General features: G+C 38.6%; 3 protein-coding genes across 6 annotated transcripts; all 3 read right to left on the bottom strand.

Moving 5' to 3' along the window:
- Window positions 1-54,337: 54,337 nt before the first annotated feature.
- Window positions 54,338-151,875, bottom strand: LOC124172702 (trichohyalin-like). Of its 3 annotated transcripts, none has more exons than XM_046552168.1 (8): window positions 151,813-151,875; window positions 146,549-146,860; window positions 121,699-122,490; window positions 111,361-111,502; window positions 104,549-104,650; window positions 96,613-96,879; window positions 61,888-62,010; window positions 54,338-54,812 (listed from the first exon to the last, which is right to left on the bottom strand). In XM_046552168.1, the coding sequence occupies exons 2-8, from the start codon at window positions 146,695-146,697 to the stop codon at window positions 54,639-54,641; spliced, it is 1,749 nt and encodes a 582-aa protein (XP_046408124.1). In that variant the 5' UTR covers window positions 146,698-146,860; window positions 151,813-151,875; the 3' UTR covers window positions 54,338-54,638. The 3 variants fall into 3 exon arrangements, with proteins under 3 accessions (XP_046408124.1, XP_046408126.1, XP_046408125.1); XM_046552169.1 differs by lacking the exon at window positions 54,338-54,812 and adding an exon at window positions 56,112-56,211; XM_046552170.1 differs by lacking the exon at window positions 61,888-62,010.
- A 9,313-nt stretch (window positions 151,876-161,188) lies between these two features.
- Window positions 161,189-224,747, bottom strand: LOC124172734 (zinc finger protein 282-like). The gene is made up of 7 exons (XM_046552204.1): window positions 224,376-224,747; window positions 209,502-209,636; window positions 208,409-208,570; window positions 192,339-192,596; window positions 189,352-189,519; window positions 172,826-173,422; window positions 161,189-162,390 (listed from the first exon to the last, which is right to left on the bottom strand). Exons 1-7 carry the CDS (start codon window positions 224,499-224,501, stop codon window positions 162,094-162,096), a joined length of 1,743 nt encoding a protein of 580 aa, XP_046408160.1. The 5' UTR covers window positions 224,502-224,747; the 3' UTR covers window positions 161,189-162,093.
- A 28,660-nt stretch (window positions 224,748-253,407) lies between these two features.
- On the bottom strand, window positions 253,408-288,126 carry LOC124172720 (histone-lysine N-methyltransferase PRDM9-like). Of its 2 annotated transcripts, XM_046552188.1 has the most exons (10): window positions 288,042-288,126; window positions 287,080-287,212; window positions 286,812-286,854; window positions 286,633-286,712; window positions 286,367-286,470; window positions 286,010-286,108; window positions 285,509-285,585; window positions 272,523-272,723; window positions 259,890-260,205; window positions 253,408-255,631 (listed from the first exon to the last, which is right to left on the bottom strand). In XM_046552188.1, exons 3-10 carry the CDS (start codon window positions 286,842-286,844, stop codon window positions 253,947-253,949), a joined length of 2,595 nt encoding a protein of 864 aa, XP_046408144.1. In that variant the 5' UTR covers window positions 286,845-286,854; window positions 287,080-287,212; window positions 288,042-288,126; the 3' UTR covers window positions 253,408-253,946. The 2 variants fall into 2 exon arrangements, with proteins under 2 accessions (XP_046408144.1, XP_046408145.1); XM_046552189.1 differs by lacking the exon at window positions 259,890-260,205 and having other exon boundaries at window positions 255,409-255,631.
- Between the last annotated feature and the right edge of the window lie 232 nt (window positions 288,127-288,358).

Below are 288,358 nucleotides of genomic sequence, written 5' to 3'. Positions count from 1 at the left end.
CGGTGTCTCTGTTGAAATTATTCTTTTACCTCACATGGCGACAGCGGGAACCAGAAATGCGTCACACGGGCTTTTCCCAGCATTCATACTTAGCCGTCGCGTTTTCGCGCGCTTGAAAATTTTCACTTATCATTGAATCGCGAAAAATAGATTTCGTAATTTAAAAATCTAAAAGTGTGAAACACATATTCCATGAGTAATTACCTTCCGACTTAGGCAAATAAAAATAATAGGAAACCACCCTATTGTGTAATATGCCATACACACACTGGTAGTTGAAAAATGAAAGATAAGGTTTTATGTCATCCTGATCATCTGTTTTCCGCCGAACTTCGAGGACATTGTCCTTCAAATGGTGGAGGAAGCGGAGGCCGTAATGCGTCGCATACGAACCGTTAGTGAGAACGTAATAAGATAACAGAAAAAGGTAATAAAAATTCACTCTACAGTCAACTGTCCAGAAGGTTATGCAATGTAAGAGTTTAACATTTCAACAAAGAATTAATCGCTTGAGAATTCAGTTGTCACGCGACATCCCCAACACCTCACAACACTTTACAGTTTATCTCTACAATAACTTTACACGGACCAAGTAAAATAGGCTCTGGATTTACAGTTAATAACTCACTGCATTTGTCAATACTAACTATAGCTTATATTATCAACTACTAGCTTATGTTTAGCGAATGCTTGATATATTTGCATGCTTCCCTTGGTATGTTATAACTCTTATGCTTATAAGAATGCCTCTTTTAAAAATTGGAAAACGTGTAATTACTGCGGACTCGATCTCTCACAGAACTATACCACATCTACTAATCACAGCATAGACGCAATCGGCTACTGAACTAAGTATTAGTGGGACATAAACGGCAAGACATAATGTGAATCTAACGGTAGGAAAAAAACTTCGCCACGGAGCCCGAAAGAAAACACTCCGACGCCCCAACGTGAGTGTGGACGTGAGTTTCTTCAGTGCATTCCATTCGCCTATCTTAATTCTGATTGTGCATTTGATCTTGGAGTTTGACTCCTGCTTCGATAGCTCTGTCGCGTCCGTCCTTGTCGACTCTTGGTGCCGTTAAGGCTAAGGATATAAGTTGCTTCACGACCTCCAACCTCCCACGTTTTCACCGACCCGGCTACATTAGTTTTATTGGGAGCCATTGCTGTCTACATATTATTGAAGACGAAAGAACATTCGTAGAGTACGAAAAAGAACGTGATGGAGAAGAATAAATGTATGGATAATTTTCCAAATTCTTCATAAAATGAGATTTTGTTTCGAATGACGATTACCGTGGAATACAAAATGAATTTACGCCATTCAAAATTTTATAAACGACAGCTGTGATTAATATGCGTTACAGTGGATAAGAAAAATATATAGTACTGCCATCATATGCTTCGGAAATAAATTTTTTTTCGGAGAAATTTGAATCTCCAACTTCAAATTGCTGCCGTGAAAAATAATCTGCCTTACCGCTAACTGCCTTAAAATCTGCCTTAACCCACTCGCTGTTTTCAATAGTGGTTCATTACGAACTTTCCCAAGTCTCTACGAGCCGTGAAGGCTAAGGATGCAGGTTGCTGCATGAGCCAACCTTCTAATATTTCACCGACCCGGCCCCATGAGTTAAGTGGGTCTCGTGGGTGTCTACGTATTACTGAAAACAATATAGCACTCGGGTGATACGAAAAAGAACGTGATGGACAAGAATAAATGTCTCTAATATTTCCCAAATTCTTCTTGAAATGAGACTTTGTTTCGAATGACGATATCCGTGGAATACAAAATGAATTTTCGTCATGAAAAATTTGATAACGAGAGCAGCAGGGCCGTTTTAAGGTCGTCGTAGGCACTTTCAAAGTCGCAGGCCCTCCCCGACTTAATTTTCAATATTTTTCAATAATACACCCACACTTTTTTGCGATTTGAAATCTAAATGAACTTTCCGCATTGTTAGTTATAGTATGCAGACCCTATGCAGTGATGACGTAGTGATTCCGGTGTTACATCATGCGCTTCGCATTCGTTGTTTATCGTTAATCGTGTGATTCTTTTTTCTTAAAATTAAGAAAAAAAATAAAGTAAGTTTCCTTTTATAAACTCTAATTGATAAAAGCGTATCTTCGGTCAACGAAGGGACAATACACGACTATCCTCCCTGGCATCACTTTCAATTTAAAAGGATTCGATGAGGGAAATGACATTGGAGGACGCCATATGTGAATTTGCTATCAACAAAGAGCCGAAAAGTTAACACACTGTAATTTACAGATCTACAGCAAAGCAGCTTGACTTGCTCAGGTGCTCATCTCACACGATTATATATAGTTACTATAATACAAACATTATTAAATTTTACTGGCATTCTGAACTTGTTTTCACTTTATGTTCTGGCTTTCGTAGGCCTTAGGCACAGTGCCTACTGTGCCTAATTGATGAAGCCGCCCGGGACAGAACTGGTCAATATTCGTTAAAGAGGGTAAGAAAAATATGTTCCTGCCATCTTATGTCTCAGAAACAAATTCATCACAGAGGTTCGAATCATCCGACTTCATATTGCTATATCCTCAACTTAACCACCAAGCCAACATACTGTGTGTACTCACATAATAATAATAATATATTTATTTATTTTCTGTGGCAAAGCCACCTTAAAAAAACAATACATTTACATTATAATATATCAGTCGGCACTAGTGAATACAAATAATAATATTATAGATGTGCACATTTACATTACATATGATATTATTTAATAGTGTTCAAGAATATACAAAGGTGGGAAAGACTTTTACAAAGAAAAAGTTTTATAAAGATATTTCCAGTATTTATATTTAAAAGATTCTATTGATTTCACTTGGGTTAAGTTAGTTGGCAGAGAATGCCATAATTTTATTGCACTTACAACAAAAGATTTTCCATATACATGACTTTTGTGTGGTGGAAAGTAAAAATAAACTTGTCGTCTAATTTTTAATGAGGATTCAGTAGTCTGTCTTATGGGAAACATATCATACAGATAAGCTGGCTTATGATTACGTATTAATTTAAAAATGAACAATCCCAGGAGATATTTTCTCCTAAGAGAAACTGGTAGCCATCCAAGTTCCCGAAGGTGGGGACTGATGTGTTCAAACTTCCGTTTACCATAAATAAATCTGGCACATGAATGCATTAGCCATTGGAGCTTAAGGTTTAGTTCCTCAGTAAGGTCATAATAAACTAAGCAGCAATAATCTAGATGAGGAAATATCAACGTGGAAATAAGTTTCTTTCTGGTGTCCATAGGAAGTAAATGTTTATATATTTTCAACTGATATATTGTGGAATTTATTCTGTTTGAGATTTGGGATACGTTATCTTTCCAGGAAATATTATTACTAATAGTGACACCAAGATTACGAGCATTCTGGGAATAAATAATTTCATGATTATCAACCTTTATTTTTGGTATTTGGTCCAAATCAATATGCTGAAGCATACGTGTGCCTCCCATAATTAGGGCTTTAGTTTTGGCACCATTTAAAATGAAATTATTTGATGCAGCCCAAGAATGCAGTTTTAGCACGTCAGAATTCACTTTGCTTACGGCCTCTGCAATTTCTTGGGGTTTACAGTGGTAGTAAATCTGTAAGTCGTCTGCATAAAGCATACATCTACAATATTTCAGTTGCTGAGGCAAATCTAGAATGTAAATTGAGAAAAGAAGTGGCCCAAGTACCGAACCCTGGGGAACTCCAAGTGTGACAGAATTCCATTCTGACAATTTCCCGTCATGTCCCTTGACTGCTTGTTTCCTACCATGAAGGTAAGACAGAAACCAGTTCAGCACGCTACTAGATAATTTCAGAGACTTAAGTTTTAAAAGAATCTTAGTATGATCGACACGATCGAAGGCCTTACTGAAGTCAAACAAAACAATAATAGTGACCATTTTGTTTTCAATTGCTAGTCTAATATCATCAGTTACTTTAAGCAGTGCAGTTTGGGTACTGAAACACTTACGAAAACCAGACTGATAAGGGTCAAATAGATTCCGATTTTCAAGGTGTTCACTTATAGGTGTTCACATAGTGTCTCATTACGAGCTTTCCTAAGTCATGCAAGGGAAGGAACCAGTTCTCTCTTGTTTATGATGAAAACTGACTTTTAACACACTGTGGCATCATTTGCAGTTATGCTGCGGCGGGTATTTGGTACAAACGAGGGGAATATGGAAAAATAGCGTTCAAACAGCGTTTCACGTTCGATGCGATATCTAATCACGAGGAGAATTTCAGATTTCGCGTACTTTTTCCATTCAGAATGTCCACCAAACTCCACACGATGAAGGAGTACAACAAGGCCGTAGCCAGGGGGGGGGATCAATCCCCCTTGATCCCCCCCCCGAAATGAAGAAAATTAAATAGATACTTCATGCTCGCTTGGTGCTCACACGACGATATTATATAGCGGCGAGGGGACATCTAGTAGTCCAATGCGACTTAAGTCAATAATTATCCAAGCAAATTTGTAGGTGCAGTGTGCGTAGTTGTAATGCAGTGCGTGAAGTTATAGTGCTGTGAATTAGTGGAGAGACGAGTGACTTATGAGCCTCCTGAGGGACCGCAGAATTGAAATCGACACCGAGGAGTTTGTTCATTTGGTCACTGCAAAAAAAAACTAGAAGGCTAAATTCAATTTGATAATACTATTTTTATATTTTCCTGTAAGGGTTTATAATGATTATGTATGTTTAACAGTGTACGCTATTTTATTTATGCTATAAAAATGATTTTATGTTTGTCTACTATTCCATAAACCCCCCGAAAATATTTCCTGGCTACGGCCTTGGAGTACAATAAACAGGAGTGAAATAAAGATATCTTGAGATAAGATACCACAAATCTTCGGTCAGCACCCTCCACTTCGATCTGATTTCTGAAGTCCGTAATACGAGACAAAATATCTTAGCATATGATAGGGTGGTTTTCTATTATTTTTTATTGCATAAATCGAAAGATTATTACCCCTGGAGTACGTATTTCACGCTTTTACATTTTTAATGACGATATCTATATTTTTCGTGATTAAATGAAAAGTGAAAATTTTCAAGCGCGCGAAAACGCGACGGCTGTGTACGAATGGTGGGAAAAGCCCGTGTGACGTCGTTCTGATTCCCCCTGCTTGAGCGGGTAGCAGAATACCCAGCTAGCTGGTAGCGCTTGGCTTAAATGAGGATTATCAATGCCTGATCAAACGAAGGAAACTTTCCGACCATTGGCAATATTAACAGGTGATTATTGAGAGATGTTTCCCTGACCTCTGTGCCTCATACATGCATTGGCAATCTCAGACCATGTAAAACTCCCATCCTCTCGTATAGAAACTAGGTCCCTGTGACGTCACGTGGAATGGCATCGCATGGGCGCCAATCTGGCCTTTTTTAAATGAGTATAAAATTGACCGTTGCCATTCGTCTAAACCGGTTTTTCTAAAACCGAATAATTTGCATATTAAGAATACACTAATGGTGGGTAAGGAATCGCAATCAATTCATTTCGTTTTCTTTAATGAAGGAAACTGTACCCTATTACCTAATTGATCACACCTCCTCCCACCGCTGTCTAAAAAATAGATTTCTTTAAACCAATAACACTGATTTATAGCAAAAGCGTGAATCAACTGTGACTGATTAAATAAATAAATCAATAAATCGCTGTTGAGTCTGCTTTCACACTCTCCGTCATAGCCAACGCGTGCATGCCCGTTGCTAATTCGTGGGTAGAACTCGCGCAGCTATATGAACCATTGTTTCGGCCTGCGACTCGATCAACTAAAAAGTGAACTGTTTTTTACACTGCGCTTAACATTGATACCTATCATAGATAAATAAATACGGATAATTTTGATGAGTCCATCTTCTATATCATTTCTACTGTATAGATACCTTTTTCTCAACTTATACGCAACCAAACTCTACAAATGAGGTACCAAAATGCACAGAATTCATCAGAAAACATGCGACGGAATATCTTACTTCCTAAACATTGCTATTTTTTCCTGATATTGGTTTTTAAATACTTGAAAACAGAACATATAAACGGTAAATATTCCTGACGTTAACGGTATTGTTCGTTTGCAACAATATCTCGCATTCTTTTAATAACTTTTTTCAAAATGCGGTTGATTCCACATTCAAGTCTCCAGTTGATACATACGCGTATGTATCAACTGGAGACTTGAGTGTGAGTCGTCATGTGCGTTTAACAGAGGATAGTGTAATTACTTCCAATGTTGTGTTTAAAGAGGTCCTCTGACCTCAATTTGTACGTAAACATACCATAACTTTGTACATAAGATCCTGCCTTTTTTCTGCATTTTAAAAAAAGAGACGCGCCCATCCCTCTGTGGACCTGCATTGAAAAGAGCGGGGGAAGCACGCTCGTCTTATTCATGCCACCAGCATTGATTACAGAGGTTTACCAACAGAGTGGGGAAGTGAATCCGACTCGATTTAAAAGCATGATGAATCCTATGTGTGCAAGTGCAAATATCAGTAGACTTGGGTACAGCTGTTTTTATAGCGAAAGCGTTGCAGTCGCCGAATGCAGTACTACGCAAAAACTAGCTTCCCTATGCGCTAACTTAGTTTGACAAGGTTCTAACCGACATTTTTGCAAAATTTGGTGTTTGCACTCAAGATAACTAAGTTTATGTTTCTCTATGTGCTGCACTGGTTTTTATTCCTCTATGTAAAATAATAACAGATTTAGAACAGTGACAAAGTTCCAACTGCAAGGAGAAAAAACTAATATTTGGTGTGACAAGGTTCTAATTGCATTTTACTTATTTTATTACTCATATAAAAATGTAAAAAAATAAAATAAATAACATGTTTTCTTAAAGCAGTATAACTAGTGTATCTAGTGGATCACTAGTGTATGTGCCAAAAATCAAAAATGAATTCTTATTAATAATAGAATTAGAGCAGTTTAAAACTTTGACAATGTTTTTCCCAAAACCAGCTGAAGGTCAGTTAGAACCTTGTCAAACCAAGGTAGCGTAATTGTGTATCGCTTGTCTCATGTCCTTTCCCCTCGGCGTCGCATTAACCCAGTGGAGCACAAAGTTATTTTTGTCAAATATTCATTTCAAAAGTAATTATTCCGGTTAATGAGGTTCATTTTAACTTATTTCTGCAATTTTTAAAACTGATAGTTTAAATAATGCACCCCCTCCGATATATCGGACCAGGGGCGCAGCTAGGAGTTAAGGCTAGGGGGGGTTTCAGGCGCAACTAATACTGAGGGGCTTGGGGTATTGCATACCCGCCAGGGTAAGCGGGAGCTACGGAGGCCTTCCGCCGGGAAAAAATTAAGATAAATGGTTCAAAATGGTGATTTTTACGGCTTTCAGAGGGATATTTTATTAACCCTAACACTATTCTATGAGCAATATTAATCCAATCAGCTAATATAGATTAAACTTAAAAATTTCTGTGATCTATAGGGGGGGGGGTAACCCCCAAACCCCCCCTCGCTGCGCTACTGTATCGGACTGTCAGTTTTCAGGGTTGATTACAGATTCAAAATAGTACGAAAAAAAACATGAAAATATAGAAAATATAAAAAAATCAACCTTTAGGAGAAAAATGAGATAAAAGTTATCAACATTCTGAGCAAAATACTAAAATGAAAAATAATTTACTAAACCCGTGTAAGTGACTGAAAAGTCTTTCAATGCCATACCTCACACAAATCCTCAAGTCGATAAATTCAAGAAGTCGGCTAAAATATTAGCGGGGCAGTGGAGACAGGGATCCATTTGAACTTTATTTAGCATCGAAATGTAGCGCAAGTCAATTAAAGCCCAGAAAAAAAATTAATTACGCGCATCCTACACATCGGAAGCTGTGCACTATTGGGATAAGCTACTCATCGGCAAGACGACAATCGGCGCGGTATCCATTGGCGATGGGCGTCCCGATTTCCGTGTGAACAGCTGTCTGTCATTACGTTTCTGCATGGTCAAAATGCTTGCTTCGATTGTAATTCATCATCAATTTGAAAGAAGTTTACAAAGCCCAAAGTGCATACGCTTGAAATATGTTCGGAAGCGGTGCAGAAAATCTACTGCTCGCCGTCTCAACGTTCACGAAATTCAGTGGAATAGGGTGGTTTCCTATTATTTTTTTACATTGCCTAAATCGATAGATTATTACTCCTGGAAGACGAATTTCACGCTTTTAAGTTTTTTTTTTAATGAAGACATCTATTTTTCGTGATTGAATGAAGTGTGAAAATTTTCAAGTGCGCGAAAAAACGCGACGGCTAAGTATGAATGCTTGGAAAACTCCGTATGACACCATTCTGGTTCCCGCTGCCGTCGTGTGAGGTGACCTTGGGGCGAGGCTATGAGCGCTGATACGATGCAGGATGCTATAAGGCAGCTGAGTACCCTGCTAGCAGGTAGCACTTGGCTTAAATAAGGATTATTAATACCTTATCAAACGAAGGAAACTTTCCGACCTTAGGCAATTGTAATAGGTGTTTATTAAGACATGTTTCCCTGAGCTCTGTGCCTCATGCATGCATTGGTAATCTCAGACGATATAAAACTCCTATCTACGCGTATAGAAACTAGGTCCCTGTGACGTCACGTGGAGTGGCATCGCATGGGCGCCAATCTGGCCTTTTTCAAATGATGTTCAAATTGACCGTTAACATTCGTCTAAACTGGGATTTCTAAAACCAAATAACTTGTAAATTATGAATGGACTAATGGTGGGTAACGAATCGCAATCAATGCCTTTGGTTTACTTTCATGAAGGAAACTACCCTATTCTCAAATCATCGGGCAATATCATTGGTTTACGTATTCTGTGCCAGAGAGTGTGTCCTGCTAATCTATTTCATGGCAAGTTTAGAGAAGTCCACCACGCGAGGCACTATGAGACTCTAAGCAAAGTTCTAAGGGTTATCCGGATGAATTACGCGGCATTTTGACAAAAGACGTTCGATTGCGCCAATCCACAAGGTGTGATGTCCACAAGGAAAAAGGATGTGGTCGTGGTACCTTTCAAGGTACTTTAGTGAGCCTTCAAAAGGTCTTAAGTACACGAGACTCTAGCCAGGTGACCAAATTTGTATATAGTATTAGCAGCATGTGCAATAGCACGCAATAGCAATGCCTTAGAAGGGATAGTATGAAAAATATTCTCTTAAATGTGACGAGATTTTTTAGTTTTTATATATTCGGCGGCTTGCTGGATAGATTTGCTCTTGCAAACGCACACGAAAGACTCCATGAAACACTGTTCACGGGATAATTAAGAAATCAAAACAAACTTCTTCATTGGATTTGGATCACTATAAACTCAAACTAAAAAAAATAGTCAAATACCCGCAATGGAAGATAATTCATCGGATCACAACAATACAACAAATTCTATTCTCCGATAGATATACAATGTATTACGTCCCTCAGTTTTTATTCGCAAGATGCTGATTCGTGACAAGTCTTTTGAACTTAAAAAAATTCACACAAAAAGGCACAAAATATAGATATATGTAGTTAGTTACTCAATTATATTTGCAAAATATTGGTTCGTAACTAAGTCTACCGAAATGAAAACGTCACAAAATTTACATCACAAAGGTGGGTGTAATAAAGTCATAAGCAAATTAGCATCATTATTTTACGAATGCATTATTGATACAAAATTTCCGCGCATGAAATAAATCGGGAATAGAACATCATCTAAACCTAAAAGTTGGGATTATAAAAAAAACAACAGAAAACGCTCACGGTAATATATTAACCAGATTTCTAAATAACGTTACCTCCGTCATATTAATTATATTTTTGACGTGCCATGTATAATCTATGCAAATATAATACTCATCTCCTCGCAAATGAAACATATCACTATGATTAGTTCTGGTTCTATGAAGAAATTCCTGAATAGTTTTGTGTGTTGTGTAATGATGCATGGATATGATTGCGGACACTAAGAACGATATGGTTAATTTAAGTAACCAAATTTAGACTTGCAGGAATTTAATTTTTGAGGGTAAGTACAAGAACAAGGTGGATCTAAAGAAAACTAACTGATCAAATACCAAATGACGTCCAATTTGTAAAATGATTTATAAAAAACTATTAAGATGAGAATGTATTTGATTTAGCGCAATCACGATCTAAAAAAGTGGTCGAAGTTAAAAATGTCAGAACCGTTTTCATTACGATAGTAACCAAAGCAAAGGTGTCCATGGGCCACAAAACAAAAAACAAATATCTAAACAAATTAATAAAAAGAATTGATGTACGATAAATTCGGGAGTACATACGCATATCCCAACTGAAAGCACAATTCATCTTTCACTCACACAGTCAATATATCATGACAAAGAATATCATAGAAGAAATTAACTATTGAAAAAACAAATGACGATTGTGAACTTCATACGTAAAAGTTTTTGCTGTGTGACTTATATGCACTTCGAAATATAGAATGAAAAATGAAGAAATGTTTGAAAATGAAGTTATGTTTGTAGCCATGGCATCAACACCAAAACAACCTTTAAAAGAACAACCAAAGACCTAAACTCACCATTCTTAGTAACCAGCAAAGCTTCGCGAAAGACTAAAATCCAAGTGATTAACTGTGAAGGTCAGCGTCTCTCTACCACAGAGGTGTATGCAACAAAGATAGAATAATTTCATCGTATATTCGACCATATTTAGCATAGCATGGTGTTTTCTTTTCTTATTACGCAGGCAATCAAAGGGGGCAAGTCGTGTGGAATTTATATAAGGAATATTTAAGGCAGAGCCCTGAAGAGATTAGGATTGGTCAAGCGTACTCTTGGAAGATTTTCGGATGAGAGAGTAAAAGAAAGGTGCTATTCCGCACTCGTCCTACTGCATCTAGAATATGCCGCGAGCGTATGGGATCCGGTGCAGAAAGACTTAATCCGCGAACTGAATAAAATACAAAGGAAGGCTGTGTGGTTTTCCAAAAACTGCTGCGGGCGTACAGACAGCGTTATTCAGATGTTAAAGCGAATTACGCCTGGAGCCGATGGAGACTCGGGAGGTTGCGCGCTGGGCTTAGATTGCTTGAACAATTGAGAATGGATATATTTAAGAGCGACACAGAGAACATAATATTAGAGCCACACTATATTTCCAGGTCCGATAGAATCGATAAATTAAGAGAGATATTTAGGCGAACAGATAGATATGCGGATTCTCTTACCTTCCGAACCACTAAGGATTTTAAAAAATGCCAGTCGCAATTTTGTTTCGTCATTTAATTTTCAAATGTAAGAGGCTGGAGTCCTAACACCCTCTGCCACACGCATTTTTAGCATAAAAACAGAGAAAATAATAGTTCAAGAGAAAGCAAAATTCATCGGTCACCTTTTCAGCCCACATCTCTTCATTAAGAGTAGTACAGAAGAAATAATTCGTAGAAAAAGAAAAAAATGACGATTGAGAATTCCATACGTAAAAGTGTTTGCTATAGAAATGAGATTCACGTCCAACTATGACATCAGAAAGCGAAAGGATAGGTAGTTAAAAAATGCAGTTAAGCTCGGAGTCATGTCTGCATCAACAAGGTCGACCTTCAAAAGAAGTAGCACATAAACCAACCAGTGCACAGTGGGCTAGAATCGAAAAAAGCTGGCCAAAACCTCAAAATCGATTTTTTTGAGCTAGGAAGTTGAAACTTCGCATACACATTCTCAAATAAATTGTGCATAACTACCCAGATTATTTTGGTCCTGTGTTTTCACTTTAACAATATATGTGAGGTCAAAGTTGAGCAAATTTAGCGAAAAACGACCACGCTCGATTTTTTCTGAAAATTGCGGACTTTATCGTCGTGCAGTGGTTTTATAAATAGTTTTATCGACAAAACTGTTATACCACCTCAATTGACACTTCTTATTCTTTCATTTGAAAGGTTTTTAAAGATTTTGTTTCATCAATAACCATAGATACATAAGAAAATGGCGGAGCCTGTTTTCAACCCATTTTTTTACATAAACGTAGAAAAAAAGTAGACATTGTCACCGGCTTACACTAAGTAACTTATATCATGTCGTTCTTTGAAGCTTCTACATTGTGAATCTAAAGTCAAACCTTGCACCAATTTGCAACCCCGAATTTTAAATCGTTTTTTCGAACGCACGGACGACTCCGGTTCTGGCCGGCGGCGGCGGAGAGTACGGCGACGCGGCAAGCGGGTGGATGCAATATGGTCTCATTCACTTTTATGTGTGGATAACAGATGTATTAGTGACAGAAAATAATCACCAGAAAGTAAAATTTATAAATATTGCTTCGAATGACTCTCATTATGCAATCGCTGGGCTCTGCAAGAGGTGCACTGAAAGGTTTCTTTCTTTGAGTGCATTCCATGGAAAATGGACTTAAATCGCGTGCTTAAACTGGGGAAACGGACTCTTTTATTAACTTACAAGCTCTTTTTCTAGGCAAGAGCCCTCGATGATCCATGGCCTCCACTTCCTAACCTGTCATACATATTTAAAGGCCTTCGGACAACGGTCGTTTTATAGTATTGTTGTAGTGCCGAGTCCTTCGAACTTGTTTTTGGTTTGAACTCCTTTTAGCTTCAAAAGCTTCGGAAGGCATATTACTCACATCGAATAATGTATTCTTTCTAAGAATAACAGTTCATTTTAATCTATGTCTTATATTCAATATAAAGTATTGATTTAAAACTCTTACCTGTATATCAACGTCATTATTCTTAATGAACTGCGCTGCTGACAAAATGGTTATTTTTCAGGAATAGTTTACCATACAAACATAACATAAACAAAAGCAACACAATTTACGCTTTTCCCAACTAACATTCTGCAATTAGCACTGTCAGCAATAAAAGGTTACTGTTTCTCATTCACTATCTGACGAGTTTTTATCACTTTCACTGTCTGAGCTAAAGCATTGTTTTCCTTTTTCAAAAACAGATCCATTACATTGTTCGGTAAGCTGTGCGTTTCCTCCAGTTTAATTGGTATAATTTTTGTCATTATCAGTTATGACATTAGGAGTTGTCTTCGAAATAAATCCCTATTTGTGGCCACTCGTGCCATTTTTCTAGTCAACCGTTCACGGAACTTTCTCACGTCCTTATATCGTGCCTATATTGCTTCCCCTGTCATTTGTCGCAATTAAGAATGGACTCTGTTGCAATGTCAGCTCCTCGAATGAAGACCTTATGCACGGTTGGTGGCATACCATAATTGTATTAAAAGCGTCAGTGAGAGAGAGAGAGAGAGAAAATTAAATTATTTGGAGAGGAAATCTAGAATAATTGTGATGACTTTTGAATACTCGTGCCTGTTTCATGCTTCGCCTAACGAACAGCATTTTTTACCTAAACAAGAAGGCACAAAGGTGCGCATGAGCAATAATTCATGAGACATAGGCCCTCGTTCCCACGTGCAATCGCATGTCCTCACTGCTATCAAAGCCGTGTTTGCAAATTAAAGTGCACTTTATATGCGACGCGAGACTAGGATCTGTGGAAATGCACGTTAAGATTCGAGTCGCAGTAAGAGAACAGAACCATTTTTGGAAACTTCTTATATAACCTCTGCTACAATAATTTCACTCGGGTAAATGAAATCATATGCTCGCGTCACTCTCTCATCGCTGGGGTTAATATTATATCCCTGGCATTTCAGATTTTCGAATATTCTTGCACCGAAATTTGGTGAGCTGCATGGACACAATTACTTATTGAGAGGGCCTCTTAATCTGACATAACATAATATTCGGGGTTGCATTTTATCCACTTGGCAAGAGTTCTTCTTGCCTCCGAGGATGGTCACTGTATCTTCCTTTTGCACTCGTTTTCCTCCTATTCGTTCTTTCGATACAACCCTGAAAACATGAATTGACGTCCATCTGCACTGGCTTAACTAGAGCAACATGTGAATTGTGCTGCATAAGGAATAGTTATTAATTGCTTTAAATCAAGAATATAAACTAAATAAGAATAATGAACTCTTCAAGCACCAAGGCAGTACTTGATTTGGCAAAATTCGGCAAAATCAAGTATTGTATTGAGCCATTTTCCATCACGTTTAAGGAATATATTAACTGTTATTTTTTAAAAGTTTATTAGTTAGTAAAAGAGTCCGTTTCCCCAGTTTAAGCACGCGATTTAAGTCCATTCTCCATGGAATGCACTCAAAGAAAGAAACCTTTCAGTGCACCTCTTGCAGAGCCCAGCGATTGCATAATGAGAGTCATTCGAAGCAATATTTATAAATTTTACTTTCTGGTGATTATTTTCTGTCACTAATACATCTGTTATCCACACATAAAAGTGAATGAGACCATATTGCATCCACCCGCTTGCCGCGTCGCCGTACTCTCCGCCGCCGCCGGCCAGAACCGGAGTCGTCCGTGCGTTCGAAAAAACGATTTAAAATTCGGGGTTGCAAATTGGTGCAAGGTTTGACTTTAGATTCACAATGTAGAAGCTTCAAAGAACGACATGATATAAGTTACTTAGTGTAAGCCGGTGACAATGTCTACTTTTTTTCTACGTTTATGTAAAAAAATGGGTTGAAAACAGGCTCCGCCATTTTCTTATGTATCTATGGTTATTGATGAAACAAAATCTTTAAAAACCTTTCAAATGAAAGAATAAGAAGTGTCAATTGAGGTGGTATAACAGTTTTGTCGATAAAACTATTTATAAAACCACTGCACGAGGATAAAGTCGGCAATTTTCAGAAAAAATCGAGCGTGGTCGTTTTTCGCTAAATTTGCTCAACTTTGACCTCACATATATTGTTAAAGTGAAAACACAGGACCAAAATAATCTGGGTAGTTATGCACAATTTATTTGAGAATGTGTATGCGAAGTTTCAACTTCCTAGCTCAAAAAAATCGATTTTGAGGTTTTGGCCAGCTTTTTTCGATTCTAGCCCACTGTGCAGTGTTTTGAATCCGGGAAGCTTCGCGAAAGACTAAAATTCAAGCCAAGAAATCTGAAGTTCATCGTCTCTCTATTTCGTAAAGTAGTAAGCAGACAAGTCATCTTCATTCGGTCGTACCCTCAACCATATATTTTGCTGAACATTATGTTGCCTTTTTCTTATTGCGGAGGCAATTAAATCCAAATCTGGAATTTGCGACGCAAGAATGCCCGTTAGAATGACTTCGTAAAAATATTAGGTGACGATAGGTGTCTCGCAGTGTAAATGGAAACATCTGGATCGGTTGTTTGGGCGTTAACCTTGTATACCTATAGCAAGGATCTCCTAATGACAAAGAATCCTTAATTTATTTAATAACAAAATGCATTCGGAAGAAGTAGAAGTTATGTTAGGAGCCTTCGCCATGCTTTCAAACATTCAGTAGAGATTGACGCAAGAACATATGAAGAGGTTATTCCTTTACGAAGAAGGGAGTTCATTAAAGGCTAATGAGTAGGTTTTAAGTAAATGCCAACTAGACAAGACCATTTAAATTACTTTATCACGTTAACATTTCATCGAATAACAGCGGGCGAATCAGTTAGTAGCATTGAGGCATAAACGTTTTAAATGTCACCAAGGAAACAATCCACTGTCCACAAATAATAACAACAGCGAAATAGATAAGGTCAATCCTTCAACAAGTGAAATAACACCCAGAAGATCAATCATAAAGCCCATTCACAAGACGCTAATATCAACGACGAATACTCAAGTGTGGATAAAGTTTTAGAAGCCACTAAGTGGTAAAATGATTAATTTTGAAACAAATTAATAATGCAATAGGAAATTTAAATAAAATACGTCGCCTCCATCTTGGGACCACACAAAAAAACCTAATCGCATAAAACGATCTATCGATCTCATTTAGAATTATTCCTGCCATTGTCACTAATATTTCCATTAACGGAGGAACAAGCTAAAGAAAAATAAAATCTTCAGTTCGTAGACAAAACCATACAATCCCGTGCATGTAAAAAACAATTGCTTCAACTTCAAGTAAATTTTAGCAAGACAATGGCAAATTTTTGGCATATAACATAATGAAACATTGTGTAATAGCCTTAGACCATATAAGAACTAGACCCGCCATTCCCCACCCCTACCCATGTCTCGCCGTGTGGCCAACATCTCCCCTCCGCTCCCTTCCTTCCCCACCCACTTTTAAAGCGACGTGACGTCACGGTTGGGACGCTCATCGTCGTAGCGCATGGCTACGAATGGGGATTCACTGTATCACTGCGGTATTCTGACAATTTTCTTCGCGATTTTTCAATTAGAAGTACTAATGTTTATTGCGTTATGTACGAGAAGTATTCTCTCAGCCATGGTTGGATTGGTGAACTTACAATTAATGAACAGTGGCATTTTTCGGCATTGGCAGCGACGAAAAAATATTGTGGCAGTAAAATGAAGACAAAGCCCTTTGTAAACTTCCGCAGATTTTTTTCTTATCTCGTTAGCGATCTAGCATCATTCGGAACATCGTTATAAAAACATGAAATCTTGCACAAAAATTGTAAACGGGTGGAATTTTATATAGGAAAAGGGTCATGGTGTAAAGAATTTGCCGGTCGTCCACGAAGTAACGCGGCAACGCCTTCGCATATAGTAATTTTTAAACGGTCAATTATGCGATGCAAATTGAACTGCGCGCTAGCGCTACTAAAAAGGGATGTCAACAAATCAGAATTCATATTATTTAGGTAAGTAATTTAGTTATTTCATAAATGCATAATTTTTTACTTAGCAGACAGCTCTCGTGTTATTTATATTTTGCGATGGTGGAAAAAGGTCTAGCGCCGGCATTGCAAGTGACACCTACGATTTACATACGCTACGGAAAATTCTGGGAATAAATAATACCTATTAACATATTTATAATTAGAAAGAAAGAGAGGATTGGATTAAAATAATTTTAGAGATAAATTTGCACTAAAAAAATCAATTATATATATTCATTGAATAACTTAATAAATATATTATTGTAATTTTGTACGTATGTATTTTTTAAAACTCTTTATGACATAATTTTATTTTTTAGATTTTTGTCATAATGCGTAACAAAAGAGGATGCAAATTCAAAGATCATTTAAGAAGTGAATCTCATTTCATTAAAAAAATCCAGGAGCGATTACTTTGTCTAATGTGTGAAATGTACGGGTAATTTTCTATTTTTCACGGCAGTAGGAATGATATTTCAAAGCACTTGGAGACGCAAGAGCATAAAAGATATTTAAATACTTCTGCATCTTCCTCCAAAATACAGAAATTTATAATAAAAACGAAGAAAAGAAACTTGCATCAGCAGAAGGATGTCTTTCCATGCCATTTTTCAGAGTCATTCCTTCAGATCTAAGGCCTGTACATCACAAGTTATCAAAACGGTTTTGCTGCGCATATGATACACAACGCCGTTCAAACAGCTGCTGTTTTGTTGCCCGCAGGTGAGGAAAATATTTTCATTAAAATATATTTCTATTTCTACATTACACTGTGCGTCTTCAAATGCTGAAAGAATTTTGTGAAACTGCGGAAGTCGCATGTATAAGAAAATACTTGGTTACTGTAAAACGCGCTAGTTATCTCTTTCGTCAGCAGTAGATAGAATTTTTAAATTATACCACACCATGAATTCCAACTTTCTATATCAGGCTTAATGTCCTAGAATTGTAGAGGAGAGTTTTGAAAAAGAATCCTCAAATTTAGCTAGAGTTTAAAAACAATCAATCACCTTTTTTTTAAATGCTATTGAAGTTATTGAGGGTGATAAAATTTTGGTAATCGAAGTAGCGAATGAAGTTTAAAATATCTTAATCAAAAGCGGTCAGAAAGTTAAAGCGGTCGACTAAAATCTCTATGACTTTGACCCCCATTATGACTTTCGGAGGTAAAAATAAATTGTTGTACGATGAATGAACTGCGTAACCGACTTTGGCACCGTTCAAAACCTATGGTTTGACACGTTGGTTGTCATGATGGCCAGACATTTAACTCTATGACCTTTGACCCCCATTGAGACCTCGGTGGTCAAAAAATCAACAATACGGATCTATTAACTGAAAAATCGACTTTGGCACCCTTCAAAACATATGGTTCGAAACCTGTGTGTCACGATGGCCGGACGTTTACCTCTATGGCCTTTGACCTCCGTATTAACCTTGGAGGTCAATTAGTGAATAATACGGGTATTTGGACAATACCAATGACTTGGGTGCCCTATAAAATCCATGGATCGACACCTTTGTTGGTATATGCTATTCTTTTTGCCACCCTTATGACCTTGACGGTGACCTTACTGGGTCAACGGTTGAATTTTCGTAGATGAAAGTGTTATTTTCGGGTTTCTCGATTCCGAAAACCTAAGAATTGACATCTTGGTCAATGAAATGTAGACCTTTTTCTATCTCGATTTTTTTTACATTAAAACCACATAAGGCAAATTAAAATGTTTGGTTTGGACATTGTGAGATCAAAAGGTCAAAATTGTAAAATTTCGCTTACACTCAACAAAACTTAGGACCTTTCCCCATAAGTGAGCCAATTTTCATGAATATTGCTCAATGCAAAGTTACTAAAATTACAGGTCAAAAATGACACACGACCCTTGGGACAGTCTGTATATTCATTTTCTAGGAATGTCACCGTTAGGTTAATCTACTTGTAAATAAGTAATATTTCTGAAATAATTTTGCTTTTTATGGATCACTCCCTTCACCCTTTGTGAGATATCGTGCGATTTTGCTCCACGCCTTCTTTCTAATCTCACTAAGGATTTTTCAAAATGCGTATTTTCAGTGTAAATGCGTTAATCTAGGCTTCATTGTGTTGGATTTATAAATAAAATGATTTGTTTAATTATCTTTATTAAAGATTACCGAGATCGCAATAAACTGGTTTTTGTGGAAAAAATTACGTGATACTTGCCAGACCCCTTCCTTTTAGGGGGGAAGCCATGGTCTAGGGGGAGGAAAGCCATGGTCTAGGGGGGAAGCCATGATCTAGGAGGGGGGGGGGCAAGTTGTGACATTTTAGCATGGAAAAGATGAATGAAACCAATATTATAAGAAAATTATAACAGCGCTTTATTGGTTTATGAGATTATTTCCTTGAAAAAATAGTTTTAATCCAGTTACTTATCTTATACTAATACATATCATTTTTCGTTGGTTTGAAGAAAATTTGTTGAATACTTTCGTTTCAATTGAGTACTGATTTTGCTTAAACACTTTTGCGATTTTTGCTTCCAGGGGGTCAGCTGCTCCCCCTGCCCCTCGCTGGGTACGCCCATGTTTACATATGACATTCTTAATCAATTTATTTTACACGATCGCTTCTCGGTTTATCTTGATTTATTTAGCTTTTTGCGCAGAGTCAAGGCTATAAAATGCCTTAGTTCATCGTAAAAATATATTTATTAAGTGTATAATCATTTTACGTGCCCAATATCGTCACTTTTCAGCGACTTTGCAGCGTATGAGCGTTAAAATATCTCAAGCGCGCATACGGAATATCGTCTGCAGTCCCAACCGTGACGTCACGCTCCCTCATCCCACTCACTTCTCCGCCGTGCGATGTTGGCCACAGCGTTCCACCCGAATGGCAGGTCTACTTACTTAAATGGTCTAAGGTAATAGCAGAAAATAAATGAAATCTACTTACCATTTCTCCCCTCAGGATCTCTCTTCGACGTAATATAATTCCCAGAAATTCCACTAGCATAACTGACACTGCACTATATTCACACGGAAACAATTTACTGAAAATAATAAGAAATAGACACATATTAACATAATGCTATCATCAAGCAGAAACCAAGAGTACAGAATACGAAGTATTAAATATTATCGAAGCAACGTCCGGATATTGTGAACACGGAAAAGTTTGCATCGGAAATTAAAAATTAGTGAAAAATGATAGTTAATCCAATTAACTATTGAATTCAATTCTTATTAATCGCAACAGTCGTGTGATTCAACGGTAAAGAAGAGAAAGTTAGCGAAGAAAACTTGAGAAGTCTTTTGTCGGTTGGTCGTGTGATTCAACGGTAAAGAAGAGAAAGTTAGCGAAGAAGTCTTTTGTCGGTTGCATTCGGGCGAAATATTCGAATAACTGAGATAAATTTAAGCGATCACAACTGCTTTCCGACGACACAAAGGAAAGAGACGTCTACTTCAAATATCAACGCGAAATATGTTTTGTAATGAGTCAAGTGAGATCTCCTCATAATGTCTCGTGACTGAAAACATCTGGGTGTAGTAGTCGGCGGTCAAATGGGGCAGCCTTTTGAGAATTCCATCACCTGGGTGACAAGCCCCATAAAACTCGGAATATTCTTGCGGCAATATCTACGAAGACGAGAATGCTCGATAATAACAATCGCTTAAACCAAACGACGGGGGATACGAATTCCTTCGCGTAAGCTATTCTCAAAACCTTTTAAAGAAATCACCGGAGTAGGAAATACGTATAGCCTTGGGGAAAAACACTTCGTAAGCAATTCACATAATATCGCAATCACGGCTAATTAATCAGAATCCGCCTAAGTGAAAATAAGATCGAAATATGACCAATGGATCGCTGCAACGGACATTTTATGAACAACTGATATGCGAGACATTCTGATAACATTACTGAAACTAGAACACTAAACATCGAACTCAATTTATGAACTATTCAGACGAATCCCTTTTCGAAATAGCAATCGAACTTGTGAAAGCGAATAGGCGGTGAATATAAGGGAAAAATTGGAAATCGAAAAAAGAAAGTACATCCCCAATAAAGTCCTATCGTTTGGCAGGAATAATGAAAACACGGAAGTCACTGGCTAATATATCACTAGGTATTGCGCTACCTTCAAATCTTTGAGGTTCTTTGCATTGGGTAATAAAAATAATCATAGGCGGGATAAATCTCAATAAAGCACAGAAACTCACGAATTATTATAAGCACTGATAAAGTCAGATTCACTGATGTATTAAACACCAAAATGATATAGCAATGGCATATGTATGACACGGGGAAACTAAAAACTTATGAAGGGCTTGCTTACTTACGTCTTAACTCCTCGGCGGTTTGCAGGAAACTGAGAAGGATAGGGGCTCCGTGGCTGCGATTCGTCGTTTGAGTGAAGGACGTTCATGACGTCACGAAAATTTGAGTCTAATTTATTTCGTAAAAAAATAAAAATAGACTATCAGTGTTCAGCTAATAAGTAACATAAATTTTAAATTAATTTTTGAATGTAATATTTTTAAATAAATTCATTTAAAATAATTTTAAAAACTATAACCCCCCTTTTTGATCAACGATTTCGAACACCGATTGGCTTTTGTTTTCCTGACGTCACGTCTGCTTTCCTTGTGATGCGGAACAATTCGGCTCTCTAAGTGTCTGGGCCCTTTTGACTCTCCGACGGTTTTTAAATGCTCTATTCAACTGTAAGGGGAAAATTCTTTCCATTTCAAATCCTCCCCACCTCCTGACTGTCCTCCCCCACCCACAACTCAACGGTCTTCTTAACCGTCATCACACTATATGACTCGTCTTTATCTTTCGTCTCATTTGAAACTGCTTGCACACCGCTATAGCGTAACATCATCACACATCAACGGACAACTGTTTCTAACTCCGTTGACGTCTGTATGACGACCCAATGGACACACGGATGCAGCGACGTTACTGTTTTTCGTGCAAGCATATCACGTAGGATAAATTTAAAAACAGTGAAATAACGTGCGCATGAGAGGTCAGAGTTGGAAGAAAACCTGGTGCAAAGAGCGGCTTGCTGGGACGACATTACTGTGATTGGTATTGTTTTGGTACGTGAGTAAAATATTATTATGGTTGCCATCGTATACTACGCATTTCATTGCTTGATTCGTCGTTGTTTGGCAAATTACCAATCTAAATACATCAATACGGTCAACTGTTGGCATTATATGGTTCAATTTGCTGCACTTTTTGACTTGACAACTCATCACAAATATCTGTCCGCCCTGCGTTTTATCAGAGGGAAAATCGGTTTCCCTTCTAACGGTATTTCTTTCTCAAGGCACATTTAAACGGTTCAATAACACGCACGAGGTAATGGGTGAATTTATGAACGAATTTGGTCGATATGAGCGGAACATTCACGAATGAGTGAACGTAATTATGCATTTTATTGTACATCCACGTGTTCATACATTCAGAAATAAACTCGAAATGGTTGATGTTCCGTGTAAACAAGCCGTAAGTGTCGGTCTGTTGTGTGTATGTTTTCAGGTGAAGTCTTCATTGCCGTTTTTCTGGGAAATGACCCTAAAGTAGACCTGCTTTACTGCCTACAGAGCATTGGGAGTACGGAATGAGCTGTTGAAGTGGTATATGTGCTCTCCATGTTTACGTCTCTCCATAGCAACCTTTCGTTTGAGGCAGCGTTTGAGTGATCGATGATGACATTATAATTATATTCCCGTAAATCCCCTCCAATGTAGTTCTATGCCCCACCGCAACAATTCAATGCCGCACTATGAGCTAATATATCATTACGCATCCCTCAATAATATTCCATTAACTTATCGAGTTGCAGTGGATGCATTATCGATATTGTTTTTCACAATTCATTCCCATAATATATTTCAAGTACTTTATTCAATTTATCGGATTACCTTCCTATAAACGTAAAAAACGTAAGTGACCACGTAAAAAATGTGGTCATTTGATGACATTTTAGAGTAAGTACCATTACCTTGTTTAATCATCTTATGAATATATTTCTAGCAAGATAACGATAATTCTATAAAATTTAATCCAGCCACCGGTTTCGTGCAAGGTCAAATACTTATATCTACTTTCAAAAACCTTTCTAATGCTGTTTTTTATCTTCGGTGTAATTTTACAGTGATGTTGTACCAATCGTTTTCCTTGGCGTTGATCCTGGTGTTCGTCTGGGCTGCTGTCACGGATATGAGAAATAAGCAAGGAGAATATATGGTGTCGAAATTTTGGTACTTGTATGCCATCGGAGCAGAAATTCAGGGGAAATAATCGTAAACACGTGAGTAAAAAAATGGAATTTTCATTTAAAATTGCAATCTACACAGGGGTGCCAACCCCCCCCCCAACCCCATAGCTGTACTACAACTCACCCTCACTGAAGACCTAATCCTGCGAAAACAGATGCGACCAACCACGGATGTAGGGGGGGGGGGGGTAACAGGGGTCATAACCCCCCAAATTTTATCTAAAAATTTTATTTCTATTCCTTTAATAATTATTGCATCCTTATGGAGTTAGACATATCTTACGAACGCCAACATTCTGCGGTAGATCAGATCATAAAAATAAAATAACAGAGTTATAATAGAATGCAGGACACATTGATTCAGAATGTCGGTTTTTCCACGATAGATAAGACGAGACTATAAAGGCAGCGTTAGGACTTACTTAGAAATAGGTTAGTTAACTTATATTGTAGACTACTAACTTATTGTACTCCTTAATATATGCTTATGAATATTATTATTATTTCTAACAGCATTCTTTGAATATTATTAAAAATTAAAAGCGTACTTATTGGTACGTCAATGCCCGCGGAGCAGAAATTCGTATATTTCGCTTCCATGTTATTTCTTTTCATTCGCATATTTCACTATTTGCTGAAATTAACAGGAATATTCGTGATTACGTGAGTGAAAGAATGTCGCTTCGAATTTGTATGGGTTCCATGATGGAACTTCCATCCCCTCCCTGTCTCCAAGACGATTGATCGCCCTCCCAAACCTCACGACGAATTGCACAACAATAAAACCGATGCGAATCGCCTCCGTAATTTTTAATTCGTGTTTCAATAGGCCTACTATTTGCACATATGTGACATTAGCGTTCGTCTGAGCTGCTGCCAACATACAATTAAAGCCTATTTATTACATTTTTATATGCTTTTTTCTCTCAAATCCGGGCGTATATGGACAAAACCCTTCAACAATATTCCTATCAAAATGTCTACTTTCAAATAAAAAAGTTTTCATCTTCTTTCTCGGCATCACTTACGCAAAGTCTCCTTGTGAGAAAATACAATATTTTTTAAATCATTCGTTTATCTGTAATCGCTTTCTCTCGTTTTAGGGGGGTTTGGGTCCCCCCTAAAAAGGCCTCCCGCCTTTTCCGGTCACTCTGTCAGCTTTGACAATTATTGTTGGACCCTATGACGCAACAACGTGCCTGCCTCCATTGTTGAGATAATAATTCACGAAATTGTGAAATTGCACGACTTGGTCAGAATTAAAAATGCCCCGATCGGACTGAAAATTGGATTATCGACATATTACGTGGTCCTTAATCGAAAAATTACATTAAAAACGATTTTTTCACTCTCAAAAGTTAGACGCAGGGGTTGGTGACAGTGTAATAGATAGAAAATTTAGAGTTTTCACAATCTTTCCTGGGGTTATGACCATTTTGAGGGGTTTGATTCTACGACTTTTGCCGTATCGTGTTGTTTCGTTCACATTAAAAATTTTTTTTTACCAGTCAGTCAGTGGTCGGAAGTGCTTTTCACGGTGCATTGATTACCCTGTAGCTGTTTCGTCAGGAATATCCTAGGCCATTGCGGGGTTTTCGAGTCTGGCAAAATGCGAAAGACACTGGCGTAGCCACGGGGAATGTCGGGGTTCCGGACCTCCCCCCCTCCCGAAAAATAAAAACATACCTAATTACTTTGCAGAATAAAATATACCAAAATAATGAAAAATCATGAATTTAGAAAATTTTTCTTTGAAAAATGGAGTTTTTTCGATTATGATTAGTGTTGAAAATTATTTGATTGGAGCCAAAAACCCTCTCCTTAGTACCCTTTTTTTACTAATTTTCCCCCTAGGTTTTGGACCCCCCGACAAAATTTCTGGCCACCCCACTGGCGAAAGATCGTTAATAGCTTATGGTGAAATAAAAACCGAGTACAGTTCCACAAACCTTGAATATTTTGCTGTCAGCTAGTTCGACGTCCATACGGTCATTATCTGGACAAACAGACGGTAATGACGTCGAAACTAGTTGACAGCTAATAATAAAAAGTTTGTTGAACTGTACATGGTTTTTGTTTCACAATGAAAATTTCATCGTTCCACCAAGTAATGCCCAAATCAGGTGATTTCATTCTTAATATGTAAGGCAAACCTGTGTGTCAATAGACGTCATAAACTCTAGCAATACAGAACGAAAAGAAATCACACAGATCAAGACGAGATTTTCTTCGACGAAGACATAGCAACAGGTTATTCGTGTATTAGCAACAAGTGATATCAGATAATAAAAAACATTGCGCAATTGTAACTTCGTTTCATTGACCAAGCAGAAATAAAAGAAAATCTTAAACCAATCGTATAACAAAATGAAATAACGCACCTAGCTGGGCTCGAACCACCAACCTTTCCTTTAACAGCCGAACGCGCAAGCCGATTTCGCCACGGAGGCGATGTAAAAAATGATTTCTATTGGTCTAAGGATTTGTGTAGATGATACCTAACTTTCGCTCGATGAAAATTAGATAGAAAATTGAGTGTTGCTACAAATTTCAGAAGGGGCGGATACCATGATTTTTTTCGTATCTCGTCTCGTTCACACCAAACATTAGTATGAATCAGTCAATCAGTGGTCGGCAGTGAGTTTTATAGTATAATTATGCCACACCTTGGCGATAAATAATTCTAAATACACTCACTGTGATTAATAAAGCCAATAAAATTTATTTCCACAAGCAAAAGTAAAGATAAATATAATTCAACTAGTTTTCAAAGATGAAAATTATCCTTACTTTATTATTTCCTTGGATTTGGAGCCATTAGACGCATTCCGCAAGAAAGAAGCCAAATCGTAAGATCCGAAAATCGTTTGATATGTTCTTCTTCTTTCGTAACTTATATGTTAACACAGCAAGCTACACAATACAACACTATCACCACAAATACTTCCACAAGTACACCATCGAACACGCTTGATATTATGCATCATTCGATAATCCAGTGATTTCCAAATGCGGATTTTTTTCACTCCACATTCACCAATTCACATTGCACCACGACAGACTAACATCTTAGATAAGTGTAAAACACTTCCTTCGTGTTATCAGAACACGGGAATAATTCCTTCAGTAGACAGAAAAGGCACACTCGGGAATAAAATTCGACACTCTCGTCACACGGTTACCCAGCAACTGAACGATATTCAGAGTCGCTTCGCATAGTCGATGCGATATTTTTTCTCTGAATTGCGTCATGCCGGAGGCATAAAGACTCACGATCTCTTCCTACGGTTAGTACGTAACCACAATTCACTGCATTTTAAGCCCGCAAACATTGAAGAAAATGCGGCCAGCCGAACGGCAGTTATTCGCCATGTTAGCCGCGAGAGTGAATGATATTAGCAATCATTCACGATGACTTCGTACGGGAACTACAGTGATTCTTTGGGCATGTGTAATGCTAATCTGCGCGAGTCAGTGATTGTAATCTATTCTAGGGTTAACATTTACCTCATGTTTAGTAAAGATTCGAAATATCTATGCTTAAAACTTCGAATTAATTGTGAATAATGGAATAAATAGCATTCGACACTCCATTAGAACCATTCCTGCATATTTGCATGCCTATAAGCTTCGCATAAACAAACACAAATTCGAAATCGCAGGTGTAATGCCGCTTTCACGCAGAGAATATAAAATTCACGAACGGATTTTTCTTGGACGACACAGCGAGCTGAACGACAGAGGTTATACACGATGTCTTAATATACGGAATCCAGAGTAATCTTTCCCATTGAGCGCATTGGCAAATAGTTACAATATGGAGCGAAGGATAAAATGTCAGACCTCGCGGCGGCATGCGATAGCGTAGACTCAAATTCAAAAGCATAAATGAGAGACGAGGACTCATGAATACAAACAATTGAACAGCGATTGCCACATTTCACCATCAGCTGAAGCGTATAGTTTTAACCCCTTCGATAAATTTTCCGAGTATCGCACATATCACAAAATATCTTCTGGATGTCTAGGAAATATCTTCAATGCCTTGGATATCTTAAATATCTTCTAAGATGTCTAGAAAATATCTTCAATGTCTTGAATACTTTAAATAATATATATTTCTTTATCATACCTAGAATATTCTTGTGTCGAACAGTGGGGTCCAGGGAGTTCGCACCTCCCTGGACCTCCCTCCAAATATTAAAACACGTTTACTTTGCTTCATAAAAGAAAAAAATGAAATATCATCAATTTTTATATTTCGGGGGGCCCAGTGGGTCCGGACCCCCCCCCCCAAATATAAAAACATAAAGTTGAAAAAATTAATTTGAAATTTTAGGGGGGGAGGAGGACCCCCCAGACCCACCCACTCGGTATTCCTCTAATTGAGGCTCTGTAATACACACAATAAAACGATCATAGTGATTAACTGTGTTTAAAATTCTTGCCTAATTGTAAACCATCTGGGTGGGGGCACGTGCCCCCTTGCCCCCCCCATAAATCCTCCTATGCTGGCTGGGATCATTGGCGAATCATTAACCCTGAATTTTCCCAATGGAGTTGAACTGCACTGATGCATCGTGTTATAACCGCTCGTGTGAATGCTAGCGAGTATTCACGATGTCTTAGTGTACGGAATCCAGAGAAATGTTTCCTATTGAGCGCACTGCCAAATGGTTTTTAAAAGGGGATTGCATGTCCTCAAGGGAGAATGATGATTTATCAATCGGTCGATTCGTTAACCAAAAAAAACCTTCATCAATTTAATCACCGCGGATCTTACAGTAACAAGATTTTTTGACAGATTTCGTCATAGAGGATAAATGTGGGAATTCGCTCTTCCCCCGAACCATAAAAGACTTTGATGAATGCTATAGTCGTAATTAATTCTGCTTGAGCATTTCCTTCTTATATAATTAAATGCTTGGATTGCCTGAACAATTGAGAATAGATATCTTTCATAGCGACACATAAAGAACCGTATGATATTTATAGGTCCGAAAGAAACGATAATATTAGAAAGATATTTAGCTGAACGGATAGAGATGGGAATTCGTTTTTCCTCAACTATGCATAGCAACGGGTGATTCGTGTGTTGACAATAAGTGCTATCAAATGATAAATAAAAACATTGCGCAATTGCGTTTCAATTGAGAAAATTTGGGTTCGAATTCCAAAATTTATTAATCTCGCACCTACCTACGTTGGTATTCCATACCCCACACACCCCGGTATTGGTTGCACCTAAACCCCCCCTCCCCCCAGCCTTAATTCCTTGTTCCACCCGTGGCCCCCACCAGGGGCGCAGCTAGAAATTAAGGCTGGGGCGGGGTGCAACTAATACCGGGGTGAGTGGGGGTTTGGTATACCCACCAGGATAAGTGGTAGGTGCGAGATTATTTAATTGTGGAATTATAACATAAACGGTTCAAAATGGTGAGTTTTACGGCTTTCTGAGAGATATTTTATTGATCCTTACACTATTCTATTAGTAATATCAATCTAATTAAGTAAAATGGATTAAAATTAAATATTTCTCTGAGCTCTGGGGGGGGTTTTATCCCCCAAAACCCCCCCTTCGCTGTGCCACTGGCCCCCAAAATCCCCTCCAAAGCATATTTCTTGTTGATTTCATCTTAGCGCAGTAGAACCACAGAATAGGGACCTTGATACAGGGATGCCGATTTCCAAAAAATATTGGGGGGGCCCAAACTGGGGATCTTGCCCCGGGAAATTTTATAAGTAGTGAGTTTTTAGTTTTTTTAACCATTTTAGAAGAGTCATATGATCAACATTAGAACCCTGATAACTCTAATCTCGATATCTGGACACTCCGGGGAAAATCGACAAGCCTGAAACAATTTTTTCCTCAAATCATAACGAATTTTAGAGGGGGCACGGGCCCCCTCAGGCCTCGTGGAGTCGGCGCCACTGTCTAGATAACCATATCATCAAACATACTGATCTTAAGTTTTTCCATTGTATTTGCCGGTAAAGTGTAAAATCTCACCTCAACGTTCGGTGCCCATATTCACAATACACGTGAAATCGCACTCATCCAGGGATGGATTCACCCAAAGTTAAGCTTAAGGCACCACTCCATTGAGTGTTCCTCCTCACTTGAGCTCCCCCCAATTTTTATGATAAGGCATAGCCACCCACATGAGGTAAAGTTCGGAAAAAAGAAACAAACAGATATATGGCTGACAGCATCAGTTTATGCTTGAATTTTTACACAAGACATGGACTATTCAATCTAAAAATACAGCTTGGAGTAAAACTACATGATACAGCTAAACGTTTACACAACCAAAACACTTTCCAAAATTAATATCTCACCTTAATTCATGCAGCAAAAATAGAAGAGTAACTTCAAAATTAAAAACATTACGTACTGCTGCAACTGAATGAACTGCGGTAGCATGAAATTTAGTATAAATTAACTAATTTTATAACACATGAACGAAAGCAGTGGTACGAATGACATTTTCAATTGAACAAATCCTCTATAATACAGACACGGCCAACTGCATATCTGGTGCGAAGGCTTCCACGGTGCGCTGGTAATGTAGAGGCTCCATTTTCCGGGTTTCACAGCGTCGTGGTTGCGTTGGGGACAACAGTTTCTCGTGCATTCCAGCAGGCATCTTGAGGTTGAAGGCATTATGCTTGCATTTTAACTTAGGGAAAACGTTGACAATTCAATCAAAGAAAAACAGCTTGGAGTAAAACTACATGAAACAGTGTAACTTTTACGCAACTAAAACACTTTCCAAAAATAATGTCTAACCTTAATTCATACAAGAAAAGAGAACAGTAACTTCAAAAGTAAAGCCTCCAGGCATTCCAGCAGGCGTCTTAGACCTGAAGATGCCTGCTGGAATGCAGGAGAAACTGTTGTCCCCAACGCCACCACGACCCGGTGAAACCCGGAAAATGCAGCCTCCATTAACTGCATATCTTCCTGCAATATCTTCCAGAGATTTGAAGTGCAGATTAAAAACATGAATGAAGACATAACGGGGCCTGCCTCAAGCACAACGAGAACTATAACTTCAAAAGTAATGCACTATAATTTCAAGTATGGCAGAAGGAACCCACATAACGATGAGCCTGCTGACGGCGGTGCACTTCGAGGTCCCTCCAGAACAGATCATCGCCAGCTGCTCAACCCTTTCGCTGCGGGATCTTCAAAATATTCCTGTCACTCTGTGCGGCACGTGAGCGGGGAATATATTTTTCCGTCGACCCCCAGCATTAGGCTGTTCCAAAAAAAATATTTCTTTTTTAAATTTCAAAATCGTCAATCAGATTTCGGTGACCCTCGAGTATACAAGGATGGGAAAAAATTGGAAACTTTTTAAATAATAGGGTGGTTTCCTACTATTTTTTACTGCCTAATTTGAAAGATTATTACTCCTGGAGTATGTATTTCATGCTATTAGATTTTCGAATGACGATATCTATTTTTCGCGATTAAACGAAAAGTGAAAAATTTCAAGCGCGCGAAAACCCGATGGCTAGATAGGAATGAAGGGAAAAGTCCGAGTGAAGTATTTCTGGTTCCAGCTGTTGGCGTACGAGGTGACCTTGGAGCGAGGCTTGAGTGCTGATACAACGCAGGATGCTAGCAGGTAGCAGAGTACCACGCTAGCTGGTAGCGCTTGGCTTAAATAAGGATTATTAATACCTTATCAAACGAAGGAAACTTTCCGAACTTCGGCAGTTTTAATGCGTGATTATTATGAGATGTTTCCCTGAGCTCTGTGCCTCATGCATGCATTGGTAATCTCAGACGATGTATAACTCCATTCTACTCGCATAGAAACTGTGACGTCACGTGGAGTGGCATCGCATGAGCTCCAATATGGCCTTTTTCAAATGAGGATAAAAATGGACCATTGCCATTCGTCCAGACTGGGATTTCTAAAACTAAATAATTTGTATATTATGAATACACTAATAGTGGGTAAGGGATAGCAGTCAATGCATTTCGTTTTCTTTGATGAAGGAAACTACCCTATTAGTTAGCGAGAAGCACCCTAATACCAACACACTCAATTTGTTATACGATTTCACGAAAACTACCAGAATAAGGGTAATTAGGCTACCTACGTCATGACCAGGCTAATCTCGGAATTCAATATAGCAGCCTTACTAACAACGAAGAAGAAAAGAAATATTTGCTGCAGATTGTTTCCCAATTTCGAAAAGTGATAAACGAGGGTACGAAGAAAGAGCTGGTACAACTGAAACCTGGCTTTGTTGAATAATTTTCTCAGTAGGTTAACGAATTTGTAACGATTTTCCAAAATAAAGTTAAGATTGATTACCATACATGCCGACATGATTTGGTCTACGAAATGAGTTCAAAATCTGAATTTGAGAGAGAGGGAGAGAGTCACTGAAGCATGTGAACATGGCAGGCGACCATGGGTGAGGAGGGGAGGAAAAGGGAGACGCATCGCTTAGCAACACTCTTGACGCCAGGCTGCGGGGGCTGCTAAGTATAAATGGTGAAAGATACGCAAAAACTGACGAAATTCTTGTCCTGTGAATCATAGTTTACCCTGATTACCCTTAATTAGGTAGTTTTCGCAATGTCGTTTAACAAATTAAGGGTGTTGGTATATAGGCGCCTCTCACTAATTAATTATTTAAAAATTTTCGAATTTTTTTTCCTATCCTTGTATACCCGAGGGTCACCGAAATCCGATTGAATATGGAATGAGAAAAAAAGTAAGGGTGAAGCATTTAATGCCGATACTAATTTAATTCTATGCATGTAATCACAACTGCATTAATGGTCTCCAGTTGTCTCGGTACAATAGGGTAGTTTCCTTCATCAAAGAAAATGAAAGACATTGAATGCGATTCGTTACCCACCATTAGTGTACTCATAATATATAAATTATTTAGTTTTAGAAATCCCAGTTTAGACGAATGTTAATGGTCAATTTTAACCGCATTTGAAAAAGGCCAGTTTGGCGGCAATGCGATGCCACTCCACGTGACTTCACAGGAACCTCGTTTCAATATGAGTAGATAGGAGTTTTATATCGTCTGAGATTACCAATGCATGCATGAGGCACAGAGCTCAGGGAATCATCTCTTAATTATCACCTATTAAAACTGCCTACGGTCGGAAAATTTTCTTTGTTTGATAGGGTATTAATAATCCTTATTTAAGCCAAGCGCTACCTTATAGCAGCCTGCATCGTAGCGGCGCACATAGCCTCGCATCAAGGTGGCCTCACAATGTGGCAGCCGGAACCAGAATGACATCGCACAGGCTTCTCACAGCATTCATACTTTGCCGTCGCGTTTTCGCGCGCTTGAAAATTTTCACTTTTCATTTAATCGCGAAAAATAGATATCGTCAATTGAAAAAATAAAAGCGTGAAATACGTACTCTAGGAGTAATAATACTTCGATTAAGGCAATAAAATAATAGGAATCCACCATATTACTGTATATGTATCTTCAGCTTTGTATCCTAGGGGGTATGCATTCTGAAATGTTTTCGTGTCGTTGGTGGTTGCATCAGTCCCTTCTCTGGACATGGGATACTAAAGTAGAGACGGAGGAGGGTGTGAATACAGTGGAACTTGGTTATAACGGCATCGGCTGTAACGTCAACTCGGGTTTAACGTCACATTTTATACAGACCAGCCGAAATTGAACATTCTATGTTGTACAAAAACCCGTTTATATCGTCAACAAATATTGCGAGTATAGCATCAAAAATTCTGCGATTCTTAGGCTGCAAAAGTGGAAGTGTGATTGTATTATGTCCCAAAGTTCATAGAAACCATGTGTAGAAACGTCAAAAGCAAAAACAGGCCACAAGCTGGACGTTGAGCTGGTGACGGGATGCAACTCTTTTGTTTAATTGGTGTCTGGAGGGAGCGGGGGCTGTCCCGCATACATGGGTCTTATCCCTTCCCACCCATCCATTCTACAAGGTCACTGTCACAGGCACACTGTAATGCATTGTTTGTTTCGTTATTTACGCTAGATCATCAGTCACTTCACTACCTACCTCCATGTGAGCTTCGCGTATGCTGACAGTTGATGTATACGTCGTTAGTTGTGTTTTGTTTGTGCAATGTCAAGTTGTGGAGTCAAACGGAAGGTGCTTCCTATCAAGGAAAAAGTGTGGGTGATCAGAGCGGTGGAAAGTGGAAGAAAAATCGCTGAAGTGTGTCGTGAGTTTGGTCTGGTAAATTCTACAGTAGGTTCACCTTTAAAGAATAAAGACAAAATTTTAACTATGTCCTTACACTCAGATTAAAGGCTGTTTTTTTTATAACGTCACTCAGATATAACGTTAAAAATATTCTGGTCCCTTTGATGACGTTATAACCAAGTTCCACTGTATATCTAGAGGGGGCATAACTGGGTTACGTTTGTGGAGAGACATGAGGCAGGAGTGGGGGTGCTTCGGAAGGACAAGCCACGCCCACTTTTGGTCATAACTCGTCAATACTCTTCGAATGAGTGTTATACAATGACCGTAAGTAAAAGTAATTCAAAAGTTGAATTCAATTATAGTATATCTGACCATACATTAGATAGAGTCGATTGTTTTCAAGATCTTGGTGTTATTTTTGATAGCAGATTATCATTTGCCCCACACACAGAGAATATTACACTAAAAGCTTAGAGAATGTTGGGTTTCGTTGGCCAAACCTGCAAAGACTTCAATGACATTAACTGTTTTAGATTGCTGCACATAGCATTAGTGAGACCTATTCTTGAGTATTGCTCCATTATCTGGAGTCCCTTTTACATTAAATACGTACAAGTCATTGAGAAAGTGCAACACTAGTTCCTAAGAATTATTGCCTATAAATTTCACCTAAATGGGATTATTGGTGACCGCAATAACCAAATGGAATTTATTAATTTAGCCTTCCTACATCTGCAGAGAAAACAATTTGCCATTATTTTTCTATATTGTATATTAAATAATCATGTTAAATGTTCAACATTGCTTTCTCTTGTACCCCTCAGAGTTCCAATATTTTCGTCTCGAAGCACTTCACTGTTCACAATTCCTTTTTTCAAGAATTAACTATTCTTTTTTCTTACCTCTTTTCCGTGCAATGAGAGATAGCAATGCTAACAGTAACCTGGACTTTTTTGCTACTCCATTAAACACTTTTAAAAACATTGTTAAGTCTACAGTTAGGTAAATGTGTGATACTTTAAAAATTATTGCTTTCTCCCAAATTGAGTTTTGATTGCATCCTTTTATAAAGTAATGTATATCTTTTCTTTTTCATATTATTGTATTGGTTTATATTTTTTTATGTATTGTAATTTTGTGCAGGGTTTCTATGCCCGTTAACCCATTAATGCCCAGACGTATCTTTAGATACGTCATACTTTAAAAATTCCTAAATACTCTTAAGTATGTAGTTTACGCAATTTATTTATGTAATATGACAAAAGAAAGTCTTCAAATGGTATACAAGTGATTTAAATTATTTAAGCCTATATTTGCAATTTTTATGCTTAATTTCACATGGCTGATCATGAACTACTCTGAAATCGCTACGCTATGGAAAAATGTGAAAATATAATTTTCGTATAAAGTATTTTAGTTATCTGAATCCATTTTTTACCTGTTTTATCTTAAATGTATAAGAAATATTATCCGTATAAAGAAATTTATTTTTCTTTCAAGCTCATTACAAAACTAATCAGTAAAATTTTGACGTATCTAAAGATACGTCTGGGCACTTGTGGCACTAAAAATTCAAGTTTTGACTTGTAGGTATGTTTCATTTTATTTATTGATTAAATAAATAAATAATTATTTTATAAGCCTAATTATGTGATAGCTGGAAAACAATTTTATATTTCTGCCATTTCATGAAGTATAATATTGAAAAATTAGGTAAATACAGCAAAAACAGATATTTTCTCAGAATTGTGGTGTATCCTCATTTGAATTGTGATAAATACCTTCATTGGAAGCATGAAATGAATCAGTATTGAATTTCTGGAGGCGCAAATGCTCGCTATATAAAGTAGCCCATCCTGGCACGGTATCGGAAACAGAAAAAAAAATTCAAGGGGGGCGCAAAAGATATCTTGAGCTACCTATACTTGTATCGTAACGAAAACTAATCAAGTAACATTCAAAGTATGGGAAAGTTATTTGAAATGATTATACACGTATATGTACAGGGTAATGCCGTATTATGATTTGAAGGAGTTACAATTGTAGTTCTGCAATGTTAGACAATGCAGGCGGCCACGTAAGAGGGGGGCGTGCGCCGCCTTCCCCCCATGCGTATCTGCCACTGCCGTGGCATCACTTGTATTCTTTATCGCTGACGGTGGAATGGATTGATAACTTTGTTTCTCGTTAAACTTTCCGCTGGCAATGAAATCCAGATTGCAAACCGGAAATCAGAGTAGGAAATAAGTAACTTTAGTGAACATTGGTAAAGAAACTATGTACCACGCTATGTCACCCAAAACTTTGTATTTTGTATTCGAGTCTCCGATGGATACACCTGACATAAGGAGGAATCGGTGCTTTAAAATTTCTCTACAGTCTCTTTTGTAAATGATTTTTTGTTACTTCTGTTGCACACCCCTTGCTATATGAGTCAGGAAAACATCATGGGGGCTCCCATTTACCGCTGAGAAGAGAAGACGTACCTTCTTGAATGAGCAGAGGTGAAACATATCTGAAATAGCTCTACCATCATCGCTATCAGAACAAAAATTCAAGACAAGTTTTCTGAACAATTGTTAAAAATGTTAGTACATTCGTACGTACAAATCGAAGACATTTATAAAGTATTATTTATAAAGGAATATCGTTACTCTCAGGTTATCACCGTCTTTCTAGTCGATGGCTTTATCGGAGGTCATCTCCAGACTGCACCATCGAAATAGTTTCTCAATCAATGCGAAGGAACAAGTTTGAAGAAATTTTAAAGTTTCTGCATTTGGCAGATACTTATTATAATGGGAAATATGATGGCAAGGATAGGCTACATAGAGTTCAACTTTTGTTTGAGATTTTGATCAAGACTTTCAAAATTGTAAGCCCTGGAGGATACTGTTTGATGGCTGAATCAATCAACCCCTACTATGGTAGATACAGCTGCAAGCAATGTCTTAAAGGGAAAGGAGTAAAATTAGGGTTAAAACTATGGTGTATTTCTGAATCAAGTCAACCTTTATCATGCTGTAGCCAACCTTAAGAGAACAGATCTTGGTCAAGGAGGAGATGTAGTTTTAGGATTCGTGGATGAGTGTAAATTACCATTAGGTACAAACATACTTGTTGACAACTTATTCACATCAGAAAAGCTGCTTAGAAAGTTGATTGGAAAGAGCTTGTGTGGCACTGAAACACTTCGTGAAAATATAATCAATAATGTATATAACCTACCAGAAAAAGCTGCGTATCAAAAATCAAAAGCTGTAAAATTTAAAAGCGCAAATGCAAATTGTTCATGCAAGAATACTATAATAATACTCAAAATTATATTATTTAATGCACAAAAATTCAAATTCACTATAATTACCTTATTGCTATATTAAAAAACTACTGATGAAGGCATCAGTAATGAATTATATAGCAAAAACGTGCATTAACACAATTAAATGATAATGTAAATTTTTTTGACCCCTTAAGTGCCCAGACGTATCTTAAGATACGTATAGGATTAAGTACTATGTAAATGTTAGAGATTTTTTTGAACATTTTTTCCCGCATCAGATATGATGTCTAATCAAAATTTAAGCAAAAAAGTAAAATATTTAGAAAAAAATCTTCTGGGCATTAATGGGTTAATAAAGCATATAATTATTATTATTATTAATGCATAAAAATAAACTATAGAAAGCACAATGCTAACCTTTTTTTTTCTTACTTCATTGTTAGGCTTCGCAGAGTTATGCTTCAAACATCTTTTCCACCTTGGGAAATATTATTATCAATCACCATGGTTACGTCCTACAACCGGGTCAGCAGAAAATAGAATCTTATGAGTGTATACTAGTCATTTCCCAGCACTTATACTGGCAATTTATTATAGGGATATATTTCCACAAATAACAGCACAAAAGTATATTTGCTGGGGAAAAATGGAGAAAGATGGGCAGCGTCCTATCGAAAATTTGTAAGAGACAACCTTTCCCGTAAGTTCCCTACTCTTTTATTTTTCGTTTTTCTCTCCATCGCTAAGTTTTTCTATGTACCCACCGTAGGGCAAGAAGAAGTTCATTTATATACATAATTTATAACGCTCGTGTGAGTTCATTTCAAACGTGTGTATGCATATATAACAAAGTAAAAATCGTGTTTGTCACACAATTTAATACCTGAGAATGGCTGTACCAATTTTAGTGATATTATTCCCGATATATACCCCAAGAAAGGGCCAAGTTTACGCAACATACTTGGACATAAAAATATTATTTTAATGGTTATAAATACAAATAGCCAATAACTGTATGCATAAAATTTTGACTTTATTAACTGCTTTGTAAAACCACTATGTCTAACATTTTCTTAGTTCAAACATCAAAATTATAAAAATCATTGAAAGAAATCCACCTAAACGTGTCCCAATCCACCCTACGTAGATTGAACAAAGAAAATGTCTTTCTGAAAAACAATTTTGGTATTTATGTAGTTTTATTGAATTCATTTCCTTATTTTATGATAGTAAGCAAGTCAAATATGATTAAAAATGGTAAAGCTACTCTTGATTAATAAATGGTGTAACTAAGCTGTTCATTGATTGTTAGGCAGTGCTAAGTTCGCCAGTTCAGCTCGTTTATAATAAAAGTATGGAGTATAGAGGAAATATCTGAAGAATGTCGAGAAACAATGGTTGCTGGAGTTACTACAGTTATATTATTATCATTTAAATTATTACCGAAACCCTTGAAGATTCTTTGACTTGGCGACTGGATCCCACCAACAATTATGCCTCTATAATCACTTCGAGGAGAGGGCAGCAGCCCTTCCTCATATGTGTGAAGGTGGAGGCCAGACGCAGCTTACTCCAACGTTGGCAGAATTTTGAATTCAATGACTGCTAGCTCGCAATATTCTTTTTCTGCGTCATTTGATAACTAAACATTATGATAAATAAGACTTCTGTACTTGTTACTGAAGACTTGTACATAATAAACAATAGCCATACCTTTGACACCAAAAACAAAAACACCAAAATTATATATTCTGAAAGCACCTAATTTTAAAACAGATTATTTAAAGAAATGATACCCGAATATTTCCAAAAACAAAAACAGTTGTGATAAAAGATCAGACATCAGCAATAGGAACAAAATTTATTATTATATATTTAATTTATCAAAATTGATTGGGAACTATAACTTGTATTAGCTTCCTTATAATTAATAAACAAATACCTAAAATAAATTGCAAACAAAGGTATTTCAAAATTCTAGTCTCTTCTTTTAAATTAATTTACAACTGAATTCATTTATTTTTTATTGTAAAAAACATTGCAATAACCTTTTATGTATCAAAGTTATGTACTACATATAATATTCACTCATAGGCCTGATGAATGAGTATGAATATACAGAATCTTTGGCAAAATTTGCATTTAAAACTCTTCAAGACCCATAATATAATAAATAATGAAGACCAACAATATATAAGATCTATCCTCCAAGACACTGAATCAGTGTCTTTAGAGGTTCATATAGGTCAAGAGAAATGAAAAAGAAAAAACTTTTCTACTTTTAAGTGATTGCCTGATGATTACAGCTAGCACTTGTTTTGCAATCTTCCCCTCAGATTTTTCCACCGTATTAGGCACTTGCAGTGAATTAATCTGAAGGTTGGCAGCATTAGGAAAGGGTAGAGACCCGGGACTAGACTACTAATCGTCGCAAAAAAGGTAGAACGCTGAACTCTTATGACTTTTTATGAAATTCTGCTGAAGCTCCACAGGGTAGTGTCATACATTCGTTTCACTCATTGTTTATTTGGCTACAACAATGAAACATTAAACTTTTCTTGCGTTCAGGCGACTTAACAACCGGTGGAAATGGGGTGCTCTCATAGAATTAACAAGGTATTTTTTTTACATGTCTAGATAAGTAAGTTAAATCTATTAACGTATGCGAAATATGACTTCATAATTCTCAATATTCTTGTTGCTAGAGAGCTTCAAAGTTCACAAAAATGACTAAATTCTTTTGGGCTACAAGAATGCCCTGTGACGTCAGAATGTGAGTAAGCAGCTTCGCTCCATGGCAATAACAAAACAGTAACAACGATAACAAACATCTGCGATGTTACAGATTCATAACTTGAAGGGTGTGTGAAAACAGTTATGTATAGTTTAATAGTTTCACGGTGCGTGTATTACGCAGGGTTGACTCTGACTTCGAAAAGACGCATTCTGGGAACATTCAGAAGGTAGATTAATTTAGTAATTTTCTAATACTGTGGAAATCACCGTAGATAAGGATTATGAAAAAGTAATAAGCGCTATTTGTCAAGATTGTGTAGCATCTTCCAGCATACATACATTCTTTAAACCTGTCCATTATTCAGGATAAATATTTCACATGACTGATGATGAAATTAAAATATAAAAAAATAAATTTTACAGAGAGGTACATGCATACGTTTTTCTAAAACTGGAACAAATGGTCTACTCTCTATTGGCACCACGGAAACGTATTGTTTACTGGACTCTGACGTCACGATCAGCCAACATGGCAATGAGTCGTTTGGAGCGAAAGATTCAAAGATCATTTTCAAATTTGAATTTTACGAATAATACGCAGGTTAGAGAAGAACTGCTTTCACTATAATTTTCAGCACAAAGGATATTTTGCTATCGCATAATCATTCATTTTCAGCGGAAATCCCCATTGCTCACATGCTCATGAATATCATAATAAATAAACAGAGCATAAATAGAGATAAAAATGAATGGAGGATAACGAATGACCCGTACAAATATTGCTCGAAGATTCGATTGTGTGCGATACGTGGATGATCAGGTGTCCTGAATGGTCATCGGCCAGCATTTTAACATTACCCTGTATGTATATATATCAATTGCGTTCCTCACTAGCTTCCGACGAGCGCGGACGTCTATGCACGTCGAGGCTCTCTCAAGGATAGGTATCGCCAGTTTGAGTTGTTCATTTCTAATGGCAGTATCATCAGCTCGCTACTTTCAACAAGTGTATAACTTCAAGTGCTAATGGAAGTGTGTTATTGGCGAGAAGAGGCCAGAGTATATTAAGTTTTGGATAAAAAAAATCAGCAATGTCTTCGTGTTTTGTGTGCCGAAGATCTACCCGCAGCACTGTGTTCATCTCCTGTAGCGAGTGCAAAAGGAGCTATCATGGACATTGCCTTAACATCCCTCTGTCAAAAGACGAAATTGACGGAATCTCTGCCAGCAAACAGCCATGGAGGTGCTCGGAGTGTCAAGCAGCACGTGCAGTCAGCAGGAGACATTCTGAAGACGTCACTGAATGTGTTGAAAGTGTGCCCAAGAGTAAATCTCTGCAGGATATTTAAAAACATGTTCTGTGAAATTAAAAAAGAGCTTAAAGAATCTGAAAAAAATCTCGGAAATTCTATCGACCAGTTGTGCGATCGTTTTGACGAAAGTGCTAAAATTATCGAAGCGCAGGCAAAGAAAATAGACCGGTGCTATGTGAAAACTGAAGCTTTGGAAAGTGAAAATGTTCTTCTTAAAACAAAATTATCTGAGGTATGTATCTAGAGCAAAGAATGCTATCAAAAAATGTTGAAATTCACGGTGTCCCCTTGACTAATTGTGAAAACCTTACTGGCGTTGTAGGTAAAATTGGAGCTGAGCTTGGCCTTGAGTTAAGCAAGAGTAATATTGACTATTGCTATCGCTTGAAGCCCAAGGAAAATGGTGAGCCTGGGAGCATGCATGTGAGGTTCAACAGTCAGCACATCAAGGAGGCCTTATTGGCAAAACGCAGGCTTAAGAGAAATTTCTCCACGCGTCATTTAACCCTGGACAACATTCCACCATCAGACGTACCCATTTACATTAACGAATCCCTGTGTCCTGGCCGCCGTAGAGTCCTCAGTGCTGCAAGAGAAGCTAGGAAAACCAAAAGATATACCTACCTCTGGATTCGCGGTGGAAAAATATTTTTGAGGAAGGCGGAAAAGGAACGAGCCATTGTATTGACTACCATGGAGGACTTACGCAAGCTGAATTTATTCTTCTTTATCTTTTCAATGACTTCACTGGCTATTAACTCAATTAAATCTGAAAAAGAGGAGCTTATTGTGCATCAAAATATAAGGAGTCTGAGGAGTAACTTTGAAAGTTTTATATCTCATATTTATACTTTAAACAATCAGCCATGCACTATTGTACTCACTGAAATTTGGATAAAAGATCATGAAATAAGTCACTTTCAGATTAATGGCTACAAGTATTTTGTTAAATGCAACAATGAAATCCAAGCAAAAGGTATTGTGGTGTATGTAAAAGAGAATGTAAAGTGCTTTTATAAACCCTTAATTTTAAATTCTGCCGATTGTATTCTGCTTTCCTTAGAATTGAGTTTTTGTAATATTGAGCTTTTGAGTGTTTATAGGAATCTAAATATTCCTATGGTACATTTTTTTAATGATATAGAAAGTATTTTGAAAAATTGTACTGGTAATCTTGTGCTTATTGGTGACATGAATATAAACACCCTGGTAACCATAATACTTGTAGCAAGGAAATATTAATAATAATTCGACTACCACAGAAACAAATTCTAGATAAAATTCATTCCCTTCTATTAACTCAAAAATAGAGTCGAATTCCATTATGTTTCTTTCCAACCATTCAAATTTCCGCAATCTTTCCAGTTTCCTAAATAACTTTTCAATAAGCGAAAATGATAATACTTTTCTGATTCTCATTTTATGTCAGTTTATAAAATTGAAAAACATTAAACGTTTAGTTCAGATACATCTATTTTCATAAAAATCTAATTATTAATTGTTTTTGTTAATCAAATATGCGTTCATATGGATCATCTTTGTGATTAACCCTTTCGCGCCGGACCTTCGTTGAAGGAAATTCTTCCTCGATACGAGTCTCTTGAAAGTTTTCTTTACTCCACTGTACGAAGCCTTTCCGCGTCGACCTAAAGGCAGTGGGTCCCTCCCGAAACATTTTTGGACCCAACTCGGTGGGGCGCCGATCCCTTTCCTCGGCCTCTGTCCCAGACCCTAGAGGGATTAAAAGCCCCTTCCTAGCACGAGTCTGCGGTCAACTAGCTAAAATATTAACGCAGAATTTGTGCAAATACTTGTTGTTCGTATCGATTTTTTTAAATTCAAAATGAATTCCGTGTTTTTTTCTGAGCGTGCAGAAATTTTAAACGAAGTTCTAACGTTTATGTAGACAAATTTAGTATATTTACTAGTTTTTTTATAACTCTGTTGATATTAACGTTAGAATTTCGTTTGAAATTTCCATGTGGTCAACAAAAAAAGATGAATTCATTTCTATTGAGCGTTCCACATTTAGTTGACAGTATGGGCCTTATGGATAACAGTGTTGCCAAGCTTCCGCTCCGCCGGCAGGCATCCTAACAGCGTATGCAACCACACATAATAGAGCGCCAAAATGGTTTAGTTCAAAAAGGAGTTCGGGATCGCACGAAAGACGGCGTAAATTAAGGAATTTTTTAGCGTATATTACAATACCTTTGCTGCAGTATAAAAGGAAAAGTCTTTTGTTATTTCATGTACGTACTTATTCAATGCACAAGCTGAATAATGAATAATCTGTAATGTAAAAAATAACAATATATTGAAGGATAATAAAAATTATAGCCGCTCCTGAATGAGACAAAATTTCTATTCCTCCCATATTATGCAATATTTTTTGGCTCTAACTAGTATTACATGAAAGGCGATGTTGTATAAGACATCATCAATTCTTCGTTAAAACTTTTGCGGGTGCTCGTCATGTTTAATTAAAACTTTTGGGCTATGTCGCCGCGTCAGATTTTGGGTGGCCCCAACGTTTCCCGACAGATGCTGGTCGCTTTCTCAAGGGAATCAGAAGAGGTGGGATTTAAAATTGGTATATATAGGTATACGTGTCAGGTGGGGGGGGGGAGGGGAGTGAGAGGTTGGAGGAGTAGGTTGTCGATTATTTTTGCCGATTACGGGTTGCCAAGTACGGCTGATTTTAAGGCCAGTGTCTCTGTTGAAGTTGTTTTTCTCCTCTTTAGATATTTCTATTGCTTCTCTTACGAGTCTCTGTTTAAAGCCTTTCACTCTCGCAACAATTTTTGCTTCCTTAAGGTCGATGGTGTGGCCCAGCGCTGCGTGTTCGGCTACCGCGGACTTCGTTGACTGCCCTAGTCGAATTGCTCTCTCGTGCTCCTCTAGATGTGTTTTAACCGATCTGCCTGTTTCGCCGATGTAGTTCTTCCCACAGGTCTGGCAAGGAATTCGGTAGACCCCTTCGACTTGTAGTGGAGTTCTATCCTTGACGGTTTTCAGTAGATGTTTCATCTGTACGTGAGGCGAGAATATTGTCCTTATCTGGAATTTGCGTAGGATATTTCCTATTCTGTCAGTCGTCCCCTTAATGTATGGCAGGAAGGCTTTCTTCTGGTCGCTGAGGTCATTTACAGAGGAGTTCGCTGCTTCTGCGGTGTTGATTTTGATCTCGTTGTTCTTTCTGATAACTTTATTACATGTTCGAGAGATAACTCTGTCGTCGAATCCATTTGCCCGTAGAATGGCCTCTATGGCCCGTAGAATGGTCGAAAATCACTGCCCTCGAAGATTTCCTTATGTACGTGAAGACTTCGAGCACCAACCGTCTTTCACGGCTTATGAGCTTCTCACCTTTTCTCCTCTTCTTTGTATCGGACATATTGATTGGGCGTGTTACAGCAAAGATAAGTGTAAAACACACTTCACAATTCTCAAGTTCAATACACCACACAACACTTGTTCACTCCAAAAAAATGCAATGACAAACTGAACGCCTTCATAAATTCTTCCCTCAGTCCCTTCGGCCTGGGTCGATTCTCATGCAGGTTCTATGGTACCCTATGAAAGGAACTCAGAATAAACTCAAGCCCCCTTTTGTAAATGCGTGCACTGGATGGGGTAGTGTTTGGTACAGATTATGAGATATTCTTTTTCTTGGTTTCCCCGATGGGACCTAAACACCCAGAGCGAAAGAGTCTTACTTCCAAGCCGCTTGCTTACTTTCGTGTATCATTGTATTCAGATAAAAACACTGCTGTTACGACGGATGAGTAGGAATTCTCTGTTTAGGATATCAAACGAATAGATAAATACATTTCATAGTATGCATTGACAAAAAACTCCTTTTCCGCCCGAGAATTTTCCCTCTGCGCGCAAGAAAAAGCAAGAAGCCCGGCCCAGCAGCACCGTAATATTTTTTCTTAAGATCAAAACCTTGAAACTCGCTTCAGAATTGATGTAAGTTAATGATTTTTTCACCAAAAATAACCTTGTAGTTTTCTTCACATTTGATACGCAGCATATAGGGACCTACGACGTAAGAAACGTAAGTTAGTAAGCGACTACTTTTTACCTTGCAAAAATCAAAATTTTCTTGGACAAGACTAGGACATCCTAAAGTGTGTTACGTCGGCATAAAAGCATTAAAACTCAATATTTTTGCAATTGGTGAAGACTTTCAAGGAGAAAATAGTGTGAAGAATTTTTTGCACATTCTTCAATTCAATACAGACAACGGTCAGGCAGAAATTGCGAGAAGAAGATAAAGTAAAAAAATACACGTTTCTGACGGAAATTTACGGAAATGTTTTTTATAACTTTTGTTATAATTTTTATCGAAAAATATTGGCCCTAATGAATGCAGTATCACTTTCTACATTGGAATGCAATTTTTAATCAGTGCATAACGCAACATTAATTTTCGTACTGTTATTGACAACACCGCGCCCCCGGCCTTATGGAGATTAACATGGGAAACGACTCTCCATAAGAGCCCATACTGTCAACTAAATGTGGAACGCTCTATAGCATTGGATTTCAAAAGTAAGCAACAAATATTTTTTTTGGAAAACACACTGCAAATAACAGTAGTTGACCGCATGAAGAGGATAGGAAAGGGTCGACCTGAGCGGCCGAAGAAGGGGCTGGGCTCGCGCTAAGGCGGATCACAAGGGGCGACCGCGTCCGTGGGTCTATTGTGTTCACCACGGTCACTTTTTTCGACCTGTGCTGCACAGGCCGCAATTCGTTGGTTAGGGTAAGAAAATTCAGAACGCACCGGTGAGGCATTTGTAGTGGAGGAAAAAAATCCTTTCCGCACAGGTGCGGAATTCGGCGCGAAAGGGTTAAAAATCAAGTTTTAAAGACATTATGAAGTTCAAAAAACTCTATTTACAACTCTCATTTCACTATGAAATGAATCGTTTACGGACCAAATTAATCACTTTCTTTGGATAACTACATGAAATTATTGAACCTTAAAATGGCATTAAAAAATCCCTGGTGAAAATGAACTGTTCGCTTAGCTGTTCGTAAGCTGTGCACGTACTGTGCAAACGGTTCACAAATTTTCTGGGCCGTTCATGAAGTTTTTGGGAATTGTTCGCACGCTCTAACCCAGTACCCACAAACAGCCCATGAATGGAACATCTTGTGCACAGCTTCAGCACAGTTGGCCAAGAATGCTTCCTGAACAGATTATTAAATTCAATAGCCCAACCCATTTCTTCCACAGTTACTAAATGTAAAATTTAATTAATGCTATTCATGATTCATTATTTTGCATAATTGATAAGCATGAATTAAAAGAAACATGAATGAGTGCATTATAAGGGAAGACATTTATTGTGAGTTATTGGTGAAATACGCAAAAATTGCCAAATTGGTATAAATGAGGGTAGTACATATTTACATTGAGAGTTTTAATAAAAGTGTAAACATATAAGTACAAATGTTTTGAGGTTGCTATGCATTTACAACAATAATGTGAGCAAAGTAAATAAAGTGGTGAATGTGTGACTTTCAATTACAATCCTGAGCTTGTGCAATAACTAAAAGTACTGCAAATAACCCCAGAAGGTTGAAAATCTTAATTCCCAAAGACTTGAGAGCTCTTCCTGAACAGTTTATTTTCATTGGTATGCAACACTTCAGTTCAGCCTAGCTACAGTTTGTGAACATATCTACCACAGCTTCCTAATCAAGCACTGGTACTATTAAATGGATTTCTTTTTCTTGACCTCAATTATTTAATGATGATTAATGTCTTGGTGTATAGGTCTGAGAATGATGTACAATTGTTATGAATGATAAAGGTTGCATACCTGGTGAAAATAAATTGTTCAAGAACCATTCCAAAAGTGTGACACGAAATGTTAAGAAACTGTAGCAGAAGTGTTCATGAACTGTTGGGGAACCGTTCTTGGAGTGAATTTTGGCCCATTGAAGCGTTGCAAACTGTTCAAATAAGCTATTCATGGGGTATTTTCCTGCTGTTCATGAGGTGTTTTCAGATGTTCATGACGCATTGTTTTAACTTTACAGGAAGTGTTTACAATTATACCAATGATGATTAATGTCTTGGATTGTAGGTCACAAAAAATACAGAAAGAATTCAATTGTACACAAATGTAAAAGAAGAGACAATAATTTTGGCATATTATGTACGTAAAATTGAATTCTATTAACATATATTCTTTTATTGTAACAAAACATTGTAATAATCTTTCATTCCTTTATGCATAGGGTGATTTAGGGGGGGGGGGGGGGCTCGTGCTCCCCCCCCTAGACGCTTGAAAAATAGACAAGATTTTTAGTATTCTTTTTGTTTAATTGGGAGTCTCAATCATTTACGTAATTTTATATTAATAAAATTAATATAATAAAATAATTTATTAAAATATCTTGTTAACATAAAGAAAATATATTGTACAGTAATTTTTCTATGTATATTGTTACCCTTTAAATCTCAAACATGAGAAGACTGTTTGCCTGTCACACCCATGTGCCCCTCCCTGAAAAATATCCTGGATTCGCCCTTACCTATTCATGTATCAATTTTATGTAACCATTATCATTCATAGCCCAGAATAAGGTATAAGGAACATGTACGTTCATTTTTTGTGATCCCTTCAGAAAAGTACTAAAAAAAGTTCTACTGTATTCGGTTTTGATACTTGGATTTGTGAAAACTGTGGGTTCAACCCACCCCTAATTATAATGGCAATATTCAAAGTTTCTTGAACAAAGAAATCTCTTAATGGGGAAATACATGCTTCGTGGTTTGATTTCAAAGTGGCTACCCATTCCTAATTATAATGGAAATATAAGAAGTCCTTAATGGAAAATTTTAAATGAGAGTTGGATATTATAGACAACAATAAGCAAAACTTCTCTTTATTATGACATACATGCTCCACGGTTTAATTTCATTGCAGCAACTTAATTCAATAAAGTTGTGTAATCAACAAACACCAAATCACATTGCTTTCAACTGTTCTTTCAATGACGCAACGTTTTATAAATACATAAAAATATTTTTTTATTTTAGTCAAGGAGCAAATCTGGTCTTCTAATACTTTAGAATATACACTCGTACATATTTTGATATATGAAGCATTAAATGGCACAATTTGAAACTCAAAAAAAGAGTCAAAAATATCATGTTTTAACACCATACATACAATATATGTAGTTCATTTTTCTTAAGATTTTGTCACTGTATAGTTATGTAAAAAAATCTTTTTTTTTTATTAAGGAACACCTTTTCTTGTAAATATTTTTAAATGCAAATTCATTTTTTTAACATATTAGAAGTCTCAAATTCAGACAACAAGAGGCAAAATTTCTCATCTTTCAACACCATACATACAACACATGTAGTTTGTTTTTCTTAAGATTTTGTCATTGTAGATTTTATGTAACAAACATTTTTTTATTTAAGGAAAACCTTTTCTTTAAAATAGTTTTAAATGCACATTTACATTTTTTTAACGTTAGAAGTCTTGAGTGATCCTAGTTGAATCTGAGAAGGATGTTATGGGCTATAATTAAGCAAAATTATTTCCTTTCACAAAATAACTCCAAATACATAATAACTCCTCAATTTCTCAACCAATACAAAATAACTCCTCAACTTCATATCACTTTCAGCCAACAAAGTAGTCTTATCGACAAATATGTATTATCATTCCCTGTAATTCCATTCATACAGGGTTTGTATAAAAAGTAACCAGACTGAGTTTGTGATGCCCAGGTATAGTGCGCACAAACTGGTTGTTGGAGAAATAGTTGTGGTCCTCATTCAATGTCACTCCGTTTAACGTCATTTCGCGTTAACGTCACGAAAATTTTGAAATCGTCATTCGTTTATCGCACCTTCGCTTGGCGATAATGTTAAGTCTTTTAAATTTCGCGCGAGAAAAAAGGCGAAGCAGCTGGCATTGCAGGTTGTTTGTTTCGTGGGCGGTAATACGGTCAGCCTATACAAAGTGTAAACTGGTGTGTTTATTGTCAATTGCGATTACGGTCTTAGCAAATTTTCTGCAAAATCAATTCTTAGGTAGGTCCACAAGGTTTTACTTATTATAATGGTTTTCAGGAACCTTAAAAAGTGATTTTGAGGCATTTTTCCGTGCAGAACTCGGAATTTTTGTCGTCACTTTTTTCACCTTGTTCACAATAGTTTTGGTTCCTGTAACTGCGACGATGTTTCAGCGATGATGATGCCCAGGCGACGCTCGCCCGGGCAACCACCATAGCGAAGCCGAAAAGCAAATGCGGGAAACACAAAAATGGAGAAGGATTTACGTCACAGCTGCTATTGTTGTCATTGAAGACAGGAACTCGTATTTACACCATTGTTTGGCATTCCCATCGTAAAAAATGCCCCACATATGATACGCTAAAATTTTTTCGCGTAGTAGTTGTGAGGTCTAGGAGCCGATATTCACTTTTTACATTGTTTCCTATGGGATATTATGTTTCGATTAACGTCATTTCATTTGTCATCACATTTTTCAGGAACGGTAAGTGACATTAAAAGAGGACTCACTATAACAAATCGCCAATTGTAGGGCTGCAGGTCCCAGAGGAGAGCGGCGAAAGCCTAACTGGTGACAGCCGCGACCAGAGGGTACACGTTGACTGCAAGAGGAGAGGGTGAGAGTGTCATTATGGTGTGTGCCGGGGGGTTGCTCGTTATTGGGAAGCTTCTCCGCAGATTGTGTGCGCCCCACAGAAAATAGTTTGCTCACCTTCGACTCTGTTTGGGGACTCCAATCGCGGGCAAGCGTCTATCGTTTGAATATTACAATGGAAGAGGATTCTCTAGTTGTAAATTACCTCAACCCACCGCAGATTTAAATAGGTTTTCAAAAGCCGCCGCTAGCATCGTTGTCGGCTGAGCGATTCTAATTTTACAAAAAAATAGAGAATATTATAAAGGGCTGATACCATATAAATGACATAACCAATCAAATTTATCAAATTTATAAATTTTCAGTTCAAACTTTATACTTCACCACCCCTTATTATATATATATATATATATTTTTTTATATCACGAAATGTGGGTCAAATGTAAATATTATTTATTTTTTCAAACTTTGCCTACGTTTCGGACATTATATTTGTCTATCCTCAGGGCTAAAAAATCCACAAAATTCCCACATCTCGTGATATAAAAAAATATATATATATAAATTTTCAGTGTTATTTGTGTGGATGCAAATACTATATTGCACATGTTGAGAAAAAAACGGAGTCATCGCTGCCGCGGTATTTTTTGAAAATCAATTAAAATGGGGCAACATGGAACCAGCTCCCACAGACGTAACCGGGGACTCCTCTTTGCAGAGGCTTAAAGATTGGTGATTCGTTATTGGCGATTTGGTAGGGCCCGAGTCAATTGCCTGCAGACGCTTGGAGGGTTAGAATTGTGCAAAAGCGCAGCGCGTGTTCAGTGACCCCGTAGGGGTTAAAATGGAGCGTACCGTCAATCAACGCGTTAAGATTTTTCTTTTTTCAAAATTTTGCGTCCGACTCATGAAAACGCCTATGGAAACTCTTCAATTGATCAATGAGATTCACGGTGAGGACGCTGTATCAAGAACTCCAGCGGCACAAGAATTTCCGAGAGGGCCGTGATGATGTCCACGACTAGCGCATGGTTCCCAGCCAAACTGAAATATAAAATTCACTGTATTTTCCAGGTTTTCACGGTCCGGATGTCGTCAAATTCATGGTTTTTAGGACAAACTATTTTAGGCAGAGATATTGATCGCGTAACGATTATCGGCCGTAGGTTAACTAAAAATTTAACAAACGCGGCAGACGCAGTGAATGCGAACGTAGAAATCAAAGTGCTATCTCTCCAGACGTCACGTATCGTTTGCAAGATTCAGCTCCAGCGAAAGGTTTTTATGCAGAATTATTGATCACGTAACAATCATTGGCTCACCTTAACTAAAAATTGAACAAACGCGGCAGACGCAGTGAATGCATACGTAGCAATGAACGTGCCATCTCTCCTGACGTCACATATCGTTTGCAAAATTCAGCTCCGGCTATAAAGGTTGTGAGTGGGAAAATGGAGTGACCATCAGGGTGCCAGGGAAATTAAGAAGTGTATGAATTTTTGCAAGTGTTCATTAACAGTTTGGTTACCAATCTTCCGACTTTGGTACAGGCTTAAGGTTAATATGTCATCATGGCACACGGACCAATAATAATGCTTAGAATATATGTGAGCAGATAAATGCCTGGACAGTGTCTACACATGACTGACTTTGAAACATGATTGACTGATCAATTTTTCTTCTTCTCTTTCAATTGTAGTTCTAAAATCAAGTTTGAGAGATTTTTAAGGCTATATGACGAAATTCACGGCTTTTTTCACGTTTTTTTTCACGGTAGACGAAATTCACGGCTTGTTCACGGTTTTAAGGTTTTCACGGTTGAGTGGGAACCCTGTAATAGTACGCCGGACCTCCATAAACCAGTAACACGGACCCTAATGTTCAAGAAGTGCGTGATATGTTGAACACTGACCGTAGTCTGAGCATCCAAGCAATCTCAGAAGAGGTCAGATTTCAATACCGTTCACGATATTGTTCAGAACGATCTGGGCATGAGGAAAATCTGTGTGAAGCTGCAACAATGCGTCGTCGTACGCCTGCCAGCTTGTCACCGAGGAATTGGCCAAACACTCAACGGCTACGTTGCCACAGTCTGGATACGGCACCACCGGACTTCTTCCTATTCCCCAAGATAAAGAAAGTACTGGTGGGAACGCGGTTCAGGACTCTGGAAGCCATTCAACTCGCTACAATGAGGGCCCTAGATGCCTTACAGGTTGTCGACTTCCAGGGAGTCCTGGTAAATCCGGGTTGTCGACTCCAATGGGGACTACTTTGAAGGTTTCTAGTGGAAAAGTGTAGAAATTTGGCCAATAAATAAATTTACTGACCTCAATCCGGTTACTTTTCATACACACCCTGTACTCAATCATATCATTTATTTTCGCACACACCTCATGCATAAATATAATTTTCCTTTTCCCAAATCAGGAAAGAATGAGATGATTCATTCTTGGGTTTCCAACCTGATAGGATCTTCTGCTGTCCTGTATTTCAGTACACAGTACGTCCTCTATTTACAAACTTTCAGAGATGCAAGCATTAAAAAAATTCAAGCGTGCCCAAAATTTCAAATTTGGCACCAATGAGTTTGATCTATGCAATGCCGTGTGGCATAGAGGAACTGGTACATAGAGCACAGTCTAAACAACGTATCAATTAAACCATTGATAAGTGAAGGATCTGTTCAGAATTTTGCCTGTTATTCCTTCCTGTGTACTGAGATATTTTTTTGGCTCCAGCTATATCACTCGCACCAATAGATCAGTTCTTCACAAGTCATGGTTCCCACCACCCAAACTGAAATATAAAATTCACACTTTTTTCCAGGTTGTCACTGTTTTTTAGATAAACTATTTAAGGCAGAAATATTAATCGTGTAGCAATCATCGGCCGTAGATTAACTAAAAATTTCACAAACATGACAAATGCTTTGAATGCAAACCAGTCTTCTGGCTTTGGTACAGACCTAAGGTCAATGTGTCATCACGGCACATGGACCAACAATTGCGCTTAGAACTTACAGATGCAGATAAATGCATGGACATTGTCTGCGCATGACTTAACTTGATACATGATCGACATTTCAATTTTTCTAATGCTCTTTCAATCGTAGTTTTACAATAAGGGATTTTAAGGGATTTTTAAAGGTTTTATGATGAAATTCACGGCTATTTCCAGGTTTTTTCACAGTAGACGAAATTCACGGCTTATTCACGGTTTTAAGGTTTTCACGGTTAAGTGGAAACCCTGCAAGTAAGTTCTTAAGTGCAAAACTGTAAACCAGAGTTATATTCCACAGGATCACTCCACTTTTCGATGTCTCGCATAGGTTTATTAACTTACAAACACATTCCACATAGGAACAAGGTCTCGGAACGCATCTTGTTTGTGTTTAAGGACTTACTGCATAGTAAAAGTCATTTACAGTGGAACCTCGTTAAAGCGAGTACGGGCTATAGCGACACCCCCGCTATTACGAGAGATAGCCGATGCACCGTCAATTGACCCTATAATAAGCGTGTTAAAAAATTCGTTTTTACGAGGCCCTTTCGGTGTTGGCTCTCGCCATAGCGAGGGTTTCACCGCCGGAAGACTTTCATCAAGACTCCTTAACCTCTGTAATTGCTAGCGATCTGTTAGAAATGAAGTTAATGGAGTGCTCAGTCTCAAATTTATGTGGTAAACTGTCGTTCGATAAATATAATGATTGACGAAACAATGCTTTGCATGATTTTTATTCAGTGCGGCGCTTATAAATTGTTTGAATAGTTAGTCGTTATTTGAGTAAGGAAATTTAGTGATGCAAAAAAACATCGCCTTTCGTCTGGATTTATGCTTACGTTTATCGGATAGATGTTTATCTGTCGCCGCACCACTCCTGTTCCTGTATATCTGTTCACAACAGGTATATTGGCTATTATTTGTTCCACCTCCGGTAAAGCGACAATTCGCTATAGCGAGTGTTTATTAGTGCACCGTGGGGTGTCGTTATATCGAGGTTGCACTGTATAATGCAACCTACTAAATTTGTCCCCTGAAAGCACAGCATTAAGATTTTTACTCCCACCGGAGCGCAACTTTTAGACGAAACTTATCCTGACTTGCAGGCCGATTTGTTACAAAACCAGCGATCAACATGGATGGCAATAGGTCAAAATGCCTCTTCAAATTATTCCATCCACCATTGTCATTTAAACGAAACGTCAGAGCTGTGTCTCAAAAACCAAATCAAGTAGATCGCAGATTACAATAAAATTATAAAACTTTAAAAAACTGAACTGTGAAAATAAATTTGCTGTAAAACTTAATTTAACACTGGAACCACGGACGGGACTTTATTTTCCCATCGCCCTTTGCAAATGTTTGCCATTCATGTACTAGTGGTTTGATCCCTTTGAAATTTACTGACTTTAATTCATTTTTCATGCTCTTTCGAATGGTTATATCGAAAATATTGTACCATGTTTGGTTCGCGAGAAAAACGACGATTTACATAGCACCGCGGGATGGGCCTTTTTTGTCCCATGTGGGGAAAACATACTATTTCAGTTTTTTTTTTTCACTTATTTTGCATTTAGCATAATAACAGTTTATTACGAAGGGGATCGATGCACAGATACCGTTATTCTGCCAGTTATAAGCGCAGAAGGGAATAATCTGTGCATTGCGCCGGCTGCCAACTCACGCAGCGCCGGCCACGTCACCTCTGCCCGGCACGTCTGCAGGTCTGAGCTTGCAACCAACACGTCAAAATAAGTTTACTGTATTCCTAGTAATACTTGATAAAACGTTTTCAACATAACTTAAACACGTGTTTTGTTCACACAAACCACAAAAAAAAACTGTCAATTATACTTAAACATGACAGGATCAACGTATTTTGTCAATGGGACAAAAAATTCCCATGCCGCGATTTTGGTGGGGTTGGAAAGTTCAGCGGTTCTAGTGCTAAGATGTTTTCCTGTTGTTTCCAAAAAATTTCCCGTTATAACCTGGGCTGCTGATGGCGTGGGTATTAACGCCTTCACACCGTTATTATAACCGGATTTCACGGTAAGCAGCAGTGCACCTAGCCTGGTTGACAACCCAAGAACAATTCATCTCATTCATTCACAGGGAAAGAACTCAATTTTATATCACGGAACAATGTACTTCCCATGGGAAAATCAAACAAACAAACAAAACACGTCGAAGCAAAATCTCGACCAATTACATCGTATGTACAGGGAAGATGTTTCCACTGGTTCATAGTTCCTCCAACAGCAATATAATCTTTAAAATCATCTTTTATCTTCAAAATTAACAAACACAAACATCTAACATTGTTTCCAAATGTTCAGTGACTGCAGCAAACTAGTAAGGCACTCTTTGTATATCACACGCAATCAACTGACACCGTCCATTTATACCGCCATTTCAACTCACGTCCGCTTTTTCAGTCGGGATGTTCGTTCGTTGGCGAGTCCTCAGCGTCCTGCTTCACCGCGACAAACATGATTGGGTCGTCATCAATCTCAGAGTCCGAACGTTCAGGATCGCCTGATTGGACATTCGAATTCAGTTCCTCCTGGCTTGGCAGCGAGTCTGGTATTATCACTTCAGATTCCTCCTGCAAGAGAGAATAGCAATACAGTGGAACTAATAAACGATTTTAATTTTTCCTGGTGAATACTTATGACGAATATTTCTCGGGTTTTCAGCCAGGTTGACGCTTTTATAAAAGCTGACGTTTCGGAACACGACTTGCCTCCCATCCTCAAGGCTGTGTTACCTTATGGAAGTCCAGCTTCACACAATTTGAAAATTTTATTTGATTTATTTATTTTATTATGAAATTTATTTATACAGTGAGTCCTCGTTTAACGTCACTTACCGTTCCTGACAAATGTGTCGATAAACGAAATGACGTTAATCGAAGCATAATATCCCATAAGAAACAATGTAAAATGTGAATATCGGCTCCTAGACCTCACAACTCCTACGCGAAAAAAATGCTAGTGAATCATATGTGGGGCATTTTTTACGGTGGGAATGCCAAACTATCGCATAAATACGAGTTCCTGTCTTCATCGACGACAATAGCAGCAGTGACGTAAATCCTTCTCCATTTTTGTATCTTCCAGCATTTGCTTTTCGGCTCCGCTATGGTGGTTGCCCGGGCGAGAGTCGCCTGGGCATCATCATCGCTGAAACATCGTCGCAGTTACAGGAACCAAAATTATTGTGAACTCTGCAAAAAAGTGGCAACAAAATCTCCGAGTTCTACACGGAAAAATTCCTTGAAATCACTTTTATGCTTCCTGAAAACCATTATGTCAAGTAAAACCTTGCATACCTACCTAAGAACCACCTACGTAAGAATTCATTTTGCAGAAATTTTTGCTAAAAACGTAATCGCAATTAAGAATAAACACACCGTTTTTCACTTTGCTTAGACTGACTGTATTACCGCCCACAAAACGAACAACCTGCAACGCCCGCCGCTTCGCCTTTTTTTTCGCCCGAAATTTAAAAGACTTGACGTTACCGCGAAGCGTAGGTGCGATAAACGAATGACGGTCTCAAAATTTTCGCGACGTTATCGCGAAATGACGTTAAACGGGGTGACGTAGAACGAGGACTCACTGTATTATCATTAAATTTTTTTGATTTGTCTATTTTATTTTATTAAAATTAGATAAAAATGTTGTGTTTAAAGAGGTCCTCTGACCTCAATTTGTACATTCCAATTAAATTTGTACGTAAGACCCTGCCTTTTTTTTCTACATTTTAAAATTAGAAACGCGCCTATCCCTCTGTGGACCTGCATTGAACAGAGCGGGGGAAGCCCGCTGGGAGCGGGCGCAGCACGCTCGTATATTATTATTGATGCAGTTATTCTGTTACTTTAGAGCGCTTCCCGGACTCAATGAGAGCTATCTTCGTCAGTTCGCGACCTTTTTAGCAGCGATAACTTGGTTGCATCTGAGGTCGAAGGTAGAGTCTGGTATTCTCACTTCAGATTCCTCCTGCAAGAGAGAATAGTAATACAGTGGAACCTATAAATAGGGATGGTCGGATCGGATACCTCGGATCTAAATATCCACGGATATTGCCCTTCGTCGGATACATCGGATCCAAAGTCGCGGATGACATCGGATCTGGATTTGAAATTTTGAATAATAGCTTCAGTGAACGTAACGCCCCGTGAATGTAATGGAAATAGATTCTATTCAAGATTCTCTTTTTGAATGCGCCGTCGCATGTGATTCTTGCCCGACTCATGAACTGTTTTGTTTGAAAGCTCTTGCAGAGGTTACGTAGGAGAATTTCAGCCGTGGAGAATAAAAAAGACAAAATACGACTGGCACATAGTGTGACTCTTCCCAAGAGATTGAACAATCTTAGCATTAGGAATTTTAAAATGCTTTTGGATACGAAAATATCCGATCCGAAAGATCCGGTTCCGAAAATCAAGGATCCAATCCGAATCCGAAAAAAATCCTGGATCCGTCCATCCCTACTTATGAACGATTTTAATTTTTCCTGGGGAAAACTTGTGATGAATATTTCTAGGGTTCTCAAGCCAGGTTAATGCTTTTATACAAGCGGACGGTTCGGGAGACAACTTGTCTTCCATCCTCAAATGCTGAGTTATTTGCTGAGAAGTCCAATTTCACACAAAAATTCAAATTTAATGAAATAAAATAAAATAAACAAATCAAATAAAATTAAATAATAGTATAAATAAATTTAATAATAATATAAATAAAATAAAATTTTCAAATTGTGTGAATTTGGACTTCCATAAAGTAACACAGCCTTTGAGGATGGGAGACAATTCGTCTCCTGAAACGTCCACTTGCATAAAAGCATTAACCTGGCTGAGAACCCGAGAAATATTCATCAGACTGTAGAACTTGTTTAGTACGTTTCTAAAGGGACCATAGAAAATGAATGTGCTATCCAGGAAAATGTGCTAACGAGGAAAGTAATTATAGTTCACTCCCGATTATCTTGGATAATGATTAGGAGAGATGGCACGAATAATCCGAAAACATGGATAACCCAAACTTTCACTCAATTGTCTTGTAATGCTCATCATTTACATAAAACAATCAATAAATTATTATTTATGCAGTTATTCTGTTATTTAAGAGTGCTTCCCGAACTCATTGAGAGCTTTCTTCGCCAGTTCACGATCTTTTTAGCGGCAATAACATGGTTGTACTCGTATTATTAATGCTCCATGTATGGCCTGGTTTTGAAAACTACACATCCGTGGCTGTTTGATCACGGGCACAGAAAAGTGGTTTGCACGAATGCTTCAAAACCACTGCTCTACGTCGGAAACTACACTGTCAGGCACCACGCCACGTAGTAGCGTCTCGCACAAGTTGCCCGGGTTGCAACTGCTGCGGGACGCGTATACGCGATCAAGGAGTGCGGCCCCGTGCTGCAAGGCTTGGAAAACAGGAACACGGTGCTCCGGTGAATGCAGCTAGTGCGAGCTCGCTTCCGATTTACAGAAATAATAAGCCTGGTGTATAATTGCATTAATGCAGTAATTCTAGTGATTTTGCATTCGATTTTATTTTTTATAAGGATCGTGGAAAATAAATATGCGAGAGAGAAAATCGTGCATGGATAATCCGCGACACTGATATACCGCAGCCGGATAATCGGGGATAGTCTGCTGTATTTATTTTTGAGTAAAATCTGCAGAGAAACAAATCATTTGCCTTGACCAGGATTCGAATCCAGATCACCCGATTTCCGGTCAAGTGTTTTAGCCAGTTAACACGTTGCGTACGGATGACGAAGATTCTCGTCATTTAGGCGCGTCAACCTAAACAATTTTAAAGCATACAATACGTATTCGTTAGTATGTTTTCAGTTGTTGTTCGTTATTCATAATGAATTGATGCATCATAACGTTTGATCGGGTAAAGTTACATTCTAAACATTAGCTTTTTAACCATGTTTAAACCAAAGGCATTACGCCCTAATAGGCACATATTTCCAATCTCAACACCTCCACCCAGAATCGGCGTTCCTCATCATCATCATTAGTCAGCAATCCTAAGATTGGTTTGACGCAGCTCTCCATTTCTCTCTCCTATCCACTAATCTCTTCATAGCTACATATTTATTCTCTTTTACATCCTTTATTACTCATTGTCCTATATAACTCATTCGGGGCCGTCCCTTGCCCTTTTTCCCTTCCACTTGTCCTTCAACGATTGTCTTCATCAGATCATCGTGCCTCAAAATGTGGCCAACTAAGGTGTCTCTTCTTATGCTTAATGTTTTTAGGAGGCTTCTCTTTTCTCCTACTCTCCTTAGCACTTCCTGGTTACTCACACGGTCAATCCATTTTATCTTCATCATTCTTCGGTAGCACCACATTTCGAATGCTTCCACTCTTGACTTCTCTGCTGCTGTCAACGTCCAAGCCTCGCTTCCATAGAGAAACATACTCCATATGTAGCATCTGATGAATTGTTTCTATGCTGGTATTTTCAGCTTTAAGAAGATTCTTCTTAGGAATTTAAATACACCGCTACGCAACATGTTAAGCTACAGAGGCGTCGTTATCCCATGTGGAAATTTGAGGACTATACCAGACAATGTGGTACGGTCTGCTGAGCATATGATGCCACAAGCAGTCCAAATTGTGTGCATGGCGCCACAGCCAGAGATCAAAGCCCGAACTATGACCACAGAGAGACAGTTGCTCTTGACTGATTTAACCCTTTTGTGCTGAATGCCAATAAGAATGAGGATTTTCTTCCATAAATAACCAATGCCACACCAGTGCGGCGTGAATTTTCCTACCCTAACCAACGAATGCTGCACCTGTGCGGCACGGGTCGAAAAAAGTGACCGTGGTGGACACAATAGACCCACGGACGCGGTCGCCCCTCGAGATCCGCCTTAGAGCCAGCCCAGTCCCTTCTCCGGCCGCTCAGGTTGACCCTTTCCTATCCTCTCCACGCGGTCAACTACTGTTATTTGCAGTTTGTTTTCCAAAAAGAATTTGTTGCTTACATCTGAAATCCAATGCTAGAAATGAATTCATCTTTTTTTGCTGACCACATGGAAATTTCAAACGAAATTCTAATGTTAATATCAACAGAGTTATAGAACAACTAGTAAATATAGTAAATCCGTCTATATCAAGGTTAGAACTTCGTTAAAAATTTCTGAACGCTCAGAAAAAAAACACAAAATTCATTTTGAATGTAAAAAAATCTATGCGAACAACAAATATTTGCATATATTTTGCATTAATATTTTAGCCAGTTGACCGCGGACTCGTGCTAGGAAGGGGCTTTTAATCCTTCAAGGGTCTGGGACAGAGGCCGAGGAAAGGGATTGGCGCCCCACTGAGTTGGGTTCAAAAATAGTTAGGGAGGGAACCACTGCCTTCAGTTGATTCAGAAAAAGCTTCGTACAGGGTAGTAGAGAAAACTTTCGAGAGACTCGTATTGAGGAAGAATTTCCCTCAACGAAGGTCCGGTGTGAAAGGGTTAAGTATACCAGGACTAGCTATGGGTTTCTCCCACAATTTGTCCACTGCGGGTGACTCAGTAAAGTAATCACTGTGGCTAGTCCTGTTATTCTGCCAGTCTGTGACATCAAGCAGTGGTTTTGAAGCATTCGTGCAAACCACTTTTCTGTATCCGTGACCACACAGACACGGATGAGTGGTTTTCGTAATCAGGCCTTACATGGAGCATTAATAATACGAGTACAACCATGTTATCGCCCCTAAAAAGATCGCGAACTGGCGAAGAAAGCTCTCGTTGAGTCAGGGAAGCACTCTAAAATAACACAATACAGTGAGTCCTCTTTACGTCACTTACCGTTCCTGAAAAATGTGACGATAAACGAAATGACGTCAATCGAAGCATAATATCCCATAAGAGACAATGTAAAAAGGGAATATCGGCTCCTAGACCTCACAATTTCTACATGAAAAAATTTTAGCGCATCATATCTGGGGCATTTTTTGCGATAGGAATGCCAAATTATGGCATAAATACGAGTTCCTGTCTTCAGCGACGACAATAGCAGCACTGACGTAAATCCTTCCCCATTTTCGTATATTCCCGCTTTTGCTTTTCGGCTTCGCTATGGCGGTCGCCCGGGCAAGCGTCGCCTGGGCATCATCATCGCTGAAACATTGTCGCAGTTACAGGAACCAGAATTATTGTGAACACGGTGAAAAAAGTGACGACAAAAATTCCGAGTTCTGCACGGAAAAATGCCTTGAAATCACTTTTTAAGGTTCCTGAAAAACGTTTTTATGTCTAGTAAAAGCTTGCGCACCAATGCAAGAATTCATTTTGCAGAAATTTTTGCTAAAACCGTAATCGCAATTATCAATAAACAACACCGTTTCACACTTTGTATAGACTGACTATATTACCGCCCACATAACAAACAACATGCAACGACCGCCGCTTCGCCTTTTTATTCCGCGCAAAATTTAAAATACTTGACGTTATCGCGAAGCGTAAGTGCGATAAACGAATCACGGTCGTAAAATTTTCGTGACGTTATCGCGAAATGACGTTAAACGGGATGACGTAGAACGAGGACTCACTGTAATGGCATAAGTAATAATACATTGCTATAGGTAAATTAAGAACATTGCAAGACATTTAAAAGTGGAAGTTTGGGTTATCCATGTTTTGCGATTATTTGTGCGGTGTCTCCCCATCGTTAGCCAGGGTAATTAGAAGTGTACTGTAATCGACATCTTGGTCAATGAAATTCCAACATTTTTCTGTCTTGATTTGTTTTAACATTGAAACCCCATAAGGCAAATTCAAATTTTTGTTTTGGACGCACATTGTGAGGTCAAAATTGTAAAATTTTGCTTTCACTCAACAAAACTTAGGACCTTTCCCCATAAGTATGCCAATAGGGTGGTTTCCTATTATTTTTTTATTGCCTAAATCGAAAGATTATTACTCCTGGAGTGCGCATTTCATGCTCTTAGATTTTCGAATGACGATATCTATTTTTCACGATTAAACAAAAAGTGAAAATTTTCAAGCACACGAAAACGCGACGGCTGAGTAGGAATACTGGGAAAAGTCAGTGTTACGTATTTCTGGTTCCAGCTCTCGCAGTGTGAGGTGACCTTGGGGCGAGGCTTGAGCGCTGATACGATGCAGGGTACTAGCAGGTAGCAGAGTACCATGCTAGCTGGTAGCGCTTGGATTTAATAAGGATTTTTAATACCCTATCAAACGAAGGAAACTTTCCAAACTTAATTAATTTTAATGGTTGATTATTAAGACATGTTTCCCTGAGATCTGTGCCTCATGCATGCATTGGTTATCTCAGACAATGTAAAACTCCTATCTACTCATATAGAAACTAGGTCCCTGTGACGTCACGTGGAGCGGAATCGCATTGGCGCCAATCTGGCCTTTTTCAAATGAGGATAAAATTTGACCCTTGCCATTCGTCTAAACCGGTATTTCAAAAACCAAATAATTTGTACATTACGAATACACTAATGGTGGGTAACGAATCGCAATCAATGCCTTTCGTTTTCTTTGGTGAAGGAAACTACCCTATTCTCATGAATATTGCTCGATGCCAAGTTACTAAAATTAGGGGTAAAAAATGACACAGGACCAGTGGGACAGTCTGTATATAAGCGTAGATAGATACTGGGATGTTACCTCTATGGCTTCAGCCTCTACTTCACTTGGTTCAGTCTTGAGCTCAACAGCCTCCGGCACTCCCTCCTGGCATGGCTCCTCCATTGGTTCATCATCGTCAATGACTTCCGTCTTGATCGTGACCTGGTGAGACAAAATTTCATTCGCAAATTAATGCCATGGTTCCCACTCTAACTACATACAGTAAAACCTCTATGTAGTGAACCTCTTTACATCATAAACCTCCCTCCATCAAACAATCCCTACGTACCCGTCAGATTTACAAGTAAATTTATAGGCAAATCTCTATGAGGTGAACCTCTTTATCTCGTAAAACCTCTATACTTCATACCAAGGAGATACCCCTGAGATGGCCTCACTACCTCCACAAATTGTACCGAGACAACAAGAGACCATTAATGCAGCCGCGATTACGTACATGGAATGACATTTTCAGCAATAAATGTTTCATTCTTTTTTTTCCTTATATACCTTATTATGCTGTAATTTTCACGTTATCATTAGTTGTGGCCATTTTGTTCCATATGAGAGCATACCTAACAGCAAATAAGAAAAAAGGTATCCGACTATCCTATTCATTTTAAGTGACTGTTGAATTGCGAGAAATCACATCATTTTCCCCCGAATCATGGTAAAAACTATGCGATAGCACTCGCTTTCTGTAATTATCAAATAATAAATATACGCTCACCGATGCATTCATGTGTGTTTAAACATATAGATATAATGGTTTAAAAGAGAGTATTGTCTTTCATTTCCAAAGGATATGAAAAAATGGTGCCTATCACTAAAACCTCTATAGTGAACCTCCATACATCAAATTGCCCAAATTTTGGTCCCCTCCATTACGATGCAAAGAGGTTTTACTGTATATAGCTTATTATTTTATATAGCTGATTACTGGTCTCCCATGTTTTGCTAAGATGAAAGCCAGTGTCCCGATTGAAATTTGAAAAGGCGGATCTATATTGCTTCCTTAATTATGCGGTCCCAGTAACGTTGTGCGTGGCAAAGGATTTTTGTATCTCCCCATCTAATAGGGACAGGGATGGAAAGGAGTGGAAAGGGAATAGCCTTGCCGTTATGGAAGAGATTAGGACCCAATACAATTGAAACCATAATTTAATGCTTCTACAGAAAGGAAAAAATTTTGTATAAGGTAGCCAAAATGTCCTATTTCCTATATTGAAAAAGCGTTAGGGAAGAACGTGAAGGATTTCAAAAGACCTACAGCCAATCGGACGACAGCCGAGTCGTCTTGTTGTCCACAGTAAACGGTCGTATCGGTTCAGTGTGAAATTGGACATCCAAAGACACGGCCTTGAAGATGGGAGACGAGTCATCTCTCAAAACGTCAGCTTATACGAAAGAATTTTCCTGGCTGAGAACCCGAGAAGTATTCATCAATAGCATGGTTCCCATTCTACCCACATAATAAAATTCGCTGTTTTTTCCAGGTTTTCACGGTCTAAATGTTGTCAAATTCACTGTTTTTAGATAAACCATTTTAGGCAGAAATATTGAATGCATAACGATCATCGACCGCAGGTTAACTAAAAATTGAACAAACGCGACAGACACCAATGGAAACGCAGCAATAAATGTGCCATCTCTCCTGACGCCATTATTATTAATATAGTATTCTACCGATTCAGGTATGTTTTCATGGAGTATTCAAGAAGTGATCTGGGAGACTCCCTTACCTTCCAGCACTACCTTCTTCAATTCACTGTAAGGCCTACTCTCTTTCAATCTATCTAAAAATCCTATTCTTTTCCTTCCCCTCCCTCGTTTCCCTAACATTCTACCCTCTAACACCATTTTCAACATCCCCTCACCGCTAAGCACTAACTCCATCCATACCTTCTGTCTCCTGCTTATCTCATCTAAAAGCTTTCTCTCCTTGCCAACCATGTCCAGCACTTCGTCGTTCCTTTTCCTCTCCGTCCATTTCACCCTCTCCATTCTTCTCCATACTCACATCTCGAATGCCTCTAATCTTCTCTCGTCGTCTTTCCTCAGTGTCCACGTTTCCCCACCGTAGAGAGCTACACTCCAGATCAAACTCTTCACTAACCTTTTCACGTAACACCATTTTCAACATCCCCTCCATTGTTTGCAAAATTCAGCACCGGCAAAAGGTTGTGAGCGGGAAAATGGAGTGACCATCAGGGTGCCAGGGAAATTAAGAAGTGTCTGAATGTTTGCAAGTGTTAATGAACACTACACTGGTTAACACTTGAATGAACACTTTGGTTACCAGTCTTCCGGATTTGGTACAGGCTTAAGGTCAATGTGTCATCATGACACGCGGACCAATAATTGCACTTAAAATATGCGTGTGCAGAGAAATTCGTGGACAGTGTCTCTGCGTGACTGACATTGAAATATGTTGGACATTTCGATTTTTCTTTTGACCCTTCAATCGTAGTTCTAAAATCAAGTTTGAGAGATTTTTTTAAGGTCTTAATTACGAAATTCATGGCTTTTTCCAGGATTTTTCACAGTAGAAATTTTTCAGTATGGAAATTTACGGCTTGTTCACGGTTGAGTGGGAACCATGTAATATATTCAAGAAAAATTTCAATTGGATCAATTACAATATAGCAAGATATGCATAGATTTGCACAGGCATCCCCCGAGTTACGTATGTCTCGACTTACGTAAATCCGTACTTACGTAAGTGAGAACCGTATTTCAAATTATTACGTTAATTTTCGAATGCGAGCACAAAGAAGTAGATATTCGCTCGTACAACCAATGGTAGAAAAAAATATCGAATAGTTATAAAGTTTTTACGTGCTAAAAATAACAAAGTGACCCATTTTTGTCATTCCTCGAAGGAATTTTCATTAATTTCTGTAGAAAAATCGCTTATAAATCCCAAGTCAGCAATCAATGTGAAAATTTGCGGTTCTAGCGATGGATGTGGTTGCGCTCATTCCTGTACGATACAACTTGTTATACAGCATGCACACCCGAGCTCCGACTTTCAACTATTTAAAAATTGTATCCTTAAGTTTGGACATTTCCATTTGTGGAATTAAAAGAAAATGAAGTTCACCCACACCAGACGTACTAGGTTGACCAGAATACGAGCGTTCTCTCTGCTGAACTGCGATAAGATTCTTTTGGAGTGCATTAGTCCAAATAAATTTTGGCATGGCAAGGTTAGTATATAACTCCTAGAGGACATATTTTTATTTTATAAACATATTTTTTTCGTGAGTTCATTGACTAATTTATATCTCTAATGGTATGGTATGGTATTTGGAGGAGGCGACCGACAGCTGAGGTCATTTGCGCCATGAGGGAAGAGGGAAGTAAGGAAGGGTGGAGAGGAACCTGGCGTCGGCATTAGCCTGCTCTTAACGAAAGGCGCCAAGGGGACCACGGCTTAACGTCCCATCCGACGGACGGAGTGTTGCGCTTGAAATGTCCTCCAAACAACACTCAGGCAGGGATCGGGCAGTCGCTGAAAATTCTCTGCCACTGCTGGGATTTGAACCCGGGCCTACCGGGTGGGAAGCCAACACTCTAGCAACCACACCAACCCGATCCCCTATATCTCTAATTTAGTCGCAAACAGCTGACTTCAACAGAAATACTTCACGAGCTAGAAGAGTTGGATGAAAAAGGTGTAAAAGATGAAATATATATTTACATAACTCCTCCAGAAGATGGAAACGAAACATGTGAGGATTCCGGGGACGAAGAATGTAACGATCCTGATCGTCTTTGTGGCCGGCAGCTGCAAGCGGAAGGTGACTTCAACATTGACATTGAAGATGACCCTGGTGAAGTTGATGAGGAAATCAAATTCGTTGAAGAATCATCCCATTCTAAAAGGAGAAGGAAGTCAACCAAAACCCAAAACATAACACGGAGATGGGTCAGTTGTGATCTTACTACCCCTGTTTGTGATTCTTGGAGTACATGTTTTATACCTCCACTGACTTTATCCTCGTCCAGTCACCCATTAGAGTTTTTCGAACTTTTTATTGATGACAACATCATTACGAAACTAATTGAGTTTACAAACCAATATGCAGCAGCGAGGAATAGGTGTGTGCAGGTTTCCAAGGAAGATATGTATAAATTTTTAGGCATATTGTTTTTGTCCGGATATAACTGGCTCCCAAGAAGAAGAATGTACTGGGAAGAAAAGGAAGATGTCTACAATTCACTGGTGTCTAGAATAATGAGAAGAAAAAAGTTTGAGGAAATATTTACGAACATCCATTGTGCAGATAATAGTGCATTAGACAAATCCGATCGTCTCGCAAAATAGCGTCCAGTAATTTGTGAACTCAACAAAAACTTTTGTAGATTTGCGCCTTTAGAAGAAACAATTTCTATCGATGAGGCTATGATTCCATATTTTGGAAGGCACGGATGCAAACAGTTTATTTGGGGAAAGCCAGTGAGATTCGGTTACAAGGCCTGGGTAGCTGCACTCCGCCTAGGGTACTGCATCCAATTTTATATTTACCAAGGGAAAGTAAAGGAAAAAAGGGTTTTCACTTCATCAAGAGGGCTCGGTGAATCTGTGGTGATGGGGTTTGCTGAAAACCTAAAACAAAATTATCCACTGCTGAATTTCTCCCTGTATTTTGATAATTTTTTCACTTCTGCGAATCTAATACACGAACTAACAAAATTTGGCTACGGTGGAACGGGAACCGCTAGAGTGAACCGAATTGATAACTGCCCCTTGCAGGATGTTAAAGTGTTTAAAAGAAATGAGAGAGGTAGATATGACTGTCGTGTACCCCGGGAGGACAATATCAGTGCAGTTAGGTCGATGGACAATAACGTTGTCACAATGCTATCTAATCAGTTTGGCGTCGAACCTCAGCAGAAGGCATCGAGATATTCAGCATCCGTAAAAGGAAGAATTGAAATTCCACAACCCCACGTTATTGCCATGTACAATCGAAACATGGGTGGTGTAGACCAAATGGACAATAATATCTCTAATTACCGTATTGGCATTCGTGGGAAAAAGTGGTACACGCCCATATTTCTATGGATGATGGATGTATGCATGAGTAATGCATGGTGTCTCAGCAGGACTTATGGTATGAAACTGGACAGTTTAGCTTTCAGAAGAGAAATTGTAATATCATTATTGAAGAAATATGGTACTCCACCACAACGAGCAGGACCAACAAGCAAGTTTGCACCTCCAGAGATAATCCGAACGAGTGGACCGCACCATATCATTCTCACAGATCAGCCAAGAAGAAGATGCGTTTTATGTCGTAGTAAAACAGTAAAATCATGCCATAAATGTTGCATTCCTTTGCACGATAGGTGCTTTGAGGAGTACCATAAAAATATATCTGACTGTTAAAACTTGGAAGGAAATAAACAATTATTTTATATGAATAGTATCTTAAAATATTTTTTTATTTTGACAAACTATCCCAAAATAATGTAAAATAATTAAAATTTCAATTAAAAAACAAAACACAACAAATTGGAAATCATAAAGCAGTTGCACCTCAATAACTCTGACGAGCCTAATAGAAAACGATCCAAGAGTCAATATCCTAAATGTGATCACCAATGCCCAGTGGGTCGAAAACGACCCATGTCATAATTTTTAAACAAATGCTTCAGGATTTTTTTCAACATTTTTTCTGTTGTCCAGAGGAAAAATAAGTTCGAAAAATGTATATAAAGTTAAATTTTCATGCAAAAAAATTAGTGGGCATAAATGGGTTAATTGCGTAATTGTATACATGTTTCTGGCGGCAAATTTTTTTAAGCTGCATTTTCTCGTTCTCTCATATTGTGTGCAACTGTAAATGAATATTGCGTCATTGAAAGCTTTTCCCTACTAACTTTGTTGCACGTTAATGCCAGAGTTGGCTGAATAAAAGCTCACTTTTAATTAGCTTCGAGCTTTGGAAATGCTCTTCGATGTTTCCAGCAAAGTAAATATTCAAATGATGATATTTTCACGTTATTTTATTGAGATATGAGAGAATGAAAGTATGTTTCCGTGCGTGAAAGATTGAGAGTATGTGCGTGTGAATGTATCTAAAATACATATAGTAATTTACTGGTATTTTTTTGTGTGTTATTTGCTCGTAATCATAGACACTCCTCCTACGTGTATTAACTGTGACAGTGAAACCACCAGATTCATCGATCAACGTAATATATAAAAGGCAGCAGATATAATGATTATAGGTAGGTAGACAATGAATTCTTTGGGACTTAGATCGCAGTATAACATAATGAATCAATTTAAATATTCAGTTTAGTAATGTAGTGTTGAGATACCGTACTTTCCCGAATCCACGCGATCGGCCAACTCTGGGAATAATATTACGCATTTTGATTGGCAATGCTCGAGATGCAACTCTCAGACCATATTAATGTTTATCGATTTTGTATCTAATAACGTAAGAATATGCGGTAGAGTTCATGAATATCGCAGTGAAATGAATGAAACTTCACTGAGAATTTATCGCGCATTTCTCCGCCGAGAATTTCACCGCGCCGATCGCAATCTCTGAAGCACCAACTCAAAGGTTCGACTTACGTAAATTTCGACTTACGCAGAGTCTGCCGGAACGTATCTCTTACGTAACTCGGGGGATGCCTGTACCTATTTTGATCTTATTACCACTGTAACCGTAGGTAGGTTTTCAAGGTATAAGGACCGATTCACATGAATGCGGACTGTCCAATCTACGAGTGTGGATAAGGTTCCACAGACATTAATGGAAGCTAAGGGCAGGCGCGCACCAGTGCGACCATGGCCACGACCACAACCATTACCTGCGGCACACGACCAGTTTCAGCATTGCAACAAGTGGAGCGATGTGCACTAGGCCAAGTCCGACTCGTTGTTCGGACCCAAGTCGTCCGACCAAAATTTTTTTAATTTGGTCTTCCCCGACTCAGCCGTCGTTGCAGCCAGAAATTACACACATTGTAATGGCTCGCCGCGCACTGACTCTGACTTCGCTCTGACCCGACCATACGAACTGGGCAAGTGGACAGTGAATGTGTTTTGCTATCGTGGGTGTGCTCGTGCTCTGGTCGGATGGTGTGCGTCAGAGATCTGTCGTGGTTGCGCTGGTGCGCGCCTGCACTTACACATAAGTACGCACCGTCTGCATGCAGATGAGCCAGCCATCTGGCCCCTATGCCCTACGATTCATCCGCGAGTGTATGAGCCATACAGACTGGTTGGTGCTCACACAAGAACATGGGCGGCTGATGAGCCCACTCAAAGTATTCGTTACTTCCCCTCCAACGCTTGCTTACCTCCCCTACACCGTTTGATTACCCTCCCTCCATCGCTTAGGGCCGTATTCTTAGTCGACCCTACATATCCGTTCCCACATAGCACGAGGCCCCTACATGCGTTTCTTAGTCGACCCTACATAAGTGGTGGGGGGGTGATTTCGTCGTTAAGTTCTCTGAGATAACGTAGATGATGGCGCAGCGCCAATTTACAACTATGGTGTCGTAATGGGAACCAACTATGAAACTGAAAAGACGTCCGATAATTTTTGGGCGTATAGTTAGGGAAACGGCTCACAGTAAATAAACAATCCGTGTCGTCTGCCAGGTCGTGACGGTACCTTAATTATCGCTACAAATACACTCATATCGAGCCAAAAGTAGAACCTCATCGTCTTCAAATTACTTCAAAAGCGGTATGTACAAGATAGTAATAAGTATGGAGCAAATACGATTATTGACGTGGGAACTATCGTTGCATCATCAAGGTTCGTCATTTGCTTTCACCTTCAGTAGTTAATATTGTTGAAATGACACATTCCAATATTTCCACTTATAGATTTATTTTACACTACGTGTTTCGTCATTACAACGACATTTTCAAGTGTGACGACGTGATGTGTTCAAGTGTCGTTGTAACGACGAAACGCGAAGTGTAAAATAAATCTATAAGTGGAAATATTGGAATGTGTCATTTCAACAATATTACGAACTTCCACCACATCGTGCCTAACATCATACAAGATATTCAGTAGTTAAGTTTATTATGTGGCAAATATCGGCATGAAAATATATTTTCTATGATCATATGTAAACTAAGTATTGGTTTCTCAAGAGCATGACAAGTGCCAAATGTGAAAAATATCAATATATATCCGCAGAAATAAGGTGATGTATACCACTATCTTGTACTTATTATACTTCAGCCAATTTAATTATTAATTTCACATGATGGGTATAATGTGGTAGTATTATTACATTTCCGCTGTGTTACTGTACATTTTAAAATGGTCTGTGTGAGCTCATCTCCCTTAATATCTATCGTAACTTAGATTCGAAGTGATCAGCAGACGATATTTGGCCGCCATGTTTTGGTAGGGTGTAGGGCTAATTCCGGAACCCTATATCAAGGGTGCGGTCCGTTGAACACTACCAATGCTTCGTAGCGCCACAGACGAGCTCCCAGGTGGTCCGTTATTCGCTACGGAGCGCTACAGGTTAAGGTGTGACGTCACGGAAAACGTCACACACCCGTTTCCCGCCTCGCTCTAGACGCTCCCCTGAAAACTTGGGTCGCGGAGGAGCGAGTCATTTTTTAGCGGAAATTCGAAGGGAATTCACTCAGGCAATGGAGAGCTTACTAACGTTGCAGTTGTTGGACGCTGAATGTGGACGCCTTCTTTCTGTAAAGGTGACTACGAAGTAACGGAGTAGGCTCTCATAGTAAATAGATGTAAATTTAATAGTGATTTAAATAAATATATAGCAAGCACTGTATCTCCGTAGACATTCTAGTATCTCCCCCAAAATGAACTCAAATGTCTCTGGAAACAACCTTTACATTCACAAGGCAACATAAAATTATTAAAAGGGACATGTACTATAAGAAAGGATTGTAAGAACATATATCGACACACCAACTCATGCCATAAATTAAAATCTGAAGAGATATAGGATAAAAATGGAATGGAAAAATGTTTTATAATAGTTGTTATCCATAATAAGTTAATGTTTCAAGTGAGAAAACGGTTGAGTACCTACTTTTTCCTTTTCTAGGGTAATGAGTTTCAATTAGAAGGGGTAGGCGAGGGTAGGTGTGAGAAATACGGTCCAAAGTTTCTTGCTTTACTTTGTGGAACCTCGATACTGGAAAATAAAATTCATTTAAATGATATTCGAACATATTTATTAATATTTAATGACCATAATCGCCTCAATTCGCATTTAAAACCATCTCTTCGATTTCATAATCCGAGTTTGCCCACCCTTGTTCATTTCCGCCATTTTGACTTCGCTCCTGACCGGTCCGAAAAGAAATTCTCGTAGCGAACGTAGCGCCTTTGGACCGGAGCTCCGGAGCACTTCCGTCAGTAGCATCTGGTAGCGAAAGTAGCATTCATTGGACCGCACCCCAAGTAGGGCCCATTTAGTTCCAGAAATGGCCATATGTAGGGCTAGATGTGGCGTATGTAGGGTGAGATCGCTTTATGTAGGCGCTGATGACGTATCCAGGCTCGGTTGGCCCTACAGGGTCGACTAAGAATACAGGCCTGAGTCGATTTGTCAGTGGACATAGAGCGAGCTAGGAGCATAGTGAAAGGGAATGTACATGCGAAAATACAGGCTCTCCCAGACTTTCGCACACAATGCATTCCTAACAACCGTATGAAAGTCGGACCATTGAGTTCTATACTAATTAGGGCTTACGTTTGTTCGTTAAGCCTGAATCACACGGTCATTTTTTATCGTCGCGAAAGTGATCACTATCGCGATCACTAGGCAAAATGATCGTCGGCGGCAATTGTTTTTTGCGATCGCGATGAGGATTCCCATCGCTATTTTTCATCACTCGTTCGGTCGCTTTTTCCGTCGCTAAAACCGTCACTAAAACCAAATATCAGCCAATCGGAACGCATACCCCTATGGAGCGATTGCAGCGCAACGTTTGACAATCATGGGAACGACGTAGATAAACATAAACACGCTGTATATTTTCGTGATGTGGGTCATATGACAACGAGCTGTGATATTGGAAATGATACGAAAAGCGACGGCGGGAGGGACAGAGTGATTCGGAAAAATGATCACTAGAATGATGGCTTTTCGCGACGGAAGAAAATGATCGTGTGATTCAGGCTTTACGTTCTAGTGAAATATACACAGTAAAACTTTATTTTCAGTACAGATTTTGTTTTAATTAACCAATTTTTTATAATTACCTGATTAAATTTTTCAAATAAAATGTTGCCTTACGAAAACAAGCGGAAAATGTAAATAAAAGTTAAAAAAAACAAGAATTCCGTTGTATGTACCAATGAATACTTGCTCTCAGTGTTTAAGTTGGCATTCCACTTATAATGTCCATTACCAGTGTCGCCGACTCCATGGGGCCTGAGGGGGCCCGAGCCCCCCCAAAAATTTGTTACAGATGTGAGGAAAAAATGTGTCAGGCTTGTCAATTTTCCCCGGAGTGTCCAGATATCGAGATTGGAGTGATCAGGGTTCTAATTTTGATCATATGACTCTTCTAAAATGCTTAAAAAACTTAAAATTCACTACTTAAAAAATTAACCGGGACAAGGTCCCCAGTTTGCCCCCCCCCCCAATATTTTTTGTAAGCCTCTGTCCATTATAAATAGAAAGACATATCTAAAAGCATAAAAAAATGCAATGTTCTGTACCCTCAATACGATAAGCATCAAATATACAATTTTTTTCATTGCTGTTGCAGTGTTTTTGTTCATGTGTAGCACTGTTTAGAATTAAATTAAGCAAAAAAATCCTAAGTTTGGTGAAATTCCACAAAAATTGGCCACTCCAAGAAACTCAAGCGCCACTAAGGATTCACGTTAGCATCAGATTAAGTAGAACTTAAAAAATATATACATTACTCCTTGAGTTTAAACAGAGGAAATTTTTTATCGATACAAGAATGGTGTCACTATCCAACGATGTGAAGCACAGAATAAAAAAAAACACCTACCCGAAATTTAGATCGCTATAACTTCCAGGAATCAATTACAATCTGAATTATTACTGGCCTTTGTATTTTTGTTACTACTTGAAATGCAGCTATCCAATTAGATACCGATAGGCAATTTTTGCAAGGAAGGAATTATTCATAATAAATGAATTACACCACCTTTCAGAGGCTAACAATGCTTGAATAATGTCAATTGTAAGGTTATTACACTCAAAGCTGTGAGAGATACTGAAATCGCCTGCACATCAGAAACATAATACATCTCACATACGTACTTCCAAGCAATCACCCACGTACATTCACACACTGACAACATGCCTACATACCGTTTTTTTAGTCCACAAAAGCCGAATTACAATCTACTGAAGATAATTCACACATCACATATAAGAAATAAATGCTAACGGATAAACAAATTCGGTTCTAATATCTTCGACTTTTATAATGCACGACATCGCAATGGAGTTTTTATTTTCGCTGTTAGAATTTTTATGACAAATTGCTCGTAAGACCACTACGATCGATAAAATATACACATTGCATTGTTTAATTAAGTACCCTGATGCTCTTCTGAATTAAACTATCTGACCTTTCAACCGTAACGCAATACCCTATTCCTAAGTCGTCCATAAATCTTGGTTCATTCATTTAAATCTTAGTTAAAGTTAGCAAAAATTGCACTCCAGTGACGTCATTTGAAGATTGGCTCGCATTAATTGACCTTCCTTGCATTAGTAGCACCATACAGAACTTCGTTCCACAGTTAACAACTTTCAAACCATCCGCCACAATCACAGTCTTCAGCGTCGTTCACCACGAACGGGGTCGGGACGAACTTCCAAAAAGTTGACATACGACTCGCGAATACATTTGGATTGTAAACAAATTTGCCCAGCATACACGTCATCACAAATCTATAGCGCAAAGAACATTGACAATAAACGTTCTACTCACCCGTGAGCACGCCACATTCACTTGAGTTTTAACTTTGTTCAACCACTGTTTGACAACTCCTTTCACAAAAACTTCCGGATCCACCGTAATGGAACGTTCCTCGCTAGGATTATTCCCCTTTTGTCTCGCAAGTTTAGCCCTCCTCTTGGACGCTGCAGAGCCTTTACGACGTTTAGAAGAACGATTTCTCAAGCTGCTGTTGTTTCCCAACTCACCCATTGTCGCTGCCACGGCAAGAAAAAGTTCTCCGTTTATCGGTTCACAAGATCCGTTCTCCATCAACCGAGCGACTCTTTCTTTCACTTTCTCGGAGCGCATCTTTTCCCTCTTAGTCGCCAAGTATCGAGCTCTACGCCTTCGCATTTCCTCTCGCCTTCGCCTAGTCTGCTCCTCAGTCTCTGCAGCACGAGCGGCAGCAACCCTCTTCCTCTGAGCTTCCAAACGCTTCTTTCTATGTTCTTCGGTCTCGACGTCCCGAAGAAGACGCATCTTTCTTGCTTTTGTAGTGTGCCGTCCGAGGTTTGTTCTCCTCCGAGAAGCCATGACTAATCTTCTCTTACAATGACAAGAAAACACCACGAACCATGCAAACAAAATTATCACTACACTTCGTTAATCAGCGACTACCATTGCAGCTTATTTCCGGTCATGTACCAAGTTTCCTACAGCTTCTGCTAATCCCCACTTGGAGCGCACCGAACGTAACGCATACTAAATTCAACAGATGGCGTTAGTCCTCCAGCGCTTCATTCAAACCCAATAAAAAATTTTATCACAAATTTTCAAACGTGGAATTAATACAATGTACGTTGGTATACTAGCAAAATATCAAATACGCAAGGTACTACATATCAATAATAGAAAAACAATTAAACGAGACTAAAAATTAAAAGACATCCACAAGTAACTGGGACTTAACTTTCCTACTAAACTGTGGCATAGCGATGGGGGCAGTCCAGACATCAACCAAAATGTAAAAAACAATTACTTTACTTCATGCAAAAAACTACTACACTTAGCTTCATATTGGAAAATATGCTTTTGAAAAATGATTAATAAACATAAGATTTCTTTGACAAATGAGGTTTCTTCAATTATGAAAGGTGTTTAAATTAGTTAAAAACCGTCTTCTTAGTAAATTTAAATACACTGGGACTAGCCTAAATGATAACTTTATGTTTATGGAGTCACCCGCAATGCACAAATTGTGTGAAAATTCCACAGAGAAAAAAATCATTCCCCTTGACAGGGATTCGAACCCAGATCCCCGGTTTCCGATTATGTGCTTTAGCCAGTTCACCTACCCAGGCGCACTATTTGTGCATTGTGGGCGACTCCGTCAATTTATCACAGTGGCTAGTCTCAGTATACTTGAAACGAGTCATGAGTGAACACATCTACGTGTTCTAAGTCCGGGATTTGCTCTCTGACTGTGGCAATGTGTGCATAATTTGGACTTCTTAAGGCCTGTTTACACGGTACATTAACACGTACGGGTTAATGTCTAACTGTATGAACACGAGAATGAACGCCAAAATGCACCGTGTAACCACGCAACTTGTGCGAATGCATGCTCAGAAAATAGAACCTGTTCCATTTTGGTTCATGCATTCGTACATGTTCCGTTCTGGTCCACAAAAATCGTTCATGCAAACAGACATTAACTTGTACGTGTTAACCCGTTAATGCCTAGCAGTACCATATGGTACCAGCTGGTAGTGCAATACTAAACGAACTTTTTTTTTTGTTCGGGATTTTGAGAGTTTTAAACTATTAAGCATATTCATAATTAAGTTTTTCATAAAAGTTTGACTTTTTAAGCAAGATTTGACATTTTTGAGTAAATTTGATAAGTTATTGTTCAAAATTGAAATTTTTTTTAAACGCGTCTGGCATTAAAATGTGAAATTACTAATGCCTATTTAATTTTGATTTTTGACCCCTTCAGGACCTAGCAGTACCACATTGTACCAGGCTGTATCTTCAAGACTACTAGTGATAAAAGTATTTAATTTGCATCTAATCAATCAGACTTTAAAATTGAATATTACGAAAAAGTTGGGATGAAATTTTTAATTCAGGCTTTACCGGGTTAATGTACCGTGTAACCAAGGATTTGTGGCATCATATGCTCAGGAGTCCATACCACCTAGCCTGGTATAGTCCACAAATTACTACAGGGGAGAATGACGCATCGGTAGCTTAACTGGCTAAAGCACTCGACCGGAAATCAAGGGATCCAGGTTCGAATCCCGGTCAACGCGGATGATTTTTTTCTCTGCGGATTTTACGCACTCCACTCACAAGGGGAGACCACGAAACTTGCTCCGCCTTTATCAATGCTGTATTTTTTATGGCCTTCGGAAAGGTGAACATATCCCTGAACTAGTAGTGGTTCCGTTGAATGATGATAAAAAAATAGTCTCATGTCTATGCTTGTCGCAATTAAAATTAATGAAAAAGTTGACGCCGTACGATCACAATGAAGACAACAAAATATGAAGCTAATACGGAGCCTTAAACCCTGGTCCCCTGGGTGGTAGCCGTAAACTCTAACCACTACCCCACCTGACCCTCCTGCTGGGGGGTGCGATATCATGACACTATACGCAGCTTGTGAAAAGTAGTACAGCCAAACTAAGGCCCATTCAACGGAACCACTACTAGTTCAGGCATGTGTTCACCATTCTGAAGGCCATAAAAAATATGGCATTGAAAAAGGAGGAGCAAGTTTCGTGGTCTCCCCTTGTTATTACTATATTTTATCAAAAATGTTCCCCTCTTGTTTTGGACACCCCATCCCCAAAAAAAAACTCCTGGTCAAGGATGGCGACTTGCAAAAAACATTGGGGGGCCCCATACTGTGGATCTAGCCCCAGAAAATTTTATAAGCAGTGAGTTATAAGTTTTTTAATCATTTTATATGAATAAAAGTAACAGAAGCAGGTGAAATATAGTGGAATGACTTCCTATCCTCTATATCATTTCTACTGTATAGATACCTTTTTCTCAACTTAGACGCAACCAAACTCTACAAATGAGGTACCAAAATACACAGAATTTATCAGAGAACATGCGACGGATTATCTTACTTCCTAAATATTGCTATCGTTTCCTAAAATTCATTTAAAAAAATAATAGATTTAAAAAAAATCGATTCCGGGCAAGATGGTCCTCATCCCAAGATTACAGTTAACGCCGTCGGATCCCACCATGCCTTTTAATTTGACTCGCAGACAATTTCCCATTAAGGTTTCCTATGCGATGACCATTAACAAGGCTCAGGGTCAGACTTTGCAAAGAGCTGGCTTATTCCTGCCTGACCCTGTATTCTCTCATGGCCAACTTTATGTAGCATTCTCTAGGGTAAGATCTTTTCAAAATATTTTTGTAAATATTAACGAAAACGCTAAACAAGTATTAAAAGAGGATAATGTACTTACTTCCAATGTTGTGTTTGAAGAGGTCCTCTGACCTCAATTTCTACATGAACATTCCAATTAAATTTGTACATAAGACCCTGCCTTTTTTTTCTACATTTTAAAATTAGAAACGCGCCTATCCCTCTGTGGAACTGCATTGAAAAGAGTGGGGGAAGCCTGCTGGGAGCATCGAAACGCTCGAAAGTATTAAAAGAAAATAGAGATGGCACTTTTCCACAGGTGTATTTAAAGTATGATGCGTTTCAACTGTTAGGTCATTATCAAGCACAATGTCATTGGTGTGGTGGACAATGGTGGCATGGACTACTGAGCATATGATGCGACTAGCAACCCCAGGCGCAGCAGGGGAGAGCAGAGCCTGAATTTTGAACAAATAGAGGTGCTCGCTCCTGACTGATAAAAGTATACAGGGACTGGCCACGGTGATAACTAGAATGGACCGCCTGCAACCCCATGAATTGCGTGGTTTCCTATTATTTTTTTACTGCCTTAATCGAAATATTATCACTCTTGGAGTACGTATTTCACGCTTTTAGAGTTTTAATAGACAATATCTATTTTTCGCGATTAAATGAAAAGTGAAAATTTTCAAGCGTGCGAAAATGCGACGGCTAAGTATGAATGCTGGGTAAAGACCGTGTGACGTCTGACTTAAAGAAAATGAAAGGTGGCCTTTTTAGTAATAAATTGTTAAATAATGACTAATTTTCATTGTTTAAACAAGTCCTATTTGTTTATTAATGCTTCAAATGACTAGCAAGTTATGCCAAAATGTGCATAAATGAATTCTCTTCAAAATGAAACAATAACCACTGCCTTTCGGGCCATGGTTCTTAAGTAATCAGCATTTATGTGATTTTTCATTTTTTACTCTGAGGCCTGACTCTGCAATGTTCAAAGGATGGTAACTTTATAACAGTTCAGTCCTGAGCTGAGATAAAGTGATAGTTACTCATCATAAGGATACTGCCTTCATATATATAACTTTCAGAGAAATCGGTGATGGTCACCTGACAACCCTCTGCCTGATTTAGGATGAAATGCCCCAGTGCTGATGCGAGGGAGAAGTCTGAGGGGTGTCTGGACCCCCAAAAATATAAACACAATTATGTACTTTACTTCATAATAGATAACAAAATATAGGAAAATCATGAATTTACAAAAGATTTCTTTGACAAATGAAGTTTTTTTTATTACTAACAGTGTATTCAATTTAAATTAGTTTGAAACCCTCTATTTAGTACCCCGTTCTTCAAATAATTTCCCCCCTAGTTTTGGACCCCCACCCCTGGAACAAAATTTCTGGCTACCCCACTGGTTGAAGGTGAACAGCATATAACACTTCATCCTTTCCACCCTGCTAAGAATAGAGTTTTTTATTGGAGTGCTGCATTAATAGTCATTAAGAAATGGTTGAGAGATCGCAATGACCTCATAGTGGACGTTACAGTCATCAGTCATTACGTCCAGGCTCTTTATTGCTATCAAAAACTAAAGAATCTTCCCCAACATTTTCTACTTTATTTTCTGCAGGGGCTTGACGATTCCTCCTATTTAGTGATAGTGCCCTTCAACAAAGAAAATGAAAGGCATTGATTGCGATTCCTTACCCACCATTAGTGTATTCATAATATACTAATTATTTGGTTTTAGAAACCTCAATTTAGACGAATGTTAATGGTCAATTTTAACAGCATTTGAAAAAAGGCCAGATTGGCGCCCATGCGATACCACTCCAAGTGACGTCACAGGGACCTAGATGCTATACGAGTGGGTAGGAGTTTTACATCGCCTGAGATTACCAATGCATGCATGAGGTACAGAGCTCAGGGAAACATCTCATAATAATCACCTTTTAAAATTACCTATGATCGCTAAGTTTCCTTTGTCTGATAGGGTATTAATAATCCTCATTTAAGCCAAGCGCTACCTGCTACCAGCCTGCATAGTATCGGCACTCATACCCTCGCACCAAGGTGGTCTCACTCAGCGGCAGTGGAAACCAGAATGACGTCACACGGAGTTTTCCCGGCATTCATACTTAGCCATAACGTTTTCGCGCGCTTGAAAATTTTCACTTTTTATTTATGCAATATTGCAAAAATAATTATCGTCATTTAAAAATCTCAAAGCGTGAAATGCATACTCAAGGAGTAATAATCTTTCGATTTAGGCAATAAAAAAATAATTTACCATTCATAATAATAATTTAATTTCAATAACGTTACCCAACATTAGTGTATCCATAATATTCAAATTATTTGGTTTTAGAAATCTCAGTTTAGCCGAATGTTAATGGTCAATTTTAACCTCATTTGAAAAAGGACAGATTGGCGGCTATGCGATGCCACTCCGCGTGACATCACAGGGACCTAGTTTCTGTACGAGTAGATAGGAGTTTTACATCGCCTGAGATTACCAATGCATGCATGAGGCACAGAGCACATCTCTAAATAATAACTTATTAAAATTGCCAATGGTTGGGAAAGTTTCCTTCGTTTGATAGGGTATTAATAATCCTTACTTAAGCCAAGCACTACCTGCTAGCAGGGTACTCTGCGCTACCTCTATGCTCGGCAGCAAGCAGCCTGCATCGTAGTGGCACTCATAGCTTCGCACCCAGTTAGCCTCACACAGCATCGGCCAGATGTACCCGGGCTTTTATCAGCATTCATACTTAGCCATCGTATTTTCACACGCTTAAATATTTTCACTTCTCATTTACACGCGTTTTTTTATCGTCATTTAAAAGTCTAAAAGCGAGAATTACGTACTCCGGGAGCAATAATCTTACCATTTCGGCAACCAAAAAAAATTGAAAATCACCCTATTTAAAGTCATTTCAAGAGTTTTGCCTTCGTATTCCTACCAAAGGATTAATATTTGAGCAAAATGAATAAGTGCTTCAAATGTTGATGACCATTTAAATGAACTCTTTGACAAAAAAATTTGCTTTATTTGGAGAAATATAACCTGCACCAAAAGACCACATATCTGCCCAATGTGGCATTTAAGTCACAGCCTTTACCTCAGAAACTACCCTGCTGATCAATGTAATATTTTCAGAATGTAGCAAAAAAGAGGTCCTCTTCATTCCCCAACATATTAACACTTTAAAGCCCACGGTGTATTCATATGCGGGTTCCCAGAAACCGCAAGGGGGTTATATTGTTTTTTTTTATATAATCATGGTTTATTTGGATAACAGGAAATAAATTATCTTGCACGAATTTTATTGAAGAAATCCCATATTTTAATGTAAAAAAAAAAGATCGAACTTCTTGTAACATAAATAAAATGAATATGACTCATACGATACAACCACTTTTTGAAGAAAAAAAAGTTCTGACATTGATATATCTGTTTCTTGTCAAGTTATTCATTCATATCCAAGATATAATTTGCTTTTGTGTGGTAAAGTTTGAAGCAATCTGGCATGCATAATGCCACACCACAACAGGAACACCACCAAATTGTTTCTCTCCTGGTCACTCTTCCCCTGTCAGCACATACTTAGCAGGTCCGTAGCTCTCTCAGCCCCGCAGAGCGAAAACTGTGGAGTCATTTCCTAATCCGAAAAAGTGCATTTAGAAGCCGCTAAACGGCAGCACCATCGATATAAGAAGGACAGACAGCTAAATGAATAGGTTACATTGTTTGGGACTGAGGAAAATCCCACGGAATATTTTTTAAGTAATTTAATCCGGGTCCCTGGGAGGAAATATGCAACCCGAGCCCTGCTCGGGCTTTTGCTTCTAAGCGTTAAATATTGAGCTCAAAAAGGTATTTTAGGCAGATCCCCATTGAGATAATACCATTTTTAAGATTCTAACATCTTCGACTTCAATAATTAGACATCGCAATGGATTGGTTATTGATGTTGACGAATTTCTGGTGCAGCTGCATATTGCGCGTTGTCATGCAAGCTTATGCGGCCATTGCAGGCTGCATCATTAGGCAATGATACAACCTACAATGGCTGCGAAAGCTAGCATGACAACGCGCAATATGCAGCTGCACAGAAAGTTGTTGACATCGATGAATCTTGCGGCAAAAGCCTACGTTCCCACCCAATGGATTGTTTTTTTTTAGCACTTGAATTTAATCTCTCTCAAAGTGTACATAAATCCACCATAGCCAATCAAATATAAATTGTATATACCTTAGATTGTAACATTGTGTCTTGAAGCCATTCTGATGTTGTTATAAATAACTAAATTATCTGAGTACAGCATTCTTTCGGGCTGCATCCGCGTCCGTTGTCGAAGAACCACAACAGTTTCGCCAGCTCTCCTACCAGCGTCCTCAGGTGCAGGAACCTTCCTTCACCAGAGGACGCTGGCAGGAGAGCTGGCGAAACTGTTGTGGTTCTTCGACAACGGACGCGGATGCAGCCCGAAAGAATGCTGAACTCAAGTAATCACCGCGGAACCCTGCGTACGAACTAAATTATCTGATACTAAAATTAAAAAACTAAATTACTAAAACTTTTGAGGTCCTTTTTCATCAATATTAATGGCTATTATGGTAACTTCCTCTATCACGCATCAACACATTAGGGCTAATAATCGTGACTATGTTTACTTCTATAACGGTGATGTCTTTTCCTCGTTGGTTGGCCACCAAACATATTGATTTATGCAGTGTTGGCTCGCCCATAAGGACTCACAGTAGCCGTCCCTCCCAAGGATGTGAAAAAAGGAAAAAAATTAGAAACCCATTCAATTATAATTATACATATAATTAACCAAAGTGTTTTTTCAATCACATACGTCAAAAATGAAGGAAAAACACGCAAAATTAGCGCGAGAAGTTCGTATTTGTAGCCGTGGGGCGCTAGCCAGAACGTCCCAATCCATACTAACATGCAGTTACATGAAGAGTGGTAGTGGTGGGGGCTGCTGGTGCTATGACGCGTCTAACCTTGTGCCTTGTGGAAGTCTTGGAACCCTGCCCAAGCATGCGCAGAGCGACGTATCTAGTGAGTTGACTTCGCCGAGCCACCCGGCGCACAGTGGGCGGAAATCAAAAAAAGCTTGACAAAACCTTAAATTTTCACTATTTTTTTGGCAAGCATAAATGGTACAGTCCAACAGAATAATGTACAAGGATCAAGGAACTGTGGCTATTTATATACATATTTGGTTCACCCATTAAATCCTTAGAAGCCGTTAAAGACGATAAAAAAATTATAAAAAATTGCAAGTCGGAATTTCTGCAAAAATCGAGTATTTACTTTCGCTCGTGAGCAGTTAATATGGTTTTCTATAAATTTCAAAGCATATTTTCTAAAAGAGTAAATCTTTCCTAAGAATTATACGGGATAGTTTATTTTTTTTAAATCAATTTTTCATATAATAATTATGCATTTAAATGCGCATTGTTTTTGGACTATTTTTGACATAAGGTGGAAAAAAACTTAATGAGGGCGACAAGACTAGATAGCAAAATTCATATGGAAAGAAACACCTAAATCTTGACTGTATGATCCAAAAGAAAAATCTTGCTCCAACTTGCTACCTTTCTTTTTAAGATTGGATATGTATAAAAAGTCAACGCAGCCACCCGGCCCAGCCACGGAATATGCCGATTTGGTTTTTGCTCCAGTTTAAAGCAAATAATGTTTCCACCACTATTATTTTTACCCCAATTGTTAGGAAAGATGCGAAATTAAAATTAAAGGCAAGGTTTTGTCCAAAAAAACTTTCGTACTCTCTTGTGGTACATGGTCACACGACCGACAGACCGCAATTATCCCTTGAGGCTGTAATCCGCTTCCACTACTAATAATTTACTAAGTAACACCTCTTGAGTTCTCCAGTATGTTCTTCCTTCAAAATGCGGGGTTCGTGAATTTGGTGTTTGGGACTAGGTTGTTTCTTTGAAAAGTCGCCGCTAATTGTTTTACCACTGAGCGCACGTGCATCGGTTAATGCCCTCCAAAAGATCGCTTCTCTGGAACACGCTAGGGAACGAGTTAGCTGGCGATTTATAAGGTGGTTTTCCCAAAAATGCACACGTCCTATTGGCTTAGAAAATGCCTTGCTTCCTCAGTTTTACTCATACGGTCAGTCTAACTTAGCTGATGAGTGTTGAAACATTGACGTCATTTAGCCACAGCGACTACTGACAGAGGAGTTCTCCTCGATGCACCCATTGATTGGCTACCGGTGGCCGAAGTTACTCTAACTCAGAGGTCGTACACGACGGAGGGAATATACTAACATTGGTCACAGGTATGATTAACACCATTAGCTGTAGAAAGATTTACTGTTGATAAGGCAACGTTAGAAAATATTAGCTATTTGTGGTGGTTTGTAGATTTAGAAGTTTTTATCTCCGACAGCGCAGAAAATGGAAAAATTTAGAGAGGAGTGAAGTGACTCAAAAAGAACTGCACAATGCTATGGGCTAAGGAATGGTGCAGACGATAGAGTTGAAAAAACTATTGGCATGCAAATTTCTATAGAAAAAATTTAGCATTGAAGGAGATGCAGAGATAAAGGATTTTTTGGGAAATTTCATGAGGAACAAACTTTTTAACTCGTACTTCCAGAAATGGAAATCATGTAGACGAGTAAATATAAGGTTTGAAAATAAATTTAAAGATTTACAGACACTGTCATAATAAATGATAAAATCCATATCCTTAATATTATATGGATACTGTGCATCGATACATATTCTGTTATGTATCGAAGTTTATAAGTCATTGATAGTACTTGTATGAATATAATTAGCACCTAACATGCAGCGCTTTTAATATTAAAATTGGGGAATTTTTACTGTTCTGCCATTTTGTTTTAGAGAGGCCCCTGATTGCTCTTAGAGCAAAAATAACATTACATTTGGATTAAGGAGGTAACAATAATCAGAAATCGAAAAAATCGTGGATCTACGTAGAATAATAACGGAGATATTAGTTTTGTCGAGCCTTTTTCGATTTCCGCCCACTGTGCGGCGGCCGTATAACCTTGGTGTTGCAGTGTTGCACAATAACTTGTTTTGTTGACCAGTTGACTCATTATGTGTAATTTGTTTTATCGAGTGAGAGATTGGTATGTAAATAGGCCTGGTTATGGTTGAGTTAATCGAGTTAGTGATTGTTAGTGTTTTAGTGTGAGTGATTGTTTTGTGTATTCGTGAGTCATAATGGTCTCTTCTGTTTCCAACGATGTGAATTTTATCATTAGTAATGGAATTAAGCACCTTGAACAAAGAATCGTGCTCATTAATTTAGGCCCCCAAGGCCTAAACTAAATACAAACTCAGCAACAAAAGGCCTCTGAAGCACGAAACAGTTTCGTTCTGAAAATTTCCAATAATTTGTACAACTATGCTGATTGGTTGTGTGGGGGCAAAGTTTAACATTCTTTTATTTCCATCCTTGTTTGTTAATGGGAGTTGCAGACCGTGCATGAACGGTGGATGGTGTCTCGGATTTAAAACATTTACAGTGTGTCCTCGTTTAACGTTATCCCGTTTAACGTTGTTTCAAGATAAAGTTGTCCAAAAATTGAAACCCATGATCATTTAACGTCGCTATTGCTTCGCGATAACGCTGTTCACATTATGTGTGATGAAAAAAAAATTGAATGGCAAATATGATGCAATCGCACTGATGTATAGTAAATATTACTATATTAATGCGATTGATAATTTATTATAAATTTTTTTTTATTAATTATTGATTAATCCGTTCGACAGAAAACGTTGGCGTGGGTAGCATATGTTAAATATTCATCTGAGTGAATAATTATCACCTCATTTACCCATTATCCGTATATTTTTCTGTTTCCAACTGAAAGAAATGTCCACGAAGAGGAGTGGCTATTCTGGTGGTTCTTCAGACGTGAAGAAAAAATGGTGACATTAGAACAAAACCTTGAATATGAATAAAAACTTGAATATCATTAAAAGAATTGAAGAAGGTACAACTGTTGGAGAGATCGGTCGAGTTTTAGGTTTTCAGGTCCAGTTTTTTATGTTACTGAAAATATTGATGCTTCACCATTAAAGTATTTTCTTAATTTAGTTTGTAAATTTCATTTAATAATGCCTTATTCCCAACCTTTTATCGTTGCGCTGTGCAAATCGTTATGCTGAAGTGAATAATGAATGGTAATGAATGTTTCTCGCAATTTCCGCCGGGTTAAAGAATTCATATCATCATGAAAAGTGACTCGCCCTTCATCCTCGTACTTCCGAGTGTCAGATTTTTTTTCATTTTGGCCTTCTAATCTTTATCTTTGGCCTGCTTCAGGTGTCTCCTGATAGGTCATGAAGTCTGCTTTAAAGTTATGGCTCCGATAATTGGCCTCCTTGGATTCTCCCCCGGGAAATTCTGGATTCTTTACGAAGAAATGGATTGCTAAGAATCATTTTAAAATTTTAACATTGTTTCTTATGGGGAACACTGCATCTTTAAATGTTGTTTCGCTTAACGCCAAGTTTTTCAGGAACGAATCGACAACGTTAAAGGAGGACTCACTGTAAATGGTAACGTCATAACATATAAATTGAGTGAAAAACATATTATTGCTTGCATAGAGTATGCCGTGATAGGCAAAGTTGACATAGGAGTCCAATTAGATTGTGCGTACAGATTAAGAATTCAAAAAGTAAATGAAGAAGTGTCAAAAAACCGTTACGTATTAAGTAAATTGATAGATGCCAATAGTATATTTAAGCTTTAGAATATCTAATAGTATTTTTAATAAAGTTTTATTAGGAAAACTAGGTATTTTTGTAGTAAAAAATGGAACGTATGGCATCACAAATTTAATACTTAGATTGCCTAAAAAACTCACTAAAATGCACAAAATATTCAAAACTTTTGACCCCCCGGTGGAGTGTACCCCTCCCCCCACTAGCATTTGACTCACAAGCCGCCACTGGTTTTACATACTCTCACAAGGAACATTCACGAAGTGTCGCTGCCGATTTCATTCAAATTTGGTAGGATGGTAGTGTTCCATAATTAATGGGAATTTGCAAAATTTCCCGGGCCTGTAAGCCCTGTGAGCCGAGATATCAGCATCCAAAGTTGTGCACCGGCCACCCTTTTTGAGGCGAGGGCCCCCTCACTCACGGGCCGGCAGTGCGGCGTCCCTGCCGGCAAGTGCTAGGGGGAAGGCCTGAGGGCGGTCCGGGCGTCAGCGGTCTACCATCCTCTCGCTGACAAGAAGCGGAGGAAAGATAAAATTATGGATTTTTAAGGCATCCAAGAATGACAATCACCATAGCTCAGTTTCCCTAGAATTCATAAATGATAAATGCAGATATCCCGTGACGATTGACAAATTTCCATAAAAAATAATAAATGTAGTTCCAAAGATGCGTACTCTGTATACGCCTGCGGGGAATTTACCCCTGCCAGCAAATTACGATGTTTATCTACTGGTAATGTCATAAAGGGCAAAATTAATGTTACCCATAGCGAATATAACGCTATAGCATTTTAGCTGCATGCAGATTTGCGTATTAAGTAAATGATAAACTTAATCAATTAGTGTTGTAGGAAAAAATAAACATTCCTCATGAGTTTTGGGGGAAGGCGCCTCCAAGAATTTTCGAAGTAACAAATAATTAGATTACCGCATTCTATATTCCTTCGCGTATTTAACATCAGGCAAGGAGTACCTTCATCGCTTAAAGACCAGAAAAACCAAGGTAAATTGAAGTCTTTGAGAGGGCAAAGTCTCCTTTTGCTGTGAACCAACACCACAGGTCGTCTACAACATATTAATTTCCTCTAACCCTGCAGTGAATGCCAGTGGATTAAGAAATGTCTAAACTTTTTTCTCATTCTCTTTCGAGTCCATTGAACTTATTTACGCACAATGGCAAGGAACTACATACTCATGCGCCAGATTTTACACTCTAGGTGGATTGAAATCCGATTTCGTGACCGTGACAATGCCGAACAGTGGAAGACCATCGTCACTCATTAGCTTGGGTCGAACCAGTAGCGACTGACCCAATGCCGCGGGGGCTCTCCCTTCGGTCTTTTTTGCAGTTTGGGACGGGAAACATAAAAACGCACAATGAGAAGGGGCCCGCTTCCTTTCAAATGTTTCCCTCACGTTCACAGTTTACCCCACCCTCAAGAACTCCCACAAATAATGTCTTGACCTTCGAATATCCCCAGGCCTGTAGATAATATTCCTTTTAGCTTGAGGAAAAACCCAATCGTTTACCCTCACCCTGTGAAGGAATAGACAAAATACCCTACCTTTAGCACAGGCCACTCTTTTTTTCTCTTTCTGGAAGAATTTACCAACATTCCGTTATTTTAACGGTGCCATTAACCAAATAAAGTGAAGATACCCGAATTTCCCATGAGTGATTTGATTCAAAGACTTCCGATCACTTTCAAATAATGTATTCCGTCCCCCTCCGTCTTCATCTCTAACTGTTTATCGAGTCCTGAACTATGAACCTCGTGGAAGTCTCTCCCTTGCACAACTCTTAAATGAACCCCAGCCATCAAAAATCCTTAAGTTTTCCGCTCTAATTTTAAATGCATACTATGCAAGGTAAAAATTCACCCAAAAACTGTCCACAATAAAAATAATTTAAACAATGAAATCCCATTCAGAAGTGGAATAGGGCACAAATTTTTCTAATTTTTTTCAGCGAAAAATGGTGGAAACATTGACACTTAAAATAATTATAAATTAATCATCTATTCCATAGATAAAATAATAACAAAAAATGGCGCTCTATAGTGTTTTATTTTTCACAGTTGTGATTTTCACTGAAAAAATGGTGAAAACAGCATTTCCTTGCACAGATAGCGCATCTGATGAATGTCAATAAGTTGCACCCTTGTTCTTCAACTATAATATCACATCTATCCTTCATAATATTACTATCGAAACAATAATCAACAGGTGTAATATGCACTTCTGGTCTTTCATTCGTGCATCCCGCTCGAAACCAGGAATAGCGAATGAAATTTTTGAACAAAGGAGCGGAGAATTGTGAGTGAGTCAGAGATTGAAGTTTCAAAATATCATTTCTTTGAAATAAATTTAAGTCTATTTGGTCCAGCAACACACGGTCGGAGAATTTTCTCACAAAATTCTTCCACATTCGGAAAAAATACACATCCAACGGCTGTATGATGCCTGTAGTTTTGGGCGGTATTTGTTGTATTTCAAATTGAAATGATCCTGTCTTCATGGAAATAATTCCTTCTCTATCATTAAACGCACTCCACGAGTCTACCAAGAGAATTGTGTCCTTTTTTAAATTTGGAAACAGCACTTTATCAAAATACTCTTCAAGCAAAATGGTTTTCGTCAACAAACCGGAATTAGAAGCCACGACGTGAAGATTTGGAGCTTCAAACACAGAAACATTGTTTGGAAAAATTCCACCTTTCTCCTGCAGGCAAATAAATAAAGGAGAGAGAAGTTCACCATCCATCGAGATCGTCGGCTGTATTGTATACGAATGGGTCGTCGCTCCGAGGGACTGTACTGTTGACTCCACCGTTTTCACTCCTCGGAAATGCAGGGTTCGTCCCGAGTGTAATTCTTTTTTAAACCCACTCTGGTCAGTATTTAAGAGAAAATAATTTGGCTTCTGGGCCAATAATAGCCGGACATCGTATACAAAAGCATGTTCCTTTTCGGTTGTCTTTTGCCAGTCAAAGTTCTGTTTCCGAGAAACAACTTTGGTAACTTTCCTAGACACTATATTATGTGAATTTTTAAACTTCCACAACCATCCTGTTGAAGCAGAAAAATTTTCAAAGGGATTTGTCATTTAGCCATTATCTTCATACGCCCACCTTCGTAAGTCACTATCAGGAAATCTTCTTTCGCTCTTCTAAATCTCTCTATTAAACATGAAGATATTGCGTTCAATTTCTCCCTCCGAGAGCCAGCCTGATTAATTTGCTCCTCAAACCGGACAAGCTGTGTTCTTGAGGTCACGAACCTAAAACGGTGCCTGACAGTATCTATCTTCAGTGGTCCAGTTTTTCCGGACTGCCAGTATTCCACCGCCATCTTCTTCTGTGACATACTAATATCACCCTCTTTCTTCCTTTTCAATGGAGACAGCTCGTACGATGTTGAAGAAGAAGGAGAAACATCGTCTCCATTTCCATCTGCACTGTCGCATTCATCTTCGCTTACTACTTCCTCCTCTTCAGTCCTCCCGTCGAAGTCAAAAATTAGATCCTCCTCTACCACACAGGATGATTCTTTGCTTTCCACACAGGACTTCAAGGAATCTGAACATGAGAAAATTGTATTACAACAGGGAAAAATATGGAATGGATGGGATGCGATTAACTTCACCGTAGTTACAAAAAAATGAAAAATTAATGAAACTTACCAGCTGAAATTTCCGCCAACTCGATTTCATAATCAGTTGGTTCTTCTGTGGAAATCCATGCGGTAAACCTGCTGTCCAATATTTTTATTACATTCCTAGGATTGATCATCATTTCGATGAAATAAAAGGAACGGCTTTCCAGCTCATTCGTCTACAAAATCTCTTGTTCGTCCTCGTTCGGAGTTCACTTCGCAAATGGTGTAGAAAAAGCATTTTTGCTAATTTAAACAGAGGTACCGAAGACCCTAGCATCATTCGCCAGATGGAGAAGCCCTTTCGGTTTTCCCATTCAGCCAACAATAGTTGAGGGTGGAAGGAGTGCACCCATGGGTTTTATGACTCCTCTCAAACCTTTCTGAAAATCTTGACTAGAAGCAGGAGCCGGATAGGGTATGTGTACAAATTTAAGCTATTCAAAAATTCCTCGAAAACACTGGCCATCGTTTAGTCCTCGGATCACCCACCGCTTCTTACGTCTGTGGGAAGATAGTAAGTAGACTGCTGACGTCCGGACCGACCGCAGGCCTTCCCCCTAGCGCTTGCCGGCAGGGACGCCTCGCTGCCGGCCCGTGAGTGAGGGGCCCCTCGCCTCAAAAAGGGTGGCCGGCGCGCAACTTTGGATCCAGATATCTCGGCTCACAGGGCTTAAGGGCACGGGAAATTTTGCAAATTCCCATTAATTATGGAGCACTTCCATCATACCAAATTTGAACGAAATCGGCGGAGGACACTTCGTGAATATTCCTTGTCAGCAACAATACCTTCTTATGCGATGTTCTTTAAATTAATTGTCAATCAATATGAGTTGAGATCTCATTATTCATTTACGCTATCACAAGTACCTTCCACCGGAAATATAAGTTCAGGCCAGGAAACTTACAATTTCGGCCACGAGAACGCCCTTCCTTGAATTATTATCACGATAAAGCATTTGAGTCCTAGTTAACAACTTTCAAACCGTCCTCCAAAATCGAAGTCGTCAGCGCCAATCATCAAGAACGGGTTCGGAATGAACTTCCAAAAAAAAGTTGACGTACGACTCGCGAATTGATTTGGATCAATATTTGTGACTTGGATTGTAAACAAATGTACCCACTTCAGACGTCATCACAAATTAGCACATCCAAAATAAACTTTCCACTCACCTGGGAGCAAGCCACATTCACTTGAGTTTTAACTTTGTTCAACCACTGTTTGACAACTCCTTTCACAAAAACTTCCGGATCCACCGTAATGGAACGCTCCTCGATAGTATTGTTCTCCTTGTGCCCAGCAAGTTTTGCCCTTCCCTTGGACGTCACATTCACTTGAGTCTTAACTTTATTCAACCATTGTTTGACCACTCCTTTCTCGAAAACTACCGGATCAACGGTAACGGAACGTTCCCCGTTAGGACTGTTCCCCTTATTCCTCGCAAGTTTCGCCCTTCCCTTGGACACTGCAGCACCCTTACGACGTTTAGAAGAACGATTTCTCAATCTGCTACTGTTTCCGGATTCACCCACATTCGCCGACACGGCAAGTAAATGTTCTCCTTCCACCGGTTCGCAAGATTCATTCTTCATCAACCGAGCGACTCTTTCTCTCATTTTCTTCCTCTTGTTCGCCATGCGTCTTCGCATTTCCTCTCGCCTTTGCCTAGCCTGCTCCTCAGTCTCCGCTGCACGAATAGCAGCCACTCTCTTCCTCTGAGTTTCTAATCGTTTCTTCCTTTGTTCTTCGGTCTCGACGCCCCGGAGAAGACGCTTCTTTCTTGCTTCTGCCGTCTGCCGCCCGAGGTTTGTCCTCCTCCGAGCCCGCATCTTCTCTTATAATGATAAGTCAACTCCTAAAATAATACAAAACTACCACCACCCTTCGTTCATCTCCAAGTGCAATTGCAGCAAGTTTCCTGTTGCATCGCTTGCATCAATAACACCCTAATTTCCTGTAGCTTCTTCTTGTGCCCACTTGGAGCGCTGATCCGTCAGGTTATGTATTCTAAATCCAACAGATGGCGTTAGTCCACAGCGCTCCATTCAAACCTCGAGAACAATTTTATCCGAAATTTTCCAACATAGAAAGAGTAAACATCGGCCTACCTAAGGAAATATATTTCGGTAAATGGCATTCATACATACTCAAGATAATAATAATAACTAATAGAGACAATCAAAAAAGACAAAAAATTAAATGACAGCCATATAACTGGGATAAAACAAAGTTGGAAAGCCTGTTATCTCTACGAGTTTGACTATTTCTGGCATTAATTCTATCGAATTGAAATTCATGAATTTATGCATTTGGGTAATTACGGCAGAAAATACGAGCCATGCATGTGGTGATCATTAACACGGATTAACAAGGATTATGTCAAAAGGAAAGGAATTTTCATATATAAGTCCTAATTTATACAGGTATGTCCTTAATGTAATTTTTAGACATGTCCACCCCATTACTAGCTAACTTGCTCCAAGATGGTTGCTGGTTCGAATACAGCTTTCGTGAATAGGGTAGTTTCCTTCATCAAGGAAAACGAAAGGCATTGATTGCGATTCCTTACCCACGATTAGTGTATTCATAATATACAAATTATTTTGTTTTAGAAATCCCAGTTTAGACAAATGGCAATAGGGAAATTGCATACTTTTTATAAACAGCGTGCTGATATACTACAGTAAACACTTAGTACCGCAATATACTTTTTTCCGCTTAAAATTCAGTTTATACACTAGAAAATGACTCCCAAAAGTCTCCCGAGTTTCGCGGGCTAAAAAATACCACCCCCACTAATCTTTGGCCGTGACGTCATAGTTCAGTAGGAGTCCAAGATCCAAGCCCAGTAAGCCAGTAACTGCAGGTTTGGACGAGCCACGTTGCGTTTAAAGGAGAACATGGGTGAAGTAAGGAAAAATTACAAGTGGTGCATTGTTCCTCTGTGCAATAACACCCCAGAAAAATTTTCGTCTGCATTCCCACGGAGGAAATTAGAAGAAAAGCCTCGATGTATGCCGTCTGTCGGGATGAGCGTTACGGAAAAATAAGAGTATAATAAACGGAATGATAAACCCGTGTGCTATGTGAGCGAAGATAACTTTAATATAAATGATATTTCCATATTTCATAGACTGAATAACTTGAAACTGAGATTTTTCGATAATTCGGCCGCCGTAGAATAAAAACTGAACTTCACAACAAAAATCGAGATAGGTTTTTCTCGATGGTTACAATGGACTCAAATTATTTATGGCACTTGTTCAATTTCATTTACGGAAGGATATAGAAAATTTCATGATGTTTAAAATCAAGGGAGGAAATATGAAAATATAGAGCAACGTTGATCCTCATGCATTCGAGTGCCAGCCAAGAAGACAGCGTTTTCTTCTACTGTCGGCGTCATAATGATGTGCCGCTGTACTTTGCAAATTTATATCCTGGCTTCACTGCATGCTATAATAATGAACTATACGTCATTTTAAAGGAAATTTTATCCTAAATTCTGATTTATTTTATTACAAAAAAAATTGAAAAATGTAGACACGGCCAGTGCAATAAATGACTCCGCGCACCGAAAAATTAGCCGTTTTGTCAACTTCATGAACTTTGCAACTCAACCTAAGGAAAACTACTACGTCTACAGCATTCATCCTCCACATTAATTTACACTCATCAGTGCGGGTTAATAAAATGGCTTTTCGGTATTTTTAGAACTTCTATTTAGTTATAAATTAATGAAAATATTCAAACATTATCTTGTCCCATAGTTTACCCCGAAAGATAAAGCAAGTTGTAGATGGAAAAAGAATGGAATCCAGAGGTGGTCACAAAAAATGAATCGCAGCATTCTTTGATTTTATTCTACGCCGTTGCTTGCTTTTCAGAAAAAGTTGAGTCACAAGAGGAACGTTCCTCGGCCCTTGATTTGGAAACTGTGGAGATAGAGGAAGACGTGTGGATCAGCAATTTCCATTTAGTTGGTTGTCAGGATAAACCAAGGATCCATTTAAAGGTTGTCAGGCCATCGAATAAAGATAGGACTAATGTGCACTACAGGGGAAATGGGGAGTTTGAGGGAAAGTCAAACCCAAAGTTGCCCAAAGAATGTGCAGTTCTATGTTGCTCTTTCCCCAGTTAAAACCAAATAGAAATAGGATTGGGATGATATTTTCACCACGGGTTCCAGTGATAGTGAGAGTGCAGGTGATCACGGTCATCGTCGAAGGTCATCCCCCTAGGATTTCCGATACGGAATTTTTAAGTGACAACCGATCGCAATGACGATGAGCTCGCCTTTAGAGTAGGTTTCAGATATCGTGAGAAAAGCTCCCAAAATGTATTAAAGACTCTGTTTGGAAAACATTCACATTTTAATGCTAATTTAGGCATGATTTCATTACAAAAGTAACTTATTAACACCTGAAGACGTTGCGTTTATTATATTGATCGAAGTGCGATTGACCGATTCTTTCTGCAGAATAGGAAGTGGCTTCGGGGTTTTTGAGTCACAAGATGGTAGATTGTGTTGGAGGTTCGTCTATAGTATCGCTACTACATTGAAACATTGATAGTCTGGCTTCCTCAGAGCTTCCTGTCGCCCTCCAGGCAAGGTATTTTTAAGTTGAAAGTATCATCGACAGCTTCGATGTGGAAATAAGTTCACCATAAGACTCTCTACCGGACTGCCAAAAGAATACACATTTCACATGGGTATACGCTTTCGCCAATATTATACGCAAGTCTCACTCTGTTATGAACTATAAAACATTTCAGATGCACATCAGCTACCTTTCCATTTCTTGGCATCGACTTTCGGCGCCTACGAAGTCTACAGTTTCACTAAAATACCCTGTTATCATGATGGAATCAGTAACAGGAAGCTTGCTAGGATCAGCCTCAGAATAACCATATTCCTTCATCTTTACGCAATCTATTGCTTTCAATGGAGGAGAAATAGATCAAATAATAGCCCTGAAGTCACAATGAACAACTCCGATACGTCTGCACTTCAATAAATGAATCATAACCACGCCGTCGCATGTATTCAATTCAAGTACTATGGCAGTGCCGCCGTGCCTCCTCGTACTGAACTATGACGTCACTTTTCTTCCAGCCAATCATCGGGCGTTTTCGCTTCTCACTTGCATTTGAAAATTCTCGTGAACTTTGATGCATTAAATATCGCAAACCACGTCATAAAATAATAAAAAAAACTTTCACCGAGGTATGCAAACATATATTTTTATATAATTTTGGGGCTATTGATTATATCTGAAATGTATGCAAGTTCCCTATTGTCAATTTTAACCGCATTTGAAAAAAGGCCAGATTGGCGCCCATGCAATGCCACTCCACGTGACGTCACAGGGACCTTGTTTCTATACGAGTAGCCAGGAGTTACATAATCTGAGATTACCGATGCATGCATGAGGCACAGAGCTCAGGGATACATCTCTTCATAATCATCTATTAAAACTGCCTAAGGTCGGAAAGTTTTCTTCGATTGATAAGGTATTAATAATCCTTATTTAAGCCAAGCGCTACCAGCTAGCAGGGTACTCTGCTAACTACTAGCAGCCTGCGTCGTATCAGCGCTCAAAGCCTTGCCCCAAGGTCACCTCACTTGCGGGAGGGGGAACCAGAAATACGTCACACGGACTTTTCCCATCATTCCTACTTAGCCGTCGCGTTTTCGCGCGCTTGAAATTTTTCACTTTTCATTTAATCGCGAAAAATAGATGTCGTCAATCGAAAATCTAAGAGCGTGAAATGCCCACTGCAGGAGTAATAATCTTTCAATTTAGGCAATAAAAAAATAATAGGAAACCACCCTATTGTTTCCTGGAGCTGTTCGCACACTTCATCTACTTCTTCCTTCCTGTGATTACCTCTGGGCATGAGAACATTAACCACCGCAAGTTTGGTGGGTCAACCCTCAGTTTTTACCACTAGAATCCTATCACTTGAAGTGATAAATAAGCACATTAGAATTAATAGCCATGCAGCATCCTGTGGACCTTGTGACAGGTATCGGGAAGTTTTAAGATCAGAAAAATGTTTACAGTGTGTGTGTGCAGCATCAACTCATCCGTCACTGGGACTTGATCCGTGGAACCTCTGATTTGTAGCGTGATACTTTACCCACTACACTATCAGAAAAATTGCATTCTATGGCAGTCTCAATCAGGCGCACAACTAGGAATTAAGGCTTTGGGGGGTTTCAGGCACAACTAATACTGGGGTGCTCGGGGTATTGCATACCCTCCAGGGTTAGCGGGAGGTGCAGAGGCCTTCCGCTGGAAAAAAATTAAGATAAATGGTTCAAAATAGTGATTTTACAGCCTTCTGAGGGATATTTTAATAAACCTTTTCTATAAGCAATATTAATCCAATTAAGTAAAAACAAGCGTGCTGCAGCCGCTCTTTTCAATGCAGGTCCACAGAGGGATAGGCGCGATTCTAATTTTAAAATGTAGAAAAAAAGGCAGGGTCTCAGGTACGAATTTAATTGGAATTTTCATGTACAAATTGAGGTCAGAGGACCTCTTTAAACACAACATTGGAAGTAATTACACTATCCTCTGTTAAACGAACATGATGACTCATACTTACGTATCAACAGGAGACTTGAATGTGGAATCAGCCGCATTTTGATAAAAGTTATTTAAAGAATGCGAGATATTGTTGCAAATGAACAAATGTATCAGTTTGTGCGCCGTTATCGTCAGGAATACTTACTGGATTTTGCTTTAATTGTTTTTTATTAATATTTAAAAACCAATTTTAGGAAACAATAGCAATATTTAGGAAGTAAGATATGCCGTCGCATGTTCTCTGATAAATTCTGTGCATTTTGGTACCTCATTTGTAGAGTTTGGTTGCGTATAAGTTGAGAAAAAGGTATCTATACAGTAGAAATAATATAGAAGATAGATTTAACTTGAAAATGTCTGTGAGCTCTGGGGGCCTCCTCCAAAACCCCCCCTTCGCTGCGTTACTGGTCTCAATGCCCAATATGTCGGCTGTACTCACCCTGGAGCACACAGATTGCAGCTGTTCCCTGGCCTTGTTCACCCACTGCTTCAACACCGCCTGAATTACGGCGTCGCTGCACTCAGATTTGTGTGTGGCAGAGGGCTGAGTGTGATTGCGCAATCCTCTCCTCAGGGCGGGATTTACCACAGGAAGGCCCCCATGGGCACCAACCACCTCCTGCAGACCACAATCTTCCGGTGCACCATTGGTCAACGACTTTCTCCTCTCCCCTGCTTCACCAACCGTTTCCTCCCTCCCCATCGCCTGGTGAGACATAGAAATGAAATGAACACATGCGGCACTGCTGGAAAAAATTAATTTAGGGATGGAATATCATGGTTCCCACCCCAACTAAATTATAGAATTCACGGTTTTTTCCAGGTTTTCACGGTATAAGTGTTGTCAAATTCACGGTCATTTGAAAAGCCATTTTGATAAAAAATGATGATCACGTAAAGCGATTACACGCACGTTAAGAAAAATTAAAAAAAAAACGGGGCAGTCGCGGGACTGGCCGACAGAGGTGAAAACTGAAATAATTATTATGCATTTATTTTTTATATAGATTTAATATTATTAAAGAACTAATTTTTCCAGTAATACTCATTTTTCAACAAAAATTGAAATTATTTTTTCAGCAAACTGTTTATTATTAAATATTAATATTAAAAATACAATGTGTATGAATAGAAAGTAACATCAATTATATATTGAAATATAATATGCTTTTATTTCTTTTATTTAATATGCTTTAAACCTATAATTGTTCACTATGCACATAAATGAAACTGCCTTAAATTTTACTGACCTGTATTTTTATAGCGTGTACACTCTTCTGCACGTTCATGCACGAGCTCTATATATTTAAAGAACTTATACAATATACGGTATAGATTTTTATTTTCAATTTTAATATTTTTAAAACAAAAAGAAATTAACAGTCTATATATTGACAATATATTAACAAAGTTTATTTACTATACCTAGTCAGCCTGCGTAGTTGAAATATCCATTGTAAAATATTTTTCATTGTATGAGATTGAGAGAAAAATTCTCACCGCCGGGGAATCAAACCCAAGTGTCCCGCGTGACAGACGGGGAAAATGACCACTATACTACCGAGGATGTGATACTGAGAGACGAATTTTAAGACGGAAATGTAAATCTCGCAGTAGCGATCGCGGTGTCGGGTCGGTGACGCTCACGCGAATTCTATGCTTTTTTCCCCATCCCACAAAAGTGCTTAACGCCGCTAAAGAAGTTTTCACTTCAAAAAACCCGACAGACGCCATGAATGCAAACGCAGTAGAGATGGGTCAAAAAGAACCGAACTGCCAAAACGAACTGTTCACTGAAATGAACCGGTTCGAAAATGAACCGTTCTCTAAAACACCCTGTTCACTGTTCATGTCGGCACTGCACAATTGCGGCGTACTCGGTACAGTAGGTATGATCATCAAGAGGCATTTTGAACTGCAGCTTACTCGAGCAAGTGCGTTGTGGGTACAACAGATGGCGGTTACGAGGGAGGCCATCCAAGGCCGCCGAAGTGCGTCGTAGACGACCGAGCCCCTCCCCTTCTTTCTCTACTGTTCCCCTCCGATAGCCACTGAACGGTTCGTTCCAACTAATATTTGAACTGATATTTAAAATATTAGTTCTTTCGAACCGTTCGTTCCAACTAATATTTAAACTGATATTTAAAATATCAATTCTTTCGAACCGTTCGAAATATTAGATCAAATATTAGTTTCCTCGGGGCGTTCAGTTGAGATATCGCGTTCATTTTGATTTCGTATTTTGAACATTTGTGGATCTGTGGATGCATTTCCAAAAATATTGTTTAAAACATGATTCATGAACTAAGGAAACGATTGAACTCATGATTGTGGGACATTTTTTTCGGTCCCTTTACCAAGTTGATATTTGGACTTACTTTTTGGCGCCTACGATGAAATTTTTTAATGCGGATGCATCTCCAAAAATATTGTTTAAAACGCGATTCATAAACTTAGGAAACGATTGAACTCATGATTGTGGGACATTTTTTTCGGTCCCTTTACCAAGTTGATATTTGGACTTACTTTTTGGCGCCTACGATGAAATTTTTTAATGTGGATGCATCTCCAAAAATATTGTTTAAAACGCGATTCATGAACTTAGGAAACAATTGAACTCATGATTGTGGAACATTTTTTTCGGTCCCCTTACCAAGATGATCTTTGGACTTAGTTTTTGGCGCCTACGATGAAATTTTAATTTTTTAAGTGCGCTTTTTTGTGCAATGTGGATGCATCTCCAAAAATGTTGTTTAAAACGCCTTACGATACCACACTAAGCTTTCATGTACTCTAAACGTATGATAAACAATATTTTCTACCGAATGACCCTACCTGTTCACTATGAACCGATATTTTGAACTGTTCTTTTTACTGAACAGGATCAAAGTGAATGGTTCATAAAAATGAACAGTTTAACCCACCTCTAAAACGCAGCACTGAAAGTGCTATCTCTCTTATGACATCACCTATCGTTGGCAAAATTCAGGGCTGGCTAAAGGTTAAGAGTGGGAAAATGGAAGGAGCATGTGTGTAGGGAGTGATGAAGCGTCCGATTTTTTGCCAGGGTTAATGAAAACCTTGGTTACCGGTCTTCCAATCACAGGCTTAAGGTCAATGTATCGTCATGGCGCACACAGGAATTACTGCGCTTCAAATTTATGTGAGCAGATAAATGGGTGGATAGCGTCCGCACGTGACTCGGCCTTGAATCATGATCGATATATCGATTTTTTTCTTTTGATCTGCCAATCCTAATTCTAAAATCAAATTTGAGAGATTTTTTTGGTTCATTGATGAAATTCACGGCTTTTTCCAGGATTTTTCACGGTAGACTAAATTCACAGCTTATTCATGTCTGAGTGGAAACCCTGAATATGAGCCTGAGGAATGTAATGAACATTTAATGTTCACTATAAATTTACTTTTTCAATGTATGATAAAAAGGAATTGTAAGTGGCTGTCCCCAGTTGCTTCACAGGTGAAACAAAAAATTAATATTTGGTCAAATTTATAGTGAATACATGCAACTGAATCTTAACACGTGACTATGTTAATAAAGCAGAGTAAAAGAATTATTTTAATTATCAATTCGTTTCTGAATTTCGATACAAACTAGCCCTGACCCCAGAATTTACTCTGTAATTAACTGATGATAACAAAAGCAAGAGAATCTCAGCTGCTGGATGAAATAGTGTAAAGTAAGCATGAGGAACTCACGGCAATCAATGAATCAAAGGATTAAATGTGTTAAATCTAAGGTGTGTTCAGCTATTCATGGCCTACCTTGCTATATTCATACGCGATGTATTACCGCTTTGGTGAAATTTTCTATAAACTCCAAAGAATTAATTGCAACGAACATGATGTAAATGTAATATTGGTATGGTGTGGTTTTTGGGGAGGCGACGGACAGCTGAGGTCATTTGCGCCATGAGGGTAGGGTATGGAAGGAAGGGTGGAGAGAAACCTGGCATTGGCATTAGCCTGCTCTTAAGGCCTGTTTACACGGTACATTGACACGCACGGGTTAATGTCTAAATGTATGAATGCTAGAATGAACCACCCAACTTGTGCGAATGCATGAACGGAAAATAGAACCTGTTATAATTTGGTTCATGAATTCGTACATGTTCCGTTCCGGTCCACCAAAATCATTCACGCAAACAGACATTAACTCATACCTGTTAATGTATCGTGTAAACAGGCCTTTAACGAAAGGCGCCAAGGGAACCACGGCTTAACGTCCCATCTGACGGATGGAGTGTTGCTCTTGAAGTGTCCTCCACGCAACACTCAAGGGGGTCCTCTGAAAATTCTCGGCCACTGCCGGGATTTGAACCCGAGCCCGCCGGGTGTGAAGCCAACACTATAGCCACCACAACAACCCCATCCCCCTGGAAAAAATTATCAAATAACAAACCACCCACCGGTTAACACTAGAATGCCAACACCAGAGGTGTCGTGGTGCCATGATACCATTCCAGCACTGGTTAACAAAACATATACAGTAGATTCCGGTTAATTGGGGCATATCGGGACTTGCGCACTTTGCCCCAATTAAGCGGCTGCCCCAATTAGGCGAACTCTCTTGTATATGGGCATAAACAAACGTTGAAATGATAGAAAGAAGATTAAAGAATGTTTACAGTGCAATCTAAGTTTATTAAGCTATTAATTTGATTAATAAATCAGCGAGTTTTATTAATTTATTGTCATTTTTAAGAATTATAACAATTTAATTAAAAATATTTTTCACAGTTTATACTGCAACATAATTTAATTAAACTATTAATTTGGTTAATAAATCAGAGAGTTTATTTAATTTATTATCATTTTTAAGAATTATAACAACTTAGCTAAAATTATTTTTCACAGCCTTGGGCGACGCTGAATGAATGTCTTTTATTAAGTCCTATTAAAGAAAAGTCCTATCCTCTTGCGGATAGTATAACAACAAGAGATTTCAAAAAAGGGCAAAAATAGGAACATTTGTGAAAAATAAGAGTAAATGAAAGGAGGAAAAAAAATAGTATTCTGAAAACAAAAAATTTTAATTTCGTCGCGAGTATAGAGTCTATGTCGCCGACTCATGGCCCAATAAAGCGGCATGCTGTCCCAATTAAGCGGAGAATACTCTGGGATATTCCTCTATTGGGTTCTGTTCTTCAAGATCTGCCCCAATTAAGCGGCTGCCCCAAGTAACCAGTGGACCCATTAAACGGAATCTACTGTAATTGTAAAATAACACTTTTAACAATTTTGTTGCCTCAAAATTTCTAATTTATACATTCGTAGCCAAAACAAAATTTAATAAGTAAAAATATAAATAATGACTTGCAATACAAAAACACACAGAGTTATATTTCACTTCTAAAAAAGTTAAGGATAGCACATTCCGGCACTGCTAATTTTGCTCAAATGTATGCATATAAATTTGAGGATGTCTGTTTGTCTGTCTATCCACAACGCTTTTCCATACGGCTGTACGGATCAGAACCAAAGGTACTACAAATGTAGGTGCATCTTGTATGCTCCCAAAGCCTAAAGTTTTACTTCTGATTAGGTCCGAAGCATCCTTTGCATCGTTTTCTCACTACCATTAGATACCGTTAGTCAAAGGCTCCACTCCGCGGTGTCATAAAACGACAGTTTTCGCAGTAGAATCCTAGGGGTCAGGAATATGAGTGTAAAGAAGGTATAAGAGTCTCAGCTGGTATCTTTCTGGTAGGTCTTTTTGCATGAGTCCCGGGAAAACAACCCACTTTTTTGAGGCTTGAACACTTTTAATAGAAGCATGGTCTTCGATCGTATCCAAAGAAAACGAAATGAACTTCAATGAAAATTACACTTAACCTCGGCTGAAAAACCTCCAACGTCTTCACCATAGACCATTTGAGAATCGGTGTCTTGAAGCAAAACATAAAAACGGTGATTGCTTAGCGTTAAAACCCATACGGTTTCATATAACCTTACCGCGTCGCGGCTAATCCAACTCCCGACGCACAGAGACAAACCCTACTGCGCGATCGAAAAATCAATGTTATTGCCGGCGACGCAAACTTATTTCAAAGATAACTGCATAAACACCTCAAGAAATCTTCAAAGAATGCTATCATATAAGTTACTCCGCATGACTTTGCCGAAAACCTATTTGAAACCTTGTCTAAAAACAGTATCCGCCATTTTGTAACTGCATTGTAAGAATTTATTGATGATATTCTTTAAGGTTATGGAAAATTAAAGAAAAAACACCATGAAAACAGATTATATGGTTTTTTATTCCACAAGAATCCACCTATAACTTCACCATGTACTTACTTCGGAAGATTTTCAGAGAAAATTGAAGACTGGTGTTTTTATGGAAATTTGCTCACGTTTGAGCCTCTGTTTCTCAGAAATGGGTGGGATCTATGTCAAATGAAGTACATATCCATAAATTTCAATCATTTTTGAGTATACCTGCGAAGTTTCAAGTTTATAACTCTAAAAAAGCCATTTTGTAATTTTGTCTGGCTTTTTCCAATTTCCGCCCACTGTGCAGTGGGTCAATGTTGTTCCATTCGCGGCATGCAGTAACAATGAATGATTTATTGAATCTGACTGTACGGTGGTGAGGTATAACGAGTTTTTCATTTCCCCTCATATTTGAGTAGTGTACTCTACCAAGAGTTTGAAATTCGTCTCCGAAGTACGCTGGTGTATTTGTCTGTAAAATTTGATAGAGAAGACAAAGGATATGCAACCGGCTGGTAGTAAACGCCTTTAGAAAGCCTATGGTTCGCAAATGTGCAGAAGGCTAGCGAGTTTAGGGGAGGGTGCACTTGGGATAGGAGCATTGAAGGGGAAGGAGAAGCCTCTGCGGTCGGTTGGTTCCTTGGGGTGTGAGGGAAAAGGCATGACGGACAACGGGATGGTTTGCAGGCTGGCCAACACAGTCAGGTTTCCCACTCTAACTAAATTATAAAACTCACTGTTTTTTCCAGGTTTTCACAGTCTAAATGTCTTCAAATTCACGGTTCGTAGATAAACCATTTTAGGCCGAAATATTGATCACGCAATAATCATCGGCCGCACGTTAACTACAAATTTAACAAACGCAACGGACACCATGAATGCAAACGTAGCAATTAAAGCAAAAAGTAAATCACATAACGTTTGTAAAATTCAGCTCCAGCTAAAGGTTGCGAGTGGGAAAATGGAGGGACCAGGGTGCCAGGGAAGTTAAGAAGTGTCTGAATTTTTGCAAGCGTAAACGAACACCAGTCTTTTGGCATTGGTACTGGCTTAAGGTCAATGTGTCATCATGACACACGGACAAATAATTGCCCTTCAAATATCCATGTGCGGATGAATCCGTGGCCATGTCTGCGCGTGACTGACCCTGAAATATGATCAAAATATCCATTTTTCTTATCATCTGTCTATCGTAGTTCTACAAGTGTAAAATCAAGATTAGGGGATTTTTTAAGGTTTTATGACGAAATTCACGGCTGTTTCCAGGTTTTTTCACGGCACACGAAATTCACGGTTTTAAGGTTATCAAAATATGTATCCTTTTTTCTTTTAATCTGTCAATCTTAGTTCCACAAATGTAAAATCAAGATTGGGACATGTTAAGGCTTTTAGGACGAAATTCACGGCTATTTCCAGGTTTTTTCACAGTAGATGAAATTCATGGCTTATTCACGGTTTTAAGGTTTTTACGGTTGAGTGGGAACTCTGTCATGAGTCATTTCATTTGGTCACCAGTCTTCCGACTTTGGTACTGGCTAAAGGTGAATGTGACATCATGGCACACGGACCAAATATGTAGTAACATTTCTGACTTGCAAGGTGGACGAGCAGGGAGAATTATACGGCCAATTGAGAAATTCCTTTTCTTCTTTAATCATTCGAGGCCGCAGAAGCTCAATCCCCATTTTTCTATTTATTTTATTTATTTATTTATTTTATTTATTTCCCATTTCCCTGTAAACAGCACATGATGGCCTTTTACAATGAGGGTTTCCAACATTAACAAAGTACAACACAAACATCCATGCCCTGGTTAGGGATCACCTACCCAGGCGGGATTCGAACCCACGACCTACGGATTGGCAGGCGAGGACTTTACCCCACCGCCACCGAGGCCAGCAATCTAATCTGTCGATAATAGTTGTACAATCGCAAAATCAAGATTGAGAGATTTCAAGGCTTTTAGGATGAAATTCACGGCTTTTTCCCAGGTTTTTTCACGGTAGACGAAATTCACAGCTTATTCACAGTTTTCACGGTTGAGTGGGAACCCTGTAATCTCTAAAAGTTAATTACATACTTGCAAAAAAAATCTTTCAGATCAGAGGATTCAGTTAGGTGCGTGAGGGTTACCTTACCTCATCCACCTCATTTTCAACAGATTCAGTCTTCACATTGGCCGGCGAAAAATCATCATGCACATCAAGCATGGAATCCTCTGGTTCTTCCTTTATCTGAACCTGAATAGGGGAACAAAAACAATTGATTAAAAAATGTAAAACAGCCACCAACAAGACATAACTTGCAGCACAAAAAGAGCTCAACACGGAGGTTAAATGATGATGTCTATTTTTCGCGATCAAATGAAAAGTGAAAATATTCAAGCACACTAAAATACGACGGCCAAGTATGAATGCTGGGAAAAACCCGTGTGACGTCATTCTGGTTCCAGGTGCCACCATGTAAGGCCACCTTGGTGCAAGGCTATGAGTGCCAAAACGATGCTGGCTGCTAGCAGGTAGCGCAGTACACTGCTAGTAGGTAGTGCTTGTCTTAAATAAGGATTATTAATACCCTATCAAACGAAGGAAACTTTCCGAACAAGCAATTTTAATGGGTGATTATTAAGAGCAGTATCCCTGAGCTCTGTGCCTCATGCATGCATTGGTAATCTCGGAAGATGTAAAACTCCTATCTACTCGTATAGAAACTAGGTCCCTGTGACGTCACGTGGAGTGGCATCGCATGGGCGCCAATCTGGCCTTTTTCAAATGAGGTTAAAATTGACCATTGCCATCCGTCTAAACCGGTATTTCTAAAACCAAACAATTTGTATATTATGAATACACTAATGGTGGGTAACGAATCGCAATCAATGCCTTTTGTTTTCTTTGACGAAGGAAACTACCCTATGACAACCTCAAGGAAATTCATTGAAAAGTCATGACTTTGATAGATAACATGATTACGAATATGAATTTCTGTCAACAGCACAGTTATTCGAGACTCGATTTACCTATGGCAGAGCTGATATAATTTGCCAATATGGCTGATGCATTGATGATAGTGTTGTGATGATAACTTTGGTGTAATATGATATGAATTTTTCAGTCACTGCAAAAAAATAAAGTATAAAATGTCACGGAAGTTTTTTTTTCGGGAAGTATTTCGACACCTAGGTGAAATGACAAATAGCAATAAAGATTCCAGAAGCAATAAATTATAGCTTAAATATCTGCTACTATCTCACAGCGATTACTGAAAGGGTTCCAATAAAAAATACACTATTCTAAGCAGTGCAGAAAAGAAAACATGTAACACTTTCGTTAAATTAAACTTTTGAGGTGAAATCTTTTAAAACTATTTGCTCGGAAACGAATATTTTTTATTTTAATTACATGTTTTATACTAACATCACTTTTGTTGAATTTAAAGAAAATTTTTTCCAAAATACCTTTTGAACTAAATTTACTTTTACTTATATTGGGGGCGGCGGGGGGCAGTGGCGAAGCCAGGGTGGAGGTACAGGGGTCCGGACCCCCCCCCCTGAAATATAAAAACACAATTATTTTTCTTCGTGAAAAAAAACTAAATATTGAATAATTATGAATTTACAAAATATTTCTTTAACAAATAAAGTTATTTCGATTCGATTATGAAAAGGGTTAAAATTAGTTTAAAACCCTTTAATTAGTACCCTGTCTTTCAAAACTTTTCTCCCCTGGTTTTGGACCCCCCCAAACAAAATTCCTGGCTGTGCCACTATGGGGGGGGGGCACCTTCCCCCCTTACCCCCGCTGGTTATTCTCAGGTGGCAGTCAAACCACTTTGTTAGCCGTATTTTTAGTGAGGCAACTTCAAAAAGTAGAAATTTTTAATAAACTTGGGGAAACATACCACTGTTTAGATCATTCCGTTATTTAGATTACCACATAATCAATCTTACACCGCGTTTTTAAGAACTTTAAATCAGCACCTATGTGCGACTTACCTCTATATTAGTATTAGACCAGTATTTTATAATGATGAATGTTTTACCAAAAGTAAGGTTCCCTGATTATTTACAAATAGAAAAATTTGTTAATTGCTAATAATTTTCACATAGTTGAAAAGTTTATGCTTTTGTCTATTTTTCAATGTAGTCTCCATTTTTTTTACACGCTTTTGAAGACTTTGTATCCCCAAGTTGAAGAAGTCTCCCACCAACCCGTTGAGGAAGCGTGTGACCTCTGCTCAGACTTCATTGTCGCTCTTGAAGCATTTGCCACCAGAGTGTTTTGTTTTGGGGGTGTAATGGAACACCCACGTTTCATCTCCGTGACGATACCCATAGCAAAAAAAAACTGTTGGATTTTAACAATTACTGATGAATTTTCTACAGTTACTGTTGGGTTTCAACTATTACTGTTGGACTTCAACAGTTACTGTTGGGTTCCACCAGTTACTGTTGGATTTTCTACAGTTACTGTCGATTTAAGTATACCGGGACTAGCCACGGTGATAACTTTTTACGGAGTCACCCGCAATGCACAAATTGTGTGCAAAATCCACAGAGGAAAAATCATCCGCCTTGACTGGGATTCGAACCTGGATCCCTTGATTTCTGGCCGAGTGCTTTAGCCAGTTAAGATACTGAGGCATCATTCTCCCCCGTGGAAATTTGTGCATTGCGGGTGACTCCGTAAAAGTTATCACCGTGGCTAGTCATAGTATACTTTAAACTAGTCTAGAGCGAACACCTCTTCGTGTTCAAAGTTTGGGCTTTGCTCTCTGCCTGTGGTGCTGTGGGCACAATTTGGACTGCTTGCCGCATAATATGCTCAGCAGTCCATACCACCTTGTCCGGTAAAGTCCACAAATTTCCACAGGGGAGAATGACGCCTCGGTAGCTTAACTGACTAAAGCACTCGACCGGAAATCGAGGGATCCGGGTTCGAATCCCGGTCAAGGCAAATGATTTTTTCTCCGTGGATTTTTCGCACAGTTACTGTTGAATTTTCTACAGTAATGTTGGATTCAACACTCGTCCCAATTAACTATTGAAACTTTCAACAGTTTTTCAACAGTTTTTTTGCTTAGGGTATAGGTACTCCGGAAACTTCTCCTTGTTGCCTCCCCCTCACATTGTTGAAGAATTTGCGAACGCTTTCAAGGCGTTTCTCCATGTGTCCGTCAGTCAGCATCCGGGGGACCCATCGAGCCACACATCTTGCAATAGCCCAACGTTTCTGTTAACGTTCTTTCAATTGTGCCACCGGAAGCTTCATGAATGCATTCAACAATTTCACGGACAAATGAAATAAATATATTACAGTGAGTCCTCGTTTAACGTCACTTACCATTCCTGAAAAATGTGACGATAAACGAAACGACGTTAATCAAAGCATAATATCCCATAAGAAACAATGTAAAAAGTGAATATCGGCTCCTAGACCTCACAATTCCTACGCGAAAAAAAATGTTACCGTATCATATCTGGGGCATTTTTTACGGTGGGAATGCCAAACTATCGCATAAATACGAGTTCCTGTCTTCATCGACGACAATAGCAGCAGTGACGTAAATCCTTCTCCATTTTTGTATCTTCCAGCATTTGCTTTTCGGCTTCCCTATGGTGGTCGCCCGAGTGAGCGTCGCCTGGGCATCATAATCGCTGAAACATCGTCGCAGTTACAGTAACCAAAATTATTGTGAACTCGGCGAAAAAAGTGACGACAAAAACTCTGAATTCTACACGGAAAAATTCCTTGAAATCACTTTTTAGGTTCCTGAAAACCATTAAGTATGTCAAGTAAAACCTTGCGCACCTACGTAAGAATTCATTTTGCAGAAATTTTTGCTAAAACCGTAATCGCAATTAAGAATAAACACACCGTTTTACACTTTGCTTAGACTGACTGTACAACCACCCACAAAACGAACAACCTGCAATGCCCGCCGCTTCGCCTTTTTTTTCGCGCGAAATTTAAAAGACTTGATGTTATCGCGAAGCGTAGGTGCGATAAACGAATGACGGTCTCAAAATTTTCGTGACGTTATCGCGAAATGACGTTAAACGGGGTGACGTAGAACGAGGACTCACTGTACTTGGTTCTTTTCCACGCTTTTACCCAGATTTCAGCATTCCTGATGATAGCACAAGATGCCGAAACCCTTAAGGCCTTGAATGTTAAAGTAGGATGCCTAACTAATGAGAAACAATTGAATTTATCTCATTTATATTCCTTTTCTTAACGCATTTTGCAGGCATGACATGACGCCTCTCAGACCGCTATTCGAAATAATTTGCAAATTCAAAGAATTAAATGATAAAAAAAACATGAAGCTAACAATGATTATAGATATTTAAAAAATCTTTTTGAAAATATTCATAATTTCAAAAACGCAATGGTCTCTCAGACCGCACGTCTCAGCTTTTGGGTTAATGCTAGAGATGGTTTGAATAGCAGATTTCTCGAACTCGAATATCGAATTCGAATATTAAATCATTGCTCGAATATTCGAATACCTTGAATACTAAACGATGAATGCTGGAATGTTTGACTCGGTTGCCTATGCATCAGGAAACACAAGATTTTGGGGAGTAATTTTTATTTCCTCAAAAGGATTCGAACAGAAATTTAGCTGATTAATGGAATATTTTAATTTTATGGAAACAATTTGGGCATATAGTTGATTCAACCAACATCTCTTTCAAATATCCTAAGGGGACACACCACCTCGCAAAAAAATGATTGCATGCCATCTCGGCTTTTACACTGCTACGATGGATTTCTGTCTGATGTATACATTCTTATCCACCAAACGCCATTTCAGCAACACGCCCATCTAAATATCTTCTTATTTTCAAAAGGTAGCTCGCTTTACCCCCACTCCTGCTGTCAAGTGCTAGCGGACAATCTGAGGCGTTTTGCAAAATACACATGCTTCTCCACCGGATTTTCTTCAATTATTTTCAGCCCATCTTTGAAAGTTCTCACAAGATAAGAAGATGAATTTGAATTGCTATCAGGGAGAAATCAAATATCCTGAGAAAATATCGCTTCCTCTGTGACTGTAAAAGTAGAGATTCATAGCACAACTCATAAATTGTAACTTGATACATAAGTTTTCGAAAAAAAAAATACCGCATCAACTTCCGAGAAGCTCTGCTGCTCATATCGAGTCTCGCCAGAATGCTAAGCCTCCGTCGTATTTTGACATTTATTTCCTCGCGTAAAATGCTTAAATAAAGTCAGAAATGCATCGCGTTTGATCTTATTCTTAAACACGCATAAACCGCAGCCGGCTAATCAGGAGTATGCTGAAAATATTGAGCAAGAGTGAAAATCATGCACAGATAATTCACAACATGGATTAACCGCAGCCGGATAATCAGGAGTCTGATGTAGCTCATTGGGAACCTTACTTATGGTTCTGAGTTTTCCTCACCAAACCGTGATTTTTTTTAGCGGTGATAACATGGTTGTACTCATATTATTAATGTTCCATGTAAGGCCTGGTTTCGAAAAACCACATATCCCTGGCTGTCTCATCACGGATACAGAAAAGTGGTTTGCACGAATGCTTCAATACCACTGCTCGACGTCGGAAACTACACTGTCGGGCACCACGCCACGCAGTCGCATCTCGCACTAGTTGCATGGGTTGCAACTGCTGCGGGACGTGTATCCGTGATCACGGAGCACGGTCACGCACCGCGAGGTTTGGAAAACAGGAACACAGAGCTCCCATGAATGCAGCTAGCACATGATCGCTTCAATTGTAGTGAAAGTTCGGATTTTTCGCATATTAATTGTGCCGCCCCTCCCCATCACTAGCCCAGATAATTGGGAGTGTACTGCATTATATATTTTGGTAACCAGTGCTGGAATGGCGTTCCGGTTCCATGAAACCTCTTTCGTAGACATTATAGTACAGTGAGTCCTCGTTTAACGTCACTTACCGTTCCTGAAAAATGTGACGATAAACGAAATGACATTAATCGAAACATAATATCCCATAAGAAACAATGTAAAAAGTGAATATCGGCTCCTAAACCTCACAATTCCTATGCGAAAAAATTTCAGCGTATCATATCTGGGGCATTTTTTACGATGGGAATGCCAAGCTATGGCATAAATACGAGTTCCTGTCTTCATCGACGACAATAGAAGCACTGACGTAAATCCTTCTCCATTTTTCTATCTTCCTGCATTTGCTTTTCGGCTTCCCTATGGTGGTCGCCCGGGCGAGCGTCGCCTGTTCGCATCGCTGAAACATCGTCGCAGTTACAGGAACCAAAATTATTGTGAACACGGCGAAAAAAGTGACGACAAAAACTCTACTCTAGATCTAGAGTTCTACCCGTAAAAAATTCCTTGAAATCACTTTTTAGGTTCCTGAAAACCATTATGTCAAGTAAAACCTTGTGCACCTACCTAAGAATTCATTTTGCAGAAAATTTGCTAAAACCGTAATCGCAATTAACAATAAACACACAGTTTTACACTTCGTTAAGACTGACTGTATTACCGCCGACAAAACGAACAACCTGCAACGCCCGCCGCTTCGCATTTTTTTCTCGTGCAAAATTTAGAAGTATTTTAAAAACCTTGACGTTATCGCGAAGCGAAGGTGCGATAAATGAATGACGGTCTCAAAATTTTCGTGACGTTATCGCGAAATGACGTTAAACGGGGTGACGTAGAACGAGGACTCACTGTATTACTAATAACTTCAGGCTTTACTTTATGAAACCTTTCCATATTGGTTCTTAAGGTTCACTGTTATTGCACTTGTTCACTGAACCTTACAAAGTTTTATTTCCTTACTTCCATTATAATATTATCCAGTGGGTGGTGTATTATTTGATAATTTTTATATACCACAGCCAGATAATCGCGAGTATGCTGTAGGTCATTGAGAACATAACTTACGGTACAACACTCGAATCATAATCATCACTTGCCTTCATTGGCCCTTCAGTTTCTTGACGAGTCTGTCGCACCTCCAATTTCTTCGTACTCGTCAATCTGCCGAGCTTCGATTGTTTTGCCTCAGCACATTCGGTTAGTTCCTCAGCCGTCTCCTTTCTTCTCTGGCTTGCTTCCCTGATACGGTTTTAGAAGGACAGAATGTTTCCATTAGATGTGGGGTAACATTGGCACATAGTAAGATTAAACAGAGAGAGCACTAAGAGAATACAGCATTATCACTTTGTAATACATAGGAATTTTCCATGGCAATATGTTGGAAGTTACTGTAACAAACCAGATACTCCACTTCACACCTGCTTCTTTATGTTGAGACCGTCCACAACAGTGGTGCAGCGAGGAGGGAGTTTTGGGGGATAAAACCCCCCCCTGAGCTCACAGAAATTTTGAAGTTACATCTATTTTACCTAATTGGATTACTATTGCTCATAGAATAGTGTGAGTTTCAATAAAATATCCCTCAGAAGGCCATAAAAATCACTATTTTGAACCATTTATATTAATTTTTTCTGGCGGAAGGCCTCCACACCTCCCAATAACCCTGGCGGGTATGCAATACCCCAAGCACCCCAGTATTAGTTGCGCCTGAACCCCCCCTAGCCTTAATTCCTAGCTGCGCCCCTGATCCACAATATCCTATTACAATACGGTGGTTTCCTATTATTTTTTTATTGCCTAAATCGAAAGACTATTACTCCTGGAGTACGTATTTCATGCTTGTAGATTTTTTAATAACGATATCAATTTTTGCGATTGAATGAAAAGTGAAAATTTTCAGGCTACGCAACGGCTAATTGTAAGTATGAACGATGTCTCCATGCTTCTAGGTTTCACTGCATGGATTTTATTTGCGATGACAGTTTCTCCGGTATTCCAACCGGCGTCTTCAAGACGATCAACCTGAAGACGCCAGTTGGAATACCGGAGAAACTGTCGTCGCAAATAAAATCCATGCAGTGAAACCCAGAAGCATGGAGACATCATCTAGACAACGCCACGGAAACCTACGCTTCGGCTAAGTATGTATGCTAGGAAAACTGTCTGTGACGTCATTCTGGTTCCTGCTGTCGCCTTGTGAGGTGACCTTGGGGCAAGGGTATGTGCGCTACTGCGATGCAGGCTGCTAGCAGGTAGCGCTTGGCTTAAATAAGGATTATTAATAACCTATCAAACGAAGGAAACTTTCCGACCTTAGGCAGTTTTAATAGGTGATTAATAAGAGAGGTTTCCCTGAGCTCTGTGCCTCATGCATGTATTGGTAATCTCAGACGATGTAAAACTCCTATCTACTCGTATATGATCACGGAATAGGTTAAAGAAGGGTAAAACTAATGCACAGATAAACCGCAGGCGGGTAAAGTGAAATGTCTTATTGACGAAATCCTGCGGACCACCGAAAAACATTCGTTATACGGGATGGAAAATAATTTCGTTATACTGAATATTTCGTTACACTGGCATTCGTTATTACGACATTTCACTGTAATTGTGAGTGTACCGTACATATGAATGAAGAAGTCTGTATTTTGGAATGTAACCCGCGATTTCAGTCCAGTTGGCGAGTTTTCCTGTGGAGTTTTCACTCTTAAAATCATTAATCGTACTTGCTTTTTTTTAATTTTATACTATTTAACATTATCGAGACAGTGGAGTTCTTGCCTTATCATGACTGCTGTACTGAGCCCTGAGTGACCTCCGTATGGAGCACTTTTGGAGGACATTCGTTAAGAAGGTTCTTGCAGATAATCACACACACTCGGCACCAACCTTTCTCAACCCTTCCTAGCGGGGACTCCGCATTATTTCCAACTACAAGGGTATTTGGGCTCCCTCCTCTCAGGGTTTATAACCCTACCAGCGGCATTGGTTTGCAGTCAATCATGCTTTGTTGTATGAATTAGCAGTATGGATAATAGGGTGGCTTCCTATTATATTTTTATTGCCTAAATCGAAAGAATATTACTCCTGGAGTATGTGTTTCACGCTTTCAGATTTTTACATGACGACATCTATTTTCCGTGATTAAATGAAAAGTGAACATTTTCAAGCGCGCGAAAATGCAACCGCTAAGTATGAATGCTGGGAAAACTCCATGTGGCGTCATTCTGCTTCCCACTGCCGCAAGTGAGATGACCTTGGGGCGGGGCTTTGAGCACTGATACAACGCAGGATGCTAGCAGGTAGCAGAGTACCCTGCTACCAGATGGCGCTTGGCTTAAATAAGGATTATTAATACCTTGTCAAACGAAGAAAACTTTCCGAACTTAGCCAGTTTTAATAGGTGATTATTAAGAGATGTATCCCTGAGCTCTGTGCCTCATGCATGCATTGGTAACCTCAGACGATGTATAACTCCTATCCTCTCGTGTAGAAACTAGGTCCCTGTGACGTCACGTGGAGTGGAATCGCATGGGCGCCAATCTGGCCTTTTTCAAATGAGGTTAAAATTGACCATTGATATTCGTCTAAACCGGTATTTCTAAAGCCAAATTATTTGTATATTATGAATACACTAATGGTGGGTAACGAATCGCAATCAATACATTTTGTTTTCTTTGATGAAGGGAATTACCCTATTGTTGCTTGAATGTAAATTGCAGAGTTGAATTGAATTCCTCGCTATATTCCTAGAATTGTCAAATTTTGAAAGAATCTCTACCATCAATATTAACTAGAGATGTGCGAATAGTATCCGCGAATACTCGAATACCTCGAATATTAGAAAGTATTCGATATTCGAGGTTTCGAATAGTTATGCGAAAAGTACCGCCTCGAATACCTCGAATACTTTGAATTACGCGTCATACACTGTCGCACGCACGTCGTTGGTAGTTGACTCGGAAAAATGTAGAGAACTGTAGTCATTTAGTGCTCGCAGCGCCGTTTTACGCAAGTTGACGAATTACATCAAATTCGTGGATTTTAGCGGTGAAAAGAGTTAGACGAGGGGAACCGAAAATGGTCGGGTGAAAAAATCCGAAAATCCCCGATTCCCCCCACCAGGAGAACCTCAGTGCCGTGGGATAGCAACCTTAGGGCATTTCCCACGATCCGCTATCCCCCTCCATTCAGCACTCGCCTCACCCACTCTGAAGCTTTCCTCTTCTCCGAAATCAAACAAAAGGTCCCAGCTCGCGCAGGGATCGCATTACGAAGACCCCTGCTTCGAAAAAAATATCGAGTTACGAGAACAATAAAAACGTGTTTCACGCCCTCCCCCTTTTTCTCACCCACTGACCTTTTTCTGGCTACCTGCTTCGAAGTTACCCATTTCTGGAGGTCAACTGCTGTGTGAGTACCGTGGGATACTTACATTAGCGCATTTCCCAAGATCCGGTATCCCTCTCCATTCAGCACTAGCCCACCCCTCTGAGGCTTTCCTCTTCTTCGAAATAAAAAAAGGTCACAGCTCGCGCAGGGATCATATTACGAAGACCTTAGCTTCGAAAAAATACCGGGTTACACGAGAACAATAGAAACGTGTTTCCGGCCCTCCCTTTCCCCCCCCACTGACCTTTTTTTTCCTACTAGCTTCGAAGTTCTCCATTTCTGTGGAGGTCAACCGCTGCATGAGTCATCTATTAGCGCAAAAGGTGTCTAAGAATAACTTTCGTCAATTGATGTTACACCTTTATTGAATTGAAATATTAGTAATGTGCGCGTAATTTCAAAAAGAATAAGACCAAACACGACGTATTTCTGAGTTTATTTAAGCATTTTACGCAAAGAAATAAATGTCAAAATACGACGGAGACCTAGCATTCTGGCGAAACTCGATATGAGCAGCAAAGCTTCTTGGAAGTTGATGCGGTATTTTTTTTCGAAAACATATATCAAGTTACAATTAATGAGTGGTGCTATAAATCTTTATTTTTACAGTCCCAGACAAAGGGATATTTTCACAGAATATTTGGTTTCTCCCTGATAGCAATTCCAATTCATCTTCTTATCTCGTGAGAACTCCCAAAGATGGACTGAAAATAATTGAAGAAAATCCGGTGGAAAAGAGCTTGTATTTTGCAAAATGCCTCAGATTGTCAGCTAGCACTTGGCAGCAGAAGTGGGGGTAAAGCGATGTTAGTTGAATTAATTATATGCCCAATTGTTTCCATAAAATTAAAATATTCATTAATCAGCTAAATTCCTGTTCGAATCCTTTAAAGTAAATCAAAATTACTCCCCAAAATCTTGAGTTGCCTGCTGCATAGGCAACCGAGTCAAACATTCCAGCATTCATCATTTAGTATTCGAAATTCGAGGTATTCGAATATTCGAGCAATGATTTAATATTCGAATTCGATATTCGAATTCGAGAAATCTGCTATTCGACCCATCTCTAATATTAACGCATTTAATGCAGCAACAATTTCCTGTTCATGAACCTCAAACACACTTCCCTATATCTGGGAATTTGACCGCAGTCCCTATCTGCTAAGAGGGGTAATATAAGACAAGGGGTCCGGGAACCTGCTCCTGGATTTCGAGGGTACGGCCTAATTCCTGCTTTGATCGGTCCCGTAACAAATATATCGCACACTCGCAACCATCAAAAAAGGGGGAGAGCTAGGAAACATATATATTAGGCATTCATTCACCTGCACTGGAAAATCTCCGACGAAAATTTTCTGCTTTCGTCTCCAGAGCCAAGAAACTGTCCTGCCACATGTGTCATTTTTTCAGAACATAACCCCTAATAGGGTAGTTTCCTTCATCAAAGAAAACGAAAGGCATTGATTGCGACCTTTCCCCACTCCAAAAAAGCCTTGCTGACTCTTACGGAAAAACCTGCAGCCCATAATCCTTCCCCTCCCCCTACTCCTAAAGACACCCCCCCCCCGTTACCTTAGCCACTAAAAACCCTCCCAAACTCCCAGCCAACGGTCATCCACCCCTCTCCACCCACCCACAACTCAACATCACCCCCTTGAGATTTCCCCAGCCTCCCCTTCCACCTACCTTCTTCCTTCCCTAATAATATTGTGATAAACAAATTATAAACATTATAAAATATTGCCATCAAATAGGGTAGTTTCCTTCATCAAAGAAAACGAAAGGCATTGGTTGTGATTCGTTACCCACCATTAGTGTATTCATAATATACAAATTATTTCATTTTATAAATACCGGTTTAGACAAATGGCAATGGTCCATTTTTGTCCTCATTTGAAAACGGCCAGATTGGCGCCCATGCGATGCCACTCCACGAGACGTCACAGGGACCTACTTTCTATACGAGTAGATAGGAGTCTTACATCGTCTGAAATTACCAATGCATGCATGAGGCAAAGAGCTCGGGGAAACATGTCTTAACAATCACCTATTAAAATTGCCTGAGGTCGGAAAGATTCCTTCGTTTGATAGGGTATTAATAATCCTTATTTAAGTGAAGCGCTATCTGCTGGCAGGGTACTCTGCTACCCGCTAGCAGCCTGCGTCGTATCAGCACTCAAGCCTCCCTCAAGGTCACCTCACACGCCGACAACGGGAACCAGAAATACGTCACACGGAGAGATTTCCCGGCATTCATACTTAGCCGTCGCGTTTTTGTGCGCTTGAAAATTTTTACCTTTCATTTAATCGCGAAAAATAGGTACTGTCATTTAAAAATCTAAAAGCATGAAATGCGTACTCCAGGAGTAATAATCTTTCGATTTAGGCGATAAAAAAATAATAGGAAATCACCCTATTAGTATGGGACTCAATGGTTCGACTATGACTATTGTACAGGTTTTCAGGAATGCATTGTGCACGAAAGTTGGGGACTACCTGTATAGTGTTACCAACTTCCTTTATGCCTCTAATTTTTGGTGGTACAGTAACACCTCTTTACATCGCAATGGAGGGGACCAAAATTTGGGCAATTTGATGTATGGAGGTTCACTATAGAGAGGTTTTAGTGATAGGCACCATTTTTTGATATCCTTTGGAAATGAAGTGTACTACTGTCTTTTAAACCATTATATTTGTGCTTAAACACACATGCATGCGTCGGTGAAAATATATTTAATAATTACACAAAGCAAACGCTATCGCATGATTTTTACCATGATTCTATAGAAAATAATACGATATCTCTCAATTCAACAGTCACTTAAAATGATTGGGATAGTTGGATACCTTTCTCTAGTTGTCTCGGTACGATTTATGGAGGTAGTAAGGCTGTCTCAGGGGTATCTCCTTGGTATGATAAATAGAAGTTTTATGATATATGTAAAGAGGTTCACTACAAAGAGGTTTGCCTAAAATTTACATGTAAATCTGACAGGACCATAGGGGTGGTATCAAGTGTAGAGGTTTAGGATGTAAAGAGGTTCACTACATAGATGTTTTACTATATTTTTGACATTTGTAGCGAAAAGGGTTTACTGATAGTTTGGTTTATTCGCGTTTTCTGATTATTTGTACATCCTCTCTCCGTCATTAGCCCAGATAATTAGGAGTATGCATTATAGATAAAAGGTAATTTGACCCAGTGGGTAATTTTATTCAGACTCAAAGAACCATACCAGAGTGTCAAAACCATGGTCAGCAGTGGATTTATTTAAAACTTTGCGTGCCATGGACGTAATATTACGTCCTGCTATTCCTTCTGAGGATTGCCATGGCCGTAATATTACGTATTTCTATTTAATTGTCTTTGTTTGCGTGAAGCCGTAATATTTCAGAAAATTTTCAGAGCTCAGAAATTTTTTTTAGGTAAATCTATTTTACTCAATTGGGTTAACATTACTTATGGAATAGAGTGAGGATTAATAAAATATCCCTCAGAAGTCCATTAAACTCATTATTTTGAACAATTTACTTTAACTTTTTTTGTGACAGAGGGCCACCGCACCTCCCGGTTACTCTGGCTGGTATGCCATACCCCTTAGTATTGGTTGTGCCTGAAACGCCCTCTAGCCTCAACACTTCGTGTGCCATGGACGTAATATTACGTCCTGTTAATCTTTCTGAAGATTGCCATGGCCGTATTATTACGTATTTCTATTTAATTGGCTTTCCATGCGTGAAGCCGTAATAATTCACCCCTGGTACTTTTCCAGTTCAGTGCTTAGGGATTCTGTTTTTTCAAAAATCAACTGCTCGATGGAAAAAGAGTACACTTCATGTTTTGAGGACGAAAAGTCCTCTTTAGCTACCGGCATCCTCATCTTAGGCCACTTTGTGTAAAAATTCTTTGGGCCAATGAACCGTTCATTGAGGGTGCATTGACCCTTTTTGTCATCCAGGATTTATAATGCTTTGCTTGGAACAATGCTTTTTTATGATTTCCATGCTTTAAGTAGTTCAAATTGAGCGTATAAAAAAAATTATTATGCATGCTACGGCGGTACAGCATTTGTTGCAACTACTTTATTTTTCAAAAACAGTAGGTTTTCATTGTTAAATTACATATTTAAAAATTAGCAATAAATGTTATTCAACTCATTCGAAAAGAAGAGCAAAGTCCATTTTTATTGAAATGCACATCGATATAAATATATTTTTGATGCTTATGTTTTAAAAAATGTACGAATATAAAATGGCTGGATTTTTCAGGAGGGCTTTAAATTTAGCAGCCGGCACTCAAAGTGTTAAGCCTGAAAATTACCATGTGTCGTTTACATTTTATAATGGATATCAATGGCTACATTCTAACAACACGTATCTCAAATTCGGCCGGTTTGAGACAGGTATCTTAAACAAAGTGTAATAACATTATAAAAAATGAAACACAAGCAAATAACAACCCTTAGTTTGCAAATAAATGCTTCTTTTTCAGTATTACAAACTTTTGGTTTTTAGTTTAAAGTATGCCGGGACTAGCCGCAGTGATGACTTTTTACGGGAGTCACCCGCAATGCACAATCATGCAAAAGATCCACAGAGAAAAAATCATTCGCCTTGACCGGGATTCGAACCTGGATCCCCCGATTTCCGGTCGAGTGCTTTAGCCAGTTAAGCTACCGAGGCGTCATTCTTCCCTGTGGATATTTGCGGACACTACCGGACTAGATGGTATGGACTGCTGGGCATATGATACCACGAGCAGTCCAAATCGTGCGCACAGCCGGAGAGCAGGCCCGGACATAGAACACATAGAGGTGTTCGCTCTAGACTAGTTTTAAGTATACCGGGACTAGCCGCGGTGATAATTTTTACGGGAGTCACCTGCAATTTTGGTTTTTAATTACAAGTGAAATAAATCAATCATTTTTTTGCTCTCCTGAAAAGTTGCTATTTCAGAGATACGTGTTGTTAGAACGTAGCCATCGATATATGTATTGCATTTCCACCAGGGCTCTATGGCCTTGCTTTCAAATATATCATAAAAATTTGTAAGAATTTTTATTGAAATGTTTCCATTTTGCAATAACTCTGAGGTAACATAGATTTGCTTTGATTAAAAAAAAATGCTTATTCCATAAATTTATATTTTTCTTGCCGTTCATTGTGTGTTCTAGTTCTGTGACATGAAAAAAATTAAATCTACGACCTTTGAAATAAAAAAAATACGCGTAAAGACTAATTCCAAGATATTTTCGTCATTAACCTAAAGCATCAACGGTAGAAGAAGTATTATAAAGGGAAATATGAAAAGTTTACTACTTCATGTAAGTCAAATTACATGTGTGTAATGCGGGTTGCGTGAATTGTAAATTACTGGTGACCGGTGGCATACATGTATGTCATGTCGAGCCTGAAATGGTGTCATACCTTCCCATACCGGGACTAGCCGCGGTGATAACTTTTTACGGGATTCACCCACAATTTTGGTTTTTGCACAAGTGCACAAGTAAAATAAATCAATCATTTTTTTGCTCTCCTGAAAAGTTGCTATTTTTCAGATAAGTGTTGTTAGAACTTAGCCATCGATATATTGCATTTCCACCATGTCAAGTCCTAAATGGTTCCAAAATAAGTTAATTAGAATAATTGCCAATAAAAATCGTTTTGAGCCTTCTTACCCCCTATTTAGTCTTAAGTTATTGCCATTAAGGTATATGTTTGTTTATAAAACTTTAAAGTTATATTTTTTTATTCGAAGTGGTAGTTTTCCAGTAATTTCTGGAACCGAGCATGGTTATAACTTACGTAGGAATGCTAATTTTCTAGTTCCTAATCCTAATCTTTCTTTATTTAAAAGATCGTTTCTTTATTTGGGGCCGAAGATTTTTAATAAATTACCTTGTTTGATCAAAGAGTTAAAGAGTATAAATAAAGTTTTAAAAGGCCAAACAAAAGGCGGTTGTTATCCCATGATAATATAAATGTTCTTTTTTGATGTGTTTGTGAATAACATACATATTATTATATATTATTTTTATATTTTTGTGAAAGAAGGAAAAAGAAATTTATTTTGTTCTGTCCATATATTATACTTTGTTCTTGTTTATTGAAAGTTATTGTCACGTATATGTTTCATAATGACAATGTTTCAAAAAATTATACAGTAAAACCTCTCTGTAGTGAACCTCTTTACATCATAAACCTCCATACTTCATACAACCCCTACGGTCCCGTCAGATTTACATGTAAATTTATAGGCAAACCTCTTTGTAGTGAACCTCTTTATATCGTAAAACCTCCACTTATCATACCAAGGAGACACCCCCGAGACGGCCTAACTACTTCCGCAAATTGTACCGAGACAACTACAGACCATTAATGCAACTGCAATTACATACATGGAATGACATTTTCAGCGATAATTGTTTCACCCTTATTTTTTTTTCTTATGCACCTTTAATATGCTGTAATTTTCACGTTAACCATTAGTTATGGCCATTTTGAGTATTTGGCCATTTCCGTATGAGAGTATACCTCACAGTAAATAAAAAAAAGATATCCAACTATCCTAATCATTTTAAGTGACTGTTGAATTAAGAGAGATCACATCATTTTCTCTCAAATCATGGTAAAAATCGCACGATAGCGCTCACTTAATTTGTGTTGTCATTAAATAATAAATATATGTTCACTAATGCATGAATGTTTATTTAAACGCATAAATATAATGGTTTAAAAGACTGTAGTGCCTTTCATTTCCAAAAGGTATGAAAAATTGGTGCATATCACTAAAACCTCTCCATAGTGAACCTCCATACATCAAATTGCCCAAAATTTGGTCCCCTCCATTACGATGTAAAGAGGTTTTACTGTATATACTTTCTTTTTGTTTACTGGCCTGCATTGAATTTAATTTTTAAGATGGTAGCTTCCATGCTGGTTTTTTTATTTTAACCATTGAAGCTACCTTAAGCTCCATTCATTTTGTGCTGTTAAAAAAAGTGTACATTCAAGGTTGGAGTAATAAATTCATTCATTCATACCTTCCTTGCCTAAGTTTTGTTTTCCGCAGTTGGCCCTTGTTAAGACTCCGGCTGGCTCTAATCTGGCGCATATATTCTGCGTGTCGCTCCCGCTGAAGCTGGCGTTCCTCTTCACTGCGCCTCGCTTTAATCTGGCGCTGGAGTTCTGTATTCCGCCGCCTCTGCTCCTGGCGTTCCTCTTCACTGCGCCTGGCTCTCAACTGGCGCATATATTCTGCGTGTCGCTGCCGGTGAAGTTGTTGTTCCTCTTCACTGCGCCTGGCTCTCAACTGGCGCACATATTCTGTGTGTCGCTGTCGTTGAAGCTGGCGTTCCTCTTCACTGCGCCTGGCTCTAATCTGGCGCATATGTTCTGCGTGTCGCTGCCGCTGAAGCTGGCGTTCCTCTTTGCTGCGCCTGGCTTTAATCTGGCGCACATATTCTGCATGCTGCTGCCGCTCCTCTTCACTGCGCCTCGCTCTAATCTGGCGCTGGAGTTCTGTATTCCGCCGCCTCTGCTCCTGGCGTTTGTCTTCACTCCATTTGGCTCTAATCAGGCGCTGAATTTCCGTGTTTCGCTGCCGTTGCGCCTGCCGCTGAGCTGCAGTGAGCTCCTGCTGCCTACGCTGGCGGTACTCACGCTGTTGCGCTTGTTCCCTCTCCCTCTGCGGTCGTCTCTGGATGGTCCTACGTTGACGTTGGTACTCGCGCATCGCAGCACGTCTCTTTTGCAGCCGCTTTTGAGCGTCAGACTCTTCATCCTCCATTGTCTCCGATTGGCGGAGGGAAAACATGGGATGACTTGGTCCAGTACTGAGAAAAAAAGAATGAATGAATTTATTATTAGGGATAACCATCCACACATTACATTAGATAAAAATTGCATTTTAAAAAATGAGGAAAAACTTTATTTCTTGAGAAGAATCCTCTTTTGAGATAATAGTAATATGTCTTCGTTAAAACTTTCGCGGGTGCTCGTCATGTTGAATTAAAACTTTTGGGCTATGTCGCCGCGTCAGATTTTGGGTGGCCCCAACGTTTCCCGACCGATGCTGGTCGCTTTCTCAAGGGAATCTGAAGAGGTGGGATTTAAAATTGGTATATATAGGTATACGTGTCAGGTGGGGGGGGGGAGGGGAGTGAGAGGTTGGAGGAGTAGGTTGTCGATTATTTTTGCCGATTACGAGTTGCCAAGTACGGCTGATTTTAAGGCCAGTGTCTCTGTTGAAGTTGTTTTTCTCCTCTTTAGATATTTCTATTGCTTCTCTTACGAGTCCCTGTTTAAAGCCTTTCACTCTCGCAACAATTTTTGCTTCCTTAAGGTCGATTGTGTGGCCCAGCGCTGCGTGTTCGGCTACCGCGGACTTCGTTGACTGCCCCAGTCGAATTGCTCTCTCGTGCTCCTCTAGGCGTGTTTTAACCGATCTGCCTGTTTCGCCGATGTAGTTCTTCCCACAGGTCTGGCAAGGAATTTGGTATACCCCTTCGACTTGTAGTGGAGTTCTATCCTTGACGGTTTTCAATAGATGTTTTATCTGTACGTGAGGCGAGAATATTGTCCTTATCTGGAATTTGCGTAGGATATTTCCTATTCTGTCAGTCATCCCCTTAATGTATGGCAGGAAGGCTTTCTTCTGGTCGCTGAGGTCATTTACAGAGGAGTTCGCTGCTTCTGCGGTGTTGATTTTGATTTCGTTGTTCTTTCTGATAACTTTATTAAATGATTTATATTTATATTTGATTTCCTGTACCACAAACGGATGAACTTTGCCCCAAAAATAACGTCAGAAGTCTTAGTTTTGTTCTATTTTTTAAAAAGGTCACCCCCAACAAGAAATTGCTTGTTAGAATTTCAGCCATACACAAGGTACATTCCTGTTCTCTATAGAATCTTGTCAAACGTTCTTCAAAGATCTCAATATGTATGATGGAACTCTATAGAGTAGTCTGGATGTTTGTAAGACTCTCTGAAGTCTTCTATGGCAGTATTGAATCTTATATTACTTAATAGAAGTGTCCAGAAAGTTCTAGAACATTCTCCAATTTTTCAGTATATAACTGTATAAGTTAGTGATCTTCTTGTTAATTCTTTTTCTTAATTTCTTATTAATTTGTTCCAAGTCTCCAACTGCAATTTGAAATCGTAATGTCTCATAAGGTATGTGCAACTACTATTGAAAGGAACAAGAAGATCTGGGAAAAGAATCTTACTCAATATCAAGACTCAAATAGGAAAAGAAGTACTGCTCCGCTAGAAGAACAGTCACTGGAAAAGAACAGCAGAATACCATTGAAACCTTGCACTAGGGATGAGTCGATTCCACTTTTTTTCTATTCCAATTCCGATTCCTTCAAATCGATTCTCGATTCCGTTTCCACCGATTCTTGTTCCTTCTAACAGGTGGGATATTGATTTCTTTGTAGGATTGCTGTCATTAAAATTTAAAAATTGAATGGAATAAAATAACAATAGCCGCGGTGGCTAAACAATAATGTAGCGTTCATTGCGTTCATACATACCAGAGCAGCCTGTCGAGTCCGTGGAGGCGTAAGCGGCGGCTTATGCCAAGCAATTATCAACTTTCTCAAGGGTTGCATTGATGAAACTGGGCTATACAAACGCGAATGTGCCTAAATTTTTATTATTTATGCAGATGCGTGTTAGTCTGTGAAAAAAGTTACATAAAAAACCCACTCTCTGCGCGAATTTTTAAGAAACTTTGTTTTCACACAAAAACCCGCTCTCGGCACTTTTTTATTATTATCAGATATCAAATATCATTTGAAAAAAAAATATATATATTTATTTGGATCTATTATACGTTAAAATTGGTGTTCCAGATGAATTCTGCGATGGTTATTCATCATCGCAATAATTTAATTTGCCGTGACCAGCGGTTAATAAAAGAATGAAAAACGTATACATTGCTTCCCAATCCTGTGGTTTCCATTTTTTTCCCAATTAGAGTTGCTCATGAACACTTGCCATTTCAGGGTTTGTCGCTCTTGCCGACATTTTCATGTTTCCGAGGCCTCTTAGGCATGTTCGTCGCAGCACCCACGTGCCGGGCGTATCCTCCGCACGGGCAAGGCTGACACCGCGGCCGCTTAGGTGTGTAGCGGCCTTTATGCCGTATGCTTAAAGTCTATGCTCATAACATATATCTTCCTGGAATCGATGGAATCGGAATCGACTGTAGGCGATCGATTCTCGATTCCGATTCCGTGCACGAGAATCGGTGGAATCGACTCATCCCTAGAATTTATTACTCCGAACTTAAATGTACAAATTTTTTTAACCCTTTCACGTAATATTCAACCTGGAGCTGTCATCAACAATTATAAGAGGTGTTGTGATGCATCTTGAGCACCAGCAATTGAAATTTTGTTTAAAGTCTCTAATTAGAAAATCTATACTAGTTACAATGTATCTATGATATTCCTGTGATATATTGTAATTAGCAAATCTCATGTTATAAACATCCACATCTTTTATTGAAATCAAAAATGCAGTATAACAATCAAAGCAAAGGAAATATTGAGTACCACCAGGAATTGACACTTCATAACAACGTTTCCTAACCGTAAAAGGAGCCCTAATATTCAAATTACCCCATAGTTCCCTATTGGCGAAATCCTGCAGGCCACGAGTCATTAATAGAATAAAATCATATTCATTTACATTTTTCCTTACGTCACGGATAATAAATAAAGCAAGAGCTTCATTGGCTTTGTATTCTGTATGCTTATCGATGGGGGGAATCAAGCCAACAGTAAAAAATTCACGTTTACTTATCCCTAGCCGTGAGAGAAACTTTAGCCCTTTCATTGCTGTGAACGTACCTATAGTACGTTCGCACGGCAGACTGCTGTAGACGTACTTCTCTTCCTCCCTCCCATGCACTTTCGCAAAAGAACTTCGAAGGGTCCCTAATCCAGGACCCTTTCCTCGACGAGCTCACCCACTCATGACCGTCTCATCGACCCTACCAGCCTCCCTTCCGAAAAGTGACCGCTCTGACTGCAATTTGAAAATCAACCAATCAATCCGATCATCAAAAAATGTTTGTTTTCATCGCACTCCTGCCAACCGTGTGATCAAGTACGCCTTTGAACCGTGTTTCTGCGATGAAAAATAACGATTTTGTTAACTTTGCTAAAGACGTGGCTGCGGACCATCGGAAAATGGCCATTTTTAGCTTGTCGAGGATAGGGTCCTGGATTAGGGACCCTTTGGAGGGTGTACCAAACCTATTATTGAAGCACCTGCTCCATGGGCCCAGGAAACGCATTTTAACCTTTTCATCGCATGTGAGGAGAAGGTTTTCAGAGATTGAACAGCAGCGAAAGGGTTAAAGTCAACGTGGACTCAACGTTGGTCCAACCACTCAATATCCACCTTCACCATGTATCCACGAGTCAATGTGGGTATTGTGGGAAAAAATTAATCCGACGTAAAATCACTGGAATTACTGAATTTGAATGTTAGTATACACCAGACTTATTATTTCCATTAGAAACCTTTTCGGCGCATGTGAGGGGAAGGTTTTCGGAGATTGAACTGCAGAGAAAAGGGTAAAAAAAACATAAATAAAAGGAGCTTTAGGTAGCTTCAATGGTAAAAAAAACCAGCACGGAAGCTGCCATCTTAAAAATTAAATACGAGGCAAGCCAGAAAATATATATACATTGGGTACGCAACTAAGTTCCCGCTGTTTTTTGGACGAAAATACAACTTTATCGTGAAAAAATGGTTATAAATGAATCATTCCAAGTTACGTCCGTCGCTAGCTGAGATCAGTGCTCAGATCTCACATTTCTCAAAATCGGATAATACTAATTACCGCCACCCGAGCCCCAAAGTCTAATATTTTGCGAACATTCAGGCTGAATTTAGGTAGAAGCACTTAGATATAAGCTTTAGATATGGGGAATAAATCAATTCTGCTAAGCCCCTTTTTGGCAATTAACAGTGATTAATATAGTATTCAAGGTTATATTGACAAAGTTTAAAGTTTATCTAAAGATTTTTATGGTTTTACGCTGGGTGAACAATCAACACATTTTGAGAGTATGCAACCCGCGTGGCACCCTAAGTGTTGCCTGGGGTGGCGCGCGCTCACTCTCGGTGCGATATCCCGAGAACCAATGGGCATAAACGAAAGATATATGAGGTGATACAATATAAATGTCCAACGAGTCGCTGTAGAAGACAAAAAAGTGATAGAATAGTCATCATCGAGAGTGACATCATCTTCAGTTATGTCTGAAAAATACCAAAATTCAAAACTGTAAGTGTGATGCGGCACGTTCTCCCGGTATCCGATTGCAGAAATAATTTACACGATTTATTTTCTCACCAAATGGAGCAAAACTGAGGGGTGTCCCAAAAGAAATTCGAAAACTATATATGGTATGATATGGTATTTTAGCCTGGGGTCTATCCCCTAAGGCTGTTCGTATTTTAAATTACAGAAATGGGCAGTCAGAATCATCTGCAAAGCTAGGAAACGAGACAGCTGTCGCAATCTTTTTAAAAAGTTACAAATCCTTCCCCTACCTTGTATTTATATTTATTGTGCTGCGATGCTTATAAGAAATCACCATTCTCACTTGACACTTCTAAAGAATCTTGATATTCATAATCATAACACGAGAAGCAGAGACAATTATGCTGTGAGACAACATAACCTTTGTATTTTTAATACTGGTCCTGTCACCATGAGTTGCAGGATTTATAATAACCTACCTGCCTCATTAAAAGATGAAAAGTTGAAAGGAAATTTCTCCTCTAAATTAAAGATGTACCTTTTAAACAATACCTTTTATTCTATTGAGGAATTCCTCAATTCTTAATTGTTTTGTTGTAACTGTGTAACATTCTTTTATGTAATGTTCATTCCGAATCTCTTGTGTAAGTGTTTATCTTTTTTGACGGGTCCTATATATGTTTTTGCATATCTTTTGGCACCAATAAATTTATTATTATTATTATTAACTTTAAAAATAAGGACCACCCTACTGTCATGCTGTAGACTCACTAGTGGCGGCGCGTGCGTATACGCATGTTAGCAAGTGCACACCCAAAGATGAATAAATTATAAAAGAAAACTATTCCTTTGCAACGAGAAGGATAAAAATCCTGTCTGCATATGCAAGAAGCATGAGCCTCCGAACGCTACAGCTATCTCCTTTTCGAATTCACCGCTCTACAAGTGTGCGATCCCGTGGCATCATGCCGGGTGCATGATGCCACGGGATCCAATCCAGGAATCCAAGTTTCTTAGCTTTTTATAAATCCCAACACATCCAATCGCTTGGAAATGGATTGGTGGGTAACTCCTAATGCATGAGCAATCTCTTCTTGAGTTTGGTATTGTTCTACATCGAGCAATGCCTCCAATTCAGTGTCTTCAAAGGTTTTTGGTCATCCTTCACGTCAACTTAGGAATGACCGTCTTTGAAGCGACGAAAGCAGTCACGGCACGTTGTTACACTTAGAGCAGTACCTCCTTAAACTTTTTGGAGCTCTCGATGCACTTCAGCCTCTGTTTCCTTCGAATGAAATAGGAAAATAAACACCCCCCTGCAAATGACGGTTACCTGACAAAAACGCGGACATTTTCACGCAACAATAAGGAGATGACGCTAAAAAAACTCACCATAGTTGTCGAGCAGTTTGTTTACCAAATGTCTACACTTAATTCATGACCTTTCCAATACATCAAAATCCATCAGTAATCACTGCCATAGCCATCTGTTAACAAACAGCGGAGACTTAGTTGCGTACCTAATAATTTTCTGAAGCATTATCATTATGAATCCGATACGTGACAAAACAAAAAACGTGAATACAAATCTGAAGGAATAAATACATGAGCACACAAGCTATTTTTTAAATACATGCTCATTTGATACTTACAATATACAAAGAACAAAGTATAACTTATAGACAAAATAATTTTCTCTTTATCCATTCAAAAATAATATAATATATTGTGACAGCATGACCCGCACATGTAACATTTTGTTTTTATCCTATTTTTCGCTTCGGACGCTCCCTGTCTCGAACTTTTGCTGGTTCATATTTGTGCAGGCACAGCATTAGACCAGCTAGGGTTTCGCATTACACCAGGGTTTCGCATGTCATTTTGGTATTGTCTCATGTGAACAATGGCATAAACAGTGGCGCCGACTCCATGGGGCCTGAGGGGGCCCGAGCCCCCTCAAAAATTGGTTATGGGTGTGACGAAAAAATGTGTCAGGCTTGTCGATTTTCCCCGGAGTGTCCACGTATCGAGATTCCAGTTATCAGGGCTCTATTGTTGATCAAATGATTCTTCTCAAATGCTTAAAAAAACTAAAAACTCACTACTTATAAAACTTCCTGGGGCAAATCCAGGGGTGGATCCAGGATTTCTTTCTGGAGTGGGGGCACAAGCAAGGCCGTATCCAGGATTATGTTCTAGGGGGGGGGGGGGCACAAGGATATCTCGTAATACAAAATGAACGCAATGTAATGGGACCGTATTAAAAATCTTCCATATTTCTGAGGGTCTGGGGGGGGGGGCACGCGCCCCCACCATGGATCTGCCTATGGGCAGATCCCCGGTTTGGGCCCCCCCAATATTTTTTGTAAGTCAGCACCCCTGGGCATAAAATGGGCCTGGCGCAAGGCATCTGGGTGATATGTTGGTGGGAGGTGTAAGCAGGCATGCCCATATACCATGGTAGCCTGGGAAGCAAAGGTCCGCAGGGCACCTGGGAGCATGAGAGGGGGAAAAGAGGGTCTAGGTGCAGTGTCAAGGAGATTCGTCACGTCGTACAATGCCAATGCGCCAATCATCCCCAAAACCTCAGGCAACCAAAAGCCTGTGATTGATGACTAGAGCCAAGGCCGTAGCCAGGGGGGGATCAAGGGGGATTAATCCCCCCCCCCCGAAATGAAAAAAATTAAATAGATACTTTGTGCTCGCTTGGTGCTCACACGACGATATTATATAGCGGCGCAGGGACATCTAGTAGTCCAATGCGACTCAAGTCAATAATTATCCAAGCGAATTTGTAGGTGCAGTGTGTGTAGCTGTAGTGCAGTGTGTGAAATAATAGTGCTGTGAATTATTAGAGAGGTGAGTGACTTATGAGCCTCCTGAGGGACCGCAGAATTGACATCGACACCCACTGAGGCGTTAATTCATTTGGTCGCTGCAAAAAAAAACTAGAAGGCTAAATTCAATTTTATAATAATATTTTTATATTTTCCTTTAAGGGTTTATAATAAATATGCATATTTAATGTTTGTCTACTATTCCATAAACCCACCCCCCCCGAAAATATTTTCTGGCTACGGCCTTGACTAGAGCGTGGAAAAAAAGTCTCCAATTTTTCAAAAAAAGTCGTCAATATTTTTGAAAACATTCTCTTTAAAAGTCGGAGTTATTTCCATGAGAAAGTGGCTGAATTTAATTGAATTGATGGAGAAAAGAGGGTAGAGATGCGGATTCGAGGGTTTACGTGTTATTTTATGGACTTTTAAGACAGGAGATCACCATAATTAACAAAATATTTTTTTAAATTCTGAATAACACTTTCTTTGATGATCAGCAATTGCTTGAGAATATAGTTGAACCCTGTAATTTTTTTAGCTGATCAATATCTATCTTTATTTTGAAATGGGGACATTAAAGTCAAATTACAGGTTATGGATTACAGATTTTATTTATTAATTGCATGATATAAAATATAAAAAAAATTTAAAAAATAAAAGAAAAAAAACATATTTTCATTCACTTTGAGTTGTATTGCCAAAAAACGATTTAATGAAGTAATGACGGATAAGGTATTTTTCCATGTTCTCCATGGTAAATGCTGTGCGACGTTCGGTCAAAATAAGTTTATACGTTGAAAACGATATTAACTTAGGCAGCTATTTTCAATAAAGTCCCAGAAAAGTCTCTTTTAATCGAAAAAGTCCCGCCACAGCAAAAAAAAAAGTCCCAAAAAGTCTAAGAAAGTCATAAAAAACAGTTCTATTTGATGAGATTGGTGAAGATTTGTATTTAAAACCACAAAAGTCCCACTTTTACAAAAAGTCGAAAGACTTTTATTCCCCGCTCTATTGATGACGTGCCCAGCGGTGATCTTGACGAGGAGCCACGCCTGAAATAAGTACTCTACAAATACCCTTCTCCCTGGATAGTGAATTATCCACTCTCCCTACTCCAACCAGCATTTCTTCCGCTAAGAAGACACCTCGTGTGGAGGTGATCGTTTGCAATAGTGACTCAGGAACAATAGGGTAGTCTCCTTCATCAAAGAAAACAAAAGGCATTGATTGCGATTCGTTACCCACCATTAGTGTATTCATAATATACAAATTATTTGTTTTAGAAATCCCAGCTTAGACAAATGGCAATGGTCAATTTTATCCTCATTTGAAAAGGGCCAGATTGGCGCACATGCAATGCCACTCCACATGACGTCACAGGGACCTAGTTTCTATACGAGAGGATAGGAGTTTTACATCATCTGAGATTACCAATGCATGCATGTGGCACAGAGCTCAGGGAAACATGTCTTAATAATCAACTATTAAAACTGCCTAAAGTCGGAAAGTTTTCTTCGTTTGATAGGGTACTAATAATCCTTATTTAAGCCAAGCGCCACCAGCTAGCACGGTATTCTGCTACCTGCTAGCATCCTGCGTCGTATCAGCGCTCAAGCCTCGCCCCAAGGTCACCTCACACAATGATAGCGGGAACCAGAAATATGTCACACGGACTTTTCCCATCACTCATACTTAGTCGTCGCATTTTCGCGCTCTTTAAATTTTTCACTTTTCATTTAATCGCAAAAAATAGGTACGTATCGTCATTCGAAAATCTAAGAGTGTGAAATGGGCACTCCAGAAGTCATAATCTTTCAATTAAGGCAATAAAAAAATAATAGGAAACCACCCTATTCCAAATAACATTAATAAATTTGTCACAAAGCAAAAATCTGTATAATTATTCTCCCGCCCTTGCAATTTGTGCTTTAAATTCCAATATTGCTGGACACTTTAGTACGATCGGATGTGGATCATGTAAAATTCAAGGTGGACAATCAACTCGATAATAAAAATTGTAGAAGAGATTCCTACAGAGGCCATTATGAATTTTGTTATGAATAAGTATGTTTTTTTTATTTTGGTGGGGTATTGAATTTTTGCGTTCTCTTTCCATTAGTGTGTCATTCAAAAAGATACAGTGGAACCTCGATCTGTCGTTTTTCAGGGGGATGGATGAAAAAAACGATGAATGCGGGAAAACGATCGATGCAGGACTGTTTGGACGGGGTGCCTATGTCCCAGGAAACGCTGGATTATTGCGAATTATGATATTCATTATCCTTTTCCCTACTACACATTTATATATACGTGTGGACGTTTCCTGACCCGGGAGACGACGGCCGTATATTTACGTGTGAGATTTTCCTAGCCAGGAAAACGAAAGCCGTATATATACGTTTTCTACCTCTCCCCCTTTTAGGACGGTCGCGGTTTACGTCGTCTTTGTCTCGGGACCCAACCCTGCGGGGTTTAGGATTTACCCTCAGAATCCGGGAGCAGGTACCCAGACCCCTCGTCTTATTTCACCCCTCTTATGTTAGCGGTAAGGGACAGCGGTCATACAATTGTTTATCCAGTCAGGTTTCGAAACAAATTTTTGTTCATTTCTCAAGAAAAATAAACTAAGAATTTAATTCTTTGTCTTTTGAACAGCATTTTCAATTTTTAAAGGAAATTCTACGGTAAAAATATATAATATCTCGAGTTATGTATGAACATCAACATGGAAATTGTTGCTGCATTAAATGCCTTAATAATGGCCTTAGAACTTCGTTTAAAATTTGACAATGCTCAGAAAAAAGTGAGGAATTCAATTCAAAGCCTGCAATTTACGACCAAGCAACAATTATCCATATGCTAAATACATATAAGCAATACATAAGTTGACTGCCGCAGGTATGGTCGTAAACCCGGAAAGGAGGGAGCACAACTACCCTCGGAGTCCGAAATAATGCGGAGTCCCACCGTGGAGGGGTCGAAAAAGGTTCCGCGAGACCCTTCTCAATGAATGTCCTCCAAAAATGCTCCGTACCACGAGAAAGAAGAGTCTCTTGGGGCTCAATGCAGCAGTGATGCTAAGACGAAAACTCCGCCGTCTCGAAAGGGTTAATGGATTTAAACAAGATTTTAGCTGATTACAGGAATATTATTACGTTATCAAAACACTTAGGTCATATTGTTGATTCGACTTATAACTCTTTCAAATATCCCAAAGGAACAAGGAGCCGTGCTAAAAAATGTTTACACTCCACTCGGAATTTTCACTGCTATTAAGCATTTATCTTATGTAAAAATTCTTATCCATCAAATGCCATTTCAAGCATACGTATTTACGAGAGAAATGTGCATGCTATGCCTCAAGCAACCGCTTTCGCCGACACAGTGTTTGGTTATTAGATGGATCAAGAAGGCCAAAAATAGTTCATTATTTGAAATGTTCTTTTCTAGCAATTAAATTTTTAATATGATTGAGGCAATGTTGCATTAATCGTCAGTGGCACGCCCACCTGATCCTCGGCTTCATCCCACTTCTTGTTTTCACCAGGGACCTCGTTCCACCCCCACCCCTGCTGTCATGTGCAACTGGACCGAGGCGTTCTGCAATATTCACGTATTTCTAGCCCGGATTCTTTTCTTAATTATCAATTATTTTCAGTCCATCTTTTAAAGTTCTCCCTTGTGTCTTCGGAAGGGCCACGGTCCGAAGACGAATAAGTTGATAAAGTTGAAACCGGACTTTATTGAACCCACACGGAAAACATTCGCTAGCTTTTAGTCACCCCATCCTGGAAAGTATGGAACCACTCGTACGAGGTGAAGTTCGGTACTAATGCTGGCGAAAAAAAATGCCGCGTACGTTTTCGAAAAAAAATGCCGCATCAACTGCCGTGAAGCTCACTATCTGCTGCGAGGATATCGATATTCACCAGAAGTCACCATCGTATTATTCTATTCCCATGCTTAAAATGCTTAAATAACGTTAGAAATACGTCATGTTTGGTATCATTCTTTTTTGAATCACGTGCACATTACAAATATTTAAATCTAATAAAAGAATAATACCAAATGCCGAAATTCATTGTGAGACACCTTTTGGGCTAACAGGTGATTCATGCAGCAGTTGACCTCCAGAAACTGGGAACTTTGAAGGAGATAGGCTGAAAAAATTCAGGGGGCAAGAAACACGTTTCTATTGTTCTCGTCTAACTTAATATTTTCCTTCAAAGCTAAGGTCTTCATAATACGATCACAGCGTGAGCTAGGGCCGTTTTTTTATTTCGGAGAAGAGGAAAGCTTCAGAGGGGGAGAGGCGAATGCTGAATGGAGGGGGATAGCGGATCTTGGGAAATGCGCTAATGATACTATCCCACAGCACTCAGCTTCTCCCTTTCGTATTTCAATCTCCTGGGGAAGATTCAAACTATATGTCTGTCGTTATTAGCCACAAATAACACATTGTAAACACTTCGTCTCATTTTCGTCAAATGATGGATGCGGGAAAAATTATACGACAGGACCGCAATCTTCAAACGATCAATGCGGGAAAACGATACTTCGAGGAACGATAGATGCGGGAAAAAATTACATTGTCATAACGGAACTTAATTTGGGACCAGGAGCGGCGAACGATGAATGCGGGAAAACGATCAATGCGGGAACGATAGATCGGGGTTCCACTGTAACATTTCATTCCTCATTAGAGTTAGAAGGAAGTTGCTTATGGTTATTTTATTTTTTTTACCAATAAATATCTAAAACCATTCAAAATCTGGACAAGGTCATTTCGTTTTTGCTGTGCTTCGCATTGAGGTCCAAAATTCCTGTATTTACCTTCTCTTTTGTGATCGCGGGCCGTAGAACCCACGTGGTTTTCCTTTTAAATAAGAGACGTCCACCATCAGTGGACTACGTGAAGGTATGCACTATCGACGCTGGTTTCCAACCAGTAGGGTCGGGGATCGAAATCGTCCAACTTTAGAGTTGGCAAACTCATCTGATGGTACGTGCCTTCACTATATATACATAGTCTCGTACCTAGCTCTGAGGAAGGTGGATGTATACTAGTGTGGGCCGAAAAAAAAATTTTTTTCCTGATCAAATTATCCCTGTGCGGGAAAGTTGCGAAATGATATAAGGATCTCGCACACAAAATGTTTTTCAAATAGGATAATATTAACCACTGCCGCCCGAGCTCTAAAGTTTAAAATTTTCCGAAAAATCAGGCTGATTTCAGAATAAAACGGTTATGAAGATGAATTTTATGAAAATATGAGATAATGGATAATATTAAAGAGTGGATACATGTTTATTGTTTGTAAAAATGAAATTTGAAGTTTATTTGACAAAATCTAAGGTTCAACCAATGTCTATGAATTAACAACAAAATTAGAGTATAAACCACCCGCACAACAAAATAATATTTATTTCGACTGAATGTAAGTTATTAGCAAATAAGTCATTATATAGTAGTAAATAATCCCTCAATAAGTAATAATACGGTAAATTATTTTAAATTAATATCAATCATAATGACGAATAACGTACCTTTGGAGCTATTTTCAACAAGAAATTCAGCCAACCATTTTTTATGGTCTAATATTCTATTATTTGCTTTTATGTGTGAAATACACTATCGTATATGTCTGAATATAGTCCCCCCTTTTTTTCCAAAAATGCCTGTGGTAAAAGTGAAGGGGGGGGACTATATTCAAACGCATTTTTTTTTAACTTTTCCTGAAACGGAAGCCTCAAAATTGGGGGGTGGGGGGGACTATATTCAGAGGGGGACTATATTCAGAGAAATACGGTATATAATTGGACTTAAAGGAATGTTCTAAAGTTGGGTGGGTTTAACCTAAGTTTATTTTTACTTGAAAGGAGTTATATTTTAAAATTGAGTTTTCACCTCAGCTACGTTAATTTTCTTTATAAGACACGTTAATGTATTTTCAAATTTAATAAACAAATCATATTTTTGTCCATTTTTCACTCTTTAATTATTGTTCGTAACCAATCGAAGTAGTGTTCCTAGGAACAATAGGTAGTGTCCCGAGGTACACGAACGTGATGTACATACCGTGATGAAATGACTTTTTTATTGAAAAAAATCATTTCGTGTAAACATTTGGTAAAGAAAATCATAATTGTAAAAAATATTTCTGTATTATATTGTAAATTGACGAATCCTATACCATGAATATGGTCTCTGGACAATAAAGATTATTATTATTATACCTAGGAACAATTTTAAACACTTTTAGAAGTTTTAATTAGATACATTAACCCTTATCCGGGCAAGGAGGGTCCAACGGACCCTACAGCCTTTATTTCAGGTTATAACATGAGAACAAAATATCCCAGTGCTGTGAATTTCTGTGACTTTGTTCATACGGATAAATGGAATAAGAAAAGTATATTTTTAAATTAAAAAAAAATATTTCTTTTTTGTTTATGGTAAATTTAAACTTTTCCTGACGTAACCGGGCAAGCTGGGTCTGATGGACCCTTTACATACACGATCAGTTGCACATCATTAGATGGTTAATATAAAAGGTATTATGTTGTCATTTTTCAAGTATTATTTGGGAATGATCACATGTTCATCTAAATAACCCCTAACTCAGTGGCGTATGGCAGGAGGTGAATGTTCACCAGTTATGCAACACGCTGCACTTGGATGCTTACGAGCATATATATCCAGTTTGTGTTGGCTTCAATCACGAAGTTTATTTTTGCTATCAAGGCAGGAAAATGTAATAAGTGTAAATTAAATAACTAGATTATGTACGCAGAATGTTATTCTAGGTAGCATGGGTGGTAAGATAGGGGCAGATATAGGGGAAGGTGAAAAGGGAATATAGAGTAGGCTGGAGAGTCACTGGTGCATTACGGTTGGAAAATCCTGGTAAAGGAGAGTGAGATGGGAGAGGAATGAACAATACGCAACAAACATCATTATCTCTAACCATAAATGAAGGATGGAGACAGTTTTGTTTATTCTTTCGCTTATTGCTATTGTACCGTGGCGGTCGCTGAAGGGCATATGCTAAGAGAAATTTTCCTTCAGTTGGATTGAGTCACCGGGAAACCCCTAGGGAATGATCACTAAAACGATCCAGTTGTTTAAAAAAAAAAACACTGTTCCTCGGAATGTATTTGTAGTGTCCATTCAAGGGATAAAGGAAAGGATATATCCTGTCATACAGAAAGCATGCAGATGATTTCGCTTCGAATTTGAAAGCTCCTGTTCATTATCATTCTCGTAAAAATCCTCCACCCGTATTCCAAACCCTAACGCATTGATGACAGTCCATCCTTCCCTGTTTCCTCCTTCTCGTGCACTCCCCGCCCATCTTTCCACCATCTCTCACCTCTACATCCTCCATCCTTGTTTCCCATATAAACTACGGCATGTATGAAAAAAGAGTAGAGTGCTAGCAAAGTGCTACTGGGCAACGTAGATGAATGCATATAAGATGTTTCATATAACTGATTTCAAAAATATGGGCTTTTATACGGAACTACCGCCTAAATATGCAATTGTTTTTGGGTAAAAGTAACACAGTCATCGGAGTGATGGCAAGTATTTACAAGTTTCCTTCACGAAGACATCACATGCCCATGTAAGTTCTAATAGATGAGTACTGAGGAAGTAATTTGTATTTTTAGAGAAATTCTATGATAATACATATTTTTTTATAACTATTAGATCATGGCTAGAGAAAAGTTTTGTCTCAAGGTGGCACACAAAAACGGCTGAACATTGAATAAACTAGTGACGATGATTTGGATGACCAGCCCATCGTAGAGGAGAGTTCCAATGAAGAGCAATGCCTGGTTTGGATTGAAGAGTAGTACAGCACCTCACTGAACCATACCAAAATAAGTACAGAAATGAAACGAGTGACAAACATTTCTCTGTTATAAAGTTTGCATAGAGCCTTCTCAGTTATGTTGGAACTATGGGAAAGTATTAGCGATTTATTCCAGATAAATTTCAAGCCAATAAAAGTGGTAAAGTCGTTTCTTCATGGTTTGGTTTCACCAAAAATGGTATGTTTGTGTCATTGCCCAATATGAAAAGTTGGCTGGTAGTTCTTCAATGATTCGTGCATCATAATGAAATTATTGAAGACGTCAATGCTAAACCTGAAATTATCTGTCACTACAACTGCACCAAAGGTGAAGTCGATTTCCTTGACAAGTTGATAAATACGCACATGAGTAAAAGACACACAAATAGTTGGCCTTTTGCATTTTTCATGAGTGACTTGCATGTGAGTAGAGTAGCAGTGTATGTGGTGTGGATGAATACTGATCTAAATTGAAATGTTGGTAAACATTATTCAAGAAGACTATTAATTCAAAGTTCCTCCAATATTCTGGTTAAGGTCCACATTGAAAGACGATCCAACTTGGGTTTGTCTGGGAACACAGGCAAAGGACTTTTTGATGAAGGAATTTCTGAGCCAAGACATTCATCAAATTATAGTATAACAAAAAATAGATAATATATACGCCCATAATGGATACAATAAGAAGAAAAACAAATGTGCAACAACTGTGAGCAATCGGTATGCAATGAACATAGTGAGGTAAAACGTTTAAATCAAAAGTGAAAAAAGCTTTGAGGGGTAGCCTATCCTGGACTCGTAGATAAAATTTTGTTTTTCCCTCAAACAATAAGTTTTGATGTTCTACAGTGTCTAGTTTCATAAGTAAACAATATTTAATTATCCCTTATGCTAATTAATTCTAAATTTAAATCATTTCCACCAGAGATCAATTTTATGAAGGATGAGTCATAATTTTTTTAGATTTCAAATTTTTGTTACTGATTAACATGTAAAATTTTCATTTATGAACATTAAAAAATATTTTGAAATCATTGATTTTGTAATAATTTGCACTATTTGACAAAAAACAATGATAGTTATGCTAGCAGGTTGGCCCACTTGAGCAAAAAGAAAAAAATTAACAAGGAGGGTCCATTGGGCCCTGCTTGCCCGGTTACGTTAGAAATTTGAGGTGCCCGGATAAGGGTTAATATACGCTTTTTCCGAGCTGATGGCAGCTGGGTGGAAAATAGAAACTAGCCAATGAGAAACGCTGCCCCTTCCACCTCTCCCTTCCCCTCCGTCCCTTTCCCTTTTCCCCTCCGCTCCCCTCCATCCAGCCGATCGACGTTGCCATCCTTGGGAATAACAGTACTTTCGGGGGCGGCAGAACGAGTGCTGTGCAATCTCCACAGACTCGGTTTGGCAACACTGCTAGCTGGGGAGCAATGTGCACTGCACGGAGTTCGGAGAGAGACTGCGGGCTCCAACACACTTTCTCATCTGTCGCTCTTCTGTGATTGGCTAGAAGAGTGGGTGGGTTTCGAGCACGATCAAGGTCAGCCACCGTCAGTTCAGAAAAAGGGTATAGTAAAGGTACAAGTTTAAAACTTAAAACTTACGTTAAGCAACACTGATGGATTGAATTTATACCATTAGACTGAATCTTCAGTAAATATACAGTAGATTCCGGTTAATTGGGACATATTAGGATTTGTGCACTTTGCCCCAATTAAGCGGCTACCCCAATTAGGCGAACTATCCTGTACATGGGGATAAACAAATGTTGAAATGACAGAAAGAAGACTAAAAAATGTTTATAATGCGACACAAGTTTATTAAACTATTAATTTCATTATTAAATCAGCGAGTTTCATTAATTTATTATGATTTTTAAGAATTATAACAAAATAGTTAAAAATATTTTTCACAGCCTCGGGCGACGCTGAATGAATGTCTCTTACTAAGGCCCGTATCATAAAAGTCCCCTCGAAGCCGGCCTCCACCTCATTGTCGTCAGGAGGAGGAGATGCGATATCATAAAACCGACCTCAACCTCAAAAACGTCGAATTTTGAAGCCAGCCTCGACTCAAACTTTGAGGTTAGATTGTTGTCGGCTCAAAGCGTTTGAGGTGTCTTCCGCCATTGTGAGAAGATGGATGCTTTCCCGAATGTGAAGGATTAATACGATCTGGAAGAGTTTTTGGGTCATATTGAGGAAGATGCCTTCGTATATGCACCCAGAATCCGTCTAGCGGATGGAGACAATCCACTAGATTGGTACACGAACGAGGAATTCTTCGTCAGGTACAGGTTTCAAAAAGTAAATATAACCGACGTGTTACTTCCGATGCTACGGCCGGGATAACGCCGACTTGAGAGGCGTTCCTGACCCAAGGTTATTATAATTGCTTGCTTTCCTAAGGTTTTATTCCACGGACAGTTTTCAGGTGAGTGATTTAAATACTTTTCCTAACATATTTGTAGTGGTGTAGTAGTGCATTGATATTTTTTGTTACGTACATCATTGCTTTTATTCTTCTCGCGGTCACTGTATAACTAATAATCATGAAACACCAGGCGCAAATTATATTAGTTGACGAAAGCATTTATATATTAACTTATTATAAGCTAAAGGTGTTACATACGTGCAACGCTCTACGAATTTCAGATAAATGTTTACATAGTATATCATTTATATTCTTCGAAACGCCATAGATAATTATCATGTGTTTCTGTCATTGTTGTAGATAGTCTCTGGCGATTTCCACGAACTGGTTCAGTCGACAATGTCGAAGTTAATTAAGGCATGCGGTTTTGTTTATTTAAGCTCAATCATGGGCGTACCCAGCGAGGGGCAGCTTTCCCCCCCCCCCCCCCCCCCCAGAAGAAAAAATCGCAAGTCTTTAAACAAAATCTATTCTGAATTTAAACGAAAGCATTCAACAAATTTTATTTAAACCGGTGAAAAATTATACGCACAATACATGTAACTAAAGTAAAACTATTTTTTCATGGAAATAATCTCATACACTAATATTACATCTTGGTTCCCCCCCATTTAGACCATGGCTTGCCCCCCTAGTCATTATCCTGGGTACGCCCTTGTGCACAAATCTGAATCATCTCTCTACATTTATCTTTTGCCTTGGTCAAAGAGAACAATAGAGTTGGAAACCTAATTAAATTTAACTTGTGTTACTACGTCGTAAATGTAATGATTAATACTTCTTTAACAATATACAATACATTGGTTTGATGATTTGACCCAATTAAATTGCAGGTTATTAGTACAGAAATTACTGGGAAGCTGCCAAAGGTAGTGAAGATTCTTCAATCACACGAGGAATTAGCCACTGCAAGAAGACTTTTGTATCGAGTGGCACACTTTCCTGGGGTTGATTTGATATGATTATTTACCTTAGTATTAGAACAAATACAAGTGATATTTGCTTTGCTCTGCATGTAACAGGTGGTTGCTGGTCCCAGGCTGGAGATTTTGGATATTGTTTGTCGATGGCCTGGGTCTACACACGATGCTGGGATCTTCCACAACAGCTGACTGTGTCTCTGCTTCGACAGAGATGAAGTCAATGGTTTATTGCTGGGAGATAGCATAGCTAAGATACCTTTACACACCAGTGCACAACCCAGCCACACCAGCTGAGCATAGGTTGGTTAGAGGAAAAAATAAATTGTCTAACTTTTATTGAAAAGGGTGATGTGCAGTGACAAAATGATTTCATGGAAATGATAGCGGTTGTATACATATTATTTATTTTTTTCAGGTACAATGCATCACACATTGCAACCAGATCTGCAGTGGAGAGGGCATTTGGGATATGGAAGAGGCGATTTCCCTGCCTCTCAATGAAAATGAGAACAGCCACTCAAACATCAGCTAAAATAATACTGGCTTGAGCTGTGCTCCACAACGTGGCCATCAGCCAGAGGGAGCCAGTTCCAGAGCACATACAATTGCAAGATCCCCATGCTGATGTTCCAATACCTGCCGTGCAAAATAGAAATCTCAGTGCCATAGTTGAAAGAAGGGCTTTCACTAATCGCTACTTTACCTTCATCCAAGGATAACTGCATGCTGTAAGGTGAAAGAGGGAGGTGGGGAAACTTCTCACAACATGATTGAAAATAGGAGAATGGGATGTCTGGGCTCTGAATAGGAAATGAAATTGTCAGGAGGGTAATGAAGCAATGCAATGTATGCAAGACATCAAGAGACCGCAAAAGCATAGCATAGAGTGCACAATGTCACGCCATGATCATTTTGTTACATACATACATGAAAACAGAGATAAATCAGGTTTTAAATTATGACAAATAATGGTTGGCTGCTGATAGTGGTAAATGATATTTTTGAGGGGTTAAACAATATTAGCATGTCTATATTGTGGTGCATGTAAACTTTTGAGATCCAGTTTCAAATTAAATTGGCTTTTGGTAGCATAATCCCTGATATACTATATCATGTTCCACAAAACCTTATAATAGTCTGACCTAGGTTTCGACTTGGTACAATATGTCATTCTCAAAAGATAAAATACATGTTTTATGTTCTTATACTGTTTTGGAAAGGTGAAGGGGGGGTAAAGACAAGTCATTTGAAGGTATAAGATCAAACAGTATAAGGTATAAGAAAACAGTATAAGATCACCAAACATGTATTTTAACTTTTGAGAATGACATATTGTACCAAGTCGAAACCTAGGTCAGATTATTAAAAGGTTTTGTGGAACATGAAATAGTGTATCAGTGATTATGTTTCAGCTGTCACACACCTCCACCACCCACCAATATCACCACCCACCCTTGGATTGGAAATTGGTTTTTACTTAAAATACTCCCAAGTACAGTGTTTGTTTGAATAAATGTTGTGACTAATTACAGCTTTTCTTATTATAACTAGGTGATGCTGCCTTTGACATCAGTGGACATGCTGCACCGTCTACTCCTTGGCTCATAATAATTATCACTGGATATTAGCTGATTAGATTATGTAATTATTTTAACAAAAGAAAATTCTCTAAAATCATATGCTTTCCTACTACCTGTAACTGTGTATTACATCATATTACATTATTTTCTTTTCCAGATAATATGTTATTGTTAACTTGTTATACCTGCTAAAGTATATGATTACTGAGGTTTCTGCCAAAATTTATGTATTTTATCCCTGCTCTTGCAATTATTAAAAAAATATCAAGCAACTGATGCCTTTTTTTTCTAATATATTATTGAATAAAATCTTAGGTGATTACTTTCCAGATAAATTTAAATTCTAACCAAAAAATAATTTTATTACTAACTATATTGTAAAAATCAAAGAGTGCAGATAGTGATGCAAGCAATTATTTAGTTAGATAATGATTCAAAATTTCCTATTTAGCTTTGCATGAAAATGTATATTTTTTCCAAGGTCACTACTTGACAATGTTTATTGTGGTTTTTACCAACTAATGACAAATTAATTGATTGAATGACCCAGAGGAAAATTCTGCAAATTCCATACCCCCGAAATTAATAACTTTCTTAAATAAATACAGTTAAAAGAAGCAACACCAATTGACCAGCATGCATATTAAGGGATAAACAGGCATTGTAAAGAAAACAATTTCATGCCATATCAGATAAATATATTTCAGGCCATGCAGGCAGAAGCAGATTATTTTGTGCAATTTGGTAGTACAAGGACATAATTGAGTGTATGCAGTCCGTCATAAGCAATGCAAGATGTTGGCAGAAATAATCATGGACATGCAGCAATTGAGGAAGGCGTTGGAGTGAGGAAAAGGGTGCTTGGAGGGAAAGCAAGCGACAAGCACCACCCAGAGCTATAGGCACATGGAGTGAATCACAGCAGTGGAGGTAAACCAACAGCACCAAGGGCACTCAGGAGAGATGGATGCAAGGTTGTAGCACTCGAGGAATTGCAAGTAGAATATAATCAGCACCTTTCACTTACTATATTGTTGCTAGAAAGAAAAGAAAATTAACAATTAATCATCTAAAATTCCAAGGCACTCTTCCACTATGCCCCTGCAAGTACAAATTGTCAATATTAAATGTAACTAAAAATGCAGCTCCTGTTATTTATATTATTCAAGTATTATCATGAATTTGTGTAGGTACATGAATGCCATTTTATGAATTATAAGTTACTCAGGAATCAGTCAAATCCACATGGAAGACAGGAGAGATAAAAAACATACTATTATTTAAATGATGCAAGTAAGATATAAAAACAATAAGCATACATTAACATAAGAGTTCCTAAAGTGACTAAGTTATATAAGGATCTACAAACAGAGATACCATACCCGCTTATGTTCTACTTCCATTGCATGCAATGTTCTTTGATGCTCCAATTCCTCGAGTGCTGCCTGAATCCTTATCTGCCGCAGAAGAGCTTCATCCTCTGCGGCAGCCTGCCTCATCTTCGCTTCATCATCTGAGGCAGTCTGGATTCTGGCTAACCTTGCATCCAACTCCCTTTGATGAGCTTCAGCTCTTGTGAGAGCCCTTGGTGCTGTGGTGTTTCTGGTTCCCCCCACACAGTCTGTTGGCTGCTGTGGAGAGGGACCAGGTCCCATAGGGGACTGTAGGGTATCCACAGCCTGCCTTGGCTCCGAAGCAGAGCCAGAGACAACAGCTGTGGATCCCACAGCTTCCACTATGGGTGTCTCCTCCAACTGGTGGGGTTCACTCCATGACCCAGCGGCATCTTCATTTTGAAAAATAAAATGGATAAACGAATTTAATTTTTAGTGGTGAATACTTCTGATGAATATTTCTCGGGCTTGCAACCAGGTTAAATCTTGAAATTGGACTTCCATTAAATAACACAGCCTTGAGGATGGGAGACAAATAGTCTTCCGAAACGTTGGCTTGCATAAAAGCTTTAACCTGGTTGCAAACATGAGAAATAATTGTCATAAAATGGATACTTTCAGATATGACTACATGGAATTATTACTTATGAAAGTTCTGTTACAAGTTTCATAGTATCATGGAAAATCTTTGAAAATTAATAACTGATTATTTTAAAGGCCATTGCACAGCACAACACCCAAGATCCCCGGCAAAAATATCTATTGACCTAGGCAGTGGCAGCCTGTGACTTAGCCAGTGATTCTTGATTTTAAAACAAATCACTGGTCATGTTGAAATATGGCGAGATAAACTATTCTTAAATTGACTGATTTCTTCAATTTTTGACTTAATATATCTATGTTTTAACTTAAAATATCAATTACATATTGATCACTGTCAAGCCCACTGGCCCAATGTCACTGGGCAAATCACGGTCTCACTGAGTAGTCACTGAATTCACTGTGTACATCACTGAAAAGTCACTGTATATTTTTGCCAGGGATAAGAAAAATAGTGCATGGGTATTTAGGTATCCTTGAACATTACTTCCACTCATTAGTGCAATCTAATTATGTCTTGATAAACTTTGAGGTGTACAGTTGACAGAATTTTGTTCGACAAAAATATTAAATAAGTAATCAACATTATTAATGAATACATTTCAATGACCCGTTGAACTTACCTTCTCCTCCGAGGTCTCCATCAATGATAACAAAGTCTTCAGGGCCGCTGGGTGCTTCCATCAATCGATCACTATCCCCAACTGACAACAGATGGTGATCGATCGATGGAATTGCCACTTCCAACTCTGGGATGGTGCTGTCTTTCGACGTGGATGGGCAAGGTCCTCCGCCTGTACCCATCCGACGTCGTGCTTCCTCTGCTAGTACCCTTTTCCTCCTCATCTTGATATTATCCCACGCCTTCCTCAATTGTCTACAGTTTCGCTAAATAAATGGAAAACAAAGAAATATTTCGTGAAAGATATAACGGCTAAGTAATAACAAATTATAAGTTACACGAATAAAATAAAACCGAAATACATCATAAGATAAGCACAGTTGAACTGATTTACATATATATTCCAGAACCGATCTCGAAAGCGTTATATATCAAAAACTATTTGATTATTAGATCATTCTATATGATGTCGACTTACCTGTCTTACACATCCGTGATTATTAAATTCTTCAGTTAATTTCTGCCAACATCTTGCCTTGCTCAAAACGGACTCCGCATCCGTGCGCTTGCACTCAATTACGTCCTTGTACTAGACCACCAAATTGCACAAAATTTCCTGCTCCTGCCTGGCCATCCGCTCCGACTTAGCCATTTCTGTTTATATTGTTGATATTGGCGGGTATATCCCCGGTCGCATTCGGTGTATCGCTACTGCGCATGTCTGCGAAATTACGATTCGAAAAATTTAACGTGGAACAATACTGGAAGACTGTCAACTCTGAAACCCGAAACATCGTCGACAACAATGCGTCATTTCCGCTGGCTCAAACCCCTCCTCCTATGAACCGAGCTGGAGGAGGGTTTTATGATATGATGCGATCGAGGGATCTCCTCGTCGAGCTAGGCCGGCTTCAAACGAGGCCCTCCTCAGCTCAAACTTCGAGGGGACTTTTATGATACGGGCCTAAGTCCTATTAAAGAAAAGTCCTATCCTCTTGCGGATAGTATAGCAACAAGAGCTTTCAAAATATGCCGAGAATAGGAGCATTTGTGAAAAATAAGAGTAAATCAAAGGAGGAAAATATAAAAAATAGTATTCTGAAAACAAAAACTTTTAATTTCGTCGCGAGTATAGAGTCTATGTCGCCGACTCGTGGCCCAATAAAGCGGCATGCTGTCCCAATTAAGCGGAGAATACTCTGGGATATTCCTTTCTATTGGGTTCTGTTCTTCAAGATCTGCCCCAATTAAGCGGCTGCCCCAAGTAACCGGTGGACCCATTAAACGGAATCCACTGTATTTTGCTTAATATAAAAAATTTGAAAAAATGTTCCGCGGTGCAACACTTTCCCCTACCTGAGATTCGCATGATGACTCTCTTGTTCCGCTGTAAATCGAATAACACTCTTCCTCACCCTCCCAGACCTGCGACGCTGCAGTTCTTTGGACTCTGACGTGCCCCCAGCATCACTCTTCTCCTGCTGGTCCATTTCGGTCCCAGCCATCCGAGCATAGTACACTTGTGTCCTGAGTCAATTTGCTTTCCTCTCCTGTCCCACATACACGAGATCCCACAGCTGACTCCAAACAGCTTTGCCCTCCACTGCCTTGACTCGAGACAGCTAACTCGGAACGTGCATGGCAGCCAAGAATTGGTCACATGATAACCTGAAAATGAGGAAAAGTAGGTCAAAAAGTGCTCATATATCTTATGGTATTATGTTCTGGGGAATTTCAAACCATGCAAAGAAATTATTTTCTCTACAAAAGCAAGCATTGAAAGCCATGGTTCAAGTGCCTAAGACGACTCCTGGTAAACCGACCTTTTTGGACCTAAAAATATTAACACTTCCTTCCATTTTTATCTTGAACTGTGCCACTTTTGTTAAAATGCATCCTGAGCATTTTCCAAGGAACCGCTAGTGGCATGACTACCATCCAGGGGGGGCACGTGCCCCCCCCTAACCCTCAAAAATATGCAAGATTTTTAATATGGTCCCATTATCATTGCATTCGTTTTGTATTACGAGGCATCCTTGTGCCCCCCAGAACAAAATCCTGGATACGGCCTTGCTTGTGCCCCCCCCCTCCCCAGAAAGAAATCCTGGGTGACTGGGCCCCTGATGACTACCACACTCACTCAAAAGGTGACGTTCACCTAAAAAGTCACCATCTATCTCTCGCTCTCAAAGGACCTCATCACACTCCATGAATTATTTTCAATAAACTTCCGTCTGAATTTCAAAGTTGTCCCCCATCCCTATTCAAGGTTAAATTACACAATTTTTTAGCAGGTAAAGCCTATTATGACATTAGCGACTATTTAATCCTTTTGCTGCTTCCATAGATTTTTCATCGGTTCCATTATTTTGCCTATTATCCAGAAAAAAATGAATTGAATCGTTCATTTGACGTCGCTGAATGTCGCCGCACGAATGGACGTAGTTCCGCTAGAATTTCGAGCAGATGACAGCACCTACAACCGAAGGGAGGGTTTTTCGAAAACGTAGATATTTACCCGCATGTCGTGTTGAAAGGAAAAGTTTTTTGAAAGTCGTGGAATATCCCCGCATGTCGCAGGCAATAACCATAATGCTTTTTGCGAGTATTCCCGCTTGTAGCAGCGAAAGGGTTAAATGAATTTATGTAATTTGCATTATATTTAATTTATCTGTTCACTTTGATTTGTTACGAAACCATGCAATTTATATTGCCAGTTCGGTGAATAAAAATTACTATTATTATTAAACCTTTCTAAAAATCTTCACCTATCATTTATAGTGGTATATGAAAATCACGTATAATAATAATATAATAATTTATTTACTCCTACATTTTGTTATTACACCTGAATACAAAAAATAACAAGAGAAGGAGCTTTAGGTTGTCTCCAAGGTCATAGGACCAGAATTGAGCCACCATAAAATAACAAAATGTATGCCGATAAAAAATAATAATGCAGTAAATGATATACGAGTGTTTAAAATAAATAACATAAAAATAAAGTTTCAATTATTTCTTGGGAGAAATTCCAGTCTTTAGCAAGTCTTACATTTGAGGATTTATTTTTTTTTATTCTAGTGGGCAGTAAATGAAATAACTTTGGCCCCATGTAAAGAAAACAGCGTTTATATAATGTTAACTTAGGTCTGTTTGCTGCTATAAATGACTCACTCCTTAAACTATATTATCCTTATCACAAACTTATTATACCTTATCACATAGTGGCAACAATTTTAGGGCCACAAACAATGGATATATGCGATAAATGCGATATTGGTGCTGCCGGCGGGCTTAAGTCCTCCCCTGGCAAACCGAAGGTCGCGGATTCGAGTCCCGTCTGGGTAGGTTGCCCCTACCCTGGGCATGGTTGTGTGTAATAGCCATTTTTTCATGTTAAAGCAGACCCCAGCCAGATTATCCAACAGCAGGTTTATCCGGGTGGTGGATTAACAGTGCATGATTTTCTCTCTCCCTCAACTTTTTCCGCGATCTTTATAAAAAAAATTGGAAGCAAAATCACTGGAATTACTGCATTAATGCTAGGATACACCGGGCTTATTATTTCCGTTAGAGTCTCCTTCGTAAAACGGCACAAAAAGCACACACTAGCTGCATTTACGGAAGCACCATGTTCCTGCTTTCCAAGCCTCGCAGTGGGTGACCGCACTCTGTGACACGGGTACACATCCCGCAGCAGTTGCAACCCGGGCAACTTGTGCGAGACGTAACGTGGTGCCTGACAGTGTTGTTTCCGACGTCGAGCAGTGGTTTGGAAGCATTTGTGCAAACCACTTTTCTGTATCCGTGATAACACAGCCACGGATGAGTGATTTTCGAAACCAGGCCTAACATGGAGCGTTAATAATACGAGTACAACCATGTTATTGCTGCGAAAAAGATTGCAAACTGGTGAAGAAAGCTCTCATCGAGTCCGGGAAGCACTCTAAAATAACAGAATATATGCATAAATAATAATATATTGTTGTATAGTATATTATTATACAACAATATATTATTATTACAACAATATATTATATTACATAAATAATAATAATAATAAATTGTGAACATTGCAAGACATTTAAGTGAAAGTTCAGGTTATCCGTGTTTTCCTATTATTCGTGCTGTCTCTCCCCATCATTAGACCCGATAATCGGGAGAGTACTGTACCTAATAGATATGTTACAAATACCAGTAGTGTCCCCAAATTTCCACAGGGGAGAATGACGCCTCGATAGCTTAACTGGCTAAAGCACTCGACCGGATATAGGGGGATCCGGGCTCGAATCCCGGTCAAGGCGGATGATTTTTTCTCTGAGGATCTTTCTAATCATTTACTATAGCCTTTAGTGGAAATGTAGAAAAAAATTGCAATTTTCCATTTAGGCTGATCGTTCACTGGAAGCGTAATCGGTCGACTTCGCACTCACGCTACACAAGCGTAAACAAGCAGCCTTGCGTGGCAAATCCCATAACTCGTCAGATTAACCCGCGTCCACTGCAGGTGCCAACCTGCATGGAGCTTGAAGTGCACTCACGCTTACGCTACCCAACCTGTTTGGGTTGGATATGTCGCTCTTAGACGCTTGAACTGAGACCTCCTTTGACTATAATTTTCTCTTCAGGATTCAAAATATAACGGAAAGTGCCTTGTGTCTTTCGAAAAAGTAATAAAAAAACTTTGGCGGTTCATTTTCCTAACCCATATGCTAATGATTGTACTTTCCCATCGTCCTACTCTCCTGATAAATTCGGTTCATCCATAAAGATATTTTCTTACCAGATAGCATCCGAGGTAAGTACTGTCAAGCAGGGGAGCAGCGAGAAATTACGGCTGGTGGGGGTTTAGGCGCAACTTATATCGGGGTGTGTGAGGATATGGAATGCCCACCAGGATAATCGGTATGTCACTGATGGTGATCACCAGGAAAATATGGACAAAATGATCGTGTGATAAACAACAATGATGCTGGTCCATGGCCTTCTTTAATACTTTTACGAGCGTCAGTGCCCGCTCCCAGTGGGCTTCACCCGCTCTTTTCAATGCAGGTCCACAGAGGGATAGGCGCGTTTCGAATTTTAAAATGTAGAAAAAAAAAAGCAGGGTCTTATGTACAAATTTAATTGGAATGTTCATGCACAAATTGAGGTCAGAGAACCTCTTTAAACACAACATTGGAAGTAATTACACTATCCTCTGTTAAACGCACATGATGACTCATACTTGCGTATCAACGGGAGACTTGAATGTGGAATCAGCCGCATTTTGATAAAAGTTATTTAAATAATGCAAGATATTGTTGCAAATGAACAAATGTATCAGTTTGTGCGCCATTAACGTCAGGAATATTTATCGTTTTTTTTATTATTTAAAAACCAATTTTAGGATACAATAGCAATATTTAGGAAGTAAGATATGCCGTCGCATGTTCTCTGATAAATTCTGTGCATTTTGGAACCTCATTTGTAGAGTTTGGTTGCATATAAGTTGAGAAAAAGGTATCTATACAGTAGAAATAATATAGAAGATAGTATTAGGCCATGTGCTGTGACACACTGGAAGCGTAAACAAGCGGCTTTGCGTGGCAAATCCCATAACACAGAGTCAGACGTACCCGGTTCCACAACAGGCGCCCACTTACGAGGGCCTTCAGGCTTACTCATGCTCGTGCAACACATCCTGTTTTGGTTGGATCTGTCGCTAGTACACACTTGAACTGAGACCTCCTTCATCTATAATATTATACTATTATCTGTTGAGCCTTGTCAACACTTGTTGGTCATAAGATTTGTCAAAGCTATGGAGATGTTTTGAACATGATTTGTGGAGGTTCAGCAACAGTCGATTCAGAAAATATTTAAGGCAGGGTCTTGAATAACTCCATAAATATTCTAAGATAATTGATAGAGCTTTAATTTTGAGCCTTATCAAAATATGTTGGTTATGAAAGGATTTATTCGCAGAAGTTTTTTAATAGGATTTGTAGAGGTCGGTCAGGTTTCCAAAAGAATTTTTCGGGACAACATTCTTATTTACACACGAATTTCGTGAGTTATAAGCCATAAGAATAGAAGATAAGAACGATGTCCCTGCTGAACAAAAACGATGAATTGCTTTCATCGCCGCAAGGCAACTCCAATGTTTTCAGGCGAGCACAAATTGAGGACCCTGAACACGGCACTGCGTGTAACCACAGAAAGACTAGAAGACACTAAGTTTTTCGAAACACTTCGAGTATAATTTAAACAATTAAGAACCTTTAAAACCGTTAAGTATATTTCCGCGAGGTCGACAGGCTGAGAATTGGGCCAGAGTCAATAGCGATTTCAAATCGAAACTTGCAAGTTTCACGACATAACATTAGCCAACATACTCCCTAATGACTTATAACGAGTTAATGTTCGGCTTTTCTTACGTCATTGACATATTCTACTAAAATGAGAAAATATCCATGTAAAAATTAAGTTCATGACAAAACATGAAAACAATTAAAAACATTAGGACGCAAACGCATTGGAAGAAATTCAATTAGCTCAGTCTCACGACTTTCCATTCCTAAAATCATTGGAAAGATTATAATTCCTTAAAAAGAGTACTTTCCTTAGGCTTATTTTACCTTCTAATGCATCTAGCCGCCTCAATTGAATGAAAACCACAATCCCGCTTATCGAAATTCAAATTTATTTCCATGGTTTTATTATCAACATTTCGAAGTTACAACGAATATTCCCATTTAATTATGGGCTACCAGGCCAGTTTGCAACCTTCCGATTGCTACGCCGTTCTTAAGGAACTAAACACGTTAGCGTAGAGTACTTATGGTTCCTTAAAAATGATAATTAACTTTAAAGCTGCCATATTTGTTTATTATTCTCACTTATAACCACTTATCTACTTTATAAATTGTAAAACATTGTTGTGTTGGGTGATTATGCATGGCGAGAACCACTTCCGACACTTGTAGAACGCTGGAGACATCTAGTGGTGGATGGTTAAGAATAGGCTACTTAGATTCTGCCTTAGATCAAATGTAACGTCTAGTACGAAATCCACATTTCTTTTCGTCGTCTCAAATTGTCAACAGAACCGCAGAACCATAAACACTTCATCGGTGCAGCATGTATGTAATCTTGGCATCCATCCGCAAATCTTGTAAACTGAGCCCGGTTTTTTCTCGACTTTATTTTGGCCTTTTTCTCTTTCATTTAAAAGGAGATGCCAACTCCTTGCGTAATTTATTTTCATCGTAACTCATTGTCCTATGTAACTCATTCGTTGCCGTCCCTTGCCCTTCTTCCTTTCCACCTGCCATTATACGAAAGTCTTCAACTATTAAGATGAAAATAAACGCACAATGCCATTAAATATTAATTGTTATACCCGACAGCAAAAAGCATTAAGCTACGAGTATCAGGAGAAAATCATTTACACATTGGTGCACAATGTATTACAAAATGACTAGGATTCACCAATAATTTGACGGAATACTGATTGGCAAGTGACTTTAAATTGGTAATTGCTGATTCATCATCATTAATCAACAATCCTTAGATTGGTTAGACTAGCCTTTTCAAAGTGACGTATTTCTTCTCTTTCACATCTTTTATAACCCTTTGACCTGTGTAACTCATTCGGGGCCGTCCCTTGCCCTTCATCCCTTCCACCTGTCCTTCTACGATTGTCTTCATCATGCCTCAGAATGTGGCAGACCAAGTTATCCCGTCTTCTGCTTAAGGTTTTTAGAAGACTTCTCTTTTCTCCCACAATTCTTAACACATCCTCGTTACTTACACGGTCGACCCATTTTATCTTCATCATTCTTTGGTAGCACCACATTTCGAATGCTTCCACTCTTGCCTTCTCTGCTGCTGTCAACGTCCACGCCTCGCTTCCATAGAGAAACGTACTCCATATGTGGCATCTGAAGAATTGTTTCCTTACTTCAATGCTTGTATTCTCAGTTGTTAGAAGATTCTTCTATTTGTAGAAAGCCCTCTTCACCTGCGATATTCTACTGAATACTTCTTTCATCTTCTACACGGAGGAGAATGAACAAGAAAGAGTAGTTGAAAATTAGAAGACTCATGTAGAAACGTTCCCTGCTTAACGACATTTTATTTGAAAACCTTTCCCCACTCCAAAAAAGCCTTGCTGACTCTTACGGAAAAACCTGCAGCCGTTAATCCTTCCCCTCCCCCTACTCTTAAAGACACCCCCGCCGTTACCTTAGTCACTAATAACCCTCCCAAACTCCCAGCCAATGGTCATCCACCCCTCTCCACCCACCCACAACGCAATATCACCCCCTTGAGATTTCCCCAGCCGCCCCTTCCACCTACCTTCTTCCTTCCCTAATAATATTGAGGTAAATAAATTATAAACATTATAAAATATTGCCATCAAATAGGGTAGTTTCCTTCATCAAAGAAAACGAAAGGCATTGGTTGTGATTCGTTACCCACCATTAGTGTATTCATAATATACAAATTATTTGGTTTTAGAAATCCAAGTTTAGACGAATGGCAATGGTCAATTGTAACCGCATTTGAAAAAGACCGGATTGGCGCCCATGCGATGCCACTCCACGTGACGTCACGGGCACCTAGTTTCTACACAAGTAGGTAGGAGTTGTACATCGTCTGAGATTACCAATGTGTGCATGAGGCACAGAGCTCAGGGAAACATGTCTTAATAATCACCTATTACAATTGCCTATGGTCCGAAAGATTCCCGTCTGATATGATATTAATAAACCTTATTTAAGCCAAGCACTAACTGCTAGCATGGTACTTAGCTACCTGCCAGCATCCTGCGTCGTATCAGCGCTCAAAGCCTCGCCCCAAGGTCACCTCACTTGCAGCAGCGGAAACAAGAACGACGTCACACGAAGTTTTCCCGGCATTCATACTTAGCTCTCTCTTTTCGCACGCTTGAAAATTTTCACTTTTCATTTAATCGCGAAAAATAGATATCGTCATTACAAAATCTAAAAGCGTGAAATTCGTACTCCAGGAGTAATAATCTTTCAATTTAGGCAAGAAAAAAATAATAGGAAACCACTCTACTCCTGCTTAGCGAAATAATTAAATTGCAGGACTTACTAACATGGCATCAAAGGAATAAAAATAAGAAATGATTATTTTTCAACAAACATTAGAACTGAAAAAATGGTATAATCTTAATTATTAAAATGGAATCATCCTTTCGATTTCTCAATCGTATTTTTCATCTGAAACACTTTACTGCCAGGTTCATCAGAGGAATCATTTTCTTCATCTGGATTCCAATCCTCATCACTCTCCTCTGAATCTGATTACACTAATGGTGGGCAACGAATCCCAATCAATGTCTTTCGCAGTGGCGTAGCTAGGAATTTCGTTCGGGGGGGTCCAAAAGCAGTAATTGTTTCTTTATATTTTGGGGAGGAGGGGTCTCCTAGACCTCCCCCCTCTTCGTAACTCCACTGATTCTGGTCCACCATAACTGCTGCCCATTCGTCTGGATAGCCATTAGGCAATGACTGTCGAGTTATGCAAAAATGGTTTTACATCCCAATTTTTGGGTTTTTAATTTTTATCTTTTTATATACAGGGTGTCCCATTTATCTTGACCACCCGAAATAACTTTTTGTCCAGATGCAAATTCAAAAATGTGTCAAGCAAATGTTCATTAGCCGTCAGGGGGACATTGATCAGCATGGCTGCCTTCCTTGTAGCTTTGTTATTTACAAAGATATGAACAGCGGTATGTCTTTTTTAAATGGCACCCTAGACGTGGACGCGGTTGTGGTCCCGGGCTCAAAGTGACTTTTGTGTTATGTTTTGACTTGCTTGTCATTTGTTTACTGCTAACTCCAGTAAGTAGACGAGGTTCTTATGTTTTCATAACATTGTGTTTATGTTAATGGTCCACTGTGCTACATTTTTGAATAAGTCTTTAGGAGAGGAAATGAATTGCCGAATAAAAAATATAGGGTGCCATTTAAAAATCCTCCTGATGAGGGCACCAAAATTTGGGCAATTTGTTGCATGGAGGTTCACTATAGAGAGGTTTTGGTGATATGCACCAATTTTTTATATCCTATGGAAATGTAAGGCACTGCTGTCTTTTAAACCATTATATTTATGTGTTTAAACAAACATGCATGCATCATTGAACATATGTTTATCATTTTATGATAACACAAAACAAGCCCAATCACGTGATTTTTACCATGATTGAATTGAAAACGATGTGATCTCTCTTAATTCAAGAGTAACTTAAAATGATTAGGATAGTTGGATACCTTTTTTCTTATTTACTGTTACGTATCTCTCATATAGAGCAAAATGGCCACAACTAATGGTTAACGTGAAAATTACAGCATTTTAAAGGTGTAAAAGAATTAAAATATGTGTGAAACATTTATTTCTGAAAATGCCATTCCATGCACATAATCGCGGCTGCATTAATGGTCTCTAGTTATCTATTATTTGCAGAGGTAGTTGGGCCATCTCGGGGGTGTCTCCTTGGTATGATAAGTGGAGGTGTTATGAGATAAAGAGGTTCACTACAAAGGGGTTTGTCCATAAATTTACATGTAAATCTGACGGGACTGTAGGGTAGGTATGAAGTATGGAGGTTTATGATGTATAGAGGTTCACTACACAGAGGTTTTACTGTACCATGAAAATAAATTGGTAGAAAAGTACAAATTTTTTTCTTTTCATTTGTTCATGTGAATATATTGTGTAAACCGGAGTTAAAAGTCAGAAAAGGAAATCACACCATCCTTCCATTCACTTTGGACCAGCATAAATTTATTTTTCATTCATTTGTACAATATCTTTCTACAACATCCTTAACAGATCTCTCAATTCCATAACATAAATATTTATATATTCTCCGTCATCAGCCAATAAAAATATTTAAACAATAATACTTGCAAAGTACGTACATATCTACATTTAATTGTTTCTATAAATAGAAGCTCGCCATATTGGAATGGACACAAAATTTTGTATTCCAGAACCTTTTGTGACAACAAGGTGGAAACGAGTCAAGTCCTTGTCACAACCAAGACTAGAGTATGATTCTGGAATACGATCCGAAGTCATGAAATACAATGACATTTCTTTGTAACGAACGCCAGTGTAACGAAATATTCAATATAACTAAATTATTTTCCGCCCAGTATAGGAAAATTTCAGTTTAACGAACTTATTTCGGCGGTCGGAGGGATTTTGTTACAAAGACACATCACTGTACCATTCTGGAATAGTCAAGCAATATTTAAAAAGCATTTTTTTGTGTGAATGGGAGCTAGATTATTTTAGAGGAAAAATTAACACTTGCATGAAGACACGCACACCTTTGTCAAAAAACTATCAAACCAGATTTTTTTACCACACAATTTTGATCAGGTTGAGATGCAGCCACTGTCATACCAAAATTACATCACTTTGAGCTAAGTTCACTGGCATTGGTGACCATGCAGAGACATGTGAACCAAACACAAATACAGTAGAACTTCTTTAGTTCGTTTTTGAAGGGACCACAAAAAAAGAACGTGCTATCCAGGAAAATGGGCTAACCAGGGAAGTAAACAATAGATATAAGGAGTTATGGCAATCTGTGGAGAAGTTGTCATATTTACAATTAACGTATTTCTCTGAATATAATACCCCCTAATTTTGAGGCACCAGTTTCGGGAAAAGTTAAAAAAATGCGTTTGAATATAGCGAGCCCCCCCTTTGCTTTTACCATGGGCATTTTTGGAAAAAAAGGGGGGACTATATTCAGACATATACGGTACTGTCTGAAGTTCTTGTAGGATCGCCTTCCTGAACTCTTTTCACATTTAAAATCAGGAAAATTAGCGCTGAACTGCCAAAAAAAAAAAACTATCTGAAAGAAAATCACAATGTTTTCATAATTTCCCAGAGGCAATTGCATAAAAAGGTCATCATTCTCCCATGATTTGTCGAATATGTTTTAATAGGACAAGTTTAGCTATGTCACTTCTTCTTTCTCAAGGCCGTTTTACACGGTACACGGAATTGTGCAATCTGACGTACATGCGAAGGTGCCATCAAAATTGCATCGTGTAAAGCAGCGAATTGCTAGAACACATGCGAGAATGCGTGGATGCGAGACGGCAAAATAGCCCCTGTTTTAATTTCGTTCATGCATTCGTGCAATTCCACGCCATTTTAGATATTAATGCAGCTCTAACCTGCGCAATTCCGTGTACCGTGTAAAATGGCCTTTAGAGATTACTCGTAGAAAATGACGATAACCCTGAGTATATTAATTGGTTGTTTTAAAAAATCATAAAAATTGTGCTACATTTACTTCACCATTAATCCCGGCAACAGCCGTATGCATTTGTGCCACCTGGGAGTTGGACCAATTGACAACCTCATTGAGTTCCTCTTTGGTTTCAAAATGTTGTCTACCGACAGTGGCGTAGCCAGGGGGACCCCCCGAAAATATAGAAACACAATTATTTTCCAGCATAAATGAAAACAAAATATTGATAAATCATGAATTTAGAAAATATTCCTTCAACAAATGAAGTTTTTCCGATTATTAACACATTGCGTACGGATGGCGAGAATTCTCCTCATTTTTTTCCCGAACGTTCCGGACGGATGAAGAAGATTCTCGTCATTTAGGTGCGTCAACCTAAAAAATTTTAAAGCGTACAATACATATTCATTATTACGTTTTCAGTTGTTGTTCGTTATTCATAATGAATTGATGCATCATAACGTTTGATTGGGTAAAGTTATATTCTACACATTAACTTTTTAACCATGTTTAAACCAAAGGTATTACGCCCTAATAGGCACACATTTCCAATCTCAACACCTCCACCCAGAATCGGCGTTCCTAGGAATTTAAATACCGCGGTACGCAATGTGTTTAAATTAGATTAAAAACCATTATTTAGATAGATAAAAGATCGCAGCACTTCTCCACAAGAATTCTTGTGGAAAAGTGCTATGATCTTTTATTTATTTAAATAATTCTAACTTCCACCAATTGAAGCCTGAATCTGTTGAACTTATAAAAACCATTACATACTTTGTATGCTACTTTTCAAACATTTTCCCCATGGTTTTGGCCCCCCCCACCCCCCAAACGAAATTCCTGGCTATGCCACTGTCTACCAAGCCACTGTATCAAGTAAATGAAGAGGAAGTACAGTAGATTCCATTTAATGGGTCCACCGGTTACTCGGGGCAGCCGCTTAATAGGGTGGTTTCCTATTATTTTTTTATTACCTAAATCGAAAGAATATTACTCCTGGAGTACGTATTTCACGCTTTTAGATTTTTAAATGGCGATATCTATTTTTCGCGATTAAATGAAAAGTGAAAATTTTCAAGCACATGAAAAAGCGACGGCTAAGTATTAATTCTGGGAAAACTCTGTGTGACGTCGTTCTTGTTCCTGCTGCCGCAAGTGAGGTGACCTTGGGGCGAGGCTCTGAGCGCTGATACGACGCAGGATGCTACCAGGTAGCAGAGTACCCTACTAGCTGGTAGCACTTGGCTTAAATAAGGATTATTATTCCCCTATGAAACGAAGGAAACTTTCCGACCTAAGGCAGTTTTAAAAGGAGATTATTAAGACATGTTTCCCAGAGCTCTGTCTCATGCATGCATTGGCAATCTCAGACGATGTAAAACTCCTATAGAAACTAGGTCCCTGAGACGTCACGAGGAGTAGCATCGCATTGGCGCCAATCTGGCTTTTTTCAAAAGAGGATAAAATTGACCATTGCCATTCGTCTAAACTGGGATTTCTAAAACCAAATAATTTGTATACATATTATTATTAATACACTAATGGTGGGTAACGAATCGCAATCAATGCCTTTCGTTTTCTTTGATGAAGGAAACTACCCTATTGGGGCAGATCTTGAAGAACAGAACCCAATAGAGAGGAATATGCCAGAGTATTCTCCGCTTAATTGGGACAGCATGCCGCTTTATTGGACCATGAGTCGGCGACATAGACTCTATACTCACGACGAAATTAAAATTTTTTGTTTTCAGAATACTATTTTTTTATATTTTCCTCCTTTTATTTACTCTTATTTTTCACAAATGTTCCTATTTTTGACCTATTTTGAAAGCTCTTGTTGTTATACTATCCGCAAGAGGATAGGACTTTTATTTAATAGGACTTAGTAAAAGACATTCATTCAGCATCGCCCGAGGCTGTGAAAAATATTTTTAACAAAAATGTTATAATTCTTAAATATGATAATAAAATACCCAAACTCGCTAATTTATTAGTCAAACTAATAGTTTAATAAACTTATGTTGCGTAATAAACATTCTTTAGTCTTCTTTCTATCATTTCAACGTTTGTTAATGCCCATATACAGAATATTTCACCTAATTGGGGCAGCCATTTAATTAGGGCAAAGTGCACAAGTCCCGATGTGTCCCAATTAACCGGAATCTACTGTATTCACTAGGTGCAAGGTATAAGGACTGTATGATGGGTGGTAAAAGAGTTCCCAATGAAAATCTTGAATTTTCTTGTTGGTTTTGACAGCAATGTGAGCATGTGGCTTGGTCCAATTGGCTCAACTCTCAGGCAGCAAACTTCTATGCTGAGGGTTTAACTTTTTCCCTACTATACATGTATATGTATACGTGTGGACGTTTCCTGACCCGGGAGACGACGGCCGTATATTTACGTGTGAGATTTTCCTAGCCAGGAAAACGAAAGTCTTATAAATACGTTTTCTAGCTCTCCCCCTTTTAGGACGGTCGCGGGTTTACATCGTCTTTGTCTCGGGACCCAACCCTTCCGGGTTTAGGTTTTTCCCTCGGCATCAGGGAGCAGGTACCCGGACCCCTCATCTTTTACAATCCCTCTTAGCGGTAAGGGACAGCGGTCATGCAATTGTTTATCCCGTCAGTTTTGAAATAAATATTTGTTCATTTCTCAAGAAAAATAAACTAAGAATTTGTTAAAGTGACGTTAATTTCAAAAATATTATAATTTTGTATTTTCGCACGAATTCTGATTTGCTTTTGTTTTTTGTACGTTGAACAGGTGACGAACGAATGAAATAAATTTTTTAGTCTTGTTCCAGCATTGAAACGTTGTGGTTCATAATCAAAATCGGTCATCCGCGTTAATTAAGGGAGTCAAATTAGCGCAGTGGAAGCTAATCTTTTAACAGAATTGAATTATTTGTCTTTTGAGCAGCGTTTACAATTTTTACACGAAATTCTATGATAAATATTAACTTATATCTCGAGTTATGTATCAACATGGAAATTGTTGCTGCATTAAATGCGTTAATACTGGCCTTAGAACTTCGTTTAAAATTTGACAATGCTCAGAAAAAAATGAGGAATTCAATTCAAAGTCTGCAATTTACGTGCAAGCAACAATTATCCATATGCTAAATACACATAAGCAATACATAAGTTGACAGCGAACCAATGCCGCAGGTATGGTCGTAAACCCAGAAAGGAGGGAGCACAACTACTCTTGAAGTCCGAGATAATGCGGAGTCCCAGCAGGGAGGGGTCGAAAAAGGTTAAGCGAGACCCTTCTTAACGAATGCCCTCCAAAAATGCTCCTTACCACGAGAAAGAAGAGTCTCTTGGGGCTCAGTACAGCAGTCGTGCTAAGACGAAAACTCTGCCGTCTCGAAAAGGTTAAAAAGCTGTGCATAGGTATGAAAAATGCTTACAAGACTCTAGCAATAGATTTTTCAGGAATCATTAGAGTAATTTTCTGAATCACAGAGTCATTCAGACCATAGGCAGATTTAAGGAGTGGGGGGCACAGGGGCGGGTGTTCCCCCAGACTCTTAAAAAATAGACAAGATTTTTAAAACGGTTTTCATTATGGTCGTTTTATTTAGTGTATTACGGAGCCTCAATCGTTTAATTTAATATTGATAACTTTAATATCAAAATAAACAATATTTTCTACTGCAATTGTTGTCTTTTGTTTTTAATCTCAAATATGAGAAGACCTGTCAGACCCTTGTGCCCCCCCAGAAAATAAAAAATCCTGGATCTGCCCCTGATTCAGACTACCTCTTCCTCCATTGCTAATTACTTCACTTTCCATACTTACAACTGTCATTCAATTAATAGCCAAGCCTGGCATTAAAATCGCTTTTAGCAACTGCGGTTTGTGACGACTTACAATGGTTTCAGGGACGAAAAAAGGGACGTGCTCAGTGGTGGATAAAGGGATATGAATTCCATCTATCATACTCTGGTGGAAAATGATCTTGGGAAATGCTCATTTTTTGCCATTATTGGCGAGAGTACTGGAGGTATCACTCAAAAGGGATTGATAAACATCATAGTGCGATTCAGGCTTTAGGAATATTCTTAAGTTTCTACTTGGAGATTCACATTTCATTTGCATAGGGTTCAATCCATGCATGGCACCTTTTACCTCAGCGATAGAGTCTTTCCTAATGCTGGTGCAGTCCCGTGTGTTGTTCGATGCACATGTTACTGGACCATAGGAGAGTGACTATTTGCAATTTTTTAGCTGGAGACGCAAATCGCATCAATATACAAGGTTCACTTCACACTTGGGGAAGGTCACCTCAGTGGTGAGTCTCTACTGATGTTTGCAAAGTCCCATGCGTTGTTCAACGCACATGTTACAGGACTTAAGGAGAGTAAATATCCTCAATTTTATAGCTGGAGATGCGATTCGTATCAATACACAACGTTCATTTCACAGTTGAAAGGTCACCTCAGCAGTTGAATCTTTCCTAACGCTGGTGCAGTCCCATGCGTTGTTCGACGCACAGGTTACAGGACTGAAGAAGAGTAACTATCCACAATTTTTTAGCTGGAGACGCAACTCACATCAGTATACGAGGTTCATTTCACCCTTGGGGAACGTCACCTCAGTGGTTGAGTCTCTCCTGATGTTTGCGCAGTCCCATGCGTTGCTTGAAGGTCATGTTGCACCTGGGGCACGGGAACTGTGGCTGCCTCACCAGGTGCGTGCGCAAGTGGACCGAGAGCTGGTTCTTTGTCTTGTACCTCTTCTGGCACGTGCAGCACTCAAAGTTGCGCTCGGACGAGTGCACCACCTGGTGATACTTGAGGCGAGCCTTGGTCGGGAACCTCTTCTCGCACAGGTTGCAGGCGAAGCGGGGAGGCTCACGGGAGTGCGTCATCATGTGCGTCGTCAGGATTGTCTGCGCAGGGAGAGAGAAAGAGAATGATTTTTTTCTTTTTTTTAAATAATAATATAATATTTATTTACACATGCAATTTCACAAAAATTTCAATCACAGAACTGATTGTTATTATATTGTAATCGAATTCATAGAATTTGATAGAGAAATATATTTAAAAAATATGAACATTATATTGTCACATAGCAAATGCAAATTAGCTGAACAATTACATAAAACGTGAGTTAAATCAATTTTCTTACATTTCTTACAGTAATAAAAAGATCATCCTGGTCCTGCTGAGCCATTTAAGGCTTGTCAGCAGGTGCCGTATTAAACTAATGAAGTGAACAGAAAAATTCAAATAATGAAAAATATGCCAGGGATTTTACATTACCATTTAATTATATTTTTCATAAAACCACTGTTTTAGTTGTAGATTTAGCACTGATAATAATTATTCTGTTAATAATTATTATTATATAAGGGGTTCCCGACCGATGGCAGGCGACGATGCAGTCAGAGTTATGCCAAAAATATATTCAGTAATGGCAGATGCCGGTGATTAATATATGTAATAACCAGGATGCATGCGTATACACATAAATGCCGGTCTCGGTGGCGCCGGGGTAAAGTCCCCGACTGCTAACCTAGAGGTCGCGGGTTCGAATCCCGCCTGGATGGATTGACCACCATCCAGGGCATGAATGTATGTGATTGTCAAACAAGTTAATTGTAAGAGAGGACTATCTAGTCCTAAATTCACTTGTGAAATAAAGACGACATTATTATAATATGGGGCATTTAAAACAATATTTCTCTTTATAAAATTATTTATATCTAAAGTGCCTCCTACCCGTAGTGGAATTATGGAATAAAACGTGCACGTTACGTTTTCGAGGGTAGGATATAATAGGGATGTTCCAAGTAATACTTTTTGATCTCGAGTCGAGTAGAAAACTACTCGCAATTGTCGATTCAAATATGGCAATTCCTGAACTAAGCAATGCATGCTTCAACTGATTCTCATTTTCCAATCATTTGTTAATTTTCTACGCTGTACGCTTAGCTTGATCTAAAAAGGGTAAAATTATGAGGAATGTTAATAGTAACAGGGTAGTTTCATACATCAAAGAAAACGAAATGCATTGATTGCGATTCGTTACCCACCATTAGTGTATTTATAATATACAAATTATTTGGTTTTAGAAATCGCAGTGTAGAAAAATGTTTATGGTCTATTTTATTCTCGTTTGAAAAAGGCCAGATTGGCGCCCATGCGATGCCACTCCACATGACGTCACAGGGACCTAGTTTCTATACGAGTAGATAGGAGTTTTACATCGTCTGAGATTACCAATGCATGCATGAGGCACTGAGCTCAGGGAAACAACTATTAATAATCACCCATTAAAATTGCCAATGGGGTAGTTTCCTTCATCAAACAAAATGAAAGGCATCGATTGCGATTCGTCACCCACTATTACTGTATTCATTATATACAAATTATTTGCAAGCAAAGTGGGGAGGCTCACAGGAGTGCGTCATCATGTGCGTCGTCAGGATTGTCTGCGCAGGGAGAGAGAACGAGAATGATAATTATAATAACAATAATTAAAAACCCAAACTTTTTGGATGACAGATGCAGAAAATGTGATAATGCCTATGAGACGATACAGCACATCACAAGTGGATGCACTAACTTATTCCGAATAATTATTCCCACGGAATTAAACAGCAAAAACCTCACTAATTCAATAAATACCTTTGCCATCCCTCTCCTGACATACTCCTTCGGTATAATCAAATGGTCACAAACAGATCTAGACGACCTACAAAGAAAAATTCAGTCCCAAATGACAGAGAAAAATATGCTCCATAAAAATTCGAATATGGAGAGGAGCACGTTGCCCAGAAAATTTGGTGGAATGGGTATCAATGACATCAAGAATCAGCACAACTCACAACTTTCTCAGTTACGGAAATATTTTTTCAGCAAGAAATCTACCTCGGATCTCCTGAGAACTATCTGTGATGCAGGCAATAAATACACACCTTTAAACCTATCTGACGAAAGTATGGTAATAATTGAAACCACTGTTATTTTAGATAGTAAAATGTCGATATGGAAAGCTAAATCTCTTCACGTAAGACACCCTCATGCCCTGGAGGCTCCTGAAATGGATACAAAATGCATCGCATCGCACAGGAGTGTGTCATCATGTGCGTTGTCAGGATTGTCTGTGCAGGTAGAGAGAAATAGAACGTTAATAGAGTAGTTTTCTTCATCAAAGAATCACATCATCAGCCACAGGCTCCGACTTGACGATAACCTATGATGATAACACGTAATAATTAGTAATACGTGAAAATCGCATATACGATAAATGGGTCATTCCATGTCAGTTCATCCAGGCATGACACCCACCGACTTGGATTTTGATGAAACTTTGCAATTTTCATCCTTCCATGTAGGAATGAAACAGTGTAAAATATTTCTTGGCTATCTCTAACAGTTTTCACAGTTAACACAAGCATTTCATCACACTTGAAGGGGTACCCAACACTGACTACCTGAGTCGTGAAAAGGGATTTTTTTACATAAAATTTTTTTAACAACAAAGCAAGCACAAAGCCAAGAATTTTATTTTTACAGGTGGTGGGTCATACCTTAAGGAATATTAGAAAAAATAATTTAGCATGATTCAGATATTGCCTCAGGTCAAAATTTGATGTTTTATAGAACCACGTTTTTGACTCAAAATTTTCTAAAATCTTATGAAACATGAGTTTAGAGAATTTCCAACATCCCTTTGGATATTTTTCAATTAGTTTTTGGAATCCTCGTGACTTCTACAGTAGACCTGCAAATTTTCACAAGAATCGGATGAAAACTATGGCTGAGACAAATTATTTCCCTCTGGAGGTACAAGTGCCTCTGGAGACTGCATTCATTGAAAAACTGCAATTTCACCCATACTTCAAAAGGTCGTGAAAAAAAAACTGTTGGAGATAGCCAAGAAATATTTTACACTATTTCATTCCTACATGGAAGGATGAAAATTGCCAAGTTTCATCAAAATCCGAGTTGGTGGGTGTCATGCCTGGATGAACTGACATGGAATGACCCAAATGTGATATTAATGCGATACACGAGAATAAATCAGGGTTCCATCTTTACCAAAATTTCCTGGATATAAACAGTTACTTATACCACTTATTTTATAAGAGCGCGACCCGGGTTTCAATGAGTAATCATCATCATCAGGCGCTAATTATAAAATTATAATTATATTTTATAATTTACCAAAATTATAAAATTCACGGTTTTTTCCTGATTTTTACAGTCTCAATGTCGTCAACTTTACAGTCTGGTAATTATAATAAGCCATGTAAGTTATTTAAAAAAAAATATAGATTACGTAACAATCATCGGCCGTACGTGAACTTAAAATAAAAAAAAAGACACCTTGAATACAAACGCAGCAATGAAAGTATTTGAATACGACGTCAAAAATATCTAATGACCACCTTAAAAAAACACCCCCTTCGACCGATTCCCTCCCAGCACGCAGGGATGATGAGACAGGGCTGCCAACCACCCCGATTCGACACCCCACCCTATTTGGTGAAGCGGGGAGGCTCACGGGAGTGCATCGTCAGGATTGTCTGCGCAGGGAGAGAGGAAGAGAACGAAAGTTGAATCAACTATACCAAATACGACGTAATTCTGACTTTATTTAAGCATTTTACGCAAGAAAATAAATGTCGGAAAGACGAAGAAATAGGAACAAGACTTAGCATTCTGGCAAAACTCGTTATCCTCGCAGCTGAGCTTCTCGGAAGTTGATGCGGTATTTTTTTCCGAAAACATATATGTATGAAGTTATAATTTATGAGTTAGGCTATAAATCCCTATTGTCACAGTTGGAGACGAAGGGATATTTTCTCAGGATATTTGATTTCTCCCTGATAGCTATTCAAATTCACCTGCTTATCTCGTGAGAACTTCCAAAGATGGACTAAAAATAATTGAAGAAAATCTGGTGGAGAAGCACGCGTATTTTGCTAAATGCCTCGGATTGTCCGCTACACTTGACAGTAGGAGTGGGGGTAAAGCGAGCTACCTGTTGAAAATAAGAAGTTGGATGAAGCTGAGTATCAGATGGGCGTGCCACTGAAATGGCGTTTGGTGGATAAGAATGTATACATCAGACAGAAAACCATCCTAGCAGTGTAAATGACGAGACGGCATGCAATAATTTTTCGGGAGGTGGTGTGTCCCCTAAGAATATTTGAAAAAGATGTTAGTTGAATCAACTATATGCCCAATTGTTTCCATAAAATTAAAATATTCCATTAATCAGCTAAATTCCAGTTCGAATCCTTTAACCTTTTCCCTACGGAGGGCGTTTTTTCACGGCCTGAATTTTTCGAAGCAAAATTTTGCAGGCCGCGTTTTCACGGTTTTGCGGCCAAGCATGCCAAGTGGGTCCCAACCGCCATTAGGGTCCCTCAGTGCGAGAGGTTCGACCCTTTCCTATTGTCCGCGTGGGGATTATCTTGGCCCATTCCGGCGCTTAGTGACCCACTCAAGGAAGGTGCTCATGGTCACTTATTTGTTTATAAGGTGGAATAACTAAAAACGTACATGTTGCATTTATTGAAAATCAACGCGAGGAATTACATTCTGGATGTTCTGCTGATTGGTTCCAAATTTTAAACGGAACTCTAGCGTTCATATTAACGGAGTTGATCATCACCTAGAACAAATTTTGGAGACGCTTAGGTTAGATGTTTAACTGTTATTTTTAAAACTTACTAGCAAATTTACAGGAGCGATATTATAATGATCAAAATCTAAAGATATACATTATTCTGTTAGCCACATTCTAAGTGTGCATTTGCGGGGAAATTCAATGAAATATCCGATTTAACTCCAATGAAAAAAGCCCTCGTACTGTAATAATATATGATTCTCTCATTTCTTTGTCGTGAGCTGAAATTACAGCGACTATTTTTAATAACCTCTTATCAACCTTTGAATACAAACATATTATAAATGAATTTTGCTATAAATACTAATTAATGCAAATCCTAAAAATTCGTAAATTTAATGTACAAATAAGGAATGTTTTACGTAGACACATGTTGTGAGAAGCATTCCATACCATTGCAGGAAAGAGACTGCTCTACCCAGGTAGTTACTCTCATATCTTGGTTCTCTGGTCAGGTTACATTAAGGTGGTCTGCCCTGTGCACCTCACAGGCTTAGTTCGGGACACATTAGAGCATTAATGTTTTCTTGGAAAAACGTATTCCCCTCCAAGTGGCACATTCAAGAGTAGATTGGTGCAAGTAGCCTCCTACTGAAATATGTATGTGGAAGATGATAATCTCACTCTTCTTTGAATAGCTCATTTTCTTTTCAAAATTTTCTTGGCATGTATTCAAATATAGCCGTTAACTCTCTCTACGCATTCCGTTACCTATAAAAGGGATGGTTTCTGTAGAACCCTGCTGTGCGATGCAGCCCATACCATGAATGGAAAGAGAACTGCTCTACCCAGGTAATTACTCTCATATCTTGGTTCTCTGGTCAGTATCCATGAAGGTGGTCTGCCCTATGCTCCTCACGGGCTTACTTTGGGACACATTAGCGCATTAATGTTTTCTTGGAAAACTTATTATCCTCCAACTGGCAAACCCAAGAGTAGATTGGTGCAAGTATCCTCCTACTGAAATATGTATGTGGAAGATGATAATCTCATTCTTCTTTGAATAGCTCATTTTCTTTTCAATTTTTTTTTGCGTGCATTCTAATTCAACCGTAAATGTTCTGTACGCATTCCCTTTCCTCCTCATGCAAGGATTTTCTTTCAAATGATGTTTCGGTGGAATTACATTTTTTCTTGGAATTATACAGCAAGAATTTTCTGTTGATGTGCCTTTCGTTGGTTCCTTAGAGCTTTTGTTAGTTTTGCTTACGTTCTCGACGTGATCAGAGTTACTTGGACGAGTGGAGCATTAGGCAAATTTACTGGACGGGAATTTGCTTGCACTGGGTAAATGTCCAGGCTAATTACGGATCGATCGATCCTGGAAATACACACTAGAAGTGATAATGAAGACCAGGATAGTGACTCTAGAAATAGTTTTTTTTTTTTTTTTGTATTTCGTGCGTAATATGAATTTATATTTATCTGAGTGAAATTTCTTAATAAATATAATGTAGCCGTTTCAAACAACAACTTTGTTAGATTCAAGATGTTTTATGAGAATTTTTCGGGAAAATATTCTTCTAGAAAATTCGAAATGTTTCATTCCCATGTTTTCAGAGAACTCGTGGAGAGCAGACGCAAATGAGGAGAGTGTGGATTTGGGCATCATGGATCTAAAATATGTTAATATCATAAATCGTAAATACCTAGAAGTATTCTAAGAACATTGAAAGATGTCATTCCCTTTAAAGTATTTGTTGGTCTATGATATACCGTATAAGCTTGTGTAAGAGGCGCACAAAGAAACAATTTATAAGATCCTACATCTGGAGTATGCTCCTACACGGAAGTGAGGCATGGACAATGACCGCAGCGGAGAAAGCAAGGATAGAGGCCTTCGAAATGTGGTGCTACAGAAGAATGATGAAAATCAAATGGATCGACAGAGTTAGTAACAAAGAAGTCCTAAGAAGAGTAGGAGAGAAGAGAAGCCTCATGAAAACCTTAATAAGAAGACGGAACAACCTTATAGGCCACATCCTGAGACATGATGGCCTGATGAAGACAATCGTCGAAGGACAAGTGGAAGGTAAGAATGGAAAAGGAAGACCTCGAACAAAATACATGGAACAAGTGAAGAGAGATGTGAAAGAGAAGAAATACGTAAGTGTGAAAAGATTAGCTGAAAGGAGAATAGAGTGGAGAGCTGCGTCAAACCAATCCTAGGATTGTTGACCAATGATGATGATGAAGAGGCGCACACGTGTAAGAGGCGCACCCCTATTTTGCGGATCGAAGCTATAAAGAAAAAAAATTTTGCGACATTTTTTTAATCCTATCGTGCGGTGTTCAGACGTATGCCTGGAATTTCGACAGTTATCGAAATGTCCTCTTTCAGTACTATTTGAAAGAGGAAATTTTGATAACTGCGGCGGCATAAGAGGGAGTAGAAAGAGTTCCGATCCTCTCTTTGCATACGCCATCGCTCTACGTTGCTTGTCCTACTCACGAACAATTTTGTTTAAAAGCTCTCGCAGGAGTATTGCAATAGAATTGCAACCGCGGAAAATTTTAAGGCAAAACACGACAGGCACATAGCATGAGCTTTCCCAAGAGATTGAACAACAATCGGGGCAATCTCAGTGCCGTAGGTTAATAACCACGTCGTAGATTTAAGGCCCCTTGCACACGCATCGATTTTGGACGGCCGGTAAAATATCGGCCGTCCACATTCCAATAGTGAACAATGGGAGAGCATTGGAGCTTGCACACGTACCGACCACACCCCGGCACCGGCAAAATGCCGGTTAGCTGCCGGCTATTGTCACTGTGGATCGCCAACGCCGGCTCAAAAACTTAGCAACGTATCGTTTGACCGGTAAAAATCCGGCGTGTGTGCAAGCATCGCTTCGCCGGTAAAATATCGGCCAATATTTTACCAGCCGTCCAAAATCGGTGTGTGTGCAAGGGGCCTAACGGAACTACACTCGGCTCTCCATCAGCTAATGCCTCTGCCGTTTTTTTCCTTTCCGAGACTCCACAGGAAAATATCAAGTTACAGGGGAACAATGGAAACGTGTTTCATCCCTACCCCATTCCACCAACTGACCTTTTTCGGTCTACCAGGTTCAATTCCCCGAGTTTCTGGAGGTAAAATGCTATGTGAGTCACCTTCTGAGCTCGAAGATATCTCGATATCTTTCAGCAAGTGTATGACACGCACGAGGTTCAAAAAAAGAAAGAGATCTAACGCGATGCATATCTGACAGAATTTAAGTTTTTAAGCTCTAATTGTTTTACACAAAGATTTATAGCTAAAATAAGGCTACTAATATTAAACATAGTCCAAACAGCACAATTTCGGAAGAAACAAGCGTAGCATAAGCGCATTCAAACAAGACGAGACGGACTGGAAACTCAGGCAACGCAAACTGCGTATATCACATTGCTGCGCCTTCGCCCCTTTGCTTTAAAAGCAATGACGTCACATGCAAGATCGGACGTGTTCTTCCCTTGCTCCTTCGCTCATAGCTTTAAATACGGAGGGGAGGGAGCCCTCTTCCCCCCGACCTCTCCTTCAGCACTCTTCACTTATAAGCATTTCCGATTTCTTCTATCCACCATTAAGTCCAACAATGAGCACACTCGTTCGAATTTTTTCAACCGCAGGTTTTGACACCAATATTACTATATGCAGAATAAATGCCGCGGGATGCCCACTCGTGGCAATAAATTTAGCGTGCGCACTGGAGCGAATCACCACGCGCGATCTTTTCAATGTTCACCTCTGGGGTACCGACGTGACGGCGCGATGCTTGCAAGAAATTCAAACAGGAGCATTTTAAAAATACGTCACTAAGGGAGAAACTCCCCTGCCTGCTGCTTGATTTTGACCCAGGGTTTCAGATGACTGACTCACGCTGAAAACCAAGGCCACTCAGTTCCCCTTGAACTTGCAATCGGTGAAGGGGAGGGGGGGAAGATAAGAAGTTTGTGTAAGAGGCGCACCCTCATTTTCGGCTGCAATATCTGGGAAAAAAGGTGCGCCTCTTACACGCGCTTATACGGTAATGCCCTTTTGCTAAAAACCCTAAAAATAACCGTAGAACTTCGTTTAAAAGTTCTATAAGCATTGCTTAATGAAAGGTATACATTGACGAACTGATATTTACTACAATAATTCGGGAAAAGGGTCGAGGATTATATTTGCCCAGTTGCCCAGTAAAGGGTCCGGCACCCCGCTTGGAAAGGTCATTAAGCGGAGAAAGCGGCTACCTGGACAATTCCTAGCCAAGAAACAAATCCGTATGGGGCGAAAAAGAAATTCTCAAAGCCTTTGTACAGCCGAAAGCAACTTCCCGTGAATGAGCCAGGCGCGAAAGGGTTGAAGGAAATCAAAATTACTCCCCAAAATCTTGTGTTTCCTGCTGCACAGGCAACCGAGTCAAACATTCCAGCATTCATCGTTTAGTATTCGAGGTATTCAAATATTCGAGCAATGATTTAATATTCGAATTTGATATTCGAGTTTGAGAAATCTGCTATTCGACCCATCTCTAGTCTCAACTCATTTCAATAATAACCTATGTAGCCTAGTTATAGGGTAGTTACCTTCATCAAAGAAAATGAAAGGCATCGATTGCGATTCGTTAACCACCATTAGTGTATTCATAATATACAAATTATTTGGTTTTAGAAATCCCAGTTTAGACGAATGTAATGGTCATTTTTTAACCTCATTTGAAAAAGGCCAGATTGGCGCCCATGCGATGCCACTCCACGTGACGTCACAGGGACCTAGTTTCTACACGAGTAGATAGGAGTTTTACATCGTCTGAGATTACCAATGCATGCGTGTGGCACAGAGCTCTGGAAAACTTGTCTTAATAATCACCTATTAAAACTACTTAAGGTCAGAAAGTTTTCCTCGTTTGATAAGGTATTAATAATCCTTATTTAAGCCAAGCACTACCAGCTAGCAGGGTACTCAGCTACCCGCTAGCAGCCTGCGTCGTATCAGCGCTCAAACCTCCCTCAAGGTCACCTCACAGGGCGGCAGCGGGAACGAGAAATACGTCACACGGAGAGATTTCCCAGCATTCATACTTGCCCGTCACATTTTCGTGCACTTGAAAATTTTCACTTTTCATTTAATTGCGAAAAATAGATATCCTCATTTAAAAATCTAAATGCGTTAAATACGTACTCCAGGAGTAATAATCTTTCGATTTAGGCAATAAAAATATAATAGGAAACCACCCTATTATTAAAGGTTAAATGAACGATTTTAATTTATCCTGGTCAACACTATTCAAAGTAATTAACTAGTTTAAAGTATACTTTATACAGGTATACTTTAAACTAGTCAAGAGTGAACACCTCTTTGGGTTCTATTTCCGGGCCTGCTCTCCGGCTGTGGCACTGTGCACACGATTTGGACTGCTCGTGGCATCATATACCAAGCAGTCCAGCAACACCTTGTCCGGTAGTGTCCGAAAATATCCACAGGGAAGAATGACGCCTCGGTAGCTTAAATGGCTAAAGCACTCGACCGGAAATCGGGAGATCCGGGTTCGAATCCCAGTCAAGGCCAATGATTTTTTCTCTGTGGATCTTTCGCAAGATTGTTCATTGCGGGTGACTCCCGTAAAAAGTTATTACCGCGGCTAGTCCCGGTATACTAAAACTAGACATTAAAATCGTTTAATTAACCTTATTCTAGATTCCATACACACCTTCAACTTGAAGCTTTTCCCACACTCGGCACAGGCAAAGGGTCGCTCGTCCTGATGCGTCGAGCGGTGGTACCTAAGGTGGAGTCGCCTCCGGAAACACTTCCCACAGGTTTCACACACGTGGGGGCGGTGCTCGCTCGACACTGTCTTGCACAAAAACGACACGCCCATGTCCGTTTCCTCTAGCGGCTCCGGAAACTCTTCCCCCAGTTGCCCTTCCATTGCGTCGTCTGTCCTTTCACCTTCGCTACCATTCTCCACGTCTCCGCACTGCTCCGAGACTCCCTCATCCCCTACTCTCTCAACCGTCCCGTCGTCAGACGTCGACACAGGGGGCTTTGCGAGGACGCCACCGCCCCTCAACACCGGATTGTTGACCCTCTGCAACACGATTTTGCGCATCTTCTGAAGGTTATCCACGTTCTGAGGCTGGAGCGCGAGTATTGTCGGTTGCGGGATGTGCGCGTTGGCCGTGGGCAATTTGGTCGTGTTTTGAGCTTGGACGTTTGCGGGGAACACGTTCGGCTTGATGTACGCAGCTTGCAAGACGCCTGGGTTTCCTGGGGACTGGAGGAGTATCATCGGCTGGTTGGCAAGCTGGAAGAGAAGATGATATATTTAGTAATACAGTAGATTCTGTTTAATTGGGACATATCGGGACTTGTGCACTTTGCCCCAATTAACCCTTTCGAGATGGCGGAGTTTTCGTCTAAGCATGACTGCTGTACTGAGCCCCAAGAGACTTTTCTTTCTCGTGGTACGGAGCATTTTTGGAGGACATTCGTTTAGAAGGGTCTCGCTGAACCTTTTTCGACCCATCCACACTGGGACTACGCATTGCATTATCTTGGACTCCGAGAGTAGTTGTGCTCCCTCCTTTCCGTGTTTACGACACTACCAGCGGCTTTGGTTGACGGTCAACTTATGGATTACTTACATGTATTTGTGTCATGGATAATTGCTGTTTGCCCATAAACTGAAGACTTTGAATTGAATTCCTCATTTTTTTCTCAGCATTGTCAAATTTTAAACGAAGTTCTAAGGCCAATATTAACGCATTTAATACAGCAACAATTTCCATGTTTATGTTTATACATAACTCGAGATATAAGTTAATATTTGTCGTAGAAATTCGTTTAAAAATTGTAAACGCTTCTCAAAAGACAAATAATTTAATTCTTAGTGTATATTTCTTGTAAAATGAACAAATATTTATTTCGAAAATTGACTGTATAAACAATTGTATGACCGCTGTCCCTTACCGCTGAGAGGGGTTATAAAAGACGAGGGGTCCGGGTACCTGCTCCCGGATTCGGAGGGTTAATCCTAAACCCCGAAGCGTTGGGTCCCGAGACAAAGGCGACCTAAACCCACGACCGTCCTGAAAGGGGGAGAGCTAGAAAACGTATATATACGGGTTTCGTTTTCTTGACCGGGAAAATCTCACACGTACATATACGCCCGTGGTCTCCCGGGTCAAGAAACGTCCACACGTATATATATGTGTACGGTAGGGAAAAGGTTAAAACAAATCGTAATTTGTGCCTGAAGATGATGATAATTCATTGAAACTAGGGTTGCGCTCTGGAAAAGAAGAAGTGTTATAAGTAATTGTGTGCGAGCGCTTCCTGTATGCGTTGAGTGGTAGGGGAATCGTGGGAGTGTAAGGAAGGGAGTTATAGCTGAGCTGGTATGGGAAGGGAACTGAGGTAAGGAAGACGGCAGCCGCCTCTTACAATATCCAGGAAAACTTTGCAATAAAATTCTCAAAAAAAAAGTGTATCACTTTTTCCGTGTGCTGAAGACCAGGGCTCTAGGAACCCTTCGGTCCCAAGCTTTCTGGATTTGAGGTCCTCAACTGTAATACAGTATACTTCCGACTATCCGGGTTAATGTTACCCGGACCCTTCGTCTTTTATAATCCCTCTCAGCGGTAAGGGACAGCGGTCATGCAATTGTTTATCCCGTCAGTTTTTTAAATAAATATTTGTTCATTTCTCAAGTAAATTAAACTAAGAATTGAATTATATGTCTTTTGAGCAGCGTTTGCAATTTTTAAACGAAATTCTACGATAAATATTAACTTTTATCTCGAGTTATGTATAAACATCAGCATGGAAATTGTGGCTGCGTTAAATGCTTTGATAATGGCCTTAGAACTTCGTTTAAAATTTGACAATACTCAGATAAAAATGAGGAATTATATTCTATGTCTGTAATTTACGTGCAAGCAACAATTATCCATTTGCTAAATACATATAAACAATACATAAGTTGACCGCGAACCAATGCCACAGGTATGGTCGTAAACCCGGAAAGGAGGGAGCACAACTACTCTCGGAGTCCGAGATAATGCGGAATCCCACCGTGGAGGGGTCGAAAAAGGTTCAGCGAGACCCTTCTTAACGAATGCCCCCCAAAAATGCTCCGTACCACGAAAAAGAGGGGTCTCTTGGGGCTCGGTACAGCAGTCAAGCTAAGACGAAAACTCCGCGGTCTCGAAAGGGTTAATAATGAAAAACACTTTGTTACTTCCACAAAATTCACAAAGTTTCTATTTTAGAAATTTTATTTAAATAGAAACTCTGTGAATTTTGTGGAAGTAATGAAGTGTTTTTCATTATTAACACTAGAATGCCGAAGGGTGTCATTTTGACACCCTACGCGTACATTTTTTACGGAGCTGGCCATTAGAGAGTGTTTTAGAAAAAAATCTTTCGTGACTTTTATTCATTTTTAGATCTTAACAAAACGACAGTAAAAGGGATACCCCCCTAATTTTTTTCGTCTCAAAAATTCAAATTTACCTTGAATGCCGGAGGGTATCATTTTGACACCCAGTATATAATATCATTTCTTTCTTCGGTTTAGGTCTCTTGTGGGATGTGGCTTGATAATTATTTGTCAAATTAGTATAGTTTAGTACATTATCTTCATGTGTAGTACCTTTAGGTACAGTATAGTATATTTTAGTATAGTATATTACCTTCATGATTGTTTGTTTTACATAATTTCAATGAGCATAGGCTGTATGCTACTTATTTCAAAAGTTTAGTAGCTCGTAAGGTAAGTATATTCCGCTGCCTTTTTCAAATGATTCGCCTTGAAACCAGCTAGTTTTTTTACTGCGGTGACACTTATTTGCCCTGAAACATCGCAGTGAAGTGACGCGCGCGACAATGCAGTTAGCTGCTGCCGAGCCTCTGTGTTCGGCTGCTTGGCTCGCGCGCGTGTTTGGCGGACTGGGTCGCTTGTGTGTCGCGACCTGCTGCTTGACTTGCTTCGGCAGTTCTGTCTTGATAATGGCACTGCATAGACGTGTTACGACGGAGCAAAGTATTGCAATACTAAACGATATGTCTGGAGACGTGTCGTAGAAAGGGTCTGATGCAGATTTTGAGACGGACAACGATTGGGTTGCAGAGGAGGTGCAATTTAGATCATCCAAAAATGATTAAAATAGTGAGCACGGTCAGTTTCAGTGTTTTTTATATTACAGTTTAGTAATTTAATCACGAAAGATACACATATTTATTTTACAATACACATATTTGAGTTACTGGATCTGCACTAGTTATCGGACAGAAAAGAAATTGTGCGTGGTCGTGACAAGGTGTGCCGACGTGGAAGGGGCGCTGGGTAGACTTCAAGGCGACTTCAACTCCTTGTTCAAGATCCTAAGAAGAAGATGGCCATGCTGAGGAATCATAACCTGAGCCTAACATAACCATTGACGAACAGCTGTTTCTAAGCAAAGCTAGATGTCCATTCAAGCAATTCATGGCACCAAAGCCTGATAAGTATGGGCATAAATACTGGTTTGCAGAGTATAAAGACAGTATGTATTTGGTAAACTGATTCCATTAACTTCCAGATTGACCAGAGGCGTCCAGGACGGCTCTCGTCAAGCTGGCGATCGCGTTTCAGATCATGTTGTATTGAAACGTATGCAACCCTACATGAGCAAGGGCAGGAATGTAACCACTGGCATTTGTTTCACATCACTTTTGCTAGCTCTACTCGAAACAAAAGGGTACTTGCCTTTCAGGAACCGTAAATAAGGGAAGAAAGGAAATACCTGGTGAAATAAAAGTTTCTTGGGAAGAGTTGTAATCAACTAAATTGAACAAAAATAGTGACGTAACACTTACTGTTCATCACGGCAAACAGAAAAAAATGTGTTCTTGTTCTATGATCTCTTCGCCCTCATATTGACATTGGTAACAACTCTAACAAATCGCCCGAAACTGTAAGGTGTTGTAATGAGATAAACTTTGAAGTAGATATTATTGATCATATGGGGCGGAAATATTTGGTCAGAACTAGAACCAGGCCTGTTTTTTCTTTCCAGAATACTTTTGACTTGGTCACTATAAATTCCTGGATAATATATATAAGGAAATAACTTCACAAAAGATGTCCCGAATTATTTTTACAAAATTTATCAGAATAGCTTGCTTTTCCTTACATTGCGTCAACCAAATCTAGCAACCAAATCCAGAACTGACTAGGGATTGTCAAGTATAGATAAAATGCAATGAAAACAGAACTGTTGCTTTTTGTAAGCTTAGTGAAAAGTCAGTAAACCTACGGCCAAAACAGACCAAAAGTGCCAGAATGTAGAGAATCTACTATTTAGATGAAGCTTTTTGTAAGTCTGTATGAAAAAGTGTTCGATTTCTTTTTGGGTTCATACGAAGTTTTTGTATTTTATTTTTAAAAATTTCTTAGTTTTGTGGCCGCAATGGTTTTATTTTAATTTTCGTCTTTTGAAGCACACTTGTACATTCTATGACGAAAAATTGATGAAAAAAGTTAACAATAATAATAAAAAGAAAAGCAATCCTGTCATATTCATTTTAATTGTTTTGTGCACAAAATTTAACCAATTACAGTGAACAATAAATACTTATAAAAGAGTATTCAATGATTGTATATAGGTATTATTGCACTTTCATGCGTCCTCCGACGTTTCAGCACAATCTTTTCGATGGATGCCGCATTCTAGGAGTGTATTTTTTTGTAAAAAAATTTTTACTTCAATGATACTCTATTAAAACATTAACTTTTTTTAAATATTAGGGCACAAAATCAGTATCAAACAAAAGTTGACACTATTGACTCCGAAATAAAGCTAATCTGCAACGTAACATGCATATAAAAACATGGGTGTCAAAATGACACCCTCCCGGCATTCTAGGGGATACAAATTTCCCGGCATTCTAGTGTAAACATGGAGCCCTTCCACCATGTAAAAGCTTCAAGTTTCGATTTAATTACGATTTGTTTATCTTATTATTGTTACTTAGTTACTTGATGAATTTTAAAACGGACCCCAGAATAGGGGAAAAGGATGGGCAGAGATATTCATTTATAAGAGTACTGTCTTGACTTTCGATAATTTTTAAAATTTCCAACTGTTCCCTAGAATCCAGTTCACGGCGGTCATTGCAAAAATTTAAAATAATCATTTAAAATCGCTCCTATGGCAGTTGCATATTAAGTGTTTAGCAAAATTACTTTTATCATCTTTGTTATTTTTGTAAGCACTTAAATGTTCTTTCTTTCTGATTTTAAAAACTTCTCCCTGTCTGCCCCATGTATACACCATTGCAATCGCTGCATTTCAATGAATACACTCCACACCTATCCAATTGGTCTATCAGATCCTTGATTAATATCTGATCCTTGACACTTAATATGCAACTGCCAAAATGCCACAGACGAAATGCACGCGAAAATGCGAGGGCTACGTATGAATGCTGGGAAAAGCCCGTGTGACATCATTCTGCCGCCGTGTGAGTTGACCATGGGGTGAGGATATGAGCGCCGCTACGATGCAGTCTGCTAGCAGGTAGTGCTTGGCTTTGATTAGGATTATAATTACCACATCAAAGACGGAAACTTTCCGACCGTAGGCCATTTTAATGGGGGATTATTAAGAGATGTTTCGCTGAGCTCTGTGCCTCGTGCATGCACTGGTAATCTCAGACCATGTAAAACTCCTCATGCCTACTCGTATAGAATATAGGTCGAAATACCATGTTTCTGAATCCAGTATCTTGCAGCCGCAGATGCACCGTTTTCAGGAACTAGGTGTCATGCAGAGCAGCAAGAATGTGAGTGCTAAAAAGATCGCAGTCGGGAAAATAAAGCTGTTAATGATTCAGGAGAGGTAACTAAAATAACATAAAAAGGTACAAACAGAGGAAACTCGATCGATTGTTCTTCAGAGGGATGGATAAAAACAAAGATGAATGCGGGAAAACCATCGATGCGGGAATGTTTGGCTAGGTAGCCTATGTCCCAGGAAATGCTGGATTTTTTAGCGAATTTTGATATTCCATATTCTTAAATGGTTTCAAACAAGATTTTAGCTGATTACAGGAATATTATTACTTTATCGAAACACTTAGGTCATATTGTTGATTCGACTTATATGTCTTTCAAATATCCTAAAGGAACATGCCGCTAAAAAATGTTTGCACTCTACTCGGCATTTGCACTGCTACTATGGATTTCTGTCTGATGTAAAAATTCTTATCAATCAAATGCTATTTCAAGTACACATATTTACGAGAGAAATGTGCGTTTCATGTCTCAAACAACCGCTTTTGCCGACACAGTGATTATGAGAGGTTATGAGATGGATCAAAAAGGCCAAAAATAGTTTAATATTTGAAATTTCCATTCTAGCAATTAAATTTTTAATATGATTCAGGCAATGTTGCATTACTCGTCAGCGGCACGCCCACCTTACCCTCGGCTTAATACCACTTCTTGTTTTCACCAGGGATCTCGCTCTACCCCCACCCCTGCCGTCATATGCCTGCGGACAACCTAAGGCATTCTGCAATATTCCTGCGCTAAGAATTAAGAATCTGAGAGCAATCACATTAACGCTGTGCACATTAACAATCACATTAACGCTGCATAAATGCTAATTGAAAAGATTGCAGTCAGGAAAATGAAGCTGGTAATGATTCAGGAGAGGTAACTAAAATAACATAAAAAGTACATAGATACCGTATATCTCCGAATATAGTCCCCCTCTGAATATAGTCCCCCCCCCAATTTTGAGACCTCAGTTTTGGGAAAAATTTTAAAATGCAAAGGAAGGCAATTTTTCTGTGGTTAGCAAGTTAAGTTTCTAGAGTCGATAAAAACTATTATTTTCTGTGAAGATTAAGAACAAATCTGTTCACATATTTTCCATCACAACAAAATAACTATACCTAAAACATGTTGTGATCCATTGCATGTATCAGTAATTTATAGTTCCTTAACCAGATGTAATGAAGAAATGAGAACATTTTTTAAGTATCCAAGGCTATTGTATTTTTTAAACATTCACAAATTATTAATATTTTTGATTTCTAAATGACTACAAACAATGTCAATATACAGTAAAACCTCTTTACATCGTAATGGAGGGGACCAAAATTTGGGCAATTTGATGTATGGAGGTTCACTATAGAGAGGTTTTAGGGGTAGGCACCATTTTTTCATATCCTTGGGAAATGAAAGGTGCTACTGTCTTTTAAGCCATTATATTAATATATTTGAACATATAGGAATGCATAAGCGAACATATATTTACAATTTAATGATTACACAAAGGTAAAAGTAAATTGTTCAAGAGGTCTTTTTAGAAAATAAATTAGTTAATGGGTTTGCTTAAAATTTTTTTCAAACTATTTCGAAATAATGTTTTCAATTCTATGAGCACTTTTTAATGTCATTTTCACTATAAATAAATCACTAGTTATTTTCGTTAATGCCTTTTGACCTAAGAAATAATTCCCTGGTCTATGAGTTGTAATTTACTAATAGTGTTCGGAGGAAAGAACAATAGTTTTATATTTCTAAACATAATTTCTTCATCCTTGTATTTGACTGCCTGAGTTTTTTTATTTGTGCAGCCTATATATACAGTTTCTTCTGTTTTTCCTCGGTTGTTTAAAATAAATGTGAGTGTGAATGAAGGTATTCCAAAGGTCACTGCCTTCTGCCTGTCCTCGTTGATGGCTAGGAAAATTGCTAATTATGTGCTAATGTCAAGCAGTCGCCTTCTTTTATTTCTCGAAACCATCATCAGCCTATGATTAATTAAGTAATTTTCATATTTTATGGCAAATAATTGAAAATACTCCTTATTATATCTTTAAGAATTGATTTATCATTCTTATAACATGCGACTTGTTAAAGAATATAAAAAAATAAGTAAACACGTGACTACTGCAAAAAATATACAAAAAATTGAGCTTAATTTTGAAAATTTTGTTCAATTCCCTCTCTCCTAAATACAATGCACGTAGCGTTTAAGAAAACTCTGTCGAGGGCACACAGAAACGCTAGGTCTGCGAAAGGACGTGATTTCCCGGTGAGAATGCTAGGCGAACTACTTCAGAATGAGGCGGTGACGGTAAAAAATTTCATTGCCCCACCGCGTATCAGCTAATTAGCTGTCTCCTTCACCTAACACTGTCGCGCATGGATTGATGTTCGTTCAGTATTGCTAGAAATTGACGTCCCAGACTCCCGATGGAAGAGTCAGATTTCGCGGTATAAATACGCAGGCAAGACATATGACTGTCGCTAAGCGCAATAAATTTTAAACTACGATCGTTCACGAAAGCATCGAAAAAATTACCTATGCAGTAGTAAGAAAGTGCTACACCGGGAAATATGGGAATAAAATAATTGCGAAACTGCATTTGATTTATTTCAAGTCGCGGAAAATTCATGAAATGTTTTCATTTCAGAAGCGGAAGTAGCAATGCGGTCGAGTAATTCTGTCTCCATGGATGGAAGTGAAGTTAGTTGAAATATTTCCGTCAGTAAGTGATTATAGGCTGCGCTGGTCGCCTCTTTTATTAACTGAACATAGTATGTTGTAGGCACTTACAAGAAAATAAAGCCATCAGTAAAAGAAAGCGAGTGCTATTGCGCGATTTTGACCATGATTCGAGAGAAAACGATGTGTTCCGTCTTCATTTACCGTCACTTAACCCTTTCGCGCCGGATCTTCGTTGAAGGAAATTCTTCCTCAATACGAGTCTCTTGAAAGTTTTCTTTACTCCTCTGTACGAAGCCTTTCCGCGTCGACTAAAGACAGTTGGTCTCTCCCGAAACATTTTTGGACCCGACTCGGTGGGGCGCCGATCCTTTTCCTCGGCCTCTGTCCCAGACTCTAGAGGGATTAAAAGCCCCTTCCTAGCATGAGTCCGTGGTCAACTAGCTAAAATATTAACGCAAAATATATGCAAATACTTGTTGTTCGTATGGATTTTTTTAAATTCAAAATGAATTTCGTGTTTTTTTCTGAGCGTGCAGAAATTTTAAACGAAGTGCTAACGTTTATATAGATGGATTTAGTATATTTACTAGTTGTTCTATAACTCTGTTGATATTAACGTTAGAATTTCGTTTGAAATTTCCATGTGGTCAGCAAAAAAAGATGAATTTATTTCTAGCATTGGATTTCAAAAGTAAGCAACAAATACTTTTTTTGGAAAACACACTGCAAATAACAGTAGTTGACCGCGTGGAGAGGATAGGAAAGGGTCGACCAGAGCGGCCGAAGAAGGAGCTGGGCTCGCGCTAAGGCGGATCACAAGGGGCGACCGCGTCTGTGGGTCTATTGTGTCCGCCACGGTCACTTTTTTTCGACCTGTGCCGCACAGGCGCAGGTCGTTCGTTATTCGTTGGTTATGGTAGGAAAATTCACGACGCACAGGTGTGGCATTCGTAGTTGAGGGAAAAAAATCCTCGCCGCACAGGTGCGGAATTCGGCGCGAAAGGGTTAATATGTGATTAGGGTAGTTGGATGCCCTAACTAATGGTTAACGTGAAAATTATTAAAGGTGTATAAGAAAAAAATAAGCGTGAAACATTTATCGCTGAAAATGTCATTCCATGTTCGTTATCGCGGCTGCATTAATAGTCTCTAGTTGTCTCGGTACGATTTGCGGAGGTAGTTAGGCCGTCTCGGGGCTGTCTTGTTGGTACGATATTAGAGGTTTTACGAGATAAAGAGGTTCACTATATAGAGGTTTGCCTGTAAATTTACATGTAAATCTGACGGGACCGGAGGGTTGGTACGAAGTATGGAGGTTTACGATGTAAAGAGGTTCACTACATAGAGGTTTTACTGTATAAGCTTTAACTTAAATCCCATAAACAGTATTGCATTTGGCCCTGAAACTTCCTTAGATCCAGTGTAACACACCCATCAAGTCATCACAAATCCAAGTGACCTGAAGAATTTAGGAAATCTAAATAAAATTGTGTTAAATAAATTATAAACATTATAAAAATATTGCCATCAAATGCCTGCTAAGCAAAATAATTAAACTACATGACTTACAAATATCAAAGTAATAAAATTAAGAAATAAACTTTTTCCAACAAACATTAAAACTGAAAAAAATATTATATCAATTTTCAATGCCTCGTCGCGAATCATTGAATAAGTTACACAAAGAGCTTCTGCTCTGCATTTGCGCACAAATTCGACGATATTTTCCTCTAATTCTTTGAATCTGCCGCATCGAGACCCCCGAAATGACTTCCGCGATGTATTAGCGCTTTGCAAGCGCTGTGAATACTATGATTTACGGCGTATTCTGCAACGGCTATTTTTAAATTGGCATCGAAACTCCGTCTTTGATGGCCTCTAATCTGCTGCAGGAATCTTTCTACTTGATACATCACCTCACTGTTGAACGTAAAATTATTTTTAATACAGAAAATATCGCGGAAATAATTGCGAAACGTTATGTGACGTAATTAATCGATCCTACTTACCCTGGCGAATTGAATATATTCCTCAATAAATTGATCACACTTTCGATGCTGAGTCGCTGGATTTCGATCAAATGCAGTAATGCCGGCGCTTCTTGTTTAAAGTCGTCGATTATTGCGCCTTTTCAGAAAAAAATGCATCACCTATGGCGCATTCTTGTTCTGTGAAGGCGGTAAAGGCAGTGGTTGTAAACACGAACCGCACGGACGTATAGTAGCTACGGATGCAATGAAATGCTAAATCGTCACGAAAGGTTCACTTTATCTGTTTATTTTTCGCAATTATTTAAATCGTGTAACTATTAAATGAGCGACGGGTACATATACTATTGATTCAATTCCAGTGTTCGATTAATGTAATGATAGTGTGTGTTTAGTTTTGATTTAATTATTTACTGTTTTGCGTCATTAAGTGATCAGTGTCGATTGAATTATTCTAACAATACTTTTCCAAGAAAAATTAATGGCTACCCGATGGATTCCGTGAAAACGCATATTCGATATGCTATTTGAATCGGAAGAATCGTATCTTTACAACATTTGTGGTAAAAATTGTCTAAATTTCCGGTAAAACGTGGCAGTATTTAACACTCCGGGAGTGGCGCGCGGTCTCTGAGACCGCGCACCTGCTTTGCGGTCTACAACTTTTTTGTTAGAATACAAATGTGGATATCCTTTCGTTAATTTGTCTATCTTGGGAACTTCTTTCCTGTTGATTAGAGAGATTTAGCCTAAAATGTATACTTTGTGCATAAAACATAGTTGCGGTCTCAGAGACCCGCGCCACTTCTAATGCCATTCTTCGACTGCCTGACGCCGTAACTGACATAGTGCTCTTTCTCCGTTTCATTACTTTGCATACATTTGATTACGACAGGCATGTGTTCTTCTGTGCGCTTTACGAGGTTTGTTAGTCATTCCACGGTGGGTTTTCATTGAATACACACGCTATACGAGAGTAGCTCCCTCATCAGGTACCCGCTGAATTGACTTTTGCTGTGTCGCCCATCATTCTGCTGGTTTATTACCTTCACTATTAGAATTTTTTGTATTATTGTGTCTTGATAAGGTTTAGAATTATACATTATATATTTTGAACGTTTTTTGATAACATACAGTGTTTAAAGAAAATTAATTCCCCAAGGCCGTACTCTTTGATGGGCAGATTGCTAAAGGGGGGTAATTGCAAACGGGAGGTAATGGCAAGATAAGACACTAACTGAACATACAAACGTGAAACTCACACACGCACCTCGCGGATTTGCTCAAGGGAACAAATTACCGCGTGGGACACACGCACTCACGCACTCAGGTTTGTGGAGCCCTCGCTCACGACAGTGACCGTCACACACACAAAAGAAAAAGACAAAATAAAAACACGCTCTCAGTCACGCACCTCGCGGATTTGCTCAAGGGAACAAATGACCGCGATGGACACACTCACTCACGCACTCAGGTTTGTGGAGCCCTCGCTCACGACAGTGACCGTCACACACACGGGAGTTGGGAAGGTAGAAGGGTAAAAGTGCCCAAGAAGTATCTCCTGACACCAGGTGTTTCTCCTGCCAAGCAGGCCTCCTCAAAGGAGAATGTTCAAAACTATTGCAATCTTGAGCGTAGTAATGCTCGTAGATGGAGAGGTTGATGTAATTGGTCGAACGTCAAGGGTTGGGGGAGGTGAGTAGCCAATACTAAGGAGGGTCAAGAATTGCGGAGGTGGGGGGAGGAGTGGGGGTAAGGAAGTCGTTGGGATAAGGAAAAAAGGGGGGAAATGGAAAATTACGGAGCGGTTGGAAGAAAGCCGTTATTAGATGTTTTGTGTTTTGAAATCAGGGAAAAAAGGCAAGATGTTGCTGGACCTTGGTCACTGTTCATGGTTTTGCCTTGGTGTTTTTGTATGTGTATAGATTCGTAAAAGTCTAATAAATGGTCAGGGGCGTGTTTTATAAGGCTGACAAAAAAAACCAATGGATCCTCTATTGAAGTTTGTAGACTCCTCACCAGTGAATTCAGATTTAGATTTCTGCTTAGATGCCTTCGATTTGATGACAAAAAAACGAGAGTAGATAGGTTCAAATCTGACAAGCTCTCTCGAATCACACAAGTGTTTGATAATTTTGTTTCCAAATCCCAGAAAGGTGTTTCACCAACATAAATACGGCATCAAAATAGAAGCAGTTGCATTCGCTGAAACATTTTATGTGATGAACATGAAGGTTTACGTCGGCACGCAGCCTGAAGGGCCATACAGATGCAGCAACAAACCTGTTGATTTGGTTCCTGTCTTTGTAAATGCATCTTAGGTTCAGGCAGAAATGTAGTGACAGATAATTGGTTTACCAGTTTCGAATTGATGACCACTATGCTCTCTGAACATAAGACAACAATGATTGGAGCATTGCGGAAAAACAAAAGACAGGTTCCTGTTGAGTTTCTCAATTCTCGAGATCTTGCAGTGCATTCTTCATTGTTTGGTTTTCATAAAGAAATTACTCTGGTTTCATATGTTCCCAAACGGAATAAGGCAGTTCTTTTGTTGTCGAGTATTCACCATGATAAGAAAAATAGATTCAAAAACAAATAAGCCAACCATTATCATGGATTACAACAGAGGAAAAATGGATTACAATAGAGAAAAAATAAGTTCATATAACTGTCAAAGAGAAACACAAGTTTAAGAAACACAAATCGTTGGCCAGTTGTGATTTTTTACACTCTTCTAAATGTAGCTACCAAAAACTCATAGATTATATTTGAGGCTAACAAAAATAAAAATATTTTGAGAAAGGTATATATTGAAGAATTGGCCTATAAACTTATAGACAGTCAACTTCGTTATCGACAGGCATGCCTAAGTATTCCAAAACTTATACGACTACGAATACAAACCATGCTGAAAATTCCTCCTGAGCAGGATTCAGTGTCAGCACTCCGAGTTTCTGGACGTTGTAGTTTCTGCGATAGTTCCAAAAATAGAAAGACTCGATACGCATGCCACTTGTGCAGAAAATTCATGTGCCTTGAGCATATAAACTCTGTTTGTAATAACTGTGTGATAGGGAACATAAATTCTGACGACCTTCATTAGTGAAAGTCAATGCATATCCCACGTAGTCAGATTTGATGCAAAAAAATAATATATTCAAATACCTTGTCTTTCCAGAATATTTTGTATTTGTCTTTTTCCATTTGTACATGTAAAAATATAGCTGTCAATTTATTCAATGGTTGGTTATATTTGATACATATTAGTGCCTGTATGTCTAACCAAATTATTGGAAAGATGGAAAGCTGAATTTTTTTTGTAACAATGTATATGCTTGAGTATGTATTATGTTTCACTGAGAATTATACAACTCTTTTATTGAAAAATATTAAATATTATTATCGCTATAAAAAATTAATGCATTTCACTTTTTGCGGGCGATTGAATTTGTTTTTATTTTCTTCAAAAAGAAAAATAATTTACCTAAAAAGCAATCAAATAGTGAAAAAATATATAAATAAAACCTCTAGAAAAATAAATAATGATGAAGAACAATAAGCTACTTCTATAAATAGGGAACTAATCCTGTACAAAATATGCGGTCTCACAGACCGCGCGCCACTAGCCAAGTTACAAAAAGGTGCGCCACTCCCGGAGTGTTAATAATATCTCTGATTATAATCCTCATAAATATACTCAAATAGAAAGACTACGAGAACATTAGCCATTATGCCGTTATTTATAACTTTATGGTCACCTTTAGTAAGCTAAACTGGATTACACTCGATTATAGTCCCCCCCCTTACTTTTCCACGGCCATTTTTGGAAAAAAAGGGGGGACTATATTCGGAGATATACAGTATGAATAGGTTGCTGACTTACGTATATGATGAAAATTACAAGAAACAGGTTAGTTTCCTTCATCAAAGAAAACGAAAGGCATTGATTGTGATTCGTTACCCACCATTAGTGTATTCATAATGCACAAATTATTTGGTTTTAAAAAATCCCAGTTTAGACAAATGTTAATGGTCAATTTTTATCCTCATTTGAAAAAGGCCAGATTGGCACCCATGCGATGCCACCCCACGTGACGTCACAGGGACCTAGTTTCTATACGATTAGATAGGAGTTTTACATCGTCTGAGGTTACCAATGCATGCATGAGACACAGAGCTCAGGGAAACATCTCTTAATAATCAATTATTAAAACTGCCTATTGTCAGACAGTTTCCTTATTTTGATAAGGTATTAATAATCCTTTTTTAAGCCAGGCGGTACCTACTAGCATGGTACTCTGATACATGCTAGCAGCCTGCATCACAGTGGCGCACATACCCTCGCCTCAAGGTCACCTCACTTGCGGCAGTGGGAACCAGAATGACGTCAAACGGGATTTTCCTAGTATTCATACTTATCCGTCACATTTTCGCACGCTTGAAAATTTTCACTTTTCATTTAATCGGGAAAAATAGTTATTGTCATTGAAAAATTTAAAAGCATGAAATGCATACTCCAGGATTAATAATCTTTCGATTTAGGCAATAAAAAAACAACAGGAAACCACCCTATTAAAGTGAAAGTTGAGATTGTTCATGTTTTTCAATTATTCGCGCCGCATCTCCCCATAATTAGCCTGGATAATCGGGATTGTACTGTACATAATTATTTTTTCTTTCATTTTGTAATATATTAAGCAGCATTCTGTGACATTGATGTTTAATGTAAATCTGCATATTTTTTGTAATATTTTTGACTCTATTTTATCTATAATAATGTATGTTCCAAAGGGACAAACTTGACCCAGAATAATAAATTTTATTTTCTAATTCTATAAATATAACTTATTTTATGGACACAGCTCTACAACAAACTTCCCTCACAAATGAAATATTTAACACAGACAAGGTTTTCAAGGATAAATTGAAGGTATTTCTCATCTCTAAATTATACTACTCATTTAACGAATTTCTATGTGATGAGAACTTGTAAATGTTTAAGTCTTTTGTATTAACAATCATTCCCACTGTATTTGATTTTACTCTTTTACTATTATTTCATGAATATTATAAATTTTTGATATATCTAACCCATTGCAGGCATTACCATATTACTGGTGATGGTTCAACCATTTTATATTGAGTTCAACAGATTCAGGCTTCAATTGGTGGAAGTTAGACATATTCAAATAAATAAAAGATTGTAGCACTTTTCCACTAGAATTTTTAATGCGTACCACGCGTTTCGGCTCACTGAGCCATCATCTGGTACAAGACACTTCAAAACATGTGAAAATCCCTTTTATACCCTTGAGAAAGGAGGGGGGGGTAGGTGAGGATTTAACATCTTTGAGGATGTGTGATGGGAACGGGTGTACAGAGTAGAGACAGTGGGAAAAGATACAAGTACGGGATGTGGGGAACCCGCGTTGGAGGGAGGGTTCTAGTCATAACTGTAAAATGACGACACGTGCGGAAGAACCATAGCAAAACGGGAGGGGGTGTTGAGAAGAGTGAAAAAAAACTGGTTTAGGGTAAAAAGAGGCCGCGTGTCTTTTGAAAGTGAGAGGAGTAAGTAGCGACATAGGAAAAGAGGCGGGTGAGGAGTCCCTTTGGGTTAGCTAAGAATATACTTTATATTGATGTGCCGTATATCTGAATCGATGTACCTACTCATTGTTCTCTGATCCTTTGGCAAATAAAGTGTTCTATTTCTATTCTATGACCACACTGACCATGAGAGGCATGAAGTTGTTTGGTCCCATTGGCTGGAGGAACACGTTCCCCTGAATGCCAGATGGATTTGTCAGCACCAGAGCCTTCTGCTTGATGGCGAACTGCGGAGGGACGGGATTGGCACCGGCAACAGGCGTCGACTTCATCAGGAAGTGCTGACTTCTCACCTATTGGAAACAATAATTAATAATGATCATTAACTCATTAAAAACAAGTCACATACGGGTGTATGCCGCGTGTCGTAATGGTGATTGCCCTGACGTTTTGCGACCGACTGCTGGTCACTTTTTCAAGGGAATAATTTTGGATTCGGTTTATTGCTGCCTTTTTTGGTATTTCAGGTGAAAGGGGTGGGCGGAGGGTGTGAGGACTGGATGGGGAAGATGACGAAATGTTGCGGATGACTGCGTTCCAAGTACTGCTGATTCTAAATCCGGTGTCTCTGTTATAGTTGTTCTTGTTCTTCTTTATCGCTAATATGAAGATTTTTGCTACTGAAAATTATATTGGTGTCAAAACCTGCGGCTTAAAAAATTCGAACGAGTGTGTTCATAGTTGGACTAAATGGTGGATAGAAGAAATCGGAAATGCTTATAAGTGAAGAGCGCTGAAGAAGAGGTCGAGAGGAAGGAGCACGCTCCCTCCCCTCCGTATTTCAAGCTACGAGGCTATGAGCGAAGGAGCAAGGGAAGAACATGTTCGATCTTGCATGTGACGTCGTTGCCTTCAAAGTGAAGGGGCAAAGGCGCAGTAATGTGATATATGCAGTAGGGTGGGTCAGAAAAAGGTTTTTTTTTCCTGATCAAATTTGCCCTATGCGGGAAAGTTGCGAAATGATATAAGGATCTCGTACACAAAATTTTTTTCAAATCGGTTAATATTAACCACTGCCGCCCGAGCTCTAAAGTTTAAAATTTTGCAAAAAGTCAGGCTGATTTCAGAATCAAACGGCTATGAAGACGAATTTTATGAAAATATGGGATATTGGATAATATCAAAGAGTGGATACATGTTTATAGTTTATAAAAATGAAATTTGAAGTTTATTTGACAAAATCTATGGTTCAAACAATGTCTATGAATTAACAACAAAATATTAGTATAGACCACCCGCACAACACTACTCATTTTTGCCTACGCTTCTAAAATTGCACTTTGGGGGCTGAATTGCAGGTAAAATAATATTTATTCGATTGAATTTAATTTTTTAGCAAATAAGTCATCATATGGTACAAAATAATCCCACAAAAAGTAATAATAAGGTAAATTATTTAAAATTAGCATCAATCATTATGACGAATAACGTACCTGTGGAGCTATTTTCAACAAAGAATTCAGCAAAGGCTGAGAAAGAACAGAACCTGAACACCAAGCATTTCACTAACTGGCTCTCTGCCAGTTTCGTGAATAAATTACCCAGAACTCACCACGAGAAAGAGGCTACCATCGAGTTCCACCCGTGTCCCCCCAGCCAACCTTTCGAAGGACACGATTGCGTAAGCACATCAATTACTCTGACAAAATTATACTGTGATTTTTTTTCTTCGAATTTTGACTGAATTTCTATGTCTCTTATGCACGATAATGTCCATGAATTGGCACCGTCCAGCAAGAGAAAGGTGAGGGGGAAAGGATAGCAAGGGAGGGGGGAGACAGTTTGACTAAAAAGGTGCGTAATAGGGAAGGTCTTCGAAGGAGGGGGGACTAGGGATTATGTAAATCAGTGGATTGGTAAGGTAAGAAGAGAAGTCATTGGAACCAGGATAGGAGCAGGTGTTGGCGAAGGTCAGAAATTAAAAACATTAAAAACATCCATGCATTCACAGAGCGGGCAGGAATATTCAGGTTTAAAAGAGGCGATTGGGTAGAACACACTTCATCGTTACAAAGATTATGCGGGCTATTAACAATTTCAAATTTCTCGCAAAAGTCCAGCTTTTGCCCTTTCTCTATGTAATGTAAAATATCAAAATCAAAGTTACTAAAATGTTTACAATGATTCGAATGTTTAGCAAAACATGATTTTTTGTCATTATTGATAAAACTATTCCTGTGTTCAATCACTCGATACACAGTATATATAGAACTTGGAAAGCCAAATTGGTACCTTGATAATGGCACTGCGTGTCGAAACCGGGTCGGTACTTCAATAAATAACATTGTGTGGAAGTTTACCTTTTTGTTTTATTCTCATGGATATAAAATATTTCCACCAGATATCGCCGGATACTGTGAATTATGTAGTTTTAATGTAGTGCTGTCATTTAAGAGAAGAACAGTAACATCCCCATTCTATCTGTCGTTTAAGTAATCCTTATTGCAAGGAGTGGAATAAATGTAACATTCAAAAAATGTTACTCTTCTTCCACTAACACGCTGGGCCGTGCTCGCCTGGTTCTCGTTTCCACCATCCATGGCGCTGTCCTCTCACAACTCAAGTCTTCTATATTTAAAAAAATATATTTACTTTTTGTTTATTATTATTGTTTACTAATTGTTTGCTTTTTATTTTATTGTTTACAATGGATTTTCACAAAGTTATGCCTGAAACAATCGAGTTTACATTTAATAATACCTAAACACTGTTATTTTCCCCTTTTCATAAGAAATAAAAGAGTTAAGCATCAAAAAGTAGCTGGGGAAAATATTATTGGTTCCAATTTTTGATAAAAACTCTTTTGAGTGGAGGGAATATAATATTATATGACTTATTATAGTAAATATATAAATAAAACAAGAACTTTTGTTTTTCCCCCCATTCTAAGACAGAATTAAGTGTACCATTATCTAAATATTTTCAAGGGATTTTTTCAACTTTCTTAGTTATAAATTTTTATTTTTATTTCCCGAAAAATGAGATTTGGGAATATATTCAATAAGTGAATAATTCCACGCCATCACGCTTAGTTCTTCCGATGCTATGAATGATAGATGGCTATAGGAGAATACAATTTAATCTAATAAATCACTATTGATGTTGACATTACCTTCAATTTGCCAGCACCGTCTACTGGAGGCTTGCTCTGTCCGCTTTGCAAAGTGCCTGGATTGGTCGATACGCCAGCGCCAGGACTCCCTCGCCCATTCATCGTCTTTGATGGTGGCGATGAGTCTTTCCTCCTGACCCTCTTGCCTGCGCCACTGCTATCCGGGGACTGGAGCTCCATCTCCTCTGGATTGATCACCTCACCTTCACCCGTCGACTCAATCGCATCATCATCCACAGGCTCCGCCTTGACGACAACCTATGATGATAACACATAATACAGTAAAACCTCTATGTAGTGAACCTCTTTACATCATAAACATCCATACTTCCCCTAAACCTCATACCACCCCTATGGTCCCGTCTGATTTACATGTAAATTTACAGGCAAACCTCTGTAATGAACCTCTTTATACAGTGAAACCTACACTTATCATACCAAGGATATACCCCCGAGATGGCCTAATTACCTCCACTTTGTACTGAGACAACTAGAGACAATTAATGCAGCCTCGATTACATACATGGAATGACATTTTCAGCAATAAATGTTTCACTTTTTTTTCTTATATACCTTTAATACAGTGCAACCTCGATAAAACGACACCCCACGGTGCACCAATAAACACTTGCTATAGTGAATTGTCGCTTTACTGGAGGTGGAGCAAATAATAGCCAATATACCTGTTACGAACAGTTATACAGGAACAGGAGTGGTGCGGCGACAGATAAATTTCTATCCGATAAACGTAAGTATAAATCCAGACGAAAGGTGATGTTTTTTTGCATCACTATATTTCCTTACTCAAACAACGACTTACTATTCAAACAATTTATAAGCCCCGCACTGAATAAAAATGCAAAGCATTGTTATGTCAATCATTATGCCTATGCACAACCGACGAGGCCATTTTACTATGCACTCAATTAGTGCATTTACGTAATCATTCAATTATTTTGGTATTCTCCACTGAAAATTCAAAAATTAACTAATAAAACAGTATCGTGGTTATTTAATGCCTCCAATGTTTCCATTGGTGTATGTTTATTGTTCCTGTACATTAAGCGGCAGTGAAGTGAAATAACGTATTGCATTTGTTTCTGTAGTCGAAAACGGTGGAACGTTGCATAACGTTTCTGCCTTGGAAGACTTTTTCTATCAGATAATGTAATATTTTCATTATCTACAGTAAAAGGTTTGCTAAGCTTGAAAAATGATGTGACTAAAATTGCCGTTGTTAAAAAAAAGTTCCTTTTTGAGTGTTACGCTTGCGACGTCTTTGAAATAATTCACCGAGTTTACCACGGCACTGCAAACGAGAGTTCTTTGAGTTCTTCCAGCGGCCACCAGGGGATGCTCGGCTACCCACGTGACGGAAGAGAGCGCCAGTACGACTCCGACCACTGACGTGAATAGTTCACCCTTGTGAATCCGCAACGGAGAATAAATACGTCCATCCGGACAATTCACGCTGAGTATCATTGCATCGTACATCCTACATCATCGCTAAGGCGCACTACATACCTTTAGAGGCATCATTGCAAAAAATACCTCGTACTGCAAGGATTTTGTCGGGGGGTAGGATGTAAAAAAAGTTCCGTTTCGTCTATGTTATATCACGCGGGGAATGCTCCTTAAGATACTTATGATAGGAGTCCTTTCTTCCACGACTTCGGGTTTACACCGCAGGCATCACCAGCAATTATGAGGGGAGATAACGCTTTGGTGCTTCGCTTTAGTATAATCAACCTTCCGCACTCTTGAAATTCTCGATTCGCAATCTATCCCTGAAATACTCCGATTTAGGCTTAGGCGTAGCCCCTTTCTCAGAAGTTCCCGCCGATTGGAGTGGGCAAAACCACCCGAACAAAGCTCCTTATAACTCTTCATCGTCTGCATTCCTTGGGCGCTTTTGTTTTTTTTTTAATTGTGAGGAGCGAATAGGAGGATAAATTAATTGCGACACTCTCATATTACTCCTTTATTTTTATTTTCTCGCTTAGACATGTTTGGTGTATTTTTGGCCATGGTGTCTGCCATCAAATGCTTTCTATTCATGCAACTCATGGACGTGCGGTTATGCTGAAGACAGCTCTCTGCCGCACGGGGAACAAAAGAAGATCAAGCATTCATGAATGCTAATGCCACAATATTTTCACCAAAATTAACTACTTATTTATCGAACGACAGTTTACCACATAAATTTGAGATTGAGCACTCCATTAACTTCATTTCTAACAGACCGCTAGCAATTACAGAGATTAAGGAGTCTTGATGTAAGTTTTTCCGGCGGTGAAACCCTCGCTACGGCAAGAGCCAACACCAAAAGGGCCTGGTAAAAACGAATTTTTTAACACGCTTATTAAAGGGTCAATCGACGGTGCATCGGCTATCTCTCGTAATAGCGGGGGTGTCGCTATAGCCCGTACTCGCTTTAACGAGGTTCCACTGTATGTTGTAATTTTCACGTTAACCATTAGTTTTGGCCAGTTTGATCAATATGAGAGCAAACCTTAGAGTAAATAAGAAAAAAAATATCAAATTTTCCCAATCATTTAAAGTGACTATTGAATTGAGAGACATCACATTATTTTCTATAGAATCATGGTAAAAATCATGCGATAGCGCTCGCTTTCTGTAATTATTAAATAATAAACATATGTTCAATGATGCATGCATGTTTGTTTAAACACATAAATATAATGGTTTAAAATACAGTAGTGCCTTTCATTTCTGAAGGATATGAAAAAATGGTGCCTATCACTGAAATCTCTCTATAGTGAACCTCCAATACATCAAATTGCCCAAATTTTGGTCCCCTCCATTACGATGTAAAGAGGTTTTACTGTAATTAGTGATACGTGTAAATGGCATATGCGATAAATGCGATATTGATGCAATACAGGAGAATAAATCAGGATTCCCTCCTTACCTAAAATTCATGGCTTTTTTCCAGATTTTTACAGTCTTAATGTCATCAAATTCATGGTCTGGTAATTATAATATGCCATTTTAGGACGTAACAATCATCGGCCGTACATTAACTTACAATTAAAAAAAAAGACACCTTGAATGCAAACGCAGCAATGAAAGTAGATATTTGAATATGACGTCAAAAATAACTTATGACCAACTTAAAAACACCCCCTTAAAAAACCGATTCCCTCCCAGCACGCAGGGATGATGAGACAGGGATGCCAACCTGCCAGGAATTCAACACCCTACCTTTCCCTCAACTCACATCAACCGGGAACAAAGTCATGGATAGAGAGAGAGGGAGCACGCTTGCCAACCACTTGAAAATAATCCACAGGGTTCCCCCTCTAACTAAATTGTAAAATTCACGATTTTTTCCAGGTTTTCACGGTCTAAATTTCGCCAATTCCACAGTCTGCAGATAATGAATTTTAGGCAGAAACATTGATCACGTAACAACCACCGGCCGTACGTTCATTAAAAATTTAACAAACGCGACAAGATGCCGTGAATACAAATACAGCTATGAAAGCATTATCCCTCATGACGTCACCTATCGATATCCAAATTCAGGTCCGGCTAAAGGTAGTGGAGGAAGCAGGTTGAAGGGAAGTGAAGAGGTGTCTGATTTCTTGCCAGGATTAATGAACACTATGGTTACAGGTCTTCCAAACACAGCCTTAACCCCGTAACGCCACAATAGGGTGGTTTCCTATTATTTTTTTATTGCCTAAATCGAAAGATTATTACTCCTGGAGTACATATTTCACGCTTTTAGATTTTTAAATGACGATATCTACTTTTCGCAATTAAATGAAAAGTGAAAAATTTCAAGCGCGCGAAAACGCGACGCGTAAGTAGGAATGATGGGAAAAAGTCCGTGCGACGCATTTCTGGTCCCCCCTCCCGCCTTGTGAGGTGACCTTGATCGAGGCTCTGAACGCTGATAGGATGCAGGATGCTAGCGGGTAGCTGAGTACCTTGCTGGCTGTTAGCACTTGGTTTAAAAAAGGTTTATTAATACCTTATCAAACGAAGAAAACTTTCCGACCTTAGCCAGTTTCAATAGGTGATTATTAAGAGATGTTTCCCTGAGCTCTGTGCCTCATGTGCATTGGTAATCTCAGACGATGTAAAACTCCTATCTACTCCTATGGAAACTAGGTCCCTGTGACGTCACGTGGAGTGGCATCGCATGGGCGCCAATATGGCCTTTTTCAATTGCGGTTGAAATTGACCATTGACATTCGTCTAAACTGGTACTTCTAAAACCAAATAATTTGTATATTTTGAATACACTAAATGTGGGTGACAAATCGCAATCAATGCCATTCGTTTTCTTTGATGAAGGAAACTACCCTATTAAAAAGTTTCTGCAATTTTTGTGGTAATCATGTATCTAAGGGCCGTATTCTTAGTCGACCCTGTGGGGCCTACCGACCCTGGATACGTCATCAGCCCCTAGATAAACCGATCTCACCCTACAGACGCCAAATCAAGCCCTACATATGGCCGTTTTTGGAACTAAAGGGACTCTACTTGATGTAGGGTACCTGAACCAACCCCACACCCTACAAGAACATGGGGGCCAACTATCGTCTGCTGATCACTTCGATTAAAGAATCTACATTACAATGGATATTAAGGGAGACAACCTCACAGAAGCCATTTTAAAATGTACATTAACACAGCGGAAATGTAATAATACTACCACTTTATAACCACCAAGTTAAATAAATTATAAAATTGACTGAACTAATAAAAACAATATAGAGGTATACATTAACTTGTTTCTACGAATATATAATAATATTTTTCACATTTGGCACTTGGTATACTTTTAGGAACCTAATACTTCCTTTAAGTATAACCATAGAAAAAATATTTTCATGCCACTATTTGCCACATAATGAACTTAACCTCGGAAGGTGAAAGCGAATGACGAACCTTGATGATGCAACGTAAGTTCCCACGTCAATGCTCATATTTGCTCCGTACTTATTACTATCTTGTACAGACCGCTTTTGAAGTAATTTAAAGACAATTAGGTTCTAATTTTGGCTCGATATAAGAGTATTTGTAGCGATAATTAAGGTACCGGCATGACCTGGCGGACGACACGTATTGTTTATTTACTTTGAGCCGTTACCCTAACAATACGTCCAAAAATTACTGGACGTTTTATCTTAGTTTCATAGTTAGTTCCCACATGTGGCGTCACCAGAGTGGAAAACTGGCGCTGCACCATCAAGTACATCATCTCAGAGAACTTGACGACGGAATCACCCCCAACCACTTATGCAGGGTCGACTGAGAAACGCATGTAGGGGTCTTTTGTTATGTAGGGACGGATAGGTAGGGTCGACTAAGAATACGGCCCTAAATGTCAATGAAATTCTGAGTCATTAGGTGCAAAATTTAATCTTTTACCACCAATAGTTATGCCAAGCAATAATAATAGGAAAAATGGAGGGAGCAAGGTGCCAGTGAAGTGAAGAGGTGTCTCAATTTTCGCCCGCATTAATGAACTCTTTCGCAACCAGTCTTCTGACTTCAGTACAGGCTTGAGAACAATGTGTTGTCATGGCACATGGACCGATAATTGTGCTTCAAATATACTTGTGCACATAAATGCGTGGACAGAGTGTGTGCGTGACTGACCTTGAAATACAATCGACATATTGATTTTTGCGAAAGATCCACAGTGAAAAATCATCCGCCTTGACCGGGATTTGAACCTGGATCCCCCGTTTTCCGGTCGAGTGCTTCAGCCAGTTAATCTTTTCCCTACCGTACACGTATATATACGTGTGGACGTTTCCTGACCCGGGAGACGACGGGCGTATATGTACGTGTGAGATTTTCCCGGTCAAGAAAACGAAGCCCGTATATATACGTTTTCTAGCTCCCCCCCTTTTAGGACGGTCGTGGGTTTACAACTTCTTTGTCTCCGGACCCAACGCTTCGGGGTTTAGGATTAACCCTCGGAATCCGGGAGCAGGTACCCGTACCCCTCGTCCTTTATAACCCCTCTTAGCGGTAAGGGACAGCGGTCATTCAATTGTTTATCCAGTCAATTTTCAAAATAAATATTTGTTCATTTCTCAAAAAATATACACTAAGAATTGAATTATTTGTCTTTTGAGCTGCGTTTACAATTTTTAAACGAAATTCTACGACAAATATTAACTTATATCTCGAGTTATGTAGAAACATCAACATGGAAATTGTTGCTGCGTTAAATGCGTTAATAATGGCCTTAGAACTTCGCTTAAAATTTTACAATGCTCATAAAAAAATGAGGAATTCAATTCAAAGTCTGTAATTTACGTGCAAGCAACAATTATCCATTTGCTAAATACATATAAGCAATGCATAAGTTGACCGCGAACCAATGCCGCAGGTATGGTCGTAAACCCGGAAAGGATGGAGCACAACTACTCTCGGAGTCCGAGATAATGCGAAGTCCCTACGTGGAGGGGTCGAAAAAGGTTCAGCGAGACCCTTCTTAACGAATGTCCTCTAAAAGTGCTCCGTACCACGAGAAAGAAGAGTCTCTTGGGGCTCGGTACCGCAGTCATGCTAAGACGAAAACGCCGCGGTCTCGAAAGGGTTAAGCTACCAAGGCATCATTCTTCCCTGTGGATATTTGCAGACAATACCAGACAAGGTGTTGCTGGACTGCAGGGCATATGATGCCACTAGCAGTCCAAGTCGTGCGCATAGTGCCACAACCGGAGAGCAGGCCCAGACATAGAACGCATAGAGGTGTTCCGGACATAGAACGCATAGAGGTGTTCGCTCTTGACTAGTTTTTAAATATTGATTTTTCTTTTGGCCCATCAATCGTAGTTCTAAAGTCAAGTTCGAGAGATTTTTGAAGTTTTTATGACGAAATTCACCGCTTTTTCCACGTTTTTTCCCGGGCATTCAAAATTCACGGCTTATACACGGTTTTAAGGTTTTCATGGTAGGGTGGGAAACCTGTAAATGCGGCATAGGTGCGATGACTGGACTTTTATGATATTTAAGCCTTTTTATGATATTAAAATAATTAATTATTTTGTGGTAATCAAATAATAAAAATTTATGTTATTTCTGATATTTAAATTTGCCTTTTCAGACCGGCCGAATTTGAGATACGTGTTGTAAGAATTTAGGCATCAATATTTGCCTTTTCAATGGCAAAATTCATAAACTGAGTGCCCAGCCTACCCCTCGCTGCACCACAGGACGTTTCGGGCCTCACTGCTTCATAGATTACACTTCATAGATCACTGGTTACATATATTTTCATCGGCAGCTAATAGAAAGGTTGAGAGAGAACCCTGATAGATTCTGCGTTGTTAAGAAAATATTTCTCGCCATCTGCCGAGAAAAAACTGAGTTAAGCATTGCTGCACTCCACACAATCTGAACACCAGTTAGCATCGTGGATGCAGAGAGGTTTTTCGGCCAGTACAATCTAGTTTGACTGACATACGAAAACAGCTGAAGGAAGAAAGTGTTGAAACTTGTTCAGTGTTGTAGTTCAACTACTGTAAATGTTATGCAAGCCACCTATTTACAGTGGAACCTCGTTAAAACGAGTACTGGCTATAGCGAGACCCCCGCTATTACGAGAGATAGCCGATGCACCGTCAATTGATCCTATAAAAAGCATGTTAAAAATTTCGTTTTTACGAGGCCCTTTTGGTGTTGGCTCTCGCCATAGCGAGGGTTTCACCGCCGGAAAAACTTACACCAAGACTCCTTAATATCTGTAATTGCTAGCGATCTGTTAGAAATGAAGTTAATGGAGTGCTCAGTCTCAAATTTATGTGGTAAACTGTCGTTCGATAAATAAGTAGTTAATTTTGGTGAAAATATTGCGGCATTAGCATTCGCGAATGCTTGATCTTTTGTTCCTCGGGCGGCAGAAAGCAGTCTTCAGCATACCCGCACGTCCATGAGTTGCATGAATAGAAAGCATTTGATGGAACACACCACGGCCAAAAAGACACCAAACACGTCTAAGCGAGAAAATAAAAATAAAGGAGTAATATGAGGTATATTGGCTATTATTTGCACCACCTCCGGTAAAGCGACAATTCGCTATAGCGAGTGTTTATTGGTGCACCGTTGGGTGTCGTTTTATCGAGGTTGCACTGTATTTATTTATATAAGTAATTTTCACATACAGCCATGACGCCAATTTACAGTGAAATTTCTAACAATGAATGCTAACAAATATATCATTTTTAATTATATATTTCATGTCTTATTCCTTAATTTATTATTGTTATACCCCACAATTATTTACAGTATTCCTTATTCTTTCAAATAAATGTGTTTCATCACACTTTGTCGTGAACTACTAGTGCTGCATTATGCACACAAAGAATAAGCTCTTATAAAAAAAAATTTTTTTTAAACCAGCCTTTATATTTAGATTACAGGGGATGAGCAACGTTTATATATGACACAAAGCAAAAAAACTCAGTGACCCCGAAAAACCAAAAGTGACGTATTAAAAAAGTCACTATGTTTATTAAATTTTCAGTGAATGGTAAGCCCCCTATGTTTCAAAATGCCACCCCTATGCTTTTAAATGCCTACCCCTATGTTAAAAATGCCGCCCCCCTATGTTAAAAATGCCACCCCGTACGTTTTATGTAACGGTAAAACAATATTCAAACATTTACAAAACCTTACAATTGTTAATAAATATATGAAGATCATAATTAGCTGTTGTACAGTTTTCACAAATTAAATGTATATGTGAATAAATGAGAAAATTGTAAAGATTCGTGTAGTGTGTACAAAAAAACATGTTTTGGGGGGCTATAGGTTGACTGGGGGGTGGTTAAAGGGGGGTTGGAGAGAAAAAGTTATATTTTCATGTATTGTCATCGGAAATGAAGAAGTGTGCAAAATTTCAGCGTTTTTGCTTCTGAGGAAGTGAGCCAAATTTCAGTTACAAGATTTGTACCAGACAAACAGACAAACAAACAGACAGGTTGGTGAGTTGATATAAAGGCTGGAAAAAGATAGGTGATACAAAATGCTATAAACTGTAATTGAAATTGCTATAAAATTAAAATGAAAGTGCTATTTTCACATATCTCTAATAATAATTTATCGACACTTTACTTTTCTACTTTGGAATTCAAGGAAAAACAAAATTACTCTAGCGTAGGTTTCCGAACCCTTCTGAGGAACCCGAAAATCAGCACTGACCAAAATTACTCTACTTTGTATACAAAAATAAGTCTTCATCAGATATTTCAGAGTCTTTTGATGGCACAATAAATCCAAGGGGTGACACAACATATCACAAAGGGGCCAAACATTTAAACTTCTATACTTATACCTTAAATACTTTCTACTACCAGATTATTTAAAAAATTGTAAATATCAACTGATTCGAGTACACATTAAAAACATTTCTATCGCAAAATTCAATTTTTCACAAGATGAGTATTACCTTAAGTGAAAAATATGCTATCAAAAAGAACTCCATACCTTTTAAGCCATAACATGTACATGAGGGTGATCCTTATTTAACAAGTTTTCAAAGTTCTTATGGGACGCCCCCCAGCTTTGTTCCATTTGGTGAGGAAACAAATCACGAAAATTGTTTTTGCAATCGGATTACAGAAAAAGGTGCCACATTGCACTTAAAATTTTGAAATTTTGGTATTTTTCGGACGTGAGCGAAGATTATGTCACTCTTGGACTATTCTATCACTTTTTCATCTCCTACAACGACTTGTTAGACATTTGCAGAGTATCACCTCAAATTTCTTTCATTTCTGCCATTTGGTTCCCGAGATATCGCACCGAGAGTGATCGTGCCCCAGTCAGACACTTTGGGTGGCATGCGGGTTGCAAACTCTCCATTTTTGTTGATCATTCTTAGGGCCGTATTCTTAGTCGACCCTGTAGGGTCAACCGACCCTGGATACATCATCAGCCCCTACATAAACCGATCTTGCCCTACATACGCTAAATCAAGCCCTAAACATGGCCGTTTTTGGAACTAAACGAGCCCTACTTGATGTAGGGTACCCGAACCAACCCTACACCCTACAAAAACATGGCGACCAAATATCGTCTGCTGATCACTTCGATTAAAGAATCTACGTTACAATGGATATTAAGGGAGACGACCTCACACAAGCCATTTTAAAATGTATAGTAACACAGCGGACATGTGATAATACTACCACTTTATAACCACCAAGTTTAATAAATTATAAAATTGACTGAACTAATAAGAACAATATAGCGGTATACATCACCTTGTTTCTACGAATAAATAATAATATTTTTCACGTTTGGCACTTGGTATACTTTTGGGAAACTAATATTTCGTTTACGTATAACCATAGAAAACGTATTTTCATGCCACAATTTGCCACAATAACTATGGAAGGTGAAAGCGAATGACAAACCTTGATGATGCAATGTAATTTCCCACGTCAATGCTCATATTTTCTCCGTACTTATTACTATCTTGTACTGACCGCTTTTGAAGTAATTTAAAGACAATTAGGTTCTACTTTTGGCTCCATATGAGAGTATTTGTAGTGATAATTAAGGTACCGACACGACCTGGCGGATGACACCGATTGTTTATTTACTTTGAGCCGTTACCCTAACAATACGCCCGAAAATTATCGGACGTCTTTTCTTAGTTTCATAGTTAGTTCCCATTACGCCACCACAGTGGAAAATTGGCGCTGCGCCATCATCTACGTCATTTCAGAGAACTTGACGACGGAATTACCCCCAACCACTTAATTAGGGTCGACTGAGAAACGCATGAAGGGGCCTTTTGTTATGTAGGGACGGATATGTAGGGTCGACTAAGAATACGGCCCTAAATGTCAATGAAATTGAGTCATTAGGTGCAAAATTTAATCTTTTACCACCAATAGTTACGACTACCAATAATAATAGGAAAAATGGAGGGAGCAAGGTGCCAGTGAAGTGAAGAGGTGTCTCAATTTTCGCCAGCGTTAATGAACTCTTTCGCAACCAGTCTTCTGGCTTCAGTACAGGCTTGAGAACAATGTGTTGTCATGGCACCTGGACCGATAATTGCGCTTTGAATATACTTGTGCACATAAATGCGTGGACAGTGTGTGTGCGTGACTAACCTTGAAATAAGATCAACATATTGATTTTTGCGAAAGATCCACAGAGAAAAAATCATTCGCCTTCACCGGGATCCGAACCCGGATCCCCCGATTTCCGGTCGAGTGCTTCAGCCAGTTAAGCTACCGAGGCGTCATTCTTCCCTGTGGATATTTGCAGACAATACCAGACAAGTTGTTGCTGGACTGCAGGGCATATGATGCCACTAGCAGTCCAAGTCATGCGCATAGTGCCACAGCCGGAGAGCAGGCCCGGACATAGAACGCATAGAGGTGTTCGCTCTTGACTAGTTTTTAAATATTGATTTTTCTTTTGGCCCATCAATCGTAGTTCTGAAGTCAAGTTCGAGAGATTTTTGAAGTTTTTATGACGAAATTCACCACTTTTTCCCTGTTTTTTTCCGGGCATTCAAAATTCACGGCTTATACACAGTTTTAAGGTTTTCATGGTAGGGTGGGAAACCTGTAAATGTGACATAGGTGCGATGACTGGACTTTTATGATATTTAAGCCTTTCTTTGATATTAAAATAATTAATTATTTTATGGTAATCAAATAATAAAAATTTATATTATTTCTGATATTTAAATTTGCCTTTTCAAACCGGCCGAATTTGAGATACGTGTTGCAAGAATTTAGGCATCGATATTTGCCTTCTCAACGGCAAAATTCATAAACTGAGTGCCCAGCCTACCCCTCGCTGCACCACAGGACGTTTTGGGCCTCACTGCTTCATACATTACACTTCATAGATCACTGGTTGCATATATTTTCATCGGCAGCTAATAGAAAGGTTGAGAGAGAACCCTGGTAGATTCTGCGTTGTTAAGAAAATATTTCTCGCCATCTGCCGAGAAAAAACTGAGTTAAGCATTGCTGCACTCCACACAATCTGAACACCTTTTAGCATCGTGGATGCAGAGAGGTTTTTCGGCCAGTACAATCTAGTTTGACTGACATACGAAAACAGCTGAAGGAAGAAAGTGTTGAAACTTGTTCAGTGTTGTAGTTCAACTACTGTAAATGTTATGCAAGCCACCTATTTACAGTGGAACCTCGTTAAAACGAGTACTGGCTATAGCGAGACCCCCGCTATTACGAGAGATAGCCGATGCACCGTCAATTGATCCTATAAAAAGCATGTTAAAAATTTCGTTTTTACGAGGCCCTTTTGGTGTTGGCTCTCGCCATAGCGAGGGTTTCACCGCCGGAAAAACTTACACCAAGACTCCTTAATATCTGTAATTGCTAGCGATCTGTTAGAAATGAAGTTAATGGAGTGCTCAGTCTCAAATTTATGTGGTAAACTGTCGTTCGATAAATAAGTAGTTAATTTTGGTGAAAATATTGCAGCATTAGCATTCGCGAATGCTTGATCTTCTTTTGTTCCTCGGGCGGCAGAAAGCAGTCGTCAGCATACCCGCACGTCCATGAGTTGCATGAATAGAAAGCATTTGATGGAACACACCATGGCCAAAAAAACACCAAACACGTCTAAGCGAGAAAATAAAAATAAAGGAGTAATATGAGGTATATTGGCTATTATTTGCTCCACCTCCGGTAAAGCGACAATTCGCTATAGCGAGTGTTTATTGGTGCACCGTTGGGTGTCGTTTTATCGAGGTTGCACTGTATTTATTTATATAAGTAATTTTCACATACAGCCATGACGCCAATTTACAGTGAAATTTCTAACAATGAATGCTAACAAATATATCATTTTTAATTATATATTTCATGTCTTATTCCTTAATTTATTATTGTTATACCCCACAATTATTTACACTATTCCGTTTTTTTCTCAAATGACTGTGTTTCATCACGCTTTGTTGTGAACTACTAGTGCTGCATTATGCAAACAAAGAAGAAAATAGGTGCTACAAAATGCTATAAACTGTAATTGAAATTGCTATAAAATTAAAATGAAAGCGCTATTTTCACATATCTCTAATAACAATTTATCGACACTTTACTTTTCTACTTCGGAATTTAAGGAAAAAACAAAATTACTCTAGCGTAGGTTTCCGAACCCTTCTGAGGAACCCGAAAATCAGCACTGACCAAAATTACTCTACTTTGTATACAAAAATAAGTCTTCATCAGATATTTCAGAGTCTTTTGATGGCACAATAAATCCAAGGGGTGACACAACATATCACAAAGGGGCCAAACATTTTAACTTCTATACTTATACCATAAATACTTTCTACTACCAGGTATTTAAAAAGTTGTAAATATCAACTGATTCAAGTACACATTAAAAACATTTCTATCGCAAAATTCAATTTTTCACAAGATGAGTATTACCTTAAGTGAAAAATATGCTATCAAAAAGAACTCCATACCTTTTAAGCCATAACATGTACATTAGGGTACCTTATTTTACAAGTTTTCGAATTTCTTTTGGGACGACCCCCAGTTTTGTTCATTTGGTAACGAAATAAATCACGAAAATTGTTTTTGCAATCGGATAACAGAAAAAGTGCCACATTGCACTTAAAATTTTGAAATTTTGGTATTTTTCGGACGTGAGCGAAGATTATGTCACTCTTGGACTATTCTATCACTTTTTCATCTCCTACAACGACTTGTTAGACATTTGCAGAGTATCACCTCAAATTTATTTCATTTCTGCCATTTGGTTCCCGAGATATCGCACCGAGAGTGATCGTGCCCCAGTCAGACACTTTGGGTGGCATGCGGGTTGCATACTCTCAATTTGTGTTGATCATTCTTAATCATCGTAAAAGCATAAAATTCTTTAGATAAACTCTCAACTTTGTCAACATAACCTTGAGTGTTATATTTATCACTGTTTATTATCAAAAAGGGCTTAGCAAAAATGGTTTATTCTCAATATCTAAATCTTATATCTAAGTGCTTCTGTCTAAATTCAGAGTCATTTCTGAGAGCTAACCCCCTGAATCGAATGTGAAGGTCCTTCTCCTTGCATGTATTTCTTTGTCATAGTACAAGCTCTGGGTTTCAACATATGAGATTTTATTTCTTTGCACCAGGAAAAGGTAGGGTTAGTTGAGTGTTAATAGATAGGTGGGGAAGGAGCGGCCTCAGGTTTGGTGGATTTCCCAGTTTTGATGGATCTTCGACCAACAGAGGGAGAAGTAGGTGAGGAACGGAAGGGCTAATGAGGGTAGGATTGCAGGAGGAGAAAGAAGGTTTGGCAAGGGAACAGGGTACAATAGTAAATGGCACATCATGGGTCCAGGGGTTGACGATTTGGGGATAGGATAATGAATTTCAAGAAATGAATCCCCCCTCTTTTCCAACCCCATTAAGGAACTTTTATAGTGATACTAGCTGACCCGGCGAACTTCATACCGCCTAGCAATCAATGAACTTACAGTTTAGTTACACCATTTATTAATCAAGAGCGGCTGTATCGTTTTTAACGATGTTTAATTTATTATAATAAAATAGGGATACAAATTCAATAAAACTACGTAAATGAGTATCAAAATTGCTTGTCAGAAAGACATTATCTTTATTGAATCTACATAGGGTGGATGAGGGCACGTTTACGTGGATTTTTTCAATGAATTTTCTTACGTTTTAGCTCAAGAAATTTTGGGCATTGTGGTTTTATAAAGCAGTTAATGAATTAAAAATAATACCAATTCAGTTGTAGGCTATGTGTTATGAACCGTAAAATAATGTTTTCTGTTGTGTACACTTGGCCCATTCAGGGGGCAGGGACCGACGCTTGACTGATGCTCAAAATCGTGTAAGAAAAGCCCCTATGAAGCAGCATTCATATCAAATGACTTTAGGCGCACCAGTTATTGTATCTCTGTTTGGAAAAAATACACTGCGTAAACGTACTGCAATCGTAAACGCACCATGGTGTGCCCTACACATTCAGGTTTAATGTATTGCGCCAAGCACCTTCTGATAAACTACGGTAACAGTTTGCTATGAGGCGCAAAATAAAGCGGATGAAACAAAATAAATATTGCGAAGCAAAACAGTGACACAGCAAAGGGGTTTTGGAGGATAAACCCCCCCCAGAGCTTGGAGAATATTTTTATAAAAATGTTTTAGAGTGAAAAATTTTGTAACTAATATTAGGGGGATGGATGACTCACAAACAAAACATATTTAACTATTCACACAGCTGTAAAACCCACTATTTTGAACCATTTATCTTAAAAAATATCTGAAGGATGTCCCCCACACCTCTCGCTTACCTTGGCGAGTTTTCTATATCCTACAGACCCATAGTATTAGACATTCCTGGAATATTGACATATTCCTGAAATTTGTTCCGATAAGTGCCACTTGAGAGAAAATTCCCTGTGATCCATGAGCCAATTGTTTCAATGCAATTCCTGTGATGAATATGGAAAACTACAAATCAGGCAGGTAGGACAGGCGTTCTAGAGAAGACTACAGGACGCAGTTGCAGCTGTGAAATTTGCATTGTAGCAATAACAAAAAAATCACCTGAGAAAGGACTACAGAAATCTCCTTGAATTAACTGTAATATTTTTGGGCAGTGTTCCTCTGCGAGGGATGTCATTTTGCACTCCTGGGGCTTTTCTCCATGTTAGATGGATGCCCAAGCTTTGTATTGCCTGACAATACAGTTAAACCTCTATGTAGTGAACCTCTTAACATCATAAACCTACATACTTCATACCACCCCTATGGTCCCTAAATGGCTTTTACGTAGTTTAAGAATGCATATTTTGTTATAAAATAACAAAAATTTTAAACACTATCTAGTCCTACAATTTACCCCGAAAGAGAAATAAAAAGAGACATGTTTTGCCGAACGGATAGATATAGGAATTAGTATTATTCCGAACTGAAAAGAACTTAAATAAATGCTAGTCATAATTTTCTGAGAGCACGCCCCCTGCCACACGCCTTTCCAAGTGGCTTTCGGGGCAGCATGTACATGCCAATGTTTAATAGCTTCACTGCTGTACATACCTCATTCATTGGTGCTTGCTTCTCTGATTCTCCACGGGGTGTCTTCGCCCTGGCTGCTGCTGCGGCAGCTTGTTGCTTTCTCGCCTTCTTTGGAGATGGAGAGCCACTGGACTTACTGGCCTTGAGCGGTTTCTTTTGATAAATCTGATCCTCATTCTTCACCTGTTTAAAACAAAAGAGTAGCGTTACAGGGCGTCTCGCCATTCAAAGCAGAAAAATTCATACACAATTCGCGGTTTTCCAGGGAAATTTGACAAAATTCCAGGTAAATATTGCGTAATTACCTTTGCACAATACTTTTAAATAATATGTATTATGTTTATGTATTTACAAGGACAAGGAATAGGTTAGGTAACATGCTTTGTATTTTAAAAATAAATTAATTCAATGCAAGCACATAAGCTTTGTTGTTGCATAAATGTCAGTTTAGGGATTATTCTCAAACAGCAGTCAATTAAAAAAATTTAAAACGTCCTAAATGAACAAATCTGAAGAAGATGGAACAGATTACAAAAAATAGAGGAAGTGGCAGACTGGAGAAAATTTACTCTCTCCGAGTCTCGAACCCTAGACAAATAATTTTTTGGACATGATGCCTTAAGTGTGCCATCTTGATATTTTGTATGTGTGTAGTAAAAAGTATGAGCAATTACATATATTTTTGTAAAAAAAATTGAAGGGGGGGTGTTTTGAGATATTCAAGGTCAAAGGTCAAGGTCAATGACCTCGAGTATTGAATTAATTATAAATAGGCCATGTTGTATATCAATGTAAAGCCCTACGTATTACCTTTCCAAAAACATAAGTTTCATTTTTCTACCTTGAATAGAACCGGAATTATAGTCATTTACCTTTAGAGAGACATGCTGAAATTTCGACAAATTCACAACATTTGCGGACCTGTAACTTTTGTCAAAATCATCATATACCTCTACACATTGGTATTTTTCCATAACTGTCCAGTACCATTGAATACACCAAATTTGAAAGAAATCTGAGGTGGTCGGGTTGAAAATGTCACTTTTCTGTGTTGAATTGACGTGGAATTACCCTACCAGAGAAGATAGGATCTTTCGCAAAACAGCAGTGCTACCTGGCTGTATTTGGTCTTCAAGCTGAGTAGAGCCGTCGATCCATCGTGGCACATTTTCTTGAACTTCTGCAATTCCACCAGCTTCCCATAGCACTCTCTACAGATGTGCTCAGGCAGGCCATCAGTCTCCTTAATCTAAAGAAAAGAATATATAAAAATTAATTATTATTATTAATTTAAATTAGATTTTTTCGACCCATCAATCATTAACCTTTTCCCTAATATAGATGTAAATTTGCATCTGGATGTTTCTTGACCCATGAGACGAAAGCCGTATATTTTTGTTGGGGGTTTTCTTATGCAAATGAACGAATGCGGAATACATACGTTTCCTAGCTCTCTCCCTTTTGTGACGGTCGCCGGGTGCGTTGTCTTTGTATCGGGACCCAACATAGCGGGGCTTAAGATTTACTCTTGAAATCAAAGAGCAGATACCCGGACTCCTCGTCTTATATTACCCCTCTTAGCGGTGACCGCGGTCATTCAATTGTTTATCCAGTCATGTTTCATAAACAAATACTTCTTCTTTTCTCAAGAAATAAAAACAAAGAATTGAATTCTCTGTCTTTTGATGAGCGTTTAAAACTTTTATTCAACAAATTATTACACAAAATTCTACGATAAATATTAACTCATATCTCGAGTTATGTATAAAAATCAACATGGAAATTGTTGCTGCATTAAATGCATTAATATTGGCCTTATAAATTCGATTAAAATTTGACAATGCTCAGAAAGAAATGAGAAAGTCAATTCAAAGCCTGTTTTTTACGCGCAAGCAACAATTATCCATTTGCTAAGTACATATAAGCAACACATAAGTTGACTGCAAACCAATGCCGCAGGTATGGTCGTAAACCCAAAAAGGAGTCAGCACAACTACTCTCGGAATATGAGATAATGCGGAGTCCCAGCGGGGAGGGGTCGAAAAAGTTTGGAGCTGAGAGCTTGTGATTATCTGCCAGAGACCCTTCTTAACGAATGTCTCGCAAAAATGCTCTGTATCAGGGGAAAGAAGAGTCTCTTGCAGCTCAGTACAGCAGTCATGCTAAGACGAAAAATCAGCCGTCTCGAAAGGGTTAATTTTGAACAAAATTAGTGATGGGTCGGTTCGATTCCTCGATTCTCGACCAAGAACCGGAATCGAAAACGAGTACTTGCCAAAGTGAAAAATCGATTCCGATTCCAGTAGTACTTCAAACCACAAATTTATATTCGAATTTTCGCGCCACGCAATCGTTATAAAAAAACATATCTTGGGACGTGCGAGTACTCGAAAATTCTAATGGAGTCGAGTAGTTGGTTCTCGACTCGAGCGTTTCCAGTAGCATTACGAATGTCGAGTCGAGTAGTTAAGGTTACAGAGCTTTCGAGGCTAGTAGGTCCAGCAATCTGCCGACAGGAAGCGCTATCATGAAACTCATGTAATAATGCAGTTTTTAAAGTCGGTAAGTCATTCTAATTCCTTGGCCTGGTAGTTTCAGCTTGCTGAATACGCTATAGGTTGTCGACGTGGGCGCCGAATACCTTTACGCCAGCCGCGGCGGCCGATCGTCTTCCTACCCGGCGCACACTGATCCGAAATCGGAAAAAACTAGAATGAAGTCCAAAATGACCTTTTTGGGGATAGAGACTCGAAAGTTAGCGTAAACACTCATAAATTATTACCATATATAGATTTATATGCCATTTTACATATATACGACCCTTTAGTGAGATACAGTGGCCCAAACATGACCACTTTTTCAATGCCACGCAAAATATCGTTTTTTCTCTAAAAATCTTTGAATTTATCCAGGTGGTTTTGCGTTGGTATGAGTTTTATGGAATAAAAAACACAATGGAATTTTATGGAAAAAAAGGCAATTTTCTGCAGGCAGCAATGCTGTAACATGGAGACGTCAAAACCTGCTGGCTGAGCATGTAGAATAATTGGTTTTTCTGCTTGAGAATTAGAAAGGGCCAAATATTACCTGATTCATATACGTAATATGTAATCTTTATTATAGCTGTGACAATAGGGTAGTTTCCTTCATCAAAGAAAACAAAAGGCAATAATTGCGATTCGTTACCCACCATTAGTGTATTCATAATATACAAATTATTTCGTTTTAGAAATACCGGTGTAGACGAATGGCAATGGTCCATTTTTATCGTCATTTGAAAAGGGCCAGATTGGCGCCCATGCGATGCCACTCCACGTGACGTCACAGGGACCTAGTTTCTATAGGAGAAGATAGGAGTTATACGTCGTCTGAGGTTACCAATGCATGCATGAGGCGCAGAGCTCAGGGAAACATGTCTTAATAATCACTTATTAAAACTGGCTAAGGTCGGAAAGTTTTCCTCGTTTGATAAGGTATTAATAATCCTTATTTAAGCCAAGCGCTACCAGGCGGCAGGGCACTAGGCTACCCGCTGGCAGCCTGCGACGTATCAGCGCTAAGCCTCGCCTCAAGGTCACCTCACCGGGCGGAGGGGGAACCAGAAATACGACGTACGGAGAGATTTCCCATCATTCCTACTAACGCGTCGCGTTTTCGCGCGCTTGAAATTTTTCACTTTTCATTTAATCGGGAAAAATAGATATTATCATTTAAAAATCTAAAAGCGTGAGATACGTACTCCAGGAGTAATAATCTTTCGATTAAGGCAATAAAAAAATAATAGGAAACCACCCTATTACTATACTCAGGGCTCTCCCATGTAGTTTTGATACATATATGACTTAAATGGTCGACATATTACTTGGGGTTAATTAATTTCAATTGTCCCTACGGAACTGTTGAAGACACATTAATTTTCATTCATCTCCTACTTCTGACAATAACCATCAACAACCCTCATTATATTTTCCTTCTTACATTAGACTAGACATTCATCATAGAAAATTGGAGCAGAATATATTGTAGTATGCTTTGCTGTATTGCTTGATTCAGAAATGATCATACTAGACTCGACTCGATTCGATACTCGCGAGTCTTTTTCAACTCGACTCCTGATCAAAAAGTGCTACTTGGAAATCCCTATGATATTCCGAAGGAGCAAATGCAGACTAGAGAGTCTGTGACAGGTATATGGTCAAGATACAGTGATGCATTTGGAAAAGTACCCAAAGTCACCATAACAAACACTGTTGAAGCTAAAGTGGAAGCTTATTTATCAGAGATGAATGCACCACCAAATTCCTTCCCTGGGAAATACTGGAAGACTTGCATCTCCTACCCAAGGCTGAAAGTATTATCGAAGAGGTTTCTTGCCATACCGCCATCCCCTGTGTTCAGTGAAAGACATTTAGTTCTGCAGGAAAAATGTGTGAAGTAAAATGCAACAGGCTTTATCCTGACAGAGTGAAGATGCTTTGCTTTCTGAGCAAAAATTTGAAGTCTGTAAAAGGAGACTAAATTTGTGAGACATTATTGACAATGATGAGATATTATCAATAAAAGATATTAAAGGAGATACTTTTATTTTAAATTTAAACATGAGTGCTAATATTCTAAAGTAATACCTATCATGTAACATCACTTTTCAGGTATGTTCTGTTTTGAAAATTAGCTATTATATTTTAATTACATAGTGATGATATGAATGATGCTTTTGTGAACTGGCTCTTTCACAGAGTAATATTTTTTTAAGTGGTTTTCTTGTTGCCTGGAATTAAGTGATATTTTTCTTGGAGCCTATGGCATCAGAATCGATGGAATTGGTATCGGTAGAATCGGAATCGGTATCGGTAGAATCGGAATCGGGATCGGAATCGATAAAATTTTGGAATCGACCCATCACTAAACAAAATCAAAAGATAAATAAGTTAGGAAATACTGTAAAACCTCTTTATATAGTAATGTAGGGGGCCAAAATTCGGGCAATTTGATGAATGGAGGTTCACTATAGAGAGGTTTTAGTGATAGGCACCATTTTTTCATATCCTTCTGAAATGAAAGGCTCTACTGTCTTTTAAACCATTATATTTATGCGTTTAAAAAAATGCATGCATTAGTGAACAGTCTTTCTGTATTTATTATTTAATAATTACAGAAAGGGAGCGCTATCCTGTGATTTTTACCATGATTCGAGGGAAAATGATGTGATCTCTCTTAATTCAACAGTCACTTTAAATGACTAAGACAGTTGATATCTTTTTTATTATTTACTGTTAGGTATGCTCTCATATTGAACAAAATGGCCATAACAAATGGTTAACGTGAAAATTACAGCCTATTAAAGGTGTAAAATAAAAAAATAAGCGTGAAACATTTATTTCTGAAAATGTCATTCCATGTACGTAATCGCGGCTGCATTAATAATTTTTAGTTGTCTCGGTACGATTTGCATAGGTGGTTAGGCCGTCTTGGGGGTGTCTCCTTGGCATGATAAGAGGAGGTTTTACAAGATGAAGAGGTTAATTACATACAGGTTTGTCTATAAATTTACATGTAAATCTGACGGGACCGTAGGGGAGTATGGAGGTTTATGATGTAAAGAGGTTCGCTAAATAGAGGTTTTACTGTATTTGGGCACATAATAGCTCGGGAAGAAGATGGGTAAGAGGCACTATCAAATATCCATCATATCTATAGAGGACAGGTGGGAAGAATAACAGAGGATGATGCAACTGCCGTTGCAATTGCGCTTGAGAATAACATAGAACATGACACATAAATGATAACGGCAGTTTCCAACCAATTTAATAATCTAAAAGTGATAGATTAGTCCGAGAGTGACATCATCTTCACTCACGTCCGAAAAACACCCAAAAATACCAAAATTTCAAAATTTTAAGTGCAATGTGGCACCTTTTTTGTTATCCGATTGCAAAAATAATTTTCATGATTTATTTCCTCACCAAATGGAACAAAACTGGGGGTCGTCCCAAAAGAAATTCGAAATCTTGTAAAATAAGGATCACCCTCATGTACATGTTATGGCTTGAAAAGTATAGAGTACATGTTCTTTGACTGCAAGGTATATGTTCTTTTTGTTAACATATTTTTCACTTAAGGTATAGTGTAAACTCATCTTGTGAATGAATTGAATTTTGCAATAGAGGTGTTTTTAAACCTTTCACTGCCACTGGGCCGATATATTGGCTCTCGCTGCTTAAGCGAAAACTGCCATGGGCCAATCTATCAGTGCGAATTATTTCACTTATTTTTAATGATTGTGGCCTTTTCAATGGCTGTAATTTATGTTAACCCCCATAATCTATCTATGGTTATAAGATGTAAATATATCTAAAAAATTGGGAAAAAAATTTAGACATATTAAATAAAATTAAGTAGTTGAAAAATTTTTATATCTGAAATGTTGCTAATTCCGAAAAATAGCCTTAGGAGTCTTCGCACATCCCACATGAAATGGGCTGGCAGTGAAAGGGTTAATATGTACTTGAATGAGTTCAGGGTTGATTGATTTAAATCACTTTGATTTAAATCATGATTTAAATCGCGATTTAAATCACCTGATTTTTATTTTAAAAAACCAGGTGATTTAAATCATAATGTGATCTATATGTTTGATTTTTAAAGAGTCAAGAAAAGGAAGCTGTAAGTGCATAATTTTGATTTTTATTTCTTAATTAATACAATGAATCGACAGTTATCAGCACAATGGTGGCTCTTAAATAGAAATGATACTGTAGGAATGCATGTAACATGAAAATTTTAAAAAATGGCTTTGGTTAGAATACTAGTGTATCCGTTGAAAAAAAATTGTTTTCTGATTTAACTTCTAAGCGTAGGCACCATACAAAGTTGCAATTACAGAATTTTTCTAAACTTCATGTGCTTTAGAACCGCATAATATTGCACATTTGATACTTCCAATGGCAATTTTATATTATGCTGGTGTAATTTTTAATTTGATACCATTGGCATTTCCATAGTTCTTTCCCCTGATTGACTAAATGTTGTATTAAGTTTAGAGTATGTTGCCTCTGTTGTTTCTGCAAACGATCATTCTCCAATGTGATGCCCAAATAGTTAGTTTTGCAAATAACTGAATTTTTGATGAATGGAGAATCATAAAAATCTCATTTAAATCAATAAAATACGATTTAAATCAATAAAATCTGATTTAAATCAAAAAAATCAACAAAAATGATTTTTTTGAAAAAATCATGATTTTTATCAACCCTGAATGAGTTGATATTTACAATTTTTTTAAATACAGTAGATTCCGTTTAATGGGTCCACCGGTTACTCGGTCTTGGCTCAATACCTGGCTGAAATACTTCAACCCTTCACCGGAAACTCGTCGTCCTTCGTGAAGAATTCAACGCACTTCATTGAACGACTTCAGGAAACTACTGTGAAGAATGGAGATCTGCTTGTAAGCTTTGACATCGTGTCTCTTTTTACCAACGTACCCATTAACGACTCCATCAAGATCGTGGAAAGCTCATCGATAACGGATTACCCAAAGATTTACCCAGGCTTGTGAAGCATTGTCTTTGAAATTCTTTCTTTTTGTGGAATGGCCGTTACTACGAACAGAGTGATGGCGCTGCTATGGGATCTCCACTGTCCCCCGTGATCACCAACCTGTTTATGGAGGAATTTGAGAATTCTAGTGCTGACTTCTTACAAAAAGAAACCTACCCTCTGGATTCGATACGTTGACGACACATTTGTCATCTGGCCACATGGAGAGCAAGAATTGGAGAATTTTCTACGACACCTCAACAACCAACATGATTCAATCAAGTTCACCATGGAAGTGGAAAAGGACGGCTGCCTACCCTTTCTTGACGTACTGGTGACGAAGAAACTTAATGGAAAACTCGGCCATGGAGTCTACCGTAAGGTGACACATGTGGACTGATACCTGCACACCTCCTCACACCACCACCCTACTCAGAAGGCAGCTCTCATCTCGACATTAGTGCACAGAGCATACTCCATCTCTGACCAACTTTCACTTCCCGCCGAAAAACGACATTTGGTGACGGCCCTGGCCAGCAATGGATATCACAGTGACATGGTCCTTAAAAGGACCGCAAAGATAGAAATAAAACTCAAGAATAAGACACCAAGTCCAAAAACGGAGAAACCCAAGGCAGCGGGTTATGCGACAATCCCCTATGTGGCTGGCACCAGTGAAAAAATCGCGAGACTCCTCAAAACATTCGACGTAACAACACGCTTCAACTGTGTTAAGAAGACTGGAGAAATTCTTCCGACTCCTAAGGACCGTATCTCTTCTCACGCCTACGAGGGAGTTTATGAAATTGAATGCAGTTGCGGTATGTCATACATCGGACAGACTAAGAGAGCTGTGAAGTGCCACATTCAAGAACATAGAAGAGCGGTGAAAAACAAACAATTTCATCTGTCGGCTGTGGCCGAGCACACTCTCAGTGAACCTGGACACGACATCAACTGGGAAGAAACAAAAGGTATCGCCAGAGAATCCCGATATTTTCCGAGGATCATCCGAGAGGCGATTGAAATATCCAAACATCCTCATAATTTCAATCGAGAGGATAGCTACGCACTCCACAGCACATGGAAGAGACTCTTCGCCCCATACCCCCACGCTATTGGCCGCAAGGCGACCAATCAGGGCGAACCTACACCACTGGGCTGCCTATATAACGGCGGCCAAAACACGGCATAATCACTTCGACCTGAAGACGCCTGCTGGAATGCAGGAGAAACTGTTGTCACCAACGCAACCACTACGTGGTGAAACCCGGAAAATGCAGCCTACTGTAATTTTTCAATCGTTTCATTTCATGTTTTGATTTCAATCGTTTTGAGATTTCTCTGCCCATTTCTTAAGGTATGGCCATAGGATGCATTTTGTCAGGAAGTCATTGAGAAATTTCAGAGCATCTAGGTCATCTTACATTCAGCCTCCAAGATAATGCAGCAAATATTTTGTGAGAGAATGATTTTTTTCTCCAAGTTCAAATTTATTTTACAGACATCAAGTCGTGTAATGATGTGAGGAGGCATTTTCTATTAAACGGCGGAAGGAGCCTACGTAAAATTTAAAAAAAACAAATTTGTAGAACCCCTGGTTATCCAACGTCCTAATGAGTACACGGGGAAGAACGTGTGGTAAATGTGCAACAGACATGAGTACTCTATAAGTCAAAGTAGAACAGAGGGTGTGATACACATTTTAAAAAAGCTAGAAGTACCTGTGGAAATACCCCGTTAAGACAGTCAAAGGCTCCGCTCCACAGTGTCAAAAAATGACCGTTTTCGCAGTAGAATCCAGGGGGTCAGGGATTGGACAGAAAAGAAGGTATGAGTCTCAGCTGGTATCTTTCTAGTAGATCTTTTTGTATGAGTCCCAGGAAAACAACTCACTTTTTCGAGGTTTGAAAGCTTTTAATAGAAGCATGGTCTCTGATCGTATCCAAAGAAAACAAAATGAACTTCAATGAAACGTGCACTCACCTCGGCTGAAAAACCATAGACCATTTGAGAATCGGTGTTTTCAAGAAAAACATAAAAACAGTAAATGCTGAGTGTTAAAACCCATACAGTTTCAATAACCTTATCGCATCGTGGCTAATCCAACTCCCGACGCACGGAGAGGAACCCTGCCGCGTGATTGAAAAATCAATGTAATTTCCTTAATTTAATTCAAAGCCATCACTCTCATTAATCTGAAGGGAAGAGTACGTACAATTTACACCATACATTTAGCACAGGAAAAACGTAGGTCAAAATAGATTTTTTGAGCAATCAATCTTAAATTGAAAAGCTTGACTCTTCAACAAAACCAAAAGATCGATGAGTTAGGACTTAGTTGGGCACCTAATACCACGGGAAGAATAAGGGCAGGAGGCACCATCATATATATACCTATCATATCTATAGAGGACAGGTGAGGAGATTGACAGAGGTAGGCCATTTTTATTGCCTAAGTCGAAATTTTATCACTCCCGGAGAACATATTCACCACTTTCAGATTTTTAAATGATGATATCTATTTTTTGTGATTAAATGAGAAGTGAAAAATTTCAAGCACCCGAAAAAGCGACGACTAAGTATGAATGCTGGGAAAAGCCTGTGTGACATCATTCTGGTTCAGGCTGCCACCTTGGTGCAAGGCTATGAGCGCCACTACTATGCAGGCTGCTAGCAGGTGGCGCTTGGCTTAAATAAGGATAATTAATACCCTATCAAACGAAGGAAACTTTCCGACCTTAGCCAGTTTTAATAGGTGGTTATTGAGAGATGTTTCCCTGAGCTCCGTGCCTCATGCATGCATTAGTAATCTCAGACGATGTAAAACTCCTATCTACTCGTATAAAAACTAGGTCTCTGTGATGTGACGTGGAGTGGATCCCATGGGCGCAAATCTGGCCTTTTTCAAATGAGATTAAAGTTGACCATTAACATTTGTCTAACCTGGGATTTCTAAAAGCAAACAACTTGTACATTATGAATAAACTAGTGTTGGGCAACAAATCGCTATCAATGCCTTTCGTTTTCTTTGATGAAGGAACTACTCTATTGTGTAAGCGTTAAAAGATTAACTGATGGGAGAATTAAGTGGAGAGTTACATCAAACCAATATTCAGATTGATGACTGATTTTGTTTGGCACTTTTCACACACACACCAATTTTGGATGGCTGGTCAAACAATCAACTGCCTGGACTGCCAGAGCCAGTGACCCACTGTGGCAATGGACAGCAGCTAACAGGCATTTTGCCGGTGCGTGGTCGGTACGTGTGCAAGCTCCCATGCTCTCCCATTGCTCACTATGGGAATGTGGACGGCCGATATTTTATCAGCAGTCGAAAATCATTGTATGTACAAGCGGCCAAAACTATAGTCACCGTTCAGAATTCAAATATTTTAAGATACAACTCTGAAATAGTTTTTTAAAGTCTGATACATCCATCATTGCCCGGGTTCCCAATCTCACTAAATTACATAATTCACCGTTTTCTCCAGGTTTTCACGGTCAAAAAATCGCCAGATTCATGATCTGTTGATGAGCCATATTAGTCAGAAATATTGATCACGTAAAATTCACCGGCCGCACGTCAACTAAAAATTTATCAAACACGACAGATGCCTTAAATACAAACGCAGCAATGGAAGTATTATCTCTAATGACTTCACCTATTGATAGCAAAATTCAGTTCCGGCTTAAGTTTGTGAGCGGGTAAACGGAGGGACCAGGGTGCCAGGGAAGTTAAGATGAGTCTAATTTTTCGCCAGGGTTAATGAACAATTTGGTTGCCGATCTTCCAATCACAGCTTTAAGATCAATGCCAAGTTTCCACTCTAACTAAATTATAAAATTCACAGTTTTTTCCAGGTTTTCACGGTCTAAATGTCGTCAAATTCACGGTTTGTAGATAAGCCATTTTAGACAGAAATATTGATCACGTAACAATCATTGGCCGCTCGTTAACTACAAATTTAACAAACGTGACAAGATGACGTGAATACAAATGCATTAATCAAAGTGCTATCTCTTATGATGTCCCGTATCGTTTGTAAAATTCAGCTCCGGCTAAAGGTTGTGAGTGGGAAAATGGAGGGGCCAGGGAAGTTAAGAAGGGTACGAATTTTTGCAAGCGTTAATGAACACTTTGGTTATCAGTCTCCTGGCTTTGGTACAGGCTTAAGGTCAATGTGCCATCATGGCACAAGGACAAATAATTGCACCTCAAATATATGTACGTGTGTAGATAAATTCACGGCCATGCCTGTGCGGGACTGACCTTGAAATATGATCGACATATCGATTTTTCTTTTAACCTGTCAATCGTAGTTCTACGCTGGTAAAATCAAGATTGAGAGATTTTAAGGCTTTCAGCACGAAATTCACGGCTTTTTCCATTTTTTTCACGGTATTCGAAATTCACGGCTTATTCACGGTTTTCAAGGTTGAGGGGGGATAATGAATGTGTAATCATGGCACACACAACTATAATTGCGCTTCAAATATAGATTGTGTGAATTTTGCAGATAAATGCACGGACAGTGTCTGCACATGATTCGGCCAGGAAACATGATCCAAATTCTCAGCTTTTTCCAGGTTTTTTATTGGTAGACTATATTCATGGCTTATTCATGGTTAAATTAAATTATGAATCGCTTTCACCAAGTTACGCCTCAAACAATCAATTTTATCAAGCTTATTCATGTTTTCAAGGTTTTTATGGTTGATTGGGAACTCTCAAGTAACTGATATTTACAAATAACTTTCTGATGAATCAAAAAAGGAAAGACAATGGCAGGTTCCACAATTTAATAAATATTTTATTACATTGTGGAACCTACCACTGTCTTTCCTTTTTTGATTCATCATGAAGGAGTTCCATCATGATTCACCAGACATGATTGAATTTATAACTTTCTCTCAGGTAGATAGCTTCTAACGAGGACAAGAGAGATTTGGGATTACCAGATCAAGTTAGCCATAGCATTTATTGATATACTCATCACGAACTTTTATACTCAAAACTTTAATCAATAACCCCCAAACATTTTAAGAAGCAATATAATAATACCAGAGTTCCAAGTCTAACAAGAATATAAAATTCACGGTTTTTTTCAGGTTTTCATGGTCTTAATGTCGTCAAATTCACGGTCTGTTGATAAGCCATTTTAGGCAGAAATATGCATGCATTAATCACGTAACTATCACCGGCCGCAAGTTAACTAAAAATGTAGCAAACACGACAGACACCGTGAATACAAATGCATTAATCAAAGTGCTATCTCTCATGACGTCAAATATCGTTTGCAAAATTCAGGTGCAGCTAAAGTTTGCGAGTGGGAAAATGGAGAGAGCAGAGAGGCAGGGAAGTGAAGAAGTGTCTGAATTTTCCCCAGATTTAATGAACACACTGGTTCTTCCGGCTTTGGTACAGACTTAAGGTCAATGCGTCATCATGGCACACAGACCAATAATAGCGCTTCGAATATATGTAGTGATCTGGAAATGGAAGATTTCCATTTCCAAAATATTGTAAGAGACAGAAACAGCAAACTCAACTTCCGGTCCCACCCTTTTCACGCCCCAACCCATCACCTACACACTCCATATTTTTCCCGAGTCATGCGTTTCTGTCATTGCGAAGAGTCGAGTCTCTTTACGCTCGTCTTCCATCCTCCCGTGGGAAACTGCAGAGCTTGGCGAAGGAATAAGACGATGGCTGAGGATGGAGAATGAGGAGGAGGGGAGGTCAGCGGAGGGGGGCTGTTGAGAGGCGTTCGTCGGTAGTCGGACGCGTGGCGGCAGAGAATGTAACCGAGGACAATAATAAAATCATCTCTCCCAGTCTATGAGTTTCCTTTCAAAAATCCCTGCCAATTGATCGGCGACACCCCTTAGAGCATCGGGGGTCTTACACTGGTGTCAAGAAGTGGGATAATTGGCATATTTTTGGAAGGACTCATTGATTACAATGGCGGCGAGAGTGAGCCTGGGAGGCCAGGAGATGGATTTGCAGCAGGCCATCACAGAGATGAGCAAGAAATTACGCGAGCTCGAAGCGGACAACGAGAGGGGGCGGAAAAACTTATATGTATAAATATGTTGTTGTGTGACGCCTCAGAATAGCCAGCTATGACAAACTATGCACCTTGGGATTTGCACCTTTTCACTTTCAAGAATGCCTAACCTTCCTCTTGGACGAAAACATCCTGGTTCCATTTCCCTACATAATGGCACGGTGGAGATGCTATTGGCACTCAGGAACTCACTCAGTAACTCACAGTTGGAGTCGAAGCACGGGCCGTATGGCCCGTGCGACCGAAGCACCTCGCTATCCACCCGTGCCATCACCAGCAGCTCCTCTCCTTCCCGAGACTTTGGTAATATTCTAAATTTTGGCTATTCTAGACGCACAAATTCATTACCACTTCATGCCTTTTCCATGAATTGATTTGGAAATTGGGTTTTTGAATGGAAATAAACTATGGGTTAAAAACTTCTAATACTTGTGTGCGATTATTCTCTTCCCGAAACCAAGGGCAAGAACCCGCGCACCCATTACATATACACGTTTGCAGATACATGCGTGGACAGTGTCTGCGAGTTACTGACCTTGAAACATTATCAATACATAGATTTTTCTTTTGATCGATCATTCGTAGTTCTACTACAAAGTTTGAGAGTTTTATTACGGTGTTTATGACGAAGTTCACGGCCTTTTCCAGTTTTTTCACCATACATGAAATTCACGGCTTATGCTAGTGGGAGCCCTGATCAGTGGTGCAGCGAGGGGGAGGGTTTAGAAATCCATTTCACTTAATAGGATTAATATTACTTATAGAATAGTGTAAATATTAATAAAATATCCCTCAGAAGGCCGTAAAACTCACCATTTTGAACCATTTATCAGAAATATTTTCTGGGGGAGGGCAGGGTTGATTGATTTAAATCATAATGTGATCTATATATTTGATTTTTAAAGAGTCAAGAAAAGGAAGCTGTAAGTGCATAATTTTGATTCTTATTTCTTAATTAATACAATGAATCGACAGTTATCAGCACAATGGTGGCTCTTAAATAGAAATGATACTGTAGGAATGCATTTAACATGAGAATTTAAAAAAATGGCTTTGGTTAGAATACTAGAGGATCTGGTTAGATACTATGTTGAAAAAAAATTGTTTTCTGATTTAACTTCCAAGCGTAGGCACCATACAAAGTTGCAATCACAGAATTTTTCTTAACTTCATATGCTTTAGAACCGCATAATATTGCACATTTGATACTTCCAATGGCAATGTTATATTATGCTGGTGTAATTTTCAATTTGATACCATTGGCATTTCCATAGTTCTCTCCCCTGATTGACTAAATGTTGTATTAAGTTTAGAGTATGTTGCCTCTTATTGTTACTGCAAACGATCATTCTCCAATATGCTGCCCAAATAGTTAGTTTTGCAAATAACTGAATTTTTGATGAATGGAGAATCATAAAAATCTCATTTAAATCAATAAAATCCGATTTAAATTAATAAAATCTGATTTAAATAAAAAAAATCAACAAAAATGATTTTTTTGAAAAAAATCATGATTTTTATCAACCCTGGGGTAGGGCCCTCACACCTCCCGTTTACCCTGGAGGATGTTCCACACCCTCAAACACCCCAGTGTTTTCCAAAGTAAATCCACTGGTTTAATAACTCAATATTTTTGAGCTGAGATATAAATTTCAAGGTCAATGTGTGCTATTAGAATCTATCCAACATCCACACTAGTAAAATTTTATTTTTAATTTATATAAACTTTCGGGTAAAAAATCCAATTGTGTAATAAAAGAACAGAAATTAAAACATATGTATATTTTCAAATGCATTCAAAATATACTTAAAATAAAAGTATATACAGCGTACATACTACCATTATGAAAGGAATATGAATTACTACATATACAGCAAAAGGACCAGCAATAGAAAATGTTAAAGGTTGACAATCAATATAAATAAAAAACAGACAAGAACATGGAAAAATATGCATACAAAACTAAAAGATAATATGGAAACAATTATCTACAAAACGCACTTACTAATTCCATTCCTGAATGGATTTGGAGAAGTCTAACTATATTGCATGCATATATGCACATCTTTGAATTCTGTGAAAGAGTGTGCAGAACAGGTAGTTGGTCTACGATAACTTATAAGAGTAATAGAGCCATTCCAACCATAGAAGGAAGGGATACGATAGTTTAAATATGAGGTGAAGTTAGCGGAGTCTATGGAACTTTATACTTTTTTTAAAGAGAAAAACAAACCAGAAATAATTCATCTCTTTTACTGAGTCACCATATTTGGTTGAAGTAGTAACCCCTGATGGCTATAAAGCTGTAACAACGCAGGATCACCTACTGTTCCGAATAAATATCATAAATAAACAATATTTCATTCATACTCACACTTAAGTCGCACAGTTCGTTGATTATCTTGCATACGCTGTCATCCGTTCCACCTTGGCTGAAAATGTGCTTAAAGAATTGGCTCTCCCTCACACAGATTCGGCACAGATGTTCTATATTCTTCATGATTTTCGGGAAAACGTGAGGACAACAAGATTCAAACGTGATTCATCAAGTTGAATGTAGATCCACCCCGCTGAATGTTTATCTATCATTACACCGAATACACCATTTGAAGACAGTGAATCACAATACAGGCTTGAAAATTCATTTCAAGAAGCCTCCCGATTATATTTCATGATCTTTGAAATACAGTTTCGCAATAACTTCAGGGCATAAGCAACAGAAGGAATGCGAAACCTCCAAAATATAAACAAGCAAACGATAGCATTTCCACCTAGCGGCCAATGATGGGAAACTGACTTGTAAACAGTAGTTTGTGGCACGATATTTAAATACATGATATGTTATTAAACTCACGGCATGACAGTCCATTGCGTGTGAATGTTTAAGAGTCTACATTTTTAAGTCAATAAAAATATTATTTTCATTCCTAAATTCCAATAAATGGCCCCTTTTTTTGCAAATTAGTCTTGTCACCACGATATATCTGGGCATGATATGGGCGCACGAGACACATGATAGATAGAAATGTTTTAAAAGATGGATTGATGATTGTTTTCAAGCAAAGTTTTGTCATTTTTTCCACTGCAGCTTTATATTCACTCAAAATTTCCCCGAATTCGACACGAAAACTTTTAGAAAATATTTACAACTACCATTAACTTTCTCACATTCTCAGAAATAATTTTCCTATATCATTTTCAGATAATTTTAGAGGCAAAATCAATCAATTTTTAGCTACTTGATGAGAGGGGATTGTTGAACGAGCTTCTAATGCCGGAGAGAAATCAAAAGCCGCAGAGCTTAGGATCTTTGTTGAGAAATTCATGAGGTAGATCAAAAGAGTTTTTTAAAAATTCATGGAACTTGATGACACAAATCATGATAAATGTTATGTGTGAACGTCACGTCATGGGTATACTCTTTTCAGAGACTGAAAGGAATCATTTTCACGTTCATGCATTCGTTTCAACATTTTTCTTTTAATGTGAAATGGTACCCTATCATAAAAAATGATGCGTGCACTAAATCCTTGCTTAAGTACCACGAATGGTTAGAGAATTTTTCTTTTGCAATGAAGAGTAGCTCATTGAATTTTGGCCTCTGATCAGAGACACTCAGAGGCTTGAGGAATGTCAAGTCATTAACCCTCTCCTTCCCAAACCACCCAAAAACGGCCGTAAACATTTCCCCGTCATGCACGAAGTTTAAATACCCATTTGCCCCACTGGTAGACCTATTTTTCTTTGTGATGAGGAACTGACGCCGGTTACTTCAATTAACTTACAATGACTTGAAATTTATTTAAGTGTTTTATTTTAAAATTAATGAGTTATATATATATAGTGGTGGGGAGGAAAGCCAGCGAGGCGTAGCTTTAGTATAAAACGGGAAGATGGGTAGGCGTGTGGTAGGCATAGACCAGGTAAGCGATAGGATTCTGGTGGTAGAAATTGAGTCGCGGCACACAAACCTTGTGGTGATCCAAGTTTACATGCCCACTAGCAATCATAGGGAGGAAGAAGTAGATGAGGTGTATGACTGCTAGAGGAAATAATTAGAGACACATAGGGTAAGAAAAATCTGGTAGTGATGGGGGACTGGAACGCCTCAGTCAGGGAAGGGAGGGATGGAAACGAAATAGGAGATTTTGGTCTAGGAATACGGAACGACAGGGGAGAGAAAGCAGCAGAATTTTGTAGGAGAAACAAATTATTCATCACAAACACGTGGTTCAATCATCATAAAGGGCGAAGGTACACATGGAAAAGTCCAGGAGATTTCAAATAGACTACATTATGGTAAGACAGAGGTTTAGGAATAGTGTGAAAAACTCGCGCAGCTTCCCTGCAGCGGATGTGGATTCGGACCACAATCTAGTGCTCATGAAATGCAACGTAAGATTCAAAAGACTTATAAGAGTTAGGAAGACGAAGAAATGGAACGTAGAAGCCCTGAAAGGGAGTATGAGGAGAGTATATCAGGAACTAGTGGACATTAGTATGCGGGACATTGACAGCACCAAGACTGTTGAGGAAAGATGGGATAATATTAAAACGGGAATAGTCAAAGCGGCGGAGAAGTCAATTGGTTACGCTGACAGTAGAAGGATAAAGAAGCCGTGGAAAACGGAGAACATGATGAGGGAAATGGAGGAGAGGAGGAAGTGGAAGAACGTGGGCACAGAACAGGGCAAAATAATGTATAGACAAATTAATAATCGATTACGGCGTGAAACAAAGAGGGAAAGGGAGGCTTGGTGGAAAAGACAGTGTGAGGAAATGGAAAAGTTCCAGAAGGATGGAAAAGTAGGCGCATTGTACGCCAAAGTGAAGTCGCTATCGGGTGGCAAAAGAGGACAAGCCATGTCTAAATTAAGGCTAAAGATGGGAGGATACTAACCGAGCGAGAAGAGGTACAGGGTAGATGGAAGGAATACGTGGAGGACCTGTATGACGGAATGAACAGACCAGAGAGGAAAGTGCAGTGGAGGAGGATTATCTTGGGCCGGAGATATTAGATTCAGAAATAGAGAGAGCACTTTGTGATATGAAGGCTAGGAAAGCAGTAGGCGTGGACAATATACCGTGTGAGCTTCTGAAGAATCTAGGTAAGGAAGGTAAGAAAAGGTTTTTCAAACTAGTGCGCAGGATCTATGAGGAGGGATGTTGGCTGGAGGATTTTGTGAAGACGGTTTTAATTCCGCTTCCGAAAAAGAAGAAAGCTGTGGAATGCGGAGATTATAGGACTCATCATCATTAGTCAACAATCCTAAGATTGGTTTGACGCAGCTCTCCATTTCTCTCTCCTATCCGCTAATCTCTTCATAGCTACATATTTATTCTCTTTTACATCCTTTATAACCTGTCCGATATAACTCATTCGGGGCCGTCCCTTGCCCTTTTTCCCTTCCACTTGTCCTTCAACGATTGTCTTCATCAGACCATTGTGCCTCAAAATGTGGCCAACTAAGTTGTCCCTTCTTCTGCTTAATGTTTTTAGGAGGCTTCTCTTTTCTCCTACTCTCCTTAGCACTTCCTGGTTACTCACACGGTCAATCCATTTTATCTTCATCATTCTTCGGTAGCACCACATTTCGAATGCTTCCACTCTTGACTCATCTGCTGCTGTCAACGTCCAAGCCTCGCTTCCATAGAGAAACATACTCCATATGTAGCATCTGATGAATTGTTTCCTTACTTCTATGCTGGTATTTTCAGCTGTAAGAAGATTCTTCTTTTTGTAGAAAGCCCTCTTCGCCTGCGCTATTCTACTGTGTATTTCTTTCTTGCTCCATCCATCGCTGGTAATTCGGCTTCCCAGGTAAGAGAACTCGTTCACCTCTTCAAGCTTATGTTTTCCTAGGTTGATGTTTGTTTTAGCCTCCTCTCTTTTACTGCAAACTAATATCTTAGTCTTCTTTTTGTTGATTTTCAGCTGATATCTGGCCATTGTCCTTTCCATGTTTGTCGACGTCTTCTTCAAATCCTTCTCTGTCTCGGCTATGACTGCTATGTCATCAGCAAATCGCAGCATACTAATTTTTTCTCCGTGGATATTGACACCCGAAGCTTTCCGCTTGATTTCGTTGATGGCTTTCTCTATGTAAACATTAAAAATTAAGGGGGAAAGCGCACAACCTTGTCTCACCCCTTTTCTTATTCTCGCTTCTGCACCGTTTGGTCCACATTTGATCACAGCTCCTTGTTTTTATACAAACTATGAATAATTCTACGATCATTGTAGAGGACGCCGATTTCTTTAAAAATTCTAAACATTGAATTCCATTCCACGTTATCAAAGGCCTTCTCTAAATCGACAAATGCTATGAAGGTTGGTTTGTTTTTCTCCATTCTCTTGTCTATGATCATCCTAAGAGCCAAAATTGCTTCCCTTGTGCCCCTGCTTTTCCTAAATCCGAATTGGTCATCATCCAGGAATTCTTCTGCTCTTCGTTCAATTCTCCTGTAAATGATTCTTGTCAGAATCTACGACGCATGTGTCGTCAGGCTTATGGTCCTATATTCTTCGCACTTCTCAGCTCTCTTCTTTTTGGGTATGGGAATGATGATGTTCTTCTCGAAGTCACTAGGTAAATCTCCTGTTGAGTACATATCGCAGATAGTTTTATACAGTTGAGTTAGGACCTTTTCTCCTGCATTTTTTATCAACTCTGCTGGAATGTCATCTATTCCTGGGGCCTTATTCTTTCGCAGGTCTCTTACTGCAGCGTCAAATTCCGATCTTAAGATGCTTTCTCCAATGTTATCCTTTTCAACTTCACTTTCCTCTTCGAGAACTTTTGAGCTAAGTTTGCTCCCGTTGTATAATTCCTCAAGGTATTCCTTCCATCTCTCGGCTTTGTCTTCGTTTTCAATTAGAATGTTTCCATTCCTGTCCCTTATGCTATTACATTTTGTGTTTCGTTCCTTGAAATAGTTCCTCACCATTCTATAGGCCGCTTCCACTTTCCCTTTTACGAGGTTATTTTGTACGTCATCACATATGTTCCTCATCCACGCTTCTCTAGCTTTCCTCGCTTGGCGGCAAATCTCGTTCCTTATTCTCTTGTAGCAAGCCTGTCCTTCCTCAGTATTCGTATTCTTATACTTTCTCCTTTCTTCTATGAGGTCTTTTGATCAGTTTGGTTTCAGAGAAAGGAAGTCAACTCGTGATGCAATAGCAATAATGAGGTCCCTTGTGGAGAGGAGCCTAGAATATGACCAGGACGTATATGCGTGTTTCGTGGATTTTGAGAAAGCATTTGATAGGGTGAACTGGGTTAAGTTAATGGACATTCTCAAGAGAATAGGTGTAGATTGGAGGGATAGACGACTGATTCGTAATCTGTTTATGGCCCAGACTCCACAAGTGAGGGTAGCGGACGGAGAATCTGGGTGGGCAAGCATTGGCCGAGGTGTGAGGCAAGGCTGTCCTTTATCGCCGCTGCTCTTTAACGTGTACGCTGAAGAGATGGTAAGGGAAGCGTGGGATGAGATAGAAGCTGGAATAAAAGTGGGAGGAATGATGTTCAAATCAGTGAGATTCGCGGATGATCAGGCGTTGATTAGCCAGTCAGCTAGGGGGCTTCAGGCTCTAGTGGATGCATTATACGAGCGTTGCGAGGAGTATGGGATGACGATTAATCAGAAGAAAACTAAGGTAATGCGGTTTTGTAAAGCATCAGGAGCGAGGAATGTGAGACTCAAGATAAAGGTGGGTGGGGAAAAACTTGAGCAGGTTGAGCAATTCAACTATTTAGGCAGTACGTTAGAGGAAAACGGATACAGTAGTAAGGACATAAGGAAGAGAATAGCATTAGCGAAGGAGGCATTCATGAAAAGGAAGGAGCTTCTGAGAGGATCGTTGTGTAAGAGTTTAAAGAAAAGGTTAGTGAAGAGTTTGATCTGGAGTGTAGCTCTCTACGGTGCAGAAACGTGGACACTGAGGAAAGAAGACGAGAGAAGATTGGAGGCATTCGAGATGTGAGTATGGAGAAGAATGGAGAGGGTGAAATGGACGGAGAGGAAAAGGAATGACGAAGTGCTGGACATGGTTGGCGAGGAGAGGCAGCTTTTAGATGAGATACGGAGGAGACAGAAGGTATGGATGGAGTTAGTGCTTAGCGGTGAGGGGATGTTAAAAATGGGGTTAGAGGGTAGAATGTTAGGGAAACGAGGGAGGGGAAGGAAAAGAATAGGATTTTTAGATAGATTGAAAGAGAGTAGGCCTTACAGTGAATTAAAGAAGGTAGTGCTGGAAGGAAAGGGAGGCTCCCAGCTCACTTCTTGAATACTCCATGAAAACCTACCTTAATCGGTAGAATACTAATAATAATAATAAATACGTTTTAAGAATATATTGACTTATTGAAAGAGTTTGTCTTACCTTATATTGAATTTAATTCCCTCCTTCAACTCCATTTTCTTGGTGATATTGATGATAACATCCTAATTTGCAAAGAGGTAAATCGCATCCGATGCATTTCCATGATGTTTCTATGCTCTGACCAGTAGGAGTTTTTCTTTTCTTCGAGCTGCAAATGCACACACTTTTTTTCTCCCCACGATCTTTACAAGAGAGTGTTGCTGCCTCTGTGAAAATGTGCCCATCGGAAGGATTCTTTTACGTCCTACTACTTTACGGGAGGAGAATTTCCCTATCATCTGCCTATAAAGTGCTAAACGAAAATTCTTCTGTATTACTCAATGCCTAGTATTTGAGGGTGAATTGGTTTCTTTGTACAGAATAAAACTGTTCACTATAGCTGTGTTTATGATGAAGGCAAATAAATATTTCCACCACTTTTTTTGTTTTCCTACCTAAGCCATAGTAGCACCTTCTTTGATCAGCTCTGTCAACACCACCCATGTATTTGGTGTACAATGCAACTGAATATGGACAGGATACCATAGTTTGTTTGTTCCCTTTTCCTGTTTTTCTTTGTACATAGACTTTGTTATTGGGATCGTAATTGGTTTGAAGAATACAAATATCCCGATCATCATGCCAAACCGTTGCAGTAACTTATCCGCTTTGTAAATTTCTACTCTCTCCTCTTTGGAGGTTGAAGTTTTTTTGGATATTTTAATTCCTCAGGCCATTCTTAACAAGATGATCTTGTAGTAGCACATGCCTATGTGTTATTCGTAAGTAGTAATTTCATGAGCGTCACACTTGAAAAAAAGCTATCAAAGTACACATGATGATTTTTCCCTAAATAGTTTTTCATTAAATTCATTACAACTTGCATCTCAAGAAGCTTCACGATTTCTTATATATTTTTTTCCTAGGTACACATTTCCCTGCAGAACGTAGCCATGGGAGCTTGCTAAAACCAAAACTTTAAATCCCCACTTCGTTGGCTTTCCTTGGATGCATTGTTTTATGCAATGACGTCCTTTAAAAGCAACCATCGTCTCGTCAACACTTAATTCCTTACCTGGTTTATACTTTTGATGAAAAGTTTCCATTACATCAAGAACCGGCCTAATTTTATGCAATACATCAAAACCCTCCTCTCCCTGTTTTTTTTCCTGAGTTATATCACTAATATGGAAATATTTTGAAAATGTTGTGTATCTTCCAAAGGTCATACAGTCATGAAAAATTGAGCAGTCAATATCTTGGCTATGCCAGTAATCCCTGCTTTCAGGCAAATCGAATATTCCTATGTATACAAGCACTCCAATGTAGGCCACCATTTCATCGCATGTAACATCTACCCAGTCTTTGTCAGCCTTTCCTGAGGAATGTTGAAGATGTTCTGCATATTTGTTTGTGTTCTTGACAATGTTGTAAAAAAATCTTTGCCCCCTAGCATGTATTTCAGGAAGGAAAATTCATTGTCACCTATCGCAAAATTATGAATAGGCCCTCTCTCTTCTTTGAACTCCAATGGTTCTTCAAAAATCAGGGTGTCCCTCCAAGAGTCATGCACCTGAATATCAGCTTTTAAATCACTCGAACTTGGGGTAATGTCATCCTTTAGTTCTACTTCACTTGATTTGTCACTATCACTGTATCCTTCTTCTCCATTCAAACAACTAGAACTATCTGAATCACTCGAAAATTCACTTCTGTTCACTTATTCTGCAATAGCATCCTCACTTAAAGAAGCCATGGTCAGGACTGAGGGGCATTAGGTTTCTTTTCATTTGAGCTGAGCTTTGCCTCTTTGCCATATGAGAAAAGAAAAGTGTGAGAGTGTGTGACCACCCACAAACAGAACTGAGGGGAATTAATTTTCTTTTCATTTCAGCTGAGCTTCACCTCCTAGCCATTTGAGACAGGAAAAGCGTGTGCTTGTGTGTGACCACACACAAACAAATATCACCATTAGATATGACAGTCACTCTAAATAACACAGGGCTGGCCTTGGGTTTTCGTATCACACCATTTCAAAACTGGCCCTCCTAAAAATCCCATCGTAATGGCTTAAAAATCATCTCTCATTACTTCTCAGTAAATATACCATGCTGGAACAAAGCACCTTATTGTTTCGGGATTTTAGCTTATGGTGACGACGTTCTGCTTCTTCTTAATGAAACGAGAGATAGGAAGGATGCTTGTGCTAGCAAAGATAAACACTCTCAAGATAAAACAGATGCCTATGAAGCTCAAAAGGCTGCCCCAAACATAGCAGGGCAAGCTGGGTGGATTCGGCCGGTTTATGAAGGAGTGACTTAAATGGCGGCGGCCGGGTTAGGACAGAGCGGAGAATGAGGCATTTAAACTTCAAGAGAGAGAGGGTTAAATGGAGCCATAACTGCCACTGGTGCTGTGAACCAATACCCCTTGTACAATTTCACTATAAATGCTCATAAGCCTTTCAGCTTTATCTTGTGTTCTGGTATAACCTGCTGGCATTGTCTGCCAAAGATGAACATCAAAAGAGTGTATTGCACAGTTCATCCACCGTACTTCGTGGGTGGGTGGTGGGGCTCTAAACTTGAAGCCCATTGCAGGAACTCTGCCTAGGAAGATGATGGTAACACTTAACAAATATTACCACTCTACCTCTAACATACACGTGCTGTGCACACTTAAACACCTACACACAAACTGGAATTGCAAGAGTATGGGACGTATTTCAGCGGAGAACAAGAGCAAAGTGCACGGAGTAACAGCACATATCAGTGGACATGAAGCTGCCCCACAGCAAACCGACTTCGCAATTCACAATGAAGGTCTGAAAGAGAAGGGGGTGTGAGAATGCAACAGCATGCCAATTACAGCAGTGGCATCAGCTTCTATCCTTTCGCAGAAGACGACTTTGGGGCTTGGACATCAAAACTTTCAAAACAAAGGCATAATCTGTTGGTGTTTGTATCCCAGTGTCGGAAAATGGTAGGCCAGGGAACGAAGAAAGAGCTTCTGCTGGAGAAGGGACCATAAGTGAGGAAGATGGGGAGGGGAGGGAGACGGCCTCAGCCGTGGTGGCCCTAATCACGGAATAGGGTGGTTTCCTATTATTTTTTTATTGCCTAAATCGAAAGATTATTACTCCTGGAGTAAGTATTTCACGCTTTTAGATTTTTAAATGACAATATCTATTTTTCGCGAATAAATGAAAAGTGAAAATTTTCAAGTGCGCGAAAACACGACGCGTAAGTATGAATGGCGGGAAATCTCTCCGCACGACGTATTTCTGGTTCCCCCTCCCGCCCGGTGAGGTGACCTTGAGGCGAGGCTTAGTGCTGATACCTCGCAGGCTGCTAGCGGGTAGCTGAGTACCCTGCTGGCTGGTAGCGCTTGGCTTAAATAAGGATTATTAATACCTTATCAAACGAGGAAAACTTTCCGACCTTAGCCAGTTTTAATAAGTGATTATTAAGACATGTTTCCCTGAGCTCTGCGCCTCATGCATGCATTGGTAAAATCAGATTATGTATAACTCCTATCTTCTCCTATGGAAACTAGGTCCCTGTGACGTCACGTGGAGTGGCATCGCATGGGCACCAATCTGGCCTTTTTCAAATGAGGATAAAAATGGACCATTGCCATTCGTCTAAACCGGCATTTCTAAAACGAAATAATTTGTATATTATGAATACACTAATGGTGGGTAACGAATCGCAATTATTGCCTTTTGTTTTCTTTGATGAAGGAAACTACCCTATTCAATAGCACAATAACTGACGAAGACGGACAAAAGTAATATTTGCTGCAGATTGTCTTCCATTTTCGAAAAATGATAAATGAGGGTACGAAGAAAGAGCGAGTTCAACTGAAACCTGGCTTTGACGAATAATTTTTTCAGTAGGCTAACAAATCTGTGACGATTTTCCAAAATAAAAGTTAAGATTGATTACTGTACGTACCAACATGATTTGGTCTACGAAACGAGTTCAAAATCTGAAGTTGAGAGAGAGAGAGTCTCTGTAGCATGTGAACATGGCGGGCGACCGTGGGTGAGGAGGAGGGGAGGGGGATGGACTCAGCCGTCTGTTGCACCGCGTCACGCGAGCCGCATCGCTTAGCGCCACTCTTGGTGCCAGACTGCGCGTGCCGCAAAGCCTAGATGGTGAAAAAAACGCAAAAACCGATGAAAATTTTCCCCTATGGACCATAACTTACCCTGATTACCTTTATTTCGGCAGTTTTCACGAAATCGCATGACAAATTAAGGGTGTTAGTATTTAGGGGCCTCTCGATAACTTATTAATAAAAAAATTTCGAAATTTTGTTTTTGCAAATCCGATTGATGATTGTGAAATTTAAAAAAAAATGTATTTTTTTTTGGACAGCCTCCCTGCCTCTCCATGCCTCAAACCTTCTCCCCGACCTCAACAGTAGTTTCCCAGAGTCCCTCCTTCCCATAACTACTCGACAGCATGGGCGTACCCAGCGAGGGGCAGGGGGGGTCCAGCTGCCCCTCACTGCCCATTCAGAGGAGAGCGATGAGGATTGGAATCCAGATGAAGGAAATGATTCCTCTGATGAACCTGGCAGTATGGTGTTTCAGATGAAAAAGATGATTGAGAAATCGAAAGAATGATTCCATTTTAATGATTAAGCTTATACTATATTTTTTTTAGTTCTAATGTTTGTTGAAAAAAAATATTTATTTCTTCATTTTATTTAGTTGATGCCATATTCGTAAGTCCTTCATTTTAATCATGTATTTTGCTAAGCAGGAATTTGATGGCAATATTTTATAATATTTATAATTTATTTATCACAATAGATTTCCTCAATTCTCCTTGTCACTTTGATTGCTGATGACCTGATGCATGTGTTTTCCTTGTGTCAAAGGAAGTTTCTAAGCCAAATGCAATACCACTAATCAGTGGCGTAGCGGGGGAGGGGGGGGGGGGTTACGGGGGTTAAAACCCCCCCCAGAGGTCAGAGAAATTTTTAAGTTTAATCCATTTTACTTAACACATTATGGTCCGCACACGTGTTTTTACGTGTTTCCGCCGCCAGCGCTTATGTGCCGATCACGCGTTTTTACGTTTTCATGCAGCAAGGTCGGTAAAAGCCAGGTCGTGACACGCTCCCATCTTGGTTCCCGCCTGTCTGTTGTTTACATGGTGTTAGCATAGGGCATGTGAATTAATTTAAAAAAATTGTGTGTTGCAGTGCTCCGCATTGCTCCAATTCCACGAAAAACGGAGTAAGAATATTTCGTTTTCCTTCTGATCCTGAAAGAATGGCTCTGTGGTCGATAGATTGCAGAAGAAACAAATGGAAATGTACAATAACATCGCGCTTTTTGCTTCAGTTATTTACATCCATAATTGTCTTGTCATTGTTAATTGTCTGAGTCTAATTGCTCAATTTGGAATGCATTTCCTTCGTGCAGCATTTGCTGCCTCAAAATCAGTGATTGAGTTTGGAATCCATCCTATTCCAATTAATGCTTTGATGTGTATTCATTTATTGCAGTTATTTGTAAAATCTTAAATGTACCTAAAGGCTCACCTGAGTGCACACTGACATTACTGTGTCACATTATTTGCCATGATTCTTGGAATATTTGCATGCGGATTATTCTAGTATTACATTTATTATTGGGATTGGCAATATTTACAATTTCTAATTAATCAACATAGGCCTCAACTTAAGACAATTAATAAGCATTCAATGAGAGTATATTATTATCATATGGAGAAATCATATTATTTTGAGTTTAAAAAATGTACAGGGACCTTGTATTACGAACTAAGAAATCATATTACAGTAGAGTTATCAGTCTGGCGAAAAACCTGACCAAAATATCATGGTAAGTAATAAAAACCGATCCCATGCAAATGGCAGTGTTTGCCAATCAGTACCTCGCCAATGTGCCCCTATGCATGCAGAATTCAATAATATGTTGGGACAGCTTTAATACTGACCCCTGTCAACATATAAGGTCCTCAATGGCCCTCTTTCCGGTAACAGAAAATGAGGTATTGAAGCACATACATAGCCTAACGTTGCCTTCTACGTATATATATTCATATACCTACCAAGGTCTGTAATGCCCTGCCTTCATGCTTAAAAAATGCTCCTACGAGGGCAAATTTCAACTACAATCTGAAACTCTTCCTTGTTAACAAAAGCTATTTTAGCACAAATAAGCTTCAAATGTGTATGTATTTTTTGTATTGACTTGTACTATATTTAACAATGTAAAGTCATGGGACCAATAAGAATAATAGGGTGGTTTCCTATTATTTTTTTATTGCCTTAATCGAAAGAAGCCTGGAGTACGTATTTCACGCTTTTAGATTTTTAAATGACAATATCTATTTTTCGCGATTAAATGAAAAGTGAAAATTTTCAAGCGCGCGAAAACGCGACGCTCCAGTATGAATGCCGGGAAATATCTCCGTACGTCGTATTTCTGGTTCCCCCTCCCGCCCGGTGAGGTGACCTTGAGGCGAGGCTTAGCGCTGATACGTCGCAGGCTGCCAGCGGGTAGCTGAGTGCCTTGCTGAATGGTAGCGCTTGGCTTAAAAAAGGTTTATTAATACCTTATCAAACGAAGAAAACTTTCCGACCTTAGACAGTTTTAATCGGTGATTATTAAGACATGTTTCCCTGAGCTCTGTGCCTCATGCATGCATTGGTAACCTCAGACGATGTAAAACTCCTATCTTCTCGTACAGAAACTAGGTCCCTGTGACGTCACGTGGAGTGGCATCGCATGGGCGCAAATCTGGCCTTTTTCAAATGAGGATAAAATTGATCATTAACATTCGTCTAAACCGGTATTTCAAAAACCAAATAGTTTGTGTATTATGAATACACTAATGGTGGGTAACGAATCGCAATCAATGCCTTTCGTTTTCTTTGATGAAGGAAACTACCCTATTATTATTATATCTATGCTGAAACCCTAATATATTAGTAATCAATCCGGAAAAAGAAAGTAATTAGTGAATCCTAGAACCTATGCGGTAGAGCAAAGTGTATAATTGCCTATGGCCATGGAAAATTCCATGCACCTTACTTTCAAAATAAAGTAGAAAAATCTAGATACATTAGAAACTATTCACACAGAGCACTATGATGGGAATGTTTTGTCGCGTGAGTTGGACATTTTTTCAGGGTTGAAACAAGGCCCTGAGACTAAACAACCGCCCAGATTAGGAAGTATACTATAATTCCCTATGACTGTGTAAAATGTCATGAACCTGAGTTCCTAAATATGGAAATGAGACATGGTTCCTTATACCTATGCACCCGGTGCGCTGTAGGGCGAAATTTTTTTTTCGCGTGGGTTGGGGATTTTTTCAGAGTCGAACCGAGGTCCTCAGGGTCAAAAACCGCCCGTATTATGAAGTATACTATAATTTCCTACGACCGTGTAAAATGCCATGCACCTGACTTCCTAATTAAGGAAGTTAGACATGGTTCCTTGTACCTATACACACGGAGCGCTGTAGAACGAATTTTTTTTGCTTGATTTGGGCATTTAAAAAAAATCAAATCAAGGTCCTCAGACTAAAAATCTGCTCGTATTATCAAGTATACTATAATTTACTATCACTTTGGAATATTTCATGAATCTAACTTCATAAATAAGGGAATAAAACATGGTTCCTTGTACCTATTCACCCGGAGCGCTGAAGTAAGAAAATGTTTGTCGCGTGGGTTGGAAATTTTTTCAGAGTCGAACCGAGGTCTTTAGGGTAAAATACCGCCCGCATTATCAAGTATACTATAATTCCCTATCTTTTTGGAAGATTTCATGAATTTAACTTGATAAGGGAATAAAACATGGTTCCTTGTACCTATGCACTCGGAACGCTGAAGTAAGAAAACTTTTGTCGCGTGGGTTGGGAATTTTTCCAGAGTCGAACCGAGGTCTTCAGGGTCAAAAGCCGCCCGTATTATCAAGTGTACTATAATTTCCTATGACCATGGAAAATATCATGCACCTGACTTCCTAATTAAGGAAGTGAGACATGGTTCCTTGTACCTATACACACGGAGCGCTGTAGAGCGTATTTTATTTCGCTTGGCTTGTAAATTTTTCCAGAGTCAAATCGAGGTCGTCAGACTAAAAAACCGGCCGTATTATTAAGTAAACTATAATTTTCTATAATCTTGGATGATTTCATGAATCTAACTTCATAAATAAAGGAATAAAACATTGTTCCTTGTACCTATGCACCCGGAGCGCTGAAGTAAGATATTTTTGTCGCGTGGGTTGACAATTTTTCCAGAGTCGAACCGAGGTCTTCAGTGTCAAAAACTGCCCGTGTTCGCAAGTATATTATAATTTTCTATAACCATAGAAAATTTCATGTACCAGACTTCCTAAATAAGGAAGTAAGACATGGTGCCTTACAACCCATGCATCCAGAGCGCTGCAGTGCGAAATTTATTTTTCCCGTGAGTTGACAATTTTTCCAGAGTCGAACCGTGGACCATAGACTCAAAATACAGACGTATCATAAATTTTCATTTTATTAACTATCTATAACAAAACTTTCACTTCCCTGCATTGATTACGTTGTGAGAAAACCGTGTTTCCTTTTACCTATGTCTCCCGTTTAAATGCACGTAAAATTTGAATTCCCGCCGCGCTAGAGACTCAAGATGGCGGATTACATTGGTCAAGTGCATGACACGACCTGGCTTTTACCGACCTTGCATGCGAGTCGTTCCGAATGGAGGAAGAGATAACCTCACAGGCATACCTACGTCACAGAAAATGGCGGCGGGCGCCAAACATATTCAAAATGAAATGCTGTACAAGTATGATGCCGTAAAAGATAGAAAGGAATGATTAAAAACCGTGGGACGTACATGTTTTTAATTTTATAAAAGAAAATATAGAATTATCGCACACATTTTGAAGTCCTACTCATTAAAAGCCGAAACATAGGAAGGGTAACCTTAAAGGAATACCGCAGTCTTCAATGCATACCTGTAATGCAATCCTAATAATGGACAATTTAAGAAAAAATTATAATTGTTAGCGTACGGATAACCTGTAGGCATACTTCAGTCTCTAATTTGAACATGAAAATCAATTCATAGATTGCAAAATCTATTAAGAACTTAGGCGTTGAAGACGGGATAACCATCGGGCATACCTCTGTCTGTAATGCAAACACGACAAACAATGCACAATAAATATCAATATTCCAGTTATCGGACGAAAGATAACCTTCAGATATATTACAGTCTTTCACGTAAATGTGCAAAACTATCCTAATAATGGACAATTTATGTAAAATAGTTGTTATCGGAGTAGGGATAACTTTCAGGCATACCTCGGTCTCTAGTGTAAACATGACAAATTATGGACATTTAACATCAAAATTTCAACTTTTGGTTAATAATTACTTTCCGTAATACCTAAGTCTTTAATATAAATGCGCAAAACTATCCTAATATTGGACAATTTATGTAAAATAGTTGTTATCGGAGTAGGGATAACTTTCAGGCATACCTCTGTCTCTACTGTAAACATGACTAACTATGGACAATTATTATAAAAATTTCAACTTTTGGTTGATAATTACTTTCCGTAATACCTAAGTCTTTAATATAAATGCGCAAAACTATCCTAATATTGGACAATTTATGTAAAATAGTTGTTATCGGAGTAGGGATAACTTTCAGGCATACCTCTGTCTCTACTGTAAACATGACTAACTATGGACAATTATTATAAAAATTTCAACTTTTGGTTGATAATTACTTTCCGTAATACCTAAGTCTTTAATATAAATGCGCAAAACTATCCTAATATTGGACAATTTATGTAAAATAGTTGTTATCGGAGTAGGGATAACTTTCAGGCATACCTCTGTCTCTGCTGTAAACATGACTAACTATGGACAATTATTATAAAAATTCTAGCTTTTGGTCGAAAGATAACTTTCTGGAAAATCTTAGCCATTAATATAAATGTGAAAAACTATCCTAAGAATGGACAATTTATCTAAAATTATAATTATTGTAGTAGGGATAACTTTCAGGCATACCTCTGTCTCTACAGTAAACATGACTAACTATGGACAGTTATTATAAAAATTCTAGCTTTTGGTTGATAGATAACTTTCTGGAAAAACTTAGCCATTAATATAAATGTGAAAAACTATCCTAAGAATGGACAATTTATGTACAATTATAATTATTGGAGTAGGGATAACCGTCAGGCATACCCTGATAAAAATAAACTCCCCCATGATGGGTAAAGGAAAGGTAAAGGAATGGTAGTAGCCATCATATGGTGGGTAGTTACCCTTGTACAAACCACGCCCTACTTTCTGAGGAGGGTAAGGGAAGGAAAGAACAAACCTTCGTCTACACCTCCTGAAAACTCCCTCGCTTACCATCCGTCTGTACTGCATTAAGGGTAAGGTAAGGGATAGGCCTATACTTCATCCTCCCTTCCTTGGCACTCCTTCACTTACCATTCCTCTATCCTTTGTCCAAGATGTATTATGGGTTACGGAAGGGTAGGCCTATACTTCGTCCACCCTTCCTTGGAACTCCTTCCCTTACCATCCGTCTACCCTTCCTCTACAAGCCATTAAGGGCAAGGGAAGTGTAGGGCTATCCTTCGTCTACCATTCCTTGGAACTCCTTCCCATACCATCCGTCAATCCTTCCTCTAACTCAATTAATGGAATGGCAAGTGTAGGAATATCCTTCGTCTACCTTTCCTTGGGACTTGGCATTTATTTCTGAGGAAAATATAGCCTGAAAATGTCTCCTCAGCTACATTCACCAGCTAAAGAGTATTGAGTTCTGTACAAGAACATAAGCAGTCTTTGAAAGCAAAGATGGATGGGCTGCACAACTTATCTTTAAAAGTCTCCTAAGGAAAGCAATAATATATACTCAACAGTTTCTATAAGTGTGTGAAAAAAGCTCATTCAGAAGAGCTTTCATTCACATTATTAGGATGTAACCTATTTGTGTGGCTGACAATGTGACATCCTGGGAGTGATGTTCGGTATTTGAATGCCGATGTTATTTTCTGAAAAGAAATAGGTATGGTAGAAAAAAGTCACTGCTTTCTTCCACATAGGTCCAGGTGCAAAAGATATTCTCAAAGATTTTGTACTATAAATCCCATTGAGAAACTCCAGCACATAAGTACCTTGAAAGCCGAGGTCGTTAAGGCGCTACTTCAGCATCCCCCAATATGTGAGTCCTGGGTTTTAATACCACATGAAGGCTAACTTTTCTCTGTCTCATAATTTTAGAAATCACTGTTACAACTCATCCCCATTCATTTAATTGAGTTGCTTAGCGATTTTTTAAATTTTCATATTAATATATGGATTTTTAGTTTTTATATTAGTCCTACCCTCCCTCTACACTCCAGGAAGGATAATACCTACCCGCCAATGTTCTCAAATATGCTCTGTCTCCCCTTGCTGAAGGGTAGAGGAAGGGTAGGCCTATCCTTCCTCTACCCTTCATTGAGACTGGCCCAACCCTTCCTCTACCTTTCTCCTACACTCCAGGAAGGATAATGCCTACCCGCTAATGTTCTAAAATACGCTCCGTCTACCCTTGCTGAAGGGTATAGGAAGGATAATCTGACCCTTCCCTTACCCTCATTAGAGGGTAGACCTCCCCACAATGGAGGAGTTTATTTTTATCAGGGTACCTCTGACTTTAATGTAAACATGGAAATTATAGACAACTAATATCAATATTCTAGTCATTGGATGATAGATAACTTTCTGGAATACCTGTATTTAATGTAAACATTAAAATCATTTCAAAGATGGCAAAATTTATTAAGAACTTTGGTAAATGAAGACAGGATAACCTACAGAAATACCTCAGCCTTTCTTTAAAACCAAATATTACATAGTGTTGTAAATCAGGAAATCGGAGTTACTGTAATGGAGACAACTCCTCATTAATTATTAATTCCGACTGTGTATGAATATAAATTATGACACACAAATCGATTACAAGCCTCCTTGGCATAACAATCCGTCAATAGCAACCACAAACAAAAACCTAGATATAACGAGATCCCACGGTGCTCCAATAAATACTCGCTATAGCGAGTATTAGCTATAGCTATATCCTTTATGTCATTTTCATCAACTGGTAGTCGAGATAATGCATCTGCCAGATTACTGCTGCCTTTAACGTATTTTATTGTATCGTCATATCCAGACAGAAACAACGCCCACCTCTGCAACCCATTAGCTCCCATTTGTGGAATACCTTTATGTTCACCAAATATTGCTAACATAGGCATGTGATCTGTCTCCAAAATGAATTTTCTTCCCAACAAGTATTGAGAAAATTTTTTTATTGACCAATAAATTGCTAAGGCTTCTTTGTGAATTACAGAATAATTCATTTCAGCAGGCGATAGAACTCTTGACACAAAGCTTATAGGTTTTTCCTCACCATTCTCAAAAATATGCACCAACACCCCAGCAATTCCCTTACTGCTGGCATCGCAAATCAATTTTACTGGTAAATCAGGATTATAATGCACTAATATCACATCTGATGACATAATTCTTTTAACTTGAATGAAAGCTTTCTCACAATCATCATTCCATTCATATTTTACTCCTTTTCACAACAATTTATACAATGGACCTAAAACTTTCGACGTATTAGGAACGATTTTCCCATAGTGACTGCAGGTACCAACGAAAGATCTAACCTCAGATACATCAGTAGGGCTGGTGGCCTTAACTATAGCTTTCACTTTGCAAGGATCCTTCCTAATTCCTGCAGCATCAATAATATGACCTAAATATGAAATTTCTGTTTCAAAAAATTAACTTTAAAACTTTAAGAGGAAGGGATATATCCTCAGGTTATAGTGATTTATCCCCATATATAGGTATATATCCTTACATTGTAATCTTTAGGCATACCTCATTCAATAATTTAATCATGAATACTTCTCCTGATAATGCAAAAATAATTGACTGCTCTTGATATTGGAATTAGGGATAACTTTCCAGGCATACCTCACTCCTTCATGTAAACATGAAAAACTATTTCACGTACATAACCTTAAAATGAAAATTTATTGAAAACTCTTGATATAGGAGTCATTGAAATCCTTCCATTCACACCTCTGTTATCCTTCTCCTGCGCCTATGGTGTGAAAATATTAACCATAAAATTTTATGGTTTATAGGATATAACTCTAATGTACATCTAGGTACCTAATAGGTGTACTTATTTATATCTGTAGCACACTTTAAATAAGGGAATGAACTATTCAACCATAAATGCATATACATATTATTTGGAGAGATAACTTTCTAGGAATACATACACATAACAGGTCATATATTAATCTCTGTAGCAAGCTTAATATTATGGGTGTGAAAAATCAAACATAAAATATTTTTGGAGGAGGAAATAACTTTTTAGGTATACATCCAAATAATGGTTGCATATATTAATCTCTGAAGCATACTTGTATTAAGGGAGTGAACAAATTGACCATTACAGGTTATAGTAGTATGAGATAACTTTTTAGGCATGCATCTACATAATGGGTGTACATATATCAATTTCTGTATGGCATACTTGTAGGCACTAAGGGAGTGATATTATCCACCATAAAAGTTATTTTCAAAAGAGAACTTATTAGGCATACTACATACACATAAAAGGTGTATACCTATACATTAATCTCTGAAGGATACTTGTCCTAAGGGAGGGAACAAATGAACCATAAAAGATATATAGTAATATAATATCGGATGATAGAAATAATAATGAACCTATAATATTAATGGAGGAAGAGATAGTAAATTTGGCATACGCCTACCTATAAAGGGTGTATATTTTACCTCTGAATTAATAAGAATTAGGATATCATATAGGTTTGAATGTTTTTATCAAGGGCTCAGGAGTAGCAAACCACTTTAGTGGTTTGCTGGTGGTTTTGCTTAGTGGTTCATCTTAGCCTCAATTAACGATAATGTGATTAAATTTTCCATTCTAAGATTATATAGACTATAAGTAGGTTATCCTTTTTTACATGAAGTAATCATGTATAACTGAAGGTTATCCCTGCCTCCAGTATTAAGAGTGTTAGTAATATATTGAATTCTAGAATGAGGAATTTGAAAAAAGCTTTTTCATTTTCATAAAGGAATGAGGTATGCCTGGTAGGTTATCACCCAAGCCTTCAATAATAACAGTTTTAACTGAATCATTTCACTTTAAACTAAATTATTTTCATTCTAAAATAGATAATAATGACAATTATTATTTCATAGTTACATGACAGACTGATATGCCTGAAGGTTTTCCCAACCTCTCAAAATCAAGACATTTCAATATTTTTGCATTCAATACATAGGTATGTAATTCTTTTTAAGTTTAAATGAAGGACTGAGGAAAGCCAGGATGATTATTCCAACCTAAAATATAAAGAGAATTTAAAAAACTTATGCATTTTGTGGTTAAGTGTATGAAATAGGTTTTCATATTAACATGAGGGTCTGAGGTATGCCTACAAGGTTATCTCTACCATGAATATAAAGAAATTTCAATAAATTTTGCAAAAATTGGATAGGTCATCATATTTACATGAAAGACTGACGCATTGAACTGAAGCTAATCCTTTCTCCAATACCAAAAGTTCCATATATTTTGCATTCTAAGTGCATTTTAAGGATAGATTTTCATGTTTACATTGAGAAATGAGGTATACCTAAAAGTTATCCTCTCTCGTACAACATAAGTTCTCCGCATACTTTGCATGCGAGGGATAGATTTTCATGTTTATATTGAGAAATGAGGTATGCCTGAAGGTTATCTTATCTCCAATAACAAAAGTTCTCAGTATATTTTGCATTCTAAGGATATATTTTTATATTTTCATGTTTACAATGAAAACTGAGGTATGCCTGAAGGTAATCAATCCTCTTTCCAATAGCCCAGATTTAAATGTTTACATGCCCGATTTTTGTGTCACCTATTTGCATTTTTTGGAATTTATCGCTATAATTAGTATTAAATTGCACTTTATTTACCTGTAATAATTTATAAATAGACAGTATACCTATATGATCGCTTTTACTTCATTTATATCGCCTTTTACCGCTGGATTCCATTGAGTAAAAACAGTTGAGGGTGTATTTAGAATAGTAGTTTGACGTTGGCCGTATTCGTCACAGTGGCGCTGGCGTCAGGTATGCCAAAAAGGTTATCCCTTCCTCCGGTCTCTAATGCCTTGTTTTCCACTACGCCCTTCTTACGCGGGTTAGCGCTGACCCGGGTTACATATCGTTGTGGAAACGGCAGTTAGCGCCAACCCCGGTCAGAATTGTAACCCGGGTTGGCTGACGCGGGTTAGCAGGTAACGCGGGTTAAAAATCGTAGTGGGAACGCTAGTTTCCTGATCTAGTGAGCAATTGACGAACGTATTTCGTCTAACAACCACGAGATCACGCAGGATTGAAGGCAGGAAAAACGTTGCGAGTAGTTCTTTTTTAAATAAGAGCGGGGATGGCCAATCCTGAGAGAAAGAATTTTTTAGACGACGAGACGGAGATCTTGCTCTCGATTTATGAAGAGGAAAATATCCAACGGACGTTTCGGGGTACATTTAAAGGCCACAAACAGGTGTGGGCAGACTTAGCTGCTCGGGTATAAAAGCGGCCTATGTTGACATATTTTATGTATCTGCTATGCTCGTGAAATAAACAATTTTTGAACTTGAACATCGCAGAATACCTCCACCACTGCAAGATCTTACCCAAACTTGAGGTAGTACAGTGCAATCGCTATCCTTTAGGGACGAGAATAGCTTCTCGAGTGCGCGTACTTATTTTAACGATGCTAGTCCCTATTCCATCGCACAGCATTTGAAATGTATCCCGCTGGATACGATATATTTTTTGAAAAGCATCGGGTCATTTGGGAACATCTCTATCCCAAATCCCCTGACTGCTAACAAACCGTCAACTTCTTCTTATGTCATGCCGGGGTTTTCTTCGTAACCTATTTATAATATAGGCCCTCAGGTTCCTCCTCCGTCGCATTTCTTCTTCCATTTGTTCCGGAGGTGGATCAAATTTCGCCAGAGCATTAAATAAATGTTGATCAAAGGCAACAATCTATAGCTACTTGAACCTCCGTTTTCATCAAAAGCTTTTTCGTAACTCAACTATTTACCTCCCCCAAACTTCTGTTCCCGGCAGGGAACTTCCCGTTGGAACGCTGGTCAGGTTACCCATCATCCCCTAACCGCTGTAGACCCTTCGTAGTGGAAACAAGGCATAAAACTCCCTTGCATGCAGTGTAGTCTCCTGCTGACCTCTACGGATTTATTTGGAACTATTTCGACCTAGTTCTGGTTTGTGCGTCTTCAGGAGGGCAAGTCTGTAACTCTGTTCTCTCACGAAAATGGGAGAAAGGAGATTCGTGAAGCGCCTGCGCGAGAGTTGTCGCCCGCCCCAAGTCTCTAGGGCGCCCCGCCGGAGAAAGGAGACTATTTGTCGCCTGGGAGAGTACTAGTCTCTCGACCCAAGTCCGTAAGCCCCCTCAAGCGCCTTTGGCGCCCCAGACGGGCGCTTCAGTTACGTCCCCCTCAAGAGCCCGACGTATCTCTTTCTCCCATGGAGAAAGTGCGTATCTCGACAGTGTTTTGTTGTATTTTCTCAATATGGCGCGTTTTCTTTCAAACCATAGAATATTATTGCTCGTATATGAGGTGCATTTAAGAGAAGTGGGGCAATTAACACCAGTGAGAAATTGTTGCGGGATATTAATAAACCGTTTGAGGCGAGGGAGGAAGATTTCCGGCCGCATTAGCGGAGAAGGTTGTCCTATCCGTCCTTCGATGGTCCGATTCTCTTCCTGCTGAAAATCCATCACCCTCAATAGCAGACAAAAACACCGCAATCCTATGAAATAACAATTATCTGTAGCTCTGAATTCTTTTCGTGTAAGTAGCGGGGTTTAGAAAGCTAATGCTAATTCAGAGAGCGCAAGAAAAGCACTTTAAATAATGGAAAATAACTTCTAAACAGTTACCTATGAAAAGCAACAGATAGTTAATGAAACACAAGACATGCCCTTATTGTTAAAAGAACTTATTCCACGACAATGTAATAGAGTTTCACCATTTCATTGGTTTCACGAATACGACTGCTCAGCATAACCGTGTGCACACAACATGAGATCGCGAATCGGTTCCGCTGTCAACACATACAGAAGCTATAAATGTACTTCAATAATAAATGAATATCCACAAGCTAAGTACTAGCACACACCGTAAATATAAAGTGAGACATAGGCAAATAAAATATAAAAAAACTGGAAATCACTTCCACTCTTTTATTCATCACGAACAACTTACAATCACTAAGCTCGTTATGATAAAAACAACTATTAATTCACTGATTTAAAGCCAGAAATTAGCCCACGAAAGAGGCACAGGTGACTTTTCTGACTATTATTCGTTAATATACTAGAAAAAGAAACTTCACACACAGCTTTGATCTTGATAGCTTGATCGTGAAATGTCAATGTACCTATACGATGAACAACGGAGGTGAACACGCCACTGACAATGTTTACATTGCTGTCAGACATTAATCGATATGGTAATAACACTGCTTACAATTCAATCACGATGGAGCACTGATAATTACAACTCTTAGCCGATATTTTTGTACATTGCAACCACTGGCACTGTGATTATCAGCAGAAGATTTACGGGAGTTGTCACATTGACAATAACACAATTTTGGCACAAAAGATGTTTGCACAAATCTGCAAGCAGCGAGCAAAAGCTGTATTCACATTAGAAATATACTCTTAATTTTCAACTTTGGTGAGGTTGTAATTGATACGAAATGAAGAATTTACATGGTGACAAGCAAAATATACCGGCACTTGGATTTAGCCTAGCAGCCGCTTGCAAGCGAGGAATCACTGCGCGCGGTCAAAAAAGTAGTCCCGACTTTAGTAAGTCATAATGAGGTTATTATGCATTTAATTTAGAAAATATTTGCATGGATGAGTTTGACATAAAATTAAAAACATTTTTAAATTGCACACGGTTAATTTTTCGATAAATCAAGCTCCAATATCAGATTCGCCTTAGAAATTTTTCATACTACCCATCGGAGAGAGTTTTCTCCCATCCGAACGGGAGAAACAGTTCTCTCTACCGAGTTACGGACTTGGGTGGGGAGACAATTTTGGGCGACAACTCTCTCTCCCAAACGAGGCGCCCCAAGTTACCGACTTGCCCTCCAGCAGGGCTATTCTACTAAACGGGGCCATACGTATGGCCGGCCGTAAGTTTCTTATGGTCTGACCCGAAATTACGGCCTAAACCGATTCCACTCTCGAGGGGCCATATCGTATGGCCCGGCCAAAAGTCTTAACGCCCTTTCTGCAGGCGAGTATGAGAATTATAATTGGTACTATAAGTTTGGTTCACTTTTTTATACACTAGTCATTTTTTTGAGAAGGAAGTTTGTTCCAACGTGAATAAAAAATGAATTGTATGTTCCTTAACCGAAATGGACTCTTATTAAAGGATAAATTTGGATTTTCTTTAAACACTAATCTAGCGGCAGACGCTGAAGATCTTTAAAGCAAGTGAAGAACGCAAATCACGGGCGAGAAGAAGCAGAAGAAATTTGTACCGTGCAGTCATCGTGCAGTAAATATTCGTGAATTGTGCATGTAATGGATAGAGTTAGAACATGACATCCTATTGTAGTTCTAACCCCCTTCCTCTCCTTCCAATGGTGTAACTATTGTCTCATGGCTGCAATCATTTGCCCCCAAAAGCCTTATAAATCCAGCCAATGCACGAAATCTAAAGATGAAATTGAAACTTTAAGTTCCATTAATTTTATTATCAGAGGCTTATGTTTCGGTAGCTGTATAAAGTTAAAACATCAATATGAGACTATCATTCTTTCCTTGATTTGTGGACGACATTTGTCCTTTACGCATCGACTTACTGAAGATTGCCTTACTGCCAAAAAAAATTTCTTGCCCTATGTTTCTTAGGTATCCTCCCTCATGAACCGTTATGCTTCGAGAATCTTAAAATATAAAACATTAAATAGCGGATATTTCAAACTACCTACAGCTTCTCGAAACAAGTAAGGAATCTGCTAGCAAATGTAGCACAGAATGCAAATAAAAGCCGGCTCCGGGAAGAGGAACGGGCCCGTTCCTCCGTTCACTTTAGCAGAACATCCGTTAAAAGTATTCCTAACTTTTTAGCTACAAGCGAACTTTTAGTTCATCCGCTATATCTACTTCAAAATTAAGTAACAACTTTTGACGCACGGAAATAGTAAATGAATGATTGAAAAAATCATCATCGTATGCGAACGGATTACCTACACGTATCCCGTATCCTCCTTATGAAATCAACGTCTTTTTTTCAAATATCTAGCCAATGCCCGTTGAATCCGTATGTGCTCACCCACAAGATTCATGTATTTCTTGAAACAATCGCTATATAATCGACGACACTCCGTAAATTTCTTCTATAACTCCGTTGGCGATCAATGTTATCTCGAATGGCCCGAGTTATGACCGCCTCCTAGGCGGGCCATAGTGTTACGGCCTTTAGGCCATAGCTACCGCCCGACTTATGGCCTTTCGCTCAGAGTAGAATCGCTCGAAGCCATACGTATGTCTCGAGGCCGTAGTTATGGTCGATTTCGACTTATGGCCCGGCCATACGATTAGTGGAATAACCCCCCAGGTAGCTTTACTGTATGTTTTTGTGAAAGTTTTTCTTATTGACGTCTTTTTTATCGACGTTATAATAATTTGAACATATATTGAGGCATATTTAGCAAAAAATGCAAAAAGTAACCGGCCCCAATGGCTAGTCTAGTTTAAAGGGTGCCGGACCAAGAGGTGTTAATTAGATCAGTATTCCTTATAGAATAGTGTTAGGGAATTTGGGATCCAACTCAAATAGTACCCGTCCCTTACGGGACGGGTACTATTTGAATGGACTACACCCTCTATAACCATATCATAGTACGAATCCACGGTCAACTTCATAGGCGGATCCAGGAGGCACGTGCCCCCCCCCATACCCTTAAAAATATGCCAGATTTTTAATATGGTCCCATTATCATTGTGTTCATTTTGCATTACGAGGTATCCTTGTGCCCCCCCAGAACAAAATCCTGGATTCGGCCATGCTTGTGTCCTCCCAGAAAGAAATCCTGAATCCGCCCCTGGTCAACTTATTACGTTTCCAGCGCTTTTGTCAACAGAATATTGCACTTTATTTTCATAAATTTACTCTAATTAAGGAATTACGAACGTTTTTTTCAAACATTGTGGAATGTCAAACGGGTTTCTAGCGTTAATAACGACAAAGTTAGTAATTAAATGGTAATTTAAAAATCCGTTATTTTTAATGCTTAAATTTAGTTTAAAAATTGCTTACCCACAGAACAAAACGAGGAATTCATAATTGTAGTGTCCAACAAAATATATCCTTTAAGAAATCCATTGGTAATATAAGCACTTTGCGACGGATTCCTGCGGTGAGGATGGTCATGGATTTTTTATTTTTAATATGTATATAAAATTAATTCCCTATGTTTTTCTGAGCGTTAAGAAATTTAAAACACAGTTCTAGCATTAATACTTTGACAGATTTAGTGTATTTCTATTAGTATATAAATGTATTCTCCAACCGCGATGCTGCGTGGGCGTTGGAATATTCCCTACGAGGACGCGCACTCAAATTTGGCATTTTGCGGCAGATGCTTCAAAATGCACGAAAGTTCTATCCTAAGAGTAATTAACTCGGCAAAATCTATTGGTAATGACCATAGCATTAAAAAATAATTTTTAGGCATTATTTTTTATCAGTCCGACAACTGTTTTTTTCATTTTTCAAAATCGATTTTTCGATTCAAAATCGATTCGAATCGATCGACCTATAGCTTTCAAGGTCAGCAGTGATCACCGGGAGATTAAATGGAGGGCGAGTTGCATATGAATAGCATCAACACGTAAAAGGGGCCGAGGAAGTCTCAAACACATTGGCTTCATTCCCTCCCAGCAGTCGTAGGCCCTCTGCGTCTCAGGAAATGCACCGCGGCAGTTGTGCAGCAGTAGAAGGTGATGTTTGATAGAGCCATATGGTGTAAAAACCAAGTGAACAACGGCAGAAAATAGGAATGCGGATCGAAAGATAATGGAGTCATCAAGGAAAACCATATAGCTTTGAAAATGGATGCCATCAAAGCAATATTGCACTCAAGTTTAAGCTCACGACTTCAACAGTTCGCACTTATTCTCGATAAAGACAAAGTTAAAATGTCAGTGATATCAGCCAAACCAGCTTCAGCCAAGCCGTCAACACGTACGTGCATTTCATTGCTGGAAAAAAAGGAAAGACTTCTAATTACCTAGATCTATTGCAAATGGTCAAATGATGCTCTCTCTCGCACTCTTATTTGTGCAAAATCTGTTGCTTTATTTGAACCTGTAAAAGAAGATGAGGGCGGTGATTGCATCGAGACTTTTAGCTGAAGCCCCTATTGGTTCCAGAATTTTAAACACGAGCTGTTATTTTAGATTTTAGTGGTGCGATATCAGGCAAATCTACAAGTGCTGATGGCACAGTCCCCGCAACATTTTCTCATGAACTCCAAGCTGTGATTGAGAGTGGCTTCTTTCCCCCTCCACTAGTTTTTAATGTTGATAAGACAGGATTGTTTTATGAGAGAAGGCCATCTCGTTCATCCAATTTTACAGAAGAAAAACCTAGGTCAGGTTTCAAGACATTAAAAAACCGTTCCTCATACCATGCTTGGTGCTAATGCCTCGTGGGACTTCAAATTAAAGACAGTTATGATTTATCATACACAAACTCCACGAGCAGTGAAATGGTCTCCAAAGTAGCATTTTCCTGTCATTTGGACAAGCAACAAAAGGGCTTGGGTGACAGAAGAATTGTTTTTAGACTGGCTAAAAAATTTGTCAACTACCGGCCATGCATTGCGAACCACAGGAGATAGACATTTTTTCCTAGATATTAGCCCACCCGCACAAAATAAAGGAATTTTAAATTTCGAAATCCCCAAATCTCGAAAAAAAATCGCATGTGAGTAAACGACTTGAAATGCCTACCTACTATCTGTAAAGATTTTTAAAACAATGAATTTTTATATAAATAAGGTTTTCCATGGCTATTATTAGCAATAAACATGGTTTATAGGAAATTCGATACCCAACACCAATTCTACCAGGAACGCTTCCCTATCTCCCCAAAGTTAAAATAGTCTCAAATAAATCAAATTAGATTAGAGACCCCAAGGGACGCATCTCTTGTGATAAGCGAGTCATGGGTGTACATAGTATTTATTTTTTAGAACTACTTAGAGTAGTATTGTGCTTAGTTATATAAATACATGGTGGTTCCTTAAGAGGTGAATTATGAGGGCATTTTCCCGGCAAAGGCTATAAATGCTTGCTGAGAAGTAACGAGTCTGGTTGGCAGGAATACAGGCCTCACCAGAAATACCAATGACCAAGGAACAAATGTCTAACATTCACTTGGTATACTTCAAATCAGTTAAGCACATAAAAATTACAAACACACATGCGCCGAGGAAAATTATTCATGAAGAAAATCAGGAGGGATGACACTTACATTACCTCTAAAATCTAAACACACACAAATTGCGAACACAACTCATAAGAATTTACGGCAAAACATCAGGAGTGACAACAGGTACAACTGAATGCCACTATTTGCATTACAATACTCGGCTTTTTGCTTGTTTCCAATTGCCAACCAGAATTGTTGTCCATTTCATTGTTAACATAAAACCAAATTAAATATAATGGTTGAAGCATTGTTTTAAATTATTTCCAAATTAGGTACGGGAAAAAATTATTCTATAGGACACTTTTAGCATACTCAGAGAGAGAAAAATTTAAAAACAAGGTCTAACGTTGCTAAAAAATTTTAATGGTATTTTAATAGAAAAATATTGAACAAATCGCATATAAACACACTGAATATTTTCCTTTTATTATATGAGACTAATAATGAAATTAGAATCACAGCATAAATTTTAAAGCCCTTTCATACATTGAAAAAATCAAACATTTTGAAGAGTAAAATCATTTGAAAACCAGTCACTCAACAACCAAGAAATATTCTCTGGAATGACAAACTCAAGGAAGAAACAAGTAATCCTTAAAAATAACATTCACACCATAGCACTGTCAGCAATCACACTATTTTCACCAGGGGACAGTACGAAATACACAATTACGTTGATGGCACATGAGAATGATTTTTAAGAACACCCTTCAAGTCTCCCAACAAAGATGTTGTGTAATAAATAAAATAATAAATCCTGGAATACACATTGTCTGCTTCATTGAGACTGTGTTCATACTGGTTGCCCAGCAAATTAAAAGCCACTTGCCACTTGAGAACATTACCCTTGATTCATTTACCATGCATTCATTTTGATGGTTAATTTTCTTCCTCATACACCTTTCTATTATTTACTCTTCACATTGTACGTGAGAGTTTAGTATGTGATTCTTTAACTTTGATTTTTCCTTGAACATAGAAGAGCAATGATGACACCTATACAAATTTTCTGATTTATGAGTACGCATGTGAGTATTAAGGTTACCACTTTGAGTGAAATACTTTGAGCACACACTGCACTTATATGGTTTCTCTCCTGAATGTGTGAGCATGTGTCTTTGAAGGCTATAATTCCGATTGAAAGCCTTACAGCACGCACTGCATTTATAGGGCCTCTCTCCTGTATGTATACGCATGTGTGTTTGAAGGTTACCATTATCAGTGAAAGACTTTGAACACGCACTGCATTTGAATGGTCTCTCTCCCGTATGTGTGAGCATGTGTCTTTGAAGGCTAGAATTCAGAGTGAAATACTTTGAACACGCACTGCATTTGAAGGGCCTCTCTCCCGTATGTATTCGCATGTGCCTTTGAAGGCTACCACTCTGAGTAAAACATTTTAAGCAGACACTGCATTTGTGGGATTTCACTCCTATACTATTTTTTCTCCCTCCGTGTCTCACAGGATCCTTATCCGCTAGTTCTGAAGAGCCTGCTAGGATTCCTCCATCGCCTCCTTGCCTATAGCATTTCCCTCTTTTAGAATCATGTTTCTCCATTGTCTTCGATTCTTTTACCATATGGTTGGATTTGCAGCTGACATTTCCTGTTATCCTATCACAAAAAGGCGTACCTCTTTTACGAAGGTGTACCTCAAAAACATGCGACTTCAGATTATGATCATTGGAAAATTCCTTCAAACATATCTTGCAGACTACCGAGTTTCTGCATAATGCTCCCAAATCTCCACCAAAGGTATTCTTAGTTTCTTGATTTATTTTGCTGTTTTCATCACATTTAGTTGCAACCAATCTGTTGATGGCGGTACTTTCATTAAATATTCTCTTTTCTGCTGATTGAGCATGAGAATCATGTGGTACGTTGTCGCCATTAGTTTCATCTAATCCATGAGAGGAGTTTGAAAATGATATTTTAGGTATTTTCTCACGAGAATTACTTTTGCTTCCATTCTGCGTACAGGGTATTTCCTGATCCTCAACTCTTTCTTCATGGTCTTCTGCTTCAAAGTCTAACGAGTAGTCACCAAAATGAATCTTTAAATGTTCCATGAGGTCATTTTTTTGGTCGAATAATTCTCCACACTCATAGCAATGAAAAACCTCTTTGCTTGATCCACATCCATTATTGGTATTTCTTAATGCACCATTACAAATTTCTTGTTTTCCTTTTTTGACACCCTCAGAGTCATTAATACCTTTAACATTAATTCTATAATCCCTGAGCCTTGCTGTGACAGTTGGTGCTCCAATATTATCCCCGCCTTCATAATTCTTGTTCATGGGTAAAGTTCCACCACTTTTAAATGTGTGATTGGATTCCGCATTACCATTTGCATTTGTGAGTATGGAGCAAGACATTTCCTCTTCACCATTAAAATCACCATACGTTTCCAAGTTTCCTTGACATAATTTGCTTTCTTTCTTTTGATGTATTGTTACAGCCACAGAGTCGATGCTACTTCCAGGTGCCATAGGAGACGTTGAGCCATCACTTTGATCAATCCTTGCTTTTCTTCTCTTCCCCACGTGTGAAGTGGATCTTTCCTGCACTCGCATACAGCTGTGATTTGGGAGGCCTAGAAAAGAATTATTACGTACTTGTTACAATGTGCGAGCACTTTTACATTCATCCTAATGTTTTTAATTTTGGATATAGGATTACTAGTTTCTGGTGGCCCTTCATATGAGTGCCAAATATAAAATATTCTCATCATGGTGAGTAAAATGCTGTAATAAAATGTAATAATACATTTAAGAGTGAGGAAAAATGATATAATTACATTAATACTAGTTATTCAAAATCACCCCATTTACCCCATCACCCCACCCAGAGGAAAACTATATTCCAGACAGGATTTGTAGATTTTACCAATGGTCGAAATGGTTAACTTAATGCCAGCTTCTCCTTTTTCTTAATAATTAGTATATGGTAACTCAATTAATGCATCTTGAAACCATAGGTCAGAAAGTTTTCAGTTTATTTCTATTTTTCGTAATATAAAAGTTGTGCAATGCTGCAAATTGGAATTTTAGATTTTTTATGGAGTGCATTTCAAAGTTATGAGCATAGTAGACTAGAGGGTTAGATTCTTGGTTTATAATCAGGGGTTATATAGTTCTTGACTCAGTACCCTGCTTAAGTCTCCAGACACCCTTAAGTAAAATCCTCGCTGATCGGGTTTGCCCATGGAAAGGATGTGGTCCCCCATACCTAAATCTGTGAAATTCTTAAAAAACATGACTTAATATGGAGTGATATCCAACCTCTAAAGCCCTAACCAACTGCCAGGCTCAACTCTTGAATAATTTTTTTGAAATTTCATGGCACATACATTGGAAAAAATCATGCAAGTTGCTACATGAACTCAACCCTTGTCACCAACTGCAGTCGTGACACGTTTCACTGGAATAAGATTGAATTTAGGCAGGCACTGCATTTTGTAACCTGAATTTCAGCTGCTACACTATGTATGTATATGGAAACAAAGTGGGGAGTATTCAAATCACCATAATTGCATAACAAGTGATTACAATAATGAAAAGAAGGGTAACTGATAGATGAATAATGGGCATAAGATAAAAATGATGGAAAGTCAAACACATAAAAAAGAATTCATAATACATATTTGAAATTTGATAACATATTTAAGTAAGAACTTTCCCATGATAAGTCAATTTAAGGAGAATAAACCATGCATAACATGAAAATCATTATCTAAGATCTTATTTACATCCTAGCAGATGGTCAATCAATATTCTCTGACATTTATTTTGCTAAGCTCACAATTCATTGAATGCTAATTATACTCAACAAAACATTCCATTATCTAGCAATCAGTGAATACATTGATCACATATTTCCAAATAGAAAATAAATGAAAAACTGAATACAAGTAGGTAGCACATAGGTGACAGTAAGTTTTAAGGTAAAATCTACAATAAATTATTATTAAACTCCAAACATGTATTTACCACTATTCCCCAAAAAAAATAACTAAAATTTTAAAACGTCAGCAAAAACTTTTGTGACAAGAAAAGAATGATACCGAGAAAATGATAAAAATATGTCAGATGGAATATAATTTGTCTGGTTTGTGACTGAAAGTGAGAACTTAAAAAAATGTCTGACTTAACACATTCAATGCGGATGATATTTTCGCCATAACCTCCAGTGATGGACGGGCGATTTCCCTTCATAAGGGTGTTGTTACAAGTTATACAACAGAATTTGCGTAATTTTTCGTTTCCATTTTACGAAATTTGTAAAAAACTTCAATGACATATGTATATGAATGCCACCTGTCACCAGTAATTGACAATTCACGCAACCTGCATTACACACATGTAATTTTACTCAAATGAAGTAGTAAACCATTCATATTTCCGTTTATAATACTCCTTCAACCATTGGTGGCTTACATTAATGACTAAAATATCTTGTTATTAGTCTTTTCGAGTAATTTTTTGTGTTAAAGTCCGTAGATTTAATACTTGCTAGTCACAGAAGTAGAACACACAATGAGCAGCAAGAAAATATATAAATTCATAGAATAAACATTTTTTTTTTAATCAAAGCAAATCTGTTGCCTTAGAGCTATTGAAAAATTTCTATAAACATTCTTACAAATTTTTATTATATATTTGGCGAAGCAAGGCCTTCGACAGAGCCCTTGTTGACCTTCGCATTCTGGGCAAATTGTAGTCGTTGCCTTATGGATGCCTTCACTAAGGCACTCTCTGCAACTTTTCCGCTTCTTGTGTTTCTCTCCGGCAGGGAATTGGGAGGTAGCTATGGGCTTAGGAAGGACCGGCCGTGACCCTATTTTGAGTAGGGATTCAATTTATTCTAACCTAAAATCACGTAGGCTTTTCTTAGCCCCACTAAATTTGATATACAAAATAAAACTATTTACTACCTTCATTTGAATTAGATAAATTGCAAGCTTCTTATACCCCCTAAAGAACATTTGCTCGCAAGGGTAACAAGACAAGAGTTGGTCACAATGATCAACTCTTCTCATGTTCATGTTGTATTTGGCAATAGCTTCAGGATTTCGCTTGGACCCTCGTGTGCTAGGCACATCCACAAATTTGCATCCAAATTCAGAGGAGAACATTGTGACATCCCCACTGTCTTTACACTTGAAAACACAAATCACATCATTGGTGTAGCAGACAATGACCTCCCCTTTCTTCAATTTTGCGCTGCTGACATCAAGCGGGTTATTTTTTCTACCTGCCCGCAGAGTGCCAGATCAAAATGTTCGTTCTTCAAGTAGGTCTTGGGTCAGCTTCACGCTATTATGAAAATTGTCCATATGTAAACTGTGTCCCATTTCCTTGAGGTCATGCATCGATTTATGGACAACATTTTCTGTGTGGCTCCGACCGCTGACTTCAATATCACTATCCCCAGCATACACTAAGAGTCTCAACACAAGGCCAGAGGGTCTATCGGCTAAATATCAGCCAACCCCTCTAAAGCACTATTGACTTCTCAATGCACAATTCCCTACCCAGAGAAACAATGTCTTTCATGGACTGCTGGAAACAGTGGAGCAGGGGTCTAATTTTATACAGCCTTTCGCTAGGTTATGGTTCATTTTCTCAAGGGTTTGTGGAGAAATGGAGAGCCTGCATCATTCCTAAAAACCTATCACGGCTCATTTTCTCCCCGAATATCGGCACTCGTACTAACTCTGGCCTCCTCCAATCGCTAGAAATTGCTTTAACTCTAATTGCGCCCATGTGGAGAAGAAGGCCCCACCAAGTTTCCAGTTCTTCCTTGCCCAACGGCTTCCAACCCCCTTATGCCCTTAGTTAAGGCCTTTGTGAAGGATTTCGGAGGAAAATGCTTTCTGCATTTTTCTCCGTCTATGAGAGGATTATTTCAAAGAAAATTTCAATTGCAAGTTGAAATAATCCCTCGGTAGGGAGGGTCTCCAACCTTGAGCCTTAATAATTATCCAGCAAAATATTACAATTTGTGTAATGGAGTGTTGCATAAGTGATAAAAATGTTAGTTTTTATGAAAAGTAAGACCCTATCTGTACCTAACAATAGAACGTATTAATGACCTACACAATGAAAACACCACAATGAACAGAGGACAAGTAATTGATGTGGAGCAACGAAAGTGAAAATATGTCGTGAAATTAGGAAAAAAACCCAAAATGTGCACACAAAAAAAAGGTAATTTGCAATAATTATGTAAAATATTATTGTTAAAGTATAAAATATGAACTGGACCACACTGGAAACATTTTGGAATAAAATAGTGAGTATTGAGATGGGCATACACGTTATTGACAAAAACTAGGTCTGATCATAATTTTCGTGGTTGCACATAAGATATAAATAATTTAAAAAATGTGATAAAAACACTAATTCAAGGGAATAAATAATGGTTAAATGCCGTGATGCTTGAAATTCCTCTGAGTTTATCTATTCATTTCCGCAATTTCGTTTACAAATACATAAGTAAGGAAACAGATACATACATAGGCGGATCCAGCGGGGGGGCACGGGGGCACGTGCCCCCCCCAGACCCTTAAAAATATGCTAGATTTTTAATATGGTCCCATTATCATTTCGTTTAACTCCCGAAGACACACATTTATGTCTTCCGCCTGAGTGGAAAAGCCTTCATGGCACATATATATATATGTCATCCGCATTGAAAGTGTTGACATTGAGAGATCCGCACATAGTTACAATTTTTATGCAGATGACCGCGCCTTAGCACTATCTGTGTCCAGTCCATGGCTTTACGTAAATTTTGTAACCACCTTTAAGTGCAAAGAAATGAATTTAAAAGCAAATGAATCACATTACCATTGTCACATCCACTATGCTGAAGATTTGAATATTTCTCAGAGACAGACTCTATCTTCTGACTCCTCTCATTAGTTTTGTGGAATCCTGGTACATCAATTCCAAGCTCTTTTCCATAGTCATCTCCGTACCACACCAGCAATTCTACACCTGGCATTATCTCTTGAGTTGTGCGGTAGTAAATTTCACCCTTGTACTGAAATGCCACGAGGTTCTGTTCTTCCTCATTCCGCGCACAGTTCACATATCTCATCCAGTTTGATCTTGATGGATTGTATGCATCGATATAGTGAATAACTTTCTTTTCTCTCTTGATCTGTAGGAATAATTTATGGGATTTATGCAATGATCTTACAGAGATTACATTCATCCAACAATGCATGAAAAATATAAAAAATAATTTATTTAAATATAATAAATGTATATATGAAAGATAGTCGAAAATCGTGTTAGTTACACCACTTATAACTCGAGAACGGCCGTACCGATTTTAATGATATTTGGTTTTCAGGATCTGTCTCAGCCCTGGATAACAGAATAAACATTTAAAAAATAGAAAAAAATAGATCTTGATCTTAAGGTTCTTGTGCAAAGAGTTGGTAACCATCAATTGTACCAAAACTGGATGATTTGTTTTGTTTTAACCAATTTAATGACTGAGCTTCTTAACAATATTTAAAACATTTTAATAGTTAAAAAACATCTTAAAAATATTAAAGTATTATTAAAATCATTTACTTCAAGCTAAGCCGACTCGAATTGAGATGCCAACAAACACGTCCCTACCGTGTGTTAACTTATCTCCAAACAATAGTTGACTAACAGTACATAATGGCTGTGAGCCTGTCAACGAATCGAGCGGATTGATTTCATTTCCACAGAAATTTTGTAATTTGGTATCATCAAAAGATGAGCTTATCAGCAAAGTGTTCACAAACATGATTGATAACCACCAAAAACACAAATAGTTGATTGAGCGAGCAATTTTGGCGGCTACAAACGAAGATGTGGATGACTGAAACTTGGTTAATGAGGATCGAATAGTTTGTACTCTGCATTAATTCAAATCTATTGACTTGTGGCATTATTTTAGTGTTCCCCCCCAAAATTTCTGGTAACCCCCCCCCCCCCAGGAATTCCTCCGAACTTCCTCCAAACTTATCCGCAGAACTTCTCCCGCTAAGGACTTTTCGCGCTAAGGTTTTTCGCGAAAAGGATTTTCGCGCAAAGGCCTTGCCTCCAGAAAATCCTGCCTCCAGAAAACCCAGCACCCAGAAACCCAGCCCCGAACCCAGCCTACCTGAAATGCAAGACTTATATAGGACTACTGCGGAGGAATACTTACTCCTTGGCAAGCAAGGGAAAATGGGTGATGAGTCTCTGTATGCAGTTTGGAGTGAGAAGTATTACCATAGTCCAATCACAACTCTCTCTCCCTCCAACACCTCTCCCCACTATGTCTCTCCCCTCCTTCCAATGAATATCCCTCTGATTCGACTGATGTCTCCAACCCAGAAGTTTGAGGGGAAAATTCTGGCTGGTACTATGCTGTTCACTCCAACCCAGGGATGATGTTATGCGGAGCAGCCTGTCAACAGGGGCAGTGACGCAGCGGATGAATATCGCTTTGACTACCCCTCCGCTCCTTGGAAAAACCCCTCCCCTCAATCCTGTCTCGTCGTGCAATACCCAAGCCTCTCTTCTGCTCGGGCCCTGGTCGTGGACGCATGGCTAGTGGGACATGGCCAATTTAGAAAAATTATACTGCTGGTATTTAGTTGGTAATGTTTCCTATGGGATCATTAATTACTATCATTGTTTTCTGTAATACTTCTGATTTTGAATACTCTACTTGGAATAGATTTTGAACGAAAATACTCGTAAATTTTTTGGCAATTTTTTTCTTGTGAGCTGATTTCTTGTTTGTGGAGTCTTTCCCTGATCCAGCTTGTGACCGATGGTTGGAGTTTTCCCTATGTCTGGACTTACGTGAACAATCGACCAGATTTAGCGACGTAATGCCACAGACTGTGTAACAAACAAAGACAAAGCCACCACCTATCCATCTGATTTTTTCATTCAGAAGGCAACAAAAAATATTAAAAGGGGCAAGTAGTACACATAAGGAACGATTGTAAGAACATATTTAGACACATCAACTCCTGCCATAAATTAAAATCCGAAGAATAAAGTAGTACATAGAAATAATTGGAATGAATTAATGTATTATAATTGTCATTTGCCATAATAAGTGAATATTTTACTAGTGATTAAACTGTAGATTACCTACTTTGTACTCTTCTAAGGTAATGAGCCCCATTTAGAAGGGGTAATGGGGGATAGGTGTAAGAAAGGCAGACCAAAGTTTCTTGCTTCACTTCGTGGAACCACGATATTGGACAATAAAATCCATTTAAATGATGTTTGACCATAATAATTAATCGAGTGAAAGATCCACAGAGACATTTTTGTAGTTTCACTGAATTTTTTTCTTAAATCATACAATAATTCAAAATTATTCAAATCAGTACAGCCTCTCTTTATTTATAAATAGTGTAACTAAACTGTTCATTGATAATTAGGCAGTACGACGCTCACTGGGTCAGCTAGTATAATATAAAATGCATGTAAATAACAAAATAAACATCAATGACAAAATGCATTGGGTTCAATTGAATTCTCAAGGATTTAGGGCGATAGTGGATACATCATTTGCAAACAATCATTTAATATAATACAGGTAAAGAATGTGGGTGCATCAATTTTTTTTCAATTCATTACTTATAAGCAGTGACCCTCAAATTTTGGGAGTTCCGCGAATAACATTTCATTTGAAAATAACTTCATATACTCAAAATTTATTGGTATTTCACTGTTACTGAAATATTTACACAAAATATCATGACTTTTTAAAAAAATTATTAGAGATGGGTCGAACAGCAGATTTCTCGAACTCGAATATAAAATTCGAATATTAAATCATTGCTCGAATATTCGAATGCCTCGAATACTAAACGATGAATGCTGGAATGTTTGACTCGGTTGCCTATGCAGCAGGCAACACAAGATTTTGGGGAGTCATTTTGATTTCCTATAAAGGATTCGAACAGGAATTTAGCTGATTAATGGAATATTTTAATTTTATGGAAACAATTGGGCATATAATTAATTCAACTAACATCGCTTTACCCCCACTACTGCTGCCAAGTGCTAGCTGACAATCTGAGGCATTTTGCAAAATACAAGCTCTTCTCCACCGGATTTTCTTCAATTATTTTCAGTCCATCTTTGGGAGTTCTCACGAGATAAAAAAATGAATTGGAATTGCTATCAGGGAGAAACCAAATATCCTGAGAAAATATCCCTTTGTCTGTGACTGTAACAATAAAGATTTATAGCACCACTCATAGATTGTAACTTGATATATGTTTAAAAAAAAAAATACCGCATCAACTTCCCAGAAGCTCTGCTGCTCATATCGAGTCTCACCAGAATGCCAAGTCTCCGTCCTATTTTGACATTTATTTCCTCGCGTAAAATGCTTAAATAAAGTCAGAAATGCATCGCGTTTTGCCTTGTTCTTTTTTAAATTACACGCACATTACTAATATTTCAATCCAACAAAGGTGTAATGTCAATTGCCGAAAGTCATTGTTAGACACCATTTGGGCTAATAGGTGATTCATGCAACAGTTGAGCTCCAGAAACTGGAAACTTAGAAGCAGGTAGGCTGAAAAAGGTCAGTGGGTGAGAGAAACATATTTCTTTTGTTCTCGTGTTACTTGATATTTTTTTCGAAGCTAAGGTCTTCGTAGTATGATCCCTGCGCAAGCTGGGACCTTTTTTTTTATTTCGGAGAAGAGGAAAGCCTCAGGCAAGTGCTGAATGGAGGGGAGAGCGGATCTTGGGAAATGCGCCAATGTAACTATCCCACGGTACTCATGCATCAGTTGACCTCCAGAAATGGGGAACTTCGAAGCAGGTAGGCATAAAAAGGTCAGTGGGTTAGAAAAGGGGGGCGCGAGACACGTCTTTATTGTTCTCGTGTAACTTGATATTTTTTTCGAAGCTAAGGTCTTCGTAATAAGATCCCTGCACGAGCGAGTACCTTTCGTTTGATTTCGGAGAAGAGGAAAGCGTCAGGGTGGGTGAGGCGAGTGCTGAATGGAGGGGGATAGCAGATCGTGGGAAATGCACCAATGTCCCACCAATCCCACGGCACTGAGTTTCTCCCTATGGTAGTTTCATCTCCTGGAAAAGATTCAAACTAAGTGCCTGTCCTTATTAGCCATAAATGACACATGGTAAACACTTAGTCTCATTTATAGGAAACCTGCGCGAGCTGGGGCCTTTTGTTTGATTTCGAAGAGGAGGAAGGCGTCGGAGGAGGGGCCGAGGGCTGATGGATGGATGGGGAAGCGGATTTTGGGAATTGTGCTACGTAGTTACTATCCCACGACACTGAGGTTTTCCTGTTGGGGGAAACCGGGGTCTTTCGGATTTTTTCACCCGGATCAATTTAGGTTCCCCACGTCTAACTCTTTTCACCGCTCTAACCGCGAATTTGATGTAGTTCGTCAACTTGCCTAAAATGGCGCTGCATGCACTAAAAGACTAGAGTTCTCTACATTTTTCCGAGTCAACTACAAACGACGTGCGTGTGACAGTGTACGACGCGAAATTCAAAGTATTCGAGGTATTCGAGGCGGTACTTTTCGCATAACTATTCGAGACCTCGAATATCGAATACTTTCTACTATTCGAGTATTAGCAGATACTATTCGCACATCTCTAAAACTTATACATAAATATGCATATAACATCTTAAGGAAAAATTGACACTCTTAAAGTTTTATTTTATTATATGTTTATGTTACAACATGTGATGATAGTTGTCATCCCTTAAGGTGACAAATTGTTTGTTTACTTATGAAATGAAGTAAATGCTGAATTAGTAGAAATGTATGTCACCCCATCGTTATCGTCAGTCTGATAGTGCATTTATGCCTAGACTATATTTACGTCCCGATGAGGTCATAAATCTTTTGCTGTGCTGCTGATTTACAGTGTGAGAATTTCATTCAAAGATCTCTCTGCCTAAACTGTGACTGACAGTTCACAATTACTTCCTGGCTAAGCAATAAGAGTTACTCAAGGATAAACTATGGAATACCGATTTTTAACTTACGTGACTGCTTAGTTTGTGTGACTGCCTTCATCAAAGATCCCAAAGCAATGGTGTTAACATTGTGCCCCAGAGATTATTCAACAATAGTAGAGCATTTGTGGCTGGATTACCACCACCATTGAGGAGAGGCAAAAATAACTGCTAATATATATACTTATTTCTGTTTGATGCTGTACACAATATGTTCATAATTCAACAAACACTTTTCTGTTAGGGTTGCGGGCTTTGATGAAAATTTCTGTGCGGGTATACATCCACCTCTAAGGAAATATCCTAAAATTTTAAGGACTGCGTGGAAAATAATAAAAATTGAATATTTAAAAATGTTTTAATTATTTGCATTTCTGTCACCAAAATCATACCTTAAAACCAAATACCTAAAATTCTATAAATTTCACTACCTAAAGCCTCAGAGAAATATGGCTAATATCTCCTCGAAAAATACCTCTAAATCTAGAAAGTTTTGATATTCGAGATCTCGAATGATTATGCTAAAGTTACTATCTAAATACCTCCAATACTTTGAATTTCGCACCATACAATGTCGCACGCATGTCGTTGGTAGTTGACTCGGGAAAATGTGGAGAACTTTACTCTTTTAGTGCATACACCACCGTTTTAGGCAAGATGACGAACATCATCAAATTTGCGGATTAGAGCGGTAAAAAGGGACGTGGGGAACCGAAAATGATCGGATGAAAAAAACCCGAAAATTCCCGGTTTCCCCCACCAGAAGAACCTCAGTGCTGTGGGATAGTAACTACGTAGCACAATTCCCAAAATCCGCAACCCCCTTCATCCATCAGCCCTCGGCCCCTCCTCTGACGCTTTCCTCCTCTTCGAAATCAAACAAAAGGCCACAGCTCACGCAGGGTTCCTATTACAAAGACCATAATTCAACAGCTTCAAAAGAAAATAGGAGAATAATAGAATTGTGTTTCACACTTCCCTCTTTCTCCCCCACTGACCTTTTTCTGCCTACCTGCTTCGAAGTTCACCATTTCTGGAGGTCAACCGCTGCATGAATCATCTATTAGCACAAAAGGTGTCTAACAATGACTTACGGCAATTGATATTATACCTTCTTTGGATTGAAACATTAGTAATGGTTCTGCTGTATACCTTTTTATTTACATATTTTCATCAAGGGAAATAGAAGAAGAAACGTACGTTTAATATGCTTTGCGCAATTCTAGTATTCGAGGTATTCGAATATTCGAGCAATGATTTAATACTCTAATTCGATATTCAAGTTTGAAAAAACTGCTATTCGACCCATCTCTAGTTAAAATATTGATAGTAATAATTTCTCAAATACGTAGTCTATCACAGAATTGGTCTAAAATTTTATTTAGTCCTCTCCGTACATCAACTTTACTTTTTAAAAAATAAAATTTAGTGTCAACTCATTAATAGATTTTTAGAAAATGTATAAACATCAAAGTATTTTCACCTGCATGGTGTCACGCCTTCTTCACTGGAAATACATACCTACATAAATACTGATAGGACCCATGGGCTATCTACATATTTTTTTGTGTGCTGGTAAGGAGTGATGTGAGGGAATTTGATGGGCCATCATGATCTACTGTATTAATTAGTGTATCGAACAGTAGAATACACTGGATGGCAAAAAATAATTTTTTCTCGAGCCCTGATACCATTACTACTGATTAATATGTAAAATGACCTCCTGAATCCGAATATGACATCCGTTTTCCTCCATCACCCACCATTTTCCAGGGGAAGCCCCCCTCTTATTTTCATCACTATTGCATAAATTTGGAGGAATGAAAAGGATTACATTAACATTTATATTTCTTACTAGGTTTTTGAGAGGTGAAAAGTTCTAAAACATGATAATTAATGGTTTTTCACTTCACAATTCACTTATTTTCTTCACATTTCAGCTCCCATTTCCTCTTTCCCTACCCGAAATATCCCAGAATAATGGAACAATATATCAACAGCTCATATAGACAATAATAAAAATATTTAAGAACACAGCATAGAAAAAATAATGAAAATGCGTGTCAACAGTTCAGAAGGTACGCTACCATGCTGGCGCTCCCAATAACACCCGCACATCAAGAAAGAGAAAAATAACTATTGTGAAGAACGATGAATAACATAAGTAATTTGGTATTCGATTTCCCTTTATACACTGAGGTAGAAGTTTCTCATGCAAAAACCAGCAGCAGGCCTAATATACACACCAAATTGCTCGCAGTCAACTTATCTGAAAATCTCCTCTCAAATTTGGGGTTAACTTCATGGAACTGTCCCCAATGTTAAACTGAAACTGCTCCAAAATATTATATGAAAAGATCTTGGTGTGATAGTAACAAATGCATTTTAGTGATACATATGTTACACCCCATGGCCTAATACGTGGACAGAAATTCCTCGACATGGGTGAAATAATCATCACTTCTTTGTCACCCAAAAAGTTCCAACACACGTTTTAGAATCCAAGACAAGCTCGATTTTCTTTGTGATTCAGGTGTTTCATAAACGTTGAATCTTGGAAAAGTTTCCCAATCTGGGGGACCACGAATTTCTTCCTTTGTTTTAGACTCATTATGACGAGGACTTTAAGTTAAAAATTGATACATATTCAGCTCCCATCTCGCCGATTGTTTTCACAAAATATTTCATATGTCGTAGTTTGATGTGCAATGGTGGCAAGTGAATATTTTCCGTCGGAACCAGGGAAACATGAGAGAAATTTTTATGACCATGAGTGAAGCTTTCGCGCAGAGGCCAGTTCCGTAAGATGTAATGTTTTTCTCAGGTGCAGCTGCTGTATTCACAAAGGAAGCAGCGGTATTTTGTGAAGCCTGATTGCAGTCCCATGAGTAGAGCAACAACGTTCAGATCAGCGCAAACTTACCAATTATAATCACGATAATTAATATTTTCAAGGATTCGGATGATATTTCCATACTTATCCTTCATATCGGCAGAGTATGTAGATAGGACAGAAGGTAACTCATTCCCATTGACCAACAGGACACCAAAAGAGTTGACTCTGGGATCGCTAGAGGTATACCGAGGGAAGATGACGACAACTACAATATACATAATAGGGAAATTGCATACTTTTTATAAACAGTATGCTGATGTACTACAGTAAACACTTAGTACCGCAATATACTTTTTTCTGCTTAAAATTCAGTTTATACACTAGAAAATGACTCCAAAAAGTCTCCCGAGTTTCGCGGGCTAAAAAATACCGCCCCCACTAATCTTAGGCCGTGACGTCATAGTTCAGTAGGAGTCCAAGATCCAAGCCCAGTAACTGCAGGTTTGGAAGAGCCACGTTGCATTTGAAGGAGAACATGGCTGAAATAAGGAACAAATACAAGTGGTGCATTGTTCCTCTGTGCAATAACACCCCAGAAAAAATTTTGTCTGCATTCCCACCGAGGAAATTAGAAGAAAAGCCTCGATGCATGCCGTCTGTCGGGATGAGCATTACGGACAAATAAGAGTATAATAAACGGAATGAAAAAACCCGTGTGCTATGTGAGCGAAGATAACTTTAATATAAATAATATTTCCATATTTCATCGACTGAATAACTTGAAACTGAGGTTTTTCTATAATTCGGCCGCCGTAGAATAAAAACTCAACTTCTCAACAAAAGTCGAGATACTTGTTTCTCCATGGGTACGATGGACTCGAATTATTTATGGCACTTGTTCAATTTCAGTTACGGAAGGACATAGAAAATTCCATGATGTTTAAAATCAAGGGAGGAAATATGAAAATATAGAGCAACGTTGATCCTCATGCATTCGAGTGCCAGCCAAGAAGACAGCGTTTTCTTCTACTGTCAGCGTCAAAATGATGTGCCGCTGTACTTTGCAAATTTATATCCTGGCTTCACTGCATGCTATAATAATGAACTATACGTCATTTTTAAAGGAAATTTTATCGTAAATTCTGATTTATTTTATTTAAAAAAATTGAAAAATGTAGGCACGGCCAGTGCAATAAATGACTCCGCGCACCGAAAAATTAGCCGTTTTGTAAACTTCATGAACTTTGCAACTCAACCTAGGGTAAACTACTATGTCTACAGCATTCATCTTCCACATTAATTTACACTCATCGGTGCGGATTGATAAAATGGCTTTTGGGTATTTTTAGAACTTATATTTTGTTATAAATTAATGAAAATATTTAAACATTATCTTGTCCCATAGTTTACCTCGAAAGATGAAGGAAGTTGTAGATGGAAAAAGAGGTGGTCACAAAAAATGAATCGCAGCATTCTTTGATTTTATTCTACGCCGTTGCTTCCTTTACAGAAAAAGTTGAGTCACAAGAGGAATGTTCCGCGGCCCTTGATTTGGAAACTGTGGGGATAGAGGAAGATGTGTGGATCAGCAATTTCCATTTAGTTGGTTGTCAGGATAAACCAAGGATCCATTTAAAGGTTGTCAGGCCATCGTATAAAGATACGACTGATGTGCACCTCAGGGGAAAAGGGGTGTTTGAGGGAAAGTCAAACCCAAAGTTGCCCAAAGAATGTGCAGTTCTATATTGCTCTTTCCCCAGTTAAAACCAAACAGAAATTGGATTGGGATGATATTTTCACCATGGGTTCCAGTGATAGTGAGAGTGCAGGTGATCACGGTCATCGTCGAAGGTCATCCCTCTAGGATTTCCGACACGGAATGTTTAAGTGACAACCGATCGCAATGACGATGAGCTCGCCTTTAGAGTAGGTTTCAGATATATCGTGAGAAAAGCTCACAAAATGTATTAAAGACTCTGTTTGGAAAACATGCACATTTTAATGCTAATTTAGGAAGTATTTCATTTCAAAAGTAACTTATTAACACCTGGAGACGTTGTGTTTATTATATTGATCGAAGTGCGATTGACCGATTCTTTCTGCAGAATAGGAAGTGGCTTCGGGGTTTTTAGTCACAAGATGGTAGATTGTGTTGGAAGTTTGTCTATATTATCGCTACTAAATTGAAACATTGATAGTCTTGCTTCCTCAGAGCTTCCTGTCGCCGTCCAGGCAAGGTATTTTTAAGTTGAAAGTATCATTGACAGCTTCGAGGTGGAAATAAGTTCACCATAAGACTCTCTTCCGAGAGTTAGTAACAAAGAAGTCATAAGAAGAGTAGGAGAGAAGAGAAGCCTCATGAAAACCTTAATAAGAAGACGGAACAACCTTATAGGCCACATCCTGAGACATGATGGCCTGATGAAGACAATCGTCGAAGGACAAGTGGAAGGTAAGAATGGAAAAGGAAGACCTCGAACAAAATATATGGAACAAGTGAAGAGAGATGTGAAAGAGAAGAAATACGTAGGTGTGAAAAGATTAGCTGAAAGGAGAATAGAGTGGAGAGCTGCGTCAAACCAATCCTAGGATTGTTGACCAATGATGATGATGATGATGATAAGGCTCTCTACCGGACTGCCAAAAGAATACACATTTCACATGAGTATACGCTTTCGCCAATATTACATGCAAGTCTCACTTTGTTATGAACTATAAAACATTTCAGATGCACATGAGCTACCTTTCCATTTCTCGGCATCGACTTTCCGAGCCGACAAAGTCTACAGTTTCACTAAAATACCCTGTTATCATGATGGAATCAGTAACAGGAAGCTTGCTAGGATCAGCCTAGGAATAACCATATTCCTTCATCTTTAGGCAATATATCGCTTTCAATGGAGGAGAAATAGATCAAATTATAGCCCTGAAGTCACAATGAACAACTCCGATAAGTCTGCACTTCAATAAATGAATCATAACCACGCCGTCGCATGTATTCAAGTATGCAACCTATACTATGGCCGTGCCGCCGTGCCTCCTTGTACTGAACTATGACGTCACTTTTCTACCAGCCAATCATCGGGCGTTTTCGATTCTCACTCGCATTTGAAAATGCTCGTGAACTTTGATGCATTAAATATCGCAAACCACGTCATAAAATAATAAAAAAACTTTCACCGAGGTATGCAAACATATATTTTTATATAATTTTGGGGCTATTGATTATATCTGAAATATATGCAAGTTCCCTATTGATTTGAGAGGCTGATACTTTGTGGAACTCCATGATTAAGGAGAGAGAATATTTTTTAATCCAATGACAAATTAAAAACCTCAATCTTATATTTTTCATGGAATTAGAAAGTATTACTTTTCCTTTTTTTGGCTGTGAAAGCAGGAGAATTGATGTCCATGACAGAGCGGGAGAGGCACTGCGAGAGCCAGTGTCGTAAAGTGAATCTTCCGAGCTATTGCAAAATATTTTAATTATTGTTGCTATGCTATGCAACAAAATATTTTTATTGTTACTGCTACTTCTTGTTGTCGTATATTTTCATCATTCGGGGGAGGATGATGTGAAATGGAAGCTGGAAGTTTTTAAAAAGACGTGAAAATTCCTCCGAAAACTACCTCTTTACCGTAAATATTAATTTTATAGAATTTTTCACCCCTCAAAACCCCTAGAAATATTTTAAATGATAAAATAATCCTTTTAATTCCTCCAAATGACCAATAAGTCATAATAATTGGAGGGGGGAGCTCACCCGAAAATGGTGGGTGATGGGGAAAAACGGAGTTCATATTCGGATTTAGGAGGTCGTTTTACATGAGAATCAACAGGAATGGTGTCAGGGCCGATTTTCATGCCGTCCAGTGATATCGATTGATCGGCAATCCACGGATTCCCAGAAGTGAGATCAGTGCACATGAATGGAACTCAAAAAGTGATGGGTGTAAAATATTAAACCCAGTGTCAGCCATGCAATAGGGGAATAATCAATAAACACTTATGTTTCGTTTGTCTGTGTTTTACTGAAGTGCGACATCACTGCACCAGTTGTTGAAGTTATATTCAACAAGTGAAAGAAAATATGACTAATCACCATTACATCAAAGTGTGTCTGGTCCTGGGATTGGAAGATAAAGAGTGAAGCATTATATAAACACAGATCACCTGGCTTATGAGCCAAGGGAGTGGCACAGCATTTACCCACAAATGCCAATGATGAAGCACTACCTGGTAGATTCAATCAATTCATGCTAAAGTTTCATGACAAAATTCTTGTTGAAGAGCAGAAATTCAAAAAGGAGAGATTTTTCAAGACTCTAAGCCGTTATTGCTCATTCATTACCCTAATTATAATGGAAATTGTAACATGTGTTAAATTGCTCACTGACTAGCAACAATTTAAAACCGAAAAAATCTTGATTCAACAATAACTTCAAAGTGTTCAAGGTTATTGACCTTCCAAAGCAGATCAAAAATACTCAATCATGAATCACAAGAGGTTGTGTGAATCCACTTATGTTTACATTTTATTTAAGCGTCAAAGTGTGAACACATGTTTTCATCAATATCTAAGATATGTTGAGTATTAAAGATGACTTTATAGAGATAGCAATGGCAGCGCTGTACCTCCCAGCAGTAACCTCGCCTGCATGGCTGAGAAACTTTGATGCCTCCATACGGTCCAAAGCGCAGGCCCTGTGGTAGCTTCTCCTTGCTCCAAACCCCCAGACCAGCTACCGTAATTTGGGAAGCTGCAATATGGAGGGAGCTCGGAACTGTCTTTATGGCATACTTGGGATCAGGCTTCACTCCTGAACCACTGGCAACCTAGAGATGAAGAAAATAACTTGAGTTACCCGAGAAATACTTTTATCAGAGTTCAAAGAATGAGGAGAAGTCAAGTTTAGGAGTAACAGAAATTTGATGAAAAAGAAAAATGATAAAGATGAAATGGAAACATGGATTGCATAATGAGGAGGTTTCAAGAAGAGTGTGAGAGGGGATCAATCTTATGAAAACCAATAAGGAAAAGATGGAACAACTTCAGTCACATCAAGAGATAGGATGGCCTGAGGAAGACCATCATTTTATTTTGAAAAGAATGTGAAGGCACCAAATGACTAACATAGGACACACTATTCAGGTAAATATAATTAGGTTAGCTAATGGGAAAGCAGCATGGAGAGATTCATCAAAATAATCTTCAGATATTTACTTATGGTGATGCTTTATGTTACAACTTACACAAACATAAGAGTTAACATTGACTTTAAAATCTTCAGTTGTTATCCACAGAAAAATTGCCTACATAAGGCTTCCCTCGCATTTTTTTTTAATTTTCCCACAACTTAAGCCACAAAATTAGGGGGGGAACATATTCAGTGGTGGACAATACTTGGAGAAATATGGTATATTGAAATATGGCAAATACGGTGAAGATTACTTAGAAAGACTGGCTGAACTATCATAACTACAGTGTAAGAACAACACATATTAGGCTAGGCTATTCTGAAAAATCATTTATCACCTAGCACAGCCTAACAAAAAACCACTGTATCTGTTTTGACAAAATGAAATTGATCTGTAGAGTAGAAAGATATTGGAATGGATGATAAAATGAGCCACTGAGATCCCAATGGAGGGGAAGAATTTAAATATTAAAATTTAATCATCAACAGCAGAAGATCTTACTCGGTTGGAAAACCAAGAAGAAGTCATCTCAAGAGAATCACAGCTTTTTAACCTTTTCGAGACGGCGGAGGTTTCGTTTTCGCATGACTGCTGTACTGAGCCCCAAGAGACTCTTCTTTCTCGTGGTACGGAGCATTTTTGGAGGACATTGGTTTAGAAGGGTCTCGCTGAACCTTTTTCGACCCCTCCCCGCTGGGACTCCGCATTATCTCGGACTCCAAGAGTAGTTGTGCTCCCTCCTTTCCGGGTTTACGACCATACCTGCGGATTGGTTTGCGGTCAACTTATGTACTGCTTATTTGCTTTTAGCAAATTGATAATTGTTCCTTGCACGTAAATTGAAGACTTTGAATTGAATTCCTCATTTTTTTCTGAGAATTGTCAAATTTTAAAGGAAGTTCTAAGGTCAATACTAACAGAATTTATCGTAGAATTTCGTTTAAAAATTGTAAATGCTGCTCTAAAGACAAATAATTCAATATTTATTTCGAAAACTGACTGGATAAACAATTGTTCGACCGCTGTCCCTTACCGCTAAGAGGGGTTATAAAAGACGAGGGGTCCGGGTACCTGCTCCCGGATTCCGAGGGTAAATCCTAAACCCCTTAGGGTTGGGTCCTGAGACAAAGACGACACAAACCCAAGACCGTCATAAAAGGGGGAGAGCTATAAAATGTATATATACGGCTTTCGTACTCCTGGCCAGGAAAATCTTACACAGAAATATAGGTGTATAGTAGGGTAAAGGTTAAGATTGCTCAAATTTTGCACACAAAAGGTGAATGGCTGACTTAGGAAACTATTTTTTTGATAGCAGAATAATCATTCTGGAATAAACTCAGGGATGTAGACTTACAAAAAATATTGGGGGGGCCCAACTAGGGGATCTTCCCCCAGGAAATATTATAGGTAGTGATTTTAAGTTTTTTAAGCATTTTAGAAGAGTCATATGATCAACATTAGAACCCTGATAACTCGAATCTCGGTATCTGGACACGTCGGGGAAAATCGACAAGCCTGAAACATTTTTTCCTCACACCCATAACGAATTTTTTAGAGGGCTTGTGCCCCTTCAGGTCCCATGGAAATATAATATAGCATTCGGCACCAATGAATTAACTCCATTGGAAGAACCTCAAGGAGAAAAAACTATTGTGACTGTTGGAGGGAAAGTTAACTGCTCAAAACAGTGATACTCTGAGAAATGTTTCAGACATTTTGGGCCAGTTTTATAAGGTACGGTTAGCCTTAACCAGAACATGGTACAGCCAAAACCTTAGCTGGAGAATGTTAGTAAGTTACATTAAGTAAAAGTAGTTCAAAATAATGTTTCGTTAAAATCATTATCTCCAAAACAAGGATGTGTTAACTCCAGTTTTCATGCTCCCCAAAATTTTAACCAGACATCATAAAACTGGCCCAAAGTGACTCATCTAATTTTGAAGTTTCCCCCTTACGGAATTTAAAATTTTCCTTTTCCAAGAAGATGAATACCTATGATAAATGACCCAAAATAGTGGCTAAGATATGATATATTTAGAGAAGGCAACCAACAGCCGAGGTTATTTGTGGCACGAGTGATGGGCAGGTGCCCAGTAAACATACAGAGCTGATGCAGTACTGCATCAGTCCTGCTAGTACAGCACATTACAACTGAAGCACGTCAGGTGCTACTTACTTACTTTAATTCAGGGGCCTTATTCAGGAACAAATCGGAAATGTCGCCTCGACAATGATAAGCCGTCGAGGCGACAATGTCGAGGATCAGGAAATCGCGTTCCGTGCTATTCACGAAGCGAAAATCGAGGACTCGATGAATTTAAAAGGTGGGCTAAATTCACGCTTGTGACGTCATGGATTATCGAGGGATTGATATTCGATGCTCTTCTTTTTCCCAAGACTTCTCGCTCGAACTTCAATTGGATTCCGAAAAGAGAAGTAAGTCTGAATGTTTTTCCGCTGATATTCAATGATTAGGGAAACCAATTGAAACACATTTTCATAGATTTTGGATGAATGGTTGATTGTTTCAAACATAATAATTGGGGTAGTTATTATAAACTAGTGTTGACGTACATTTTTTCTTATATAAGAAAATGATGCGTGTTATTCAACTTTCTCACCCCAATGCTTGATAATCTTTGCGAACTTTACCGTAACTTTGTATATTGTAAGCATCAACGATTTTCCTCAAATGCAAAGTAATAGAATAAGTTCTTCAACAAGGTTTTAGGTAAATATGTGGACCTAATTACCAATATATTATACAGAATAAGACGTAGCGATATCATATAATAGTTACAAACTAGTTCATTAGAACTAAAATTAGCTAAACATGAATTAAATGCACATTAATTGATGCGCACTTTTACATTTTACTCGGTGAGAGTCGAGTGACAAGAGTATGAGTCTCCTAAAGGCACATCTAGAATAAGCAGAGGGAGATGCCTCATATGGGAGCACCCAGTGGCAGTTCCAATTAACTCCTTTAAAATATTTGTGGTTTCAACTGAATCCCACCTACTTCTATTCCAAATCCCTGTAAATTTTGAATTTATCCAAAGCCATATACGTATTAGCAGTTGCAAATACAATTACCAAGCACATTGAAATATAACCATTGGCTTCAACCTTAAAAACGTTCCCAGCAGAAGAGAATCATTCCCCTGCAGCCCTTCCTTACCCAAATCCTCCAAGTGCCATATAAGGGCCAGAGAAAGGAAGCAGCTATCTACACATTGTAGGAAATATTAATTACAGATATAATAGGTAAATAGGGGACAAAAATATCTCTAATTACTTGGCTGCTATTGCAATAGAATTATTGTCATGTTGCCTTACAACTCATGAACAATCATTAGTTAATATTATTATGTATTTTTGTATCAAGGCATAATCCAAGAACAATCTATGATTGAGATATTAGATAATACATGACGTTATAACATTTTTTTAAGGCACTGGGGGTAATAATTACATGAAAAACTTCAGATTATTATAGAACATGGCTATTATTTTTGCAGATGGTTTTCCAATTATAATGGGTATGACATCAAAAGAAAGGGCATAGCAGAGCAAGGCAAAGGTTACAGCTGTAACTAGTTTGGCAGACACTATGAAAGAAATATCAGTACATATTATGATGACCTGCCACATGGTATAGGATGCCAGTGAAAAGTGTGCGATTTTAATTCAATATTAAATGTAATGCATCCAACTTCATGAAAAATGAAATGAAATTCCTCCAGCAAATTTTGTTCTCATTAAAATCAATATTTTAAAGCATTCCTAGGTAAAAGATTATGCTGGGAGCAGGGTTGAATGCAGAATATCAATAAAATCATCAACAGGGAAGAGAGATTCTGAGGACAGTGAAATATTTAACTGAGGCCTTGGTGTGGGAGGTTGTATATGATACCCCTAGCCCACCATACTTCCACCCCTAGTGGGCAGGTGGGAAGGGACCATCTTTCTTCGCTTGTGCTGGGACAAGTACTTCTCTACAAACACAGATAGTCAAGCCCAGATAAAGTAGTAATTAGGCATAAAATATGATTCTTCATCACAAATTGCTCCTAGCTTTGGCGAGTAAAGAAGTATGTTGTTCTTCTGAGGGACCCTCAGAGTTTTCAACTTTAATTGATGAGATTAACTGAGTGAACTATAAATAATTAATTTACCTGCATGTGGAAATAAGATAAATGAGTGTAGAAGATTGTTTAAATAATATCATTATAAATTCATATCATAACATTGAAATTTACATTCATCTTTTAATCATAAAAGGTTAAATTATTGATTTTTTGTCACATACGTAGCCAGAGGAGGGCAAAAATGAATTCATTTGTATGTATATCATTTGCTTCAATAAAATATTCTATATGCAAATGTTGTGTTGTTGACAATACCAATCCCAATTTATGCAAAAAGATAGTCTCTTAATGATCTAATAATAATGATAACACCTTACCCTGCTATGACTATTCTATTAGTTTTATGACTACATTAGGTAAATATGTGGACCTAACCTGTAAATCGCATGCATTTCTCAAAAGCCTTTTTTTTTAAACCTTTGGTAAGTTTTCATTATCACATAATGGTATATTTTAATGGCTATAGAGACATCAGGCTCATGATTTCACGAAATAAATTTTATTGTAATTTTCTTATATGCGTCTATTTTCCAAAAGAAAATGATGTAATTGCAATGCATGAACAGTCAATTAATATCCCTTGTAAATATTATTAAGTATGGTCTAACTATCAATCCGTAATATTATTCCTTTTCACCCGTTTGTGCCTCATGAATTAACTCTCTTTCTTGGATAATAGGGGGGTTTGGAGCAGGGAGGGGTTTATCATGTCCCTGTATATGCTGAGGGAGAGGTACCCCTCCTCTCACACACATGTTATGTAGTATGCAGCATGCTGTTATTATTCTATCAGCCTTAGAGTAGAGCTATAGTGCAAAAGATGGTGTTTTAAAAGACATCTAAAGCAATTTTGAATTGCTCCAATTCACCTCTCAACAGTGGATCGAGCTTTGTGTTTGTGATGCAAAATTAACTTTAACCTTTACAAAAGGCTGTACTGAAAGCAGAAATGTAATAGTTGTCTGTCCAGAGTGCTGTTAGAACTATATCATTCTATTATTTTTATGTAAGAATTGGTTGAAATAATAATTTATTATCAAGACTTACTCAATTACATGTTCTGACCTAACACCGCTCTCCAATACCCTTCTCATTTCATCGTGAGCTTCACTATGGCCCCAGACATACGAATCATGAGAGCTTCAAGAGAATCTTGAGACACAGTTTAGTATCATAAGGTCACTATCACATATTTATAGAAAGGTGAACACTAATTTTATTCAAGTTGGTGAAAAAATTATCTATATAATGAATTAATCCAGTACATAATGATCTGGGCATACAAAGATTAACTAAATGTTTTCAATCGTGTTATTTATTGAATGGGCATACCCTTCCCTTCTATTTACATATATGTGTTGGTAGAAGGAGCCCTTATAGAAACATGAGTTCCATCAACAAAGCCAACTACTCCAGGGAACCTAGATTCTCTGTAATTCCTGTAAAATAATTGTGGTACACAAAATTTATCATGGTGTTATATCTTTTTTCAAATCTAGATGAAGGAACTAACATAATTTTCAAAGTATGAATTGTTACAGGCAAATTTTGTGAGACTACATTAATCTACTCCACATAAATTACAAAAACATGCTTTAACAGTATTTTCTATCTCCTTAAACTTTGAAAACATGTATCTCATATGACTTTACACTGGCACAACGATCCTGGTAAATTTGCTCATTAAATAATTTTTACAAGATCAACAAAGTATTTGAACTAACTCTTGACACACCTCCCTTCTTTTCTCTGCTCTCCCTAGCTAGGAAAGGTAACCAATTGGCAACCATATTAAAGGAGTTAATAGCTTCAGTCAACGCATCCATAAAGCATCTTATTGAACTTTGGCTCAAACCTAAATTACTGTCACTGCCAGCTGACTTTTGATATGACCCTTGGCCATGAAAGTGGAGAGTGCAAAGTACCTACTTCATAAAGAAAATTGATTTGCTTAAATTAAAAAATGTAGTTGCTTCAGAAATTAAAAAGACGCTTAAAATTTCTTTGATAGTATATACATCCCCATCAAAGCTTCATCAGGCATTTCAAAAGGTACATATCCCCCTCTATTCCTTAAATTTCTTCCCTTCCGTAGCCAAATTAGGGCGATATCATCACCCATTATTTGCTACAGAAGTTCATGAAGGGTGGTTATAAATGCTTAATCAACTTTAAATACATCATCATTACTTTCAGCCTTCTCATAAGTTTGCAATAGATAGGAGCATGAAAAAATTAGCAATATGCATGTCATGCTAGAACACTAATCATTTAGAATAAAAACTTATTATTCATAATTGAGTATCAATTTATCAGCTAAGCATTAAAAAATAAATAAAACCATCACTTATATTACATGATGTCACCCGAACAATATTCTTACTTGCCTATTTATGTATCCTGCAGCCTATCCCGCTTCAATATCTTTGTTTTTCCCCGTACTAAATCTAAGTTCTGATTCTAATGATAATTCAGATCATATATCATTCAAAACTGAGCTCATATTTACATGTTATATGCACCGAGTGCATTGATTACATTCTTATCAAATAAAATATTAATTAAAAACCTGTGCAAACATTCATACTGTACAATGATTTCTGTTTCATCATTCAAAAGAGTGGTACTTCCTCTCAAATCTTGCAAATCTTAATCCTTAGTGAAAACCTCTGAGTATGCAAGGGTATTCTTATCAATTACACTCCAGAGAAATTTATATAAAGCCTTAGCAATGCCTACGAGTGACGCAAATATATCTCACAATGATCGTCACTTAATAGCTTAGGAAAGTATCAGTGAAACATAATTAACACTATAGGATTTATGATATGGTACACGGTCATAAAAAAATGCAACATCAGGAAATTGATACACAATGAAAACAATAATTTATAGTCCACACGGTATCACAAGATAGTACCAATGAAGCCAATGAATTGAAAGGCTATGCACAATATCATGAACGAATATTATGAACACAATATGTAAAATTGTAATATCATACTACCCATATATACGTACATAACGTACTCGGTACTCTATAAATGATGAAGTTCGAAGAGAATAACCACGCACTGTTAAATACAAACACATTCATTTACATCGAAAAGTTGCTCCGATGTTGGCGAGCAAGCTTATTGGTAAAAAAAAATAAGCCTCAATTGAGTAGCTCGCTAGTAATAAGCAATTGAGTGGAGAGAATTGTACTACAGAGATTTTCCTCTTTTCCAGCATAGCTACATCGACCACCGACAGCAGAAAACAGAGCTAACATACAACAGAATGAAGAACACGACCCCTAATAATAATCACAAATTCAACACGAGCGAACACAACCCAAAATCAGTTCTCGGGAATTCATGAGTATTGCCTATCTCCAAAAATTTAGGGGCTGTGAAATCCGCTATAAAAATATAGTTCTATTGTGACTCGTGGTGGCGAATATTTAATCACGATTCTTCATAGAAAATAACTGAAAGGCTAGTTCACAGGTGATAGCTCACAAAACAACCGTATGAAACTTCGGTTTTTGGAATAATCATATTATAAAATTATACAACTATACGTATCATTATACCTATTTTGCCTTCTTAAATATATGAAATAAGACCGTGATCACCGTCGTACGTACGTCAAATATTGAACTATGAACTTCTAAAGATGCCAGCTGCAGTTGCACTCCTTGTAAATCGAGGATCAACAAGACTCGGAATAATTGTCGAGGCCTACGTCGCCTCGATTTTTTTCCGTCTGGCGCGGCCTCGAAACGGCGACAATAAGCTTCGTGAATTGCAACTTACGGAAACGTCGAGGCTTGAACGTCGCCGCCTCGACATTTTCGAGGATTCGACAATATCGAGGCCTTCGTGAATAAGGCCCCAGGTGTCAGATCTTCGGATATTTTCAGATCCAAATGCATTTTTAATTAATTGCCTCCCATAGGAGGAAGTAATTACATATTCAAGTTTCTTCTAGGTACAGTCAGATCCAAAAGTATTGCAACCAATGAAGAAGCGTCATTGATGTTATTAATTCCACTTTCGCCACAGTTTGGCATCTGACTTTCGGTATTTTCTATTGTACTTGTAGGAGGGAATATTAAACATTATTCCCATCTCCCGCAATATTTTTATCAGAGCATCATTAAAGGGAGATGTATGCGGGATATGTGTAGTGGTTATACATATTGTGCAGCTCTTGCTATATAAAATATTCACCTCTGAACGTCAACATTCTTTCTCTCAAAAATTATCTGATCCCTCGATGTATATTTTCTTATAATTAATGCTGAAGCTTAACGATGAGACATAACAAACATAACAAATATTTATAAAATATCCACTGCAATATCACAGTAAAAATGCCACTGGATGTCAAAATTCAGTTTGATTTAGTGGCACTAGAAGACTAGTCCATTCCCTTGCATGCTTTAGCAAAGCTCGTGATGAAACACCGTTGGAATGAGTGAGTGAGTTGGCCTAGCGGTAAAGCAGAAGACATACCATATTAGAATTATGACTTGATTGGTTTAAATCTCTCTGTAATATTTTTTTTTCAGATAGATAGCATGGCAGTAACATATTTTTCTCATCCACTTTAATGCATACTAACCACTACCGTCATTATAAAGTTTTGAATGGCAGATAGTCATTTTTTGTTTTATGGAAAATATTTCAGTCAGGTATTCTTCTCCATCAAATCCATTTCCATATTACCCGGATGTTCTGTCATTTTCAATAACATGTAGACACTAACTACACACACTCAATTTCATGGGCTGGGTCGTTGAAAACTTGGAAGGTTGGCACATGAAGCAACCTGCATCCTTTGCCTTCACGGCACCAAGAGCCAACGAGGACGGACGCGGACGAAACTGAGCTACCGAACCTGGAGTCAAACTACAAGATTGAATGCCCAATCGAAATTAAGAGGAGCGGATGGAATGCAATGAGGAAACTCACATCCCCACAGAAATGAGCCATGCAGCCGTTGGAGTGTTTTCTTTCGGGTTCCTTGGCGAGGTTTTTGCTATGTTTAGATTCATATTTGGACTCACCATATATCTCATGATACGCATCTCATTTGCTCCTGGAGTTTGACTCCAGATTTGGTAGCTCAGTTGTGTCCTCGTCCACCCTAGTCAGCTCTTGATGCTGTGAAGGTAAAGGATGCAGGTTTGTTCATGTGCCAACCTTCCAAGTTTTCACCGACTCGGTTCCATCAGTAAAAAGGGTCTCGTGAGTGTCTTAATATTATTGAAGACAATAGAGCATTCGGCTTATACGGAAAAGGACTTGATGAAAAGAATACCTGAGTGAAATATTTCCACATAATTTGTGCATTGAGATTTCTGCAATAATGAATAATGATATCTGCAGAAAACAAAAAAACTAATTTTCGCCATCCAAAATTTTACATCAAAAGCAGTGTTTAATTAAATAACTATGCGTTAACGTGAATAATAAAAATATGCTACTGCAATACTATGCATCTGAAAAAAAAATTTCTCCGAAGAGCTTCGAATCACCAAATTCAGATGGTAATCATTATCCTCTCAATTACCACTAGGCCAACTCACTCACAAACAAGGCATGTAAGGGAACAAACTTGTCATCCAATGTTACTAAATCAAAGTGAATATGAACATCCAGTGGCATTATTTACTGTGATATTACAGTGGATATTTTATGTATGTGTTATATTAGCTATCCCTCACAGAAAAAATTCAGTGTTAAGAAAATATACTTCAACGGATCGTCCAATAGAGTGGTTTCCTTTTATTTTTTTATTGCCTAAATCGAAAGATTATTACTCCTGGAATACATATTTCACGCATTAAGACGATTAAATGACGATATCTATTTTTCACGATTAAATGAAAAGTGAAAATTTTCAAGCGCGCGAAAACGCGACAGGTAAGTATGATTGCCGGGAAAACTCCCATGTGACGTCGTTCTGGTTACTGCTGCCGCAAGTGAGGTGACCTTGGGGCGAGGCTCTGAGTGCTGATACGACGCAGGATGCTAGCAGGTAGCAGAGTACCATGCTAGATGGTAGCGCTTGGCTTAAATAAGTATAATTAATACCTTATCAAACGAGGAAAACTTTCCGACCTAAGCCAGTTTTAATAGGTGATTATTAAGACATGTTTCCCTGAGCTCTGTGCCTCATGCATTCATCGGTAATCTCAGATTATGTAACTCCTGGCTACTCGTATAGAAACAAGGTCCCCGTGACGTCACGTGGAGTGGCTTCGCATGGGCGCCAATCTGGCCTTTTTCAAATGCGGTTAAAATTGACCATTAACATTCGTCTAAACTGGGATTTCTAAAACCAAATAATTTGTATATTATGAATACACTATAATGGTGGGTAACGAATCGCAATCAATGCCTTTTGTTTTCTTTGATAAAGGAAACCACCCTATTTACGGGAGAGAATATATTTACGCTTAGGAGGTGGATTTATTATCTATCACGAGCTGTACAACTTCTGTGGTATTAAACATTGCACGTATCCCATATTCATTTCCCTTTAATGATGTTCTAATGAAAATACTGTGGAAGATGGGAATGTCGTTCAAAATTTCCCTCCCAATGGAACAATAGAATATACCGAGACTAAATTTCCAAACTACAGCATACGTGGTGCCACCTCAATCATTGCAATGCTTTTGAATCCGACTGTAAACACAATCAAAGGAATGCTATTTTGATTTTTATACACATTTTAATATTTTAAATAATTAAAAATCATTTTTATAGGCTTTCACGTTATATTTTAAAACAAATTTTAGACCCTCAGGATCAAAACTTCCGCTTGGGATGGCAATTAAATTTGGTATCAATCTACGGATAAACTGATTGATTGTACACTACTTTTCCTCACAAAGTTATTCCTCGAAATTTATCACTTTCTCATCACATACTGACTATCGTCTTTCAGCACAATTTTGATTATTGGGATAGTCCTGTTGTAACTAAAAAACTTTGAGTCAATCAATTAGAGCTTAAAGAACGTAAACCCTCAGAAATGCGTCGTGTTTGGTCACATTCTTTTTAGAATCTCATGCATGGTATACAATTGCCGAAAGTTATTGAGATAGCTTTAGCCCAAGTAAGACACTCACCTAGCATTTTTCTTCCAGAAAAGGAGAATTGAAGCAGGTAGGAAAAAAAGGTCAGTGTACGAGATTGGGTTGGGCTGAAACACATTTCCATTGTTCTTGTATAACTTGATATTTTACTTTGAGGATAATGATTTATGGCCTGTGTGGTCTAGGAAAGTAAAAAAAATCAGAGGCACGTGCTAATGGAGGGCTGAGGTAGTTTTTTGACATATGCCACGTACGTAATTACTTTTGACGTGGTTATTATCAAACGTCACTGAGATTCCCCTATTGGTTGTTCTATCTCTTGAGAAGAGTCACAATTGCCAATAGTAGGTACTTTGCCTTAAAATTTTCCGCAGTTGTAATTCTATTTAATAACCTCTAGCGAGATTTTAAACAAAATGGTTCGTGAGTAGGACAAGCATCGCAGAGAGATGGGGAATGCAAAGAGAGGATAGGAACTCTTCTCATTCCCTCTTATAGGACGCTGAATTTGCTGAAGCATCAATTAAAATTTCAGATCAAGATCCAAAGCCTTCAGCAAATTTTTATACAAAGTATCCGGTGAAGGGCATTATCCATAGATATTAGGATCCAAGGTTCTGACCATCCCTTGTATAAACCACAGGTAGTCAAAAAGTACTTTTAAAAAGCCAATCATGCTGCTGACAACTCAAGGTGTTTACTCCACATATGGAATCTGTATGTGCCATACTCATAAAATGCTTACAAATCAAAATGCTGTACACAATCTTTATCAATCGTTTGACTTCACATAATGTTAAGTCAAGTAAGAGTTTCAACAAAGTAACACAGAATACTATGCATTGTTCAACGAGTCTTCTCTAGAATATGAACGCTTAAAATCCCCTTTAAAGAATGCTTACAAATCAAAATGCTGTTAACAATCTTTATCAATCGTATGACTTCACATAATGTTAAGTCAAGTAAGAGTTTCAACAAAGTAACACAGAATACTATGTATTGTTCAACGAGTCTTCTCTAGAATATGAACGCTTAAAATCCCCTTCAAAGAATGCTTACAAATTAAAATGCTATCAACAATCTTCATCTATGAATACATCTATTGAACAACAAGTGCACATAAGGTTTAGCTAACTAAGACTTTCAAAAAAGTTGCAGAAACTAGGCATTACCTCAGCATCTTCAACAATAGTCAATGGTCCGTGATGTGGACAGTCACCTTCCCATTCCATCTGACAGTCATCGCAATCTGTTGAATGGAGAAGAATATATTTTAATTCTGATGCATAAAAAAGAATTATTATATTCCTGATGTCATACTTTTCCATAGCAATTACGTATTTTCCATTTCATGATTGAGCCAATTTTCAATACAGATTCATAAAAATGTAGAATTCCAGCCAAAAAGTTGAAGTTGCTTTCATCAGCATGTATGCTGATGGAAGATCTTATAAGATCAATGTATATAAGAAATATATAAATGAAAGAAAAGAAATTCCATCGGCAAAAATGCTGGGAATGCTGTGTGCACAACAGAAATGGTTGGCTGCCTACACTGGAAACATACTTACAGGGACATAATTAAGAGACTTCCTACACACTGCATCATCGTGGCAATTTCATATACTAAATTTATGATGGGTAAAAATGTAAAAGAAAAAATAAATACTCACAAATATAGTCGTCGTCATCAGGCACTTCTTCCTCTTTGTAATTCACACGCGCCAAGCTTCGCTTCGGATAGCGTCTTTCTGGCTTTGCATCCTCATTCTCTGTTACAGAAATACAGAATACATTATTCACTGCGTAAAAAACACTACCAAAAGCACAATTTTATCCTGTTATACTCATTCAAATACAAACGCATGGGCAAGTCTAACTGAGAAATGCTCAATTTATCCAAACTATTCTAACCTTCCAATCTTGTGAAATTAAAAATACTTTCCATGCATAAAAACACATTATTTCATTTCATCAAGATACATTTCCCTAATTTTTATGCTATATAAAAATATTTACTATACACATACTGGTTCTTTTGGTGAGGAGTTTCGATATCTGTTCAAATTTTGAGCTAACAAATTTGGTCACAGCATTGACAATCCTTCGTAATGCAACTGCAACTCTCGAGCTCCTGCAATATCAACAATGCCTTAGTTTTACATTAGAAAATAACACTTCTTCATAATTATTATTATTTCTCAATGTTACTGTCACACAAATTCAAAATTCCTTCACCTGAAAATTTGCTCATGGTATAGTTACTGTATTAATGAAATACAGAACACGTAAATACCTTTGAATATCCTCAGTAGTGAATCCCAAAAATTCCTCTGTTTCCTCAACATATTCTACATCAGTTTCAACAAACTCAACCTGAAAAGATCATTGCCAAAATCATCAGTTTGTGAGACAAAAAGTAGACCATAACAGCAACTAATCACTCAAGTGCATAATAAATTACAAAATTATTACTTTCTGGCATTTACGTCCTCTCGATCGGCTCATCGTGATCAATCTGAAGTAGAAAGAGTTGAGGATTAAAAAAAATAAGTTAATTTTCACTATAGAAAAAGTTACTTCATTCATGCATTTAGAATGTGTTGTAATATTAATTGCATCACAATTACATAACCAATGACATTAATGAACACTTTAGCATCAATAATACAGGCATCATTTTAATAAGAGTGAAGAGAACCAAACAAAATCATTTTGATTGGATTAATGCACATGTACTTACCAAATAAAAAGCACTTTCCGTACACTGAAAGAATGGGATACGTTACAAGAAGCAACCACTCCTCTGATGCAGCTTTCCACAATAATGCCCAGAGATAGGCAAGAATAGCCAAGCATCTGGTAGGTGGTGAATACTACATGATTTAAAAATTTTATGCATTGATAAAGATATTTAAAGAGTCTTGGTAATGTTTCACTTAATTTTATTATTATAGCTATAGCATTTACAAAATTTTATACTGTATTAATCATTATGTTCTATAACAGACGATAAGAGTCATTAAATATGATATTGACATAAAGGCACATTGCTATACCATCATAATGTAATACGATTGGACTCTGATACTGACGAGGTTCCCAACTATTCATAAAAGATAATTAATTATATTAACATGGAATTAGAGCACAATAATATTTAAAGTGAAACTTTAGAATAAACACAATACGAAGTACTGGCTCGGTGGAAGTCAAACTTCCCGGGGAGTGGATGTGGATAACAACGGTATCAGTTAAAAAAAAATAAATTCTTTAAAATATTAGCGTGAATTACTCGCAGGTATGTGATTAAAAAGTGGGATTCCTACTTCGTAAAGATACGTTTTACGACGACGACTATTCTCAAATTTCGTTCGGGAATATAAACTCGGAAAAGGGCCTGCTTCCGCTGAGATTTGCCAACTCTACACCGTGAATGAATGCGCATTTACTCACACAAAGAAGGTAAATGGCACGAAGAGAGTATAGGGACCAATGTAACTAAAATACTTCCACGTTATTAATAACATATGACACTCAGTAGATACAATTAAAATTTCACGAAAACCGTCAAAGCGGGGTACGGTTCAGCAATACCCTCAAGTCATTCATCCCGCGATACTTAGTTTTCATGATTGGCTCCTCGGCGTTCATTTATAACTTTTAAGAAAAAAATGTTTTTATACTTGAATTGTTCCAACTTACCAAAAATTAACCAACTTCTGCGAAAGTCACGCAATGGCGGCATAAGCTATTTGAATTGTTAGAAACTTCTGTTTGAAATAACCAACTGTTTCCTAGGTTACGCGCTACCATGGCCCTTATATACAAGGGGTACAAGGGCCTTGGTTACGCGCTACAAATCGCCTCCTTTGAGCTACTCGACAGTGTTTTGTCATTTCATTGACGCGCATTACTTGAATAGCTGATTAAACGGTTCAAAATAGACAAACTAAGTACGTGATGTTTTACACGGTAATTGTGCTTTCTACTACTATGGAAATACATTTTATTCAATGCAT

Source organism: Ischnura elegans (assembly GCF_921293095.1).
Source record: "Ischnura elegans chromosome 13 unlocalized genomic scaffold, ioIscEleg1.1 SUPER_13_unloc_2, whole genome shotgun sequence".
Lineage (NCBI taxonomy): Eukaryota > Metazoa > Arthropoda > Insecta > Odonata > Coenagrionidae > Ischnura > Ischnura elegans.
The sequence above is the reverse complement of the archived record's forward strand: the minus strand, read 5'-3'. Positions and strand labels throughout refer to the sequence as shown.

Excerpts from the sequence above, each read along its gene's own strand:
- LOC124172702 (XM_046552168.1), bottom strand. The coding sequence starts at position 146,697 with ATGGCTGGGACCGAAATGGACCAGCAGGAGAAGAGTGATGCTGGGGGC. Across the intron at positions 111,503-121,698 it reads ACAAAACTTAGGCAAGGAAG|GGAAGCAAGCCAGAGAAGAA; the intron begins GTATGAATGAAT and ends AAACCGTATCAG. Across the intron at positions 104,651-111,360 it reads AAACTGAAGGGCCAATGAAG|GTTCAGATAAAGGAAGAACC; the intron begins GCAAGTGATGAT and ends TCCCCTATTCAG.
- LOC124172734 (XM_046552204.1), bottom strand. The coding sequence starts at position 224,501 with ATGAAGAATATAGAACATCTGTGCCGAATCTGTGTGAGGGAGAGCCAA. Across the intron at positions 209,637-224,375 it reads ACGAACTGTGCGACTTAAGT|ATTAAGGAGACTGATGGCCT; the intron begins GTGAGTATGAAT and ends TCTTTTCTTTAG. Across the intron at positions 162,391-172,825 it reads GGAAAAGCTTCAAGTTGAAG|ACAATCCTGACGACGCACAT; the intron begins GTGTGTATGGAA and ends CTCCCTGCGCAG.
- LOC124172720 (XM_046552188.1), bottom strand. The coding sequence starts at position 286,844 with ATGAGCCGATCGAGAGGACGTAAATGCCAGAAA. Across the intron at positions 260,206-272,522 it reads GGCGAGGTTACTGCTGGGAG|ATCAAGAGAGAAAAGAAAGT; the intron begins GTACAGCGCTGC and ends TTATTCCTACAG. Across the intron at positions 255,632-259,889 it reads GCATAGTGGATGTGACAATG|GCCTCCCAAATCACAGCTGT; the intron begins GTAATGTGATTC and ends ATTCTTTTCTAG.